General features: G+C 43.0%; 11 protein-coding genes across 17 annotated transcripts; 7 read left to right on the forward strand and 4 right to left on the reverse strand.

The window, feature by feature from the left end:
• The first annotated feature begins 16847 nt into the window (after positions 1 to 16847).
• On the forward strand, positions 16848 to 48192 carry LOC108942641 (gamma-aminobutyric acid receptor subunit beta-1-like). Its single transcript, XM_018766103.1, has 5 exons — positions 16848 to 17622; positions 17739 to 17830; positions 17948 to 18015; positions 46109 to 46329; positions 48168 to 48192. The coding sequence occupies exons 1-5, from the start codon at positions 17543 to 17545 to the stop codon at positions 48190 to 48192; spliced, it is 486 nt and encodes a 161-aa protein (XP_018621619.1). The 5' UTR covers positions 16848 to 17542.
• Positions 48193 to 77241: 29049 nt separating this feature from the next.
• Positions 77242 to 91185, forward strand: LOC108942680 (gamma-aminobutyric acid receptor subunit beta-1-like). Its single transcript, XM_018766138.2, has 5 exons — positions 77242 to 77484; positions 80421 to 80555; positions 81513 to 81665; positions 85450 to 85700; positions 90437 to 91185. Exons 1-5 carry the CDS (start codon positions 77424 to 77426, stop codon positions 90782 to 90784), a joined length of 948 nt encoding a protein of 315 aa, XP_018621654.1. The 5' UTR covers positions 77242 to 77423; the 3' UTR covers positions 90785 to 91185.
• A 6554-nt stretch (positions 91186 to 97739) lies between these two features.
• On the reverse strand, positions 97740 to 117540 carry commd8 (COMM domain containing 8). Its single transcript, XM_018766048.1, has 5 exons — positions 117468 to 117540; positions 112222 to 112377; positions 110733 to 110885; positions 105957 to 106112; positions 97740 to 98852 (listed from the first exon to the last, which is right to left on the reverse strand). The coding sequence occupies exons 1-5, from the start codon at positions 117513 to 117515 to the stop codon at positions 98832 to 98834; spliced, it is 534 nt and encodes a 177-aa protein (XP_018621564.1). The 5' UTR covers positions 117516 to 117540; the 3' UTR covers positions 97740 to 98831.
• Positions 117541 to 118585: 1045 nt separating this feature from the next.
• On the forward strand, positions 118586 to 153403 carry atp10d (ATPase phospholipid transporting 10D). The gene is made up of 23 exons (XM_018725132.2): positions 118586 to 118678; positions 122422 to 122684; positions 124004 to 124198; positions 128429 to 128633; positions 129359 to 129444; positions 129646 to 129752; positions 130868 to 130999; positions 131158 to 131270; positions 131682 to 131934; positions 133545 to 133774; positions 134574 to 134759; positions 136863 to 137445; positions 138373 to 138479; positions 138676 to 138802; positions 140827 to 141011; positions 143754 to 144015; positions 144530 to 144606; positions 145526 to 145651; positions 146108 to 146308; positions 148484 to 148564; positions 150017 to 150121; positions 151234 to 151421; positions 152045 to 153403. The coding sequence occupies exons 2-23, from the start codon at positions 122449 to 122451 to the stop codon at positions 152250 to 152252; spliced, it is 3993 nt and encodes a 1330-aa protein (XP_018580648.2). The 5' UTR covers positions 118586 to 118678; positions 122422 to 122448; the 3' UTR covers positions 152253 to 153403.
• Positions 153404 to 155400: 1997 nt separating this feature from the next.
• On the forward strand, positions 155401 to 168440 carry dapp1 (dual adaptor of phosphotyrosine and 3-phosphoinositides). Of its 3 annotated transcripts, XM_018766067.2 has the most exons (9): positions 155401 to 155522; positions 161121 to 161243; positions 163122 to 163255; positions 163593 to 163723; positions 164493 to 164540; positions 165611 to 165673; positions 166005 to 166090; positions 167450 to 167537; positions 167805 to 168440. In XM_018766067.2, exons 1-9 carry the CDS (start codon positions 155452 to 155454, stop codon positions 167826 to 167828), a joined length of 768 nt encoding a protein of 255 aa, XP_018621583.1. In that variant the 5' UTR covers positions 155401 to 155451; the 3' UTR covers positions 167829 to 168440. The 3 variants fall into 3 exon arrangements, with proteins under 3 accessions (XP_018621583.1, XP_018621582.1, XP_018621584.1); XM_018766066.1 differs by lacking the exons at positions 167450 to 167537; positions 167805 to 168440 and adding an exon at positions 166353 to 166621; XM_018766068.1 differs by lacking the exons at positions 161121 to 161243; positions 167450 to 167537; positions 167805 to 168440 and adding an exon at positions 166353 to 166621.
• An 824-nt stretch (positions 168441 to 169264) lies between these two features.
• Positions 169265 to 182655, reverse strand: lamtor3 (late endosomal/lysosomal adaptor, MAPK and MTOR activator 3). 3 transcript variants are annotated; one of them, XM_018766030.2, is made up of 7 exons: positions 182589 to 182655; positions 182304 to 182370; positions 181087 to 181121; positions 176716 to 176774; positions 174027 to 174160; positions 170009 to 170072; positions 169265 to 169853 (listed from the first exon to the last, which is right to left on the reverse strand). In XM_018766030.2, the coding sequence occupies exons 1-7, from the start codon at positions 182627 to 182629 to the stop codon at positions 169780 to 169782; spliced, it is 474 nt and encodes a 157-aa protein (XP_018621546.1). In that variant the 5' UTR covers positions 182630 to 182655; the 3' UTR covers positions 169265 to 169779. The 3 variants fall into 3 exon arrangements, with proteins under 3 accessions (XP_018621546.1, XP_018621545.1, XP_018621544.2); XM_018766029.2 differs by having other exon boundaries at positions 182565 to 182649; XM_018766028.2 differs by lacking the exon at positions 182589 to 182655 and having other exon boundaries at positions 182304 to 182558.
• Positions 182656 to 183366: 711 nt separating this feature from the next.
• On the forward strand, positions 183367 to 187302 carry gar1 (GAR1 homolog, ribonucleoprotein). The gene is made up of 6 exons (XM_018766181.1): positions 183367 to 183498; positions 184259 to 184413; positions 184730 to 184789; positions 184935 to 185049; positions 186359 to 186481; positions 186934 to 187302. Exons 1-6 carry the CDS (start codon positions 183372 to 183374, stop codon positions 186942 to 186944), a joined length of 591 nt encoding a protein of 196 aa, XP_018621697.1. The 5' UTR covers positions 183367 to 183371; the 3' UTR covers positions 186945 to 187302.
• A 7171-nt stretch (positions 187303 to 194473) lies between these two features.
• rrh (retinal pigment epithelium-derived rhodopsin homolog) lies at positions 194474 to 202322 on the forward strand. The gene is made up of 7 exons (XM_018766229.1): positions 194474 to 194543; positions 196848 to 197038; positions 199274 to 199373; positions 199602 to 199755; positions 200084 to 200252; positions 201788 to 201966; positions 202220 to 202322. The coding sequence occupies exons 1-7, from the start codon at positions 194474 to 194476 to the stop codon at positions 202320 to 202322; spliced, it is 966 nt and encodes a 321-aa protein (XP_018621745.1).
• A 2076-nt stretch (positions 202323 to 204398) lies between these two features.
• On the reverse strand, positions 204399 to 220855 carry enpep (glutamyl aminopeptidase). Of its 2 annotated transcripts, none has more exons than XM_018766085.2 (20): positions 220008 to 220855; positions 217851 to 217992; positions 217445 to 217576; positions 216618 to 216738; positions 216010 to 216164; positions 214324 to 214437; positions 214092 to 214226; positions 213856 to 213921; positions 213539 to 213604; positions 213263 to 213423; positions 212092 to 212174; positions 211781 to 211917; positions 211531 to 211586; positions 211082 to 211232; positions 210008 to 210081; positions 209271 to 209372; positions 208125 to 208295; positions 207818 to 207958; positions 205227 to 205308; positions 204399 to 204855 (listed from the first exon to the last, which is right to left on the reverse strand). In XM_018766085.2, exons 1-20 carry the CDS (start codon positions 220619 to 220621, stop codon positions 204706 to 204708), a joined length of 2853 nt encoding a protein of 950 aa, XP_018621601.2. In that variant the 5' UTR covers positions 220622 to 220855; the 3' UTR covers positions 204399 to 204705. The 2 variants fall into 2 exon arrangements, with proteins under 2 accessions (XP_018621601.2, XP_018621602.2); XM_018766086.2 differs by lacking the exon at positions 204399 to 204855 and adding an exon at positions 207562 to 207628 and having other exon boundaries at positions 205242 to 205308.
• Positions 220856 to 250270: 29415 nt separating this feature from the next.
• On the reverse strand, positions 250271 to 264296 carry lrit3b (leucine-rich repeat, immunoglobulin-like and transmembrane domains 3b). Its single transcript, XM_029254106.1, has 4 exons — positions 264181 to 264296; positions 261771 to 262237; positions 252843 to 253148; positions 250271 to 251307 (listed from the first exon to the last, which is right to left on the reverse strand). Exons 1-4 carry the CDS (start codon positions 264294 to 264296, stop codon positions 250271 to 250273), a joined length of 1926 nt encoding a protein of 641 aa, XP_029109939.1.
• Positions 264297 to 271849: 7553 nt separating this feature from the next.
• On the forward strand, positions 271850 to 274394 carry fam241a (family with sequence similarity 241 member A). 2 transcript variants are annotated; one of them, XM_018724964.2, is made up of 2 exons: positions 271850 to 272062; positions 273293 to 274394. In XM_018724964.2, exons 1-2 carry the CDS (start codon positions 271997 to 271999, stop codon positions 273563 to 273565), a joined length of 339 nt encoding a protein of 112 aa, XP_018580480.1. In that variant the 5' UTR covers positions 271850 to 271996; the 3' UTR covers positions 273566 to 274394. The 2 variants fall into 2 exon arrangements, with proteins under 2 accessions (XP_018580480.1, XP_018580481.1); XM_018724965.2 differs by having other exon boundaries at positions 273297 to 274394.
• The last annotated feature ends 8593 nt before the right edge of the window (positions 274395 to 282987 follow it).

The raw sequence follows: 282987 nt of genomic DNA on the forward strand, positions 1-282987 counted from the left end.
TGCATCCCCCCAACTCACCACCAGATGGTTATCGATTGACAGCTCAGCACCTCTCTTCACCTGAGTGTCCAGAACATGTGGCCTCAAGTCAGATGAAACGACCACAAAGTCGATCATAGACCTATAGCCCAAGGAGTCCTGGTACCAAGTACACTTATGAGCATCCTTGTGTTCAAGCATGGTATTTGTTATGGACCATCCATGACTCGCACAGAAGTCCAATAACATTTCACCATTCAGGTTTAGATTGGGCAAGCCGTTCTTCCCAATCACCCCCCCCCCTCCAGATTTCTCAGTCATTGTCAACATGAGTGTTGAAGTCCCTGAGCAGGACTATGGAGTCTGTAGGTGGTGCCCTGTCCAGAACCCACCCACCCTCTTCAAGAAGGTCGAATACTCTGAACTGCTGTTTGGTGCATAAGCACACACAACAGTCAAAGTTTTTCCCTCTGCGACCTTAAGTCGCATTGAGGCGACCCTCTCGTCCACTGGGATAAACTCCAACTGTATGGCAGCCAGCTGGGGGTTTGTGAGTATCCCCACACCCGCCTGGTGCTTCTCACCCTGTGCAACTCCTGAGTAGGAGAGAGACCACCCCCTATCGAGGAGTCTGGTTCCAGAGCCAACACTGTGAGTGGAGGTGAGCCCAACTATATCTAGTTGGTATGTCTCAGCCTCCCACACTTTCGGCTCCTTACTCCCCAGTAAGGTTACATTCCACGTGCCAAGAGCCAGTTTCTGTCACGAGGGGCTGTGACGCCACGCGCCACCCCACCCACTGCTGCTGCCTGAAAAGCATCGCACCCAACCCCCATGTTGGACCTCGCAGGTGGTGAGCCCACATTCCCTTTTCGGACTGAGCCCGGCCAGGTTACGTGGGCTGCCCGGCAACCAGGCGCTTGCTTAGGAACACTACCCCGAGACCTGGCTCCAGGGGTAGGTCCCAGTGACCCTATTCTGGGCAGGGTAAACGTTCTCCTGTTTAGTTTTTACATGGAAGTTTTTGGATCGTGTTAGTCTGGATCTTTACTCCAGATCTGTTCGGCTTGGGAGACCATACCATGAGCATACTGCTCCCGACAATATACTGTAGTTCTGGAGATATTTAGGTCATGCAAGCTCTTCTGCCACGCCAAGGCCCCGATCCAGGAAAGGTCACAAAATAAATGCTACAAAAAATTGTCAGGTGCATAACTTTACTATGCTGCATGTATTTACATAGAACTACATGTGGGTGGTGCGAGAAATGAAAGGAGGTTGTGTATGCAATCATCATTTACTGGGTGACAAATCACAGTGCCTGGCGGCAAGTGGAGCACAGCCTGAATGCAGGCAGTCGATTGTGCTCATCGGGGAACTCTTCATGAAGCACGGCCACCTGCCATACGGTGATGAGACGAAGGTCGAGCTAGAACCACAGTCTGTCGTACACATCGCAGAGCCGCCTGAGGCGATTTTGCAGCCTCCCGCGCCGCCTTCTCCCACACATGCTGCTCACGCTTTCGCTGAGCCGGTGTCTTTGCTGGAGTCTTTCGAGTCCCGGAGGCCTCGGCTTGCTCCCTAAGAGCAGCTGGTCGGGCGCGATAGTACTTCGCCTTTTCTTTGTTGGACATCTTTGAAATGTTTAATTCGCTGATCCGCCTTCGTGCCCCTTACCTCGATGTAAATTAAGGTTTCCTGCTGGCGTGATGCATGTCTAATAACGTGGCTTTCTAGTGACAAAGGGAGGTGCTGATGTCAATGGTTTGTGATGTGGCTCGAATGTGATGACGTAGTGGAACGCGCGGCAACTCCATAACGAGGCAAATGTGGAACATTTTCGCAACGTTGCCAGCTTGCTCAGGCTGAACCAGCAGCGCCCGTTCATATCTCGTTTGATGCGGTGTTCCTTCCTCTTTCCAACGGTATATGCACTATCTCTCTGTGTCTTTTCATTTGCGAGCAGTAGTGGCGAGAGGGGTTGCATTTTTTCGTGACAGGCAATTCCCACGTTACCCCCTCTATGTACTGAGGAGAAAGACCTAGAACACTACGTAGTTTTACGTAAAAATATTGTAATGGCAACAATGGGAGCAGTAACTCTCTCATAATGCAGCACTGCCACTGTGGATGTAAATAGTTATTGAGCAATCATTGTGGGGAGTTGAAGGGGATTAATGATTCCCTTGTTGTTCTACTGTTTGAGAGCTTATAGCAATCGTAATTAGAAGGAAGAAATGAAGCTGCTACATAGAGAAACATGCTGGAAAGTATCTGAGGTCAGTTGGGTTTAATTTCTCAGAACCTAACAGAAATGCAAGACTGACAACACAGCTCAGTCTCTTGGCTTTTTGTCTTGCATTTTTGGCCTTTTCCCATCTTTCTCAACTGATGATTTGGGTTTTAAACATTGCGGTATATGTTCACATAAGGAAAGCAGTGAGATCAATGAGGTAATGATGCAGACTTATCCTGCTGGCCACCCTAGTGTGCTGGACTGAGGACTATGGACAATCAGACTTCATGAATTTTGTGCTAATTAAATTTTTTTTTTTTTTCAGAACCGCTTGTCCCATACGGGGTCACGGGGAACCGGAGCCTAACCCAGCAACTCAGGGCGCAAGGCTAGAGGGGGAGGGGACACACCCAGGACAGGATGCCAGTCCATCACAAGGCACCCCAAACGGGACTCGAACCCCAGACCCACCGGAAAGCAGGACTGTGGTCCAACCCACTGCGCCACCGCACCCCCGTTAATTAAATTTGTCATATGCAAATTATTTGCATGTATCAGAGCTGAGTATTTGAGCTTAATTGGGATTCAGTGGCTGATAATAGCCTTTTTGTTGAAAAATACTCCTTCTGAAGGGGATAAATTGAATCCTGGGTACTAATAATAGACTGTGCCTTTAAAAATACTTTTTCTGAAAGTCTGTGTGTGTGTTAGAGGGGCAGTGTTGAGCTCAGGACCGAGGTTAACAAATGACAGGAGCTGACGAAGGCCCATCATCTGTAACAAAGCATTGTAATAAACCAAGCTGAGGGTTGAGTTTTGATGGAAATTGTCAATCTTGTATGAAAGTACACTCAACCAGGAGACATGCTTGATTATACTACAATTTGTTTTGTCTCTAGTTCACGCAGTTTTTTCCATTTTATTCTACAGCAGCTTAACTGAACTGAAATCTGGTTGCAGGTCAGGCTGAATTTACTGTAATTTTAATACAACAGACAGTACTTCTATGATTTTACAGCATCCATTTCTTATGTCCCATACTCCACAGCAACTTTACTTCTGTGTTTTTGCTGACAGAGGTGGAAAACTGTGGTAATGCCATGCTGGAAATCCCACGTTGCTGTTTTGGACATACTAATGCCAGTTTGTTATCATCCTTGACAACTCTGAGGCCTTAAAATTGCTTAAATTTTCTCTCCTGCTTGTGGACCTTCTGAACTGTATACTGCATATTGAGCGCATTGCAAAAGAATTCAAGTCCAATGAAAGGTAGCACCACTTTCTGGATTCCAAAAGATATATACACATATTCTTCCAATAAGTATTTTTTTATTGTAAACTTACATGTTCTAATAGTTTATTTTCAAAGACTAAGTATATAATTTGTCAAAAGATTTCAAAGAAAATCAATAAAAACTTTAAGAATTCTGCTTGCATAAGTATTCAAACCCCATATATTAATATTTAATAGAGCCACCTTTTGCTGCAATAACAGCTTTAAAAGTATTTTAGAGTAAGTCTGGACCAGCTTTGCACACCGCTCAAGAGTGATTTTGTCCCATTCTTCCTGTAGATTTTCTGCAGATCATTAAGGTTGGCTGAATGGAGCTTCTGGACTGCAATTTTCAAAAAGTGCCACAGATTCTCAATGGGGTTGAGATCAAGACTTTGACAAGGCTGTTACAGGACATTCACTTTTTTGTTTTTGAGCCACTCCAGTGTTGCCGACTAGAACAGGTTCTCTTCCACGATTTCACTGTATTTATTTCCATCCAGGGGATGCGGTGGTGCAGTGGGTTGGACCGGTTCCTGCTCTCCAGTGGGTCTGGGGTTTGAGACCCGCTTGGGGTGCCTTGCGACGGGCTGGCGTCCTGTCCTGGGTGTGTCCCCTCCCCCTCCGGCCTTACACCCTGTGTTGCCGGGTAGGCTCCGGTCCCCGCGACCCCGTATGGGACAAGCGGTTCAGAAAATGTGTGTGTGTGTGTGTATTTCCATCCATTCTTTCATCAGTCTTAACAAGATTCCCAGTCTCTGCATATGAAAAGCATCCCCACAGCATTATACTGCTATCACCATACTTCACTGTAGTGGTGGTGTTTTTCTGAGAGATAGGTAGTGTTAGGTTTGCGCCATACATAGTCCTTTGAATTCTGGCCAAAAATCTCAATCTTGGTTTCATCTGACTATATTATATTTTCCCACATCTAGCTGGGTCCCTCTCATGCATCGTGACAAACTGAAGATGTATTTTTTCATGGATATTTTTGAGTAATGGCTTCTTTCCTGCCACCCTTCCAAATAGGCCAGTGTGATGGACAACTCTTGATACTGTGGACTCATGCACATGTACCCCAGTTTCAGGAACTAACTTTTTGTAGTAGATACTGGTGTCTTCGTCACTTCCCTTACATTTTATGTCTTGCTTGGGTGCTAAGTTTTCACAGATGGCTTTCTTTGCACAGTGACTGGGTGGAGTGATACACCTTCCATTTCCTGATGATGGATCCATACTGCTTACTGGGACAGCCAAGCAATTTGATATTTTTGTACCCTTTTCCTGACTCAGGCATTTGGATCATCTTATCTCTTACTTCCCTAGTGTTCTCTTCAATCTTGATTTTTGCAGTGGATTAACAGCCTGGCTAATGATGCCTACACAGAGGGATTTTTATATCCAGAAAATATGACCTTTACTTTAATTGCTCCCTGGTAGAAACTAATTATGTAATCATGCCCAAATGAGGGGCAAATGTGTTTTGTTCAGAAACAGTCTGCCACTTTAAGCTTTTGCAAAACACAAGTTTGAATACTTATGCAAGCAGCACATTTTAATTTTAAATTTTATTTTTAATGTCTGAGGGCAGGGGGGCGCGGTGGTGCAGTGGCGCAGTGGGTTGAACCGGGTACTGCTCTCCGGTGGGTCTGGGGTTCAAGTCCTGCTTGGGGTGCCTTGTGATGGACTGGCATCCCGTCCTGGGTGTGCCCCCTCCCCCTTCAGCCTTCCGCACTGAGTTGCTGGGTTAGGCTCTGGTTCCCCGCGACCCTGTATGGGACAAGCGGTTCAGAAAGTGTGTGTGTGTCTGAGGGCAAATAACTAATTTTGGCTTTTGAAATAGACTGTTAGCATGAGCTAGATCACAGTAAAAATAGTGATTGGGAGAACATTTGTATGTATATTTTGAAATCCAGAAATGGTGCTCAGTTTTAAGGGGCTTGAATACTTTTGCAAGGCACTGTAATAATGAGGCATCTACCTACCTGCTATACTTCCCTCATAAGAACTCACATTCTTCTCATTCAATTCCATCAGAAACTAAAATCTTCAACCTCCTACTGTCACACAAAGCCACTATCCTTTTGCCACTTCTACAGGACATTTCCCCACAAATTACCTCTGTTATCTCCAAAAATATCTAATCCTTGCTCTCCTCCAGTGGCTTCCCACCCACCTTCAAAACTGCCCTCATTTCAGTGCTGTTAAAGAAACCCTTTCTAAACCCTCTGGCCTGCAGTTCTGGACTGATCCAAACTCAGTCCAGAACTACAGGCCAGTCTCCTCTATCTTTTCTGTTAAAAATTCTGGAAATTGTGATCTATGATCAACTATCTGCATTCTATACCCAGAATGATCTCCTTGACGGATATTAGTCTGAATTCAAAGCTGGACATTCCATCCATCAAGACAGCTCTCCTGGCAGTGTCAGATGCTCTCCAGTCAGCTAGAGTGTTCTCCTTCTCCTGGTCATCATCCTCTGTCTACAGCATTTGACACTGCCAACCACCAGATTCTACTCTCCTCTCTTGGACAGCTTAACATCAAAGGAACTGCACTGAAATGGTTTGAGTCCTATCTATGAGGTAGTTCCTACCAAATGGTCTGGCAGGGGTTCTGATCCTCTCCTAAGCCTCTATGAACTGGCACCTCACAATGCTCAGTACTGGGACCCCTACTCTTCTCAATCTACATTTCTTTCCTCGGCCCTGTCATTACCTCCCATGGATTCTCCTATGCTGATGATACCCTGCTCTTCCTCTCCTTTCTATCTATCTATCTTTCTATCTACAATTCAATCTGTACAAAACAGAGATCCTTCACCTCCCAGCTGGCCAATTTTCCTGTCAAGAACTCGCTATCAAACTGGAAAACTCACTGATTTTACCTATTTCCTCAGCTAAGAATGATAATTGACTCAAGTCTGTTTTTCTCTCAACATATGGCTTCTGCCAAACCTCAACCAGCTGATACAGAATACTGCTGCACAAGTTGTATTTGACCTGCTTCTGCATTCCCATGTATCACCCCTCCTTTTCTTTCTGCATTGGCTTTCTATAGCTGCCCGGATCAAATTCAAGATTCTTGTTACAGCCTACAAAACCATCAATGGATTTGCTCCCAGATATCTACAAGACCTGATGATTCACAACACCTCAACCAGACTGTTATGCTCCTCCACTTGGATCTGCTTGGTGGCCCCACACACAAGGTCCGAAGTCAAAAGTATTAGTTCTGGCTCCAAATGTGGCGGGATTACCTCCCCCCTTCACTCAGAATTGCTGAATCTCTCTCTACCTTTAAGAGGAAGGGGCTCAAAACTCACTTCTTTCAAACACACTTCTCCCCTGACCTTGTAAGTGCATGATAAAAGCGTTTATATTGTGGCGCGCAGAGCCGTGGGTTTAGAAGGGGCGAAGAAGGACGCAAAGGCAGCGTTCACTTTGAACGTTTTATTCGAATACCAGCACACAGGGAAATAACGCTCTCGGTCTGAGGACCCCGTTTCCTCCAGGACTTGTGCGTCTAGCCAGCCTTCCCAGCCTGCTTAGCACCCCCAGGCTCTCTTTTCTTTCTCGGCCTTGGCAGATGCAATCGCCCCCTTATTCCCCGTACTTCATCAAACGTAACCAATTACAATAAACGCATTCCCCGCTCAAACACAGTAATGCGGGTAGTTACAATATTTAATATTTTCTGAACCGCTTGTCCCATACGGGGTCGCGGGGAACGGGAGCCTACCCAGCAACACAGGGCATAAGGCCGATGTCACGTCCCACGGGGTCCTGGTCAGAGGCGGCGCCACTCAGTGCCGCTAGTTAACGCTTACGTATCACCTCACAGTTTCGTAGGACACGGAGGTATAAAAGGAGCCAGCGGAGCAGAACTACTCGCGGATTCTTAATCAGCGGCTCTATCGTGCTCTCTTGGCGGTTCATAGTCTCTTGTTCCCTCAGTCTGTTTCCTAGGTGTTCATGTTCCAGTCCCGAGTGCCCGTCCCGTCAGTTCCTGCCTCTTGTTCTCCAGTCCTGGTCCATCGTTCCTGTCCAGTATTTCGTCACGTCTCGGGGTTGTGGTCATACTCACAGAGTAGCGTTTCACTGTTCACCGTAGTTCAAACATCGTGTGTGTTTCCTGTTTCACTTCCACCAAGTGTCTTACAATACACACAGTGCACTTTTAACATCACACTGCACGTGAGGTCATTTTGTATGTCGTCCGTGTTTGGACGTAATAGCAACGCGCGTCCGTGTCGGACTCCCGTCCGGACTCTACAGCCGGAGGGGGAGGGGACACACCCAGGACAGGATGCCAGTCCGTCGCAAGGCACCCTAAGCGGGACTTGAACCCCAGACCCACTGGAAAGCAGGACTTGGTCCAACCCACTGCACCACCGTGCCCCCCCACACTATTTAATAATTTTTTGATAAATTATTGAAAAATGGGTAAAGCTTTGCAGCTTCTTGTGTAATGTGTACTGGTTCATGTGAAATGTGACAAATTGACCGTGCTCTAGAATCAGGTGTCTGCATCCAAATCTCTCATACTGTTGATAATGTACTCATTGCATTTTTCTGAGATGTATGTCATTTTGGAGAAAAGCATCTTCTAAAAGAATAAATTCCGGGGGAGAGAGGAGCGGGAAAGAGGAAAAAAAGAAAACAAAGAGGCATGAAGCTCTGGTTGAAAGTTGATATAATTTGTTGAAATGTTCATTGTTCAGTAGGGGGGCGCAGTGGGTTGGACCGCAGTGCTGCTTTCCGGTGAGTCTGGGGTTCGAGTCCCGCTTGGGGTGCCTTGCGATGGACTGGCGTCCCGTCCTGGGTGTGTCCCCTCCCTCTCCGGCCTTACGCCCTGTGTTGCCGGGTAGGCTCCGGTTCCCCGTGACCCCGTATGGGACAAGCGGTTCTGAAAGTGTGTGTGTGTGTGTGTTGTTCATCAAAAAAGGGACGGGGGTGTTAATATTGTGTAAATCTGGGGAAAAAACAGAGTGAGCCGTGGCGTTGTCCTCACTCAGAAGTTTTATTAAACGACGGGAGCCCATATCATCCATATCATAGACGACATGTGCGGTGGCAAGTGAGCTACTACCCTGCACTGCACTGCATGCCAGAGAAACCACGCGGACAGAGCGCCGGAATGGGGTTCTCCATCGCACCGCCCTCGGTGGAGAGAGGATTTGAGAACTGGCCACTGACTGTTTCTGAGAGTTTCAACGAAACGAGTAAGTAAAGACAGTAATTTCGTGGACACATGAGCTCCAAAAGCGCGAACGTTATGCTACACTGAGAGAAAAACCCGGTTATTACGTTGTTTATTTTCTTGAGGTTACCGTATGTGCTAGTATGCTGCATGCAGCATGGGAGGTCTAATCTCACACTAACAATATAACTATACAACATGCTAACTGGGCCTCAGCACCCTAGTCAGAGTCATACTCATACACCTCAAATTTGGAAGCTACGGTAGACGAATCCCAAATTTATATTTTTGTCAACACCACCAATTCACCTCCCAGGCGAAGGGGTTCTTGGAGGTACGGCAAGACAATCCTAAGAAAAAATAAAAAAATCAGAATTGAGTGGGTGGGCTACACACAAATTCAGTTGTATTTTTTGCAAGATGTATGTCGATTTGTAGAAAAGTGTCTGCTAAATGAATAATGTGCCTGTGGTGTCCATGTGCCTGGTAACTTAAGAATGCTCTGTTGAAAGTGCTGTTGTGCCGATACAACAGATGGAGGGATCAGGCACCCAAAGCACACCAGGTTCTAATCTCCCTTCTCAGTGACAATATATTCACATTGTTCCAGTAGGGGAGGTTTTTTGAGACCAGGAACCTGAGTCCATGATCACGTCCCAAGAACCGTGTGTTAAATTTCTCAACTGCTTATGCCCTGTGTGTCCACACTGTACCATAGCTTCCCTGGGAACCCTGAACACTATATCAAAAATGGAAAAAAAAATACATAACAAAAACACTATTTGCACCTTACTCTGAGACCCCATCTCAGCCTGTTCAGTATAAGCATAAATATGCTACAGCCCCTTTGAAAGAAAGACCACTGAGGACCCATCACTGAAGCTGGGTAGAAACAAGCTACATTTACTTTCTTTCTTGTAGTTAAGCAAATTACTGGAGAAACTGTAGTTTTTGAGGATGCTTTTACCCTAGTATGTACACACACACACACTTTCTGAATCACTTGTCCCATACAGGGTTAGGGGAACCAGAGCCTATCTGGTAACACAGGGCATAAGGCCAGAGGGGAGGGGACACACCCAGGACAGGACACCAGTCTATCACAAGGCACCCCAAGCAGGACTTGAACCCCAGACCCACCAGAGATCAGGACCCAGTCCAACCCACTGCGCCACCGCACCCCTTTCCTTAGTATGTATGTAAAGAAAAAAGTACTTTCCTTTACATTTGCGTTACCCTCTTGTTACTTTTGAATTCTTCACATTTGATGTTTTGCGTTTTCTTCCTTAAAACTAAACAAGTCACTTTTACCGCAAACCGTAATGCCTTTTTATGGATTTGTGGCCGTAATTGGTTCTCAATCCCAGTTTTCTCCTGCAGTGTTTCAATTCAGAGTTTAGTGTTCAGTGTTTGTCCTACACTGACTGACAACCTAATTGATTCACAACGGGAGAAGTGAATTTAATGAAAAATAATCTGAGCTTCAACATGTTTAAAGCATTAAGAATAAATTTTCCCCTCATACTATGAGATATGAACATTAATCTATCCATCCATCCAGTTTTAATAACTGCTTGCAAACCAAAGCTTATCGCAGGCACATTGGGTGTAAGACCGAAGGGCGTGCACCCTGGATGAGACTCCAGTCTGTTGGATGGTAGCCACACATGCACACATGCTCTCACTCAGTCATATACAGGTGGTCCCTGATGTACGACCATTTGACTTGCGTTTCTTTTCGACTTTACGATGTGAGCTGGTAATAGACATTCAGTAGAAACCGTACTTTGAATTTGTATTTTTTTCCTGCGCAAGTGAGAGATGGAGCGACACTCTCTCGCAGTGCTGGGCAGCGACAGCGATCCTCATCTCTAATTCTGTCACACAGAGTTGTGTATTAGGTGTATTAAATACATTTTCGATTTACGATATTTTCGACTTATGATGGGTTTCGGGAAACGTAACCCCATCATAAATTGGGAACCACCTCTATTACCAAACACTACAGGCAATTTAGAGTCACCAATCCACCTAAACCGCATATCTCTGGACTGTGGGAGGATACCAGCGCACCTGGAAGAAACCCATGCAGATATGGTTACAACATGCAAACTCTACACAGATTGTGTGGGATCAAACCTATGTTCTTTCACACCACTCATAATAACCATATATACACATGGACACACACACCCCTCACCGACCACTTTACATTTATTCATTTAGCAGACAATTTTCTAAAAAGCGACATGCATCTCATAGAAAATACAATGTGCGTATTACATTAGCAGATGCTTGATAGTTAAGTACAGTTTGTTTCTTTCCACCATATGAACCAATGTACATCACACAAGTACCTGCATAAAACTTTATCTGAACATCAACGATTCCTTCCTAGTATTTTTTTTTAAATATATAAACGTTTACGTTACATTACAGGAGTAGTTGCATGAAGGTTTATCCATTGTTTAACAGACATGATTTCAAAGTTATAGTACATGAACATTTACACATTACATGAACTTAATAGATCATGGTCAAAGAGAGTCCAGAAGAGGTGTTTTTTAAGACCCTATTTAAATGTGGACAGAGATTCAGCAGTTCTAAGTGAGAGGGGGAGGTTATCCCACCACAACGGAGCCAGAACTGAGAACCTTCATGCTTTACGTTTTGTGCATGGGGCCGTCAAGCAGGCAGATGTGGAGGAGCGTAGCAGCCTGGTTAGGATGTAGCGGATGATCAACTTCATTAGGAACATCATTCTAATACTGGGTAGGACTCCCCCTTACTCTCAGAATAGCCTGAATTCTTTGTGGCATGGATACAAATAGGTTTTGGAAACATTCCTCAGCATTCTAGTCCATGTTGACAGGATTACATCATGTACAGTGATTGCTGCACATTTTCAACTGCATTCATATGGCAAAAGTTCCATTCTACCACATCCCAAAGGTGCTGTATTGGATTCAGATCTTGTGACTCGGGAGGCATTGAAGTACACTGAACTCCTTGCTATATTCATGGAATCAATTTGAGATGATTTGTGCTTTGTGACATGGTGCATTACCTGTTGGAAGTAGCCATTAGAAGGGTACATGGTAGTCATACAGGGATGCACATGGTCAGCAACAATACTCAGATAAGTTATGGCATTTAAGTGATGATTGACTGGTATTAATGGGCCCAAGATGTGCCAAGAATACATTCCCCATACCATTATACCATCACCACCAGGCTGAACTGTTGACACAAAGCAAGTTGGGTCCATGGATTCATGTTGTGTACACCAAATTCTGACCCAACCATGTGCATGTTGTAGCAGAAATTGGTTTTGGTGAGCTTGTGCCCACTGTAGCCTCAGATTCCTGTTCTTAGCTGACAAGAGTGGAACCCAAGGTGGTCTTCTGTAGCCCATCTACATTAGGGTTTGTGTTGTGCATTCAGAGCTGCTTTTCTGCTCACCATTTTTGTAAAGAGTGGTTACTTCAGTTACTATAGCCTTTCTGTGAAAATCAACTTTGTAACTTTTGTTCTAAACCTGCATGCTTACCTACAGTCAAAACTGAATGAGAAAAGTTAAATATTTAACCTTAGTTGAAGATGGTTATGCTCTGTTTAGTTGAAAGAACACCTTGGTTGACAAACAGGAAACTGTGGAATGTACAGAACTGCTGATCCTGTTCTTTAAAGTCATTGTTGGAGTAGTCTGTGAAACAAGTTGTGATATTAACATTTTTTCATATTGTGTGTGTGTGTGTGTTACTAACAAAGTATATAAGTATGGAGGAAACTTGCGTATGTCTGTTCTCTCTGTAGGCTCTTGTGAGCCTAGCTTTCCATAAAGTAAAACTTGTGAGCAGTACTCACAAGAAGATGGCTGATAGACCCAAAGGTTGCCAGTTCAAATCTCGCCTACTGCTATAGTAACACTGAGCAAGGTACTTATCCTAAATGAATCCAGTGAAAGTTACCCAATTGTATAAATGGATAAATAGCTGCAAGTACCTCAGCATTGTAAGTTGCTTTGGCAAAAAGTGTCAGCTAAATAAATCTACTCTTCTGCCGCTGTGACTTGTCTCTCAGCTTGAACAAGCCTGATTGTTCTCCTCTGATCTCTCTCATCAACAAGGTGTTTCTGCCCACAGGACTGTTACTCACTGTTTTTTGCATCATTCTGTGTAAATTCTAAAGACTTTGTGCATGAAAATCCCAGGAGATCAGCAGTTACAGAAATACTGAATCCACTCCACCTGGTATCAACAACCATGCTATGTCAAAGTCACTTAGATCACAAATTTCCCACATTCTGATGTTTGATCTGAACATTAACTGAAGCTGTTAGCCTGTGCCTGCATAATTTCATGCGTTAAGCTCCTGCCACATGATTAGCTGATTAGATAATTGCATGAACAAGTGCACAGGTGTTACTAATAAAATGTCAGTCATTATTTTTGAACTGAGTTCAAAATACTCATATTTTGTTAATTTCAACATGCAATAATAAATTGCATTTTGCAGGAAGTAATGGCAAGTTAAATGTTTGAAAATAGACAAAGGTTATTTTAAATGCTTTCAAAGTATTACTGGTCTGAATTTAACCGCCATTGAAAAACAGTTCTTTTTGTTCTTTGGAATGTAATTTTATTTTGCTGATTTTCTTTTTTGTTATTTAAAAAGCTGCATGAAAGGTTTTATTACTGACCATTTTTTTGTCAATGATGTAAAATGTGTGAATTAACTGATTTGGTATTTATTCTAATTATGTTGAATCTAATTCAACTGCATACACACACACACACACACACACACACACACACACACATTTTCAGAACCGCTCATCCCTTACGGGGTCACGGGGAACCGGAGCCTACCCGGCAACACAGGGCGTAAGGCCAGAGGGGGAAGGGGACACACCCAGGACGGGACGCCAGTCCGCCGCAAGGCACCCCAAGCGGGACTTGAACCCCAGACCCACCGAAGAGCAGGACTGCGGTCCAACCCACTGCGCCACTGCACTCCCCCTTCAACTGCATACAGTGAACACATTTTCGTAGTCTTATAGTAAAGCTGGATGTTTTTTTTTCCCTACTTTAGTCCTGTTCATCCCAATATCATAATACATCTAACTGGAACCATACTGGCTATCTATCAGCTTAACCCTAAAGCATATACTGGCATCACATCTAACCAGACTCCAAAAGGTATACTGGCTTCACATCTTTGTCTGCCAAAACGGTTATTAAATTCAGTATATTTCTTAAAACTTTAAGGCAAATCCCATAGCAGCCAGCTTATTCTACAATGTCTGTTCTTCAAACTGTTTTCACAGGACTCTGATGTACTTATCGTCTTGTGCACTTGTGCATCTGGGCCTTCCACTTATTTTTCTATTATTTACATTTTTTCATTTAACAGACCCTTTTCTCCAAAGCTACGTACATCTCATAGAAAATACAATTTGTGCATCACCTTAGGAGAAAGAGGTATAGCTACAGATGTGACTTAAGTACAGTTAGTTTCCTTCACTGTATGCACCGATGTTTATCGCACAAGTAGCTGCATAAAAGATTACCAGAATGTCGCCGATTCCTAAAAATCTTCCTAGTTTTTTTTTTTTTTTTAAAGATACATATAAACATTTACGGGGTACCATGACGCAGCGGGTAGGTCTGGGGTTGAAGTCCCATTTAGGGTGCCTTGTGACGGACTGGCATTCTATCCTGGGTGTGTACCCTCCCCTACCAGCCTTATGCTCTCCATTGCCAGGTTAGGCTCCGGCTTCCTGCGACCCTGCTCGAGATAAGTGGCTTCGGCCCGTGTGCGTGTGTGTGTGTGTGTGTGTGTGTGTAAACATTTACATTACATTGCAGGAGTGGCTCTGTAAAGGACTGAGCCAATCATGAACAATTATACCTTACATGAACTTAAGAGATCATGGGCGAAGTGAGTCCGAAAGCAATGAGCTTTAAGACCCCTTTTAAACGTGGATAAAAATTTAGCAGTTCTGAGTGAGAGGGGTAGGTCGTTCCACCACAACGGAGCCAGAACTGAGAACCTCCGTGCTTTACCTTTTGTGCGTGGGACCACCAAGTGGGCAGATGTGGAAGAGCGTAGCAGTCTGGGTGGCGTGTAACGAATGATCAAGTCTTGTAGATAGCTGAGAGCAGTTCTATTGATGCATTTGTAGGCCATAACCAGGGTCTTAAATTTGATCCAGGCAGCTATGGAAAGCCAGTGCAGAGAAACATGCGAATGCTTTGCTTTGGCAAGTCAAACACGACTAGTGCAGCAGCGTTCTGTATCATCTGTAGACGTTTGATGGTAGTAGCAGGAAGACCACACGAGAGAGCTGCAGTAGTCCAGGTGGGATGTCACCATGGCCTGGACAAGTACTTGGGCAGAGTCTGTTGTGAGGTAAGGACTGATCCTGCGATGTTATGCAGGATGTATCTGCAGGTCCGGGTTCAATGTGCTGAGAGAAAGATAGACTTGAGTCAGTCATCCCTCCCAGATGCTTAGCTGAGGAGGTAGGCAAAATGAGTGAGTTGTCCAGTTTAATCGAGAAATCGTGACAGGAAGACAGGCCAGCTTGGAGGTGTAGGATCTCTGTTTTGGAGAGGTTGAGTTGTAGGTGGAGATCAGACATCCATGCACAGATGTCTGACAGGCAGGCAGCAATGCGCGGAAGTGTCTGATGCTCCAGGTGGAAAGGAAGGGAAGAGCTGGGTATCATCAGTGTAGCAGTGGAATCCATGGGAGGTAATGACAGGGCCGAGGAATGAGGTGTAGCTCGAGAAGAGCTGAGGACCCAATACCGAGCCCTATGGAAAACTGGTTGAGAGAGGCAGAGGAGAAGAACGGAAGCCCCGTCAGACCACTTGGTAGGATCTGTCAGATAGATATGACTCAAACCATCTTAGTGCTGTTCCTCTGATCCCAAGCTGACTGAGAGGAGACTAGAGTATCCTGGCTAGATCCAGTTTGTCCTCTTCGTGCAAAACAGTAGTGGACATCTTTGTATGAAATCTCAAATTTTTGGGCAGTCTGATGCATGGAATAACCTTTGTTTTACAAAACAGACTAACGTGTTTCTTGAAAAAGCTGGTTAGTTGGCCATTTTTGAACCCAGAAATGAAATTTAGGAATACCAGTACCTTACAACCTAAGGAAAGGCAATTTACTTGCTTTCTTGAACAGAATAGTTGGTTTCAGCTGTGCCAACACAATTACAAAGGTTTCTCTACCGTAAGCATAATTACCATTAGAGTTTACCAATAGTACGCTGGAGTAATGGTTGCTGTAAATGAGGCTTTGTCATCATATGCTGATAAATTACAAATCAGGCATTTCAGTGAGTAATAACTAGTTCCAATTAACCTTCATATCTTTGAACTGGAAGGAAACCATAGCGCTCAAGAAACTCAGGCAGATCACACAAAATGAGCTGGATTTAAACCTACGCTCACACAGGACAAGGCACTGTGATGTAGCAGTGCTGCTCGCTGCAACTACTTATTGTTAAATACTTTAAATCTGAATTTTCATACAAAAAGCTGGCCTTCCTGGTGAGATGAGGTCCTTTCCACCAGGAACAGAACCATCTAAGGAGCTACAACCTTAGACTTCTATACTGTTTGTGGCCCTCTGAGAATAACATTAACACCACATCTCTAGTATGGTTGTATTACAAAGATTTTTTAAAAATCATAAATATATGCACTTTTCAATTAAATCATGCTGCTGGAAACAAATATTGACTTTTTCTCAAGTTCTGGCAATTAGTGATCATTATGAATTCCTTGTCTTTTGACATTACATAAATCATTTCAGATTATTGTGCCTGTTAGTCTGTACTTTATTTAGATTTGCAAGCTCTGTCACAATAATGGAGACGGGATCATGCTAACCTGCAGACACAAACAAGCGCGCAGAGACGCACGTGTCCTCACTCAGACCGACTGAAGTCTTTTTTTTCACACAAAACGCACACGAACGCGGGAGGCCCTTATTAAACAGAGGCGCTCCATCTCGTCACTATCCCTGAACAATAAACATCACAGTATTTGTCATAGGCTGGATTTGCGCGGTTCCCCCCAAAACCCAGCTCACCAGTTACACGCACAGACAGGGATGCGCAGCAGGCGCGGGGGTTGCGCTTTGGATATGAAGACAAGCCGGAGGAGCAAAGCGGAACGTGCTGGGCTGGCAGCAGCGCCGAGCAACCGGCGTCAGTGGACGCAGACTGCGCAAGTCCTTCAGTAGCCTCCTCTCTAAGTCATCCCTCTGTCTTATAGAACCGCGATGTTTAATGCCTAGCCACGATTCTGAACCAAACAAATAATTAACTTGGCTGCCAATCCGTGACGCACCGTTAATTGAAGATAAGCGTCGATCACACAAGCGACACAAGGCGCGGCTCCCCGAACGCGCGGGTGCTCCAGGATGTCAATGCGGCTGGGTAACGGTAGAAAGAGGGACACGAGGAAAGCCGAGGTTCCTGTACCTGTCTGATGCAAATACGGATATGAGATTCTGCTGTGTCTGCTGAAACTCCCAAATTAGCCGGAGGCTGTGCGGTCTGACCGGCATACTGATTTGTTTCTGTAACCGCATCCTCGCGACCTCCGCACTAACAGCATTAACATTAACACCGAGGGGGGAAAACGCCTAGACATTTTTCTTCTTTTCTCGGCAGTTTTGGAGAGAAAAGGGGAAGACCATTTTCAAGCGGTGTTTCGATGTTTGCTAAGACACGCGCATGCGTCGCTATTGTCGGATTTACTGCACTGACCAGGACTAAGTTGCGTTCCTCTCATCTTCCACCAAAGTATTTTCTTTAATTGAACTTAGGAATGTGGACGGCGCGACACCGCGCCCGAGCTGGCGTTTTATCTCTGCCCTTGATGGTGGCCGTGGTGTACTGTGCGCAAAGGTGAGATCTTTTGCCCCTCTCTATAAGCGTTATTTTCGGCATGTTCTGCGCGGTCGCGTGGTATGCACGTTGGGGTGAGTGTCTCTGAATCATCTGATCTTTTTGTGCTTCTTTAGTGCGAATGAGCCCAGCAACATGTCATACGTGAAAGCGACCGTGGACAAACTGCTCAAAGGATACGACATTCGCTTAAGGCCCGATTTCGGAGGTAGAGCAATGAGCGCCGCCGCATCGTCACCTGCACTGTTCGCTTCATGGTCTCAGTGGAGATTTCACGAGGACTGGAGTCCATTGTCACGAATTCATGCAGTGTTTTCCTTTGAAGGTGCACCTGTCGATGTAGGAATGAGTATAGACATCGCCAGCATCGACATGGTCTCCGAAGTCAACATGGTGAGTAACTTTAATCTGCATGACATCAGTGCAGCCAATACGACAAAACTGGTATTATGGGGATGCGCACCACACGTGTAATAGGATCCTGCTAAGGGCTTATTTGAACCCTGGACATTGCTGTGGCGCTGCATCATATTTTAGAAGTTAAATAACGGTATGCCTTCTCGCTTCGTTATTAGGACACCGTGTTTTGACAATATGTCACGTTGCAATGCACTATATTTCAATAAGATGTTAGATTTGTTAAATACGCGCAATGCCGCCATCTGTCGATGACTGTGAGTCACTGCGTTTCAGCACCACGGACAGATCCGCAATCTGTATTTCATATGCATAAAGTTCCCTTAGGTGTCAGAGCCAGTGAAGGCTGAGAATGAACGGTTCTCCGGGATGATAAGGGGAGGGTGGCGAAGTACTGCGTCCCGCGGCACGTTGCTACAGCACATGGACTGCGCACGCTTTCAGCAGTCCGCACACGCATATACCTACACTGGAATCTCAGGCATCTGCAGTCTGAAAACGTGAAGGATAAAACAACAAAATATATGGATTTAAAAGGACAAAAAAAAAAAAAAAAAAACGCCCCAACATTGACTCATTGCTCTATTTTTCTCAAAACTTAATGTTTAAATTAATCGATAGACATGCTAAATTTTCTTTTTAAAGATTTGTCAGACAGGTTTTATTCATTTATTTGTTGGATTTAAGAACGGTAACATTTTATTCAAAAGAGCAAACAATTTGTCAAACAATCATTAAGCTCTCATAACATGAAACCTCAGCACTTGGAATATTTGGGTATTTGTGTGTGCATTTCCATGTGTTTGTGTGGATGATTGATGGGTGTGCCTCCTTCAAAACCCAAAGCATATTATTCAAAAAAATGTCTGCTGTGCAAGGATGGTCATGGCATCTTGATTATTTTACTTATTTCAGAAGTAGGGATTTTTTAAAAAAAATGGTTGGTTTGGAAAAACAGCTGACATTGCTTTTGGTCACATAGCAATTTATGCAGCATCAGATTATACATGTGCTTATTTTTGTAGCTGGGTATCAGTATCATTCTCCAGCATTGACAAACTAAAGACAGAAATCTGTGATCTTAATCAGTATCCCACCTTGTACTGCATGGAGGAGGCTAGAGAAAGGTCAATGAGCTGCTGGCATCCTAAATACCTTTATATACACATACATTCTAAATGTTTTGTTTTATAAACAGAGCTCAATCTTATCACGTAATAGCAGACCAGAAAAAGATGCAATTGATTAAAATTAATGAACCATTAGTTTCAGACAAAGGGATGAGGCATACATGTTTTCCAACTCCTTCCGGCATTTTGTTTTATTTTTTTCATATGGTAGATTTTCTTTGAAAGGCAGAAGTATTCTTACCAGACTAGAAATGTGGAACAACTATTTGGCCTTTGGTTGAAGGTTCTTTCTACTTTGCAACTGACCAACTAGACATTATTGAATCACCTGGCCCCCTCTTGGCAACACAACATATAGTTCATAAGGGATAAATGCAAGATGAATCAAGTGAATCATAGGATTTGCAACAAAAGCATGCGAATTAAATGGTAAAATGGATTATCTTTCCTTGTATTAACTGATAGCATTAAGTTATTTATTTTCCCAAACAAACTTTTGAGAGTGAATGCTCTCTGTTAACAAGGTAAGTAATTGGTCCGTAGAAACAACTAAGCCAAAAAGCAAACTTGCCATTGTTTCTTCAGATCTTCTTTAAAAATCTCACACCCTGATGTAGCATTTTTCATTTTTGTTCAACTGTATAATTTGGCAGACAAAAGTTGACAGTGCTTGCAAACATTGTTTATTACCAAGGTACCCAAAGAGAACGTATGAAAAAAAGCATATACACAAAGTCAGCACCATGTTTCATTCTGCACAATTGTAGTGAATTTATAAGGAAGAAAGCAAAAGTCCATTAGCAGGTCTTCTGATTCAGTCCTCCCCCCACAATGGAATCATTTGTGCTCTTTGTGTGGTTATGCCCTTTCAAACAGTGTGGAAATATAATTTACATTGTTTTACTTGTTACAGTGCTGGTGTCAGGAAGATACCTTATTGTAATGGACATTGGTGTGTCACTCAACATTGTAGAGAATTGTTGGTATGCTGAAACCATAGTCTCTATGCTAATATCATAATGTTTTTATTGTGTCACAAAAGAACTGTCTCACCATTTTTTTCTAAATAAGTCTATATACCCTGCAGTGTATTTCCTAGAAGAAATTGAGAGTTGGTGTTAAAGGAATACATTAAATAGGGCATACTGAGATGATGTTAATGACAGGCCAGGGTGGGTAATTTCTAAAATTGCTTTTTCTCTGAGATGTACATCGCTTTGGAGAAAAGCATCTAAATGAATAAATGTAAATGTAAAAGTGATCAGGAAACAGTGAATCAGCTTTTTTATTCAAGATCCAATAAAATATAGATTTGTCATGTAACAAAGCATCCTACCTTTATCAGACACTTAAGCAAACCAAAGCAATTTACCATTATTGCCCATTTATACAGATTAATAATTTTACTAGTTAGTAATGGAAAGTACCTTGCTGGAGGTGGGACTCAGACTTGCAGCCTTTGGGTCTAAAGACAACAGCTCTAACCACTACACTACCAACTGCCACAATACTTGTGAGATAGAAGCAAATGTAATTTCTACTCAGTTAGCTCGAATGACAAAACACCTTGTTGGACTTCTGAACATGTTAAGAGTCAGACCCATATGCCTGGAGATGAAAATCTCAGATCTCATGGCTCTTTATCATCCTCTAAGAAGGAAAAGAAAGCCTTACATTAAAATGCTCAGAATTCTCTTAAAAGGCAATATCCATACCCGCGACTTTATATGAGTTAAGTGTTCAGTTATTGCACCTGATACTCTGCAGAGAGGAATTATGAGTGATCATAGTAATTATGAGAATTGCCTGATAGGTTGTACTATAATCATTGTGTGCATGTTATAGTAGCTTCTCAAAGCACTTTACAATAAAGTGAAACCATAGACTAATTATAGTGCAATTAACATATTAAATATAATTGAGCCCATCCATTATCAATAATCTTAAATATCCCACACCTGTGCTGAACATCCACACCTAGGCACATTTTCTTTAAAAATCTCACATGCTGGTATAGCTGCTGCTGTGTTTTGTGTGGTGGGTTGTAGTGCTGAACAATGAAAGATGGAGGTATTCAATTAATATAAATAGCCCGAACAAACTATATACTTAGGCTGTGACAAAGGCCTATTTGTGGTTTTGCCTGAAGGTGGATGCAAACTATACTCCCTAGGAATAAAACTCAAGGGAGCATAAAAGATTCTCCCGAACTTGCATTTTAAACTACATCTCTGGAACATCTCAATCTTAACTGCTGTGTACTCAACACATCTTCCCCCTACAGGTAATATAAGTTTCCATGAGGGTTTTGCTTAAAATTTTATCTTAAATTTTCTTGGTAGAAAGCATTTATAGAGACAATGTATATTTTGTTATGGAAAATGCATTCACTTTAATAACACTTTATAACTATAACAAAGTTCAAAGTGAGAGAGGAATCCCCAGAGGAAAGTCACAGTAAACTGAATTGTGTACTTCTGTCCCTCATGATAAACTGTAGCAAGACTTCCACCGATTTTACAGCTCCGATTATTTGTCCAGTTTCAGTGTTCAAAGAAAGTAGAAACCATGCAAATCTGACTTTTGATAAATAGCTTTCTTAATAAGGGGACCTGATAAATAAGGCTCAATTTAATGTGTTTATGCTTCTTAGAAATAGGTAATTATCACTAATTTATTGTCTTTCAAATTGAACTGTTTTTCTCCTCTTCTCAGATGACCAGATATGAAACCATCAATTGATTTATTTGGGTTAAATTCTTTTGAACATTAAAATATATTGCCACATTGGTTCTGTTATGAGTTGTGTCATAGAGACTTGAGTGCAATGTGAGGAATGGGGTTGAGGTTGGCTAGAGGTTGCTTAGGGAACCCACCAGCTGGAGGAAACCCATAACCAATGTTCTTGTAGTGAGAACTACTTCACAAAACATAGCCTCACTGATATATTTTCCCTCTGCGCTAATAAAAGCCTGTTCAAAACCCAGGTGGTCTGAATGTGAACCCTTGCAACCACTCTGTGCTCATCAGTCCTGCCCAGGAGATGTATTGATCTAAGCACATGATTTATCTGCACACCATGCTCCTGAAATGTGGATTTATGAGATATCCAGGGATTGGCACCTTGCCACTTGAGTGGTGGAAACAAAAGTATCATCGTGGTATGGCAAGGCACAAGAGAGGGGGTTCTTAGAGAGAGACCTATGGCTCTAGCAATGTGTGTGTGATGACTATAGGTCTTAGTGCATGATGAACCTTGTCTATGTTCCTTACATTAGCTTTCCTGTAGCTTTTCCTCACTGATTGGTCTCCAGCATGAATGTCTTTGATGGGGTTTGTCATCCATTAATCATTCATGTATGATCATCTCCAATTAGCAATGTGTTGAATCATAATGCCTGGGAAAGTAGGAATCATTTGTAACCAAGACGTCGTATACAGTTAACTGCCATAACTTTAGTATGGGGAATGAGGGGGACTAAAGGATAACAGACTCATAGCAGCAGTTATCAGACATTTGCTTTGTGAACCGCAAATAATATTTAATACACATAAACTATTTCATATATGTTCCTTGCTTTTATTCTCAGTAACTTGGATTTTTTTAGTCAATTCAGGATGGCTATTTTATTCAATGGTGCTACCAGTGATTCCCTAAAGGGACTTGAAGCAACAGCCATCAGGTTACAGTACAAGCCTGTGTTTTGTTACCGGTGCTGACTTGTGGTCCCGTCTCTCACTCTTAACTGGTTATGTTTTTCTTCATTAAAGCTGTGTAATGTGATGAGCACATATCTTGACCAGTGGACCCTTGCAATGACGCACTCATGACCCCATATCTCATTGTATTCATTCACTCCACTCTCCTCTGGCAGTATTAGTTTTATTTTGATTCTAGATCTGTCTAATGCATCATTCTCACTATACCTTTTTCTGGTGTACCCCATGACAGAACCGGGGCAAGTGGGCTAGGGGTCCACCTTCTTTCTGGGAAACACCCTGATATAGCAAACACAAGTGTTAATGACACTTAACACCAGGTAAGGGGAGAGTTTCTGCCCCCAGGTGGAGGAGTTCAAGTATCTTGGGGTCTTCTTCACGAGTGAGGGAAGAAGGGAGCGCGAGATCGGCCACAGACTGGGAGCAGCGGCAGCAGTAATACAGTTGCTGTACCGGTCTGTAGTGGTGAAGGGGGAGCTGAGCCATAAGGCGAAGCTCTCCATTTACCGGTCGATCTACGTCCCTACCCTCACCTATGGTCATCAACTCTGGGTGATGACCGAAAGAATAAGATCGTGGATACAAGCGGCTGAAATGAGTTTTCTCCGCAGGGTGCTGGGACTCACTCTCCATGACAGGGTGAGGAGTTCGGACATCCGGGAGGAGCTCAGAGTAGAGCCGCTGCTCCTTCACATTGAGAGGAGCCAGTTGAGGTGGTTCGGGCATCTGATAAGGATGCCCCCAGTTGGCCTGGGAACGGCTGGTGATCCCCCAGGTTGAGCTGGAGGAAGTTGCGGGGGAAAGGGGCGGCTGGGCCTCTCTGCTCTCCCTGCTGCCACCGCGACCCTTTTAGGACAAGTGGGATAGAAGATGGATGGATGGAAGTGTTAATGACATTTAAACAAAAGAATAAAAAGTTGCACAGAGAGGACTCTACTGGTCTGTCCTTATGCTTTTTCTGCAACTTGTGCTCCAAAACAGAGGTAGCTGAGGCTGTGGAGGTAATTGAAAAAGCACTGAAAGGATTGTGATATGAATTTAAACTGCACCCTCTTTCTTTAGATGTTTTCACTTTTTTCAGTTCCTGTCTGAAACTGCTGGAGCCTATTGAAATGCAAGTTAATATTTCAGAATCTATTTTCCACATGACTAGAGCATGTCAAATAAATCTTCAGTTAATTATTTTTTTTTAAATTATTTATACATTTCAGTTGTTTGCAGAAGCTAGCATCTGTGAGAGACGTGCAAGTAAACCTAAACTGTTCCCAATAAATATATAAATATACAGTATATACATATAAGTGAGCTTGGTGAGTTGCAAAATTAAATTTTTCTGAAGACCTCTGTCCTATGCAGGCTTGCAGTGCACACTGCAAATCCTGCCATGTGGTGTTATGTCTTTTATACAAGTCTGAAGATAAGTGATGACTAAGTTCTGGAGTTTTGCCTCTAACACAGACATTCTTCAGTATCAGCTCCACACACCACACAACCAGCTAGGTATGGCTTTCAAGTGCTCTTTGGCAGGCAATTGCCTGATCATTGTCCATTTACATAGTTTATCTTACCCAACCAGATTGCTACACTCCTCCACCTCTTCCTGCTTGGTGATCCCTTGCACAAGAGGTTCAAAAGCATGAAGGTTCTTGGTTTGGGCTCCAATATTGTGGAATGGTGTTCCCCTCTCACTCAGAACCGAATCTCTCAACATTTAAGAAAGGTCTAAAAGCTCATTGTTTTTGGTCTGACTTTGATAACTATATACCTGTCGATAAACATGTGTTGTTATCTTTAATAATAAAAAACCTACATGCCTCTACTTGTGTAATCTATTTTGGTTTATACAGTGGTATTTGACAGATTTACAGTACTCAGTCACATGTCTGTAAATTCAGATTTTTATGAATAGTAACATTAAAACATGCTTGCCAAGCAAATGAGTGTTCAAATGCTTGGTAAAAAACTATGGTTCCTCTTACCAGTCTAATGGAGTAGACATTTTTTACCTTCTGCTCCCACATTTGGGTTTTTTCTTATCACTAACCACATAATTGGGCAGCACACACACACACACACACACATTTTCTGAACCGCTTGTCCCATATGGGGTCGCGGGGAACCAGAGCCTACCTGGCAACACAGGGCGTAAGGCCGGAGGAGGAGGGGACACACCCAGGACGGGACGCCAGTCTGTCGCAAGGCACCCCAAGCGGGACTTGAACCCCAGACCCACTGGAGAGCAGGACCCGGTCCAACCCGCTGCGCCACCGCACCCCCCGTAATTGGGCAGTATTTCATCTTATTTTAGAAGTCCTGTAATACTTCTGTTAGCATAATGTCTGAGTTCTAAAGTAAGAGAAGGTCAGCTGTGCAAATGGATGTGAACCTTCATTTTGACTCTAATGGAGGCCAAACCAGACTCTTCACTTGTACCCTGCAAGACGTTGTGTAGCTGAAAAAGCTCTGGTGGAGCTAACTGCCGACTTCCAACACTCACAGTGGGGGCTCTGATCCTTAAACTGAAGTCCACACAAGTATAGAGGCTGTGTTACACAGGCTATGAATTCAACAGGGCCAGCACACTGTGCACAATATTGCAGCCAACGTGGCTGAGCTGAAGGAGGCCTACAGCAGCTTCCTCTTGGTAAATAGGGCTCTGAAGGCCAAGATGTGCAACTTTGCTGTCAGAAACTCTGTAGTATAATTTTGTAGATATTTAGTATGATTGTCTGCCACAGTTTACATTTTTCACTCTGTTCTCTAGGGTATACAGTATTTTACACCTACACACACATTGTCTGAAACCACTTGTCCTGAGCAGGGTCGCGGCAAACCAGAGCCTAACCCGGCAGCACAGGGCCCAAGGCTGGAGGAGGAGGGGACACACCCAGGACAGGATGCCAGTCTGTCACGAGGCACCCCAACTGGGACTTGAACCCCAGACCCACCAGAGAGCAGGCCCAGGCCAAACCCACTGCACCACTGTGCCCCCCACTACAGTATTTTATTACGTTCTTATTCTATTGCCCCTGAAAATAATTGCATCTAATGTTTATTTGTTTTCAATTTTATGTATGCCGTTATTTAATTCTTGTTGGTATTATATTCCTGACAGAACTTTTGGTTTCTCCATAGACTCCCCTGTATGTTTAGTGAACACACCATTATTCATTGGTTTCAAATTCACTTTGTTTAATGTGGAATGTTCATGGCTGCCTCAAGGTAGATGCACACTTTGGACAGACAGTTCACTACTAATTTGAAGAGGAGCTGTTTTAGGGTGGAAGAAATTTGGGGTATGGCAAGTCCTTTCCTTGTACCTCATATTCTTTACTTTGTTTACTGTTTGTTTACTATTCCTTTCCCTATTTTATGGTACTGCCATGGATATTCCAAGGTCATCTGTTCTACTTTATTTCACAGTTGAGACCAGATTTCCTTAACAATTTTTGCTGCTTTTGACAAAGTCGTCAACTCTAAGTAAATTATGGTTTATTTTATCAGCTGTAATATAAAATCTTCATTCATCCAAGAAAACATGGCTAACTGCCATCACATCTGTGACAAATGAAGGCTAGACATTTCTCCAGAAGACATATTTCTGCATGTGTGACCAGCTATGTATGCACTGTGACTGTGAAAGCCAGGTGTTCCATTCACGGTTGCACTCCAAGGTGAGGTTGGGGGGGTGTCACTATTATCACATGTAAGAATGTAATGGTTAAAGAAAAAAATTCAAGACTATGGATTTGTACAATGAGAGTGGCTTTCCAAATGGAGAACACACTTACAAAATCTGAGAATGTATGAAAGAAGTTATTGATACATTTTCACTTTATTTCCAAGAATACAGCATGTTCATCTTATACTCATATGTTCTCGCGTATATCTCCTGATATACAGTGCCTTACAAAAGTGTTCAAGCCCCTTGAAAACTACCACCATTTTCTGGATTTCAAAAGCTACATACACATATTCTTCCAGTAAGTATTTCTGTTACAAACCTAAATGTTCTAACAGTTTATTTTCAAAGCCAAAGTAAATAAAATAAAACAAAACAAAAAAAAACTGGAAAAATGCTACAGGTAAACTGGAAAAACAAGTATTTGACTGCCACACATTAATATTAAGTAAAGTAAAGTAATACTAGTATTGTGGAAAAAGGAGGCTATAAGTCTTCTGGGGTAAGTCTGAACCAGCTTTGCACACTGCTCAGGAATGATTTTGTACCATTCTTTCTCCAGATTTTTTGCAGATCATTCAGGCGTGTTGAATGGCAATTTTGAGCTGCAATCTTCAAAAGTTACCACAGATTCTCAATGGGGTTGAGATCAAGACAAGGCCATTGCAAGACATTCACTTTTTTGTTTTTGAAGCACTCCAGTGCTGTCTTGACCTTGTGCTTGGGATTGGTCCCTTGCTGTAAGGCTAACCTTCTCCCAAGCCTCAGTTTCTGTGCCAACTGGAACAGGTTCTCTTCTACCAGTTCCCTGTATTTACCTCCATCCATTCTTCCATCAATCTTAACAAGATTCCCAGTCTCTGAATATGAAAAGCATCCCCACAGCATTATGCTGCCACTGCCATACTTCGCTGTTGGAATAGTGTTTTTGAGGCATGGGCAGTGTTAGGTTTGTGCATACATAGTGCGTTGAATTTTGGGTGAAAAGCCCTATCTTGCTTTCATCTGACCACCATATCTTCTCTGACATCTAGCTGGACTCCTCTCATGCATTGTAGCAAACGGAAGATGTACCTTTTAATTGATATTTTTGAGTAATGGCTTCTTTCTTGCCACCCTTTCAGATACACCAGTGTTATGGAAAGCTCTTGATATTGTGGATTCATGTGCATGTAGCCCAGTTCCAGCAACTAACTTTTGGAGTTCTTTAAAAGTGATGGCTGGTGTCTTTGTCACTTCCCTTACAGTTTATGTCTTACTTGGGTGTTAAGTTGTGATGGACTGCTTTCTTTGTACAGTGACTGGGTGATGTGATACAACTGCCATTTCCAGATGATGGATCCAGTAGTGCTCCCTGGGACATCCAGGCACTTTTTTTGTACCCTTTTTCTGACTCAAGCATTTGGATCACCTTATCTCTTACTTCTGGTATGCTCTTTAATCTTAATTTTTGTAGTGGATTTATAGCCTGGCTAATGACCCTTACACAGTGATTTTTTATATCGAGAAAATATGACCTTTAATTACTCACTGGTAGAAACTAATTAATTAATTATGTCCAAATAAGACGCAAATGTCTCTTGTATGGGAGAATGATGAAGGAAATATTCCTCTGAAACTGTTTCTACAGTATGAATTGCCATACTGATAGGGTCTACTTCTTGCTTCTCCTCTAGTTGAGTTACTGTAGATTTTGCCTACAGACCGGAATGCTCCAACACGGATTATGCTGATTTATGTGTTTCTGTGTTTCTCTGACAAAGACAAAGAAACACTGTGGCAAAGAACTATACCATTACTTTTAAAGATTCCCATCTGTCATTGTACTCCAGTTTTCCTGCTGATGTTCTATGAGGGCCATGTGAATTCAGTGAGGTATCTAAACCTTTTGCCCAGTACAATATTTACCATAATTTTGCTTGAGCTGCCAAACTGACATGTTTACACAGAGGAAAGATTAGCATATTTGACTGTCCAGTGCTGATGACTGCTTTTCTTGCAGCTCTGAAGGAGTGGCAGTGGCTGATTCAAAAAATTATATTTGAAATAACTACATTTCAGTTTATTTTCTTGTTTTCAATTTTTAATAATTCTTACTGTGCTTCTAACTTACTGGGGGTTTTAAATTCACAATTGGGACAATGGTGCAGCTGGGGATTATGGGTAGTAGGAGATGGTGTTTCCATTCTAGTTTATAGTTTTTCTTTGTTTGGGTTTTGATATTCTCTCTTTTACAGGGGGTGCGGTGGTGCAGTGGGTTGGACCACAGTCCTGCTCTCCGGTGGGTCTGGGGTTCGAGTCCCGCTTGGGGTGCCTTGCGACGGACTGGCGTCCCGTCCTGGGTGTGTCCCCTTCCCCTCCGGCCTTACGCCCTGTGTTGCCGGGTAGGCTCCGGTTCCCCGTGACCCCGTATGGGACAAGCGGTTCTGAAAATGTGTGTGTGTGTATTCTCTCTTTTTTCCCTCCTATGTCAATGGGTCACTTCTTCTTATTTCTGTTGTTTTTGATGATAAGAAAAACATTACATGCAGTACACTAATTATTTTACACTTGCATTGTGACTTTTTCACATTTGGTGGCAGTGTTTTTCTCAAGGCATCATCAACAACTTCAAAAAGAACTTTCTTGATTAACTCACTTGGGTTAATGCTATACTTTTGAAAACCACTATAAACATGGCAAAAAGAAAGCCTGATCACATTGTTTTAACCATATTCATTGTTAATTCACAATAAAATGTAGAAGCTGTGCAAAATGTTTTGAACAGTTGGAAAGAAAAGATACAGGGCAACACAGTGATGCAGCAGGTAATGCTAGTGCCTCACAGTGCCTGGGCTGTTCAGGCATAGGTTTGAATCAAGCTCACTCTGTGCAGAGTTTCCTTGTACTTGTGTTCTATGCCTGAGTGCATTTCTTTTGGGTTCTCTGGTTTGCTCCTCAGGTTAAAAAAGGGGCTTTAGGTTAACTGGTGATTCTTAGTTGCCTGCGGTGTAAGCGAGTGTGTACATGTGTGGCTGCCCTGTGGTGGACTGACATTCTTGCCCAGGGTATACCCTATGTGGCCTTGTGCCCCTTTGTGTACAGTCCTGATTTGGACAAGTGGCTAAGGATAGTGAGTGAGTGAATAAGAAAGATTATGACCATCAAAAATCTATATATAATCAAAACACAATGATTAAAAAAAGCTTTGCTCAATGTACAGTCATGCGCCACTTAATGCCTGACCGCATATACGAAGGTGGTCCCATAAGATTATAATGGAGCTGAAAAATTCTTAGCGACTAGCAATGTCGTAGTATTTACTATTCTGTACTTTTTAATTTTTTTAGTGTACTCTTTCTACTTATAAAAGCATTTACTGTTAAACATTTACATTTATTCATTTAACTGATGCTTTTCTCCAAAGCAACTTACAATGTTAAGAAAAACACTTTGCTGTGTTACGCCGGCAGCAGCGTCATTAATCTCGTGTTTACCTCGTCTCTTGACTGCATCAAAGCTATAACATCTAGGTTTTTACAAGTGCACTTTATGGTGTTTGCAGAACAACGAAATCCCCTAATGACGCATTTCTCATAACGTATCCCTGTCGTTAAGGGATGCATGAACATATTGTGACACACAGCGTTGTGGGTTTGGGTGGGGCGAAGAAGGATGCAGAGGCAGTGCTCATTTTGAACGTTTTATTATAACACCGACACACAGGGAAATAACGCTCTCAGTCTGAGGACCCCGTTTCCTCCAGGACCCGCGCGTTTAGCCAGCCTTCCCAGCCTGCTTAGCGCCCCTAGACTTTCTCGCTTTCTCTCCAGCAGACGCAATCGCCCCCTTATATTCCCCGTATGTCATCAAAAGACAACCAATTATTCAATTCAATCCAATTTATTTTTATAGAGTGCTCTTCTCATGCAGTGACACAGAGCACTTTAACACAGGCATAAAGCAAGAAAAACAGATACAAACAAAGAAGACAGTCGACTAATGGCTACCATAATGAAGAACTTATTATAGAGCTAGAAGTATACCTACTGGCCACCAGAGAAAGGAACAAAAACTCCCAACTGAAGGCTGAGGGAGAAAAAAACCTTTGGGGGTCCACGGGCCAGTGGTTGCCCACCCCTCCTGGGAATTCTAGAAAGTAACAATTTGTAAGCCAGTGTGTAACAAGCAATAATGATAATGTTGATAAATGGCATCTTGGATCCCCAGCTCAGCATGGAACGTCTTGATCATCATGGCAGATGGACATCATCCTCTGTCAGCATGGGATTCGTCTGTCACCACTGGCCAGCCTCCTCAGGTCTTATGTAGTGAGGTAGTGCTCAACGAGAAGATAGAACGGAGTTAGTAATTTGTTACTTAAGTAAATTTAATATGCATTTTTATAAAGGTGATAAAAAAAAACCAAGGCAGGTGGAATTACATTATGAGGTGGAATGCCTGAGTGAACATGTAAGTCTTTAGTTGGGATTTGAAAACAGAAACAGACGGGGCATTTCTGACAGTAACTGGTAGACTATTCCACAGTTTAGGTGCTCTATAACAAAAGGCATGACCTCCTACTGAGGTCTTATTGATCACAGGTACTTCAAGGTAACCTGCATCTAATGAACAGAGATATCGTCCTGGGATATAAAAATTAATGATCTCACAAAGGTAAGCCGAAGCAATGCCATGTACTGCCTTATAGGTCAAAAGTAGGATTTTATAATCAACTCTATAAGCGACCGGGAGCCAATGCAATGATTTAAGTACCAGTGTTATATGGTCAGGGGGGCGCAGTGGCGCAGTGGGTTGGACCAGGTCCTGCTCTCCAGTGGGTCTGGGGTCCGAGTCCCGCTTGGGGTGCCTTGTGCTGGACTGGCGTCCTGTCCTCGGTGTGTCCCCTCCACCTCCGGCCTTACGTCCTGTGTTGCCGAGTAGGCTCCACGACCCCGTATGGGACAAGCGGTTCAGAAAATGTGTGTGTGTTATATGGTCAAACTTCCTAGTTCTAGTGACAGTTCTCACAGCAGCATTTTGTACCAACTGTAGCCTGGATACAGTCTGGTATGGACTACCCGACAATAAAGCATTACAGTCATCCAGCCTGCTGGAAACAAAAGCATAAACCAGTTTCTCAGAATCCCATCTACAAAGGAATTGCCGCATTTTAGCTATGCTTCTTAACTGAAGGAAGCACAACTTAGTAAAAGCATTTACATGCGATACAAATGACAGCTTTGCATCCAGAAGGACACCCAAATCCTTGACACAATCCGTACACTTGAAGGTAATACCATTTGTTGTAAAGATTGGCGTGATTATGTCAAGAGTTTTAGCATCACCACCCACCACAAGTACCTCTGTTTTACTGGCATTTAGAGATAAAAATTATTGCTCATCCATAATTTTATACTGGTAAAGCAATTAGCTAACGACACCACATGTGATGGATCATCAGGCTTAAATGATACATAAAGCTGTGTGTCATCGGCATATGAATGAAAATTCACATTGTGTTTGTGAATAATGTCACCCAATGGTAACATATAAAGTGAGAACAGTAATGGACCCAGCACAGAGCCCTGTGGCACACCATACTGAACCGTAGTAGAGATGAAGGGGGTGCAGTCGTCAGATTTCAATACAAATTGTTCACGGTTAGCTAAATATGATTCAAACCACTTCAGAACGGTACCTCTTAGTCCAACCAGGTTTCCAAGTCTACTCAGTAGGATACTATGGTCTACATTATCAAACGCAGCACTCAAGTGTAAAAATAGAGATCTGACCAGCATCAGAAGAAATGAGAATATCATTAACAGCATGTGTAAATGCCGTTTCAATGCTGTGACCAGTGCGAAAACCAGACTGAAATTTTTCAATATTATGATGATTAAAATATTTTACAATTTGGGAAGCTACGATTTTTTCTAGAATTTTGGATAAAACGGTAGATTGGAGATTGGTCTATAATTACATGGGTTATTACAGTCCAGATCCGATTTCTTTAGTAGGGGTCTAATAACGGCGATTTTAAAAGCTTTTGGAACACAGCCATTTAGTAACAACATATTAACATTATTAACAATAGGTTCTGCAAGCACGGAAACTGCGACTTTCAGTAATTTAGTGGGGATTGATTGGGTCTAAAGGACAGGTAGTACTTTTCATAGAGCAAATTAGGACGGTAATTTCCTCTACAGTTATTACGTCGAAGCTACTGAGATGGTGCGGACAACTAATATTATCATTGAAGCGCTTACGCTTGCTAAAACCAAACTAGAGGGCGCTATGGATTTGCGGATATTCACTAATTTATTATTGAAAAACGGCATAAATTCATCTTTAGTAATGGTAGCAAAAATACATCTTACATGGTTTATCTTTGTGGTTACCAGTTAAGTAAGCGATGGTATTAAACAGGAAGCAAGGGTTCTTGTGATTTTCATCAATTAACTTTGCAGTTTGCGTAGTATTCGGATCTGGCATGACAAAGTGCTTTTTTGTATATTTTTTTATACAATCGGACCAGGCTACATAATAAACGTTTAGTTTAGTTGAGTGCCATTTACACTCTAATTTACGACATTCTAACTTTATTGCACGAGTTGATTTGTTAAACCATGGCGAGTTTCTTACAGTTCGAATAAGTTTAGTCTTTGGTGGAGCTGCAGAGTCTAGGGCGAATTTTACCACCGAATTATAATCTAAAGCCATTTGATCAATATCTACGCTCGTTCCAAAATCCGAGCTTCTAATATGATCAATGCCATGCCCACACCTCCGGGCCAACACGGAACACCTGGGACGCAACGCAGACTACAGCATAAAAGGCTGCATCAGACAACCAGCTGATACGGAACCTTAATCTGCCTCCTCGTTAGCGACCTTCTCCAGCCATTTCCTGTTCCCGAACGCCTTCTCCGAACCCGTCCCTTGTTTCCCCAATCTACTGCCTCTTTCTGATCATCCACCTCTTGCCTGTACACTGACCTCGCCTTTTGGATCCTCCCTGTTACGACGTTCACACCTCGAAGACCCTTTGCCCGTCCTCTGACCTCCTCTCTTGGATTTCCCCGAAGACACCACCACGATTACCTCTCTGCACTTGGGTCCGCCGCTTCCCTCAGATGCGACCATGACAGAAGGTTCCGCCACGTATACGGATCCAACGGAGCTGAACCATCTCCAGGTGGAGTTGGACTCGCGTGAAGCGCGCTTGGCTGGTATGGAACAGACGCTCCACAACCTCATCGCCTCTTACAACCAGGTGGTAAGCGTGCTGAATACGTCGCGTGCGCCCACACAGCCCTTGTGCATTTTTTTCCAGGAAACTGTCTGAGGCCGAACGAAACTACAACATAGGGAATAGAGAGCTCCTAGCAATTAACTTAGCCCTGGAAGAGTGGAGACATTGGCTGGAAGGGGCACAACACCCTTTTTTGGTGCTCACTGATCATAAGAATTTACAATATCTGCAGACAGCCCAGCGCCTCAACACGCGTCAGGCCAGGTGGGCGCTGTTCTTTTCTCGGTTCAACTTTACTGCCACTTACAGACCAGGTCCAAAGAACATCAAAGCGGACGCCCTTTCCCGGCTGCATGACGAAACGCAGGAGGTACCGGAACCAGACTACATCCTGCCCAGATCCTGCTTTGTGGCACCCGTTCAGTGGGACTTCACCCAGGACCTGGCCCAAGCCCAACAAGCGGACCCCGAACCACCAGGTAAACCTTCTGGAAAACAATACGTTCCACCAGGTCTGAGGACCACTCTCCTACAATGGGCCCATGACCATCCAGCGGCGGGGCACCCGGGGTTTGGGAAGACTCAGGCTAGGATCCAGCAGCTCTACTGGTGGCCGTCCCTCCGGGAGGACGTACAGGACTACATCTGGGAGTGTCCAGTCTGTGCTCAGTCCAAGGCTTCAAATCAGAGTCCAGCAGGGCTCCTGGAACCCCTGCCGGTACCCAACCGTCCCTGGACGCACCTAGCGTTAGATTTCTTAGTGGACCTCCCACTGTCAGATGGTAAGACCACCATTTTGACCGTGATCGATCGCTTTTCCAAGGGCTGTCGCTTGATTCCCTTGCCCAAGCTCCCCTCTGCCTTGGAGACAGCAGAGTTGCTGTTTCAGCATGTATTCCGGCTCTACGGTATACCCGAAGACATAGTGTCCGACAGGGGTCCTCAGTTCACATCGCGTGTGTGGAGGGCTTTTTGGAAAAAACTCGGGGTCACGGTGAGTATGACATCGGGGTACCACCCTCAAGCCAATGGGCAGGTAGAACGGCTCCAGCAAGAGATCGGTCGGTACCTCAGAAGCTACTGTCTTGAACACCCAACTCAATGGGTTCGATACCTTCCGTGGGCAGAGTATGCCCACAATACGCTCACCCATACCTCTACAGGTGTCTCTCCATTCCAGTGCATCTTGGGGTACCAGCCACCATTGTTCCCATGGCAACCGGGATCCAGCGATGTGCCTGCTGTGGACTCTTGGTACCGAACCAGCAGCGAGGTATGGGCAGCTGTCAGACGACATCTCCAAGAATTGCAAACCGTATCAAACACCAAGCCGATCGACATCGGCGGCACCTCTCCCTTACACCCGGACAGAGGGTATGGCTATCAACCCGGGGTCTTCAAGGACCATATATGTCAAAGAAACTCAGCCCAAGGTACATAGGACCCTTTAAGATTATCCGCAGAGTTACCCCGGTCTCGTATCACCTGCACCTGCCCCAACATCTACGCACACACCCGACGTTCCACGTATCCTTCCTCAAACCCTTGGCCACCTCCCTACACCAGCCCGCAAGCACGCCTCCAGACCCGATTCTCCTGCCTGACGGTGGTGCACCAGCGTATGCGGTACGGGCGCTCCTGGATTCCCGCCGTCGTGGAGGGGTACTCCAGTATCTGGTGGATTGGGAAGGATAGGGACCTGAGGAACGGTGCTGGGTAGCGGCACAAGACATCCTTGATCCAAGCCTCATCGCCGACTTCCACAGGAGTCATCCGGATCGGCCCGCACCTCGGCCTCGAGGCCGTCCCCCTGGTCGCCCTCGAGTGTTCGGGACCGATCCTCGGGGGGGGGGGTTACTGCCACGCCCACACCTCCGGGCCAACACGGAACACCTGGGACGCAACGCAGACTACAGCATAAAAGGCTGCGTCAGACAACCAGCTGATGCGGAACCTTGATCTGCCTCCTCATTAGCGACCTTCTCCAGCCATTTCCTGTTCCCGAACGCCTTCCCCGAACCCGTCCCTTGTTTCCCCGATCTACTGCCTCTTTCTGATCATCCACCTCTTGCCTGTACACTGACCTCGCCTTTTGGATCCTCCCTGTTACGACGTTCGCACCTCGAAGACCCTTTGCCCGTCCTCTGACCTCATCTCTTGGATTTCCCCAAAGACACCACTACAATTACTTCTCTGCACTTGGGTCCGCCGCTTCCCTCAGACGCGACCATGACAATCAATAATTTTAGCAGCAGTATTCTTGTCATCAATTTGCTGCACGATTTTGGTCTTACTATTGTAAGATGGCACGGGCAGGTTTAGATCAAAAGTTACTAAATGATGATCAGAAATAGCCTTGTTTAAAGGAATAATATTAACATGATGAACATCTACGTACAAAAATTAACGGATGGAGTTTAAGAGAGACAGAAAACTATTGGCAAGAGTATCCGACGACACGTGTACATATTGAAATGACTCAGCAGGATAATTTTGTCATGATTAATGACTAAATCGGTTATGAAGTTGCTAAATTCCTTGAGAAAAGAGGAGTACGGTCCAGGTGGGACGGTAGATAAGGAATATTATTATATTGGAGTTTGAGTTGAAATCTAATTGCAGAGCTTCAAACGAGGTGATATTATCACAATTTCTTGGTGTTATTTGTAATCTATTATTGAAAAGAACACCGACTCCACCTCCACTACGTACAGAACAAGATTTATGGAAATAATCATATCCGGCTGTAGCGGCTTCTGTTAGCGGAATCGTATCGGACTCACCAAGCCAGGTTTCGGTAAGAAAGAATAGATCGGACTTGTAACTTAATATTAAGTCGTTTACTAATTACAATAAACACATTTCCCACTCAGAACAGTAATGCGGGTCGTTACAATATGTACATATAAACACTTTGACATATTGAAAGTCGTTAAAAATATTGATAATATTGTCAGAATTTTTTGAACATTGAAACTACAAAGTACAAAAATTAAATTCCATCAATGTTTTTATGTACTTTACAAATATTTTTTTGATTTAGGACACATACCTCATGTTTAGGAACATCTGATTTCCAAGTTTGTTCATTTATTTTTAATAGCACTTTCTTCACCAGTCTGTTTTTATAAAAATTTTGTTGTACAGCAAAAATGTCCTATATTTCTATGTCATGGACAAGACTTGGAGTCAGAGTTGGTGAAGGATCCAAATGCTGAGTAGGGTACTGCAACAGACAAAGCCAGAGACAGTAGGTGCAGTGCTCGCCTGTTGGCATCTTTTATTCACCCGTTGACAGTGAGGAGGCAAAGGAGAGAAACGGGGGAACCGGGAATGGGTAGACAGGGGATTCGACGTGGTCTCGTTGGCGTCATGCACAGGATCAGGATTGGGGTCACGATGTGAGTTGTGCTCGTCTCGTCACTCGTGCTCTCCTCCTCCATCTCTCTCTTTCACTGTTAAGTCCAGGGGAAGAAATAGTGTTAGTGATTAGCTCCAGCTGTGGCTCCTTTCCCCCCCATCTCCACCCCCTTCCCCTGCCACCATGGCATGTTACAGGTACTTTGAGTTTAATGTCACTAGTAGAGAGCCACACCCTCTGGTCCGGATGATATGTCACCCTATGTTGCTTCTGGTCTGCATTCAGTTGCTGAAGTTCCACTGCCCCATGGAAGTGGACATGGGGTGAAGTCCAAACCGCCGCACTCTGCTGGTGCCAATCATCCACCGCGGGGACATCACAGGGCATTGGGTTCCAGGGGAATAGCGGTGGCCGATACCCTAAAACACACTGGAAACGGTCAGTGCCGTGAATGAGCGCGGGAGGAATTCCTAGGCATATTCAAAACACGACAGGATCCTGGCCCAGTTTGCCTGGTTCTTGCTACAATAACTGCAGACAATGTGGCCTGTTTCTTGATTGAGAAATTCCACCTGCCCGTTGGCCTGAAGATGGTAACCAGATGTGAGGCTTACTGAGACCCTCAACCTGTCCCGGAACACTTTCTAGACCCTGGGTGTGAATTGTGGTCACTGGTCAGAAACAATGGGTATTCCATACAGGTTAAAAACATGGTGAAACAACAGTTTGGCTGTCTGGAGTGCAGTGGGGAGTTGAGGTAAGGGAATCAGTCTGCACTGATTTCGACCGAGCACAAATCTCACACGCAGCAATGAAGCCCAAAAAAAGTCTTCCTGCATCCGTGACTACCAGAACTGCTTGCTGATCAGACTGACAGTCTTTGCTGTGCCCGGGTGTCCAGTTCCAGGAGAATCGTGGATCCAATGGAGTAGTGTGGAGTGGAGACCTGCAGGAACATATTCTCTGTTCCGTGATCGGTCCTTTGGCCCAGGGTTTTGGGCCTGCACCTCTGCCAGATCCTTCATAAATTGCCATTTTACTGGGGCCACAAAGCAGGAAGCAGGGAGGATGGGTCCTGGATACTCTAAAACAGGATTCCATTCATGTATCCATGAAAGGGCATCTGTCTTGCCATTTTCGGAACCAGGCTGGTAAGCTATTGTGAACTGGAAACGAGTTAAGAATAAAGCCCAGCGTGACTGGTACATATTCAAGGCCACTTTAGGCCTTTTGCAAACACTCAAGGTTCCTATGATCTGTAAATACCACAAAAGGATGAGTGGACCCCTCAAACCAGTGCAACCACTCCTCCAATGCTAGTTTAATCGTGAGCAGTTCTTGATTTACTGTATCATAGTTACATTTCGACAGAGATAGTTTGCAAGAAAAATAGGCACAGGGACAGAGTTTCTGTGGCTCCCCCTGACGTTGTGACAGGATCTCCATGACTCCTACCAACAATGCAACGACTTCTACAATAAATGGGCTGGGTGGGATTCAGAGGGTGCAAGATGGGAGCGGTTGTGACCAGACTAGTTTCTTTGGAGATCCCCGTAATATTATTGTCAATGGCTCCAAAGCAAAAGCCTTGGATAAAAGAATGATAATTTGAAAACCCAAGGACTCTTTGTAGTTCTTGCACTGTCTGAGGCTGTGGCCACACCACCATACCCTGAATTCAGGCCGCATCCATTCAGATCCCTCAGCTATTTAGCATAAAACTGAGAAAGGATATCTGACGCTGGTGAAAATGACATTTCACCCCATTCATATATAGGACATTCTCTAATAGGCAGCTTAAAACCTGCCTTACAAGTGTCATATAGTCAAACATTGAATTGTGTTTATCTAACACATCAGTGCCTTCCTTTGTAGCTTTGTGTGGTTTGAGAAATGTGTTCAATATTTAAAGTGAAACATTTCTTAATATGTTCTCCCAACACGATTCTTCATTACACTGCAACTCACCCACCTTTGTTTCATTCTTCTTAACTATCTGATGTGCAGAAGCAACATGGCTCTGCCTGACACACATGAAACAGAACTCAGTACTTCAGATAGGTGTTGTGGAAGTGGAAAAAAAAACTGGCGTGTTTGTTGTATTCTGTGTCACTGTCACACTTGCGCGTAGCGCGGACGGACTCAAGTGCAGAGTTCTCGGATCGACGTGCACGGAAGCCGAATCAGAATCCATAATCAGAGTTGAGGGGCAGGCGATCAGCAAACGTAGTACAAAGGACTAGGCAAAGAACGTGGTCAGGAAGAAACAGGCAAAGGGTCGAAGTCGGAATGGGTTTCTCGGTAACACGGTTCACAGAGAAACAAGGAGGCAAAACAAGGTTCGCGTCTGGGCTTCCTCGACTTCCCTCTTTATTACCGTTCCTATCAGGGAACGGCAGGTGTTGCCGATGTGCCGGATGCGGGGAACGTGACAGTACCCCCCCCTCCACAGGCGGCCCCGGACGCCCTGGGCCGAGAAGGAGGACGCCCCCGGGGGCGCGGGGCCGGGCACTTGGGATGGTCCCTGTGGAAAGCGGCCAGCAGGTCGGGGTCCAGGATGTCCGAAGCAGCTACCCAGGAACGCTCCTCTGGACTGTACCCCTCCCAATCCACCAGATATTGCAGCCGACCTCTCCGTCGGCGGGAGTTTAGCAGGGCTCGGACCGTATAGACATCGTCCCCTGCGAGGGGTAGCGTAGACGGTGGTGTGGTTTCTACTGGTGGCTGATGCAAGGACACCCCTACCGGTTTCAGGAGGGAAACATGGAACGTTGGGTGCACTCGGAGGTCAGGAGGCAACTGAAGGCGGTAAGTAACCGGCGTGACACGACGCACTACCTTGAAGGGGCCGATGTAGCGGGACCCGAGTTTCTTGGAGGGGATCTTCAGGTGAAGGTCTTGGGTGGAGAGCCAAACTCTTTGCCCAGGCAAGAACGAAAGGGTGCGCCGGTGCCGGTCCGCCTGACGTTTGCGGCATTCCACACTGCGGAGCAGGTGGGCCCGGACCGTCCTCCAGACGCGGGTGCTCTCGTTGTGCCATGTTTCCACGGCCTGAACAGGACTCGGAGAGGTCTCGCTAGGGAACAGGACAGGTTGGTAGCCTAATACACACTGGAAGGGCGACATACCTGTGGATGTATGAGGCGCGGAGTTGTGGGCATACTCTGCCCAGGCCAGGTAGCGAGCCCAGTGGTGGGGTTTTTGGGAGTAGTAGGCTCGGAGAAACCTTGAAACATCCTGTTGTAAGCGTTCTACATGGCCGTTGGCTTGCGGATGGTATCCCGATGTAAGGCTGACCGTTACTCTGAGCCGGCCCCAAAAGGCCTTCCATACCCGAGAGGTGAACTGGGGCCCTCGATCGGAAACAATGTCTTCGGGGAGTCCGTAGAGTTTAAATACTTGCTCGAATAGGATCTCCGATACCTCGAGAGCGGTAGGCAGCTTTGGAAGGGGCACCAGTCTACAAGCCTTGGAGAAACGATCTATGACGGAGAGGATCACAGTCTTACCCTCTGAAACCGGTAGGTCCACTAGGAAATCCAGCGCCACATGGGTCCAGGGTCGGGTCAGCGTAGGCAAGGGTTGTAGGAGACCCGCTGCCTTTTCGGGCACGGTCCTGGTTTGATCACAGGTGGCACAGGCCTGGACGAAGTCCCTGATGTCATCGGACAGTGAAGGCCACCAGAACCGTCCTTGGACCAGGGAGAAGGTACGTCGGATCCCGGGATGCCCGGCCTCCGGAGGCTCATGGGCCCATTTCAGCACCGCTGCACGGAAGGAACTGGGGACATACACATGGTCAGTTGGCCTCCCGGGCGGTTCTGGCTCGCTGTCCTGGGCTTCTTGGATGTCCTGGAGGAGTTGCCAGTGGACCGGACCCACCACGCATCCCTGGGGTAGGATCTCCTCTGGGTTGGGGGACAGTGGTCCTGGGTCATGAACCCGCGATAAAGCATCAGCCTTCCCATTCTTGGAACCTGGTCGATAGGAAACAGTGAAGCGGAAACGGGTGAAGAACAGGGCCCATCGGGCCTGGCGGGAGTTTCACTGTTTTGCGATCTCTAGGTACTCTAGATTTTGGTGGTCCGTGAGTACCACAAACGGATGGGCTGCACCCTCCAGCCAGTGATGCCACTCCTCAAGCGCGAGCTTGATAGCAAGGAGTTCCTGGTTCCCAATGTCGTAATTCCGTTCGGCAGGGGTCATCTTCCTGGAGAAGAAGGCACAGGGGTACAACTTGGGAGGGTCCCCTTGCCGCTGTGACAGGACTGCACCCACCCCTACCGAGGAGGCCTCGACCTCCACCACAAACGGCAAAGAAGGGTCCAGCTGTTTCAGCACTGGGGCGGAGGTGAACCGTGTTTTTAACTCCCGGAAAGCCTTCTCCGCCTCCACCCCCCCAAGGGAGTCTTCGGTCCTTGCTTGCCGTTAACGCGGTAAGGGGTGCGGCTACTGTGCTAAAATTACGTTTGAATCGACGATAGAAATTGGCGAACCCAAGGAAGCGCTGGAGTGCCCTTACCGTGGTGGGTCGAGGCCAGGAGGTCACTGCACCCACCTTCCTGGGGTCCATGGAGACTCCCTCCTGGCTCAGGATGTAGCCCAGGAAGGAGATTTGGTGTTGGTGGAATTCACACTTCTCTGCCTTGACATACAATCGATGTTGTAGGAGCCGTCTGAGGACCGCCCGGACCTGTTGGATATGCTGCTCTCGGGTCCTCGAGTAGATCAGTATATCGTCCAGGTAGACGATGACGCAGTGATGAAGGAAATCGCCCAACACATGGTTCAGAAAGGACTGGAAAACTGAGGGGGCATTAGCTAGGCCAAAAGGCATGACCCTGTACTCATAGTGACCTAGGGAAATGGAGAAGGCTGTCTTCCATTCATCCCCCTCACGGATCCGGATGAGGTTATACGCACTGCGGAGGTCTAATTTGGAAAACCAGGTCGATCCATGGATCCCCTCCAGGGCCGAGGTAATCAACGGTAAGGGGTGCGGGTACTTGACAGTTATGGCGTTCAGCCCTCGGTAATCTATGCACGGCCTCAGTCCCCCGTCCTTCTTACCGATAAAGAAGAACCCCGCCGCCGCTAGTGACGTCGACGGCCGGATCAGACCAGCTTCGAGGGCCTCCCTGATGTACTCCTGCATGGCCCGTTGTTCCGGCAACGACAGGGGATACACCCGACCCCGAGGTGGTGTGGTGCCTGGCAAGAGGTCAATAGCACAGTCCCAGGACCGGTGAGGAGGCAGTTCGGCGGCGCGGACCTTGCTGAAGGCCTCTCGTAGATCCTCATAGTCCGGGGGTATGACCGGCGGGGGAAGGCCCTCTACCCCTTCCACCGACATGGCCCGGCAAGGAAGCGTGAGGCAAGATGCGTGACAGCATCTTCCCCAAGAAACCAGCTCCTTGGTACTCCACCTGAAGATGGGGTCATGACGTGACAACCAGGGGTAACCTAAAATAATAGGGGTGTCTGGAGCTCTGAGCAGAAAGAAGGTAAGTCTCTCACGGTGACATGCGCTTGTTTCGAGCAGGAGAGGTGCTGTCCGGGTATCAACCACCCCATCTCCCAAGGGTTGACCATCCAGAGCTTTCACACTCAGGGTGACTTCACATGTTTTAATAGGGACATGGTGCGCTTGGGCAAAGCCTACATCCATAAAACAGCCTGCGGCTCCGGAATCTATGAGGGCGCTCGTCTGCACCTGGCTTGTCCCCCAGGAAAGACTCACCGGCAGCCATAGCTGTCCCCGGTGCTCCCCTGGACTCGCATTCGTTTCTGTGGAGGTCCCCTGAGGTGGTCGCTCAGGGCACGCGGCGCGGAGATTTTCCGGGGACCCACAATAGAGACACAGTCTCCCCACCTGGCGCCGTCTCCTTTCTTCTTTCCTGAGCCGGTCCTCCGCTGGGCTAGTCCCCAGGGGTTATCGACTCCTGCCAAGGTTGTCAATGGCCATGGCTGTCTCCACAAACCGGTCGAAGTCCCCCTCCTCACCCCTGTACGCGAGCTCGTCCTGGAGCCGAGGATTCAGCCCTTCGAAGAAGCAGGTGAGGAGGGCAGGGGAGTTCCAGCCACTCTTGGCCGCGAGGGGTCTGAACTCAAAAGCGTACTCAGCCACGCTTCTATTTCCCTGGGTGAGACGCATGAGATAATTACCCGCAGTGCGCCCTGCGTGCGGGTGGTCAAAAACCGCTTCGAACTTTTCGCGGAAAATGTCATAGGTAGTTCTTGGGCGAGTGCACCACCCAGCGGCGGCCCACGCCCAGGCTGGACCGGTTAACAATGACAAGACAAAAGCGATCTTAGCTGCGTCCGTCTGATACATGCGCGGAGAACACTCAAAAACCAACTCGCACTGCATCAGAAAGTCCTGACATTGATCGGGCGAACCGTCATACCTTTCTGGGGTCGCGATCCTCGTGTCCGTCCCCGATGCCTCGGGGGGGTGTGGGCGGGGCAGGCTCAGTAGGAGTCGCGGGTGCACCCTGGAAGTCGGGTTTGAGAATGTCTCCTGTCTGGAGGGCCTAGATTAATCCGTCGATCCTTTCTTGCATGCGCTGCAACAACTGGTATTGCGCTCCCAAAAACTCGCCTTGCTTGGTGAGCGCTGTACGCAGTTGCGCATACTCTGCTGAGTCCTGGTAGCAGGTGGAACCTTCTGTCACGCTTGCGCGTAGCGCGGACGGACTCAAGTGCAGAGTTCTCGGATCGACGTGCATGGAAGCCGAATCAGAATCCATAATCAGAGTCGAGGGGCAGGCGAGGGTCAGGCGATCAGCAAACGTAGTACAAAGGGCTAGGCAAAGAACGTGGTCAGGAAGAAACAGGCAAAGAGTCGAAGTCGGAATGGGTTTCTCGGTAACACGGTTCGCAAGGAAACAAGGAAGCAAAACAAGGTTCCGCGTCTGGGCTTCCTCGGCTTCCCTCTTTATTACCGTTCCTATCAGGGAACGGCAGGTGTCGCCGATGTGCCGGATGCGGGGAACATGACAGTCACACCCTGTTTCTAGTATAGAGAAACACTGATACACACACACACATTTTCAGAACCGCTTGTCCCGTACGGGGTCACGGGGAACCGGAGCCTACCCGGCAACACAGGGCATAAGGCCGGAGGGGGAAGGGGGCACACCCAGGACAGGACGCCAGTCTGCCACAAGGCACCCCAAGCGGGACTTGAACCCCAGACCCACCGGAGAACAGGACTGCGGTCCAACCCACTGCGCCACCGCACCCCCGAAACACTGATACCTTACATTGTATAAGCTATTGATAAAAATGCAATAAATTCTTATACCAAAATTCCAATTCATTTTGGTTTTATTAACAAATCAGTTAAAAGCTAACCGGTCCCAGCTGCACTCATAAGTTGAGGTACAGATGTATTTTAATGACTTGGTTAACTGTAAAGTGTTTATTTTTTATCTCTACATGTAAAAAAATTCTGATTTTTAAAAATTTACAAAGACTACTGTTGGATGGCTTTCCTTCTTACATGACCATACATATGTTTGTTCATATTCTCTTTTTAATTTTACTCTTATATAACAAATAAACACATTGCCTTTTAATTATTTCCTAAAGGGTTCAAGCTTCCTAACCCATAAAACGATCCCCTTTCCAGGAAAAACTGCTCTCAGCTTCGGAAAAAAAATGACCCCTTTGGTCATATTTTTGAGAAACTGCCCCATTGTACTCCCAGGGATCTTATCAAAGATGGTTAGGTTCTTTAGATTGAGTTTTCCAGAAGTGTCAAAGACAAACCTGCATTAAAGCAGTCTTTTGTCTGTTGGGAAGACCAGAATGTCACATCAAGGACAGTCTGAATTTGAACGATGGGTGAAAGCTGTTAAACATACAGCATTCATTCCTTCTCTCTGAGTTTCACTGAAGCCTCCAAAGCTTTTCTGTCCTGCGAGAGCTGAGCAAACTACTTACACCTCCCATCATATAATTGAATTTAAACAGCCAATAAAAAAACAAATGTTGACTGACTGAAGCTAAATTATCCCTGGAAGATGCCAGCCAACCAACCAATTTCAATAATTGCTTGTCCTGAGTGGGGTCACGGTGAGCCGGAGCCTGTCCCAGAGACACTGGGTGCAAGGCTGAAGGGTGCACACCCTGGACAGGATGTCAGTCCATTGCAGCGCCACAACTAGGCACCCAGGGATACAGCCGGGCAAAGGTACGGGAGCAATTGCAGGGCAGGGCACCTTGCTCAAGAGCACCACAGCCGGAGGCAGGGATTGAACTGGCAACCCCCAGAGCCAAAGGCAGCCACTCCAACCACGCCACCAGCCACCCCCCTGGAAGATGCATTTTTTTACTAAAATGTTTCTTGGGGTTCTATTTTGGTGCCAAGTGACATGCATGGTGGGAGCTAAGAAGGTTTAAGTGCAGCAGTCAAATGTGCTGTCACTGCCTGAAATCCCTACAGTTGCTGAATCACACTCTACAGCTTCTAGTGAATAGTATTGACTTTGTCACTATGTGCTCCATGCACTTCAATAGAAAAACTGGAAACAGGATTCAGAACACGCAAAAATTTGTGGCTTCACCATTACTCTTTCCCTTATTTCTCTAAAGTACAGGAAGTGACAGCACAGATACAAATCACTACAAGAATTTGTCATACTTATATTTGTAATGTGTTATTAACCTGCTTATACATAATAAATTGTTAGCTAATGCAAATGGTTATCTTTTTTATGGCAAACTTGAAAGCATACATTGTGGAAGAAATGATTATAGAACCATAACTCATTTCTGGCCATTCCCAATTGATGACTATCTGTACGGTAATGGGAATTTACTTCTCAAGCTTACAGATGCACCCACAAAGAGGTATCCGTTCTGAGGCGGTCCAGGTTCTGGGATTCCCACAAAGTGGCAGATGATTCTTGTTGACTGTGCATCTTCTACTTCCTCAGGATTACACCATCACCATGTACTTCCAGCAATCATGGAGAGATAAGCGGCTCTCTTACACGGGTATCCCCCTGAACCTCACACTGGACAACCGTGTGGCTGACCAGCTGTGGGTGCCTGACACCTATTTCATCAATGACAAGAAGTCCTTTGTGCATGGTGTGACGGTCAAGAACCGCATGATCCGACTGCACCCAGACGGCACTGTGCTTTATGGTCTCAGGTGAGTGTTGGCCACTGGTATCCCTTTTTGTGTTGTACATTTATTACTACTGTGGCATAGAATGTCTTTGAGAGTCTAAAGGCCACAGGCTGAACCATTGTAAGATGTTTCTCTGTATGAATTTAAAGTTTTTCCTGCATGTGGCCTTGTACCTTTAAAGACATTTTTTACACACACAGTAAAACACATGGCTTAAAGTTAAGCTGAAGATTCTGAATGGTCAGAATCTTCCATGGTCAGCTGTCCAATCCTGTTGGTAACCTTTGAAATACAGACAAAGTTTGAACTAGCATTTTCATATAATGACATTTTTTGGTATTTTCTCTGATTAACTGAACACTTATTCACTTATTCATCTTAAGAAATTATTAAAATGAAGTCATGTAAATGAATAATTTGGTAAATAGTACTTATGATTTTCATGTGAGACATACAGTAAACCTACAGTATACCTTCTATGGAAGTAACACATACATACAAGTTGCACACACAAGCTCACTCAGTTGTATATTGAAAGGCTGTATTATTATCTTAAATCATTCAGAGTTAGTTTTGGTGTTCAAAATATAGAAGTCAGTATGAAGTTATTAAAGATCCTGCTTTGGAAAAAAAATTACAAAGATTTTATTTAGAAAGATTTCAACAGGATTTGTCCTAACATTAACCCAATTTTAGCAAATACAGCAATGGTTCACAAAATAAGTAATGCAAACCTTTTCTGTGTTACACAAACCTTTAGCAGTGGCATTTGACAGTCTTTGTACATTGCATTAGTTGGTGGCAGACTTAACTTTGATATAAAATTGACATTTATAAAGCAGTTACCACAAGAAATGAAGTTTGTATTCAAGGAAAAAGCCAAATACAAGGCATGTAGATTAATACATTTTAAAGGGCACTTTAATTTATAAATGTAAACAAAGTACAATAAATGTAATTGAACAATTTGGTTAGAATGTCTGATTGTAACTCAGGTAGAGAATTGTGATGGTTGCAATGACTCCAAAGGATAATTTAAGGAAACTATACTACCTCTCCCCCCCAGTAATAATACCAAGGAAGCTATTCACATGTTATGTTAGCTGTTTATAAAACTATTCATTTTGGGGTGTATTTGATCTATTTTATCTATTCCCAGACCAATACAAGATGACAAAATTATCCAGAATATACACATTCATTATTATGAAAATCTGTATAAACAAACAAACACACACACACACACACACACACACACACACACGACACACACACTTTCTGACCCACTTGTCCCATACGGGGTCGCAGGGAACGTGAGCCTAACCCAGCAACACAGGGCGTAAGGCTGGAGGGGGAGGGGACACATCCAGGACGGGACGCCAGTCCATCACAAGGCACCCGCAGCGGGACTCGAACCCCAGACCCACTGGAGAGCAGGACCCGGTCCAACCCACTGTGCCACTGTGCCCCCCTCTCTGTATAAACAGTGTGAACGAATTTTTTCCTTTTCCCGTTTCAGCCATAGGAGACCCTGAAAGAAATACATTCAGAGGTACAAAGACTTTTCACAACCACATCGGCCGATAGGAGAGCCCCAGAAATTGGGTGTCTCCCTGATCGGTCTTTATTGCTTGCTTTTATTTACCAAGCTCATACATAATTCATTATAGGGCATTACAACAGGTGTGTTCAATGTTTTCACACCTTTTTGCCTAATAACTTTCTGCTCCTTCGTTCTTAAAACTCCTCACCCTAAAGCTGAACTATCCAACCCACATCATCCAGCTTACCTTAAACTGACCTTGCTCCAGGCAAGGCAGGATCATTGGCCTTTTATGACATGCTCTTGGTGTCCACAGCCTGCCTTTATCAGATAACCTCTGACCTGGTGCCTGGTACAGCCTGCTTTTCACGCAATGGTCTTACATTCCACAGCACAGAGCACAGCCTTAAACCCAGTACAAAAAGATTACTAGTAACCATGCTTAACAATTTCTATAACTATTAAATTTCAACACCACATCCGCCCACCCCCCCGGAGCATGAAATGCTCTCACAATTTTTTTTTTTCTGTCGGTGTAGGATACATAGGAAAATAATGTATCCAACCACATATCCCAAGAGATAGTGGTGCTAGTAGCAGTCATGTTCCAGCTGAATGTGAGATACGGGCACAAATCCAACAGTTTGTACTAATGTCAGCTGCAGCAAAACCCTTGCTTAATGCCAGAAAAGTGTTAATATCATGAAGTCCTTCATCATGCTAATGGTGCTGAGCAGTATCTTCAGCTACTACTTGGCCTAAGAAGGCCCAAAGAAAAATTACAAAGTTCATGATGACAGGGCCCTTCCTGGATCGGGGCCTTGGCTGGTGGAAGGGCTTGCATGATCTAGGGATCTCCAGAGCTATGTTGTCAGGAGCATTATGCTCCTGGTAGGTTCTCCCAAGGCGAACAGGTCTGGAGTGAAGATCCAGAATAACACGATCCAAAAACCTCCATGAAAAAAGTAAACAAGAGAACGTTTACCCTGCCCGGAATAGGGTCACCGGGACCTACCCCTGGAGCCAGACCTGGGGGTAGTGCTCCTAGGTGAGCGCCTGGTGGCCTGGTAGCCCACGTAGCCTGGCCGGGCTCAGCCCGAAAAGGCATCGTGGGGGGGCCATGTGGGCCCACCACCTGCAAGGTCCAGCATGGGGGTCGGGTGCTATGTATACCTAGCAGTGGGAGGGGGCGGGGTGGTGCATAGCGTCACGGCCCCTCGCAACGAAAACTGGCTCTTGGAACGTGGAATGTAACCTCACTTGGGGAGGAAGGAGCCGGAATTGGTGCGGGAGGTTGAGAAATACCAACTAGATATAGTTGGGCTCACCTCCACTCACAGTGTTGGCTCTGGAGCCAAACTCCTCGATAGGGGGTGGTCCCTCTTCTATTCAGGAGTTGCACGAGATGAGAGGCGCCGGACGGGTGTGGGGATACTCACAAGCCCCTGGTTGGCTGCCATACAGTTGGAGTTTGCCCCGGTGGATGAAAGGGTCGCCTCAATGCGACTTAAGGTCGCAGAGAGGAAAACTTTGACTGTTTTGTGTGCTTATGCACCAAACAGCAGTTCAGAGTATTCGGCCTTCTTGGAGAAGGTGGGAGGGGTTCTGGGCAGGGCACCACCTACAGCCTCCATAGTCCTGCTCGGGGACTTCAACACTCATGTTGACAATGACTGGGAAATCTGGAGGGGGGGGGGGGGGGGGTGATTGGGAAGAACGTCCTGCCCGATCTAAACCCGAATGGTGAAATGTTATTGGACTTCTGTGCTAGTCATGGTTTGTCCATAACAAAAACCATGTTTGAACACAAGGATGCTCATAAGTGTACTTGGTACCAAATCTCCTTGGGCCAAAGGTCAATGATCGACTTTGTGGTCGTTTCATCTGACTTGAGGCCACATGTTCTGGACACTTGGGTGAAGAGAGGTACTGAGCTGTCAACTGATCACCATCTGGTGGTGAGTTGGATCAGATGGCAGGGAAAACTGATGGACAGACCCGGTAGGCCCAGACGTTTAATGAGGATGTGCTGGGAACGACTGTCAGAAGACCTTGTCCGGAATGATTTTAACTCACACTTCCAGGAGAGCTTCTCCCATGTCCTGGAGGAGGTAGGGGACATGGAGTCTGAATGGACCCTGTTCAAAACCTCCATTGTGGAAGCAGCCAGGCACAGCTGTGGCCAAAAGCTTGTTGGTGCCAGCCAGGGCGGCAACCCAAGAACCCGCTGGTGGACACCGGTGGTGAGGGAAGCTGTCAAGCTGAAGAAGGAGGCCTTTAGGGCCTGGTTGGCTCTGGGGACTCCTGACTCAGCAGACAGGTACCGGCAGGCGGAAAAGGCAGCAGCAGCTGCGGTTGCAGAAGCAAAATCCTGGGCATGGGAGGAGTTTGGAGAAGCCATGGAAAATGACTATCGGTCGGCTTCAAAGAGGTTCTGGAGAACCATCCGGCAGCTCAGAAGGGGTCGGAGGAGTTTCGCTCAAGCTCTGTTTAGCAGGAGTGGAGAAACTCTGACCTCTGATGAGGACATTGTCGGGAGATGGAAGGAGCACTTTGAAGAACTCTTAAACCCGAGTGATATGCCTCCCTTATAGGAGTCAGGGCCAGAGACTTTCGGGCTGTCAGAGTTCATTTCCCTGGTGGAAGTCGGTAAGCTCCACAGTGGCAAAGCACCGGGGGTGGATGAGATCCACCCGGAAATGCTTAAGGCCCTGGATGTTGCAGGGCTGTCGTGGTTGACACACCTCTGCAATGTTGCATGGACCTCGGGGACAGTGCCCTTGGATTGGCGAACTGGGGTGGTGGTCCGTATCTTTAAGAAAGGGGACCGGAGAGTGTGTGCCAACTATCACACTTCTCAGCCTCCCTGGGAAAGTCCATGCCGGGGTGCTGGAAAGGAGGCTCCGGCCGATAGTTGAACCTCAGATTGAAGAGGAACAATGCGGATTCCGCCCTGGCCATGGAACAGTGGACCAGCTTTTTACCCTCTTACAGATCATTGAAGGGGCATGGGAATTTGCTAATCAAGTCTACATGTGTTTTGTGGACTTGGAGAAGGCCTATGACCGTATTCCCTGGGAAATTCTGTGGGAGGTGCTTCGGGAGTATGGGGTACCGGGGCCACTACTGCGGGCCATTCGGTCCTTGTACATACGGAGCGAAAGCTGTGTCCGCATACTCGGCATTAAGTCAGGCCTGTTTAGTGTGGATGTTAGACTCCGCCAAGGTTGTGCCTTGTCTCCACTCCTGTTTGTGGTTTTCATGGACAGGATATCAAGGCGCAGTTGATGTCAGGAGGGCACTCTGTGTGGGAGTCATAAGGTGACGTCTCTGCTTTTTGCGGATGATGTTGTCCTTTTGGCACCATCACATGGTTGCCTCCAGCACGCACTGGAACAGTTTGCAGCCAAGTGTGAAGCAGTGGGGATGAGGATCAGCACCTCAAAGTCTGAGTCCATGGTTCTCTCACGAAAAAGGATGGTATGCCCCTCCAGGTAAGGGGAGAGTTTTTGCCCCAGGTGGAGGAGTTCAAGTATCTTGGGGTCTTGTTCACGAGTGAGGGAAGAAGGGAGCGTGAGATCGGCCACAGACTGGGAGCAGCGGCAGCAGTAATGCGGTTGCTGTACTGGACTGTAGCAGTGAAAGGGGAACTGAGCCATAAGGCGAAGCTCTCCATTTACTGGTCGATCTATGTCCCTACCCTCATCTATGGTCATCAACTCTTGGTGATGACCGAAAGAATAAGATTGCGGATACAAGCAGACGAAATGAGTTTTCTCCGCAGGGTGCTGGGACTCACTCTCCGTGACCTGGTGAGGAGTTTGGACATCCGGGAGGAACTCAGAGTAGAGTTGCTACTTGTTCACATTGAGAGGAGCCAGTTGAGGTGGTTCGGGCATCTGATAAGGATACCCCCTGGGCACCTCCCTTTGGAAGTATACCAGGCACGGCCAACCGGGACGAGGCCCCGAGGTTGGTTCAGGACCCACTGGAGGGATTACATCTCACAGTTAGCCTGGGAACGGCTGGGGATCCCCCAGGTTGAGCTGGAGGAAGTTGCGGGAAACAGGGACGGCTGGGCCTCTCTGCTCTCCCTGCTGCCACCACGACCCTTTTAGGACAAGCGGGACAGAAGATGGATAGATGGATAGATGATGACAGGGGAGCCGCCACTCTCCTGCAATGAGATAAATGAGTCCAAGAGTCTATTCCTTTGATATTAACTGCGCGTGGAGTCAACAGGAGCAGTCGATGGTGGGCCTCTCCACCGGGGTTGGTTCCAGTACTTTCTCTGCAGATCATGGACCAGGATCCAGTCATTAAGCATTAGCGCAGTCAGGAAGTCAGCAGCAGCCTCCGGTGTCCTTCAGCAGTCCCGAACCTGCTAATGAACTGTCTTCAGATGCTTTATTCCTGTAAGATAGGATAATAAATCACCATCCACAGTTTCTAATGTCACACGACCACGTGGCATGGGGGCCGGCATCGGTCGTCCTGTCAGAACCTCCAAAGGAGACACTCCCAACTACCTGTGAGTTCTCCCGTATTATGCTGTTAGACCTTTGGGCAATGCAACAGCCCGAATCAGCCCATTTTCTTTGCACACCTTGGCCAGCTTACTTTTAACTGTTTGATTAGCCTACTTGCAAGGGAACGCCTCAACTGACTGAGAAAAAACATCAACCACTACCCAACAATACTTGTATCCTCTTCTTGGAGTTAATTCAATAAAATCGAGCTGAATGTGTGTAAAAGGTCCATCATGCAGAGGAGTGGTCGACGTGGGTAACGAGGTCGCTTTGCCAATTTTATATTTCATGCAAATTACACATTTCTGACAGTACGCCAATGCATAAGTGGTAAAACCCGAAGCTTTTCGGTGGCAGAACACTATCGCCGCTATTGCATCCCAATAAGCTGCTTTAATCATTCCTGAATAAACACTGCGGGGAAGAAAAGATTTATTTGTGGTGTGTCAGGCAATTCCATCCTTCCTAACAGTCCCTCATCATTCCAACCCAATACCAGGGCAACCGTCAAGGCTTGCTTCAAATCAGTCAAAGCAACTAAGTCAACTGTCCGGTCAGTCTGTCTGTCAAAGAAAGGCCTTTTCTATATATCATATTAAGTAATGGTTGGGCTCTTTGTGCATAGTCCTCGATTGATGGACAGCAACATCCAATCATGACCAAGACAAACATCATTTGTGATTTGGTTTTGGGTTTTTTGGCATAATGGGGGGTGCAGTGGCGCTGTGGGTTGGACCAGGTCCTGCTCTCTGGTGGGTCTGGGGTTAAAGTTCTGCTTGGGGTGCCTTGCGACGGACTGGTATCCCATCCTGGGTGTGTCCCCTCCCCCTCCAGCCTTACGCCCTGTGTTTCTGGGTTTGGCTCCGGCTCTCCACGACCCTCTGTGGGACAAGCAGTTCAGACAATGTGTGTGTTTTTGGCATATCAAATATTGATTATATTCATTTGGTCCCCAAAGGACAACTTGATGGGTTGGGATGTGTTCCAGGTAATCCAGTTGCAACTTCTTTCCGCATCGCTTATGGCCTTTTTTAGCTAGATGGACTAGGAGCACTCGAATATTTGTTTTACAAGCTAGCTTCGTTTCTGAACACAAAAACAGGTCATCAGCATACTTCACCAGTACACCTCCATGGGGTGCGATTAAACCCTTCCAGATTTTTTTTGACCATACACACTGGGCGCTTTGGTGTACCCCTGCAGCATCACCATCCACGTCAAGTGCTTCCCCCAAAAGTAAAAGCAAACCAGTCCTGTGAGTCAGGGTGAACAGGGATCGAAAAAAGCATTTGCTAGTTCTACAACAGAAAACCAATTAGCATTATGAGGAATGGAGGACAGAATGGTAGCTGGATTCAGAACAATTGGAGCTCTTAGATGTATTGTTTCATTCACCCCCCTTAGGTCCTGTAACAAAAAACTGTAAATGTTTTACCAGTGATACTGCTGTTTATTTTCCTTACTTTCACATACATCTTACTCTTTTCCTACTCACTCTAGCTTCAGTCTGAACTTTGTACCACTGCACCTCCCCATCTTGATTTACCCATCTATCTTCCACCTGAATGCAATCTTTCCTTTCACATGACAGTTGGACCCATGACCCTGAGTCCTTCCACTCTACATTTCCTGTCTCTCCCAAGGAGACATATGGAACTGAATTTCCCTTATACCACCTACTTTGGGCCGGAGTCAGATCAACAGATGCTGCAGCATGGTTTTCTGCTGTGAACAGATCACACAGAATGATTGTCTCTTTCTCCAGTTTATTGCCATAAACTCTGACTGTTCTTGTTGATCCTCTGCAGTTTCCCTGGCACAGAAATATGCTGTGTAGTGCATCCATGTGAGCTGTGTCAAACTGGTAGGCACTTTACTTTGCAACAATGTGTCATCATCCAGCAACCAAGCAATGTATTGTGATAACATCTGCTGGGAAACAGTCCCAATATCGGAGATGTGATGTTGGTACCTTCTTCAGCCACAGAGGCAGTCACCCCAAGCTTTGCAAGCAAGTCTCGACCTAGTAGGTTCACCAGGCAGTGTTCACTGAGAAGAAAAGAGTGGTTAGTTACAGCAATGTCTTTTGTCATTCCCACTGGCAGTGGAGCAATCTGTCTGAGGCTTGACATTATTCCTGATGCTCCCATGATGCGGATCTGGTTTCCATTTGTGGGGACCCCTGGCACCTCCTGTTTTCTAATAGTGGATCTTGTCACCACTGTGTTCATCAGGAAGGAAATGGGTTTCATGCGACACCATCAGCTGTATCATCGTTCTCGTCCTATACATTGTGGTCATTGGCTGCCATCCCTGCAGGGGTGGAGCAGGCCACGGGCTTCTAACTGGGCCCTGCTGCCGCTGGTGAGGACAACCTCGCTGCCAGTGACCTGATTGGCTGCAGTTAAAACAGGTGTTTCGACCTCTGCCATGATCTGGGGGTCCTCCACCATGACCTTGGCCTCTGCCACGTCCTCTTCTTTAGAAGGCAAATTGAGCCGCCATCAGCTTGGCTGTTTTCTTCTCTGTCTGGTTTCTTTTAGTGTGAACAGCATGCCATCTCAGGTCCTCCAGCTTAGCCTCATGCCATCCCATGCAGGATGTTTTCACCTCCTGCAATTCAAATCTCAAACCATTAACAGTGAGGCCATTACTATTTCTTGTTGTTCGACCTGTTGGACAACTGAGTGGTCTGCCATCAATTCACTGAGTCGGTGTTCCCATTTACTAATACTCGTGCCATCTTTCTGTCTGGCCTAGCTCAGCTGTGTCCAGTCTGTTCCTTGTTTATATTAGCTTGGATGTGATCACGGAGGCCCTGCAACTCTTCAGTGAAATCATTTGTGCCTCAGTCCTGACCAGTCCAGCTTTCTTGCATGCTTTTCCAGTTGCTCCTGAGCTTGTGTCTTAGAACTTGGGACCACTCGCCATCACTGGGTTGATAGATGTCATCCAGATCTTTGATAGCTTCCCAGAAACTCTGCTCTCCCGCTTCTCTGGGGTCAGGGAGGCTATTACAGACGTCAGTTAGCTCCTGCATATCCTAGTTTCTCTGGATGTAAACCACCCTCAGGTTTCCGTTGTCAGGATCAGATCCCCTTTGATCATGCATCTGGATCAGCGGCATCTGGAGACATGATGGGTACAGAGAGGGAGGGGGAGGATCTACCAGTCCATCCTCTTGCCTGCTTCAGGTGGTGCTGTGCGAGAACGATGTTCTCAGTCCTAGGTCTCGATCCTCCACATCACCCGCAGCTGAAATTTGTAGGGTGGGGATTTTGGCATTGCTGGCTACAGAGGTATCTCCTCCTTCTTTTGATCTTTATTGTCTCCTGTATTAGGCACTTGAGCAAGCATGGTTAATGCATTGGCTGGGGCTTCATTATTCTGCATTCTCAGCTTTCAAATGTACTGTCAGGTCATTTGCACGCTTTCGTGCAGCCTCCAATGCTCTTCTCATGCCAAAAGTTTCCCATTCTTCTAACTTTTCTAACATCTGTCCTCCACTGCAATCACAGCAGCAAAAGAAATAACCTCGCTGCTTCTCTTGTAATTTCTTCCTCACTACGTCCATTTTCTGTGGATTGAAACTCCCTCCTTTCGGCCACACCCGTCGAGTAATTTTATCCCACTCCTTGCTTGCCTTCCCATATTTTCCTTCTGTGAAACTCTCTACTGTATGGATAAGGGTTGATTTTAGTAGTTCTCCTCCTGCTCCAGAGCCCACTTTGCATTCATGTCCATCACTATTTCTCAGTTGTTTTTCAAACTCTATCATTCCGTTCAGATCATAAGCCAGATCTGGTCAGGATGGTTTAGAATGATTCTGTCCCATTTATTTTCCTGAGTTTGGCCACGCGGTCCAAACAACAAACCCATTGAATTTTTTTCAAACTTTAGATACTTCGTCTGAGTTTGAACAATTTAGCATGTATACGTTCTTATACTTTGCTTTTCAGTAATCACCCTTGCTCTCAAGGAGCGTTCTGTTCTGCTCACTCTTTCTCGTTTACCCAAATACTTCTGAAACATTAGAAAGAACAAAGCAGTTCTTCATTGTGATAGCGGTTAGTGCAAAGCATTTTCTTTGTTGCAGAGCAGAATAGCCTTCAAACACAAAGCAGGAAAACCCAAGCACAATAGCATTCACTCTTTTCATTTCACATTCGGATAAGTGGATCACAACACCATTTCATCCAATACCACTTCCATCACCGTGCAGTACCTACAGTATTCCTTGTAAGAATATGCATGAAACTCCAATAAATCTGTAATAGAATAAACGTCCTATTTATTAATTATCGTAAACTACGTAAAAAAGTATTCACCCTAGGTAGAGGACTGCCATCCAATTGCAAGCAACAATAAAAAAAAACCAGAACTGTCTTTATACTTTTCATGTTTCTGTCCGGGAAGTGGGTCATCAGACCCAAGTGCAGTGCAGAGGTGCATAGGATGAGGGGATGATCTGAGAGTCGTGGTCAGGAAAACTAGCGAAGGTCACCGAGGAACAGATGTCGTTATGAGGAGAATCCGAAAAACTGTGAGTCGAAGATCAGACGATGGGTTGAAGGAAACGAAGAAGAAGAGGAGAGTCAGGAGGAGGAGGAGGGTCGAGGAACAGGAGCTAGGACAGGGAGGTCAGGAAAGGTAAGCAAGGCGATACAAGAAGCCTTAGTGAGCATTAAGGCTGAACGTGGTTCCGCATTTTCCTGCACTTTGAGCTCTCCTTTTATGCGCCTGGACCCTGATCAGCCGCAGGTGTTCCTCGTTGCCGAGGTGGAGGGCGTGACAATACTCAGTGATTTGTACATCAAATAATTAAGCTCCTGTTCTTATTCTTAGCCCATGGAAGTCCTTTAGCATGCACTTTCCAAACACACAGTATGTGTCATCACTTTCCAGACACACAGCGTAGTAGAACATTATACGAAACACAGAGGCGCACAACACAAAACATTAAGACAACCTGGCTCCCCTGCTTACTCCAGAGTTTACCGGTCGATTTTGGTTTGCCCCAGCCGAGCTCCCACTCGAGGGCACAACCCTCGAATAGTTGTGAGACTTGAACCTCCACTTTACACTTCTCAGTAGTGTAGGGGAGATAAAGTGGATGTGTGCCCTCCAAGGTGGGGAGAGGCGCAAGATGTAGTGCGGCGGGCAAGGGCCTCTTCTGCTCCTGGCACAAAAGGGGTACCATACCGGGTGCTTAAATGTGCTCTGGGTGTGCTCCAAACGTGCTCCAAATTTCTGTGGAGACTGATGGCTGTTGTGTAGAAGAAGGGGGTAATTGCTCTTGCCACGTGTTAGGTGGCCAGTTACGGTGTATGAGTTTTCTGTCCTGGAGGTGGAGAAGCTCGAGCGGATTATTAGTGTGGCGATAAGGAGATGGCTGGGAGTGCCACGCTGTTTGAGTAGTATAGCACTATATGGTAAGGGCATGTTGGAGCTGCCTGTATCAAGTTTGGTGGAGGAGCATAAGTGTGCAAAGGTGGGTTTGGAGCTGACTCTAGTGGAGTCAAAAGATGAGATTGTGAGAAAGGTGGTGCCGTCAGTGAGGACAGGTAGGGGGTGGAACCCCAGAGATGCTGTTCAGAGTGCAAAAGGGGCGCTGATGTTGTTGGACGTGATTGGGCACATGCAGAGAGGGAAGGCAGAGTTTGGCTCTGGCCATTTGCGGTGGTTGTGGAGTGCTGCCCCAGAGGCAGACAGACACCGGTTGGTTGTTGAGCAGGTTCGAGGGCAAGAAGAGGAGGTGAGGCATGCAAAGGCCGTCGCATTGGTGAAGCAGGGTCAGTGGGTGAACTGGGAAGGTGTGGACAGGAGGAAGTTGCGCTGGCAAGATGTGTGGGCGATGGAGTTAAGTTTATTGTTGGAGCAACTTATGACGTGTTACCAACGCCGCAGAATGTTAAGCAATGGGCAGGTGGCGATGGTTCTTGTAAGTTGTGTTGGGGTGTGGCGACGCTGAGGTACATTTTGTCAGGGTGTAAGGTTAGTTTGGAGCAGGGGTGCTATACTTGGTGCCATAATCAAGTTCTTAGATGTTTAGCAGGTGTGCTTGAGAGTAAGCGGCAAGTTGTTAATTCTCTGCCTGTTGGCAGGTTAGCTAGAGCAATTGGTTTTGTGTGGGCAGGAGAGAGTAGCACTATGCAAGGGCAGATGTGCCCTGGTAGGTGGGGTAACACACGGGACTGGAAGCTGTTGGCTGACGTGGGCAAGCAGCTCCAGGTTCCGCAGGTCATTGCTTCTACTCCACTGCAGCCGGACGTGGTGTTATATTCGGAGGGTGAACGTACTGTGTACTTTGTAGAGTTAACAGTGTCATTCGAGGATGCTATTGGGGGGGCATATGAGCGGAAACTGTTAAAGTATACTGATCTGGTGGCAGAGGGTTGTTGGTGTTGGGTGTTGTTCTCTGTGGTTTTAGGGTGGATGGGGTCCTTGTGTGCAGCTGTTGAAAAATACACACAGTGTATAACATCTTTTCCTGTGTATCTTGAATGTCGACTTATGCCTTGGATCTTCTACTTTTTTGTTTTTTTATTCATCCTGATAAACAAAAGCTATCAATGTGTTATACAACATGGCCCTGACCTGTTCTAATTTTTCCTCTTGACGTTAGGCCTGTGGTACTCAACAGCTGAACTCCACGTCAAGAAAGATCCTGCCTTTCAAAAAAGCTTATGCTGGTCATAGTTTATCGTTGTTCAGGGTGCAATCATTCTGTTCCTGATACATTAATCTAGTTGTGTTTAAACCAGGGGGGTGCGGTGGCGCAGTGGGTTGGACCCGGTCCTATTCTCCAGTGGGTCTGGGGTTCGAGTCCTGCTTGGGGTGCCTTGCGATGGACTGGCGTCCCGTCCTGGGTGTGTCCCCTCCGGCCTTACGCCCTGTGTTGCCGGGTAGGCTCCGCGACCCCGTATGGGACAAGCGGTTAAGAAAATGTGTGTTTAAATCAATTTTTTAAAAATCTATGGTATTTAATTATTTCCTGAACATTTTCTGTGTCACAGCCATGGCTTCAGGAGAACTCTTGTTTTTGCATCTTTAAGGAGGTTATTAAAGTTGAAAGTAATCTCAGTGGGAATGAAAGCAAAAACCAAATTCCAAGAGTTATACTTAGTACACAGGATCTTTTACAGTATGATAAATATTCTGTCCATGATGCCTCAGGCTGTCAGATTAGCCTTAGGTCATGTTAGCCTTTAGTAAGACTTGACTCAGTATGAACAATGCAGGTGCAGGTGCTTCATTTCATCCTTGGATGGAGTTTCTCCTTAACTGTGAACTAACAGATATTATTCTCTCATTGTCACACCTTGAGGGGGTGCGGTGGTGCAGTGGGTTGGACCACAGTCCTGCTCTCTAGTGGGTCTGGGGTTCGAGTCCCGCTTGGGGTGCCTTGCGACGGACTGGCGTCCCGTCCTGGGTGTGTCCCCTCCCCCTCCGGCCTTACGCCCTGTGTTACCGGGTAGGCTCCGGTTCCCCGTGACCCCGTATGGGACAAGCGGTTCTGAAAATGTGTGTGTGTGTGTGTCACACCTTGAAAGATAATTGATAACTGGTCTGTGGATAATGGAATATACAATCAATGAGAATAATCCCTCATTTTCTAACAGCAATTCTGAAAACAAAGCAAAATTCACTGGGACTTCTAACCAATTGTTGTATGCCCAACAACATTTTTCTATGGTAACACAGAGACAGATAGTCTCAAATAAGACATACAAATAAACCCCAGTCTTTATGTGTCTTGAAACCCACTGCTCCTTATCAACAAGGATGTCATCAAAGCTGTTATTAAAGAATAGTGAAATTAAATGTGTAAAATCATCTGAAAAAAATGCAGCCTTTTGACTGTCAAGTACAATTCAACATTTTTGTGAAAAAAGGGATTGTATTCACCTTCCCTTCAGTGTTATAGTATGCTATCTTCAAAGTAATCTCTAATTATAACAATTTGCAGGTATTGGCTGTTTTACTTATTGACCCATATTTTTCTGTGTATATTACATATATTATTTTTCTATGAGTATTTCCCTTCAATGTTCCCTTTACAAAAATTGTTTAATATTTCTTTCATAAGGATAACAATCTCTGAATTTAAACACATACATTTTAGTAGCAGTAACTACACACACACACACACATTTCCTCAACCGCTTGTCCCAGACAGGGTCGCGGGGAGCCGGAGCCTACCCGACAACACAAGGGTGTAAGGCCGGAGGGGGAGGGGACACACCCAGGACAGGATGCCAGTCCATCGCAAGGCACCCCAAGCGGGACTCAAACCCCAGACCCACTGGAGAGTAGGACCCGGTCCAACCCACTGCGCCACCTTAGCACACACACACACACACACACACATTATCAGAACCGCTTGTCCCTTACAGGGTCACGGGGAACCGGAGCCTACCCGGCAACACAGGGCGTAAGGCCGGAGGGGGAAGGGGACACACCCAGGACGGGACGCCAGTCCGTCGCAAGGTACCCCAAGCAGGACTTGAACCCCAGACCCACTGGACAGCAGGACTGCGGTCCAACCCACTGCGCCACCGCACCCCCGCCACCTTAGCAGTAACCAATATTTATAATTATAAGAACAAAGAATTTAAGCCTTTTCTAGTGTTTTTGTTACAGTCCTTTCCCCATGAAGAGTGGCACCTCCTATCCTGGGCCAATCCAACTCTTTCAGAAATCCACTGGCAACCTAGCCCTCCCACCTTTGGTTTCTGTAAATTGAACAGAGAGCTTCAAAAGAGTAGAACATTTAAGATTCTGCATTTCCCTCAAAGGGGACAGAAATAACTTTGACATTGCTGTGACATTTTGTGAGTTTAATCTCCTTTTCGCACACAATTCTGGCAATGTTCACGGTGAGTGCTGAAATTATCCCCGCTTGGCAGGTTGGGGAGTTATTTACTGCTAGGTAAAACTATTAAGTGTGAAACACATAACTAGAATGGGATATATTTAGGTGACCCTTAAAGAACCCTTCACCAATTACTATACACATTTCAGATGTTCATCTGCCACAAAGCTTTTACTTGCGTAGGAAAAATGTAACTTTGGCACCAGCATTTAACATTTTTAGCAATATCACATTATTTCTTCCTGTACTGATGTCTTCCTTGTGACAGCAGAACTAAGACAAACATGTTATTAGAACTATCTTTGAAAAAGTTCTGCAATAACAAACCAGAACTTGTTAGATCATGCACAGACAGAAACCAATGACAGTTAAGCTTGCCATGGCCAAAATGACTGCATACATGAAACATATTGCAAAATGAACATGTGACACCAAGAAGGACGGCATCTATAGAATACCTCGGGAAGTGTATAATCACTCCTGCACAGAACTTGTAATGCACATTAATTAGAACACTGACACCTTGATTTACTCTGGTGACTCCAAAATTGGTTAAATTGCAACAGTTTCTCACAGTTTACTGATTACAGTACAAAGGCATCACATCTTCAGCCTGTGGACTTTCCTGCTCATTGGAGCACTAAGAAACTCTAGCACATTTGTAATCTATCATCATCACCCTGTGTACAAAACAACCAACTTTGGTTTTGTCTTTGTGGAGTCTTGAAAACTAGTCTGCACTGCTATAGTTCTTCTCAAGCTTGTGCTTCAAGTAATCCTACCAGTTATGTGCTTGGAAAACTTTAAACCCATCAATATATTTGTCCTTGGGATTGTCTTCTTCCCTCACATTATCACTGTAAAAATAAAACTGCACTTGGATCCACTAATCCTGTGTCACTGTTGTTACAGAACACTTCACCAATTTCCATTGACCCAACAGAGCTGGAAGGCATAAAAATGCCACTAGTAGCCCAAGCAACCCTGATGAGTAGTCAGAGTCAGAGTCATTTATTTGTCATTTGCACAGTTACACTGGATACATTGGGCATTGAAATGCTTGTGACGAGGCTCATATAGACGTGAACAGACATGAACAAACGTATTTTGATAAGGATGTGCTGATAAGTAAGGCAGTACAAATAAGTATAAAAGGGAAGGTACAAATAAATACAAGTACAATAAATAGTAAATTGTGAATACTGAGTTGTAATGTTCAGGGGTCTGGAAGAGAAGTAATAAAGTGTCAGTAATAAAGTGTCGCAGTGCAGGGCTACTCGCTGTTAAGCAGTCTGATGGCCTGTAGGTAAAAGCTGTTCTTCAGTCTTGTTGTTCTTGAACGAATACAACAGAGGCATCTGCCAGACAGCAGTGTTGCAGACAGGTGGTGAGCTGGGTGAGTGCAGTCCTTAATGATATTCCGGGCCTTTCTCGAACAGCGTATTTGGGAAATGTTCTGTAGGGCCGGAACAATGTTTCCAGTGATGAACTCAGCTGTTCTCACCACTCTCTGAAGAGATTTGCGGTCTGATGAAGAGCAGCTGCCGTACCATACAGTGATGCAGCTGGTCAAAATGCTCTCTATGGTGTAGTGGTAGAAGTTTGACATGATGCCAGAGGAGATGCCAAACCTCTTAAGCCTCTGCAGGAAGTAGAGATGCTGATGGGCTCCTCTCACTACTGTGTCTGTGTGGAGGCTCCAGGAGAGATCCTTGGAGATGTGTACACCCAGGAACTTGTAACTCTTTACGCTGTCCACCTCCATCCCATTGATGTGGATAGGAGCGTGACCCCCTTTTTGTGAATTCCTGGAATCGACAATCATCTTCTTGGTCTTGTTGATATTCAAGGAGAGATTGTTGTTGTCGTCACACCATGTTGAGAGTGCTCTGATCTCATCTCTGTAGAATGTCTCATCACTGTTGGTAATGAGTCCTAGGATGGTTGTATTGTCAGCAAACTTGAAGGTGATGTTGGAGCTGTGCTAAGCAGAGCAATCATCGGTGAACAGGGAGTACAAGAGGCGGTTGAGCACACATCGTTGTGGGGCACCAGTGCTGAGTGTGAGTGTGGAGGATGTGTGGTTGCCAATCCTGACCACCTGGGGTATTCTCGTCAGGAAGTCCAAGATCCAGTTACATAGGTGACTGTTAAGACCCTGATCCTTCAACTTGGCTATGAGTTTGGTAGGGATGATGGTATTGAATGCAGAGCTATAATCAATAAACAGCATCTGCACGTAGGTGTCTCTTTCCTCCGGGTGTTCCAGGGCAGAGTGTATGGCCATTGCAATGGCGTTGTCAGTGCATCTGTTAGAGGGGTAAGCAAACTGTTACGGGTCCAAGGTGTCTGGTAGAGAGGAGCAGATGTGGGATTTGACAAAATGCTCAAAGCATTTCATGATGACTGATGTCAGTGCTACAGGGTGGTAGTCATTCAGGCAGGAGACAGCAGTTTTTTTGGGAACAGGGATGATGGTGGTCTGCTTGAAACATATGAGGATCACTGTTAGACTTAAAGACAGATTAAAGATGTTAGTAAAGACATCTGCTAACTGGTCAGCGCAGGCCTTCAGGACATGTCCATGGATGCCATCAGGTTCTGGAGCCTTTCTAGTGTTGATGCTCTTAAAGGCCTTGCTCACTTCGGGAGTAGTTAGATCCAGAGGGCGGATGTCATGGTCAGGAGGTACATTTACATTTACATTTATTCATTTAGCAGATGCTTTTGTCCAAAGCGACGTACATCGCAGCACAAGTACAATTTATGCATTACATTGAGAGAAGGAGACATAGCTGCAAACATGAAAATCTCAAGCAAACCTAATTTGTTCCCTACCACTTGCTGCACCAAGGTTCATCATTCAAGTAGGTGCATAAGATACAAGACAGACAAATCCCGATACCCACACCAATTTTTAAAAAAAAAATTTTTAATTTTTTTTTATTAAATATTATAAGATACACAAATGAGCAGTACAATACCAGAGTAATGGCTGAATAAAGGTTGTATCTGGGGATGCTTCTGGAGTTATGATGCATGAACAGTTACACCATAGATGAGCTGGATAGATTTTGGGTGAAGTGGATCTGGAAAAGGTGGGTTTTCAGACCCTTTTTGAAAACGGACAGAGTTTCTGCAGTTCTGAGTGACAGGGGAAGATCATTCCACCACAATGGACCCAGAAACGAGAACCTTCGAGCTCTGCTTTTCGTGCGCGGGAGCACCAGGTGAGCAGAAGTAGATGAGCGAAGGGGCCTGGCTAGGGTGTACCGGTTGATCAAGTCCTGTAAATAGCCGGGAGCAGTTCTATTGATGCAACTGTACACAGTAACCAGGGTTTTGAATTTGATTCAGGCAGCTATAGGAAGCCAGTACAGAGAGATGAGTAGAGGAGATACATGGGAGCACTTTGGCAAAGCAAACACAACTTGTGCAGCAGCATTCTGTAGAAGCTGCAGAGGTTTGATGACATTAGCAGGAAGGCCACACAGAAGAGAGTTGCAGTAGTCCAGGCGGGAAGTCACCATGGCCTGGACAAGTAGTTGGGCGGAGTCAGTAGTGAGGTAGAGACCGATCCTACAAATATTATGCAGGATGTATCTGCAGGACCGGGTTGTGGCTTCGATATGTTGAGAGAATGACAGACTCGCATCAATCGTTACTCCCAGACTCTTAGCAAAGGAGCTAGGCGAAATGGGTGAGTTGTCCAGTTTGATCGAGAGGTCGTGACAGGAGGACAGGCCAGCTGGGAGGTAAAGAATCTCTGTTTTGGAGAGGTTGAGTTGGAGGTGGTGATCATACATCCATGAAGAGATGTCCAACAGACAGTCAGGAATGCGTGCGGAGATGTCTGACACACCATATATTTTCACAGCATTTCACAGTATTTTCACTGGAAGTCACACTTACCTTTGCCACCTTTTGGATACAGCTAACCATCCACATTAGCAAGAACTTCCCTGGGTGCCCAACTGCCATTTGACAGACCAATGGAATTCTTGCAGCACTGATCTCCCTAATTGACTCATCGGCTATCAGCATTTGGGTTTGAATCAGTGCAGCCTGAATTTTTAATTTCCTTCTTCACTGGCAAAGCACTCAGTGGTGACATAGCAATAGGGAATCAACAATTTCTTAGATCCCGAAAAGTTTTGATCATAACTCTTAGGTATGGGTTGTTAGAGAGTGGATCTCCGACTCTTCGAGCCAGTGCTGCACCACCTCATGGATACTTTGTGCCTCTGTTGTGGGTATACTAGTCACTTTTGGACTTCTTGCCCTTATAAAACTAATCTTATGACATAAAGGTGTGGAAGAAATTCGACATAACTCAAAAAAAGGACCCAGGATGGGAGAAAGTATCTTACTTTATTTCACCCCAGCTGGAGTGAGAGCATCCAGTAGAGACATATTATATAGTTCCAGAAGCGCATACTACATAGATGCTAACACTTCCCATTGGCTTTCTTTTTGCATGATCAGCGTGTGCTCAGCTCATGTATGCTTCTAATTTGTTATTTACTAATCTTCTACACAGGGGCTTGATGGCACAGTGGGTTGGACCAGGTCCTGCTCTCTGGTGGGTCTGGGGTTTGAGTCCTGCTTGGGGTGCCTTGTGATGGACTGGCATCCTATCCTGGGTTTGTCCCCTCTCCCTCCAGCGTTTTGCCCTGTGTTGCCGGGTTAGGCTCCAGCTCCCCACGACCCCGTATGGTACAAGTGGTTTCAGACGATGTGTGTGTGTAATCTTCTACATTTCCTATAGGCTGAAGTAAGTGGTGCACATCATATAGCAAGCAGAGAGAGTGTGTTCCACTGATGTATGGATGAGTGACCCATTGTAAGTAGTGTATCTAGCAGTGTAAGTCACCTTGGTGAATAAGGTCTGTGGGCTGATAACACTACATAAAGTTCATTGGAAGTCGCTTTACATTACATTTACATTTTCATTTATTCATTTTAGCAGACATTTTTCTCCAAAGCGACGTACATCTTGGTGAAAATACAAATTTGTGTAATTGCTCTCCTGTCATCTCTGGATGAGGAAACTTTGATTTGAGTTTTCCACCAACTGCGTGCAGCTCCAGGTGAGCCTTTTCGAATGAATGAATGAATGAATGAATGAATGAGCTTTATTGCCAGGTATGTTTACACATACCAGGAATTCGTCTTGATGACAGATACTTCCACAGCACAGACAGAATGACAGTGACAAGACACAGATAATAAAAGTAGAGTGGGCTAATAAAAGATAAAATACATATATATATATATATATATATATATATATATATAGAGAGAGAATGAAGTACACTATATACAAAATAGACACTAGACATTATATGTTTGTACAGGTATCTTATATACAATGGAAGTGGAGTAAAAATCCTATTCTACTTCTTGGAGTCCCCACAACATCCCATAGTCCTCGGTTATCTGTGGTTATCCTTAAATAATGCCATTTTAATTAAATAGCATCAGTTTTACCTAATCTCCTAGGTAACCCGACCTCTGCCACTCCACTGCTTTTTATTTTATTTCTGCCTACTTTGCAATATCCAAAAAAGCCTAGGTCATAGTGAGGTCTTTAGTAAGACTAAAGCATCTTCTCCCCCCCCCCCCCTTATCTGGGATGCACAATCAACCTAATAATGACTAGAACCATGGACGAGTATATTGAGGAAGTATTAAACCTGGTATTTACCAGAGCCTTTGCATAACTAGCAGGCGTAGGGTTTGTCTTTGTAGCAAAGCAGGACTATGGCTTTCATTCACGGTGGCATTCACGGTGGCATTCACAGTGGCATTTACGGTGACATATCCCTATCTATTACACTTTCTTACTGTGGCAGACAAGCGCATCAGTCTTTACCAGATTAGATCATAGGTGCACCTATAATGTAGTACAGATGGTCCCTGATTTACAGTGGGGTTATGTTCCGCAAAACCCATCGGAAGTCAAAAATATCGTAAGTCAAAAATGCATTTAATACACCTAATGGACACCTCTGCATGACAGACTGGGAGATGTAGATTGCTGCCACTGCCCAGCATTGTGAAAGAGTATCACTCTGCATATCACTTGCCTGGGAAAAAAATCAAAATTCAAAATTCGAAGTACTGTTTCTACTGAATGTCTATTGCCAGATCACTATGGTAAAGTCGAAAAAATCACAAGCTGAACGATTATAAATCGGGGACCACCTGTATATGTATAATGTAGTCATGTTTGAAGGGAATGAACGGAAAAATCACGTTTACCAATTTGCAGTCACTACAAGTACCTAGTAATATTGTGCAGACTTGCAGATGCACCTCATGTTTTCCAGGCCTTTATTATCAAGATGTTATGTAACATGATTAGTCAGTGGGTCCTTTTCTATACTGATAGCATCTTGGTTTCTTACAAACATTCAAGAAACAAGTTGATCAGAAATGCTCAGGTCCTCAAGAGACTGTACGACAACTACCTGTACATCATGATCGGAAAGTGCTTGTTTCAAAAAACCACTCTTTCTTGGGATGTGTCCTGAACATGAATGGGGTTCAGATGGACTGCTTTAGGGAACATTGTTTGTGAGATCATAAAAATAAAAGGCATTCAGTACTTTGTTAGGTTTGACTTTTTCAGCACTTTAGCCATAGTTGTAATTTTCTGGTTATTTGTTGTCAGCACTCAACATCTCAAACATCAATTCACTGCTGCTCCCAATCTGCATAATTCCAACCCTTTCCAGCCATTCATAGTCAAGGCTAATAAATCAGAGGTAGAAATCAAGGAAATGTGATCACTGTGACATTGCTCACCATCCAGGGAGCATATTCTTCTATCCACCATTCTCTGCAGAATAAACAATAGGCACTAAGGAATATCTATCACCCTACCCTGTCTGTGCCCAGCCAAAGGTCCCCAGCCAAGGGTCCAGGGCCTACTAGAACCATTCACTAATCCACATCATCCACGGTGACACAAAGCCATCCATTTTCTAACTAATATACTTCTGTCTAACAGTTATACTACACTCCTAGACATCATCCACTGTTTCTCCAAAACCCTTTACCTGATTCATCTAAGTGGACCTTCCTCTGCTTTGGAGAGACTATATTTCAAAATATATTTTGGTTTCACAGGATACTGAAAGACATTATATCTCATAAGGGACCTCAGTTTACATCCAGGGTTTGGAGGGCATTTTGTGATAAGATAGGAGACCGCATCAATGTTAAATCCAAATGCAATCCTCAGTCCAGTGGCAAAACTGAGAAACTCAATCAGAACATGGCCAGGTTCTTGAGGAAATTCTGCAGCCAGAGACAATAACAGTGGAAATAATTCCTTCCATGAATCATTATGTACAAACTCTGGTATATTAATGCACTTGTTTAGGCCTCACTCAGGTGTGTTCTGTGCTACCAACTTTACACCATATTTAATTTTTGAAAAACTGATATTTCTAATTGTGTCAATATTTTTCTGAAAGGAATAAGTAAGGGCCCTTTGCAGCTCTTGTGCAGCCCCTGTGCATTGTGGTTTTTCATGTTACCTGCTGTTTGGACCTGTAAATATTGTAAATAGCACAGCAGTCTTCAAAAACAAGTTAAACCATTTCACTTGCGCTTCATTTCCCTCTCCATGAACTTGCCACCCAAGAAACCTATGGGCCTAAAGGTTTCTTGTCAAGCAACACAACCTTCACCAAGGAATGTGTTGTCACAGCCAGAAGCTGTCAAACATTTTGTGGAGATTATGTATTTTTCAGTTTTAATGTATTTCAAACTTAATGAAAATAAAATTCTTGGAGTATTTTTGTTTATTGTAGTTTTATCTGATGATTAACAGAATATAACCTGTAAAAAAAATCAAGGGATTGTTAAATGTGATTTAGTGGTAAAAGTAACTTGATTTGTAAACAAATCAAATTATAAACAGGTAGGTAGGTCCAGCTGAGTTGAGTCATGATCGATTCATGCCAACCACTCATGCGGTTGTCATAGTGCGAGAGGTTATAGATGGGGTTTTCATTGCTTTCTGCCATACATATCTTTGGCCTGTGAGAGAACACATGCCAGCATTGGGAAATTTTGCAGACTGTGCAGAGATCAAATACCCAAATGTGAAACCAAATCCCAGGTTCTGTGAAGCACCAGCATTATCCATTGTGTCACTGTGCTTCTTAGGACTAGATACGTTTAAATTTATATACAAGAAGTAGATGTTATTGAATGACATCAGGGTAAACGGTCATAAGGACTTTCAAGAAGAGATGAATAAGAGGTAGAAAGATGAGTAAGAGTTTAAGAGGTAGAAGAGAGAATGAGCAATAGAATAATAATCAAACTGTAATGTGAGTTACAAACATGCATAAAATGAGTAGGAAAGGCAATGTTTCAGCCCAGTGGTGTACAAAGCCATTTCCAGAACTTCAGATATCTACTCGTGCACCACTCATGGGTGTTTGTATCTGGGTCTATTTCTGTCCAGTACTTGTCATACCTTTCTTTATAATTCATTCAATGAATGGACTCACTAAATATGTACGGCGCTGAGCATGCAAGAGATATTAATATTCATAAGACCAGTAGTGCTTCTCCTGTGCCCTCTTTGTAAATAGAAAACTGACCCACACAGTACTTGCTCAAGGGACCCACAGTAATACAGATGAAGGAATGAAATGCTTCAGTGATGTGCCAGAGTTATTTGTTTTCTAATAATTGCAATTAGGTTCTTAGTATTGTTTCTTCTAAAAATGACTGTGTAGAACAAACCTTTTTTTCATTTCAGACATGTCTGTCCGTTACGTAGGACTGCAGTCTAAAGGTTTTGCCAGGTAAAAGGACAAGGAGATCCATGTCCTACTAAACGTAGACCCATTAGACCTACTAAAAATGAGAACATTGTCTAAATACCATCTCTGTCAACCTCTGAAAAGTTGTTGGTGGCATTATTACATCTCATGGGCATAACTTTACAGTCATAAACATCACTGCCTGTTGTGAATGCTGTTTTTTTATGGTCCTGCTTATCCAGATCCACCTGCCAATATCCATGTTGAAGATCTATGGTAGAAAGCCTAGCAGATCTAGCTAAGGCATCCAATGAATTATCAACCCTAGGAAGAGGATGAGAATCCGTAAAAGTTACAGCATTTAACCGTCTGTAGTCAATACAAAAATGCCATATCCCGTTCTTCTTACGAACTAGAACAACTGCTGTGTCCCAAGGACTGTTTTTTTCCTTGATATTGGCTTTCAACAGATTTCCACTTGGTTCTGTATCTCTTGTGTTTTTTCAGGTGTGACACGATAAGCTCACTGTTTGACTGAGGTAGCATCACCTTTTCGAGTCTGGTGTTTGATACCTATTCTGCCTCAATCGTCCGAATGGCCACTAAAGACATAGGAATACTTCCTCAGCAGGGATTTTAAAGACTAAACTTGTGCTGATGACAGATTAGTCTCATCTATATGTACAAGTAGTATGTCACTTTCAGTGCATTCAGAAAGTATCTGGATCCCCTTCATGTTTGTCACATTTTTATTTTTTTAAATTTTCAGCCTTATGCTAAAATTGTTTCAATTCATTTTTCACCATCAATCTATGCTCAGTACCCCATAATGACAAATGAAATTTAAACAATTTTAGCATTGGTTGCTACAAAAATGTGAAAAAGTGTATGGGTCTCAATTCTTTCTGAATGCACTGCATGACAGGTGATGTGGCACAGCAAGTATCGCCAACAACTCTGCTGTCAAAATATGAAGGAGAATGAAACTCGCTAAGGTGTTGGCCTGTACATAGTTCAATGTTCTCTTCAGTGGGGTTTAGGAGACCTGACCCAGTCATGCAATTTTGAACTTCACTAAGAGAATGGGAAGAAGTAGGAGAGGATTTTCCAATAGCAGAGGCTACAGAGATGGAACTCTTAGATTTCATTGTTGACTTCTTGAGAAGTGAACTGAGATGGAACTGTGGAGTCTGGAGGACCAAGTAATGGCATACTTGCTTGCCTTCCATGACCTCATTAATGAACTGCAAGCATCAACTACAGACTCTGTGGCTCGTGGAAATGAGAACACAGTCAGTGGAGGTGACAGAGCCTATGGTCTCGCCACCTGCAGCGAGCTCACAAGTACAATCAATATCAGGAGTTGCAGCATCCTCTGGAACTGCTCTGACGACACCGCCGCCTGGGGTAACTGAAAAGGTACCAGGTGTAGTCAAACTGTCCGATATCGTATCATGGTAGCCCTGCAGAGAATTAAGATACACAGTAGTCAAATTTCTGATTCTGATTTGAGTTACAACAACCTTTGCAGACAGATTGATGAGGGGTTAGAAAGGAAATTTACTGAGAGAGAGGTCATTAGAATGGTGGTTAAGATAATTAAACCTGGTATATTCAAAGAGATGCTTAGCACCAAGGATGACCTTACTGTAGCTTAGTTGAAGCATTTCCTGCAAGCACATTTCAAAGACAAAAGAAGCACTGAACTATTTCAGGAGCTGAGCAACGCAAAACAGCAAGACAAGGAATCCCCTCAGCAGTGTGTGTATAGGCTGGTGGGAGTAAAGCAGAGAGTGCTGTTCGCTTCACAACAAAATGGGTCTGAGTTTCGGTATGACAGCAAGCTAGTTCAAGGTGTTTTCCTTTGTTCCCTGTACCAGGGCCTGAATGAAAATGTGCTTATATAAGGAGAGATATTAAATCCGTTCTATCAAATCTGTATGTTACGGATGACTTCATCCTCGAGCAAATAACACAGTCAGTGAGGTGGCTGAGAGACAAAAACGGCTAGGCCAGACACATAAGCTAGAAGTAGCTAATGCTAGTTCAGCACAGCAAGATGACGGTAATTGGCAAGGTGATTTCCAGCCTCAAGCAGAAGTTAAAGCCAGTCATGCTGATATACAGGAGCTGACTTCACAAGTGTCTGCATTAGCTAAGAGTCTAGAGACTGTCATCACTCCATTTGCAGGTAGAGAATAAGAACACATCCTTGCAGCTTCATCAGGAGCAAGACAGTTGGTCAAACCTGAAACCAAGGGAAAGTGCAAGCAGTGTATATCTCATAACCAGGGCAGGTGCACTCACTGTTTTAGATGCAGCCAAGAGCGTCACAGGGCAGCTGGCTGCCTCCTGAAAAAAACTCAAGCGTTAAACTTGGGAAGGTCGCAGTGGAGGGACCACCAATGACTGCAGTACACCATGTGTCTCAAGCCATGGTAAACTGTCTCAAGAAGGAAACGCTAAAAGCAGAAAGACCATTCAGACAAGACCCTGGAACTAAAGAGAAATTTGTTGCCCAGATAATAGGCAGTAAGTGTATAACATGTCACTTAAATGGAGTCAAAGTTCAGATATTGTTAGACAGCGGAGCTCAGGTTACCATCGTAAGAAAGTCATGAGTTGAGCAAGCCTTGCCAGGGGCCAGATCCAATCCCTTGAGAGCTTGTTAGCTGGCAGCCAGCTCCATGCCACTGCAGCCAATGGGACCACTATACCATTTGTTGGCTGGATCGAAAGTCTGCTGGAAATAATTAGCAGCAAACATGGGAAAGTAGTAATATATGTACCCATGCTAGTGAGTCCAAGTTGTGTGGACTGCCCACTGCTAGGTTTCAGTGTAATCGAAGAGATCATCACAGCAGACAGTAATCAGGCAGACAGCATCAGCCTAATTGATCTACTCTCTGAAGCTATGAATGTACAAAAGGGCACTGCTAAATCTCTAGTCTTGTCTGTGAATGCAATTTCTCTCCAGCGAGTGCGAGCAAGTTGTGTTGTGAAGACTGGGAAAGGAGTTACTATCCGCCATGGTCAAATACAGGAGCTGAGGTGTTGTCTGAGGTCTTAGCTAGACAGGGGCACAATGATGTTTGAACTGCCCCTGGAAAAAGGCTGCCCAGAGGGGTTGGAACCTTTTTTCCGGCTCTTGTGGATGTGCCTCCTGGTACCTCTAAAATTGTAAGAATCCCTATTCAGAACTCAACGCATCATGACATCTACCTTCCTCTAAGATTAGTTTTAGGTAGCATTGAGCCAATCGTAGAAACCAGATCTGTAAGTACTCAATCTAGTGCTCCAGGATCAGGGGACCAGACCAGCGACATTTTGCTGTGCTCATTGCAACTCAGTTCTGCTGAAGTTGATTGTCAGAGGAAAAAAACAACACAATGAAGGTGGATCCAGAGAAAAATGGCACCCACCCGTTGATCTCAGCCACCTCAGTGAGCATGAACAGGAGGTAGTAAGACAACTGCTTCACAAGGAATTGGACGTATTCGTTCATGAGGATGGAGACATTGACTGCATACCCAGTCTGAAGCTGAAAATCAGTCTTGTAGATGACACCCTTATTCAGAAGTGTGACAACTCTATTCCAAAACCCCTGTATAAGGAAGTCAAGGATGCATGTAAAATCTTTTGGAAAGAGGTTGGATTAAGAAATCTGTATCAGTTTACTCCTCACCAGTGGTATGTGTACGGAAGAAGGACAGTAGCTTACCCCTCTGTGTATATTTTCCAGAGCTGAATTGCAAGACCATACCTGATCAGCATCCCCTGCTAAAGATACAAGACCTGCTGAATAGCTTGGGTGGCAACACATGGTTTTCCATTCTGTATCAGGGTAGTGCCTATCATCAAGGCTTTGTAAGTAAAGAATCCAGACATGTTACAGCTTTTAGGACACTCTGGGGGCTATATGAGTGGGTTCACATACCCTTTAGATTAACAAATGCCCCAGCGGCATTTTAGAGATGTATGGAAGGAGTGTTGGGGGGTCTTAGAGATGAGTGCTGCATCCCATAGTTAGATTATGTGCTTTGCTACTCAAAGGCCTTTAGTGAACATGTGGACCACCTCAAACAATTACTGCATTGTACATGTATGTGTGAACATAGCATAAAGTTTCGGCCAAAGAAGTGTGAGCTGTTTAAAAGGCAAGTGAAGTACACTGGTCGTTTGGTGTCAGAGGAAGGAATTCAGGTCAATCCAAATGACCTGGAGGCAGTGATGGCACTGAAGGATAGGAAACCTCGTACAGTCGGAGAGGTTCGCACATTGCTTGAATTCTTCAGCTATTCCAGGTCATCATCCAAGAGTTCTCCCAGCTGGCAAAGCCTCTGTTTGAAGTGCTCCACCCAACACATACAAATGGAAGCGTCACCAAACTTCAGTCTCCAACAGTATGAGAGGTAAAGATCACAAGAAAGACAAAGAGCAGTTACCGTTATTTGCATCTGGAAGCAAGTAAAGAGAAATATGAATATGTTCTAGTCCTGGCTGATCATTTCACACATTTTGCTTAAGCTTATTCAACAAAGGATAAGGCTGGAAATACAGCTGCTGAAAAGATATTCCAAGAGTTCAGTTCTCAATTTGGCTACCTTGAAAAACTTCACCAGGATCAAGGACATGAGTTTCAGAATAGCCTGTTCCAAAGACTACAGCAGCTGTAGCTCAAACATCTGGGTAACCATATGTATTGTAATGACCTGCGTTACCGTAAGTTTGAGTGGAAAATCTGTTAAATGTAGATAGTTGCATTATGGGGAATGTGAATAAAGTGTGCAACCACTGGGTGGATTTAGGGGCAAAATGAGGGGGTGTCCGTGTTTGCTAGTGGCGAAGAGAGGAAAGAGCCTGGGGGTGCTGGCTAGGAAGGCTAGTTTGGTATGTAGGTCCTTGAGGAAATGGGGTCCTCGGACCGAGAACGTTATTTCCCTGCGTGCTGGTGTTCAAATAAACGTTCGAGATGAACGCTTCCTGTGCGTCCTTCTTCACCCTATCCAAACGCACGGCACAATAACTTGAAAAAAAAACTGTAGGAAAGGTGATCAGGAATCGTCTATTCTGAATTTTATGAACCTACTTGTGTGATGAACAGTAGTGCATATAGTGGAAAGAAACAAACTTTCAAAAGTTTACTTAGGAATCACACATCTGCAATTATGTCTCTTTTTCTCTTAATGTAATGCACAAATTTTATTTCTCTGAGATTTATGTCGCTTTGGTAAAAGGCATCTGCTAAATGAATAAGTGTAAATGTAAATGTAAATGCACTTATGACCCTCTTGGTCAGCCATCTTACAGACTGTGGAGAGCGGAAGTAAAGTCACTGTGGTCTATCCTAGCTTGGTGTACACTTCATACCCTTTACTACCACCCTGTGTTCAGTCATCCATGCTGTTACCACTGTCATGACCATATCTATTGAAGAAATAGTGTAGATGACATGGGATCAGGATCAGGATCGCCAGAAATATTCACACCATATTCATACCGTTGTCCTCACTGTGTGAGGGTTGCACAGGGTCAAGTGGAGCACCAGAAGAGGGCAAAGCTTTGCTGTCTTCAACAAACATTGCATATGTGCAACGGGAGAAGATAAAAAAGTTGACAGAGAAAACAGCAGACTTCGCAATCGTTGCTTGTGAGCAGGAAAAATACAATTTAATCATAGAGGGGTAAGCGTTTACATGTGAAGCAAAAAGAAAACAGTGTGGTTTTCTTATAATAATAAGCAATAAACCACCAAAAAAAAAGACATAACACCACTGTCACCAGTGTAAATTCATCGTTTGACTGGCTGGAGGTTGGTTTATTGTAGTGCTTGCACTGGACAGAGAGAGAGATGATATTTTAAAACAGGTTTATTAAGGAAATAAAGACACATGCACCTCTAACAAGATAAGCACTCTTCCTTCTTCAAAAAGAACCTGTAGCCCTATTCTTAATCCTGCCTCCTTGTGCTTGTCATGTCCTGATGTGAGACCGGCACGGACACATATCGCTGTAACATCCAGACAAGGGCGTAAAGTATAATGACCCCATGCGCAAGTATTTGTAAGTACACAGTATAAACTGGAAAGTACAGCGTAGAGATGAAACAAACACGGAACAGAGAGAGACGCTGAGTGTATTCTCACAAAGATGAAATGTGAAGCACGGATCTGTGGGTGGAACTTGAATATGGAGGTGTGACAAAATAGTGAACTGGAACACAAAGGCTGGCATTGACAGAACAAGCACTCGGGACGTGAACATAAACAGCTATAGAACAAGACTTGGGAAGTGATTGACTAAGGTTCACAAGGAAATCACAGTAGAACACATACATACCCACACACACACACACATTTTCAGAACCGCTTGTCCCATACAGGGTCGCGGGGAACCGGAGCCTACCCGGCAACACAGGGCATAAGGCCGGAGGGGGAGGGGACATACCCAGGACAGGACGCCAGACCATCGCAAGGCACCCCAAGCGGGACTCAAACCCCAGACCCACCGGAGAACAGGACTGTGGTCCAACCCACTGCGCCACCGCACCCCACCTATATATATATATATATATATATATATATATATATATATATACACACACACACACACACAGTATATATATATATATATATATATATATATAAAAATTATGTAAATCATACGGCTTGACTGTCCTAGTCAACAGATGTTAACTTTACTCAGTATTTATCTGTGGACCTGGAGTGGAACTTGAGACAAACCCCAGATGTTACAGTTTCATATGGAAGAATGGTTTCACTTCCTTCAAATACCTCTTCAGACTCTTTCAGAATCCAAAGTGGATTGAAGTTTATTCTGAAAGCTGGTGGTGGCAAAATGTCATCACACACACACACACACACACACACACACACACACACACACACACACACACACACACACACACACACACACAGGGCATAAGGCCAGAGGGGGAGGGGACACACCCAGGATGGGACGCCAGTCCGTCGCAAGGCACCCCAAGCAGGACTCGAACCCCAGACCCACCAGACAGCAGGACCGTGGGCCAACCCACTGTACCACCACACTCCCACCATAATAATCACTTTAGAGTTTTTTTAGTTTATTTTTTTATTAGATTTATATGTCATAGCAAAGGTCTAACAGAACTACACAAGAATTACAAAATTACATAGTCAAAAGGGTGAAGATGACACAGGGATTCATTGTTCTCTTGTAATCTAAATTAAAATTAGTGGCCCTCTATAACTGTTACATCTCAAAATTTGGAACAGTACACAAATTCTTTAAACTGAAAGGTAAGTCTCTTCTTTTTTCATCTGTTTTGTATTCTTTTGTCCGGTCTCTTTGACAGGATCACCACCACAGCTGCCTGCATGATGGACCTCCGTAGATATCCGTTGGATGAGCAGAACTGCACCTTGGAGATTGAGAGTTGTGAGTCTCATTTCTCAGAGCCCAGCAAGGCCTTCATTGTGAACCTTAGTACCTCTTGTTCTTCACTTGGCTCATACATACCTCAGTAGGGATTGGCAGTGTTTTGATTCCATGTCTTTGGTCACACATTTACTTCAGTTTGACTAGTTCACCTGTATTTCTTCAGCAGCTCATGTACCTGTGACTTGCAACCATGTGCTGCTAATTAATGTGGTTAGTAGTGCCTTTGCAGCCTTTTGGATTTCTTTCTACAGTCACGATATCCAGTTAGTATGAATGATGAGGGGTTAACAGTTCCAATAATGACAATCATGTTGACACTTGCCATGATTTACCCCCTTGACTGAGGACTGTTTTTAAATTCATGATAGCAGTGCTGTCAGCATGGACAGCATATCAAATTCAGTGCTGGTCGTGACATATTAAGAGAATACACAGGCTGACTAATTTGAAGGCTGGCCTTTACATGGCCATAAAGGACAGCTGCTAGTGTAGTAGTTAGAGCTACTGCCTTTTGATCCAAAGGTTGCAGGTTTGATCCCCACCTCCAGCTGTAGTACCCTGGAGCAAGATACTTAGCCTAAAATTGCTCCAGTAAAAATTACCTACCTGTATATATTGGTTAACAAATTGAAACCTTAACATTGTAAGTTGCTTTGGAGAAAAGCATCAGCTAAATGAATGTCTGGTTGTCATAGTGAGCTGTGGGTGGCATATTGGTGGGATTGTGGTTGTGGCATGAAGGAGTGTAGGTTACGATCACCTTCTGGATTATTGGCTGCACCTGATTAGGAAACAAAGAGCAGGTGCAGCCAAAGTACTTAAGAAAACTAAAGCACAGAAGTAGGAAACTGGATTGCAGACTTCATGCTTAGCCTTGTAAAGGAAGGTTCCTTTTTTGTGTTTCTGGTGCTGCAGTTTGATTCATGCTCACAACAAAATGGCCCTAAGCCTCCAACCCCTTGCCACCCTGCACTTGGTCGCTTCAGGACGAGACACATAACCTTGAAAAATAAACTACTTCTGTCATGCCCATACCCGCAAGCTCAGCGACAGCATTTGTTGCTGATTAGCACAGCCAGATATAAAGGCAGCGCCGTCACGGCATCAGGTGTGGAATCCTACAATGTCTATCTGCTTGGCTTGTGAATTCAGCATTTTGTTCCCTACGCCTTGTGTCTCCTGGTTTCCGACCTCTGCTTGTCCAGTGTTTACTGAGTATTACCTCGCCCCTGAAAACGACGTCCGCACCTTGGGATGCCCACGCCTGTCCCCGACCAATGATTTTGTCTGCTCCTGTGTTTGGCACGGAAATAAACACATCCACACCTGGGCCCAACGCTTACCTCCAGTCTCCTGGCTTCGGAGCTGACAGCTTCCTTATCCCCCAAAACAAGGAGTTCCTGTCATGACACAGGATGAAGTACCTGAGGACTGACCAATGCTACTGTGTACATAATCCAGTTCAGGTGGACCAGGGTATACATCCTTTCTCAGTGAATCTTATAAAACACTGTATAAAAAAGGACGAAGGCTGGGACCCCTCAGTTCTATCATACATATCCAGAGTACATAGATTTTTGTTCAAAATTGATAACCTGGTCTTGACAGCCTTATTTCCCAGCAGCAGATTGTTTCAGGCCTTGTTCAGCTGTGCCATGTTGGCCATATTGTTTGCCACATGGGTTGGCATCTATTTCTATATTGTACTAACTGTAAGACCAGTTAATTCAGAAGAAGAAAAATCCCTGGTAAAGTACTGCACAATTATGGGTTTTAGTACCAAGAAACTACAGGCAGGAGCACAGGGTGACATGTCTATTGTGTTACCCCAGCAACCAAAAGTCTCCACATTCTTATGTTAGTTTGAACAGTTTTTTTTTTCTTTCTATTTTTTTGTAAGAAAATGCTTTAAGGCAAGCATTTAGAAAGGAAAAGAAAAACTCCAGTTCAGTAGAACATATTATTTATTTAGACAAAATACATTTTTAGTATTCCAAAAAGTTTCATTTAATGTACTATTTTACATGTATTTGTTTAGTCTTTTCAAATCAGCTTAAAATGATTTAATCTCCTGGGTAACTTTTATTGTGGAAATTTTAGGAAATTTGATGGAGAGCACTACACCAGGAGGTGGGATTCAAACCTGGGTTTCTTGAAGTGGAAGATGGCAGCTGTAACCACTTGTACTACCTGCTACAACAATAGTTTTTCTTTGTCTCTGGAAGTTTTCACAGTCTTTCAAAACATCTGTAAGTTTGATCAGTCAGTATAGCTATAAATATTAAGTGACTGTCTCACTAATTATTGTCCAAAAATAATATTCAGGAGTTAGAAGAATTAGACTGATTGAACATTTCAGGGGATGCTTGGCATTCTTTCTGTATGGCCTCAGATTTTGCTGGAGGGCTCGCATCTTCAGTCAAGCAAAGTTGCTGAATTGCCGTATGGGACCCATGGTCCAATACTTCTGACCCAAAATTTTGCTTTAACAAACTCCCAATTACCTTTACCATTTTCAGTCTTACTTCTTTTGAATTCAGTTGCTGTATCAGAAACTTTTAATTCAGGTTGGTTGAGAATTAAAGAATATTAATAGACAACAGCTTTGAGACCAGAACTTTATTAACATTAATAAAATTATTTCAAAGTTCATTAATAAAGAAGTGCTTAGTTCCCTCAATACACGCAGACCTGCAATCCTCATTACTGAACAAGCGGATGGAGGATTGTTGCTATAGCAATCATTTGTTAATGTTAGTTTAAGGTATCAAATAACTCAAAAGTGTAGCCTCCAAATAGGTCTCATGTTTTTATTGTACAGAAAAATTAGCATTTCACCTTGAGTTCTCATGAAAAAGGTTTGTTTATAAATAGGTACAGTTGGGGATGCCTACTCTGAAGAGACTAATGCCTCTGTCCTGTTCCTTACTTAGATGGGTACACCACAGATGACATCGAGTTCTATTGGCAGGGTGGGAGCTCTGTCACGGGAGTGGACAACATCGAGCTTCCCCAGTTCTCAATCATTGACTACAGAACCCTATCGAAAAAGGTGGTGTTTGCAACAGGTAGACACCCAAAATAGAGCATTTAAACTACTGATTGGTTGTGATTAACTGAAGACATGGGTAGGATTCTTTGTGTTAGTTCCATCATTAAATGTATGAAATACATTATTAAGATGACGTTAATTATCATTCCATCTAAATATTTACTGTTTTTGTTGTGCTTTTCAAGGGATATGATGCAAGTTGCTTCAGTGACTAAAATGTTTCTTAATTATTAAGTTGTCTTAATTAAGCTTCTTTAATCAAACAAAAATCAAGCACCACGCGTTCTTGAACATGATTTTAAAGATTGTTTTTGCCTGTTATTTTAAATTTGTTTTTTGAAAGTGGCTCTCTGCTATCTAGATATGTACCAGACCTAACCCTAAATTTCACTTCACGCAACTAAAAGCTTGTATTTATACAAATCTTATGTCATCTCTCCAGTAAATAATTAGCACCTGATCTGTCGCAGTGAATGTGTTAGCAGCGGGTTTCATAGTTATGTGTGGCAGCCTGTTTGTCTGGTTTCAGAGTAGTACAGAAATAGCCCAGTTAAAAGGAAATGATAGACACCATATATGACATGGTTATGCTCATTTGTCTTAGCTCATCCAAACTTTTGCCAAGGCTCTGTTGGGGTTGTTGGGGTTGCAGGAGCAAAGAAAAGATTGTGTCTCATTATGTTCTCATCTTCTTAATCATAATTCTCTCAAAAGGCTGCGTAAAGATTGTTCATTCATTATTGTTAAAGTGATGTCTAGGGCTCTTTAGAAATGCATGGAGACAACTAAGCCAGCTGGAAATAACTTACAATGAAAGACTTGGAGACACTGTATTAGTCTGTCTTAGGACTCCAAAGTCCAATTGTTAAATATACAATTCAGGTTTAAAGTTTTAAAATTATATACACTCATTTTGCTCTCTTTGTACTTTATATGGTCAATCTTTTCTATTTTTTCCCAATTTCTTTCTTAGGATCCTACCCCCGACTATCACTAAGTTTCAAACTGAAGAGGAACATTGGATACTTCATCCTGCAGACCTACATGCCCTCTATCCTGATCACAATCCTTTCTTGGGTCTCCTTCTGGATCAACTATGATGCCTCTGCTGCAAGAGTTGCTCTGGGTAATGGCCCCATTTACTGCCCGTGTGCCTTTGTGACCAATGTGTTGCTTTCTAAAGGGTAATGGTCTGCGTTAGTTGGATTTCATTATTATATATTGCACTAGTTTAGTGGAAGAACTTTGTCTGAAGCTAATACTTAGCAGGAACCGCTTGAAATACTTCTTTAAAATGTCCAGTTGTTTGTTGCTGCAGATACAATGATGTAAATGTAGTAAAGTAAAACGTGAAGTAGCAAGCTCTGGAAGCTGCTTTGGCTGAAAGTACCCATAAAAAATGAATAAGTGATGAGTTAATAAACAGAGATGATGAGTATGCTGGCCTTGTGTGCTCGAAAGACTCATGGATTATTGGTGAGTTCAGTGAGTCAGTGGCGGACAGGAATATTTCTGTCCAAGAAACTTCAGTCACACTGGCACTGTGATCACTTAAGGCATGTTTAACAACATGTTAAATGATGGATTTTGAAGCTCTCCTTTCAAATTCAGGTACAGTGAATTGCACAGGTACAGTGTGCTAGGTACAATGGTTGCTATGTATGACATGTAAATGTATGTCTTCTGATGTGCCTTCGAAATTCTATGCTGTAAAGAATTTGATTTAGCACAACTTTTGCGTTATCTATTATGAAATATAGTTTCATAATATGCAGGGCTTCTGACACTACATAATTTAGCATCTTTACAAGACATGATGTAAGGAAGTGCTGCTAGATAGCACCAGTTTCCCATTTCACTGTGCTTTGTGTCATTGACTGGTTTCGTTGTTAGCCTATTTGCACATCTGTTCCTCGGATACTTGTTAATAAATGTATATATGTAGTCTCATCACTCCTTTCATTGCGAGCCTTACTCCCTTGCAATTCTTTAGTAACTTATCTGCTCGACTTTGTTTGGAACTCTAATGTGGACATTAAACCCTTACTTCAGCATCAGTTTGCATCATCATTTCCATGTATTCTTGATACAAAGACTGTTACAGGTGTGTTTAGATGGGTGATATGACTAAATTGCATTGGGATTTGCCATCTTGGGTGTCAACAAGCTGCTTTTGGCACATATGTCAGTGCCTTAATTTATCATGAGTAAAAGCTCCAGCACTACTTGAGGTTAATCAGTGGATGGTCTTGAAGGTGTTCTACTGAGTGTCATAAGAATAGGGCAAAGAAAGAGTTAAAGGGATAAATTGTGGGAATGGCAGAGTGTTCCATTCCCATCTGCTGAGGGCCTTTTTTTGGCGAGGGGGGGTTGGGAGGGCTTTGAGAACCAGAAATCATAAGCCTACCAGCGGAAGGACCCAAGTTGATGGCACAGCAGCAGGACACATCTCTCTGTCATCTCTCATTTCAGAGCTGGAGATCAACATTAATTAACATTGTTATTTAGTTGCATATATGAGCAGGCAGGAGGCAGGCCTGGCAACACAGGTGCATTTGATGATTTTGATTTTGATTCATTGTAACCGCTAATCTTCAGCCCCATGCAGACTATGCCTCACATAATGGAGCCCTGCTATGTTAGATAAGGCTGATTCGACTTTCAGGCATAAATAGGGTACATTTTGATGGGGATTGGGTGTAAAAAGCCAGAACCATTATGAATCCATGTAGCATTCATAGTTTTGACTTTGCTCAGATTGAATTAATTTACATTTAGCTAGATGTATTTGTATTATCCTATATATTTCTATAAAGGCAATAACTATAAATTATAAAATATAAGGCAATTCAAAAAGAACTGAACCCTTTCAGAAATGTATTATTCAGTAACAGTATCATATTAACATGTAATCTAAACCAATTTGTAAATACCAAGCATAGTAATACTAACATACTACTTGTTTGTGATTTTTGAAATCGTATTTTTTAAAATGTTCAATTCTTTTTGAACCAGCTTGTATTTAAAATATATATTTACATTACACTTTACATTAATCCTATCAGTTTTGACATCATCCTTTCCTAAAGTTCTGTAACATCCAGCACACATTTTTTCCACCATTTCTTTGGCCTCTGGCCTACAACCTGCTGAATCACATAACAGGTCTAGGGGTTCGGTATAGCAGGACTTTTGATAGAGGGGCCAATTACTGTAAGCCAGTATATTGTACTTTGGCTGTCCTAATGCATATAAGTGAATACTTTTCAATATTATTGCCACAAATCAGATAAAATAACATAGGTGAAATGAGGAACAGTGTTCTACCAAGCTTGTGCGCATAATTATATTGCTTACTATGATTCAGAGTCATTTAAACATGGCTTTAACCACATATCCATTTAAACCACTGCAAGTTTAGATGAACTAGAAATAAATGATGCTTCGACGACTTGCTGGTACTGAATACACTGAGACTGGACATTCACAGATTTTTGTCTAATCTCAGAGAAACCATTTTCAAAATCTCAGGCCTGTGTTTATACTGCTGCTGTATTTTGCATCAGATAATTTTTTTTCAGTTAAATGCCAGTCCTGGAATGAAGAGAGTTATAAATGGTAACATTTTTAGTAAACAGTGAAAATAATTTTTAAAAATCAAATGTAAAGTTAATTATTATATTGCTGGAGTCCTTGCACAGTAATATTCATCGAAAACTGCATGTAAGTAAAGACAGATAAGATGCAAGGAATACTGTGTTTGTAGTCATTATATCTCGGTCTCCAGTAAACAAAACAAAACACAGCTGTTAGATTGTGAACTGTCCACATGTGCAAATATCAGCTTTCTTATATATGAAAAATTGAGTTTCTAGAACATTCCTGAATGATTCTGAATACAAATTGAATTTTGCCAGTAGAACACTATAAAATAAAAAATCATAAAATAAAGAGTGAAAAAACAAAAGAGACCATCTCTTTGACCTTCAAGAACGCCTTCCTAACCCTCATTTAGCAACCATGAATTTGGGAACCGTTGTTTTACTGTTGCATATACTAGGTGTTTGCTTCTATTTAAAATTCCTTTTCTGTCTACATCTAATGCAGAAAGTAACTATTGAATTTTCTGTTTAGTAAAGCACAGCTGAATTAGATTGAATTTTCTGTTAAGTTCCTGGTTATTGTTTTCCAAGCTAGATAGGCTATCTGTTCGGACATGAAACAACCTTTTTATGAATAGGTTTTTTTTTTTTTTTTGCTACGTGCAGTGTGCAGTATATCATAAAAACCTGCTCATAAAAAATTTCTATACCATACCATTGCCTGACACTGCTGGAGTATGCCTTTGTTTTAAAAGTTTTTCCACAATAAACATAACATGATCAGTTGACCACGTGTTTTATTGCTCATTCTGCACAGAACTGCTCAATTAAACAGAAAAGTGGGAATTACCTGGCACTGAGTGTGTAAATGTATTTTACATCATGCTGATAGCATTAGTTTATAGTTGTAGATGTTTTAAAGTGTTCTAGTGATTTCTGGGAAATGTATTCTGTGGTTTTTGGATGGCCTAGGAATACATTTTTAATTTTCTCCATTCAAGATAATGGGAAACAGGCTTTGGGTATCTAAAACTTCAGTATCCACATTGTTTTTTGTAAATCAAGGGATGCCTGTATTTGTCTAGATCAGATGTCTTACAAAAAGAATATTGCCAATATCTGTTTAGAAAAATCAAACCAGGTGACAGTTTGTTTACAGCTGCATTGTAGCATTTTTTTAATAGGGATGTCTTTATAGAACGACTGTAGCTCTACAGCTCCCGTGACAAGAAATGTAAAATTTCTGAAACATTTCATTCTTGTTCAGTATTATTAATATTAATTATTTATGTACTTTTCACTAACCAGGGATAACAACTGTGCTCACAATGACAACCATCAACACTCACCTGCGGGAGACTCTGCCCAAGATCCCCTATGTGAAGGCCATTGACATCTATCTGATGGGCTGCTTTGTCTTTGTCTTCCTGGCACTGCTGGAGTATGCCTTTGTCAACTACATCTTTTTCGGCCGGGGCCCACACCTTCAGAAAAAAGTTGCTGAGAAAGCGGCCAAAACCAACAATGAGAAGAGCAGACTAGACACAAACAAAGTGCAGGTGGGAAAGATTTTTTTTTCCTCAGCTGGATCTTCCTCTCATTATTTTGGCAAAAATTAATATATAAGAAACTTATTAAAATTACATATACAATAAGAAATTTAGCATCTTCATTATTATTTTCATTTTAATTACTTTTTAACATAGCATAGCTTGACATTTTCTGGTTCAAATAAGTACTCTACAAAATGTAACTTTTCCAGTCTGAATGAATTATTTTACATGCTAGAAAGGGACGGTTTTATCTTGGGGTGAGTGAAATTTCAGTAGTTGTACTAAGAAAACAAATAGTACAAGTTCCAGAGTATTGTGGACTTTCAGACAGATCATTAGCAAGAAGCTGTGCATTTTCTGCAGTTATCATTATAATAATAAAAGCCCTAGTTAATTTCACTGGGTTTATTCCAAAGTCTAATTATATACACTACAAACTCATTACCTGCACCTAGTGTTCATTCTCTCTCCAGATGTGGCTGACAATCAAAAAGCTTGTGGGTATGGCCTATCCTCCCATGCACCACACATACATTTGTGCAATTGATGTAAATCCTCATAACGTACAGGCAAACTCGAGTTATGTGTCACTCTGATGACCGCAAATACAAATAATATATAAATATGTAAGAGAGGATGAGAGAGAGGCAGACTGATAGAATGAGGTCATTCCATCACAGCCAGAGCTGAAAATCTTTATGCTTTTGATTTTCGATCTCTTGTTCATGTGAGAGCGGGGGGAGTGCGATGGCGCAGTGGGTTGGACCGCTGTCCGGTGGGTCTGGGGTTCGAGTCCCACTTGGGGTGCCTTGCGGCGGACTGGCGTCCCGTCCTGGGTGTGTCCCCTTCCCCCTCTGGCCTTACGCCCTGTGTTGCCGGGTAGGCTCCGGTTCCCTGTGACCCCGTAAGGGACAAGCGGTTCTGAAAATGTGTGTGTGTGTTCATGTGAGATTGAAAAAATGTTAAAAAGCAGGTTTGTGAAATTCTGATTTTCATAATAAATTATTTTTATATAATTTGTGCAGGATTGTGTGTAATAAGTACATAAACATTTCCCATATTGATCGCAGAGTAATCACTAAATCTCATCCACATTGAATACCCGTTTCAAACAGGTATTGCAGTCACACTGTACAGTCCTTGTTCTCTGCAGCCTAATATGATGTTCAAAATATGAGGAATCACCATTTATTTTGATTTAAAAAATGCAATGATAGCAGGAAAAGCGTCATACTCAGGTTTTTTTAAAAACGTTTTTCACCTCCAGTTTTCCCCATATAAAGTACCTGCAGAAAGTATTCAGACCCGTCACTTTTCCACACTTTGTTATGCTGTACTCTTATTTTAAAATTGATTGAATTGATTTCTTTTGCCGTTAGCTGATATGCAGACCTCCATAATGACAAAGGGAAAACATTTTTTTAGAATATTTTGCAAGTTTATTAAAAGTAAAACACTGAAATCTCTCATTTCCATAAGTATTCAGACTCTTTACTATAACACAACAGACTGAGTTCAGGTACATCCTATTTCTTTTTAATATTTTTCAATTTTCTGTAGAACTTGAGCGTAGTCTGTCTGATGCAAATTGGACATGATTTCGAAAGGCACACATCTGTCCTTATAAGGTCCCAAAGTTCACTGTGCATGGCAGAGTATAACCCAAATAAGGATGTTCAAGGAACTCTCTGTAGACATCCAAGATAGAATTTTGTCAATGTATAGATCTGGAAAAGGGTATTAAAAGAGTTGCAATGCATTGATGGTTCCCAGGTGCATAGTGGTTGTCATCATTTTCAAATGGAAGAAGTTTGTAACCACTAAGACTGGTCTGGTTTTCCAGGCAAACTGGGTATTTAGGCAGCATGGACATTGCCAGGACCACAATTTCTGTAGCATTGTGTCAATCTGGTCTTCATTGATTTTGGTAGAGTTGTTACTCAGAAGTTTGGAGTTTGCAAAATGCTACTTACAGGTCTCTGAGAACATAAGAAAAATAAATTATCTGGTCTAATGAGACAAAAATCGGCCTCAATGCCAAACGTCATATCTGTGAATAACCAGGTACCACTCATCACCTGGTTAATACCACCCATTCAGTCAAGCACGAGGAGCTGGTTTTGAATGAGGGAAAGATGAACAGAGCCAAACACAGAGAGCTCCTGCTTGGGTGAAGATTCATCTTTCAGCATGACAACAGTCCAAAGCACGAAAACATAGGAATGCTAGAGTAACGTCCAAACAAGTGTATGAATGCCCTTTAATGGTCAAGTCACAACCCAGACATGAAATCCACAGAAAATTTGCAGGCATGGTGGCACAGCGAGTAGCGCTGCTGTCTCACAGTGCCTGGGTGGTGCAAGAGGAAGTGAGAGGATCTGCAAGAAAGAATGAAACTGCCTAAATCCAGGTATGCAAAGCTAATAGAAATATACTCAATATGATTTGCAGCTTAAGTGCTGCTGAAGGTGGTTTTAGAAAGTACTGAATTAAAGGTCTGAATATTTATGTAAATAGAAATTTTTGTTCATTTCTAATAAATTTTCAAAATGCCTAAAAACAGGTTTTCGGCAAAAAAAAAACAGTTCAATTAATTTTGAGGTAAATCTACAAAAACAGCACTGTGTAGAAAAAGTAGAAGGGTTTGAATAATTTCTGAAGACACTGTGCATTGGTAGTGTCATAAATGTGTGTCTCACAAGTCTCAAATGACCCCTAAGAAATCATGGATACCATTCCTGCACTCGCTCATGAGAGTTATATTCAACAGGTGCACTGAGCTGTGCTGTATCTTTACATGTTTCTTCTTGGAGTGGTTGTGCAGTGTCTTACAAAAGTATTCAGACACTTTACATAATCATATCTACTGGATAAAGTACAAAGTGATGCTTTAATATATCTTACCATGTCGTATTTCAATTAAAAATATCACTCAGCATTAATTGTGAACATGAGTTTTGCATCACACATTAAAAAAATAAAATTAAAAACTTAAAAATGCTGTTTGCGTAAGTAATTGTAATAAGTTATCTTTGATAGTGGCCAACCTTAATTAAGTTAGATACTGAAAATTACGTTAACAAGTCACCCAGTTTTATTAAGGTTTGGAATACTTTTGCAAGCCTCCGTACTTTGGTGTCTGGCAATTGTTTGTCTACTGTTAGTTCTATGTTAGGTCCAGCTGTCCACTTAGGGTCCCAGTCCTCTGGGTCTCACAGCAAGTGGCCAGTAGGTGAATTTTCCTCACCACAAGTTCCACTAGGTAGTGCAGAAGAGTAGAGCTGGAGCAATGAAACAGCTACTGTGGGCTTGGATTCTGGCCTATAGCAGAATGATACTTATTGTGATTTGCCACCACAAACATACCAGTCAAAATCCCATGGCATTTTCTTTTTAGGTTGTGTTAAATGCAAAGCTGCCACATCCTTTCCCACCACTGTTGAACCCATTTGTTAATCTTTACCTCTCCCAAAGCAGACATATCAGAAAAATACACTGAATTTATATTTACATATTGTGCCCATGAAAATGATGAATAATTTCATAATCACCATTAAACATTGCCAGTATTTTTGTCCAAATCAACTTCTGACTTTTATCCTGTTATGCAGCTGGAGATTTTACAGAGGAATTCAGGATGAGTATCTCAAGGCACAGGCATCTCGGGGAAAAGAAACAGTAAAACTACAGTCGTCTGCAAAAGTTTGGGAACTCCTGGTCGAATTACTCTTTGTGATTTTTTAAGTGAAAACAAGTTAACATAACCTCAGCATGGTGCGACGTTAAATATGACTTATTTCTGCAAATTTTAATGCGCAATTGCTATGTATTTGCACAGAAATACTGGAAAATAGCAGAGTCTCTGTACAATTGTATTTCTATTCTACTTAATTGTATTGAATCAAGAATTGCAAAGTGTATTATTTGTTGTGTGGTCACCTTAACCTAGAGACATCTGCAAGTAACAGAAAATATACCGTATAAATTGTAAAATGTCTTCAGAAATTTGTAACTACCATTCATAACACGAGGATCCGGTGTACAGTATATTTATTGTCTAATTAATTTGTGTTGAGTGAATTGAGCAGATGTGATACATCTAAGAATGAAACTGGTATAATTTGATCATAATCATTTTAATTTGAAGTTAATACTTTGATAAAGACATAGACCTGACTAAAACTTATGCATTTATATATTTAAATATTTAAAGCCATAAAGGGCAGTAGGAAGCGCGGTGTTTAGCATTGTTGGCTTGGAATTGAGAGAAATAGGTTTCAATGCAACCTCCTTCCGTATCATCCTTGAGCAGGATACTTACCCTGAATTGCTCCAGGGTAAGAAAATATACCAGGTGTACCAGGGGAGAAAATATGCCCTGTTGTTTAAATTGGTAAATCATTGTGAATAGCTTAATGCGCAAACCTAACATTGTAAATCTCTTTTAAAAAAAGCAACGACTAAATGAATAAATATGGATTAAAGGTGTTCATTCAATCATTCATTCATTCCGCTTGAATTACAAAACATTTTAATTAAATAACTAAAATTTTTTTCAAGAAGTCAGGAATAATTTTATCCAATTACCACTGTTAGCTTTCAGCTGCTTTGAAAATCCTTATTCCCATATGTCCCCTTATAGCAAGATTTGAGGCCTTTGGATTTATTAAGTCACTTATTGGGGTCTACCAGTCCTATAAATTATTTAGTCTGGCTCCATCTTTTGTTTTTCCCTTCCTCAGGTGGACGCCCATGGCAACATCCTTCTGACAAACCTAGGAATTCACAATGAGGTGGGTGGTGCTGAGATGCTGGCTGGCTTGGGTGATCCACGGGCTACCATGTTTTCCTATGACAGTGCGAGCATCCAGTACCGCAAGCCTTTATCCAGCCGGGACCTGTACGGCCGCCCAGCCGTCGACCAGCCGCTAGGCCGCAAGAAGGGTCGCTTACGTCGGAGGGCATCCCAGCTCAAGGTCAAAATTCCTGACCTCACGGACGTGAATGCCATTGACAAGTGGTCTCGGGTTATCTTTCCTATTACCTTCACTTTCTTCAATCTAGTGTACTGGCTTTACTATGTCCACTAGGGATGGTTCCCTCTTTAACATTTATTTATTTTTCTATTTATTTTGAAGCACACACACATATACTACTAACATATATAGCTCTTAATACAAGGTAAGATATTCAGCTGTAATTTATTTCCCACAGCATTATATTTCAGTTGTAGATGGATTGCAGTTTTTTCCGTCACATAAATTTATCACCCAAAATATAAAAAGTATCACCACTCTAATCCTTAGTCTATACACACATAACTGTATCCAGGCATAAATCAGTTAATGTGAACTAGAATGGATAAAACACAAGTGAACTTGTGATTCAAAGTCAGACTGTGTATAAATTTAGATTAAAGTAACTTGCTGATTGATACATAATGCTGTGACATTTTTATTGGAAATTCAGATTTTTGCAATGCAATGTCTACAGCTGCTTGTCCCAAGTGGGATCATGGCGAACCGGAGCCTACCCAGAAACACAGGGTGCAAGGCTGAAGGGGACACACACACACCCTGGATGGAACGCCAGTCTGCCGCAAGGCACCCCAAGCGGGACTTGAGCCCCAGACTCACCACACAGCGGGTACAGGCGAAACCCGCCACGAAACCAGGCCCCTCAATTCTGATTTTTACACAACCGATTTTTGTATTCTACATGTGACCAACATGACTTTCATTCTTTTCTGTTGGTAGACAGGAAAGTCCAAAGTCAGTAAGATCAGTAATGCTGCTGAATGGTTTTTGTGTTACCGATGACCTGTGAAAAACTGTCCTGGGTGGAGGTCACACTCCATCTTGTCTTAAAGCAAGGGTTGCCTTGCAAGTTCTTATATATGATGTAATTAAATGCAACTTCATAAGAGTTCCATATTTACAAACTTCTTCTTGCACTCCTTGCAAATTTCCCAAACTTTGTGTTTTGAGATTAGTGAACTTCAGCACAGAGTTTAGTTATATGATAACAATTCAGAAATGACTGATATCAATGGGAAATACACACACACACACACACACACACATACACAGAGTCTGAAGCCAAAGCAGGGTCGTGGCAAGCTGGAGCCCAACCCAGCAGTACAGGGTGTGAGGCTGGAGGGGGAGGGTACACACCCAGAATGGGACTCCAGTCCGTCGCAAAGCACCCTAAGCAGGACTCAACCCCCAGACCCACCAGAGAGCAGGCACAGGCCAAACCCACTGCACCACCGCACCTCAAAGGGAAATACTGATCTTGAAATTCAAATGTGTAAATATTCTTACAGTATCTCTGAGTATATAAAAATATTTTTCTTTAAAAGTGATCAGGTGTACGATGACTTATGTTAGCACATTTTCCAAAGTATTAAAAACATTTACAAACCCTTTTAACACATACTTTGTTTTTTCCTGTTACAGCCAAATCCAGCCTATGTATCACTTAAAAGAAATGTAATTATATTCATCCAGTTAAAACTGCCAAGTTATTATGCATGTTATCCCATTACAATCAGCTTTATCAGGGTGATCAAGGTGTCAGAGTGACATTTTAAAATTTTAAACTATAACATTAGTGTTGTTCTGAAGACTTACATAATTTTTGTAATTGTGGAGGAGGTGTAATCAAAATAGAATAAATCATAATCAATCCTTTCAAGCTTCAGTAGAAATCTTTACTAGATGATAAGCCTTGATACTTTTAACTGGAAGATATATTGACTACTAAGTAGAATCAAGCTGCATTTGTAGTTAAGACGTCAGTTATTTCCTCTGGAAAATACCTGAGGTTGTTTGCTGCTTGATTGTATTGACAGTAAATTACAACCTGTAGAAGTGCACAGGAATAAATTATCATTTCAGTAGACATAATCAAAACGATATATTTTTGCATAATCAGTGCCATGGAATTTGGTTTGAATAGATATACAGTCTGAAACATCAAGACCTTTATTCCTTCCGAGTGCCCATACAAACAGCATACTCATACAGCAATCTGCTACATCATTAAGTTTCTCTCTCACTAGCCCATATCTATACTTATTCACTTCTGCTGACAGATTTTAACTGGAGCAGGGTATACGTTCAAGTTCAAGTCAAGGGTATAACAGCTTAATTTTTAATGTGTGCTATACTATTATAAATCAAATTTCTTGAACTGCTAAGAAATCTGATGTATGTACTACCAGAGAGGGAGCATTTGGTGCTGATTTCAAAGGGTACATATAGGAGTAAAAGCATTTTTGTATGTTTGTGTGCGAAAATCAAGACTCATAAATTCCTTTGGGCTTTTTGTGTTCAGTCGTTAGAGGTACTGTATTTAGATAGTAGTTGTGTCTATAGAAATGTGTGATCAACTTCCATTTTGCCTTTGCCTCTGCTGATGAGCCTGGTAATTGTCATTTAATTGCTAGTCATATTAATTGGAATCTTTATCCAAAGAAAATTTCAGTCATTTACCCATTTACAGAAGGTTGTAAAACTGGAGTGATTCAAAGTACCTTGCTTAAGGGCACCACAACAATGGGGGAGCTGCAGCCCAATCAGCAGCTTTCATGTTACAGATCAGCCTCCCTGTTTACACTTCCTACAGTCATTGGAGTATCCTTAGAAGAAGACAGGAGATAATGAGTTGTGGTCAAGGTATAGCACATTACTACTGTTGGCAATTTTGCAGAGAGGAGACCAGGAGACTTGGAAGTATCTTCAGCAGGATTCTTTATTTTAGAACATGCTGTTTCGTGCTGTAGTCATCAAGTCTAACTAAAGGAGACATGCACTGTGGTTTTATAGGCATTCAGTGGGAAGTCCTTAAAAGTGAGACCTTACCTTAGAGGTGATACCTTCAAACAAAGCATCAAAGGCAAGGAAGCCTTCACAGGAACCAACCCTCGACTGCTAGCTACCCCAAACTTCCTTATCACTAAATGGTTTGACCACCATCTAGTAACAAGAACTGGGATATGTCAGCATTCTCACACAGTTTCATTTAGATGCAAATAATCACAAGTTACTGTGATCACATAAACAGGTGACCCATTTCAAATGTAAATTTGATCTAATCATCCAACAGATGTTGTCTTGAATGCCCACAAGCAAGATGGTCAATTGATCTTAAAGTGACCCTGAATTGTGGATTCCTACACTACCCACCTTGTGTAAAATCTAATGTGTTGCTACAGATTCTGTTCTAGGTTTAATTGATTATCAAGTGACCTAGTGTGAACTCAAAGGTACTACGGTTTATCTAGAAGTTTTAATGTGGATCTAATATAACTTTTATTGAGAAGGAATTAGAAATAACCGGATTTCGAGGGGGAGCTATACAGAGGGACACACACATACACATTTTCAGAACCGCTTGTCCCATACGGGGTCACGGGGAACCGGAGCCTACCCGGCAACACAGGGCGTAAGGCCGGAGGGGGAGGGGACACACCCAGGACAGGACGCCAGTCCGTCGCAAGGCACCCCAGGCAGGACTCGAACCCCAGACCCACCGGAGAGCAGGACAGCGGTCCAACCTACTGCGCCACCGCACCCCCTTACAGAGGGACAATTAACCAAAATTAACCAAAAATTCAGAAGAACAGAACCGAGTGTGATTTCTTCTTCAAGTAATTACACAGGGGTGGCGCGGTGGCGCAGTGGGGCAGTGGGTTGGGTCTGGGGTTCGAGTCCCGCTTGGGGTGCCTTGCGACGGACTGGTGTCCCGTCCTGGGTGTGTCCCCTCCCCCTCCGGCCTTACGCCCTGTGTTGCCGGGTAGGCTCCGGTTCCCCGTGACCCCGTATGGGACAAGCGGTTCTGAAAATGTGTGTGTGTGTGTGTGTGTGTGTGTGTGTGTGTGTGTAATTACACAGAATCCATTCAGTGGAGATGAGTATAAAACAGGGATAGAAGTAGACTAATTGTCAATGATGTCTGATGGAGGGGTTTGAGTGCCTGGAAAGTGTCTTCTACACAAAAAGTCCTTTTATTCCCCTTCAAAAAAAAAAAAGAAAAGAGACGATGGTCAGTGTTCCTTCATTACACCTCAATGCTACTTTATAACAGCGCTCCATCAGAAAGAAAACATTCATATTCCTCCTAATAGGTGGTTGTCATAAATGTAAATCAAGCCATGCTGAGTCACAATGTTAGTAGTCAGAACTATGGAAAATGATACTTTTAACCTCTATAACTTGAAAACTCCCAGGGAAAGGAGAAACACACTCTTGGATTGGCATTCTGTCATCCATAAACATTTCTGTGGGTGCTATAATTTTGCACTGATTCCGGGCTGGATTTCAATAGGGAGAAATATGGGTATGTGTTACCAGGGTTTCTAGACTGAAAAGGAAAAAACCAGAGATGTTTTCATAATTAACAGTGCATTCTTTTCCTCATGGCTGAATATTGTGCCTTTAATGAATCTAAATATTTTCACAGGGTTAAATTATAACTAGTGTTATAAAATTATAAAATTTTACTTTTTTAAAGAAGAAGGTATTCAAAGATATTGCGGATGTTTCTGATGTGTGTTTATATATACACGTGTCATCAGAAAGTTCTTAGACATTTCACAAAATAGTGTACATACGTACATAAATCTCCCTCCTTTCAACTTTATTTCTTAGATTGGAAAACATAACATGGGGCAAGGTCATGTTGATTTCTGCACCAAAATACATTACAGTTAAATACTTCTTTCAGTACTTGCAGAGGTGGTAGAAATTTTGGGACAAATGCATACAAAGGGGGGAGGGGGTATTACTTTGAAGAGGACAGCACATATTGATATATGTTTACTACTCTTTGAAATAAATGTCTGAAATTTCTGATCACACCTTATTGACACACATCCTGTATGTACATACCAGTAGTTAAGGGACATTCCAGCATTACGATGACAATCTGTAAATACAACAATGAAATCTACTTTGCTGGTGTGTTTTCTTTCTGTTGCTACTGATGTTCTTGGTGATGTTGCCATTGTTGTTGCTGTCACCGTTGCTGTTGCTTTTCAGTAGATGCTTGAAGCAATTCAAGAACAAGTTGCACATCTAGCAGCTGCAGAATTGTAAACCTAAAGGATTTTTACTGGGTTAAAATTGCACTTTCCCACCGGATAAGTGATATTCTCTAATGGTTCTAAAACACTGGCTCACAAGTGTTTTCAATTGCTGTAAATTTTCATGCTTATATCTTTCCAGTGTGTTTTCTTGGTATGTGTGGTGCTAGGTGTTGGCTGACTTTGTACGATGGAAGGGAATCAAAACTGGTGTCCAACCATCCATATTCACCATCCAGCCAATTGAATACAACAACAAAATTCTTTTCTTTGATGGTCCCGCATTCTTGGAATGGTACAATCTAAGTTTGGGTAAGATAAATAAAAACAGACGATTCAGCTTATAAACACAATGGCACTAGAAGTCTGTTTGTAAATTCATTTTGTTAAGAACTACAAATTCACTTTTACAACCTAAATCACAATGAGTAAAAGTTTAAAAGTAAAGGTGTGTCTATTATTTACAGATTAAGTTCCAAAAAATATTGGATATAGTTAACATAAAACAAAAACTTTGTAAGACATTTTATTAACTTTGAGCTATTTTCAAATTAAACCTAATTTAAAACGAGTTAAAGTAAAAATATGTTGACTCATTCCAAAAAGATGTGCAGTGTTCCTCATCTTCTTGTTGATCACTGATACTGACCAATGCCAGGCATGAGCTGTAAATACAGCGGAAGTCAGCAGAATTGAGCCATACCTCAATTCTATTCTGTTTGAGTGTATGATACTGCCATCTATTGGTTGGGTATTTAAAACAGGTCAAGTTCGCTCAGTTAATGACAAAATTGATACAGTTATTAAAAAAATAAGCTGGAAAGTGTATTTCCACATTTGTTTTAAAAAATTTTATCTCCACATTTGTAACACAAGGAGCCAGTGTATAACATTTCTGTTGCTGAAGACATTTTAATAACCTTTACCTTATTCTTTTAAATGAAATTTGTTACATAGGATACCATAACAGATTCTAACTCTACAACACACAAAATACCAGTAAACCATCCAAAGAAAAAATCCTTAAGGAAAATTTGATATCATTTCAGAATCTTTATATCTCACCTGCTCTTTTTATGAGTCTAATAACAGGGTCATAACAGTAAGTCTGAAACTTGCTCTCATGTCTTCATTAAGTTCAAGTAAACATCTACATGTGAATGCCTCCTTATATGTTCACATTCAAACTAGTTTTTTGTTGACCAGCTACAGGAAATTATGATTATATTCATGCTTTGTGTTTTTCATTCACAAATGAAGGCATTTATATGGTCCATTGTGAAACAATGTGTGTGCCAATGCAAAGCACTTCAAATACTGTAAATTATTATGCTTTTGATATTATACAAACTTACAAAAGAAAAAATGGAAATGTAGCCTTCTACTGTGAATTTGCATTAATATCAATAAACACATTAAAAATAGATTCCCTTTATGAATGACACCTTATTTCCAAGTTGTGTTTTAAGTCCCTACAGTAATATTGTGCATTATTCATTTAGGTCTGTTTTCCTTTAAAATAAGCACAATGAAAAGGGATGAATCATGAAAATGCAAACAACTGTATTTATGAAGTGCAAAATGAATAATATAACTTATTGACTAAACTGATGGGAGTGTTCAGCACCCTTGCTGATGTGATGCCTCATGGGTGCTCCATGCATTGCATGTCGATGTATGAATTTCAAAGGCCAAAGATACAAAAAAAATTTAAATAATCTTGAATGCCTGTGCAGTAAACAAAACCATGCAAAAGCCTGGTGTCCAGAAAAATAGGGGCAGGAATGGGCAGCACAGCGGTACAGCAAGTAGCGCTGTTGTCTCACAGTGCCTGGGTGGTGTGAGAGGACATGGATTCGATCCCTGCTCAGTCCGTCCGGAGTTTGCACGTTCTACCCGTGTCTGCATGGGTTTCCTCCCCCAGTCCAAAGACATGCTGTTCAGATTCATCGATAGGGAGTGACAGTGTGTTACACTGATGTATGGATGAGTGACCCATTGCAAGTAGTGTACAGAACAGTACAGTGTAAGGGAGCTTGGTGATTAAGGTGTGTGGGCTGACAACACTACATAGAGTTTATTGCAAGTTGCTTTGGAGAAAAGTGTCTGCCAAATGAATAAATGCAAATATGCAAGCAGTTACTATGTTCTATGCTATGAACATCCAGGGAGAAAGGGTTACCTATCATTAACGGTAATACAACATTATTGGTTCAAGCAGGTGCACAGGCAGGGTTTGCACCCCTTGTTGTTCTCCACTGCTTTCTTACATCTGTGATTTTTATCAAATTATGTCAAAAACACAAAAGACTAGTTGGATGTATTAGATGTCTGAATCAGTTATAACTGATCTTACAGGACAACACTGCTGTGGAGATTATGAGCTGCATAATAGTTTATATAACTAATTCATCTCTCTCTCGTTGAAATCAAGCTGCACCTGCACATACTGTCATTCCCCTGAACCAGGGATGAACATATCAAATTAACTTTCAACATATTTTACCCTTAACATTGCTTAAACTCGCAACGCAAATAATCAGAGATATTCAGCTATGTGACACATGGGAAATTACAAGTTTTTTCTTTCAGTGAATTGACCTTTACTGGAGCATTGGAATGAGCTTTTATATTTTCTGCGCTAGTCTTCTACCACACATTTAGCCTGTGTTTTAGGGCAGTTTTTTTCCCACCATGTGTAAACTTGGATCATGTACACTGTAGGCATTTTGTAGTGTAGTTTATTTCTCATAACACATAAAATTATTAGATACAGTTGTTTACCACAATATTTAATGTAAAGCAAACATTAATGTACAATTTATTATGAATAAGAAATTCAAAAAGAGAATAATCTTGCACCTCTTTGCACATTCAACAGCAGAATGTGTGTGGCAGATGTTGCTCCTGACATTGTCTAGGGTGCTCTCTGAAGACAACACATATCCCCTTGCCTATTCGAGTGCACCCTCTGATGATGATGGTTGTGGAATCAGTTTTCAGCACATTTGTGGACCATTCTTCTAGAAGCAGATACAGGTTTTTCATTTTCATTTAAGCTGGAGAACAACCTGCCAGGGAACAAACGGAGAAACAGATGGAATGAGAGGAACTGCGACTTAGAGCAGGAACAAGCTGTGGTAATTCACATTCTGAAAGCTGTGGAAGTCATTTTTGATAACTACTAAGCTTGGCAGATGACACTATAATAAGTAGCTCAAAGATCCTTCCTTCCACTGGTTAAAGTTGTACAGATAGAGATGTGATTAAAATTTAAAGTGTCTTTTTGTTTTCTAAACTTGCTTTTCACCCCTAAATTTGACTGCCTAACAATGGCTGGCTTGTTCTTTCAATGAAACCAGTGTGTGACTTAATGCTGCAATCAAGACTACTGGGAGAGAAGGCAGCCAACAATTGGCTGGATGAAACTGGAAAATATCTAAAATGTAGCAGTGCAAACAAATCACTTGAACTCCTGTCAGTCTGTGTGTTAGCATGGCAGGGTAAGAAAACTGATCCCAAGGATACATAAAAACAAAGTATTACTGCATTGTTTATAAGTGGAGAGATATGTATGCATGTGTATGCACTTGCATTTGTTTGGAGTTTAGAATTACCCAGAAATTTTTAAGTTTTTCAGAGAACTTATACTTTATCAAGATAAATTCATTTCAAAATATACTCAAGACATCATTACTAATGTTGCAAATGGCTGTTGTGGCTTGAAATTACTGATTTATCTTTTATTATTTACTTATGACTGTAAAGCCCCATATTCAGCAGCCATTACTGTACTATCCTAATGGTAAACTCTAATAGTAATGGTGCAAGAGAAATGGTAATGGTAGAGAAACCTTTATAATTGTGTTAGCACAGCTGAAACCTGTTATTCTGCTCAAGAAAGAAAGTAAATTGGCTTTCCTTGGGTTGCAAGGTACTGGCATTCTTAAAGTTCATTTCCAGGTTCAAAAATAGTCAAAACAAAACATGCCAGTCTATTGCTATTTTGCAAAATGAAGGTTATTCCATCCATCACACTGTCAGGAAACTGAAGATTTCATACAAAGGTGTCTACTACTGTCTTGGGAGAAGAGGGCAAACTGGATCCAACCAAGACAGAAAAAGAAGCAGAAGGCAAGGATGTATAAATGCACAAGAGGATAACTACGCTGGAGTCTGTAGTGTGAGACACAGAGACCTTACATGTCCTCAGTTGGCTACTTCCTTAAATAGTACAGAGGACATACCAGTGAAATGCAGTCCAAATATGCAGTCAAATGACTCCAGGATGCTGGCATTAGAGCTACAGTTTCAAAGAGAAAAAGATTAAAATGGGCAAAAAAACTGACGCTGGATGGTGGATGACTGGAAAAAAAGAGTACTATAAATGAATAAGTCCAAGTCTTCAGTATTGCATTGTCTTCCCATAAAGATACTGGGGCAACCAAAAATGAAGCTTTGCAGTTATATTATTATTATTTATTATTATTTTTTTTTTTTTTTTATTTTTTATAGAGCGGTCTTCTCACCCAGTGACACATATGGAAATAATAAGTTGTAACATTAGTAATGATGTCCTGGGTATATTTTTAAATCAATTTAACAGTACTATGACAAAAAAGTTATCAATTCTTCCAAAAACATGAATATTCTGGGTGATTCTAAACTTTTAAAGGCTCATATATGTACACTCTTACCAGAAGATGCAAAAGAGAGGTAGGAAAGAACTGAATGCCAGTCAGGATGTATAAAAAAACTACCAGCTAATTTATAACTAAGAAAACTGATAGAAAGCTGACATGCGCCTGTATCTCCATAGTATGCTTTAGATGCTTTGAACCAATGCTCACTAGCTGCTCACTGTAAATACAAGATTCATTTAAAAAAAAAAATTAAAAATAATAACGTAGCATTGTTTTTCTATGTAAGTCTTCTGCTTAGCATTCAGTACATCTGATCTGTAACTTGACAACAGGGCAACAAATTAAATCTGTTGCTAAAATAAGCCATTTTATTTACATGTCCCAGGAGACAGTTAAAATGCAAAATAAGTGTCAGAAATGATGAAACCATCTAACTGAAATCTCAAGGTTACACCAGCACAAATGGCATATGCTCCTGGTGTAAGTGAGAGGAGAAGTGCTTGAGAAGTGCTATTTTTATTTCTCTCCAGAAAATGAAAGCTTTTATCTGAGAAGCAGTCTTAAAAGGCTGCATGTCCCTCAGCATCCAGGAACAAAACTTCACACTCGTTCAGAGTCCACCTCAGACCAGTTTGTCTTCACAGGATATTCCCTGGGACATCTTATCTATGTTTTAAATGTAAGGCCATTCCAGGCACTTGGACTCATTTATTCTGAGGATATCACATGATTCAAGGTCGCTGGAATGGGATTCACTCTACCATTCAAAAAACCTTTAACGGAAAGTTTGACTTGTCCCAATCAATTTTTTGTTAAACCACAACCCAAATTCTTTTTTTAAATTATGAAACATAGGCTGATTACACAAACTTGGCAAGGAAATTTTAATGTATGGTCTGCATCATACAGAAATTTCCTCTGTAAATACACTGCATTCAGAAAGTACTCAGACCCCTTCATTTTTTCCATTTGTTTTATGTTGCAGCCTTATACAAAAATCACTTAAATTCTTTCCCCACATCACTCTAAACTCAATAACCCATAATGACAAAGCAAAAACAGGATTTTAGAATTTTTTACAAATTGATTAAAAATAAAAAAAAAAAAACTGAAATATCAGTTTTTATTTTTAAATCTGCAACATAAAAAAATGTGAAATAGTAAAGGAGTCTAAACATTTTCTGAATGCACTGTATGTGGAAGACCAAAGCGTTACCTTTTCTTCCATTTGAAAAAATTAACATTTGATTGCATCATCTGCATTACAATCCAAAGGAATTCCGGAAAATCTTGACAGCTTTCTGGTTAAATTGGGCTGTGTTCATTTCTATGAATTCTAACCTTTTGCCCCCAATTTATATATTTGGGTGCATTCTTGGTATACTATTTCTTCCCTTATGTTGGCATGACCTGGTACTGTTCATAACACTAATGAAAAAACTTTTGTTTAAACATCTGTATAAAAGCCACATTCTTTGGGGGAACTTCGGGAGTTTCGATTAGAAATCTCCGCCCCCGACCCCTTAAATTGCATGGAAGCCATCTACCCTGTTCATTGTGCATTATATTTTCCGTTGGAGGTCTGTTGCTGCTGTTCGTGGTGTTTCAGATAAGTGTAGCTGTTTTACTACCGTTTTTTCCCGACGCACATTCCTGTTGTGTAGCTGTGTGGATTAATAGACACAATCGGTTGTATGTCTGTGTAGTGGTGTGTGGTACTTTAATTAATTTGTTTGTTAAATAGTATTTAGAAGTTTGTTAGGGTGCACGTTCTCCAGAACATTTCTGTGTCCCTTAGCAGGGAGTGGGCGTGACTCTGTGGATCGATTAATCGCGTCTGTTTGGTTGTTTGTTTTGGTCGCCCTTGTTGGAGTAGTTTTGATTTCGATTAGGAATCTTAGCTGGTAGGCATTTAGCCAGGTTTAAATAGTGGCTGGCGATCTGTAGCAGCAGCGGTTGCGGCAGCCTCTTGGTGCAAAGACTCGGAGTGCAAAGACACGGGAGTCTACCTGTGGGAGGCCACCGGTACAGGTGTCTGCAAGGGATCATGCATCCAACATATTGACCATCAAAGTCTTCTATGGTAGGCGAGCCGTGCGACTTTATCACCACTAGAGACCTGGGCGCTCTTGCTGCTACAGTAACCTGGTCTATCCTCACCTGTCAAACCCTCCATCTTGTTTTAATTTCTCCATTGGGACTCGAACTGCCAGTCTACTGTGAGAAAGGCTGACTTCATACCAGCTTACTGCTCCCATCTCTCACTGGACCTCCTGGCTCTAACTGAAACCTGGATCACACCAGACAACTCAGCCACACCTGCAGCACTCTCCACTAACTACTCCCTTCTCTCACACCTCTTGTTCCTCCGGCAGAGGTGGAGGCACAGGCCTGCTCATCTCTCCCCGGTGGGAATACTCTTTTCTTCATCTTCACCTGCATGATCTGTCCTCATCTGAATGGAATGCTGTCTCTATCACTGCCCCAATCACTCTTGTTGTGGTTGTTCTTTATTGCTCTCCTGGCCCTCTCGGCTGCTTCTTGGATGACCTTAACGTCTTGTTGAGCGCTCTGCCTGTGATCAACCGTCTGATTTCCTCACCCGGAACCATCTCCTCGATGCATATTAGTCTGGTTTCAAAGTTGGTCACTCCACTGAGACGACCCTTCTGGTGGTGTCTGATATTCTCCCAGCAGCTAGAGCCGCCTCCCTCTCCTCGGTCCTCATCTTCCTCAATCTGTCTGCAGAATTCGACGCAGTCAACCACTGGATTCTACTCTCCTCTCTTAATCAGCTTGGGATTAAAGGTGCGGCACTAAGATGGTTTGAGTCCTACCTATCTGATAGATCCTATCAAGTGGTCTGGCAGAGCTCTCGTTCTCCTCCTCTGCCTCTCTCAACCAGTGTCCTGCAGGGCTTGGTATTGGGTCCTCTTCTTTTCTCGATCTACACCTCCTCCCACAGTCCGGTCACAGCCTCCCATGGATTCAAATACCACTGCTATGCTGATAATACTCAGCTCTTCCTCTCCTTTCCACCTGGTGCGTCAGACATCTCCGCATGCATTGCTGCCTGCCTGTCGGACATCTCCTCATGGATGTGATCACCACCTCCAACTCAACCTCTCCAAAACAGAGATTTTTCACCACCCAGCTGGTCTGTCCTCCTGTCACGATCTGTCGATCAAACTGGACAACCTACTCATTTTGCCTACCTCCTTTGCTAAGAGTCTGGGAGTAACGATTGACACGAGTTTGTCTTTCTCTCAGCACATCGAAGCCACAGCCTGGTCCTGCAGATACATCGTGCATAATGTTCGTAGGATCTGTCCCTACCTCACAACTGACTCTACCCAACTACTTGTCCAGACATGGTGACTTCCTGTCTGGACTACTGCAACTCTCTTGTGTGTGGCCTTCCTGCTACTGCCATTAAACCTCCACAGCTATTACAGAATGCTGCTGCACGAGTTGTGTTTGATTTGCCAAAGCGTTCCCACTTATCTCCTCTCTACTCATTTCTCTGCGCTGGCTTCCTATAGCTGTCCAAACCAAATTCAAGACCCTGGTTATTGTCTACAAATGCATCAGTAGAACTGCTCCCAGCTATTTACAGGACTTGATCAACCGCTACACCCCAGCCACACCCCTTCGCTCGTCTAATTCTGCTCGCTTGCTGGTCCTGCGCACAAAAGGTAAAGCACAGAGGTTCTCATTTCTGGCTCCATTGTGGTGAAATGATATTCCCCTCTCACTCAGAACTGTGAAACTCTGTCTGCATTCAAGAAGGGTCTGAAAACTCACCTTTTCCAGACCCATTTCGCCCAAGAGCTCTCCAGCTCATATACGGTGTAAATGTTCATGCACCATAACTTCATGGGCATCCCCAGATAAGCCTTTATTCAGCCGCTGCTCCGGCATTATATGTGGTTGTTTGTGTATCTTATAATATTTAAAAAAAAAAAAAAAAAATGGTAGAAGGGTATCATCATTTGTCTATCCTGTGTTTTATGCACCTACTTGAAAGATGAACATCGGTGCAGCAAGCGGAAGGTAACGGACTAGGTTTACTTGAGAGTCACATGTCTGCAGCCATGTCTCTTTCTCTTAATGTAATGCATAAATTGTACTTTTGCTGAGATGTACGTCGCTTTGGACAAAAGCATCTGCTAAATGAATAAATGTAAATGTAACTTGATTCTTGAGAGGTGAGTGTATTATACAGACAAGAAGAGAAAACAGTCAGCTGCAGGGGCTCTTGCATAACAAAACATGGAATGTTGCACTTGTAAGCACTTGAGACACGGTGGAGCAGCTCCGGGCAAGCTTTAACATGGCATCCCTCGACAGAAGTGGGTCAATACCCAGCACTAGAAGCATAGATTCGAACAAGATCCCAAACCTGACCGCCATAAAACCCTCTACAGGCACTCCATTGGCCCTGCGTTGTTGGGCACGACACAATGATTCAAACCTCTGCTTCCCTTTTCCTTCCTTGTTTCAATGTGTGCTGTAGGTGTAGGCAATAATAGGAAGCAGTCCTCAAAGGAGGCATGTTGTACAGGATTCCCAGAGTTACAGCACAAAGTTTGTGAACCCTTTGACATTTCCCAGATTTCTGCATTAATTACTCATAAAATCTGGTCTGAGGTTCAAATAAGCCACAATAACAGACAATCTGCTTAAACTGATTAGTTTACATGTGATTACATGCAAATGATCATACTTCTCATCTATATTGAATACATGATTTTAACATTCACAGTCCAGTCAGGAAAGAGTGTGTAAACCCTTGTATTTAGTGACCTACTTCAGCAGCAAAAACCTCCATGAAATGTTCCTGTAGCTGCTGATCCGACTTGGTAACAGCAAAAGGGTAACGGCAATGGACCTGCAGAAAACGACTGAACTTGTCATAGTCTCTGCTGATATGCCCACTATATGGAAAACACTAAACAAGAAAAGTATTCATGGAAGGACACCACAGAGGAAACCACTGCCATCAAGAACAAAAAAAAAAAAAAAAAAAAAAAAAAAACTGCTCTATGTCTCAAGTTTGCAAAAGACTACTTGGATGTTCCACACTTCTGTGGACAGATGAGATGGATGTTTGGAAGAAAAAATGTTGCACACCAGCATCAAAAACTCATTGCAAGTGTGAACCATGGTGGAAGGCGCATCAACAGTGTGGGGCTTCAAGAGAATGTCATCTCTTGAAGTTTGATAGAAGCTGGGTGATGCACAAATAAATCCAGAACAGAACAACTTAAATAAAAGAAAATTGCAAAGTCAAGAGTTCAGACCTCAATCCAACTGAAATGATGTGGCACAACCCAAAGACAGTTTTGATGTAAGGAAAAGTTACAGTCTGCCAAAGATGTGTTTGCTGTACTCTCATTATACAGCTACTACCTTCTCAGATGCCTTCATACTCAGTTTCATCTTCCACTGAGAGGAAAAACCTTCTATTATTGTCTCTAGAAAGACAGAGAAGTACATTTCTGCCTGTAGAAACTGAAAAGCTCTTTGTACCTTGTTGGCAGCCTCCAGTGTGCTTATCAGGGTGTGCAGCTCCTCTCGGTTCATCTCCAAGGACACTGGCCTCACTACACCGCCTTCCTTCACATCAAGGCTCAAGTTCAAAAGTGGCATCTGGAGTGAAGAGATTTTGTCGCTGGACAGAGCCAACTGTGCAAAAGTGAGAAATGGCAGAAAGGGATGAGGTTAAGTTATGTTTGTTATGTGAACACATCATTTGTCCACTGGACATTCTTTGTAGTCAAAATAAGAGGGGTGATATTTCTTTCAAATTCATGCTAGTTCGAGGTCATCAATGCTTTAGAGGTAGCACAAAATTTCAGAAAAAGACTGACCACTTCTAAAGTATCCTTATGAATGAAGTCCTATGTTGTGAACAATACTCAAGATTCAGTTCCCCTCTTAGAGAACTGTGTTTTACTAGCTCATTTAAAGGAGTCACATGACCTTCAGTCAACACTACTCACAGTGAGTCATTGAGCTTACAGTATCATTGTCTCGAAATGTAAGCTTGTTCAGTGACAGAAATGATTAATTCTGGTGACGCTCCTCTTTGTCTGTTATACCGCTCCTTGGTGCAGCTCATATCAGATCAGTCTCATTTCTGCACCCTGGTGTCCTGTCCATCTAGGCATTTTGTCCTTGTGTATCTACCCAGCGGTTATCCTGCTGCTCTACACAATAACATTTACAAACCGCTGTCAGAGGTGACAGTGAGGTCTTGGTGATACGGCACTGCAAGACACCCTTTGTAAACACACTGCACCTGAATCATTACAGCCAAAGAAATGACTGCAATTTCAAATGTAAATCACCAGTGTTAGGGGCTAGCAGCAGCACAGCAAAACCCCTGAATGACAAATGAAAACACAAGCATGTCATTAAAGACAGGGGACAGAACAGTTGATTCATGTTTAAGTTCCCACCTCCAGCTATCAGTGAGCTGATCTGAATGATCATCAGGCTGGCTCATCCTATCAATTAAAAACACTGCTGGTGCTAAAACATATTTCACACACAACCCCCTTCTCCAGAAAATTCTCTAGAAGGCAGAGAAAGGAAAATGACAACCCGGTATTAGCACCGATGTGGAAAAACAATTATTTCTTCCTGGATTTGGTCTAGGATTATGGCAGCCTGTTTAGTGAGGAGGAAAGTTCATTTTAGCTTCTTCCTGCGTGTCCCTGAAAGACCGGAACATATCCTCTGTCAGAATAAACGTTTTCCAAGATCAGTCCTGAAGTCTGAAGTCCAGCAGTCATAAAACGTGGGTAAGTGAGCCGCACTAAGGGCCTTATGTGGTTTGTGAAACCAGAGATCAAATTAAAGTATGTGTTGTATCTGGGAAAATTTCTAGGGTGCTTGCATGTAAGAGAAAATATTTCAAATAGTTTAATGAAGGCTTAATTACACTGTGATTTGCATGTCTGGACTTTCGATAAGCAGGTGAATGCATGGTAAGAAATGGTATGGAGTAGGTAGGTAATATCCTAAACAGCATAGTATTTAAAAAATAGACTGCCTAATTACAGTTTGCCTTTGCAGGTCTTTACCAGTCTAACATGCCAATAATCTGATTTTGTTCAAACAGTTAATTAGGCTGTGTAAATTCTAAATTCATTTCTTAGATGTGAATGAATTAAACATGCGTGTTTGAAAGTGTCTAATTAAACTTAGCATGAGAGCTGAAAATATTAGTCTCTGAATATTCACCAAAAAAACTGGTAAGAATCTTACATTAACCTTGAACCCCCTCAGGGCTCAGTCTAATTAGAATGTATTGAGTATTCCTGCAGCACTAAGTAGCCTCCGCTGCTGTAGGTTAATAATCTTTTTCACTTGATTATACTCCCTTGTACTATCAGAAATCACCATTTTCAAACATTTCACCTAAACTAGCTAGTTGAGCAGTCATTTGCCCCATAAAGATGTCTAATTCTGCAACAGAAGAAACTGGCGATCCTCATATTTAAGAACCATATCACCCTTCTAAGTAATTGTGAAATGTGCCTCTGTGTTATTATGATTATTGCTTGGCAGCATTGGTGAGTGACCAGATCAAGCCTGAGGAATTGCTCTTTAAAACTACATAAATGATATAAAATTAAACATTTTAGATAAAAATTTGTTGCATTTTGCTATTTGTTAATAACAGCTACTCTGCTGCTCACATTACTCCTTGTTCAAATTCTGTTGAATTTCTGTTTCTGAATCATAAAGAGGCTAAGAATTCCTGTCTGACTGCTGTGGAAATTGCGTTATTTATAGATGAGTTAAAACTTGTGGTCCCCTTATTGATACGACTCATTTTAATTTTTTGGATAAATGTATTGTCTTTAGGGGCACGGTGGCGCAGCGGGTTTGGCCAGGCCCTGTTCACTGGTGGGTCTGGGGTTCAAGTCTTGCTTGGGGTGCCTTGTGACGGACTGGCGTCCCATCCTGGGTGTGTGCCCTCTCCCTCAGGCCTTGTGCCCTGTGTTGCCGGGTTAGGCTCTGGCTTGCCGCGACCCTGCTTGGAACAAGCGGTTTCAGATGATGTTTGTGTATCGTCTTTAATTGTGTTCTGATGTAGAAGGAGGATAGAAATAAAGCCAGAAAGTATTTGCAGCGTAAGAGTGTCTGTGTGTTGTCTTTCCCATGCATATAGTCACAGATTAGCCTTTCTTGTTCAAATAAAACTGCATTCATCTGTGTCAAGGTGTCAAGGAAGGTGCAATGAGCACCAATTGATTAAACCATAGTACTGGCATTGTTATTTTGTGGCCCTTTCGTTATTCAGATTATGAAAAGTACTTTCTATTTTCCCATTATTTCAACAGGATTTAATAAGAGAGCAAGTGGCGAATTCTTTGCCTGTTTGCAGTATAGTTTCTCTCTCTCTCTTTCACACACACACACACACACACACACACACACACACACACACACACACACACACACACACAGTCTGAAACCGCTTGTCCCAAGTGGGGTCGCGGCAAGCCAGAGCCTAACCCGGCAACACAGGGCGCAAGGCCTGAGGGAGAGGGGACACACCCAGGACAGGATGCCAGTCCGTCACAAGGCACCCCAAGCGAGACTTGAACCCCAGATTCACCAGCGAACAGGACCTGGCCAAACCCGCTGCGCCACCGCACCCCCCATGCAGTATAGATAAAACAATTGAATTTGTGGGGGTAGGAGAGGTTAACACTACGCAAGAGTGGACGTGCATTGGTAGGTGGGGTAACACATGGGATTGGAAGCTACTGGCTGATGTGGGTAAACAGCTCCAGGTACCACAGGTAAGTATGGAGGCAATCCATGATGGTTTGAGTTTGTGAAGGTGGTGCATTTGCAGGTATGCATCTTGCGAAAATCCAAGACTCGGTTGGATTTGAATTTCTACAAAAAATACCTCCTCCCTCAGCCCTATCATCGCCTCCCATGGATTCAGATACCACTACTATGCTTATGATTTCCACCTGGAGCAGACACTGCCATGACCATCACTGCATGGACGTCTGATCACCACCTACAACTTAACCTCTCCAAAACAGAGATCCTACACCTCTCAGCTGGCCTGTCTTCCTGTCATGATCAAACTGGACAACATTTTGCCTACCTCCTCAGCTAAGAGTCTGGGAGTGATAACCAACTGAAGTCTCTCTTTCCCTCAGCACATCACAGTCACAACCTGGACCTGCAGATACATCCGCAGGATCCGTCCTTACCTCACAACAGACTCTATGCAACTATTTGTTCAGGCCATGGTGATATCCTGTCTGGACTACTGCAACTCTCTCCTGTGTGGCCTTCCTGCTACTGCCATCAAACCTCTCTAGCTGATACAGAATGATGCTGCCCCAGTTGTCTGACTTGCCGAAGTATTCCCATGTATCTCCTCTACTCGGTTCTCTGCACTGGCTTCCAACAGCTGCCCAGATCAAATTTAAGACCGTGGTTATGGCCTACAAATGCATCAGTGGAACTGCTCCCAGCTATCTACAAGACTTGATCATCAGCTACACCCCAACCAGACTGCTATGCTCTTCTAGATCTACCCTCTTGGTGGTCCCATGCACGGAGGTTCTCTGTTCTGGTGGAACAACTTCCTCATGTTATTCAGAACTGCTGAATCTTTGTCCAAATTTAAAAAGGGTCTTAGAATTCTTAAATTTACTTGTTTAAGTTACAAATTACTGTTCCTTCTTGTTGAGAGTTGTCTCCCTACATAAGACCTGAGGAGGCCGGCCAGCAGTCACAGACGCACACCATGCCAACTGAAGATGACCAACTACCATGATGGGCTAGACGTACCATAATGAGCTGGGAATTCAAGCAACCATACAGCAGCACTATCAATATTACCTGTAAACTATCTTACAATTCTTATTTAATCTAGAATGCCCAGGAGGGGTGGGCAGCCACTGGCCCTTGAATCCCCAGTGGTTTTTTTTTTTCTCCCTCATTTTTGACTGGGAGTTTTTGTTCCTATCCTCTATGGCCAGTAGGCATACTTATAGCTCTATAAAAGCACTATATTTTGATAGCTGGTAGTCAACTGTCTTCTTTGTTTCTTTATCTGATGTATTTATTTTTCTTGCCTTATGCCTATGTTAGCACTATGTCTCACTGTGTGAGAAGAGCACCCTGGAAAAATAAATTGAACTGAATTGAACTTCTGGCCAGCTGAGAGTCCAAATTCATGAAGACTAAGTGACACACTCACTAGAAGGTACAGACTGCTCCAATCTACTTGGTGGAGACGTGGAGAGAGGGAAACCATACCTTAAGCTGCCAGTCGAAGTCCTGCAGCTGAGCAGAACACACACAATTTGTTCTGTTCACCAGAGCCAGTCGTATATCCTCATGTCGGGCTTTCAGGCATGACAGGATGGCGCTGGAATAGCTGCTGTCAAGGTCTGCCAATGACTCCTTCACCTAAGTGTTAAATATGATGTTCACAAACCTTGTCCAGTGTCCAATGAGGGCTCTAGTGTCTGTGGGTTACTCTTTGCTCCTTCACTGCAGAACACGCCTGATTAAAGTCATACATGCAAAAAAGTGATTTTGCAGATTAAACTAAAAACATATGCCAGCTAATAAGTTTTATTGTTTTGTGTGATGTCTCAGGTAAATTGATTGCTGAGCTGGTGAAACAAGATAAATTTCTGTGCAAACAGACAATAAAGTGTTATCTTATCTTATAATGTCCCAATTGGAAAATGTTTTCACTTTCCATCCAGTATTCAACAAAGAACAGCACAATCTGTAGCCTTCCAAGGACACTGCTGATCTTATGTGACAGAAGTTACAGCACATAAATCTCTAACAGTCAGCTAATTAACTTCTACAAAGCAGCACCTGAGAATCAAACAAAAACTTGGCTAACTTTAGCAGTTAGCAAAAAGCAAAACATTATGATTTCAGCTCCATCATCTGTGTCACCAGGCCTCAACAAGCTATCACCCATTGGAAAGAGGTCTCCTCTAGAAATGTTCTACCTGCATATTGATCACACAGCTTGTGTACCTTCTTCCGAAATGTAAAGAGAAATGCCAATTTACAGTAATTGCTTTGATGCTTAATGTATTATTACTTTAGCACATTTGAGATTTATAATGAGTGGCAAAGTTTTACCAGTTTTACCATTTAAAAATAGTACAGTAGTAATATCATAAGTAAAGCTCTCATCATCCTAATTTCATTTGAGTGCTAAGACCACCCTTTCACAAAATAGCATAACAGAAGAAATTTGAATTTATTCTTTGGATGACTGCAAGATATTGGCAACTTCTTTTTGATAGTCTGATTCTGTGGTCCACAAAACCATAAAAGTTTTGACTGTTAGCCATCTTCATTTCATTTCAAGTTCCCCTCTTAGGATGTAAACCAGGAACTTCTGGTCACATTACCTTCCTGCCTCCTCTGAAACAAGAGTTTGTTGCAGGGGTGTACGTGTCCAGAAGTTTCTCAGTTGTATGTAGACTCCAATATTTCCAGCTGCATTAAGTACACTTCACAAGGCATGTAATCCATCCATCAGTTACTAAATCAAATGTATATGAATGTTTATAATCTACACAGTTCTGGCCCTCAAACGCTACAGTTGTGCAGCTCTAGTCTAGAGTTTACAGTTGACTTTGTCTATGATTGGAATTAGTTCAGAGGAAAACTTTTGAAATGTAAAGACATTTTTACGACATCTATCATACAGTGTGCCTATAGACATGAAGGGCTGTGGGTCTACTATGTGGCAACATGGGATCCTGCTCACCTCTTCTTCTGAACACCTCCTCCCAACAGCAGAGCAGAACAGGACAGAGAGGGTGTCCAGCAGCTCCATCCACTCAGTCACAGTCCACCTGCTGCCATAGTCTTCCATCTGTGGCTGGTTTCTTCCACACAACCCATCCACTACCCTGTGCAGGAACTTTGGGAGGTGGTGATTAGAAAACTTGATTTCTTCCATAACTAAATAGGTATAAACTTGAATTACACTACAGTGATTATTATATATATTATTAACACCTTCAAACAGGAATGCAGCATGTCCCCAACAATAGCAGGCAGGACAGGTAGCATAGTGCTGCCATATATTCAAAAGACCCAGGTTAAAATCTTAGCTCCAGCTGTAGTATGTTTGATCAAGGTAGTCAACTCTGAATTGCTATGTCCATAAAACATTACCCAGCTGTATAAATGGTTACATAATTGTAAGCAGCACTGTAAGTCACTTTGGAGGAAAGTGTCAGCTAAATCAAATTTACTGTACAATGTGCTATGCGGTAAAGCAAAAAAGTAAACTTTGTGTGCCTATTCAAGCAAAATCACACATTTTAATGGATAACAAAATGATGCTTTAATATTTCTTTCCATTTGATATTTCAAAAACTAAAAAATGATACTCAATATGAATTTTAAGTCAGCCTGAGTTTTGTATCACAAAATGTTTAAAAATTAAAAAAACTGAAAAATTCTATTTGCATATTTATTTTATAAATATGCTGTTATTTTTTACTATGCTGTTTGCATATTTAAGTTGTGCAACCAGTTGGTTACACACAGATTTGATCAATGATTCAAGTTTGTGATAGACAGGTTAATCACTTCCCAATTTATTTACAGTTGTATCAACATGGCGGGGGTGTGGTGGCGCAGTGGGTTGGGCCACAGTCCTGCTGTCTGGTGGGTCTGGGGTTCGAGTCCCGCTTGGGGTGCCTTGTGACGGACTGGCGTCCCGTCCTGGGTGTGTCCCCTCCCCCTCCGGCCTTACGCCCTGTGTTGCCGGGTAGGCTCCGGTTCCCCGTGACCCCGTATGGGACAAGCGGTTCTGAAAATGTGTGTGTGTGTGTGTGTGTGTGTGTGTATCAACATGTTCACATAAAGTCTTGATAGATTTAAATAACATCTGCTACATAAATAAATAAATGTAGATTTACAATAAAGTGTGAACAATTATCGAATTAGGAAAACCAGTAAACCAGGTTGTCCTACACAAATAACAGTAAAGCATAAAAATCACCCCACTACTTGTAACATACAGTGCATCCTAATCATTATTTTATTAAGAGAAAAGTTATAAGGTATAGAACTACTACATTAAATTGTTATAAAGGTACAATATTTTCTATGTACTTCTATAAAATATATTTATTTTTTTCAGCTAAAACAGTTCTGAAAGTTTAAGTACTGCATAGAGAAAATGTAACATCTCATACAGACAAACATACAAACTTGTTATGTATTAGATATATGTTTCAATGTAAAATATTCATAACAAGTAACTCCAGAATATTGTTTAAAATTGTAAATACTTTTTGTGGACTGGCTGAAATTGATATTTTTACTAACAGGATGTCTCACAATATTCTTAAAACTTGCAAAATGGTAGGCTTGTCAACAGGAAAATGGAAAACTGATTGCCAAAAGGCCATTCTATACCTGCTTAGATATACAGTAAACAGTAATAACAACAAATATAACCATACTTTATTAATCCCTGTGGGGAAATTCACTCAGGCTACTGCATGCATGTCTTTGGACTGCATGTGGAGGAAAACCACATGAACAAAAAAAGAACATGAAAACTTCACAGGGACTGATCAGTGATGGAACTTGCATTCTCTTGCAGTACTCAGGCACTGCGAGACAACAGTACTATCTTCTGTGCCACCATGTCAACACCAATAATAATACCTAAAACAGTAATATTTCCTGTGATATGATTTGTGCTGAACTATGCTATGCAACTCCTATACAACACAGCTTGAACATGTCTTTGGTGTGACAGTTTCCGAATGCTGCCGACTCTCACCTTACAATGCACTTGTTCCACTTCACAATTTCCATCTTTATTAATGGATGGAGAAAATGGCTCCAGTCTGCATTAATTTGGAATATACATCACACTTGACACTCTCCAGAAAAAATGGAAGGAAATACTGTCTGGTCGCACTTTTATGGTCCACATTAGTCTCTTAAATCAGGGACCCCGATATCTTCCACACATAAAAATGGGCTTTGACTAACACAGGTTTAAAAACCAGCCAGTGAAACAGAGGACAGCTTTGGTCAAGAATATTTTATCACAAAGAAAGGTATGAATGGTATTTTAGTCTCTTGTACTCCATGATGTGAAATTAATTTATTCAGCCTTTGTGTAACAGAAGCAATTTTGTTGTGCAAATCTGAAAGCAAATAGTTTGTCTCGCCACATTAATTCACTGTCTGCTCTTCTAAATTCTCACAAAGAATAAGTTGTCAGATCATATCTACCAAAACACATTATAAACTTGCTTGCAATTACGACTCAACTACATGTTTTTCATGTTTATACCACTTTATAACCGCAACAGCAGCAAAAACAAAAGCACAATTATCCAAAATAATTGATACATACAAATAATTCATACAATCCTGCAGAAAATGCCCTTGTGTGAGTCTTTACATGACAGGAACAAGGATTACCAACATGGAATTTTGCATACATTGAATTTTACTTATTTCAACCAATTTGTGTATTCTAAAAAGTGATAACCTGTGGTTGAGTACGAACAGCCGGTACGAGGGAGTTGCTCCCTCAAGTGGAGGAGTTTAAGTATCTCGGGGTCTTATTCACGAGTGAGGGGAAAAATGGAGCGGCAGGTTGACGGACGGATCGGTGCGGCGTCCGCAGTAATGCGGACATTGTACCGGTCTGTTGTGGTGATGAAGGAGCTGAGTTGTAAGGCGAAGCTCTCAGTTTACCAGTTGATCTACGTTCCTACCCTCACCTATGGTCATGAACTCTGGATCATGACCGAAAGAATGAGATCGCGGATACAAGCGGCAGAAATGAGTTTCCTCCACAGAGTGGCTGGGAGCACCCTTAGGGATAGGGTGAGGTGCTCAGTCACCCGGGAGGAGCTCGGAGTAGAGCCGCTGCTCCTCCGCATCAAGAGGAGCCAGTTGAGGTGGCTCGGGCATCTGTTCCGGATGCCTCCTGGACGCCTCCCTGGGGAGGTGTTCCAGGCTTGTCCCACTGGGAGGAGGCCTCGGGGCAGACCCAGGACACGTTGGAGAGACTATGTCTCCCAGCTGGCCTGGGAACGCTTTGGGGTTTCCCCAGAGGAACTGGAGGAGGTGTGCGGGGAGAGGGAAGTCTGGGGGACTCTGCTTGGACTGTTGCCCCCGCGACCCGGCCCCGGATAAGCGGAGGAAGATGGATGGATGTTTTACTGAAGCAATTCATGTTTAAGTGCCTTTGGCAAGTAGTAGAAGTCCCTCATGGACATAAGCACTGATCCTTAACAGCTGCTTTATCAGATGAGATGGGTTACTACCATATTTCTCAAAAATACATATAAAGAACACGAAACAGTAACGCCACTTGGATAGTTCTCTTTAATATATAAGTAGCTAAAATTGTACTAGACTGTAAATGGGGTGACGAACACATATTGGCATTGGAAAAGTAAAAACTGAAATTTGATTACATTTAGTAGAATAACAGCAGTAGTATTAGTATCAGCTGGCCTTTTACAGGTGATGCACAAAGAATACAATAAATTTAACATCACCTTTAAAAAAAGAACAAGCTTTATAAAGAATATATAAAGAATTTATATAATTTATAATGAATTTGCATTGCACTTCCATAAATATCCATGAAAGCAAGAGGTCTTTTCACAGGACAAAATTACCACTAAGAACAACATGAAAGAAAAAAAAAAAGCACTCAGTAACCTTCGCCATGCCAAAGAATATACACAGTAAAACAAAGACCAGTGTTAGATATCCTTTCTCGGAAGATACACACAGTATTGCAATTAAAACATTGCACATTCTTCCCTTCTAAGGCCTGCCTGATGTTACTACAACCTTTATTTGCCCATTTTCTTCCACCTGGGATTGTGCCACTACCCATTTTGACTATAAAATACTAAAGGCCCCTAGTGTCCCCTAGTGTTGAAGGGGCTGAATGTGCCCCACCACTATGAGTGCTGGTGCCTCACAGTGCCCGGGCTGTGCATTTTAACGTGGTTTTTAATCCAGCTCAGTCTATGCAGAATTTGCTTGCACTTATTGTGCTCAAGTGATTTTCTTCCTGGTGCTCTGGGTTCCTCCCACAGGCCAGAGACATATACTTCATGTGAATGGGTGACTCCAAATTGCAATTAATGTGTATATGGGTGACTGAAAGAGTGTGTACAACTGCCCTGTAATGGACTGGTGCACCATCCAGAGTGCACCATAACTGGACCACTGTAAATCCTGCATTAGGACAAGTGGTTATTAATGAATGAACGAACAAATGAGCACACACAATATAAAAAGTATGTCCCTACACTAATTTAATCCTAAACTCCATCTGTGTTAAAAATGTTCTATGCAAAGATCCTTAAATACAAGATCATAAAATATGTTGAAATTCAATAACAGCCACTGAGCTATTTAGGTGAGGCACAGGAGACTGACAGAGAAGAGGTGTCATGAGAACCCCCTGTATGTAGTCACTTTTAGTTTGAATGTGTAGAATCAAAAACAACAGGATAGCCAAGGACTTTTAAAAAACAACTTTAACATTAAAAAAAAAAAAAAAATTGTTGAGTGTATGTATACAGTAAGACAGACATTCTGCTTGAATAATTCTGGTTCAGTGATGTCAGTGCTTCTTCTTAAAATTCATTATTCACCACTTTACATTGCACCATTTTATACTCGTCTTGTGTCGTATGACGTCCCTTGTAATAATAAGCGGGATGAATAAGAATAAAGTAATCCAATCGCATCTACCGCTGCCCGCCTGCCCGCCTGCCTGCCTATTCAGTGTAAAAACCTTCCCTAGCGTGCAACCAGGACTCCTCTCTGGGCACTTTTAATATATCACTCTGTACTACGTAGTAGACTAAGTAGTGCACTGCGGTGTGCAGTCTGTTAGTGTAGACCACCTAAAATCTAAATTTAGTTTACAGAAAATAACAAAATATCACTAGCCCACAGAAAAAGAACACTGAAATTTGCAATGTGTTATTTACTTACTTTGGAGCAATCTGCAACGGGCAATTTTTCAAGCAATTTTACTGTCATTTTGTTCCCGTTTCCTTGCAGGAAGTGGAACCGGAAGTTGCTATAGTCAGCAGATCTCAATACGAAACACGTGTCAGGGCACATGATTGGCTGATGCTCAACGTGTCGCTGGTTTGGAGTGTACCGTTTACAGTGTAACGTTAAATGCCCGCGCTCTGCGGTACTGTCTGTAATACTCTGTAGATGATTTCGAATTTTATGTATAACTACAAATGTTTGCTCAGAAATATTGATGACGGAAGTATCATCCAAATACGGTTTCCAACCCAAAAGTGAACACATTACGCGTCAACGTTAACTGTTGGATCTAAGTCTGCACTAATAGTCGCAGATATTTTTCATTCCCTGGTCGAAATCAGGTTTTTAAGCCATGCCTATTAAAGCACTGTTCTGACTTTTGATTGTAACGCAATAGAACAATGAACATCCAACCGTCGTAGTGAATAATACGACACCAGACGAACTGAACGTAGAACAGGATTTTGACACGGCCGATCAGTCTCTGTGGGTGAATTCTAGCCAAGCTTTCATTATGCTTTGATTATGTTTTCAGGTATTTTTTGGATAACTGTTTTGTCACACAAACCAATAGTTTAGTAGTATGAAACCATTTAAATTTTTTCTTTGATATCGTCGTCTTGTTTCACACTCATGTTGTGTTACGGCAGTCTTACAGTTTCTACTCAGTCCTCTTAGGTTTCAGTAATAATATACAAAGGTTGTGGACTGGGTTAATGATCATCAATATTTTTCATTGTTTAACACTCTTGGGTCACGGACGCAGCCTGCCCACAACGGAGGCTGAACAGAACTACGCTAATACCGCAGTGATTCCTTCCTCATCTTTGTATGTCGGTACAAAACACCAGGCAAACAGAAGACATAGTGCACCCAACACTCGACAAGCGGGTTAAAATTGACTTGGCGTCCAGAACGCTGCCCTCATCTCGCACTCAGGGCTTCGAACACGCACATAACACTTTCTACTACCTCAACACGTGATTAGGGCGACCCTGACTGAAACCAGAGTCAGTGAGTTTTTTTTTTTTTTTTTTAAAAAATAGGAAACGGGGAAACCCGATAGCTTCTTTGTGAGTTCCTCACATGGGCTGAACTCTAGAACGAGTTCGTTCCTTCCACATTTTGCTCTTTATGGACGTAAGGTAAGCCGCGTCTCAAGTAGCTAAAACGGCGTAACAATGTTGCATTCATTTTGTGCAAAATTGGATAACTGTTCTGGATCTTGCTTCCGGGTCCCTGTGGGTTTACGGACGAGTTACTCGTGTAGCAAAGAAGCCGAGAGTGGAGTAGCAGCCGGAGACAGACTTGAGCTCCTTTCAGAAACCGGAACGCGATCGGTTCCGTGTTCTCGTTGGGTTCAGTTCGGTTTTTTGGAAGGACGTTAATATCAACCCCCTGTGCTGCTGTCCGTCGCTAGTGTATTTCGCACTCGTAACCCGACCCACGGAAAACCATCCAAGAGTCTTCGCCCAGCATCGGCGACTTTGTTGAGCTGTGTGTGTTTTATAAAAAATGTATCTGGATGCTTTGCTGCTTGGCCTGGTCATTTTGCAGCTTGGTTTCGAAGCCTTCGTGTATACAGAAATACTCTGTCTGTACTGGCTGGTATGTAATTTTGTTAGGAGTAAACTAAACGCCGGTCATATTATTTTCTGATTGAACGGGAGGGAAGTAGTGTTGTCATCTGGTACACGGTCGATTTAAACAACTTAGTAATACACGGAAAACACTAGCGTTTCATTACTAGGACTAGAATAATTAAGATCTCTCTGTAGATCCTAAGGACATCGAATAAGCCTAAGAAGCACGAGATTACTTTTTTCATTTTAGGCTTCATTCAGAGGTGCTGGTTTGTCTTTGCTACTATTTCCCCAGTGATTACCTGATTTTATTCTAGACTAGGGGTCGCGGTGGTGTAGTGGGTTGGACCAGGTCCTCCTCCTCTCTGGTGGGTCTGGGGTTCGATTCCCGCTAGGGGTGCCTTGCGACGGACTAGCATCCTGTCCTGGGTGTGCCCTCTCCCTCTCCAGCCTTGTGTCTTGTGTTGCTGGGTTAGGATCCGGCTCCCCGCGACCCCGTATGGGACAAGCGGTTGAGACAATTTGTTTGTGTGTGTTTGTGTGTGTGTGTGTGTGTGTGATTTTATTCTGAAACTGTTAATGAATGGAAAAGTACTATAAGGGGACAGGGTTTTCATAAACAAATTTTAGCATGCCATGGAAATGTCTTATGTTTTCTTTGTGTGTCCACCTGTCTTCATTATGCACTGAAGTGATTTATATCAGCATACAGTAATTAGATGAGTTCTCACACACATTGTCTGAAACTGCTTGTCCCAAGCGGGGTTGTGGCAAACCGGAGCCTAACCTGGCAGCACAGGGCACAAGGCTGGAGGGGGAGGGGAGACACCCTGGATGGAATGCCAGTCCATCACAAGTCACCCCAAGCAGGACTCAAACTCCAGACCCACTAGAGAGCAGGCCCCAGCCAAACTCACTGTGCCACCGCACCCCCTGGGTTTGATATCATAAGTTTAAAAATCATCACTTTATGATCTTAATTCTAAAACATACATACATTTATGTATGTTTATTATTCATTCGCTAATGTTTCTCTCCAAAGCGACTAGCAATGTTAAGCTACCTACAACTCATTTAGAAAGATCAGTAATTTTACTGGAGTGATTTTTGGGCATGTAACTTGCTCAAGGGTACAATAGCAAGAGGTGGGATTTGAACCTGTGAATTTTGCATCCACAGGCAGCATTTCTAACCACTATACGAGGGGATTTGGTTCCGCTTAGGTTTTATCATTGTTCTGGGTAGGTGTCAGGTCTGCATCCTGAATCTGTGTTTGAATTCCTAAACACCATTCTGTATTCTATAAAAATGCTGCTGGTCAGTTAAAAATTTGAATTTCTATGGGGCATGTTTATTTTCTCTCATAAATCATAGTCATAAAATGGGGGGCAAATGTGGAAGAGTATACAAAAATTCTCTGTCTGTGTTTTCCACTAAGGTGAACTTTGACACTTGAAGTCATCAGACAAGAAGTGTCCTTTAGCTATTCTGTTGCTTTCAGAGTAGCTTCATTCCTTCCCCAATAGCTGCCACACACCTGATCTCTGTGAACAGGAGTAATGTGCAATTGTTCTATAGCAAAAATCTGTTGTTCAGTAATGAAGATGGAAATCTGTTGCACTCTGTCCTCTATGTATTCCTCTAGATTTACCAGATCTGTGATTCTTGTAGCGTACAGTTGCTGTGACAATGGCACAGTGGTTTCAGTTCTGTGATAGTTTTCAAAGCTTTTTTGTGGGGGAAGAAAAAAAACCCTGTTAGTGCTTCTTGCTCGGGGACTTTTCACCTGTGACCCTGGTACACTGAAAACAACTTTATGTAGTCATCCCTTGTTCTGTTTATACTGTCACAAACTTCAACAATGTTCTCTTTGTCCATTTAAAAATTTCAGCAGACTAATAGGTGTTCTTCAGTGTTCACTGTCAGGTGGTTCGAAACTGGAATATTAAAGTACCGTCAGACCTTCTTTATAGAAAACACATTGTATTTATTTGTGATTTGCTGTGATTTAACTACATGGCTGCCTTAGTGATTTTAGGTACTTTTATTTTGGTACTCACCTAGATGTTTCCAGTATTTTTTTGTTTATCTATATTCACACACACACATTTTCGGAACCGCTTGTCCCATAGGGGGTCGCGGGGAACCGGAGCCTACCCGGTAACACAGGGCGTAAGGCCAGAAAGGGAGGGGACACACCCAGGATGGGACGCCAGTCCGCCCCAAAGCACCCCAAGCGGGACTCGAACCCCAGACCCACCCGAGAGCAGGACCCGGTCTAACCCACTGCGCCCCTATCTATATTCATTTTAGAGTTTATTTTTTGTCAAAAGATGGTAATATACATTTTACATTTATTCATTTAGCAAATGCTTTTCTCCAAAGTGACGAACATCTCAGAAAAACAGTAAATAGAATTCCATGGAACTACAGACATAAAAGGACTGTTCAGTTCAGTTGTTGACATTGTCTGAAAATCTGCTGGCTATGTTGCTGGAGTAGAGCAACATGATTGTAATCACACTGACAGGTGAGCTTGTGCAGATCCAAAACTGTGAAAACTGATACTCACCATTGTGCATTTACATTTGTTCACTTGTTTTACTTCCTTTTTGATATATGGTCAGATGGACTGATACAGTGACACTCATCCTGTCGGTCATTTTGTGGTTTTGATGATTGTGATGTTTACAATGCTGAATTTGGTTGAATTAGCAAAAAAAACTTACAACTGGAGCTCTGAAGCTTTGGGGATGAAAAATTCATCTTGTTTTAAGTGGGTTTTTTTTAGTGGTGTTTGCCTGTGTGGGTTAATTCTGACTGCAGATTTGATTTGTCATTTCAATGTAGGTATATGGGCTACATATTCACTTTTGCTGATTTTCATTGTTAGCTTGATTTAACTCATCTCTCAGATAAATTAGCATACCAATTGGTGTTTTAAAATATGGGGAAATACTCAATACTTTTAAAGGGGGGGGGGGGGGGGAGAAATCCAGCAAAATATGAAAAGCAAAGGTTTGCTGGGGGGAAAAAAAAAGTGGTGTACAGTGTGTGACTTGCAGATATCTTCAACCTGAGGGATACAGAACCAACTGAGGCTGTTGACCTGATTTTCTACCAGGCCAGAACATTACCCTGAAAAATGCTAAACCCTAGACTTTTGAAGCCATTGCTGTATTTCCCTTCCTATTCAGCTGTATGATATTATTCTTTTAATGCCACCATTTACAGTGTTAAAGTTTGGCAGTGCACGAATAGGAAATGGTCATTTTCATTTTTTTTTTTTTCCTCCCCCCCCCCAGCTCCAGTGTCAACAACTGCTTTCCAAGATGGGCCGAGGCTGGTCCTCACCCACTGGGGCACCCACCAGTAAAAGCATTTCTGGAAACCAGGATTGCCCAGGCCACAAGTTCCCTGGCAAGAGGCGAACAGTAATTGCCCGCTATGGGCCATACAAGGATGAGTACTGCACAATTACTAAAGGTTACCATGGCAACGGCATTCACACCACCAAATACACCTTAGTCAGCTTCATTCCTATGAACCTGTTTGAGCAATTTCACAGGTAGGTGTGGGATGGAGATATGAATTTTAATGTCTTCTCTACATTTTTTTTAAAACTATTTTGCTATTTTAAAAAATGTTTTTACCTCTATTTTGCAGTGAAATGCTAGCGTTTTATGTTTATCTAAATTAGATTTTCTGTCTAATCTTATGGTTGAGCTATTATTATTAATAATAATAATAATAATATTATGCTGCCTACTATGGATCGGTGTCCCATCCAGGGCAAATCCCCCTCTCAGTCTTGTGCCCAGTGCTTGTGAGATTGGCTCCGGATCACTGCAACCCTGTTCAGGGCAAGTGGTTATTGAAATTGAATGGATTATTATACTTTCTTAGTCACCTTTGTGCAAGGTGACTGACAATGTTAGAGGAACAACTTTACAGTGATTTTCTTTCCCTTTTTATACAGCAGGGTATTATTACTGGAGCAATTCAAGGAAAGTACCTTGCTCAAGGGCACTACAGCAGGAATGTGGATGTAAATGGGGAATGGGGAATTCAGGCTGCCAGATGACAGCCTTAAGCACTGTGCTGTGTCCTGTATTTGTAGATTCCATTTTATTACAGTTCTTTTCAGGAACAAATTCCTGTGATAAATGTACATGGTTTTCTTTCCTGCACCCACATCATTTGTAATTTTAATTGTTTTACTTCAATTTCATTTTTTTCATTAGAATATGACTTCAGCCACACTACTGAATTATGATATACTTTAATATGTAAAGCAACACTTTGTTTTGTACCATGAGGTCTGGGATGGTGAACTCCTGACTGAAGTTATCTGTGCAGTGTACTGGACAAAATCCTGTTGCCCATGTGTAAGGCACTTAACCTGAATTGCTCCATTAAAATATCCAGTAGTATACATTGTGAAATTGCTAAGCAGGGAAACAATACGGTATTTAATAATAATGTGTCCCATTTGGTCCTGCTGTTATTTTTTTACTTTTAGTAAAAAGATTTTACTTTTATTAAAATTTTGTCCCCAACCTGCTCTTTGCAAGCGAGACAGTGTATGGTGTAGTTGCTGGTGTCATAGTCTCAATATTAAAGTTCATGGGTCAAATCCTAGTTCTAATGTAGCACCATTGAGCAGGGCACTTCCCCTGCTTTTGTCTGCTAAGAATGTACTGCTGCATAAATGAGTAAATTTTAAGTCCTTTGGTATACAAACCTAACATTGTAAATCAGCTCAGACAAAGGTATGTGCTGAATAAATATCTCATGTTTTTGTTGCATTTTTGTTACCATTGCTATATTTCGTTAAACATAATCCATGGCACCGTAACCGTATGTGCTTGTGATTCTGAACCTTAGAGCTGCCAACTTGTACTTCCTGTTCCTGGTGTTGCTGAACTGGGTCCCTGTTGTGGAGGCTTTTCAGAAGGAGATCACCATGATCCCCTTGGTGGTTGTTCTCTGTGTCATCGCCTTCAAGGATGCTCTGGAGGATTACCGTCGTTACCGCTTCGATAAGATGATCAACAGCAAGGTCACCAAGGTGTACTGTGGGTAAGGGATGAGATGGCTCTGCAGAAGCTTTCAGGTTCTTTCTATGAGCTTCAATTTCTGTAAGCTACATAGCTGTAACCGGCAAACAGTCAAAGAAACAAAGAAAACGTATATCTAAGTTGGAGAAAATCTTTGACAGTGAGTCACATAGACAGAGGAGATAAATAATAAATCTGTAAATCAGTTACAGTAACTAAAGAATGTGTAGCACTAGGAGCTTATCATTGATACATTGCATTTATTTCTTTATCAGATATTTTCCTCCTGTGTAAATGTAAAAATGTAAAATGCAAATGTGCAACATACAACTTGATTTAACTGTGTGTGGGTTGCTACTATATTTGATTTCCTGATCACTGGACATTTAAAAGTTGTCCATGAGTGTATGATCCTTGAGGAGTGTTACAGGAGCTGTAATATGTAGGATGGTTGTGGCTTCTGATCTGTGTAGGTGATGACAGTAGGTTGTGTGACTGATAAAGAGAGACAGTGTGCATCTCTACAGAGGACACCATGTGCACCAAGATCTTTGTGCACCATGACTACTGTAATTTATTGCGGTGGTTCTCAAAAGAGAAAAATACGTCAGCCTTAAAGCAGCTCTGGATGAAGCAATTAAAAGTTGTGAAGTTGGTCAAAGGGTGTCCTACGAATGCAGACATTTAGAGTTTTGTGTGATGGCACTGGAAGTAAACACACCATATTACAGCCCCATTTTCAAAATAGTTGGGACAGAATATAAAATGCAAATTAAACAAAAAGCACACACACACACATTTTCAGAACCGCTTGTCCCATACGGGGTCACGGGGAACCGGAGCCTACCCGGTAACACAGGGCGTAAGGCCGGAGGGGAAGGGGACACACCCAGGACGGGACGCCAGTCCGTCGCAAGGCACCCCAAGCGGGCCTCGAACCCCAGACCCACCGGAGAGCAGGACTGTGGTCCAACCCACTGCACCACCGCACCCCTAAACAAAAAGCAATGATTTGTAAATGCTCTTCTACCCATATTTAATTGAAACCAGTACAAACAAGTTATTTGATTTTGTATTTCATAAACTTAAATTTGTAAATAAAGCTAAATCAATTGTGATTCTTGCAACACGTTCCTCAAAATTTAGGACAGGCATCTGTTCATCTGGGGAATGTGTCAAACCTGTTTGGAACTTTCTACAGGTAAATAGATGAATAGGTAACAGGTGACACGATCATGATTGGACATAAAAGGAATTGAATGCTCATGATTTTCAAGCTCTCAGACAGCACTGCATAAGAAAAACTAACAATCTTCTGTAATGAATGTTACTACATGAGCTCGGGAGTACTTTGGAAAACCGTTGTCAGTAAACAGTTTTTCGCAGCATCTACAACTGCAAGTAAAAAATATACTATGCAAATTGTCAGCCACGTCCAGAAACGCCACCAGCTTCTTTGGGCTAAGGCTCATATGCGATGGACTGACACAAGGTGGAAGTGTATGCTGTGGTCTGACAAGTCCACCTTTCAACTTGTTTTTAGAGAACATGAAGATCGTGTTCTCTGGATCAAAGAGGAAAAGGAACATTCAGATTGTTACCAACGCCAAGTTCAAAAGACAGGTTCTGTCATATCATGATAAACTTGACATCTGTGAAGGCACCATTAATTCTGAAGGGTACATATACATTTTGGAGCAACATATGCTGCTATGTAGATGACGCCTTTTTCAGGGATATCCTTATTTTTGCAAGACAATTCCAAGCCACATTCAGCATGTATTGAAACAGTATGGCTTTGCAGTTGGAGAGTGTGGGTGCTAGACTGGCCTGCCTGCAGTCTAGACCTGTCTCTCACTGCCAACATGTGGCGCATGATGAAGCTCAAAATATGCCGACAGAGACCCAGGACTGTTAAACAGCTGAAGTATTATTTCCAGCAAGAATGGGAAATAAATGTTAAAATTTATCTTATCAATGTAATTTTAACTTTCAACATTACGGGTGTCTTCAGTTCCCACACAATTATTTACTAGTCATTACCAGCCTTCTGTTAAAAGGAATTGCCCAAAAAATGACAATCCAAAATCTAAGTGTCTCATAAACTCTAAAGAATAACTGTCTGTGTTGACAAGTGTCTAAGGTGATTGAAATTTTATGTTATACATTTAATCAAAACACTGGAAAAAAAATCCATGGAAAAATGTGATGTAGATGGGGAAAATTACCAGTTTCTGTATTGTGTGGACATTTCATAGATGGTTTTCTTTAGTGAAAATCTCTCCGTAACCTGAATGCACTAAAGGCCTATTATTTCAAATGGGGAAAATTTGTCATCTGGTGTTGGACCACACACACACACCAGCTGAACTGCTTGTCCTATAGGGGGGGTCACGGGGAGCCGGAGCCTAACCAAGCAACACAGGGCATAAGGGTGGAGGGGGAGGGGACACACCCAGGACAGGATACCAGTCCGTCACAAGGCACCCTAAGCAGGACTTGAACCCCAGACCCACCAAAGAGCAGGACCCGTTCCGACCCGGTCCAACCCATTGCACCACCACACCCCTCTGCTCTTGGACCCACTAATGTGTCAAGTTTATTAAAAAAAAAAAAATGCTCAAACAGTGCTTTAAAATTTGTGAAAAATCTTCAAGATTTTCCTTCTGTGATAATCATGAAGTCATGATCAAACTAAAATAATCAAAGCCAATGAAAATAAGGTTGTATACATAAGAACATAATGCTGTGTGTGGAGTAAACCCCCATTAATGTGGTGTGTGTGACCAGAACTGTCAGCCCATATGGAGTGTTGTGTGTGTTTGGGCCGAAAATGGGACAGCAAGTTGTTCAGGTAGCTCTATCTACACTTACAAGGTCTGAATCCCACCTCCTGCTATGGTACCTGTGATCAAGGTATACCCTTACTTACTACATTTATTCATTTAGCTGATGCTTCCCCCCCCCCAAAGTAACTTACAATATTAAGGTTACAACTATTTACCCATTTATACAGCTGAGTAATTGAGGGTAGGTACCTTGCTGAAGGGTACTACAGCCAGAAGTAAAGCTTGAACCTGCAACCTTTGGGTCTAAAGGCAGTTGCACTAACTACTACACTAGCAGCTGTCCTCATTTCTTATATAAAAAAATGATCCAGTTGTCTTAATCAGTGTAAGTTGCTTTGGGGAACATGTCAGATAAATGAATAAATGTTAGTGTAAAATAGTAACAACAAATAAGTTCTCAAACCAGGATGTGTGATAGAGAATCATGAAGTTGAAGTTACTGTTCATATAACAAGAGTTTGTGTATGGCTGCATTCTGCCACATCCAAGATATGCAATTCTAAGTATCTCTCTAGTTGTAAAGTCAAGTAAATTTGTGTAGCAATTATTGATTACAATTACAGATTCAGGTGGTGCCGCCCGCAGTGGCACAGTGGGTTGGACCGGGTCCTACTCTCCAGTGGGTCTGGGGTTCGGGTCCTGCTTTGGGTGCCTTGCGGCGGACTGGCGTCCCGTCCTGGGTGTGTTCCCTCCCCCTCCGGCCTTATGCCCTGTGTTGCCGGGTAGGCTCCGGTTCCCCGCGACCCTGTATGGGACAAGCGGTTCTGAAAGTGTGTGTGTGTGTGTGTGTGTGTGTGTGTGTGTGGTACCGCCCAGAGAAATGTACACACTTAATTGTAAGTTTCTGTACTACACCTGTTAGTGCTATATTATTAGTACCATGTTATTACTGACATTCTTTATGCTCCCAAGTGGCTTATTTTACTCCTTTAGAAAACTCTGTATTTCAAGATACTGGGAAGCTGGTAGTGTAGTTGTTAGAACTGCTGCCTTTGGACCTAAAGGTTGCAAGTTTAAGTCTTACCTCTAGCAACACCCTTGAGCAAGGCACAGTACTTCTTTTAAAAAATGCTCCAGTAAAAATTGCCTAGTTGTCTAAGTAGGTAAATAATTGTAAGTTGCTTAACGCTGTAAGTGGCTTTGGCAAAAGTGTCAGCTAAATGAAGTAATTTAAATGTAATATACCATGCTCTGTACTGTATTTCACTTTTTTCCCTGAAGTGGCTTTCAGTTTTGTCTGTATATATAGATGTGTGTGTGTGTGTGTGTGTATCTATAGTATACAAGTAACTGGAGCAGTTAATCAGAAACATGTGAGGAGGTAGGTTTGTGATTTTTATTTTTTTTTTAATGTTGAGTTCTTAGTGATGTACTGAGACTTATTTTTTTTTATCTTGCTACAGGAAGCAGCGACAGTATGTAGACCAACACTGGAAGGACATATGCGTGGGAGACTTTGTCTATCTGTCCTGCAATGAAATAATTCCAGCTGACATGGTGTTGCTACATTCCTCAAACCCAGATGGAATCTGCCGCATTGAGACAGCCAACTTGGATGGGGAGACCAACCTGAAGCAAAAGCAGGTCATCAAAGGACTGGCCTGGCAGGTATACCTGCATAATAACAGCATGTTCAGTTTCTTTTATGAAATTAGTTTCGGGCTGCATTAGTGAGGTCACCATTTCTTCCATTTTTAAAATGAATTATATGAACAGCACTTAATGATATAAATACTTAGAGACAAAAACAGCATATCAGGAAACTGAATATATATATCTGTATGTATAAATCAAGGGCAAAAACTCAAAGAAAAATTTACAGTACTTCACAGGTATGATCATGTAGCACTGCTTTATAAGTTCCAGAAAAGTGTCTGGACATTTCAGCAGTTCTTTGAATTTTCATGCAGATGAAAATTACGCTTTGGTCATCTTTTTCTGAAGCAGTTTTTTTAAACCTCCTTCACCCATATTTGTCATCTTTTAACTGGACATAAATCATTTTTTTTGGCACATGACATAATTGTGAAAACTGAGCCTGAGTGCTGTCTGTGCTTGAGTGATTTTGTACATATAAAAACACTGATTGAAGAATATTGCATTATAACAGCATTCCTTGAATAAAAATTTCAGAAAGTAGTTAAAGCTGGTGGTTTTGCTTTATGCAGTGTCCTGTAAAAGCCACTGAAAAGTAAATAAATGTTTTTAATTGTACTTTATGGTTTACCTTTTCATGTAATAACTTATACTAAATGTAAAGCAACTGAATGCTTTCCTCTTAATTGTCATGCTGATTAAATTGGTCACCTTTGTGTTGATATGGTGTCTTGAAGGATGCTGAGGTGTCCCCGGAAGCTTTCGCAAGTCGTATTGAGTGTGAAAGTCCGAACGATGACCTGAACCGCTTCAGAGGGTTCATGTGAGTGTTCACCTGTTCCTTTTTGTTTATTTCTGGCTTTTTACCATGAAGTCCTGTATAAAAAAATCTCTTTTGTGATGTGAAACTTTGTGCTGATGGCTGATGAACCAGCTAGTCCGATTTGTACAGAAGTTCAATATGAAGTTCTTCTAGTTGTGTAATTTATCCTTTAATCAAATAATGTGCTCCATATTTCAACAGGGAACATGCCAATAAAACCAGGGTGGGTTTACACAACGAGAACCTCCTGCTGCGGAGCTGCACTATTCGTAACACGGAATCTGTGGTTGGCATTGTTGTCTATGCTGGTGAGTTGGGTTCAGGTCACTGAGTTGCTGTTTGACCTATATTCATGGAATAAAGGAAGGGAAAAAAAAAACAGCTGCTGCGCTACGAAATGGCAAATTGATTCATGAAGAGTGAAGTGAAATTTTGGTTGGGACTGAAAAAGGAACTTGGTTGAGTTAAACCAGTTTCTGCTGTGGAAGAGAATTCTCTCCACCCAGAACCTGGACAACCGCAGGACAATTGAACTCACTTGCCAGACAAGTTCAGGAAGAAGACATGAGACAAAGACACTAAACAGGAAAAGATCTGAGACAGAACAAGACCCGAGACAGATCTGTCTTTTCGGAAGCAACGGTACCAATGGGAGACCCCAAACAACTGGGTGTCTCCTCTATCAGTCCCTGCTGCCTTCCTTTATTTACAAAGCTCATACATAATTCATTTCAGGATATGAAAACAGGCGTATTGGTAACTTTTTTTCCGGAATGACCAGTTTCTGCTCTTTGCAAGAGAAGCAGAAGCAGCTAACATTCAACTTCTTGTTTTCCTTATTTCACGTCATATCTTACACATATAGGCGCTCCCTCGCCCTGCACGTGTTTACACGCTTCTAGGTGTCACAACAAGCTTGTTTATCAGTACTTTTCTACTTAGTTAAATCACAACACATTCCAAGCATACATTTTATTTTCAAAGCATGCATAATTATCAAGGTATATGTTCAGGTCATGTTTTGATCAAATTTTAACACCACACTGCCTTCTGCATAAATTTCTGTTTGATCTGAATTACTCCTTTTTGCTTACATTGTGACCACTGATCTCAAATGAATTTCTGAACAATAATATAAAAATGTGTGATGGTGACAAGGTGAACTTGGTGTTAATATTTTGGACAGTAATTGCAAACAAACCCAGGCATTACAACTCTGCTTGGGATTTTATGTTTGGACTTGTCCACTAGGTCCAGTAAGACCAAATCAGGAGAATTTTTGTCGTTCCTGATGATTGGTACCAGATACCAGATTGATTTCGCCTGGTTGAGCTCTTAGTTCTGTAAGAAGAGAAGGAAAATATGCTGGACTTGGTCCTCTAGGATGATGGTTGATGCCTTGGGTCTGTGGATACCTTTTCAGGCCATGAGACAAAGGCAATGAAGAACAACAGCGGACCACGGTACAAACGCAGCAAGTTGGAGCGGAGGCTGAACACGGACATCCTGTGGAGCCTGGTGTTGCTTCTGTTCATGTGCCTCACTGCAGCTATAGGTTAGTATTCCTACAATACACTTCTGTTGCTGTGGACCAGCTTTCATTCATTACAGCAGATTGGTGGTTTTTGAAGGTGGATATTTTAAAATTAGGGTTTTAATTCTCTGGATGTGTCAGTCCTGTCATATGAGTGTTAATGTTTCTCTCCAATTTAGGCCACGGTATATGGCTGAGCGGCCTAAAAAATCCTCCATTCCTTATTCCTGATGGCACTTCTCCAGCCTTGGCTGGATTCTACCTCTTCTGGACCATGATTATTGTTCTGCAGGTAAACTCCCCCCCCCCCATATGTGGAAATTGTTGCCACGATAGCAAGAACAGAGTATTCTAGTATACATTGTTTTCTTATATTCACTCTGACACTTCTGAACAACCACCACATACCTCCTACTTTTTTCTCCTTGCTACTAATGTGAGGCTCAACAGTATAATCTGCATTACATAATTCAGCTGATGCATCTGTCCAAAGCAACTTACAGCATTAAGTTACTTACACATTCATACTACTGGGTAATTTTTACTAGAGCAATTTTAGGCTAAGTACCTTGTTCAAGGCTATTATAGCCAGAGGTGAGACTCAAACCTGCAACCTTTGGGTCCAAGTTCAGCAGCTCTAACTACTACACTACCTTCAAAGCTGACAAAGGCTTTTTTTTTTTCTTTTCTTTCTTTCTTTCAGGTGCTGATCCCCATTTCCCTGTATGTGTCCATTGAGATTGTGAAATTGGGTCAGATCTACTTGATCCAAAGTGATGTGGACTTCTATGATGAGAAGCAGGCCTTGGGCATGCAGTGTCGGGCACTTAACATCACTGAGGACCTAGGCCAGATCCAGTACATCTTCTCTGATAAGACAGGCACGCTGACTGAGAACAAGATGGTGTTCCGGCGCTGCAGCATTGCAGGGGTGGAGTACCCTCATGAGGACAATAGTGAGTGAGCACTAAGACTGGGTCAGATACTGTAAAACACAGATAAAGGGAAACCCAGGGTGCAACTGCAGGTGAACTGTAATATGATTAATGTTTATTTCCTTTGAGATGACATGGAGGTTTTCCTTTATTCCAGGCAAAGGTTATGTATGCTCAGGAAGAGCTGGGAGTGTAGTGAATAGAGGTACTATCTGTGGCTCCAAAGGTCGCAGGTTCAGTCCCCACCTCCGGCTGTATGCGTTTACTTTTATTTATTTATTTATAAGACGCTTTGCTCCGAAGCGACTTCCAATGGATACTATGTAATGTTATCAGCCCACACCCCTTATTCACCAAGGTGACTTACATTGCTAGATACACTTCTTACAATGGGTCACTCATCCGTACATCAGTAGAACACACTCTCTCTATAACTCACACACTATGAGGGAACCTGAACAGTATGTCTTTGGACTGTGGGAGCAAACCAGCGCAAACCCACACAGACACGAGGAGAACATGCAAACTCCACACAGACTAAGCAGAGATCGATCCCACCTTCTCTTGCACCACCCAGGCTCTGTGAGACAGCAGCACTACTTGCTGTGCAACCATGCCACCCATGTATACCCTTTAGCAAGGTACTTAGCCTAAATTGCTCCAGTAAAATTATCCAGCTATATGAATGCATGAATAACTGTAAGTAGCTTAATACTGTAAGTTGCTTTGGAGAGAAGCATCAGCTGAATTAAGTAATGTAGACTGTATAGTTGAGCCTCACATTAGTAACAAGGAGAAAAAAGCAGGAGGTATGTGGTGGTGGTTGTTCAGAAGAGTCAGAGTGAATATAATAAAATAATGTATAATAGAATAATCAGTTTTTGCTATTTTGGCAACAGTGAATATATGAATGAATTAAATGAATAAATGTGCTGGAGTTAAGGCAGTCTTTGATAAACCATGCCAGACAAATGTGTGATTAGAGGTGTTTCACAAGTTGGGAATGTTAAAGGAATATGATTTGTGGAAAAAAATTTCTGTATTTTAAATCAGTGGATATAGTTTGTATGTAATTGTAATTGGGTGTAGTGTTTTTTTTTTTTTTTTGAAATGGTCAGCAGTGAGTAGAGTAATCTTAACAATACTCAAGTAAAAGTACTCCTTTATTTGTTTTGTATTTGTTTTAGTCCAGTTGGCAAAGTCTGATTTTATTTTCTCAGTACTTTTAATGTTTTGAAAAACTGTTTCATAACAACATTGCTGCTTCAAATTATTAAAGATTAATTTCCAGCTTTATTTATTTTTCTTTTTTTTTTTGGAGGAGTAATTATACTTGAGTAAAAAAACATAATGTATTATTCGAAGTAACAATATTATCACTTGGGTATTGCATTTGGCTTCTCTACCCTTCTTTAAAATTCAGTAAAAACATTTAAAAACAAACTCAGATCTTTACAAAATTCATTCAATTCTTCTCTATCTGTCACAATGGCCAGAAAATCATTCAGTGACTTTGTGCCATCAAACAGTCGTAGCTTTTTTCGTACCAACATCTCAGTTGTGATAGATAAGATAATCTGCAGTGTCTGTGCTTCTTCTTGGTGAGATAGTAGATTTTTGTCCTCTTGCAGGTCGAAGGCTGGAAATGTACCAGGCCCAGGACTGCGACAGTGAACTTGATCCTTCTTCAATAACTGTGAAGTCCAAGTCAAGCCTCCTTTCGCTCAGCTGCCGCTCGCTCAACTGCAACCAGAGCTCCACATCACTGCACTTGCTTGCTGCTTCTGATGGTGAGATGGACCTGCAGGGTAAGCCCTTGGGCACCACTGGCTGTCATGATGTGGCCTTCAGTAGTCGAACGGTGAGTCCAGATGTGAAACGGCTGATATTTTGTCCTCTGTCCCCTTCACATCATGAGATAAAACCACATTTCACCTTCTCACCATACCTTAATGTGGTTGACCACTGGCCTTCTGTCATTTCTGTATGGGCTGCAAATGGGAGTTACTAAAGTTTTGGTTTAAAAATGTTACGTTTTCACTGTCAGTGCTTTAAGCCTATGTCTTTGATAAATAGTTGAACTAATGAACATTGAGGCAGCAGGATGTATAATGGTTAGAGTTGCTGCCTTTGGACTCAGAGGTTGTAGTTCAAATCCCACCTCCTGGTACAATACCCTTGTTGAAGGTACATACCCTGAATTAATACAGTGAAAATTGCCCAGTTATAAATGGGTAGAACACTGCAAACAGCTTACATTTGTTCATTTAGGTGATCCTTTTCTTCAGCAATTTATAGTTACTTACCCATTTATTCAACTGGGTGATTTTACTGGAATGATAAGATACCTTATTGTCATTGTATGCAATTCAATGAAATTTTGTGTGCGAACCCTCAAACCAACAGCAAAAGGAACACTTAAAAAAAATAAGAATTGGATTAAAACTTTGAAGTCCATTTGAAAAATTGTAGCTTAACATTGTAAGTCACTTTGCAGAAAAAAGTCAGCTAAATTAATAAATGTAAATGAGTGCGATGTACAGTTGTAGCTGTAGTATTGAAAATTGCTTTTAATATCTGAAGTAAATAGAAGAAATTTTAATAAAACCAACCAAGGATGTGGTTTTCTTTGAGCAAAGATATGATATTGTTCATATCAGGAAAAGGGGGTGATCCCAGATCCTCAACTTCTCCTGAAGCTCAACCAGCTGTCTTCAGCTGAACTGCTGCTCCAGGATCGCCCAGAAGATGATCCCCAGGAGACTGCTTACATTGTGGACTTCTTCCTGGCGATAACACTGTGCAACACCGTGGTAGTGTCATCGCCTAGGCTGCCAGAGCCCCAGGTGAGCTGTTGTTCCCTTGGCTTCCTTCAGGTATGCTGAAGGGGTGTCTTAAATCTTCTTGAAATAATACTTTAAATTGGCCTGGAAGAACCATGTGGAAAAGAACGAGCACCTTACTTCAATTCTGTAATTTAACAATATTAGGAGAGAATGAATCCTCACTTGCTGCTTACCAAGTACACACACACACACACACACACACACATTTTCAGAACCGCTTGTCCCATACGGGGTCGCAGGGAACCGGAGCCTACCCGGCAACACAGGGCGTAAGGCCGGAGGGGGAGGGGACACACCCAGGACGGGACGCCAGTCCGTCGCAAGGCACCCCAAGCAGGACCCGAACCCCAGACCCACTGGAGAGCAGGACTGTGGTCCAACCCACCGCGCCACCGCACCCCCTCTGCTTACCAAGTATTAAAAGTAAATGCAGCTAAACTCTTGATAAGTAACAGATTTCAGCTTGTCATTAAGTGGGGGGCACAGGGGCACACCGGGTTTGGCTGGGGCCTGCTCTGTGGTGGGCCTGGGGTTTGATTCCTGCTTGGGGTGCCTTGCAGCAGACTGGCGTCCCCATCCAGGATGTATCCCCCTCCTCCTCCGGCCTTGTGCCCTGTGTTGCTGGATTTGGCTCCGGTTTGCCATGACCTTACTTGGGACAAGCAGTTGTAGACATTGTGTGTGAGTTTGTTGTTATTTATCCCGTTATGAATAAGTTCAGACTTGGTGAGAACTAGGTTAGGGTTAGTTATATCCCAATATGTAGAATTGTACAATTCAAAGACGGTGTATACTTTGTTCCTGTTATTTCATCTCCTGATATCCAGTTTTTCACATATCCATTTTTAGATTATTAATACCACTTATTGTTAATTGTTCAAGGTGTTCATTTATAGGGTCTGCCATCTGCTCTAACTACAACATTCATTCTGGCACAATAAACTGAGACACATTTGAGAATTGCACCAAAGAACTGTGTGAGAGAGACTGTGAAACATTCTGTGTTTTAGTTTTCTTATCATTCATTTACTTAAATGCAACATATAGCCTTTGTCTTGCTCAACCAGTCCACTCACATTATCATCCTAAAATTGCTTCATGAAATCATCATTTAAAAAAAAAAAACACAGGTTTGCATACATTAGAAACTTTATGAATGCAGTTTCCATGAATCGCTCACAGTTACCCTGTAGACCCAGAATGTGTGCTCTACAGAGGTTTCTGGCACCATTAGTAGCAGTGATGGGGGCCTAAGAAGAAAAACACAAAGCATAAAAGAAAAAATCTTTAATTCTTCTAGTATTTAAAGAGGAAAAAAATGTTAAAATAAAATTTAAAGATAAAAAATACATTGTTCTATCCTCTGTTCCAAATGTACACTTAAAAAAAAGCCTCAGCAGTAGAAAGGCATGGTTTTTTTTTATTTCTTCTCGATACAGACCCATGTTTGCCTCTAGAACCATGTACAAGATTCCTAAAAGCTTTGCAAAGGTGATGGAATAAAAAATGAAATTTTTTAAAAATAGATATTCTGGCTAAAACGGCAAAAAGTAAAACTACTATAATGTGTTTTTGCAAGGGGGTGCGGTGGCGCAGTGGGTTGGGCCGCAGTCCTGCTGTCCGGTGGGTCTGGGGTTCGAGTCCCGCTTGGGGTACCTTGCGACGGGCTGGCGTCCCGTCCTGGGTGTGTCCCCTCCCCCTCCGGCCTTACGCCCTGTGTTGCCGGGTAGGCTCCGGTTCCCCGTGACCCCGTGTGGGACAAGCGGTTCTGAAAATGTGTGTGTGTGTGTGTGTGTGTTTTTGCAAATTTATGACATGAGGTATCATTTAAGGCAATTTTGGGATGCATTGGAACAAATTAGAAATTTTCACATAAAAAAATTGAAATAAGTAACTTCATTATCTGGTTTTTCAATATTTGGTTTGCTTTCAGAAACGAATCAGGACCAATCAATGTGGATAAGTGTATTTTGATGTGAAAAACTATCTGTAAATACGGGTAAAAATAATTTTATCTGAATAAAAGCACTGCTCAGGAAACATGGTGTTAGTAGCTGTGCCAGTAATCACAAGGTGCCTCCCTTTTGCTGTGTACATATACAGGTATCAGAATCTCCCCACATGGCCATCAAGTCCCTGGAGAGCATGAAGCTGCTCTTTCAACGCTTTAGTGTTCCCCAATTTGCTTCCTTCTCCACTTCGAGGAGCAATGCACCTGCAGACAGTCCCTCCAGCTTTGCCCAGAAGCTCTTCAGCCGAGGCTCTTTGTCGACCCCTGCTACGCCTCAGGACAAAGTGGAGGAGACCAAGGGCCTGCAGATCACAGCTCCCATGGAGTGGATTCCTGAGATGGATGACCATGCCAGGGGTGTGGCCAAGGCAGGGCCCTGCGGGTTAGAAGCAGAGTCGGAAGCCTTGGTGTACGCAGCTGAAAGTCCGGATGAGGCTGCCTTGGTGCATGCTACGCGAGCTTACCGGTGCACACTGTGGGCGCGGTCGTCCAACCAGGTGCTGGTGGAACTCCCGGGACTGGGCCGCCTTGCCGTTAACCTGCTTCACATTCTTCCCTTTGACTCATTTCGGAAGAGGATGTCTGTTGTGGTCCGCCACCCACTCACGAACCAGGTGGTGGTCTACACAAAGGGGGCTGATTCAGTGATCATCAAACTTGTGGCTCCACTTGCAGGTGTCTCAATTTTCTTGTTGAATAAAGACCTCAGAATATAATCATGTTAACTGTGTTTGTGTGTGTGTGTGTGTGTGTGTGTGTGTGTGTGTGTGTGTTTATGTGTGTGTTCGGAACTACCCCAAAATCCTTCTGGCTGTTTGAAGGTCTACGGACTGAAAGGAGCAAAATGTTGAGTGGGGTTCTTGTGGGACAACAAGATTTATAATATGTGACCAGTCGTGTTTACTGTAATCAAATCAGTTACAGTATATTTAGGGTAGGGGGGTGCGGTGACGCAGTGGGTTGAACCAGGTCCTGCTCTCCAGTGGGTCTGGGGTTCGAGTCCTGCTTGGGGTGCCTTGCGACGGACTGGCGTCCCGTCCTGGGTGTGTCCCCTCTCCCACCGGCCTTATGCCCTGAGTTGTCGGATTAGGCTCCGGTTCCCTGCGATCCCGCATGGGACAAGTGGTTCAGAAAGTGTGTGTGTATTTAGGGTGCAATTTCAAGAAATAATATTCTTTTGAAAGTTCCTCTACCAGTTACACTTTCCACATTAATGGAAAAACCATTGCACCATAAGTGCAGGTTTACTGGCTTGTTTTCATATGCAAAGCAACTACACTGCCCCTCTAACTCGTTTATGGTGTTAACTGTTACTTTATAATAAACTGGCATTGGCACATTGATAGTATTGTATCTACTGTCTCGAAGTTTGATTTTTACAGTGGTAAATTGTCAACCCAAGCAGGTGCTGAGAAAGGTATTGTGTGTATACTGGCACAGCCATTCCTTTGACTGGGTTTTGCCTCCCCCGTGTGTGTATGTGTGAGAGAGAGCTTCACGTTTGTTGTTAGCTTAGTGTTGCTATGGTTACATGGAAACCAAATGTTTAGTGCCACCGTTGGTTCACCCTTGTGTGCCCTCTTCTGTCTGACCCGTTTTCAGAAGGCAATCCGACTACGGCCAGGCTGAAGCATATTAGGGAGCAGACACAGAGGCACCTCGACAACTATGCCAGAGAAGGCCTGCGCACTCTCTGTGTAGCCACAAAGGTGTGTTTTTCTTTTTTTAATAGAACCTCCTGGGTTATACAAAAAATTGCCTTGCTTTTCAGTGCTGCTATTTGCATGTTTGTCTCATTTAACTGCAATGGAAAGATTAATTTTTAAAAATGTAAACATTTGTAAATGAAGAAAATGCATGGATAGAATATAGAATGGTTTTTACTTTATAACTGATAAAATATAGGTTCTGGAAGAGACAGAGTACTCCATGTGGCTGAAGAAGCACACATTTGCAGAGACTTGCATAGAAAACAGGGAGAAGCTGCTGCTGGAGTCTGCTGATGAATTGGAGACTAACTTGACCCTCCTTGGTAAGCCCAAAAAGCCAGATAGACACCCTCTGAGATCTCAGGGAGGTTCTGTTTGTCTCCCTTCAAAGTTGTTAAACTGAAGTATAGGTCCTTGCAAGAGATGAAGCCGAACAGGTATGGTCCTCGCCTGTTGGCGACCATCATTTAGGGAGGTGCTGGGGAGGAGACAAGGGGGGGAAAGGGGGGAACCGGGAACGAGGAGATGGGGGTCGCCTCGATCTCGGCTGCACCGTCCATGGGCTCGAGGGCTAGGTCGGGGTTGTGGTCGTTGTTGTGCTTGGTCTCTCTCTCTCCCTCTCTCTCTCTCTCTCTCTCTCTCACTGTTGGGTCTGGGGGAAGAAATAGAGGCAGTAATCAGTCCCAGCTGTGGCAGGCCCTTCTCCGCCCCCTTCCCTGGCCGCCTTGGCGTGTTACAGTCCTAACCCCAGTAATTCCATGGATGGGGTTTAATGCAAATCTAAAACTAGCTGAAACAGCTTTGGGCAATGCAACTTTGGTCCTGGCCTACCCCCAATGTAAAAAGTAGTACTTTACTATGCAGAAATTCACAGTGATACAGTGCCTTCCACTAATATTGGCACCCTAGGTAAATATGAGCAAAGAAGGCTGTGAAAAATTCTTTATTGTTTAACATTTTGATCTTTTGTTGCAAAATTCACAGAAATACTCTGCTCTTATGGATATCAAACAATTGCAAACACAACACATGTTTATCCAACAAAAAAAAATCTTTGTTAAATATATGTGTGGCACAATTATTGGCACCCTTTTAGTCAATACTTTGTGCTACCTCCCTTTGCCAACACAGCAGCTCTGAGTCTTCTCCTATAATGCCTGATGAGGTTGGAGAATACATGGCAAGGGATCTGAGACCATTCCTCCATACAGAATCTCTCCAGATCCTTCAAATTTTAAGGTTGATGCTGGTGGACTCTCCTCTCCAGTTCACCCCACAGGTTTTCTGTGGGGTTCAGGTCAGGGGACTGGGATGGCCATGGCAGGACCTAGATTTTGTGGTCAGTAAACCATTTTTGTGTTGATTTTGATGTATGTTTTGGATCATTGTCCTGCTGGAAGAATCAACCACAGCCCATTTTAAGCTTTCTGGCAGAGGCAGTCATTTCAGTTTCGGTTTCATTTCAGAGGCCATTTTCATTTAATATCTGTTAGCTCTGGCAACACAAAGGAATGCGAGTGTATCTCCCTTTATTGTTTCAGGTTTGGCTGATATCTTTCTATTACCTAGTCACCTAGTCATAGGCAGTTAATATATCTCATCGTGGCATTAACTCAGTAGGATTGTAATATTATAGGTTTCGGATTCCCTAGAGAACTTGAGCAGTTAATGCATTGGACCTGTGTATTTCCTCCTCAGCTGAGTGGGTCCTATAGTTATTAAAGGATCATCAAGCAAACTAAACATTCTGGTGATTTGTGGGCATTTTTTTAATGCATAGCCATTTCAAATTCCGGTCAATTACTGAGCTCTCTTGAGCCCAGACTCAAGCCACATTTTTTTGTGTTCTGGTGTATGGCTCAAATAGACTCTTAGCTGTAGAGACCAATAAAGCGAATCATCATTAAGAATTTACTGGGTAATTATAGGTGTAGATGTTGATTTGGTAGATGTTGAGAATGGAGAGGGACAAACTGCAACATAAACCAGTAATTTGGACAGTTATCCTTTGTCATGCTTGTTTTGTATTGATTGTTTATTTAACATGGCAGATCTAAATTACAGGGAAATTCTAAATGATAGTTGTAAATCCTTCCAAATTATAGGTACAAGTAAAACCCTAAAACATTTATTTTTAGAAACGGGAATACTTGGTTTTCAGGGTGCAAAGACAAGCAGATAGTTATTTTTACATTGCAATAGTGGCCAACTGCACAGAGATGCATTTCTAAAGTGTCGTGTAGTATGTAGGTGTTTGCACATGTATATGTGTTTTTTATTAAATGACAGACTGATCTATGATTTTGTTCTGGAAAAACAATCTCTTTGCTTTGGACCCCATCCTTAGGTGCCACTGGCATCTTGGACCGGCTGCAGGAGGATGTGCCTGAAACGATTGAGGCACTGCAGGGGGCTGGCATACATGTCTGGGTCCTGACAGGGGACAAACAGGAGACAGCTGTCAACATTGCTTGCTCCTGTGGGCTACTTCGACCATCTGACAAGCTGCTCACCATCAACTGTGACAGCAAGGTGTGTGTTTGTGCATGGCTTTGTGTCCGTGTAGGTTTCCACATTCTCTGCACCAAAGATATGGTCTTTGATGGCTTGAAACTCATCCTAGCTCACATAATAAGCCTGTCCAGCTCATACAAAATCCACCTACATCCTGCAATGGACAATGGAATCACTGTCAAGTTATCTATAAAGGCTCTGAGTGGTTGCATCCCCTAACTTAGTTTATGGACGTCCACACGCTACCTCTGCTGACTAACAGTCACCCAAAGAAAACTTATCCACACCTGTGGATCTCTTCACTAATTACTCTACACACACCCCTTGCCCTTCTGGTAGAAATTCTGGCACAGGTTTACTCATCTCCCCAGTTGTACTACTCTCCCATGAGCCTACTCTCTTGTGCATTCCACTGTCTCCAAAACTGCCCTGACTGCACTCTTTACAATTGGCCCCCTTAGCTGCTTGCTAGATTATCTTCATGTTCTGTTGAGCTCCTTCTGTTTAATCTTTCTCTGTGACTTCAACGTACACCTTCTGCACACTCTAGCAGATGACTTCTAACTCTTTTTTGTCATTTCACATATTGTCATTACACAGCCAGTCAGAAAAATGTCAACCTACTTGACACCTGCTTCTTCTTCATTTGTTGCTGAAGATGTGGGCTCATTCATTGGAGACAAGCAGTGCAGTCAGCAGGAAATTCACCATGTCCTCCTTTTCCTCATTCCACACAAAAAGGCCCAACAATGCCTTGTTTCCTGCATTCCAACACCTCTTTGAAACAAACATCTTTTACCTCTTGCTGTCACATTCAGCCACCACCCGTAATCTTGTCTTTATTTCCTCTTTTACAGACCATCTCTGCACTATCCACTCTTTATCTAGCTGCTTGCATCAACTTTTGTTTCTGTAGTGGAAACTGAGGATGAAAGTTTCTTTAGCTTGATATTGACAGCAAACAGCTTACCCTCATTCCAATTTATGCTCATTCCATCAGACATCTCCTCATAATGCTTGTTAGGCCAGGAATCCCTTTCATCCATGATGCAAGCGCCTTGTGTGTGGGAGAGTCTACAGGCAGTCCCTGGATTATGAACGAGTTCCGTTCCTAAATCTGTCTTTAAGATGGATTTTTACATAAGTCGGAACAGTTAGGTACGGTTCATATCTAATGTCAGTTAGTCAAATTTTTGTCTTAGTATATAGTATATCGTCTAACTTTCTATGCATAAAAAACATTAAAGAAACACTTCCGGATACACTAAAACATCTTTAATACAGTATAACTATATAGTAATAATAATAATACAACGTAATGATTAATGATAATAATAACAGTAATAGTAATAAATGTAACTACAGTATATATTAGAGACAGACATAGAAAGATGATAATAAATGTTACTACAGTATTTATAATAGAGAGTGTGTGTAGGCATTAAAAAAACATTGAAGAAACTTTAATGTTTGCTTTTCCGGTGTTCGCTGGGATTTCACCTTTTGCCGATCAATTTATTATTTCCACTTTAAGTTTCAATCACAGTAACACACGAGGCACTGTTAACAGCATTGTAGTCCATGTCATACAGAGCGGGCAGAGGTGTGAGTGTGGACCCAGTCATGGGATCTGTATTGTTGGTACACAAGAGATTTGTGGTCAGGGACAGGATGGGTCGGTCGATGGACAAACGTAAGTCTTCAGGAGAATCCGATGTCGTAGTCAAGAAGGCGATGCAAGTGTTGGGATCCGTGGACATCAGGAGTGGAAACGAGAGATTGTGGAGAACAAGATTCTTGGAAGGACGGGTTGTGTGTGCAGGCATGGCTTCTTTATACCCCACTGCTCTGATTTCAGGCAGGTGCGAACATTTGGGGCAAGGTTGTGGGCATGACAGTCCGACTGAAAAGAACAAAGTCTTTGTCCTACCTCGGGCTCACGCGCCCAGGAGCCAACGAACTGCTGTAGGTGCGCAATGTTTTGATGTGCGTCACAAAGTAGCACCTGTTTGTTATTAGAACCATTGTATGTAATTCAACTTTTCAATATAATAGACTTTTCATTTATTAATTAAGCAGATGTTTTTCTCCAAAGCAACATACATCTCATAGAAAATACAATGTGTGCATTACATCAGCAGTTGGAGACATAGATGCAGATGCATGATTTTTAAGTGCAGTTAGTTTTTTTTCTTTCCATCATATGAACCAATGTTCATCTCACAAGTAGCTGCATAAAACTTTATCAGTATATTCTCAATTCCTGATCACCTTCCAACTGTAATATACAGTATATATATTTTTTTATTAAACAGGGGTGGTTCGTAACTATGGGTTGTACGTAAGTTGGACGTTCGTAACCAGGGGACTGCCTGTATATGACAAAGCAGCCATTTTTACAAATGCAACCATTGCAGCCTCCCCAAACTGTGAAACCCAAGGCTGATTGTTTTCTTTTGCTCTTTCTTCAGCCAATCTACTTTTTTGAGAGCAGGTCAGATAATAGTTGGATACTTATGTAACCCTTGGTTCTCTGGGAGTGAAAACTAGCAACATTTTTCAAATCTGAAATTAAAGTTGAAATTAATATTTGGAAAGAAAAAGATCAAAATTGTTTGTTCGTAGAGGACAGCTGGAACTAAAGTGTGTGTACTCTATGTACCATCTTTCTACCATTCCTGGGTTTAAGGTCACTAAAGATGCAGTAATGATCCTAACATTCTGCTACTCATGATGATGTAATTGTCATCTTTCCACCAGGATGCCTGTGAAGCCCTTCTGCTGAAGCTGATCAGGGTGGTTGCAGAAGCAAGTGACAGCAAAGGAGACGAACCAAGTGGCCACATGCTGGTCATTGACGGTCAGTCTCTGGAGCTAGCCCTGGAGGACAGTCTACAGGAACCCTTTCTTGACCTAGCTAAGCACTGCCGTGCCGTTGTTTGCTGCCGTTCCACACCGCTGCAGAAGAGTCAGGTGGTACGGCTGGTACAGGATCGACTAGGAGTCATGACCCTGGCTATAGGTAAGCCCTACCTCTGTTCTGTGTTGCTGATATTAAGTTTGGCCAGCAGAAGATACTATGACTTATGAAGCCAGACTGATCTCACACCACAAAACTTGCAAGCCTTTTCCGTATGACTGCGTATGTCCTTTGTATCTTCTTTAATTTGCTTGATATGTAATAATATGAAATGTTTAGTCTTGCATTTGTAGCCTATATGTTCTATTTTGTTGGACTCACAAATAAAGAATTTTTTTTTTATTATTCAGCTGGGATTTTCCTTTGGCAGAAAGATTATGGAAAAATTGTTATACTAAGTTGCTGCATAGAGAAATTGAAGAAAATGTTTTTAAATTGTGTAATGGGATGTAAATTGAGATGTCAAGTTTATGTTCTCAGCTTTGCCTGACAAAGATTGTAGCTGTAGCTAGGATTAAATATGACTGGAATTTCGATGAATAATCGGCTCTACTCACCATAGTCATGCAGGACAGACTTCCTCACAGATTTTCTTTTGCTTATTGCCATGGCTTAGGTGATGGGGCCAATGATGTAAGCATGATCCAGGTGGCCAATATTGGGGTAGGAATCTCAGGGCAGGAGGGTATGCAGGTATGTTTTTGAACTTTCTGTGTACTACATGTTCAGGAGAATTGGGGTATTTCATATAAAATCCTAGCAATAAAATTGTACCTCAACATTCAGTTCAAATTATTTTTATAGAGCGCTCTTCTCACCTAGTGACACAGAGCACTGAGCAAAGGCATAAGACAAATAGTTATTTATTAACAACTTATTAATAATATCACCCAATGGTAACATGTAGAGAGAACAATAATGGACCCAAAAAAGAGCCCTGAGGCACACCATATTCAACCATAGATGACAAAGGGACGCAGTCATAAGATTTTAGTAGAAAGGCTTTATGGTTAGATAAATACAAATTGACCACTTCAGAACAGTTTTCCGTGTCGAAATCTGTATTCCAGGTGAGTAAATGTGATGCATCTGTAAGTTAAATACTAATATTTACAGTATTTGGTGGTAATTAGCATTAAATAATAGTCTAACGACCCGCGTTAATCATGAATTTAAGCGTGAAAATGTTTATTGTAAATAGTTGCATTCTAGGCAAAATGTGATTTAGGTGTTCGACCGCTAGGATGACTTGACTTACAAAATAAAAGCAAAATAAACTGTGTTTGCCAGTATGAGGGGAAAAAAGACTGGGGGTGCTAAGCTGACTGGCTTGAGGCGCAAGTCCTTGAGGAAATGGAGTCCAAGGACCAAGAGCATTCTTTTCCTTGTGTGTCGATGTTCTAATAAAATGTTCATTATGAGCACTGCCCATGTGTCATTCTTCTCCCCATCCAAACCCACGGCATTACATGCCTCAGTAGTAATGGTTTCTGTAATGGGACTGGCTAGCACACAGCACCATTGTGGCTTGTTCAGATGGGACACTTCTTTTGGGTATTTTTCTTTCAGTGAATGCTTTCAATGAGATAACACTGTGTCTCAATCTTGACAGGCAGTGATGTCCAGCGATTTTGCTATCTCTAGGTTTAAGCATCTGCGCAAATTGCTGTTGGTCCATGGCCACTGGTGCTACACACGGCTGGCCAACATGACCCTTTACTTCTTTTACAAGAATGTGGTGAGTACCTGTGCAGCGAACCACATCTTACCCTCCATGGCTGTTGCATGGCTATTAGGAAGGCCATACATATCAGGTTAATGGATGAGATTGCTTTAATTACTCCTGGAATCTGCACCCAGGGCTCCATGACTGCCAGCTGACACCAAGCTGATCACTGTCCATGAAGCTGGGCATAGACTCTAACTGCTTCAGTTTTTAGCTGTACCTGAACACATATTGGAAATAAACACACACACAGGGCCATTGTCACCACATACAATGCCCAAGAGGGGTGGGCAGCCACTGATACTTGGACCTCCAAAGGTTTATTTTTATCTCTTCTCTTTTCTATGTGTTAGTCGTTCTTCTAATGCATTTGCATCTATTCCTAGCCATCACAAAAAATGCTGAAAACAAAGTATGTGTGATTCTCTAAGGTTCTGACCCATGTGTTTCTCCTGTCTCGCCCTACAGGCCTATGTGAACCTGCTTTTCTGGTACCAGTTCTACTGTGGCTTCTCTGGTAGCACCATGACCAATTACTGGATGCTCATCTTCTTTAACCTGCTGTTTACCTCTGCACCACCACTGCTCTATGGTATCTTGGACCGTGACGCCTCTGCTGACATCCTGCAACAGCTGCCTGTGCTCTACCGAGCTGGCCATTTCTCTCAGGTCAGGGGAGTAACAGTGTACCACTCTGTAAATGCCTGGTGGAAGTTAAGTGTAATAATTACAAAGGAAGTAACTGTTAGGAACTTAGCAATATTATAATGACAAACACTGAATTATTATCAGATGTTCAGAAATCATTTTGGTATTAAGTCGTCTAAAACTTTGTCATTCAGGGATGATTTTAAAAATGGGCCAACCTTGGCAAATCATTGAAATTTGGAGTTTCCAAGTTTTGGTACTAAAACCAGAATACAAGATGTGATCAAGGACAAAAAGGAATTAAAAAATCGTACTCGATAATAAACAATTCTATCTGAAAATTTAAAAGAAATATGTGCATTTTGATTGGGGGCGCGGTGGCGCAATGGGTTGGACCACAGTCCTGCTCTCCGGTGGGTCTGAGGTTCGAGTCCCGCTTGGGGTGTCTTGCGACGGACTGCCGTCTCCTCCTGGGTGTGTCCCTTCCCCCTCCGGCCTTACGCCCTGTGTTACCGGGTAGGCTCTGGTTCCCCGTGACCCCGTATGGGACAAGCAGTTCTGAAAATGTGTGTGTGTGTGTGTGTGTGTGTGTGTGTGTATCTGCATTTTGTAATAATCAAATATGTAATCTTTGACAAACTTCAGTCTAGAAAATGTTTAGTTTTCAGTCATTAAAATATAAATTTGTGTCCTGTGCATATGTAATGTTCACACATATTAAAAATTATATAAATAATTTATAAATGTAACTTGTAACTTTATTATCTGTATAGGCGTTCCCTGGGTTACGACTGTCCGACTTACGTACAACCCATAGTTACGAACCACCCCCCGTTTTAACGGGAAAAAAATATGAATAGGAAGGTGATCAGGAATTGTGGATATTCTGATGAAGTTTTATGCAGCTACTCATGTGTTGAACATTGGTCCATATGGTGGAAAGAACCTAACTGCACTTAATCACGAGTCTGCATTTATGTCTCTCTTTCTGATAATGTAACGCACACATTGTATTTTCTGTGAGATGTACATCACTTTGGAGAAAAGCATCTGCTAAATTAATAAATGTAAATGTAAAGCCTCTTATATTAAAAATTCGAATTAAAAATAATGAGTCGTAATAACAAACGGGCACTACTTCGCGACACGCATCAAAACATTGCGCATCTACAGCGGTTTGCGGGCTTTTGGGCATGTGAGCCCATGGTAGAACAGGCTTCCTTCTTTTCAGTCGGACTGTCACGCCCACAACCTCACCCCGAACGTCCGCACCTGCCCGAAATCAGAGCAGCGGGGTGTAAAGAAGCTGCACCTGCACACCCTGGTTGCAGAATCTCATTCGAGAAAACCCGTCTCTCCAGTGCACTCGAATGAACCCACGACACCGTACCAGTCCTTCTAAGTCTCTCATTCTCTTCAGTCCCTCGTTCCTTCTCCTGATATCTACGGCTCCTGACACTTGCATCGCTGCCTTGACTACGACATTGGTTCTCCCCAAGACCTACATTTGTGCATCGACCGACCCACTTCTGTCCCCGACCACAAATTTCGCCTGCTCCCTTGTGTACCAACAATACAGATCCCATGACTGGGTCCACACACCTACTTCTGTCAAATGCCCACTCCATATGACACGAACGACGTTGCTGTTACTGTATTTGGCTTTAATTTGTTTGTTTTTTCAAAAACATTGTTTTTACAAAAAAATTAAATCCAAATAAAGTAACACACACGAAAACGATCATGATTAAAACTAAAGCTGAAATAATAAAGCGGAAAAAGGTCAAACCCCAACGAATATTGGAAAAGCAAACAAAGTTTCTTTAATGGTTTTATACCTATGCACACACATATTCTCTCTCTCTCGTCCTCTTCCTCTCTGTGTCTCTATTATAAATACTACAGTAACATTTATTATTGTTGTTGTTGTTGTTATTATTATTATTATTATTATTATTATTATTATTATGAGGGATATAAATTGCAATAGTGATTTAATTTGATTAACTCTGTACCTTTTAGTTCTGCCAGATGGTTTTGTAATTAAAATTCAGTATAAGTAGGGATTTTGTTTTCACTACTGTAGGTGCCAGAGGGTGTAGGTGCACTGAAAGCAGGACTTGTTGAATTGCAGCCATGAAGTTGCACAGCTGGGTTATGGAGAAGCTTGTTTATGATTCCTTGGACTTCTTTCAGGCTTATCTGCCCTCGACCTTTTGGTGCACCATGCTGGATGCACTCTACCAGAGTCTTGTCTGCTTCTTTGTCCCCTACTTCGTGAGTACATTCTTTAGATCCTGCCTACATAGAATCTAAGTGATTTTTGCTGTACAAACATATTAACAAGGGCATGCTATGTGTGTATGGAAAATAGTGGCTTAGTGATTAAGGAACTGGACTTCATTATTTATCTGACACTTTCCTCTACAGTGACTTGCGGTGTTGAGTGACTTTCAGTGATTTAGTCATTTATACAGATGCTTAATTTTTTACTGAAAAAATTCAGGGTAATTACCTTGATCAAGGGGATTACAGTGAGTTCTTTGAATGTAAGGCAGCAGCTCGAAGGAGAAGGCAGTCTGAATGGTGGAGAAGGGTTTTCTTCCTGGATATACAAGTGTGGATGAAACGGGTTCAGGTTGATTTTCCAGCTGGACAGGAACTTCTATGTCCAGCGGAATGATTTTCAACTGTTTGAAGAAGTAGGTCTCTGTGCATGTGCAGCACGACAGTTGCAATTTAGAAGCTTGAGAGCAAAATGCAGACTAACTATTTCTGTAACGAATCTGGATGGTGTACATTTAAAAAATGTTTTTTGTCCCATATGCATTTAAGAAATGTCTTTTTGTATCATGATGTGTAACTGCTTTATTTACAACATAATTTACATTTACATTGATTCATTTAGCTGACTTTTGTCTTAAGCAACTTATAGTGTTGAACTCTACAACTACTTACTAATTTATACAACTCTAATTATAGGCACTGCTCTGATTATGCAGCTCTACATTTACTGGAGCATATTAGTGTTATTCATGGTTGAAATGGTTGAATGTTCAGTGTAACTCATTCATTGTTTGGCAAGAAAATTGGCTGATTTGATAAACCTGTTTTACATCCTTCTGGCTCATTTTCAGAGTTTATGTATTTGAAAAGGTTTGTGAGACAGTCTAGAATTATATGTTGGAATGTTAACTGTTGGAATGGTTGTTTATAGGTTGTTGTTCTACCCATTTTTTTTGTTTACCTTGTTTATTGTAATTTTGTCACCTTCACTTCAGGGTTTGGTTCTACCTGTATTGCTGCTGTAATGTGTGACAACCTGGGTGCCATTCCCGAGGTCCAATTGTATGGTTTGCTAATCCTTGAGTTAAAATACATACATTTCGCACAAGTCAATGATACAATACAGAGATGGACATTTTTAGCTCAGTGGGAAGAATGCTGACTCATCTTAATCTTCAGCTCGTACAACAAATGTAAATTTCAGATCTGCTTAATACCAACTGCTATTTATCAATGTGAAGGTCCCATGTTCAAATCCAGCTTAGTTCTGTATTACCCTTGAGAAAGGTCTTTACCCTAAATTGCTCCAGAAAAATTACCCAGCTGCGTTAATTGGTTATTCTAGGTATCTTAACATTCTAAGTTGCTTTGGAGGAAAGCGTCAGTTATGAATAAATGTAAATATGCAGAACGTCTGTCTGCTTTGTAACTTTTCGGTTGCAGGCATACTCTGGCTCCGATATTAGCATCTTTTCCTTTGGAACACCAGTCAACACATCAGCCCTCCTCGTAATTCTCTTGCAGCAGGTTATCCAGAGCCACACCCTGGTAAGTGAGCGCTACAGAAATGTGGAGGGAAACTCAGCCGTGAAATGAAGCAGATGTTTTTGAAGACAACTTTGTACTGTGTTTGAGACAGCTTTATTTTATCTATAATTGTTTATAATCTAAACATTTGTATAATACCATTTTATAGTATTGTAATGACACTGAGGAGGAATTATGTACAGTAGTGTAAATAGTTGGTGTTGCTCCCTGTACATAATTGTGTGTGTTCCTTTGAGTGTTCTGTCTGATTGGCATTCTCACTGCTTGTGCTGGATTTTCCCCTGAAGGATTCTGGGGAGGCTAACAAGGGGCTGCCAACTATTGTGGGGAATGGGGAGGCTCAGAGTAGACTGGACCAATACACATGTGTTTGAGCAATTGTTCTCGTACTGTCTAACATCAAAGACATTTCCAGTTAAGGGCATTTGTTTAGAACCCTGTTTCCCAGCCCTGTTTCCAGTAGCACCACTGAGGGGTGCTACAGTATATACATCTGGTGCCACTGTGGCACGCTGAGTAACACTGCTGCCTTACAGCACATGGGTGGTGTGGGAGACTGTGAGTTTGATACCCACTCAGTCTGTGTGGAGTTCGCATGTTCTCCCAGTGTCGGTGTGGGTTTTCTCTGGGTCCTCTGTTTTCCTCGCACAGTCCAAAGACATGCAGTTCAGGTGAATTGGTGAGTCTAAATTAGAAATAGTTGGTAGTGTAGTGGTTAGAGCTGCTGCCTTTCCACCTAAAGGTTGAAGGTTCACGTCTCATTTGCCTGTAGTACCCTTGAGCAAGGTACTTACCCTGAATTGCTCCAGTAAAAGTTACCAAGCTGTACAAGTGAGTAATAATTGTAGGTAGATTAACATTGTAAGTTGCTTTGGAGAAAAGCGTCAGCTAAATGAATAAATGTAAACTGCTCTGTGTCTGTGTGAGCACGTGGCTACCCCGCAATGGACTGGTGTATTAGAAATTTATTATTAAACTATTTATTTAATAGTAATACATTCTGGTTCACTGTCATTTTAACCTTCTTGGCTGTGTTTGCCTCTCTTGGTCAGACTTTCCTGTCTCATTCTGTCTTTGTCTCCATCTGTCCTTATATGCACGGTCTGCTGCAGACGTGGCTTCATGGTGTGGTTCTAGTGGGCAGCGCACTCTTCTACTTTGTGTTCATGCTGGTCTTCAGTGCCACCTGTGTGACCTGTAACTCCCCCTCCAATCCCCTTGGCGTTGACATCCGGCACATGCAGGACCCCCAGTTTTACTGTGTGTGTGTCCTCACCACTGTGCTGGCACTGCTTCCCAGGTACAGTACAGCATCTTCACATGCACACATGCACCGTGTACATTCAAACAGACTTATATGCACACATCAGTAAGTGTGTACTGATGTACTTAATTACCTGTGTTTTCACAAGCTAAACTAATTATTAAGTATAGTCTTAGGATGGTAAAAAACTACCAGGGTGGCACAGTGGTGCAGCAAGTATCGCTGCTGTGAGGACGTGGGTGCAATCTCTGCTGTGTGCGGAGTTTGCATGTTCTCCCCATGCTACATAGATGTTCATTGGAAGTTGCTTTGAAAAAAGTGTCTGCTAAATTAAGCAATGTAATGTAAACCGAGCTAGAATTCTCATTAAAAATTCTCAGAATTATGTGCTATGTATTTTTTTACTAAATAGATTTTTTATTATGATACTACTTATTTGCTCACCAAATTTTCACCAAACGATCTAGATAAGTACTGGGAGAATTTGGATTTAATAAGTTAGAGGTACTGCAGTGGTTCATCTATTAACTAAATACTCTTGGTTAAAAGGCCAGTTCTTTAAGCTTTACACAATCTGTTAGACATGGGTTTGTGGGTGCTGAAATGTTTAATTAGAAATAGAAAATATTTGAATGAGAAGTGACTTTCTCTTTTGCTAGGGTCCTGTACACAAGTGTGAAGAACAGTGTGAACCCCACGGATTTAGTGAAAGCTGCTCAGCTGGACAAGTTGGGTCCAGAGGAACAGAGGAGAGGAATTCAAAACTGGAGAACGGCACTGGGATATGGAGAGCCAAGTATCACCGTCACTGCAGCAGATGGAGACCCCAGGGGGTGCCACCCCAATCCAGTTTCGATCAACTCATGAATCGATGTCAGTTTGTTTGTTGCTGTATGTTTTGCACTTCTCAAGGTGACACTCAATGGTGGAGCACCTTAAGGGACACAGAAGTGGTGATAAAAGACCAAAGGAAGAGAAGCCTTTCAAAGCCATTTGCTCCTGTGCTGTTTGGAAAGAATCCAGCTCTATACTGGTTCTGGGCTGGAAGATACTTGGACAGTCAGGTGCCACATAACTCTGACTTCTGTGATGTTGCTGCTTAACATTGTTGTTTCCTCTGAAACAATCACTGAGGATCAGCTTTTTCACTTCAGCATCTGCTCACAGGTCACAGGCGTGGTTGCTGCACACAGTAGTGATGTTTATGAATACTATAATGAGCAGGCAGGCCTGTTTCATATTTATATTTATAATTCTCCATACAATTTCTTTTGGGATTTGAATTCAGACAAATTTTATATACTTTTAGCATATGAATATTTGTCATTTACAACTTTTTAACATCAGTTCTTTGCTTTAGTTGTAGTTTCTGTGAATGGGGCCGTTGAAAGCCAGTCCCTATGTCCCAAGCATGTTTCATGGAGCTTTGTGTCCATAGAAAACATGTCTCTACTCAGTATGCCTAAATACTATTACTGTGGTCACATCCAAAGGGGCAGTTGACAGAAGGTATGGGGTTATTTATTTGTTCTCTTGTCAATAGGCTGTTAATCAGCTGTTTGTCCATTTAAACAGTTTAAGTGTAGTATTAACAAATGTATTTTTCAAGGTTGCAGTGGTCTGGGGCCTATCCCAAAAAGCAACGGGTGCTTGGCTAGTCAGGATGCAGGGTTCCCCCCAAAGCAGACTGACACATGCACTGAGGACAATTAAGTGTCACCAACACCTTTGAAACACGTCTTTGGACTGGTGGGAGGAAACCTGAGTAAATACTGGGAGAACATACACACTCTACACAGACAGAGCAGGGTTTGAACCTATGTACAATCACACAGCCAAGGCAGTATGAGGCTCCAGCACTACCAGCTTTGCTTAAAAATAGAGAACATAAATGAAATTGACTAATTGTTCTCTGTCTACTCGATATTGTGCACTTTTTTTTACACAATACGTAACTGATCAAATAAATTAAAAAATTGTTAAAAAAGTACCTTTTGATTTGTGTTACAAGTACATTCTTCAGTTTTATATTTAAACTTTATATTTTTTAATAATACAATTCTGAATTTTTTTCTCCTCTGTAAGACATGAAACAAACAAAATTGATTCTATAATTTTTTTTTTTGGACACCCCGGAATATCTTTGATTAACTGAAATATAATTATAATTTCCAGGCAATCTATGTATTGTATTCATCACCAAGATTAGTGCATGTTTAATCTGAGAGATGTCACTGTGAAGACTGAAGATCTTCTATAGTTGCATCTTGTATCAATGTGTTTTTTTCGAAGCAGGGCAGTCAAACTTCATCACAAGTCTTGTTACAATCATGTAATGGATAATCATTTCATGTTTTTAATGTAATTAATATGTTTAAAAACCACCTAGATGTTTCACAGCATACTGCAGGACCAGCCTTGGAGAACAAATGTATACACAGTATAGTATAAGAGCAGTCCTCAGTTGACCTACACTGCTTCAGAGGTAAACAGATGTCCTATGCAAGCAGTAGTTTTCTGGGTTGCAACACACAAAATAATTGCTCAATTTTGTAAAGTGATAAGTCAGTATTTAATTTTTATATACATATACCACATTTTTCTACCTATAAGTTTCCAATAGATGAAAATACATGAAGGACCAAAGTGTTTTAAAGTCCTTGCTTTGCTCTATACTGTATAGAAATACACAACTGCTAGTAAGGAATTTGGGTTACCGTGAAGTAGCTGCATTTAGAAAAAAAGATTTTGCACTAACACTTCAAAACGTTGGCATATGGATTTTAAATTAACGACTTTGTTCTTTGTATTGGAAACTATTGCATTAATTTATTTACAAAAAAATTCTTAAAAATAAATTTTTCACATTGCCTTTATGTCTATATTATTCTTTATTTAGCTGTTACTTTTGCTGAAGCCAAATACGTTTTTGTTTACAATGTGTTGCATTGAAGTGAATTTTTTTTTTTTCTTTTTGAGATATGGTAATATGGATTCAGTGTGTATATTCATTGCACAGCTCTTCCCAGATGTTACCTTTTTATTCTGAATCTGCATGTCCCTATAACACATCAGTCTTTTCAGTCCCTCTCTTTGCTGGGAACATCTCACTCACTCAGACATACATCCACCACCTGTTTCACAAACCTGCATCCTACTCCTAGGAATTTTAACCATTATTACATTTAATTACTTTGCAGACACTTTTCTCCAAAGCGACTTCCAATGAACTCTATGTAGTGTTATCAGCCCACACACCTTATTCACAAAGGTGACTTACACTGCTTACAAAGGGTCACTCATCCCTACATCAGTGGAACACACACTCTCATCACTCACATATACTATGGGTGGACCTGAATAGCATGTCTTTGGACTGTGGGAGGAAACCCACACAGACTGAGCAGGGATCAAACCCACATCCTCTCGAGTGTGCCCCGTTGCTGTGAGACAACAGCGCTACTCACTGTGCCACAGCTGCCTACAGCTTATTTATGTTATGATCCATAGGTTCTGGAATATCCTCCTGAAGCACAAATTAACGAAAATTAAGTTTAGCAGAATATACACAAAGTGTATTAAGAGGCAACATGCAGTGGTATAAAAGTTTATGACAGAAAACACAATGATCCATGGTCAAGGAATGAAAAATTTAAGGACTGAAAAAGAAATTAAGGGTGGAAAGAGAAAAGGTGTTAGTTTGTACTAGATTTATGCCACGCAAAACTATATAATGTTGGAGCAATTCGTAATAACTTTTAGTGGGTCATCTTTTCAAATAAAGTTTAGCTGGAAGTAACGGGGTGAAATTGGTCGTTAAGAATATATTCTACGACAGAGCAGGGAATAATAGTGCTGTATCTGCGGAGTAAGTCATAACAAATGGAGACCTTAGACATTTTCTTGTCAGTTTATTCGTCATATTTATTCAGAGAAAAAAAAAGTGACGGGAAAACAAAGCCAGCCAGTGTGGGCGTGGCCTCCGCCAGCTTCCCCTTTGTTCTTGTCGAGATAAGATATCAAAGATCAGCAGCAGCACGGAGAAACGAGTTGTGACATTACAACGATGAGTGACGGCAGCTCTCTCCGCAGCGACACCACTCACAGTCACTTGGAGGACGAGCTGGAAACACTGGGGTAAGAAGAGGTGCTTACTGGGGGATTGTAATATAAATAAAAGACATAGTCATGTAACGTCACGTGATTATCGTTTCTGTATATTTGTACGTACACACACATCCATATATAAAAAATGTGTTATATGTACTCATAAACATAAACTAAGTCTGTTTGTGAGGGCACTGTGTTTATAGCCGGTCTATTATGTTTAACTATCAACTCAAGTGCTATGCCTGCGTTCGCTAAAAGTTCTGTAGCTGAACACTTTCGGTCAGTAACTTGATGTCTCGCGTTATTATTTCACACCTGATAATTATATTATGTTATGGACAACAAAATTTCGTACTGTACAACTCAACTGGGAATTTTACTGTACAGAAACATGCAGGGAACGGTAATCCTGTACTTGCAGGTTTGTTGTCCTGAAATAAATATATAGTTATAGTTATATAAATATATAATAACATGATTAGATCTAGCTGGTGCCTAGGCTTTGTTCAAGGAGATTTTGCAAGACGCCGGGTGTACTACTGCTTTCTGATTTACTCATTTACACAACTGGGTAATTTTTACTAGTCTAGAGCAGTTCAGGATAAGGTATTTTTCAAAAGGAAATGATATACCATTCTAAGACGTTTGTATGTGAGGATTTATGGGGAAGTAGAATTAATTTTTCTTGAAATGCCAGCTACATAAATGTTTCCATGGATGCTGGTCGGCGTTTAACTAGAATCAAGTGTTAGATTGTCATTGTTAACAACATACTAAGTTGCAGTTGTGGGCAATGTTGAAATCAACTGAAGAAGTAAAAGAATTTAGCATATGTTGTGAAAACTGAAAATGCAGTATTACAGCACATATCTATCTAATAAACAGAAAACCTTAAGTAATGAAATCTCTTGTAAACATACAAAACCCATCTCCCAAAAGACTGCAGAAATTTAACCCAGATTCATTAATAAGTAGTTCAGTTTGTTATTTTGTAATTTTGTTTACAAATAAATGGCCAAATTCTGATAATCTACTGTATTACACAAGAATAAATATTTTCAGTTCTGGTTTTAAGTGCCTTACTGGGTTGAGAAAGTCTGTATCTGCTGAACATTGTATCCTCCTAATGGGGAATCCCTCAGTGTCCAAAAATTTGTGATATTACAAAATCTTTCTTTTCCCCCATTCTCTAATGATCTCAGGCATTTCATACATTATTTTACATTTCTTCCAGAGCAGTTCATGAAATTTATTAATCTTCGTTTTATCACATTATACATCATTTTTAGTGCATTGCCATTACATTACCCAAAAGTATAAACTTTGTTCATGTCACCTTTTCACCTTAAGTCCATACACTAACAGCATGTTTGCCATTTACAACTTATATTTTTTTGGTACTTCTCTGCTTTGTGTTCAGTAAGTGTCCAAAATACACAGCATAAATGGGGTTTATCAGTCCTGCCATATGCTGTTTTTTTCCCTTCCAATGTCAAACCCTCTGCGGTTTAGACACAACGTACTGTCTTATTTTTATCAGCAGGAAATGTATGAAAGTTGTGACCGATACAGCTGTTGGATGGCGGAGAGTTTGCTTTTTTGCTTTTGGTCATGCATGAACAATGGTGAAGTTATGCATTTGTAACTATAGCATCTTCTTTTTCAAAGACGAGGGGACATAAATAGTTGAAGAGAACTTATCAATCATTCGATTTTGTTTAGTTATTCCACCTTTCTTAAATTTGACAGACTTAAGTTGATGTGCCTGGGTATTTCAAGCATGACTTTGTGCAAAGCAGTAGCAGTGATACTCAGCCCCACCCCACTTATTTAAATTTCTTCTTTAGGCAGATGCTATTTTCCAAAGCATTGTGTAATTATATTATATTACAGGCAGTCCCTGGATTACGAATGAGTTCTGTTCCTATGTTTGTCTATAAATTGGATTTTTAGGTATATCGGGACAGTTAGGTACGTCTCGTGTCTGACGTCAGTCAAATGTTTGTCTTAGTATATTGTGTACCTTTCTATGCATAAGAAAACATTAAATAAACTCTATCTGATACACGAAACCATCTTTAATACAACAGTACAGTAGAGTAATAATAATGTGGCGTGCTGCGCCGTGGGTTTGGATGGGGCAAAGATGGACGTACAGGCAATGTTCATCTTGAAATCTTGAACATTTTATTAGAACATCGGCACACAGGGAAATAATGCTCTCAGTCTGAGGACCCCGTTTCCTCCAGGACCTGAGTTTCTAGTCAGCCTTCCCAGGTTAATTAGCGCCCCCAGGCTCTCTTCTTTCTCCCCTGTGCAGACGCAATCACCCCCTTATATTCCCCATACGTCACCCAACTCTAACTAATTAAAATAAACACATTTCCCGCTCAAACACAGTAATGCTGGTCGTTACAATAATAATACTACAATGTATTGATAATAATAACAAGAACAACATTATTATTATTATTATTATTATTATCACAATAATAATTTTTTTATTATTATACTAAATGTAATTGCAGTATTTATAATAGAGAGAGGAGGAGAGAGAGAATGTTTGTATGTGTGTTGCTATAAAAAACTAAAAAACTTGAATGTTCACTTTTACAATGTTTGTTGGTGTTTCACTTCCCGCTTTAGTATTTCCACTTTAGTTTCATTCATGATCGTTTTATTTTTATTTGATGCATCGCCATCACTTGCATCACATTTATGCTTTGTCATGGACGTCAAGAGCGGGTGCAGTGGATTGAGGAGAACGAGGTACTTGGAAGAATGAGTAGGTTGTCATGGGTTCACTTGAAGCTGCTGGAGAGACGGGTTTCTCAAATGAGATTCTGCAACCAGGATGTGCAGGTGCGGCTTCTTTATACCCTGCTGCTCTGATTTTAGGCAGGTGCGGAAGTTCAGGGCAAGGGTGTGGGTATGGCAGTCCGACTGAAAAGAAGGAAGTCTTTGTCCTACCTTGGACCACACGCCATGATGACAAACTGCTGTAGAAGCGCAATAATTGATGTGTGTCGTAAAGTAGTGCCCGTTTGAATCATTGTATGTAACTCGAATTTTTAATATAGTAGGCTTTACAGAGGTGGTTCGTGACTGCGGGTTGTATGTAAGTTGGACGTTTGTAACCCGGGAACTGCCTGTATTGGTATTCAGCTGATGCCTTTATCTAAGGTATTCTAGAGTGCTAGATACAGTTCACTAAACTCCCTCTAATCATTCAGTCACCTATACAGCAGAGCAATGTAACATGCACCCACACACACACTACAAGCAGTTTAAAATCATCTGAAATGTTTTAGAACTGTGCAGGGAGACATGGAACCCACACCTCAGGAACTGTGAGGCATGAGCTCTACATGCTGAGACAAAAATAACCCTATCTTGTTTAAAGAAATCTATGATGTATTTTGGCACAGCGTCATGGGTTTGGATGGGGAGAAGAAAGACGCAGAGGCAACATTCATCTTGAATGTTTAATTGAACACCAGCACACAGAGAAATAATGCTCTTGGTCCAAGGACGCTGTTTCCTCCAGGATCTACGCCTCAAGCCATCCTTGCCAGCCTGCTTAGCACCCCAAGGCTCTCTCCCAACACACTGGCAAAAACGGTCACCCCATCATTTCCCCCAGAAGTGCCCCCAGTGGTTGTACACCTACATTCCACATTTTTCCCCTAATGTAACTGTTTACACCAAACACATTTTCCCGCCTAAACACAGTAACGTGGGTCATTACAGTATGTATATTGAAGGGAATCAAGTCAATAATGTTAAGTTGTCATAGAGTTGTTTGCAGTGTGAAACAATGGGAACTGTTATTGTATATGCTGTTGCAGCAGGTGCCAGTTTAGAGAGTGCACCGGGAGGAAAACTAGCCCAATATGAGTGCATAAGTGCAGTGTTCTGAGTTTAAACAGCCACTTTAGAATTGGGGTTGTCTGTCTTTATTGAAGAGAATAGGCAGAATAAAACACAGTGGTTACACAGGTATCATGGTATATAACAACTGCTAAGTCTACTATTACTGCATTTGAAATTTTTTTTAGAAATTAAAATGTATGGACTAGACAGTCATTGCATGGTTAACATCAAGGTTAGGGATTAGATTGTTGTCTGTATCCACATATAGCCAATAACCATAAATGGGTGAAATGCCCCATCCTGTGAAGTCTTGTGACTAGTTCTGTTTTAGTGAAACAGTTGAAAAGTAGCAATAGATAGCATAAATTTATACCTATAATAACTCTTCTATAGAACTCTTGAAATAACACATTACACATTAAAAATAAGCACTGGTATACAGTACATTTATTATGTATTTGCAAGAGCATGTTTTAAAGGTTGGGGGTGCGGTGGTGCATGAAGCTTGGCTGGGTCCTGCTCTCTGGCAGGTCTGGGGTTCAAGTCCCACTTCGGGTGCCTTGCGGTGGACTGGCGTCCCACCCTGGGTGTGTCCCCTCCCCCTCCAGCCGTACCCCCTGTGTTGCCGGGCTAAGCTCCAGCTTGCCACAACCCCACTTGGGACAAGCAGCTTCAGCAAATGTGTGTGTGTGTTTTAAAGGTTGTTTTCACTTAATTTAATTAATATTAACATGATTATAACTTTTTCTAAAATTATACAATGTGCTCTTTAGGTTGTGATATCCATTTTGTAGATGAGATTTAATGATTGGTTAAGGGAATAGCACAAGGAGGGAAGATCATCATAATCACATCATCTGAACTACTTCTTCCATACGGGGTCACGGGGAGCCGAAGCCTAACCCAGCAACACAGGGCGCAAGGCTGGAGGGAGAGGGGACACACCCAGGATGGGATGCTAGTCCATCACAAGGCACCCCAAGTGGGACTTGAACCCCAGACCCCCCAGAGAGCAGGACCCAGTCCAACCCACTGCACTGCCACCGCACCCACCCCTAGGAGAGAAGATGAAGGATACATTTTTTTGGAGGGTAGCGGGCAGAGGAAATTTCATCCTAGAAGTGTGTGCATGTGGTTGTTTTTCTAATAAACTTTTAAAAATACCTCTCTGTCCAGTGCCAGCATTACAATAGACCAACCTCCACATTGTAAAACCCTACATTTACATGAGTGGTAGACTTGGGATTTAAATTTTGAGTTTGCCGATGATGTCATATGATGCAGAACATACAGCAAAAAACATTGTAATGTAAGTTGCAGGTCTTTATTAGCAAATAATTTATAAATAACATTTATTCATCATATGCCAGTAAACACATGCATGAGCTGCGCCTCTTGTACAAAAGCAAATATTATTGGTTGGTTGCACAGGTTTCGTTAAACATATGAGTTTTAATGAAGATGTATTTAAGTGAGCATTAGTGAACATGATCCAAAAATGTTAAAGTATGCCGCAGTTGAACACATATGATGCTAATTGTGCAATGACTATTATTTTCCATGATAAAGCTGGCTCCATATACACTTTTTAGCTGTACTGTACACTTAAGAAGTGAATGGCATGATCAGAATGACAGTTGACCTCCTGGCCCTTTTTTCTACATGGTCAGGAAAAGTGATCGGGGTCATTAGGTTTGGTGGAGGACTGTAGACTGTCTGCACTCCTGCTCTAACACTTTGTGAGCCTTCCAGGTGGTACCATTATGACTTGTCTCGCCATGCTGCTGAGGCTTTGCTTCTTTCCAATGGCCGTGATGGCAGCTATCTCCTACGGAACAGCAATGAAGGACCTGCGTTTTTTGCCTTGTCTGTCAGGTACGACCTGTTTGCCCTCATTCTTTACTTCAGATGACAAGTACAGCATATTTCAGAGTATGCAAACCAATATGACAGTACTTTTCATACCTCAGCAGTTAGTTTCATGACCTATCTGTAACACCTATGATTTTGACAGAAATCAGGCCAGTTTTTCTTTAATCGTAACCAGCTGAAGGTCATGGATTAAGGATGATAACAGAAGATTGGGTCACAGCGCTGTAATTAGCTCAGTAAAACACCATTGAAGCACTTGTGACAAGGAAGTATATAAATATACATACAGAAATATTATATATTCATAAACTGGACTAAAAAATCAACCTACTGAATGGTGCATTGAAAACTTGTAAGGAACTGGGTCAGTGTTACTTTTTGTAGCTTTAATGGTTTAATACTAGCACTGTTATCATAATATCCTTTAATTATATTAATATTTGAATTATTATTTAAATATTAATATAAATTATTATTGGGTAGCACAGCGAGTAGCACTGCTGTCTCACAGTGCCTCGGTGGTGCGAGAGGACATGGGGTTGATCCCCACTCAGTCTGTGTGGAGTTTGCATGTTCTGCATGGGTTTCCTCCCACACTCTAAAGACATGCTGTTCAGGTTCTCCCATAGTGTGTGAGAGACACAGAGAGAGTGTGTTCCACTGATGTATGGATGAGTGACCCATTGTAAGTAGTGTGTCTAGCAGTGTAAGTCACCATGGTGAATAGGGTGTGTGTGCTGGTAACACTACATAGTATCCATTGTAAGCTGCTTTGGAGAAAAGCGTCTGCTAAATAAATAAATGTCAGTGTATTATATAGAGTCTGGCTTACTCCGACACGTATTTATAGGAGATTTCCAAGAAACTCTGTTTAACGAAGAGGTCATCCCTTTTGTTTATTTACATAATACTTGGTCAATATAGGTACACCTGTCCTGCTCAGTCCACAGTATTAGGTCTTTTACGACAGTTTGATATTCCCTTCTATTCTGGTAAGGTGTCGAAACACAGGTTTACCAGAAGAGTGTTCAGTTAGTCAGGTAAAAAGAAAATTGTTTTTTTTTTTTTTTGACAAAGATTTAGAACACAGGTTGATTACTCTTACTAGACATCTTCCATTTAAATTTACATTTATTAATTTATTCATGGACAAAGAAGTGTATTTTTTTCTTCTGTTTTTTACTGGAAGCTCTCTCTGTAAGAAGTATATGGATGGTCCACTTGATTGTTTTCTGCTACAAAAAATATTCTGCATGAGAACTCTGCGTGATGACTCACAAGTACTTGGGACACCTTTTGGAACAGTGGATCTTTTGGACAATGGTATTTGTTCATGCTTTTAAAATACTGCAGTCTGTTGCCCTTGTTCTATGTATGTATGTAGATGTATTTGCAATTTCTCCTTGCTGCAGTTTCTGTTTCTGTGTTGCTGTGACCCAGTGCTCCTGCTGTTAAACAATTTTTCAAAAGTAGGCAAATAATGAGGGTGTAAAATAAAATAATGATATCCCGTATTTTTAAATACAGCAGACTCCCTGAGCACACTGCAAGTGGAAGGAGGAAGCTGACCAAACAAGTGGTGATAGTCTGCATGTCAGTCAAATGTGGACTTCCCCTGTATTGACTTGCTCACAAGTGGAGACTGCAGATTTGGCCTTTCATTTAAACGAGGCCTTTATCTGAATACACTACACATTAGAAGTACCCAGATGCTAATCTGCAAAAGTTCATACATGCAGAGCTATGGGGGTGGCACAGCAACAAGTGTAGAAGTACGGAAATGTTGAGCTAGAGAGGTACTGTATAGGGTGGGAGTGTGTCGTATGACAGGAATGGAAAGTGAGCTGTGTGAACTGGACACCTGGCTTCCCTCCCACACAGGGCCAAGGATTCAGTGAAGCACTTTCACGTAATCCGAAAGGACAACCGCTACTGCTTCGGCTTCAACACATTCCCATCCTTGAAGGACTTTGTGAAGCACTTCGCCAACCAGCCCCTTGTGGGCAGCGAGACAGGTTGGTACTTTTTTGGACAGTCTGGTCATTGGGATTTATAGAGGGGATGCAGTCTGGCTATGTGCATTTATGTGTATGTGTTATGGTTAGGTAAAAAAATGTGTTAAAAGGGATCATGTGAGTGCATGTCCAATGCATTCTCCATTTGATGGACTGCCTTATCAATACAGAACAGAACAGATCCTCTGTATGGATAGGAACAGCATGTCTATTTATCTTCTCTTTTCTTTAGCTCTTTGTGTATTTCACTGATTAAAGCTGTTATGTATTTCATGAAATACTAAAATGTTACCATCAACAAAAGACTGTAACCGGCTCTGCTCATTCTAATTGGAAGGGACCCTGATAGTGTTGAAGTGCCCGTACCCCAGAGCAGTTGAGGAGCCGTCCATCTATGAATCTGTGCGGGTACACACGGCAATGAAGACCGGGCGAACAGAGAACGACCTGGTGCCTGATGCTCCCTCGGTCAGTTACCCCTTCACACTTATGCTGAACTGCTTTCCTGACACACAGTAACACACAGTGAAATGACTTCCATCACATTGCATGCTGGCTCAATAGGGGATTCAGTTCCAAGTTGTGCGCCTTGTAAATATCCACCCATTTCAGAAGCTGGAATTCTGTGACTGGGACAGTAGCTGTGGAGGAATTCTGGGTGTGTGAACCATCAGGTTGCTTGGAGGGATGGTACGTGGTTGTTGAGGCTGTGCTAGAACCCCATCTGACAAAAATAAGGATATGGGCTAGTAATGGGTAGCTCATATGCAACATATTCAAGACCGTGTAGAGTCTACTCACTCATTCTTTTTTTTAAATTTCATTGTGATTATAATTTAAGGAGACACAGTAGTGCAGCAGGTAGCTTCACAGTGCCTGGGCTGTTCGGGTATAGGTTCAAATTTGGCTCAGTTTGTGTGGAGTTTGCATGTTCTCCACGTGTTTACATGGGTTTCCTCCAGGTGCATTAGTTTCCTCCCATAGTCCACAGCCATGTGTTTTAGGTGAATTGGACACTCTAAATTACCCATATTGTGTGAATGTGTGCATATATGTGGCTACACTGCAATGGAGTGGCGCTCCATCCAGGATCTACCCACGCTTGCCTTGCCTTGTGCCCAGTGATCTAATTTGTTCAGGTTGGGTATTGTGTTCAGTAGACAGCCCACACTTCTGCAGTCATGTTCTGCTAATTCCTGTCTAAACCTAACACTAGAACTTGTTTTTTAATGTACAGTTGGGTACGAAGGAGGGTTACCTGGTGAAGCAGGGTGCTATAGTCAAGGTGAGTTCAAGGTAGCCTTATTTGCCTTTCTTTACTAAATACAGAAGTTTTGTAGTTCACCAGGTTTACTACTCTGGTGAAATGTGGGAGAAAAGTAAATCGAGAAACTCAACAGACTCTGGCTGCATTTTCCATGACTTTGCCTACTCTGTCAGATGTCAATGTACTGCACTGTCCTTTACAGGAAATCTGAAATTTACTGTGATACTAAATAAGCTGTACTATACTTTCATTCTGAAATACTTATTGGGATTCAGAAGTATAAGAAAGCTGCAAGGACATGACAGGAGATCATCCAGTATGTATGGTGCTGCCACCACCAACAGGAGTAAATCTATATACCAAGGCAATTTGGATAATTAACAATGTTATTCTTTTTTATTGCACTACCACAAAAAAAATGTAAGTCATACACAGATACCAACAGAAATCCCATCTAAAAACATAACACTAGTTCTTTCAACTGATACATAAAAAACATATCACAGGTCAAATAGTCTAGTGTAACAGGGAAGTATTTTGGTAGAACTTGGTGTATTTCTCTCACTACTTGAACAGCTCAATTAGTTGTGATCTTATTGCAAGTGAGAATGACAAGGGGATAACAGTGATATTGGCTCTTGAAAAATTAAATGAGAGGTATAATTCATTCTGCATTAGTCATGTACTATATATGTCATGTATGTTTGCCCACTTATATGCAGTATATTCACTAGAAATTCAAATATGTACTTTGAAAAAGATTAAAGATTCATTTTCCCCTGTACTTTTGTGGGTATTTTGCACTTAAGAATAAAATGTGTGTTGTGCTTTTTAAAAATAAAGCCCAAAAATGATGATTTGGTCTGAGATTAATTAATCTGTGCTCAGTTTTTAGGGAGCACTTAAATTTAAATAGGCCTTTCCCCTGCACACATAATATGAAAGCAAACATTATGAAACTTACAGGATTTTTCATATTTAATTTATTCAAACAACTAAATTGTTGGCAATATCTTGAATTGAGGAATGTAACTTTCTGACATTAGCATTCATTTGTAACATCAGACAGTATGTCATCTTTTTTTCAGAACTGGAAGATGAGGTGGTTCACCTTGAACAGGAACGAGCTCAAATATTTCAAAGACAAAATGGTATGGCAGTTACAGGTGCAGCATATGAAACCACAACATGATTGTCTGTAATAATGCATGTGATGCAAAAGGAATGCTGTCAGACCTCTCTATTAAGAGTTCATGTCTGTTGATGTTAAGTAAATATATGTAGCTTTTTTATGCTTTTATCCAGGATGTAGAACTGAGTGCTTGCTGCTACCAGCATGTTGATTTTTCTTTCTTATTCTACCACTAACCATTTCACTGATGTCATAATTTCATGGTGCATCACCCGACACCAATTAGGAAGATTTCTATATAATGTCACTGAGTGGTCTTCTCCTGTTGTTTCCCTCAACACTTCATTCAGTTTGATGAACCTATTCGAACCTTGGATTTAACTGCATGTTCTGCCGTGCAGTTTGATTACTCCCAGGAGAGAGTTAACTGCTTCTGGTGAGTGTTTTTTATGGAAAGCTGTGCTGTGCCTTTCGGTTAGGGATGGTAAACTCAGTGGTTGTCTGGCTCTCACGTGCTCTCTCTCTTGCTCTCTCGCTCTATATATATATATGTATGTATGTATTTTGATCCTTTGATGTCAGTTCTTCCTATCATTGTAAAACAGAATTCAACAAGCGTTGGATTGTTGGATTCAAAATCAGCCTTTTTTTCAGCTAACCAGTTTCTTTTCTTTCTGCCCTCTGTTCATTGTGTCTAGTGTAACCAAAAACACACCAGGGAGGGGCAACATTTTGAACAGCCTGGAAAAGTCCAGTATGAGTCAAGTCCAAAGTGCCAAAAGGAAAAACATGACTGCAAGAAGACTCGCGCGAATCTGAGCTTCAGAGGGTTAGCACACTTGTTTCGAGCAGAACAACCACAACCATAACCATAAGACTAAGGCTGAAAACGAGTAAACACTGAAAGGATTCAGAGTTTCTGCCTTTTCTCCCTTAAACATCAGACACGATGACCATGAGATTCATAGCAGGGCTCATACCCCCTTGTTTTTGGGCATCAAGGGGTGTGATGGCAAACATTAAAGAATGCAAGAACACATCTGCCTTGGTGTTTCACTTCCTGTCTTTCATAAAAAGTCAAAAAAGAGGAAGTGGGTGTGCAGGGAGAAATGAGAGAACGAGAAGTTGGTGCTGCCTCAGAGATCACATTTGCTGCTGTCTTCTTGATGTCTGCAGTCATTTGTTTTCACTTTTAAAACTAGACCCTGTTAGAACTTTGCTCTTGAATCAGGCAACTACGTGAGTGTATTAAGCTAAATTATTCAACATACAATCCTGTCAATTATCATCATGTCTGTTATGTATCATCATTTAAATCAGAACTGTGATATTACAACTTTGTGGATGTTCAGAGCCGCTCTGTCTCCATGGAAACTAAAACTGATTTGGCATCAAGTGTTATAAATATTATAAAGGTTCTCGGTTTTGGCTGTGATGTAGTGAAATGTGCTCCCTTTGTCCATCAGCATTTTAGAAGGGTCTCCATCCCATCTTTCAGGGCCACTTCTCTTCTGATTTCCTAACTGCTCCATGAAGTTGCATTACATTATCTCTCACAAATACCTTTAAATTGCCCATAAATTCTCTACACAGTTACTTGTGTAATGACTATCTGCATATGTATCTTTGTCTGTTGATACACTTTTGTTTATCCTAAGTTACTATGGAAAAAAGTTTCTCTTTAATCAATAAATGTAAAAGTAAATATATCGAACAGTAATATAGAAGTCTCCTTTCCAGTAACATTTCCATTGGTCCTTAGTCTGTTCATGTACCAACTGTGTTCCTCTCTCAGTTTGGTGTTTCCTGAGAGAACCTTCTACCTCTGTGCCAAGACTGGTGTGGAGGCTGATGAGTGGATCAAGATCCTGCGTTGGAAGCTGGTGAGTGACACATCCATAGGATTTGCCATTTGTACAGAGCAAACCTGGAATAACTCTGCCATGTTTAGCCTGGTTCAATGAGGGCTACAAGTCAGATCTGTTCTGTGGGTTATATGCCATTGCATGGTGCTAATTTTATTTGAATGTTTTCATTTCTAAAATATTTGCTGAATAAAATGTGACACTATTGTAATTTTTTAACATTTTACATTTTTAGTAGCTTAGCTTGCTGTTAAATATTAACGCAGCTCTCCGACTTCCCTCCAGTCACAGATAAGAAAAGGTAGATGACAAAGAAGAAAAACTTGATGTCAGAAGGGAACTCCAGCAAGGAGAACACAGGTGTATAATGGTTCAAGCGAGACTAGTCATTTACACTGGCACCAAGGCCTTCACAGCAGCTTTCACATTATAAAGGCTGGTCTCTTGCGTCACAATGAAGCCTTTGGACATCTTTAACTGCTCACAGTGGAACTGAAACCAGCTACAATGGTGTCACAAGAGTTAAGGGGATTTCTGTAATGGCGACCCTGAAAGAGTTCTAAGCACTGCAGACTTTGTCTGATGAAGGTGGTGGTTTGGGAATATGAATATCATTGCTTCAGTGCTACTGCTTGAATTAGTGCTTATTCTTTAAGCTTATTTATTTTATACAGTTTTAATTAGTCCACTTTGTGTGCTTATCAACCATCTTTTGTGTTATATGTGGTTCCTGTTGACATCATGTACTCTGATATTCTGACAAAAGATATTTTCAATCTTGGTAAACTGAGGAATTAGTCATGCTTGTTCATCAAAACATGTCACAGAGACAGAGAAATGTATTTATTATGTATTTTTAGTTTTGATTGATCAGTTATAAAGATCCTTTTTGTTTTATGTTCAATATATAAAATGTGTTTGCAGCCAACTAATCCACTGAGACTTGATTTTTTCTTCACTATATTTCATTAAACATGATCAAATTAAAATCACTTTAAATCACATAAAAATGTAATCATCCTAATGGCATAATAATCAAAGCTCAACTTCACTGATATTTTTGACAATTTTTTTCAATGGTCTTTTGGATGCAAATTGAGGTCTTTTATAACAACACAGGTTCACGATCTGGACAATTCCCATTTGTCAAAGTAATTACAAGTATAGCAGAAAATGTGGTAACTAATATACACTCTTCTGTATTTTCAATTTCCATACCTGGCTCTGAATGAGAGGGACTTTCACTTTGCCTTGTCTAAAGTCAGTCATTAAGTTTTCTCAGTGCTGTGATTTTCAGCCTCGTCTTTTATTACATTCTTCCAACTTTTAACAAATGACTTGAGTACATTCTATTAGTCGTTTAATTAGGTTTACAATTGAACTCATTTTTAATGCACATTATTCCAATGATTTTTTTTTTCTTTTTTTCTATCCTTTGATCGTTTGTGGCCATGCACAGCTGTGCCACAATCATACTATAAACAAATATAACATGAACATCTTTACACTCAAGGCACTAGCAAATAGGTGCTGCCTTCCAATGGTTCTATATACTATACAGTATTTATATCTATAAAGCACACTTTTTTTTTTACTGTAAACCACTTTAAATGAAAAGCTGAAATGTCAATATCAATCATAATGGAAATTCATAATGAATTTTGCAAAAACAAACAAGTATTTGTAGTACTAGTCTTAGGAATGCAGTTGTCAGTATTTGCTTTGGAAATAAATGCAATGGTAAAAAATGTATAAAAAGTAATTGCTGCTATTGTCATCAAAAGTAAATTTAGAAAAGAAGCACAACGAACAAGTAGATTTCATGCTTTGTCTATTTCAGAAATATTTGAAAATAAACTTTACGAAACACCATCTATAATTAAAGTATGACATTACCGGAATTTTAAAAAGTAAACCATGACAATAAATAGCATATTTTTCCTGTTATGACAGCACATAGAACAGAAAAACATTGATTTATAGAGTATATGAAGAAATACAACAAGTAGAAAGATATGCATCCTATCACAGTTTCAGACATGCCAAATTTTTGCACATTTTCAAAGGTGGTAATGGAACTATGTCTTTTTGAGTGAGTAAGGAAAAGGCAAACGGATACAGAATGCAGCTGGCAAGGGGAACAGCGAAGAAGGCACACACTTGATTGCATGTACACTCAGGATCTCAGTGTAGAATCCACAACGATCCGCTCCCAGGTTTCAGATTTTTCAGTGATCCCCAGTTTGCTCATGGTCTTTACTTAGGATACCTCCACCACCTGTCTCAGCTGCTCAATAAGTGGAACAAGCTCCTTCTCCAGACTAAAGATTAAACCTGGACACAAGTCAACACATCACTTCCTTAAAAGGCCACTGACAGATGAATCTGCTACTTGTGAAATTCTAACTCTGCCAAAACCCACATTACAATAGCACAGGTTTTAGCAATTTAAATCTGGTGTGAATTCATTTTCACTGGGGAAGTCTTACCTGTGTTGGCACAACTGCTTGCAATAAAGCTGATCACCAAGGGTAACCGGTTAAACTGAACAACCTGAAAGATAGAGTTAAAAAGAGAAGTTAATATTTCTTGTATTAATAGAATTAATATAGCACTCACCAGCATCATCCTCAAAATTGGGTGTGGAATTTCTCCAAAAGTGGGTGTCTTCTTCCAAGTAAAGTAGGAACTGAATAAATAAAAAGAATGAACATATGAAATTTATCACAGTGTTATGAATTAGTGTAAGAACATCTGCATCATTGAAAGGTTTGTAAGAATGCACAACTGAAGATCCACCAGACCAAGATGAAATGCTTCTGGGTAGAGAAGGTATCAGAGTACACAGGTATCATCCCTGGAAAGAACTAGAAAGGGCCAGGCCAAGGGGCAACCCACAGTGCCTGAGACCTCCAGATGGCCCAAGCCTCACTGACAAGAAGAGCAGCAGAAAAGTGGCACAGCGGCATAACGAGTACTGCTGCTGCCCGACAGTGCCTGGGTGGTGTGAGAGGACATGGTTTGATCCCCGCTCAGTCTGTGTGGAGTTTGCATGTTCTTCTTGTGTCTGCATAGGTTTCCTCCCATAGTCCAAAGACATGCTGTTCAGGTTCCCCCATAGTGTGTGAGTGAGACAGAGTGTGTTACACTGATATATGGATGAGTGACCCATTGTAAGTAGTGTATCTAGCAGTATAAGTCACCTTGTTGAATAAGGTGTGTGGGCTAGTAACACTACACAATATCCACTGTAAGTCGCTTTGGAGAAAAGCATCTGCTAAATAAATAAATAAATAAATACATGTAAATGTAAAAGTGTTGGATCAGGGGCCTCCATTAAATCCTGGCAGTGTCTGGTGCTCTCCAGTCAGCTAGAGCGGCCTCCCTCTCCTTGGTCCTCATCCTCCTCGACCTGTCTACAGCATTTGACACTGTCAACCACCAGATTCTACTCTCCTTTCTCAGTCAACTTGGGATCAAAGGAACACCACCACTGAGTCCTACCTATCTGACAGATCCTATCAACTGGTCCGGCAGGGTTCCCATTCTTCTCCTCTTTCAACTGGTGTCCTGCAGGGCTCGGTACTGGGTCCTCTGCTCTTCTCAATCTAGATCTCCTCCCTCAGCTCTATTATTGCCTCCCATGGATTAACTACCACTGCTACACTGATGATACACAGCCTTCCCTCTCATTTACACCCGGAGCATCAGACATTTTCACGCACATTTCTGCCTGCCTGTGGGGCATCTCTGCATGGATGTCTGATCACCACCTACAACTCAACCTCTCCTGATCAGAGATCCTACAGCTCCCAGCTGGCCTGTCTTCCTCTCATGATCTCTCAATCAAACTGGACAACTCACTCATTTTGCCTACCTCCTCAGTTAAGAATCTGGGAGTTATGACTGACTCAAGTCTTTATATCGCTCAGCACATTGAAGCCACAACCTGGACCTGCAGATACTTTATGCATAACATCTGCAGGATCCATCCTTTCCTCACAACAGACTCTGTGCAACTACTTGTCCAGGCCATGGTGACATCACACCTGGACTACTACAACTCTCTCCTGTCTGACCTTCCTGCTACTGCCATCAAACCTCTACAGTGGCTACAGATCACTGCTGCCCGAGTTGTGTTTGACTTGCCCAAGCGTTCCATGTATCTCCTCTACCTGTCTGTCTGCACTGGTTTCCTATAGCTGCCCGAATCAAATTTAAGACCTAGTTATGGCCTACAAATGCATCAATAGATCTGCTCCCAGCTATCTACAAGACTTGATCATCTGCTACACCCCAACCAGACTGCTGTGTTCTTCCACATCTGCCCACTTGGTGGTCTCACGCACAAAAGGTAAAGCATGAAGCTTCTCGGTTCTGGCTCTGTTGTGGTGGAATGACCTCCCCCTCTCACTCAGAACTGCCGATTCTCTGGCTACCTTTAAAAAGTGTCTTAAAACTCACCTTTTCAAGACTCATCTGAACACATAACTCACTTCGCCCATGATCTCTTAAGTTCATGTAAGGTGTAAATGTTCTTGCACTACAATATTGTGCCTGGACAAACCTTTACGTAGCTACTCCTGTAATGTAACAAATATTTATATGCATCTCCTAAAAAAAATTACTAGGAAGGTGATCAGGAATCATGGATATCTTGATAAAGTTTTATGCAGCTACTTGTGTGATGAACATTGGTTCATATGGTGGAAAGAAACTAACTGCATTTAAGAATCACACATCTGCATCTAAGTCTCTCTTCCTGCTAATGTAATGCACACAGTATTTTTGATGAGCTGTACATCGCTTTGGAGAAAAGCATCTGCTGAATGAATAAATGTGAACATAAATCATAGAAAACACCATTGGATGAAGATGCTTCAGGCAACAAAGAAGTTTGATGTGGACAAGAGGCTTCAGATAATGACAAGCATTGTCATTAGTTTGGCACTAGAGAAAATTAGCACAGAGGTGAAGACTGTCAAGTCAGGACACACAAAAGACAACTGAGCAGAGATGACCCAAGGTGTGAAGAGGAAACTGTGGGTATTGTGATGGCAGTTTGCATGGCAAATAAGGAGAAAAGAGTTGCACTGCTAGAGTTAAGATGCATTCTTAAGAAGAGACTCACGTTTTATGCAGGGAAAGGAGACGGAGAAAGGGGAAAGAAAGTACCAGAAAAAAGGTGGATTTTCTAACAGATCCCTTTAGCTTCATTAGGCAGCTGCTGGAGTTTTTCTCCAATGGGAGTTATAATGCTTCCTATAGTAATTCAGCCTTTAATACATACACATACACAAACATTGGCTGAAACCATTTGTTCCAAGCGGGGTCGAGGCAAGCTGGAGTCTAACCCGGCAACACAGGGCGCTTTTAATATATCTGGGTCATTTTTTACTATAGAAATTCCAGGTATGTACCCTTCTCAATAATACAACAGCGGTATGTGGGATTCAAACTGAGGTATCTGACTCTTTATAGAAATAAACTATTAATTTGTATGCATTAACTCAATTACTTAAATCATTGTGACAAGCTGGGATCTTTCAGGGAGCAACATTGAGGAGAAACTCAAGGTACCTGGGAAACGTCTACTGTTATTTGTGATATTTACAGAGACAGCGACTGATGAGTGTGAGATAATTGAGACAGGAAAGGTTTCTGATTCTGGTCTGCTTTTCAGGGTCAGGCACCTTCCTACTGCAGGTGAAGGTTTAAACAAATGGTGATGAGGACATTTTCTCTTGTCCCTCCTTCCTCTGAGCTGTTGTGGTCAAGCACAGCTATACCACAAATATATACACAACTATAGTAACACAAACATCTTTACACTCATGTGAACAAAGGCTTAATATGGTGACCAAATGAAGATCATCTAGAGTAAAATATTCATTAGCAACATTACACAGGTCTCAACAAAGTGCTTGCAGGCCTTGCAGAATAAAATATGTAAACAGTGGTCTTGGGAACTTTATTTTTATATTTCATAGGACACTTTGTCTCACACTCTTCTTGTGAGACCACTGTATAGATTCAATTGATGAATTAATGAAAATATAACATCAAAAAATCAAGGTGGAAATAATTTTTACAAATATTATAAAAATCAGCTCTTACTGTCCTGAAGAAAATTCTTTTGGTATTTCAATTTTAGCTGACAAATTTTCCCTCTGAAAACCATTCTTTCTCCCCTAGGACATGTTAATTCGATCTCCTCACAAAGGGAATTTGCCTAACAATGTGATTTCACAAAATTAGTTTACTGTTCTGTGAGGAATGAGTAGTAGTAACTGAAATTGTCATGCATCACTACTTTTATAAAAACTCTTTTGACAAAATCTATTTATGCACCTATATATTCTGCTAGAACCATTTGTGTGAAGTGCCTCCTCAAGGCTTGCAAGTGATCGTCCATTCAGGATGCAATTCTGTACACCTGACTATTATGTCACCGTCTGCCCATAGATATCACAAATCAGTTTGACTGTGATGTGAGTGTTGGCTCACCTGATATGACTTGTAGTAACAGATTATGCTCTTGTTCTTGGAAAGGCCCAGTTTGCTGCCTTGGTCCGTGGCCAGGGCAAAGGTAGACAGGAACCCAGGCCTGAGAGCATAATCCGGGGCACTGTCAGTGGCAACTGCAATTGAAGGAACAAAGCATCAGGTCTCTGCTTTTCTGTACTAACCTGCACTGTAACAGCCCCAACACAGGCTGGGCTTCTGGTACTGTACACAAGACTATGTGTATGGGAATTTTATTGAAACCCATGCCACGTATGGAACCCATCAGTATTTCATTGTTTGTTCTGTTTAGATCTAACAGTGAGAGAGCTTAGAAACAGTGAAGCTATATGCTATGTGTGTCTTGCAGCGTTAGGGTGCTTTGTGGTGTTAGCAGTCACAGAAAGTGGTGGGACTAGTATAAGTGGGCGGCATGGTGGCACATCAAGTAGAGCTGCTATCTCACAGTGACTGGGTGGTGCGAGAGGGTGTGGGTTTAATCCCCGCTCAGTCTGTGTGGACTTTGCATGTTCTCCCTGTCCCTGTGTGGGTTTCCTCCCGCAGTCCAAAGGCATGCTGTTCAGGTTCACCCATAGTGTGCGAGTGACAGAGTGTGTGTGTTCCACTGATGTATGGATATTGTAAGTAGTGTATCTAGCATTGTAAGTCACCTTGGTGAATAAGGTGTGTGGGCTGATAACACTACAGAGAGTTCAATGGAAGCTGCTTTGGAGAAAAGCAACTGCTACTCAAAAATACTGTATCAAAATTCATATGCTGCAACATATCTGTAAATATAACTTTTGATTTTCAGAATGTCACACTTAATAAAAATATGAATGTTAAGTAGTGAGAGTGGCATGGTGGCACAAAACATAGAGCAGGTGCCTCACATCACCTGGGGTGTGTGATTTGGCAAAGGTTCGATCCCTACTGGAATTTGTACATTCTTTTCATATTCATTAAGTGTTTCCTCCAGGTGTTCTGGTTGTCTCCCACAGTCGAAACAGATATCATAAGGCACATTAAGACCCTACTGCCCCCCTCACTGGACCCCCTGCAGTTCACGTATCATCCCAAGAGCTCAACAGACAACGCTATTGCCACGACCCTCCATTTGGCCCACACCCGCCTGGACAAAAAGGACACGTATGTTCAAATGCTGTTCATAGACTTCAGTTCAGCATTCAATACAATCATTCCACAACACCTGATTGGAAGGCTGAGCCTGCTAGGCCTGGAAACTTCCCTCTGCAACTGGATCCTAAACTTCCTGACTGGGAGACCTCAGTCAGTCAGGATCAGGAGCAGCATCTCCAACATCACCACACTGAGCACCAGGGCCCCCCAGAGCTGTGTGCTCAGTCCACTGCTGTTCACTCTGCTGACTCACGACTGTGTAGCAATGCGCAGCCTGAACCACATCATCAAGTTCACCGACAACATGACCGTGGTGGGTCTCATCAGCAAGAACGACAAGTCAATAAACAGAGAGGAGGCACAGCAGCAAATGGACTGTTGTAGAGCCAACAACCTGTTTCTGAACATGGACAAAACAAAAGAGATGGTTGTTGACTTCAGGAGAGCACGGAGCGACCACTCTCCACTGAACATTGATGGCTCCTCTGTAAAGATCTTCAAGAGCACTAAATTCCTTGGTGTTCACCTGGCGGAGAACCTCACCTCGTCCCTCAACACCAGCTCCATAGCCAATAAAGCCCAGCAGCATCTCTGCTTTCTGCAAAGGTTGAGGAAAGCCCATCTCCCACCCCCCATCCTCATCACATTCTACAGAGGGACTATGGAGAGCATCCTGAGCAACTGCATCACTGACTGGTTTGGAAATTGCACTGTTTTGGATCGCAAAGCCCTCCAGTGGATAGTGAGGACAGCTGAGAAAATCATCAGTGTCTCTCTTCCCTCCATCACAGACATTTACACCACACACTGTATCTGCAAATCCACCAGCATTGTGGATGACCCCACGCACCCCTCACACAAGCTCTTCACCCTTCTGACATCTGGCAAAAGGTACCAAAGTATTTGGACCCTCACAGCCAGACTATGTAATAGTTTCTTCCCCAAAGCCACCGACTCCTCAATACACAGGGACTGGACTGAAACCAACCCACACATATGCAACTGAACACCATTCGACGATACTGTACTGACCAAATGTAGTTCTTTTTGCTGCTAATTAGTATATCTATAGCATTTATCGTTATATTGTAATGTCTTCTGTTTTTACTGTGTTTATTGTTTTGCTAATTACTGTACTGTCTTGTGTTGTTTGCACACATGCACTTTACGTAGTCCTATGTAGGTAGCTGTGTTGTTTTATGTAGCACCATGGTCCTGGAGGAACACTGTTTCATTTCACTGTATACTGTACCAGCTGTATATGGTTGAAATGACAATAAAGCTACTTGACTTGAGATGTGTTTCAGGTGAACTGGTATCTCCACACTGACTGAATGTGTTCATGACTTCCCTGTCATGGACTGGTGTCCCATCCCTGTGCTTCCGGTATAGATCCGGACAGGAGTGACCTCGTGTCAGAACCAGGGTTTATTGTGTGTGTCTCAGTGAGTGTAAATGATGGAAGGAAACTAAATGATGCTGGATCAAAAAATCCTAAAATGTCAGGCACAGTCAAGAACTACAAGCTCGGTGTTAATGTCAGCTGTATTACCTTTAATTACTGGAACTCCGTCCCTGTCAGTCACAACTATTGCATGGAGACCTTCAACACTAGAGACAAGAGGTGGACAAAACGTAACACACATAACAACAGATTCATTAAATGCAATCAGATAGAAGCCAATGTTACAAGAAAAAATGTCTGACTACAGCTCCTACTCTAGTACCCTGGATCAAGGTCCTTACCCTGAACTGCTCCAGTAAAAATTACCCAGCTATATAAATGGGTAAGTAATTGTATATAGCTTATTATGTAAATCTGACATTTTAAGTCTTGCAGGTCAAAGCCATTGGTTAACTAATTAAAAATAATACCTAGCAGGCCATTTGTTTTGTATTTATCCATCCATCTATCTATCTTCCTCCGCTTATCCGGGACCAGGTCGCGGGGGCAGTAGCCCAAGCAGAGTCCCCCAGACTTCCCTCTCCCCGCATACCTCCCCCAGCTCCTCTGGGGGAACCCCAAAGTGTTCCCAGGCCAGCTGGGAGACAGTCTCTCCAACGTGTCCTGGGTCTGCCCCGAGGCCTCCTCCCAGTGGGACAAGCCCGGAACACCTCCCCAGGGAGGCGTCCAGGAGGCATCCGGAACAGATGCCCGAGCCACCTCAACTGGCTCCTCTCGATGCGGAGGAGCAGCGGCTCTACTCAGCTCCTCCCGGGTGACTGAGCTCCTCACCCTATCCCTAAGGGTGCGCCCAGCCACTCTGCGGAGCAAACTCATTTCTGCCGCTTGTATCCGCGATCTCATTCTTTCGGTCATGATCCAGAGTTCATGACCATAGGTGAGGGTAGGAACGTAGATCGACCGGTAAATGGAGAGCTTTGTCTTACGACTCAGCTCCTTCTTCACCACAACAGACCGGTACAATGATCGCATTACTGCGGACGCCGCACCGATCCATCTGTCAACCTGCTGCTCCATTTTTCCCCTCACTCGTGAACAAGACCCCGAGATACTTAAACTCCTCCACTTGAGGGAGCAACTCCCCCCTAACCTAGAGGGGGCAATCCACCTTTTTCCGACTGAGAACCATGGCCTCGGATTTGGAGGTGCTGATTCTCATCCCTGCTGCTTCGCACTCGGCTGCAAACCTCTCCAGTGCACGCTGTAACTCTTGATTCGATGAAGCCAACAGGACCACATCGTCTGCAAAAAGCAGAGACGAGATCCTGCGGCCACCGAAACAGACACCCTCCATTCCCTGGCTACGCCTAGAAATTCTGTCCATGAAGACAATGAACAGAATTGGTGACAAAGGGCAGCCCTGGCGGAGTCCAACGTGCACCGGGAACAGGTCTGACTTACTGCCGGCAATGCGAACCAAGCTCCTGCTCCGGTCATACAGGGAACGAACAGCCCGTAGCAGCGAGCCCTGAACCCCATAATCCCGAAGTACCTCCCACAGGATGCCATGAGGGACACGGTCGAATGCCTTCTCCAGGTCCACAAAACACATATGGACTGGTTGGGCAAACTCCCATGAACCCTCCAGCACCCTAGTGAGGGTATAGAGCTGGTCCAGTGTTCCACGGCCAGGGCGAAAACTGCATTGTTCCTCCTGCATCCGAGGTTCGACTTTCGGTCGGATTCTCCTCTCCAGTACCCTGGCATAGACTTTCCCAGGGAGGCTAAGGAGTGTGATCCCCCTATAGTTGGAACACAATCTCCGGTCCCCCTTCTTAAAAAAGAGGGACCACCACCCCGGTCTGCCAGTCCAGAGGCACCGTCCCCAAACTCCACGCGATGCTGCAGAGGCGTGTCAGCCAAGACAGCCTCACAACATCCAGAGACTTGAGAAACTCGGGGCGGATCTCATCCACCCCCGGAGCCTTGCCACCAAGGAGTTTTTTTGACTACCTCAGCAACTTCAGCCAGGGTAATGGACGAGTCCCCAGCCTCAGCTTCCTCTACGGAAGCCGCGTTGGAGGGATTGAGGAGATCCTCAAAGTACTCCTTCCACCGCTTGAGGACATCCTCGGTTAAGGTCAGCAGCGCACCACTTCCACTGTAAACAGTGTTGGAGGAACACTGCTTCCCCCTTCTGAGTCGCCGGATGGTTTGGCAGAATCTCTTTGAGGCTGACCGAAAGTCTTCCTCCATGGCCTCACCGAACTCCTCCCAGGCCCGAGTTTTTGCCGCGGTGACTGCCAGAGCCGCGTTTCGTCTGGCCCGCCAGTACCCGTCAGCTGCTTCAGGAGTCCCATGAGCCAGCCAGGCCCGATAGAACTCCTTCTTCAGCTTGATGGCATCCCTTACTTCCGGTGTCCACCACCGTGTTCGGGGATTGCCGCTGCGACAGGCGCCGGAGACTTTATGACCGCAGCTCCGAACCGCCGCCCCAACAACGGAGGTGTGGAACATAGTCCATTCGGACTCAATGTCCCCAGTCTCCCTCGGGACCTGGTTGAAGCTCTGTCGGACGTGGGAGTTGAAGACCTCTCTGACAGGGGCCTCCGCCAAACGTTCCCAACAGACCCTCACTATGCGTTTGGGCCTGCCAGGTCTGTCCAGCTTTTTCCCCCGCCATCGAATCCAACTCACCACCAGGTGGTGATCAGTTGACAGCTCAGCCCCTCTCTTCACCCGAGTGTCCAAAACATATGGCCGAAGATCAGAAGAAATGACTACAAAGTCGATCATCGACCTCCAACCTAGGGTGTCCTGGTGCCAAGTGCACTGATGGACACCCTTATGCATGAACATGGTGTTTGTTATGGAAAAACCGGGACTAGCACAGAAATCCAATAACAACTTACCACTCGGGTTCAGATCAGGAAGGCCGTTCCTCCCAATCACGCCCCTCCAGGTGTCACTGCCGCTGCCCACGTGGGCGTTAAAGTCCCCCAATAGAACGACAGAGTCCCCAGTGGGAGTGCTTTCCAGCACGCCCCCCAGGGACTCTAAAAAGGCCGGGTATTCTACACTGCCGCTAGGCGCATAAGCACAAATGACAGTGAGAGACTGTTCCCTGACCCAAATGCGCAGGGAGACGACCCTCTCGTTCATCGGGGTAGACTCCAACACATGGCGGCTGAACTGGGGGGCTATTAATAAGCCCACACCCGCCCGTCACCTCTCACCCTGGACAACGCCAGAATAGTGGAGAGTCCACCCTTGGTCGAGAAGAGTGGTTCCAGAACCCAAGCTGTGAGTGGAAGTGAGCCCAACTATATCTAGACGGTATCTCTCAACCTCCTGCACTAGCTCAGGCTCCTTCCCCGCCAGTGAGGTGACATTCCAAGTCCCAAAAGCCAGAGTTGGCACCCGAGGTTTGGGTCGGCCGGGCACTCGGCCCCGACCACTGCCTAAATCACAACGCACCGGCCCCTTACGTCCTCTCCGGCAGGTGGTGAGCCCACCGAAGAGCGGCTCCACATCTTGGCTTTGGGCTGAGCCCGGCCAGACCCCGTGGGCATAGACCTGGCCCCCAGGCGCACGCATGCGAGCCCCCCCCCCCCCCCCCCCAGGCCTGGCCCCCAGGCGCACGCATGCGAGCCCCCCCCCCCCCCAGGCCTGGCCCCCAGGCGCACGCATGCGAGCCCCCCCCCCCCCCCCCCCCCCAGGCGCACGCATGCGAGCCCCCCCCCCCCCCCCCAGGCGCACGCATGCGAGCCCCCCCCCAGGCGCACGCATGCGAGCCCCCCCCCCCCCAGGCCTGGCCCCCAGGCGCACGCATGCGAGCCCCCCCCCCCCCCAGGCGCACGCATGCGAGCCCCCCCCCAGGCGCACGCATGCGAGCCCCCCCCCCCAGGCCTGGCTCCAGGGTGGGGCCCCGGTGACCCCATACCGGGCAGGGTAAACGAGAACCTTGATTTAATAGTCATAAGGGGATTTTGAACCGCGCTTTGTCTCGTCTGTCACCCAGGACCTGTTTGCCTTGGGAGACCTTACCAGGGGCATATAGCCAACCAGGCAACATAGCTCCTGAGATCATTCAGGCACTCAAACCCCTCCACCATGTTAAGGTGGCAGTTCACGGAGGGGTGTTTTGCATTTACTTCAGTCTAATTGACAATATGAAATTTTTACTGACGTAACAAAATTAATTCATTGAGAAGGTAAATAAGGGTATTTTTTGTCAGTTAAAACTGTATAGTGAAGCTGTCGATACTGCTACTGGTTCAGAGCTTTCTAAAGCCTAATTTGAATCTAAGTAACTTGATTCTTAAAGCAGTTTTTTTTTTTTTTTTTTTTTTTATAACCCTGACATTTTTTAACTTTTACTCAGATTTGTGAACATGTAATTTTCTTTATTTATTTATTTTTACAATACCTATCTCTGTATGTGCATACATGCATTCAACCATTTTTTTTTTTTTTTTTTTACACAGAAAGTAGCATTAACAGTTACGTTTAACCTACCTTGGCAACTGCCTATAGAGGTATCGCTTCAGATCCTGAAATGAAGGGAAAAAATATATATGTTAGTTCTTAGGTTTCAAAAAACTACTTCTGGTTCATATTTATTTTGGCAACAAAAATATTTTAGTAGCGGCACAGGCAAAGCCTTCCCATTAGCCCCATCGCTTTGTGATTTCTCACTACTTTATAGATGTGTCAGAGTTGTTTCTATGTGTTAATATGTGCCATGTTAATGAAGGTTGTGTTGGCAGTAGTTACTGGGGTGGATCCTTGCACATGTGTGACTAATTTGTTTGTGACCTGTCAATGTTTGTGTTGTTGCGGTGCATGCCCCTCCATGTTCTACCTTGTCTAGTGAGCTCTGAGATATTGCTTGCATTGCAGCCTTAAATACACCGGTGTGAGTGTACACAATTTATATACAAAAAAATTGTTCCTTTGACAACCATTCATTACTTTATCATAGCATTACATGCATAAACTGATAATCCTGTATGTAGTGCTATTACGCATATAGCGTAGGATTGGTTTTTTTAATATACACACACACACACACACACACACACTACACAGTAACAGCATAACTATGATATGGAAAAATCATGGATAAAGTTGTAATATGTACTTTGAACATTGATTTCAACAGTGCATTTTACAGATCCTTTTCACTGTGCAAACCAAAATTTTATGAGACAGAATGCTTAAAATAATGTGATTAATACATGATTAAACAGGTAAATAAACTTAAATGTTTGTACCTTCAAAAATGCATAATTCGATGTTCATAACAGGAGAAACCAGTATATGAATTGTACATTTTCTCACATGAGTCTACTAAATGCAGATCAGACATTAAACCTGTGTTGAATCCTGTTTTTGTATGGGTTTATTCTAGGTCCTCTGGTTCCTCGAAGATGTGTTTTAGTTGAACTGGGTACTCCAGTAGTGTGTGAAATGTGTGTGATTACTCAGTAAGTAAGTTAATATATGTCCGGCAGGAAGCGGGACCGGGTACACCGTGCTGGGCGCCTATGCGTCCAGGCAGGATAGACCCTGCATAGTGCAAGCAAGTGAAGTGGTTATTCATTACCTGTTATAATGAAGGAATAAATGAATTTAAGACAATGAATGATTTCGATCGGCAGTTTGTGAACATTCTACTGTTCTGTTCCAGAGTATCTCGCTACGCTTACTCAGAGATACTGAATGATACTTACATCACTCATATCTGCAAGTTCTCGTATTAAATTCGAAGTAGAGTTGAGGCGACCAAGGAAAAAAATTCTGTGGAAAACAGAAAACAAAGCTGTATACATATTGAATTGTAAATACGATACTCTGCGATACCAGAAAACTACGTAACGATAAAAAATAGCCATTCTTCCGCATTAGCTATTCCAGCTATTACAACAAACGAAAACATATCGGTGAGATGTGACATAAGCATAACAGATATAATAATAAACAAAAACACTTTCTTATCCTTTTTTGAAACGACCCACTGAAAAGTTGCACTGAAGTTGGAATGAATATCACATGACATTCACATGCAGACGGAAGTTATTCCGCTCTTCCACTCAACAACTTCCTCTTAATTGGGGGGGGGAAACCAATGCCGTCAAAGAAGGGTAAGCAACGTAAAATTAGTGCATAACACAGAGTACTATATGTAACATAAAATTCAGCGTTGTAAGACACAGATTTTGAATGAAATGTATACATGTTTAATAGCAATTTTGTTTCTCGTTGAACTGAAGGTAATTTACTTTTTTATTTTTATTCACATTAAATGGATGTTTTACGACATTTGGGGATTCCGGTTGCGAGCGCTCTACTTTACGGCAGTGAATTGCACGTGCGGAGAGAAGTGTGTGCTGTATTCCCGGAATCTTTAGGCTCTTAAATAATTTGACTTTTTGCTTAACCACTCGATTTTAACAAGGTTAGTAATGGTTACGTTTAGACTGTGCAGATCTTTTTTTATGCGAGAACCCTATTCTGTATACCTAATTTTAACTTTGTCGCAGTTATTCACTGAGTTGATGACTGATTCAGTCGCGCAGACTGACTGTCACTGTGCATTCATCATGTTGTGCTTAGTATATAATCATTTTCAGTCAGTAACCTCAGTAAATGAAGTAGACTGTATATGATGTCGTGGCGTTTTTATATGAAACTTATATATATATATATATATATATATATATATATTACTGGCTGAAAACGGAATGCACCGATGCGATGAACAACGCTGAAGTAATGCAGGAGATGTCCGTTCTGCAGGGATGTCGTTCCGAGGTAGAGGAGCCCGGGGCGGTGGTGGCCGAGGAGGGGGCTTTAGAGGAGGTGGCCGAGGTGGCCGAGGTGGCTTTTACAAGCAGCAAGACTTCGGGCCTCCTGAATATGTTGTGGGTAAGAAGGACCATCGAGGATTGGAATTAGATGGACACACACGACAAATAACCGATAAATTACTACTAGATTTAGATGAATACGCTTGAATGAAGAGATATTCTCAGATGCACCGTGTTGTTTGCCTATGTGGGGTGGAGTAGTGGTTAGAACTGTTGACTTGATCGATGTCATTCAAACCCAGGTTTGAATTCCACCGCTGAGCAAGGTTCTTCATGATTGGTCCAGTAAAAAATACACAGCTGGTTAAAATGGGTAAATAGCTTTAGATAGCTCACTGTACAGACTGGGAGGTGCTTTGGGGAAAAGCATAGCCAAACAGAACAAGAATGTGGGACCAGATTATTTCAGATCCTTTCCACAGTGTTTACAACTTGAGTCATCTGTTTGTGAGTTCAAAAACACTGCACGTGTTGCTGGAGTGAATCAGCCAACAATTGCTAGGGAATAAGTTTGCAGAAATTAGTTTATTTTTCAGCCATTTTAAGGTAGTTTTAATGAAGGCTGAAATTAATAAAAATGAAATAGTCTTGCAAACAATTATTTTTAAATTTATTTTGTTACATCTGAGCCTTTATACTGTATAATCAAACATGTAAACATATTTAAGCCACGGAGCAAGTGTATTCCCTTTCTTTTAAAGTATGACTATAAAAAATTGTTCACCTGGTAGACTAATAATTTTTCTGGTGGGATTATACCGACTCTTTTTTTTTTTTTTTTTTTAAACCACTAACTTATCTTTTTTCCTGCATGGTAGAACTGGGGATGTTCATGCACCCCTGTGAAGATGACATTGTCTGCAAGTGCATCACTGAGGAGAATAAGGTGCCTTACTTCAATGCTCCTGTCTACCTAGAGAACAAGGAGCAAATTGGCAAAGTGGACGAAATCTTCGGGCAGCTCCGTGATTTTGTATCCTTTCTTTCTGAACTGCTGCATGTTTTCATGCTGTTGAACAAATTAGAGAGTTTCCCAAGCTCCTTTTTGTCTTAAAAATAATTCTGGTCTTAATGTAGATACAGGTTTCTCTTAGTGGAGCTCAGTATGCATATATCAGGATGAATGTTTGGTTCAGCGATATTGATGTCGTGTGGAACATATTTGCAGTTAGATGTCCTATTGAGTCTTTTTCACTGAGACATTTTTAAATATTTATGAGCCATTTAGCAGTACATTTACCTGGTTTTAATCTGCTTTTCCTGTTACAATTCTTAACCAAATAATTCAGTATTTTTCAGTTAAACTTTCAGAAAATATGAAGGCTTCTTCTTTCAAGAAGTTACAGAAGGTGGGCAGAATGTAGGAAGTGGAGGACATTAATAGAATAGATTTGATGAACTTTTCTTTGAGTTGCTGAATAGTGCTCATGTAAAATCAACCTGTGATTGCTGGAAATGTTCCTAAAATGAACAAATTTTCCATTTTCCAATCAGTTCTACATTGACCCAATGAAGCTGCTGCCCCTCCAGCGCTTTCTGCCACGGCCCCCAGGGGAGAAAGGCGCCCCCAGGGGAGGTCGGGGAGGTGGAAGAGGAGGTGGACGTGGAGGTGAGATACACTACATATCTATAACTTGTCAGGGAACCTCCTAGTGGTGAACTCAGGTCCTGAGTTGTCAGAAAGGTTATGCACCCTCCTCTCCTGTTGTAATGCAAAGGCATTGTGTCATCAATCTTGGTTGTTCCTCTAAAATGAAATGGTTTTTCTTCACCTTATGAAAGTATTGTGTTCCTGTGAAAAACCGTTTGTGAGGTGAATTTTAATAACTCTAGAACATAGCAAAAATTAGCTTCAGTTGTAAAACTTGTGTTCCTGGACCAGAAAATTAACACTCATTTATCCTAAAAATATCAATCCTGTTAAAATCAGCCAATTACTTCAATAATTATTGAATTACTTATAAGACAATATAACAAGGCAGGTTCACTTCATTAATTGAATACTGTATGACTATCTACCTGCATTTGTTCAGCTCTTTTGGAGCCATTACATACCATATGCTTAACACTCACAAACACAGATACCTGATACTCAATGTTTCTGTATTAATTTAATATTTAAAGGGAAAAAAATGAAGCACAACAGTAAAGACCAAAGAGATGAATTCAAACCCATTGAACAAGCGGACATGGTTTGGACAGTCCAAACTGGGTTGTGATTACTGAGATCATAACAGGTGAAACTAGTAAAGAAGGGCTAATGGTTGAGAACTTAATTCAACTGATCCAAGCTATAACTGAGAAGACCCTGTGGTAACTGTGGTGTCAGTCACTTTTTTTTTTTTTATAATGCAACAACATGGCAGCAATGCAGAAACAGCACAACTTTTACAGTTATGTTTATAGCATGAGTGTTTATAAATTTACAGACATATCTTTGACGCATCAAAAGATATAACCCTTCTCATGATTGCAAAAAATAGACAAAACATCAGAGGAAGTTGTCATTTAGTGAATATCGATATTTGATATTCAATAAAATTAATTAAAATGTGTCTTTGATTACATAATAAATCTGGTTCTAAACTTACCCTAAAGTAAACCTACATATCAATGCCATTACACCAATGTTTAGATTTGTACATTATCGCAAGACTGGTGACCACAAGTACACATTATATCTGAGATTACGGTAATTTTTTTTAATCTAGGTCTTTTCATTGAAGGAATAAAATGAAAAGGAACTGGTCAGTATTTTACCTGAGTAAATGCCCTGTGCTGTAAAACGGTGAATAGGAGGTGGTACAGTAAGTTCTGCTGCAGTAAAGCTTGTAGAGGAGCTCTGAGATGTGATCTGCATGTCCATACCTGCAAGCCTCCTCCTGCAGGCTCCTTCACAGATTGCTGTTTTTGTGCAGGTGGCTTCAGGGGCGGACGGGGTGGAGGTCGGGGCAGGGGAGGTGGTTTTGGAGGTGGACGAGGTGGTGGCAATGGTGGATTTAGAGGAGGCAGAGGTGGTGGAAACAGCCGTGGGTTCAGGGGTAAGTCTGAAATTCTCTTTTTGCATTTACAATTAATAATTTGCTCTGTGCAGGATGTGACTGGTTTTACCTTGTGACTGATGTTTCCAAGTGATTGATAAGCAATGACATATTAATTGTGCTCATCAATTCCTTTTACTCAGTTCTCCAGGAAAGCAACTTATTTTTGAAATTACTGTATATTGTAATGGCTTTGCTTAGCATGGGACAGCTTTACCTAGTAACTCCTTGATTTAGCTGCTTAATACTATAGCGTACGTAACCAGGTTTTCATAGTGAAGCATTAAAAGGTTTTAAAAAAAACCATGGGGACTGTCCCAAACAATGGCTTTTATGTTAAAAAGTAAAAGTAACTTAAGTTTAAACATAGCTCTTAAGCAATAAAACACAACCCTTATGCTATTTTGTTCAACGACCCCCGTCTTTTTTTTTTTTTTTTCTCTTGGTGTCAGGTGGGCGATGACAGACTGGACCTTGTAACGCAGATCGAGACTTTTCTGGGTCTGCCTGATGTGGACTGTACATCCAAGCCATGGTGTGACAACATTGATGTGAAATTCAGCTGGAGCTGAACAGTTTTAATGTCATTTGAATTTTTCCTTTTAAGTGTTTGTTCCTGTTATGTAATATTACACCTTGAGGTTTTGATTTTCCCCCCACCATTTAGTTTTATATGAAGATTTGTAATCTAAAGAAAGACATTCGGGTAGCATTTTTCACAGGAGCCCAAGGATATGTTTTGTAGTGGATTTGCCAATGGACCATCTACCACATCTTCCGATATAAGATTGTTTTTAAACAAATAAACCTTTGAACATGAAGGAAAAAGTTTGCATTTTCATTGTGTGAGGATCTGAGTTTATTGTTCTGGCAGTAGAAAATACAGGGCTTTTCCTCCAAGGATGAATCTGTTTCCTTACACAGTAATTAATGTTGTGATGTGTTGACATTTTATGCAATTATCTGAATTCCTGAACATGTCATTTTGCTCTTTTAAGCAGGCTTTAAATTGGAAATTATTTTGATTGGCTGTGGGTGTAGAATGAAGTCTATAACAATACAAATTTGATCAGCTTATGGTTTCTCAGAGGGGATCACAGATCCGGTGCTGAGTTCCCGCTTGATCCCTGGCAGTAATGACACTAGCTGGAAAACGTTAATTACATAAACAAGAAGGCATTTACGAGCACTGACCCACACCCTTTATTTTAATCTTTATCTATACTTCAGTTCTGTAGTTATGTTTTTTTGTTTAATTGAATATGTAACATTTGGTCTTGGGGAATGCATGTAAGTTACAGTACAGTGGGGAAGTTATGATAGATTTTACTTCATAAAGATTTCTGCAAGACTTGTATTAAGTTTTACAGTAAGCTACCCTTTTAGGAGTTTTGAATGCAATTTAATGTTGTGCATAGACTTTAATTTGTTTGCTAAAATAAAAAGACTAGAAATGTGCCAACCTGGCTACTCCCTTCTTGGGCCTCTAGGGGAGGCTTTTCCTAGTACATGACAATCCATTGCTGTTCCTATAAAGGTGGGGATGTGACAGATAGTCCCTGGCAAGTCTCATATACCTGCTATGGAGACCACACGGTTTTTATGCAGTTTGTATTCTTTGCCAGATCACTGTGATTGAGTTCCACTGTATATAAACCTCTGCACTTGGGTCCACCAACCTGCTCTTACCCATGCTGTCAGAGAATGCTCATAAAATTCACTTTTTTTTTGTATCTTTGGTGTTTTGATTCCATAGTTATTCCTGTCTGCTGTGATATTAAAACCCATTGTGGAAGAATACCATTTTGCCACTGATTCTGTGGCTACTAACGTTAACTCTGCTGTCAAAAGTTCTTGAGCACACGATCTTACATATTTCTTATGAAACAGTGCACTATACAATGTCATCAATCCCTCCCACTCTGTAATAATGTTATTTGCATTAAGTAGGCTTACATAACACATTTTTGGTGCTAAGTAGAGGAAATGCTGCATCCACTAATAGCTCCGGTTATTGGATATGTTCATACATTCCACACTCTCCCCATGCAGGGATATTGCTGTTCCCTCTGCAATTACCTATAGAATCTTGTATTGGTAGATGTCACTGTGATTCATCCACTTTCAAGAACAATCTGACTCGCAAAGCCTTTATCTGTGGGAGAAGGGTTAAAACCCAAAGATGGGCCTCAGCAGGATGCAATCTAATTCGTAGGGGATTTATCCATTCTCTCCAGGACACCATTAAACAGCTAACCTACCTCCAGGGCATAACCACTGCAACTGGTCCACTATGTTTTCACAAAGTGTCATCACTTCAACATGTCTTTGTGTAATCAGACCCTGATGCTAGACCAGATAGGAAATGGCTATGTTAATGCCATAAATAACATTGATGGTTTTACTTTTCCTTTGTGTTATACCTGCTCTTGCGTAGAACAAACCCCTAACGGTACATATTCGGTATGTGGAAAAATGGCTTCCTCCTGACTGATCAGGTTCTTCAAGTTCAAGTTTATTGTCATAGGTACAAGTACCATGTACAAGTATCATCACATCACAAACTATGGACAAAGACACAGACAATAGAAATACTGCACAAACAAAACAGTGACAATGACAGTGAGTAGTGCAGCAGTAATAACAATAATACCAGCTGACAGCCAGAGAACTCAGAACCAGAGAATGAGAATAAGAATGCTTAAGGTGACAGTGTAATTTACCAATGTGCTTGGGTGGAGCAGTCCAACTCTAGTTACTAAAGGTGGCACATTGGTTAGTGTTGTATACTCTTACAGCAGTGGGTTAAAAGCTGTTCCTGTATCTAGCAGTGAGGGTTCGAATAGACCTGAGCCGCTTTGCAGATGGCGGAGAAGAGAAAACTGCCCGTGCGGGGTGACTATGATCTTTCATGATGCGCATCATCTTTCTGCGGCAGCGTGTGGTGTAGGTGTCCTGGACTGCTGGTAGCTGTGTGCCGATGATTCCCTGAGCTGTTTTGACCACCCTCTGTAGGGCTTTCTTGTCCTGTATGGAGCAGCTGCCACCCCAGGATGTAATACACCCTGTGAGGATGGACTCCACAGCACACCTGTAGAAAGTGGTGAGGACTGTAGTGGACATCCAGGCTTTCTTCAGACACCTGAGGAAGTGGAGACATTGATGGGCCTTTTTGATGGTTGATGCTGTGTGCTCAGTCCATGTGAGTTTGGCAGTGACGGTGACCCCTAGGAATCTGAAGCTGTTGACCCTCTCTACAACGTCCCCTCCTATGTAGATGGGTGCATGAACCGTATCCTGTTTCCTGAAGTTAATCACCAGCTCCTTCGTTTTACTGACAGTGAGAGACAGGTTGTTGTCCTGGCACCACTCTCTCAGGAGCCTCACCTCCACTCTGTAGGCCGTCTCATCGTTGTTGGTGATCAGACCCACAGTGGTGGTATTGTCAGCAAACTTTTTGATGGTGTTGGAGCTGTGACTGGCTACACAGTCATGTGTAAACAAGTAGTACAGCACTGGGCACAGGACGCTTCCCTGTGGAGTGCCAGTGTTGAGGATCAGTGGGGAGGAGGTATTACTGCCAATCCGCACACGCTGGGGTCTGGTGGTGAGGAAATCCAGGATCCAGTTGCACAATGTGGCACTCAGTCCCAGCCCTAGTATTTTGTGGATCAGCTTTGTTGGGATGACAGTGTTGAATGCTGAGCTATAGTCCAGAAATAATTGCCTTGCATAGCAGTTTTTTTTATCCAGGTGAGACAGAATGGTGTGAAGTGTGTGTGATATTGCGTCTTCAGTGGATCTGTTGTGGCGGTAGGCAAACTACAGTTGGTCCAAAGTGTCGGGGATGGTGTCCTTCATGTGTCCCAGCACCAGCCTCTCAAAGCATTTCATTGCAATGGGGGTCAGTGCCACTGGGCGGTAGTCATTAAGGCAGCTCACTTTGTTTTTCTTAAGAATGGGGATAATGGTGGTGTTTTTGAAACAGGTGGGTACAGCTGAGCTTTTTAAGGAGGTGTTAAATATGTCCGTGAAGACAGCAGCCAGACAGTTCACTGCATGTTTTTAAAACTCAACCTGAAATTCCATCCGGACCAGCAACTTTGCAGATGTTGACAGGGCTAAAGGTTTTTCTCACCTGTGCTACAGAGACAGTGAGACTGGCGTTATTATGCAGTGCTGTGGGGAGTCGCACTGGGGGGTCTTTGTGTTCTCGAACTCGAAGCGACCATGAAATGCGTTCAGTTCGTCACGGAGAGATGGAGCGGCACCTGTTAATGTCCACATCTGTGGTTTATAATCTGTTAATGTTTGGATTCCCTGCCACAGCCTACATGCATCTTGAGTGCAGTTAAACTCTGATTCCACCTTCCTGCTGTATTCCCATTTTGTGCTGGCAATGGCTTTGCGAAGCTCGTACTTGCTCTTCTTGTACACGTCCGTGTCTCCAGACGGAAATGCACAAGTTCACGCACGGATCTTATTTCGGCATTTATTCACTGTTTTTGGTTGGGGAATGAGTGGACTGTTTTATGTGGTATGCAGACATTTACACAGTACCCGATAAAGTTTGTGACCACTGTGGCATACTCGTCCAGATTGGAGGATGAGTTTCTGAACATGTCCCAGTCCACGGAGTCAAAGCAGTCCTGGACTGGCGTTATCATGCAGTGCTCTGGGGAGTCGCACCAGGGGGTCTTTGTTCTCGAACACGAAGCGGCCATAAAATGCGTTCAGTTTGTCAGGGAGAGATGGAGCGACACCTGTCAAGGGCTTCTCAATTTACCGCGCATGCCACAGTGGTCACAGACTTCATCGGGTACTGTGTAAATGTCTGCATACCACATAAAACAGCCCGCATGAAACAGTACGTGTCACAGGCTCCTCTCGCTTCAGTTTCTGCTTGTAGACCGGGAGCAGCAGAATCGAGGCGTGATCTGACTGCCCGAGGTGTGGATGCAGCAGGGAGCGGTACGCACCTTTGTGTGAAGTGTAGCAGTGGTCAAGGGTATTTGAGCCTCTGGTGGGGCAGGAGATGTGTTGATGGTACTTTGGGTACACATTCCTGAAATCGGCTTGGTTAAAGTCCCCAGAGATAATGAACAGTCCATCTGGGTGCTTGTTCTCGTACTTAGTGACGACGTGGTACAGTTCATTCAGAGTGCTGTGTGTGTTTCCTTGGGGTGGGATGTAAACTGTGGCCATGAGCATAGCCGAGAACTCCCTGGGCAGGTAGAACGGTCAGCCTTTGATCAGAAGGTATTCAAGGTCCGGAGTGCAGGTCTGTGCAATCACTTCCACATTCATACACCATGCATTGTTAATAAGAAAGCATATGCCTCCTCCTCTCTTTCTCCCGGATGAACCAGTCTGATCTGTGTGGTAAACTGAGAAGCCCTTGGGCTGGACCGCGTGGTCCGGTGTGCTGGCGGTGAGCCACGTCTCCGTAAAGCAGAAAACACAGCAGTTACGTAAGTCTCTTCGGAATTTAAGTCGCCCTCTGAGATCGTCCAGTTTGTTGTCCAGAGACTGAATGTTGGACAGGAAAATGCTGGGCATCGGAGGTCATAGCCTGCGGCGTTTCGCTCTCACCTGTACACCGGCCCTGCGGCCCCGTTTCCAAGCTTTCGTCTTCTGAGTGGACCCAGGTGGGTCACGGTCATGATGCTGTTCACGGCAGAGCGAAGGTAGTGAGTTCAGCTCTCTAACGTTAAGAATTACATCTAATCGCACTGTTTCACGTATTTGCAGAAGTGTTTGGCAGTCATAAGTAATAAGAGAGTAAACTGGCTGGAGGGATAGTGACACAAACAAAATAATATACACTAAACTAACAAGTCTGCGAGGAGATACAACCAACATGTCACCTCGCGCTGGCGCCATGTTCAGTTCTTGTTAGATGTCTTATGTTTTTTCCCATATTAGGCAATTATACTCCCATCCATGGTACTCGATCTCCTGGCTGACTAGACTACGTGGGACAGCAGACCCTAAGCTCAGGCCTAACATTGGCATTAACGACGTTCTGCTGTTCGTCATAATCAGCTTTCCAATGTACGGTGCAGGGAAAGCTAGTTAGCAGATCTGGTACCTTGCCAGCGCACAGGAACAGCTCATCAATGACACCTTGGACAGCCTGAAAGATTTCAATGGGGAGATGGTCACACTGCGGACTGTAGCCATGCAGAATCACCTCGCCCTGGACTACTTGTTAGCTACCCAGAGTTGGATGTGCACTGTTTTCGGCTCCAGATGTTGCTCCTATATCTTGGAAAACTCCGAACACATTGCCTTCTTGGCTGATCACATCAGAGAGACTAGTGCACTGTTCCACGACTTCAAACAGCACAAGTCTGGACTGCTGTGCAGGTTGAGCTCTTTGTTGGTTTCCTAGATCTTATTCTATATTATATATATTGTGTTGATTTTCTTTTGGAGGGGTGTGGTGGCGCAGCGGGTTTGGCTGGGGTCTGCTCTGTGATGGGTCTGGAGCTCAAGTCATGCTTGGGGCGCCTTGCGGCAGACTGGTGTCTTGTCCGGGGTGTGTCACCTCTCCCTCAGCCCTGCACCCTGTGCTGCCAGGTTAGGCTCTGGCTCGCTGCGACCCCGCTCGGGACAAGCGGTTCTAGACATTGTGTGTATGTAATTTTCTTTTGTTTAAAGTTGTGCATATCTAAATTTTGCAGTTTTTTTCCCTGGTAGTTATCCTGTACACTTTGCTATCACCCCTGCACCATCTCCCACATCACTTGATGCTGAGCAAAATGAATATGATAACACTTCCAGGGAGCTGGCATCACTTGCTGACCTTGATTACAACACACCAGCGTAACTACAGAATATAGCTAAGGAAGACCTGGTTGCGAGGATGAGGTCCTAATTGCAATAAAAATATATTATATAGTTTACAAAAATCAATACAAAATAACTATTGTTGTCTGAAACAACATCAGATGATTTTTATTTATGAAAACAGTGAGAAACTGTACTTGGCCAGTTGCATGTCTTTCCTGGAGAACTGCAATGTCTGCCTTCAGTTGCTTGAGATACCACCACACATACATTTTACTGAGTTATTCAGGGTTTTTACACTACAGCTGATGAAACGTATCATATTTAACTTAGAGCTGGACATGTTTTGCCAAATAAGGGGGCAGCTGGTAGTGTGGTGGTTAGAGGTGTTGCCTTTGGACCCAAAGGTTCCAAGTTTAAATCCCACCTCCTGCTGTAGTACCCTTGAGCAATACCCTAAACTGCTCCAGTAAAAATGACCCACCTCTTTAAATAAGTAAATCTTGTAAGCTGCTTAGGAGAAAAGCATCAGCTAAAGAAATAAATATAAATGAAGTAGAACAAACAATCTCTGATTGGTGAAGAGAAGGCAGTACTTTCTTGGCAACAGTATTACTCAGTCTGCCTAGTGATTTTTCTCATTTGTTGTTTCAGGTTCACCAGGTGTTTCCAGGGCTCCTCCAAAAAACATGCTCCCTCCACAAAGAAGTTGAGACAGAATGAGGAGTTTCCATGGAAAAAGATTGAGCAGTAATGTGAAAGAGTGGAAAGCAGAGCTACACAATAGTGTTGTTCTTTCTGTCTATGTCACCCCACCAACCACCTTGCCATAAGAGTGAGCACGTGGAAAGTGCATCATGAGCTGAAAAGAGTCCATGTGACAATAGGGACTAATCTGGATCAACTTCACCAAAACCTCAGAAAAAGAAAAAAAAGAACAGGGCCAATATTGGGGCCTTGAAGGGGCAGAGAGCTTTGAAAACTAATCTTCCACTCATTTGCTCTTTTTTCCCTCAGATTTCTACTGCAGCTCAGTGGATCAGCCATAGAGGAAGAGACAATCTCTTTGTTAGAGGTACAGAGTATGTACAAGTGCATGTGCCCATAGCAAGTGTAGAGCAAGACCAGGCGCATTGATGGCTGTTGATGCAGCTGCCTCGGCGAACCATGGAGGAGTCCAATGAGACGGGGAAGGAAGGCATGTACGGCGGGCACTCTGCCTTTTCACAGACTGAACACAACATAGTGGCTTTCTACCTGATCACAGCAGGTAAGGCAGCTACACTTGGGAAAATTAACAGAGAAATTTTCATGTTTATTATGAATATTTGAAAACCACTTTTTTTTAGTTTGGAAAGATGTAGTTTAAAATGTAGTTTTAGTAAAATGTAGTATGTGGTTTTAAACATGTAGTTTAAAAATGCAGCAGGATGCCAAAGAGTTATACGTGTTCAGTACAGCTGATAATGTACTTGTTAAGGGTTGCAGGTTAAAATTTCATCTCCAACTGAAACACTCTTGAGTAGTCTACTTACTTTAAATTGCTCCATTAAAATTACCCAGTTGTGTAAATGGGTAAATAATTGTAGGTAGCTTAACATTGTAAGCTGCTTTGGAGTAAACCATCAGTTATATCTAATACCAATTACCACAGCCGGCCACATCAGATTCATACTTAATTTTCCACTGGCATCTTATGATCATGTCAAAATGCATAAACAAGCATCTGGGCATTACAGTTTGAGGCTATTTAAAGGTCTTTTTGCACTCTATGAGGAGAGGTATAGAATATATGGTGTGGGCTGCTGCTACTGTGGGGGTGCAGTGGCGCAGCAGGCCTGGCTGGGTCCCGCTCTCTGGCTGGTCTGGAATTTCAGTCCTGCTTGGGGTGCCTTGCAACAGACTGACATTCCATCCTGGGTATGTCCCCTCCCCCTCCAGCTTTGTGCCCTGTGTTGCTGGGTTAGGTTCCAGTTCACCACAACCCCACTTGTGACAAGTGGTTTCAGACTGTGTGTTTGTGTGCGTGTGCATGAGCATGCTGCTACTAGCGACATATGAGATGTAGTGTGGACTTTTGTAAGTATTGTACATTTACATTTATTCACTTAGCAGACACTTTGCTCCACAGCAACTTACAATGGATTCTATGTGGTGTTACTAGCCCACACACCTTATTCACCAAGATGATTTACACTACTAGATACACTACTTACAATGGGTCACTCATCCATACTTCAGTAAAACACTCTCTCTGTGTCACCCACACACTATGGGGGAACCTGAACAGCATGTCTTTGGATGCTGGGAGGAAACTCACACAGACATGGGGAAAACATGCAAACTCCACATAGACTGAGCAGGGATTTAACCCACATTCTCTCACAACACCCAGGTGCTGTGAGGCAGCAGCACTACTCACTGTGCCACCATGACACCTGGTATTGTACAGTATATAGTTCTTGTTTCTCGCTTATTGGAGCACTTTAATGAACACCACTGGTACTAAAAAGTTTTTTTTGCAACCTACCACTGTTCAGTGATAAGAACCAGAGGAAGCACATTCACACCATACCAAGACATGAGGTGACAGACACTTAAGTTTGATCTGGTTTAAGTTAGTCTTGCAGTTTGGTAGGCTTTCATCAGCCTTTGTATTTCAACATCCTCAGAAAGAGGGGGTGCGGTGGCACAGCGGGTTTGGCCAGGACCTGCTCTGTGGTGGGTCTGGCATTCAAGTCCTGCTTGGCATGTCTTGCGGTGGATGGGTGTTGTATCCGGGGTGTGTCCCCTCCCTCTCCAGCCTTGTGCCCTGTGTTGCCAAGTTATGTTCCAGTTCGCTGCGACCCCACTTGGGACAAGCGGTTGTAAACAGTGTGTGTGTACAAAATAAAATGTGCTTGGCATAGCTGATTGCAGTGAACATGGAGGATGTTGTGCACACCCTCAGGAGATGTCAGTACATGATGAAATTCAAACCCAAGTCTCATTTCTTATGAATAACAGTCTGAATCCCTAGGCCTTTGAGTGAGGTATCATTAAAACTTTAATTAATGCTACAAAACTTAATATCCATCCATTATTAATAACAGTTGATCCAGTGCAGGATTGTGGTGGTCTGGAGCCAATACTGGAAGCACAGGATGTGAAACAGGTTACACCCTATGTGAGATGTCAGTTCAATGCAGGGACCAGGTGGTCTTGAGCCTCTAGAACCACTACACAGAATACCATTTTGGTTCATAACAAGTTGAAAAAAATACATTTTCTCTTATTTAAAACTGAACAGTCATCTAAAGGAAGTGTGAAGAATTTGTGAGTGTGCCAGATGTGATGAAATTGTTACACTATGTTCCTCGGGGCAGCTGTCAATACTGCCTTTGGCTCTGAAGGTCACAGGTCTGAATCTTGCCTACTGCTGCCTTGAGCAAGGTACTTACCATAAATTGCTCTGGTAAAATTACCCAGATGTTTAAATGGGTAAATAATTGTAGGTAATTCGACATTCTAAGTCACTCTGGAGAAAAGTCTCAGCTAAATTAATTTAATAATAATAAATGTACTCTTTTCACAGGGGTCATAAGTTTAGCAAGCAACATTGTGGTGCTGCTTATATTTGTTAAGCACCAAGAGCTCCGTAATGCCACCAACGCCATTATCATCAACCTGGCATTCACCGACATTGGTGTCGCCGGCATTGGCTACCCCATGTCTGCTGCCTCTGACCTCCATGGCAGCTGGAAGTTCGGTTTTACTGGCTGTCAGGTGCGTGAGACCGTCATCCTTACAGTAGCCACTAGAAATGGTCTAATTTCTTAAAAGATGTCTTCTGTTAAGGGGGGTGTGGTGGCACAGTGGGTTGGACCAGGTCCTGCTGTCCAGTGGGTCTGGGGTTTGAGTCCTGCTTGGGGTGCCTTGTGATGGACTGGTGTCCCGTCCTGGATGTGTCCCTTCCCCCTCCAGCCTTATGCCCTGAGTTGCTGGGTTAGGCTCCGGTTCTCTGTGACCCCGTATGGGACAAGCGGTTCAGAAAGTGTGTGTGTGTGTGTGTGTGTCTTCCGTTACTTGTGAGGTTTACTGCAGTATCTCACTGTGTTCTTCATCTTTGCTTGGAACAGTTGCAGTTTTCCTTTTTTAAATTACCATGTCTAGTCTATTTCAGAGCTGACTTCTCCAGTACTTCCCGTACTGTCATCATCTGATATCTAGTGATATTTCCAACCACTTTTGCTTTTTAAGAATTTGACTGCGTTGGGACAAACATTAATGAAATAGATATTAATATGAATAGGAATATTAATAATAATACGAGTAACAGCAACTGTTAGAGATTTTGTTGACATTTCCTTAGCAAGAGGTTTTTACCCGATGAGTTGCTAGCCTGATACACAACCCTCCTCCTTTCACATCCTGGTCCTGGGACCAGGCAACAGTGGAATTACTTGATTACTCACGGGCATCAACAATGTCATTGTGTAAGTAAAGCAGAGATGTTGGAAATGGCTGGGCCACGTGCTGTGCATGAGCAAAGTCAGACGCCCACATAAGGCACTTAGATGGACACCACCTGGCAAGCGAAAGTGAGGGAGACCCCTGGGCACCTGGTGAAAGACTGTGGGGGATGATATGAAGAGGATGGGCAAGACTTGGTATGAAAGTTACCTGGCTTGCCCAGGACCTCGAAGGCTGGAGGAGACTCGTTGGCGCTTATGCTCCACCCGGAGCGAAGAGAATTAAACTAAGCTAACAGCAACTGTTACTGATCACAGACAGGGCGATCATCACTGTTCACAGTGTGTAGCAGTCACTGTCAGTCAGTGCTTGTGTGATTAAAGTTGTCACGGCATACGGTCCGAGCCATGGAGTCTTGCAGTTTTGGTCACTGAGGTCACGGCCCTGCTGTCCGTATGTATGACTGAAGTATGTTTGAATGTGTTTTCATTAAATTTTAAACAGTAACAGAGATCGTTTTTTAAGTAAGGGTCCCAGGCGGACGGACTGGTGTCCCGTCCTGGGTGTGTCCCCTTCCCCTCCAGCCTTGCGCCCTGTGTTGCTGGGTTAGGCTCCGGCTTGCCACAGCACCACTTGGGACAAGCGATTTCAGTCAGTATGTATGTGTGTGTGTGTGTGTGTGTGTGTGTGTGTGTGTGTGTGTGTCCCATGAGACTGATTGAGTAATCCAGTACTGGATTGCACTGTGGTAGCAACATGTGATGCTAATCTGTGGCTGCTGAAATAAGGATTTGGGAAAAAAGAAACTAGTCTGTTTTCCGTTTAATATCCTACTGTGGTCATGTAACATTTCAGCTGCCACTCTGTACACTGAGAATATTAATTAATTAATATCATACAAGCCCACTATTTATGATTTCTTTATATGTTTCTTGCTTCAATGCTAACATGCCCTTGGGTGACAGAGTGGTATAACCGGTGGTGTGGGTGTCTCACAGCACCTGGGCTGTTACAGTGTAGATTTGAATCCAGATCGATCTATCTGAAGTTTATATTCTTCCACTATTTACCAGGGTTTTCTTCAGATATTTTGGTTTCCTTTCCAAGATGTATTTCAAGTGAATTGCTGACTCTAAATTGCCTGATTTATTGGTGCCTTACCCCTGCCTAGGTTTGTGCCCTGTGCTTCCACGATGACTCGAAACTACTGGACAAGTACTGGACCAGTGATTATGAATAAAGATCAAATAATCACACAGTAATTAAGAAAGAGGACAACCTACTGTCCATGGAAGCATATTTCTGTGACTTCTTTGATAATTGAAGCTGGTCTATAAAATTATATCTTATATCTTCCAGTGAAAAGTTACTTACTCATACCATGTGCCTTCTATTTATATAATTGCTCTTTGAAACTCTCACCTTGTGCACACTGTCCTGGATAAACAAAGGAGAACCTTCAGCAACAGACAGGTCTAGATGTGCTGTTCCAAGAAGCCACCTGGAGTTCTTTTTGTGTAATATTCATTCTTTCATTCATTATTGCAGATATATGCAGCATTAAACATCTTCTTTGGGATGGCCAGCATTGGGCTTCTGACTGTAGTTGCCATTGACCGATACCTCACCATCTGCAGAACTGACATAGGTACTGCCTTTCTCTCCTATTTCTCTCCTATTTTCACATTATGCAATGTTGCTTAAGCAACTCAAATGTAGACTTTTACCACTTTAGAAAATATGGTGACTGCTTGATTAAATTTTGTGGATCATTTCATATGCCAAACACCCAGAACAGACTGTATTTTCATCATACATGATGAGTAACAATGAAAACTGCTCAGATGGGACAGAAACAGCTGGTGTTGTTCCATAGGGCAGAAGATGACCAGATTTTCCTACATTTTAATGATTCTGGCTGCCTGGATCAACGCCCTGTTCTGGTCTTCCATGCCAGTGGTGGGCTGGGCAGGCTATGCACCTGATCCTACTGGTGCCACTTGCACCATTAACTGGAGGAACAACAATGCGTAAGACTTCATTGCTTGTAACCCTCCAGCCTATACTTGTAATTTTGTTTCTAACCAGCTACAAACAAAACAGTCATACAGTATACACCATTACTATGTAAAATAGAATTTTTATTGTAGACAATTCAGAGAACTAGAATGAATTTAATCGGTACTGGAAAATGTGTAAGAGGGGTCCCATTTAAGTAATTTCTTAAAGAAAATACCTAATCAGTTTAAACAGTGTGGAATAAGTCTTAAGAAAACTCTGTACCATTATGAAGGGTTACATTTTTATGTCACAAAATTCTGCAGTACAAATCATTTGTTCTCTGTTGCCTAATTGTAGGTCATTCATCTCGTATACCATGGCTGTGATATTTGTAAATTTTTTGATTCCCCTGTCCGTGATGTTCTACTGCTACTACAATGTGTCTATGACCATGAAGAGATATTCAGCCACAAACACCCTAGACAACATAAACATGGACTGGACAGACCAGATGGATGTCACCAAGGTAAACATAATGTCATGACACTAAGCTCACATAATATACTCAAATAACTCTGTAGAAAGAATTTCCCTCCAGAAATACAGCAAAGTTCACAATGTACAACCAACATTATATGTTTGACCGGAACAGGACTTTTTTTGCTGTTAACATTACATTACTTTGTTACAGGAAAACAAAACCTTTGGTAAACAAAGTATATTGATTCCTTGTGCTACAAATACTGGAGTTAAGAATTACTGGAAGAAAAATACTTGAGAAGTAAAGTTCACAAGGAAACCCCAAATGGAATGCTGAATCTAGCCTCAGTTGTTTCATTACATTTATTTATTTAGCAGACACTTTTCTCCAAAGCAAGGTCCAATGAACTCTATGCGGTGTTATCAGCCCACACACCTTATTCACCAAGGTGACTTACACTGCTAGATACACTAATTACAATGGGTCACTCATCCATTCATCAGTGGAACACACTCACTCTCTCACACACTATGGAGGAACCTGAACAACATGCACTTGGACTGTCGGAGGAATCCAGAGAACCCATAGGAAACCCACATGGACACAGGGAGAACATACAAACTCCACACAGCGTGAACAGGGATTGAACCTACATCCTCTCACATCACCCAGGCACTGTGAGACAGCAGCACTACTTGTGGTGCCGTCATGTCACCTGTTTTATGTTTCACTAATCACCAGATTATGAACAGGTGCATGGGTCTAGGCTAGTGGGACCTGTAGTGGGCTAGGCCTCTTCCGGCCCCTAGGGGTATGTCCGTGTGGGTCATGACACATGTAACAGGAGTATGTATAAGCATACATTGAATACATTGAATAAGCATGCACTTAAATAAAGATTAATCCCTCTTCCAACAGTGTTTACAGCTCATGTCTTGAGTTCCTGAGCATCAGTGATCAATAAAAAGATGAACATTTTTATGAGATGAATTAGTAAATAGTTGCCATTGAACAGGGATTTGAGGGGAGAGTGTATTTTTACACGGGGGTGCGGTGGCGCAGTGGGTTGAACCGGGTCCTGCTCTCCAGTGGGTCTGGGGTTCGAGTCCTGCTTGGGGTGCCTTGCGATGGACTGGCGTCCCGTCCTGGGTGTGTCCCCTCCCCCTCTGGCCTTACGCCCTGTGTTGCCGGGTAGGCTCCGGTTCCCCGCGACCCCGTATGGGACAAGCGGTTCTGAAAGTGTGTGTGTGTGTGTGTGTGTGTGTGTGTGTGTGTGTGTGTGTATTTTTATTTGAACTCATTTTGTGGTTCAGTCTTCACAAGAACACAGAGGGAAATAACTCCTCCAAACTTTTTTTTAAAGATTTTTTTTCTTTTTTCTCATTTGAATGTTTGACTTAACTTGATTCCATTGAGCTTGTATTCTGTGACATTCCCAAAATAAATAAATGAATCCTCTGTAATTGGCACATACATATTTATTTAAAATAGCTAATAGTAGACCCAGAGGCACAAATGAAAAATGTTAAAGAGTTTTTATACTGATGCTTGTTGCCCTCTTTGTCTTTCTTGATCTCTAGATGTCTGTAGTGATGATTGTGATGTTCCTTGTGGCCTGGTCACCTTACTCCATTGTTTGTCTCTGGGCATCCCTTGGTGATCCCAAAACTATTCCTGCTCCCATGGCCATCATTGCACCCTTATTTGCCAAGTCCTCAACTTTCTACAACCCCTGCATTTACGTTATTGCTAACAAAAAGTGAGTGTCACCATTGTTCTAGGAAGGGAGTTGTTTTGATATATTGATTTTCACAGTATTTATTTGTTGTTCATATTTAGCAATTGTGACAATAAAATTAGCAAGAAACAGGGCTACTGACTTGACCAAATACATTGCAGAAAGCTGCTGGATTTCCATGTCCTACTGTCCTTTGCAGTGAAGCACTGAGGTAGAACAGGGTTATATACCTTCCTCACCCCTGATGCTATTGACAGTCTTTCCTTTTCATTAGATTCAGGAGGGCCATTGTGGGGATGCTACGATGTCAGACTCGCCAGCATATCACTATCAATCAGCAGGTCCCTATGACAGTCTCCCAGCAGCCCCTGGCATAGTGACTGAGGCCATGATGCACAGAAAGATCATCTTGGTGATTGTCAAGGGGGACAGAGAGCTCACTGTGTATCCTACTAGAAGTCAGACAGTTACCTTACTTTGTCATGAGGGCCATGTTTCTCATTGTAGCATTGACTTAACTTTGATGTAGATCTTAACTAAAACATCCAAAAATGTGATTAAACAAATAAAAAAGTAAATAAATAAAACTAAGCAAAGTGTTTATTCCCAATTCTTTTTTCAGATAACTTAGATATTCTCACTGGTGTTCATCATCAGTAAACTATCCATCGAAATGAAAATGTTCAGAAATGTAGCTGCTATGTTTAAAGCTTTACCTTAAACTTCATAATAAGGTAAGATAAGGTTAGACTTTAGTCTCTGAGTGTACCATGTATATTTTGGCTTTTTTTTTGTGTGTCTTATGTGTTAAACTTCAAGTTTGTCATCAGCATAATAGAATAGTAAAATTCTCTTGGAATTAAGAAAAGAATATAATACAACTTAGTTTTTGATTGATTGGCTTATTTATATTTCACTTCCATTTTGCTAATTTACCAAATACAGTCCATGCTTAGATCAATGGAGTATGTATATGGAGCGAGACAATGTCTGCCTTCTCCGAAAGTCCTCTGTTCCTTACGTTTCATATTTTCGTAGACTACAGTATACTATACACTTATACTGTACACTGCTACATATACAGTATTTATACAAAATATTTTTATTTTTTATTGTTTTATTATATGAGAACACATGAACTGTAATAGACCTACACACATGGTTCTTCTGAAGGCACGTTTTGCAACTTTATGTAAGTTATGTACGATATTATGCATATGTTTTCATAGTATATATTTGTATATATTTGTTAGCATGTACCGTTTGTTAATTTTCTTTTTAAAATTATTTTTTCCATTCATTTTTTCTCCAAAAAAGTAAAAAAAAAATATATATTTTTCAGCCACTGCCTGTTCCTCGTGAAATGTGTTGTTCTGGTGTCTGTTGTTCCACAGATGAACTGTAGGTAAAAATTGTCTAATGGAATTATTTCATTCAGTAGTAGAATTCAGTTCTTGATTTCTTCCAATTCAAAAGGCAGTAGGTTCTCCGCTTTGGCTCTATTGTGGTGGAATGAGCTCTCTCTGTCCCTCAGAACTCTCTTCCACCATTTAAGAAGGGTCTCAAAACTCTTCTCTTTTTGACCCACTTCTCTATTTACTTCCTAACTGCTCCATACATTTGTTTAAATTTGCATTCTGCCATTTGTGATGACCATCTTTACCCTTCCTATCTGACTCTTTGGGTAACATGCACAGGCAAACACAGTGTTATCAGACAAACAATAATGCTTTGATAATCTTTTGTCCGTTTCAAAAAGTCTTTGCCTGCTCTGAATTTTTGCCTTAATTCATTAAACAGGTGTATTTTATTTTTTTCAAAAGCAACATAAGATTAAGGTAAACATAAGTGAATTTTCACAGGCTCTGCAGTTTTGTTTACTCTCTATATTCAGAAATTTCGAGAAAAATGTGAATTGTATATGTTATAACTTATAAAACTGTGTACAATTATTGGTATGTGCTTACAGTGCTGAATTTTAACTACAGCAGAACAGATAATGCTTCTTGAAAGTAAACACACTAGCTTTGTGTGTTATGATTAAAAACAAACTTAAATGCTCTAATTGCAAATTCTTCACCCTTTTCTTTTCTATAATTTTGTGATAGTATGAACCCGGCAAGTGATGGTTGGCTTAAGAAGTCAATTTGCATTTCCAGCCACCATCACAGAGATATGTCTGAGGCTAAACACCATGTCACTGTCAGAAACCTTTAAGCAAGTCATCTTGCCAGAGCTGAGTGATGGTATAAAATGCTCTGTGCTCAGAACTGTATTGCTTTTTCTGTGTGATCAAGATAGTAGAAAAAGTCATGCAATCTTGCCAACTCAAAGAAAATCGTCTCTATTTTGCCATTGCCACAGGTTACAAGATGTGCATTTTACTTGCATATTATTTGAACAGCTGTAATAAACTAACTAGATTTATTGAGAACTTTTATTTATGGCCCAGCGCATTACAGGTGAAGGGTTTATTATACTGTCATGCAGCAGTTGCCTGGCAATCAAAAACAGATGTAAGAGAAGGAAACACAAATACAATTTATTGAAAGTGCAAACACATACTACTGTGGCTACAAAACATCACTTTGAGAACAGGTTCAAACACGTACTGAAGTCATTATTAGCCTTTGATTGCATGACCCACCCACCCCCCAAAATCAAATATGTATTGAAAACACACTGTGATTAAAGTTGATATTTAATACATTGTATATGAAATCTGATATTAACCTATGGTAGAAACTATCCCAGCTGTGGTTAATATGGAACATTTTTCTCCAGCCATTGGCCAATCTCAGCTTTGTTCCTCTTCACCCAGTCTATGTTATTCAGCACAGTCTCCAAGGCCTGCTTTCTGGGGGTCTCACCAGCCCCTGCCTCAGGGTATCGCGCAAAGAACTGCTGCATCTGAACAAAGTGATTGACCAGGTCAAATATACAAACTGTACACCAGATTACTGTAATGTATGCCACACATTAAATTGTACAGTCAGCCCCAAACTACACTGCAGGCCTTTGTTTTAAGTACAGGTTCTACAGTCCAAGATACAGGTCTTTTGAAGTGCAAACATTTAATGGGATCACATGTGGATAGGGTGTGGTATAGAATATGGTATTTGTACATGTAGTAAGTCATTGGTACGTCAATGAATATGTCAGTTTTTAGTATGACAGTTGTCCCTAACCTGCTGGTGACTATCATGTGATTCTGAACCTTGATCTACACTGTATCTGTGTTATCTAGTCTGCCACATATTTGTGATGCCTTATGTTCTCACCTGCCACAACTGTAGGTCTGTGTTGTATGTAGAGGTGATCTGGGTCATCAGACGCCCGAGGTTCCTGTCATTAATGGTGAACCTAATACAGAAAGAGAGGTTAGGACATGGTTGACTAAACAGCCAGCAGGGCAAGGAGCAGTATCTCTCTCACTCTCTCACACACACACACACACAACACACACCTACAACTGCTTGTCCCAAGCAGGGTCGCGGAAAGCAATAGTCTAATCCAGCAATGCAGGGCACAAGGCTGAAGGGGGACACACCCTGGATGGGATGCCAGTCCACTGCAAGGCACCCCAAGCAGGACTTGAACCCCACACCCACCACAGAGGTGGCCCCAGCCAAATCCGCTGTGCCACCGCACCCCCCTAACATATTTCAGCAGATGGCAATTTGACAGAATAATATTTTACATTAAACCTACCTCCTTAAGGCACTGTTTACATCACATTTTATGAGGACACATCCATTGTGAACAATTCCTTCCCCTTTCTGAATCATAAAATGCGGGAGCATACCAGAAATGCTGTCATACCCATCTGACAACTTACCAAACTATACAAATGTGTAAATCATTGTAAATAGCTTAATACTGTAAGTTGCTTTAGAGAAAAGTGTCAGCTAAATTTAAATATAAATGTTTGCTATATTGCAATGTACAATATACATTCACGGCCACTTTATTAGGTACACCTGTTCAACTGCTCGTGAATGCAAATATCTAATCATCCAATCACATGGCAGCATCTCAATGCATTCAGGCATGTAGACATGGTCAAGACTATCTGCTAAAGTTCAAACTGAGAATCGGAATGGGGAAGAAAGGTGATTTAAGTGACTTTGAACGTGGCATGGTTGTTGGTGCCAGACGAGCTGGTCTGAGTATTTAAGAAAGTGCCGATCTACTGGGATTTTCACACACAACCATCTCTAGAGTTTACAGAGAATGGTCAGAAAAAGAGAAAATATCCAGTGAGTGGCAGTTCTGTGGGCGAAATTGCCTTGTTGATGCCAGAAGTCAGAGGAGAATGGCCAGGCTGGTTCGAGCTGATAGAAAGGCAACAGCAACTCAAATAACCACCCGTTACAACCAAGGTATGCAGAAAAGCATCTCTGAAGGCACAACACGTCGAATCTTGAAGCAGATGGACTACAGCAGCAGAAGACCACACCGGGTGCCACTCCTGTCTGCTAAGAACAGGAAACTGAGGCTACAATTCGCACGGGCTCACCAGAATTGGACAATAGAAGATTGAAAAAACGTTGCCTGGTCTGATGAGTCTCAATTTCTGCTGCGACGTTCAGATGGTAGGGTCAGAATTTGGTGTTAACAATATGAAACCGTGGATCCATCCTGCCTTGTATCAATTGTTCAGGCTGGTGGTGTAATGGTGTGGGGGATATTTTCTTGGCACACTTTGGGCACCCTTATAACCAGTTGAGCATCTTTTAAACACCACAGCCTACCTGAGTATTGTTGCTGACCATGTCAATCCCTTTATGACCACAGTGTACCCATCTTCTGATGGCTACTTCCAGCAGGATAACACGCCATGTCACAAAGCTCAAATCATCTGAAACTGGTTTCTTGAACATGACAATGAGTTCACTATACTCAAATGGCCTCCACAGTCATCAGATCTCAATCCAACAGAGCAACTTTGGGATGTGGAGGAACGGAAGATTCGCATCATGGATGTGCAGCCGACAAATCTGCAGCAACTGCATGATGCTATCATGTCAATATGGACCAAAATCTCTGAGGAATGTTTCCAGCACCTTGCTGAATCTATGCCACGAAGAATTAAGGCAGTTCTGAAGGCAAAAGGGGGTCCAACCCGGTACTAGCAAGGTGTATCTAAAAAAGTAGCCGGTGAGTGTACATGCAGCATGTAATGCAAACAGAGTGTAAGCATTTAATCTGAGGTTAAAACCAATCACCAGAAACATATACTACAAACATAAAAAGAAGTAAGCAACTCATATTTTTATAATTCAAAATGCTGCATAAATATTCTGCCACGCCCATGCCATCGCGATAATCGGATACACCTTGACCTGGCAAGATAAAAGGCAACAACAAACTGAGAAGGACGCTGAACCTTGATTCGCCGACCCAGCCAGCACCCTTGCTTGAGTCAACCTGCTCCTCGCTTTCATCCTCGTCCCCAGTCCACAGCCCGAATCCCTCTCCCGTGACCCCTACCTTCCTGTGTTTCGTGTTTTGACCCATCGCCTGTATTCAACGACAACGATTCTGGATTGCCCAATAAACGACGTTTGCAGTACGAAGACCCATGCCTGTCCCCGACCACGGTTTCTGTCTTACCCCGCTAACTCCTGTGTGCTCCGCAATTGAGTCCGCCTCCTACTTCCGGACGAGAACATGGCATATTCTAAATGCACAAACAGTAACAAGTCAAGTAAACTCTGGAAGTTTCATAGGGTGAATTTTTTATGATTTACTGAGAAATACTGCAGGGAAATTCAAGCTACAGGTTCAGTGACGACTCTAACAGGAAGCTGAACATACTGATTTCTTTGGCATTAAAGTTATTCAAATGTTATGCACTGTATGTCTTTACCTGCTGACAAGGTATTCCCAGTTGAGTGTGACCCAGATCCAAGCCATGTTCTTTCCAAATTTGTTAGCGGAAACGTATCTGATGAGTGTGAAAACATCCTGGCTTCTGACGACCTGCTCATCCTTCGCTGCTTCCAGTAACCTGTTGATAAGTCAAACAGACAATCTGATATTTAGTTTTCTAGCCTTTTACTACACTTTGTTTATTACATATTATTTGTTACACCAAGGATTTTGGTTACTGGTTTAACATTGTGACACTGAGGGGGTGTCAGGGGAAAAAGGAGGTCCTTAGAACTTGCTCTCACCGGTTGAGCAGTGAAACATTTTCTACTGATGCTAGTCCATAAAGAAGCTTGTCTTTCTCCTGAGCCAGAGTGGCCTTCTGGTAGTGGTCAAACATTGTATTCCATGAGTCCTCGTTTTTCACGTTCTTCATGCCATAGCGGTAAACCAGCAGACGGAGGTTGACAGCCACACTGTGGGGTCAGTAGTTAGCCACCATATTGTTACTACACAGCTTGGTGCAAAGGATATAAAGACAGTAGAACACTCCCACCCATATCAAGCCAGAAAATCTTGCATTTGCAGCCCATTCACATAGACACACACACACAGGTCCATAACTAAAGGGAATCTACAGTCCCCAAACTGACTCCATGTCATGTCTTTTGAGGTGTACAGGATACTGGAAAACCTTTTGGAGACAAGCCTGAACCTTCAGAGAAAGCGCAAACTCCACATTTCAGATGTGATGTCAGATACAGTGTGATCTGGTGTGGGTTTGAACTCTGTTTAACCTGTCTGGTGTTTGTGTGGGTTTCACACACACGCACACACACACAAACCACTTGTCCCAAGCAGGGTCGTGGCAAGCCGGAGCCTAACCCAGCAACACAGGGCACAAGGCTGGAGGGGGAGGGGACACACCCAGGACAGGACACCAGTCCACCACAAGGCACCCCAAGCAGGACTCAATCCCCAGACCCACCAGAGAGAAGGACCCAGGCAAACCCACTGAGCCACCACAATTCCGCTAGGAAAATTATGTTCGTATTTATTAATTTAGCTGCTTCGATGAGATACAGATTGCTTTGGAGAAAAGCATCTGCAAAATGAATACATGTAAATGTAGATGCTTTTCTCCAAAGCGACTTAAAATGTTATGCTATACCTACAATTATTCAACCATTTATACAGCTTGGTAATTTTACTGGAGCAATTTATGGTAAACACCTTGCTTAAGGGTAGAATACCAGGAGGTGAACAATTTTTGGAAACTTTAGATCCAAAGGGAGCAGCTAAAGCAATTTTCAAAAGTCAGTGAATTGAACTTATTCCTTATACACATTAAGATAGTAAAGTAATAATAACTTTCCTCTATTTTCAGTTTAAACATGATTTAATTCAAATTGGAATGCTAATTAGGATTACTCACTGTATAGATAATTTACCTGGTGCCATTGACCCACTGGCTGAACACATCAGAAGCCTTCTGAAGTGCTTCTTGATCCTCCGTTGAGCAGGCAATTCCCTGCACCGTCTCTCGCAGTAGCCTAAGGGTCACAGGTTAAAGGTATTATATTTACATTCATTGAGCTGAGATGTTCAAAGGCAGCTTAAAATGTTGATAGCTACTTATACTTATTTACCCTTTTATACAGCTGGGCACCTACACACCCTGGTTGTGGAATCTCATCTGAGAAACCCGTCTCCCCTGCACTTTTGAGTGAACCTGCGACTACCTACCCATCCTTCCAAGTCCCTCATCCTCCTTAATCCCCCGTTCCCTGTTCCTGATGTCCTCGGCTACCAACAGTAACATCGCCTCCTCGACCGCGACTCCAAATTCGCCCCAAGACCTACGTTTGTGCATCGACCAACCCACTCCTTTCCCTGACCACAAATCTTGCCTGTTCCCTTGTGTACGGACAATAAAGATCCCGCAGTTGGGTCCACACACACCCCAGTCTTCTGCCTGCTCAGTTTGACAACTACAGCAGGAGTGATATTTAGACTCAGGTCCTTCTGATCCCAAGGTGACTGCTCTAACTACTATGACACCTGCTATCCCATTAAGGGATTCTTCAAAGATAAAACTGTCTTTCTGAACATGCTTCTGTATGCACAGAATGTACATATCCCTTTGTATATGCTCAGATTATATATAAAACTAAATTCCAACCCTCACCTTGTGGTTTGGTCTCCTGTGTCAGTCCAGCCAAGCTCCTTGGAGATGTTCTGGACTTTGTCACGGAAATATTTCTTAAAGAAAAAATGTGTATGGTGAAGTAGCAACTAATTGAAGGTGTTTACATTCAGTTGCATTCACTAGAAAAGGTTGGCTGTAATAAATGGCAGAAATATTGTCACTATAGATGAAAGCAACTACTGGGCAATGGATTTATAACAATGTTGTCTGCCTTCTTTGAATTCAGGAGACAGTTTTGGTGAAACACCTCTGCGTAATGCTACAAGGGGTGTAGTGTTTTAGGAAGTGAAAACTGTCTGAGATCAGGCAGCTAAAGCTAGCACAGACAGCTAAAATACTGTATGTGGTGAAGTAAACTATTCATTAGCAATGATTGACGCCATCTGTAAATTCTGATGATTTGTTTATTCTGTTAAAGAACTTCAATTATCAACAGTCTAGTCTTGTCAAAATCACTTAACATTTCTTTAACCAGCCTCAGCAGTACCACAAGTAGTAATACTATTTCTTAGAGGATGCTGACACATTTGGTGCATTTAATGTATGATCTATGTAGATTTTTGACTTTTACTGGATTCAGCTTGTTCACTTCAGGGCACATTGCCCCATGTCACTTTTGTTAATATATTCAATTCAATTCAATTTATTTTTATAGAGCGCTCTTCTCACGTGGTAACATAGAGCACTTTAACACTGGCATAATGCAATAAAAACAAATACATCAAATAAGAAACAAAAGAGACAGTTGACTGATGACTACCATAATATAGTACTTTTATATAGCTATAAGGATGCCTACTGGCCACGGAGGAAAGGAAGAAAAACTCCCAACTTAAAGTTGGAGAAAAAAGCCTGTATTAAATCACAGTGCCACAGGCACTCCTTGCTTATTTTAAAAGACATTTATAAAACACAGAGAAATAACAGGATCCCAAAATTAAAGAATTAGTAATTAACTGTAATAATCATTAATTATAAATCATGTTGGGATATTTACAGATATGTAAATATCATATTTATCCTTCAAATTGCTTTGTTGGCTATGGACCCCACCTGGAATTTGGGATAAATTGTACTGTCATCCATGAGCATATCTTGCAGGTATGAGATCGAGGCTGCCACCCGTGCCCAGACAATGTACTGTTTCTCTCTGTTAAGGTATTTGGTCACTTCGAAAGCACTTCCATAATCTACCATATCAGCCCTGATCGGACAACAATGAAAAGAGTGACAATGAATCATATTGCATTTCTAATAGTTGAAATTTATTTGCATCTCAATGACATGCAATCCAATTCAGTTAGTATAATTAATTACTAAAATTACTGCATATGAAACTTGTGTGAATGTGTGATTTTGTGGGGACATTGTTAATGACATTATATCTGCAAAAAGAAAAACCAGACCTTGCTAGAATACCTCCAGGCTGTATGTTAGGTTGCCTTTCTAAGAAAGTGGAAAATGGTCTTGAATTATAAATATGAAGAAAGGATAGTTCTTACTGTCCCAGAGCAAAAACATCATCTATGTATCCACAGCGATCGGCAGCAGTGAAAGCCTTAAATATGAAACGAAGAATAATCAACAAATACTGTACAATAACTTACCATACAATAACTGTAACTTGAATACAATAACTTTAACAAATACAAACACAATAACTAACTTGAACAGTAATACCTTGGCTATGAAAACGTATACAGCTTTTTAAAATACAGAATAAAAACATAAAAGTAATCAAAATGATCTTACCAAATGATTGTCAAGGAGATGCTGGCTAATTTTGACCCATATGCTAGAATCATGATTGACCCTGTAGAATCCTAGGTGATTTTTGTTCACTTGCAATAGTCCATCCATACTATTGGTATCATAATGTAAAGTCACCTCTGGAAAGAAAAATTAGGAAAGAAAAAATAATAATGAAAGTAGCACTTTATTGTTCCATGACCAAGGGTACCTTATGTTTGTAAAAAATATTCAGATTAAAAGAAAAAGATATTCACATAAAAAGGAAATAGATTTTGACTGCATTTGACAAATTATGGAGTACTGAGTTTTACCTGTCTGTTCCTTTTCAAAGATAATGGTGTTGCTATTATTAGTGCCCACAGAGTACCACTGAACAGGAATAGTCCACTTGTAGCTTAAACAAAGAAACCAAAGAAACAAACAGATTTATTTGTTGAAAAATCTTTACAGGCTTTTGCTTGTTATGCCCTATGCAACCAGATACACCTGCAGCTGATCAAGGAATGGGAATATAAAGGGCTGCTCCAAATGCAACAGATCGCGGGACCTACTGTTCAGCATACTATGACCACTGTGTACAAACCCGGTCTCCTTGGCTCCCTCCATGATCCTCGTGCCTTTGTTTGTCTGCCTCCGTGTCATTGTCTCCCCAGTTTTCTGACTCTCGGCTCATTTCCTGACTATGTCTTTTGAGTCTTCCCTGAAACTACATTTGCTCCTCAGTGACACTTTACCTGTTCTTTGGACCACAAGATTTCGCCTGCCCCGTTGAATAAACACTTGAGCACCTGCAATTGGGTCCGTCACCTGTCTCCGTGGGGAAACTATTGTAATTTAATCTTTGTGAATTAGCAGAGTTTTTAAGATGAATTGTAAAAACTGCAGGTGTGTAAATTGTAAAAGACGAATGACCAAAACTGTAGTTTCTTGACTGATGGGAGCTGTAGCTGCTGGCCCATGCTGCTATTATGTAAATCATGGAAATTACTTTTATTTTAATAAACTGGCTCATCATCTTAAGCATACAGCTGGAATAAGAAGTCTGCACACAAATCCATTTTGTTTGTAACTACAAAGTCACTGTTACTACCACATTTATTGACCAAAGTCAATAAATGCTTCATACAGATTTATTCTGTATTCTTCATTATTTATTTTTTAGGTTTAAGAAAAATCTTGCATATAACTATAAAAATTGAAAATATTTTGCAAGCATTTGTTATTTTAACTGTAAAATTACAACAAATATAAGAATGAAAGTCCATAACATGGCTTAAAAAATACATTGTCTCAAAAAACTCCTATTCAGTCACGACTGATGACTATTTCATTCCATAAAAATATGCAAGGTTTATTACCTTGTTCTTGGTCACCAGCACTATTGTGTTTGGCTGACATGCACCAGCTGACTGCCTATGCTCCACTGCTAAGCAGAATGTAAGGAAAGAGATAAGGAGTGGATCAGCGCTTAGCTGTGCTCACTTCAGTGGGACACTTGGCTTGGAGGGGTCAGCATTGGGGTCCAGCAAGAAGCGCTTTTGCGCAAGTTTTGCCAGCGGTGCAGTCATGGACAAATCCAACACCGGGTATCCCATCTGTTTGGTCCAGGTGTCCATTATGTCTGCTACAGGCAGTCCACTCACCTTGACACAGAATAATCCTTGATCACATATTACATTTACATATTACCAACTCTACCAGTTATTGCCTTCAAAATGGCAAAAACTATTAATACTCTGAAAAAATATTAAAACTTACTTCCTGTAATGAATCCCAGAAATCAGATGTTTTTGCATTCTGAAAGTGGAAATGTTTCAGATATTTCTGAGGAAGACAAAAGTAGAAGAACTGTATCATTTCATTTGTCTGATCATACACAGTAAAAAAGTCGCATTAGCAAGATAGGTGGGAAGATTTGTTCTAATAAACAATTACTCTTTTGTGTAAAAACCTGTGAGTGAATATTCATGTGAAGAATATGGATTGGTTAGCGCATATCAGGTTCAATTAACAGCCATAATTTACAAACCAGAGACCACATACAGCTGCAGGAGCTCTATGAATGAACCACTTACACGACACCCATCTCTAAAGGTTTCCTGCCCCATTAAATCTTCTAGCATCCTCAAGATAGACGCCCCCTGCAGGCAAAAGTATAGAGTTAAGAGTAAAAAAGCTAAAGAACCAATGAAATGAAAGCAGAAATATTGTGATGCAGCAATATTGTAGTTATGCTATTTATAGTATTTATAGTATTTGTAAAATGCTGCCTTGAGGGGCACAGAAAGAGCTGGAGTATGGTTTGCTTTACCTTGCTGTAAGATATGCTGTCAAACACAGATGTGATTTCAGCTGGGGATGACACATTAACAATAATGGGATGAGAAGAGAGCATGGCATCATTTACCATGACTGGTAACACATCATTGATGAGTATGATGTCACGCTGTGGAAGTGAGACAGATGTTAGTCATGGTAGCAAGACTCGAATGCAGTAGAACGCTGGGGAACATAGGTTCTCCTGCCATAGTATACAGACTTACCATGTTCCATGTTGGCTCAGCCTCATTCACACCCACATACTCAAAGAAGCTGGCAAACCCCTCATTGAGCCACAGGTCATCCCACCAGTCCATTGTCACAATGTTGCCAAACCACTGTAGAGGAGTATATTAAATTTAGATAAAATTACACCTGTGTATTTGCTGTCATGAAGACTTGGGGCAATCAGATAAAAGAATATATTTTTGATGTTTTTGATGATCTGAATGCATGACTTCACTGAAACACAACCCATGGGTCAATCCTCAAGCGAAAAGTCCAGAAGAATGTGTACATTAATTTAATTCTGTGATAGTATTAAGTCTTACTTGCTTTTGTTGCTTTCCACTAAAATACTCAGAAACAGTTCACAGTATCAGGAGTGACTACCTTCTCAAGAGGGCTTAAATTGTATTTTTAATGTGTTTGGGGTTACCCTTCCAGTTGTGTGCATCAGTAGATTCTTGGATGTAGCTGAGTATAGTGTAAATAACATTGCATGTTGTCTTCCTTAATAGAGGTTGATGGATGGATGGATGGATGGATGGATGGATGGATGGACAAAAATCTTGGTTTAAAAATTATGGCTATTAATTGACTTCTAGGTAATTTAAAAAAAATGGTAGTTGATGGGGCACAGCTTTAAATAATCAGACACCCATACTGGGACAGGAATGGGCCATGAAGTTTAATTTTAAATGCTAGCAGTATCTTTCAGTGGGGTTTATGACACCAGTAAAAACAAGACAGCTGTAAATGGTGTGTTATACAAGATGCCGGTACATGAAAGAGAAAGTGAATATGGTTGAAACATATATTAAGTTCAGTCTGGCACATGAGCTTCAGCCAGGTATTAAAGTTAAAAAAAACAAGTCCTGTGCCCATCCTGTATCTTAGGATATCTTGGTGCATCAGAAGTTCTTGGATGCTATCACAATGTTGAGAAGGGAACGTAGTTTGTTGCCAATTGGAAGCTTAAAAACCAGAGAACTGGAACTGGATCTCAGGAAGCAATACCACTTAGATGCCACTTATAAAATTATAATGAGCAAACATATTATTACATGTAATGCTTGCAGACTAAATCTTGTTTTGCTATAATGTAAATGGAAAACTTTATTGTCCCTACAGTTTAGGACATGTCAGTAGGAAGTTGGAGCACTTTATTATCATTAGTATTGTTATAACATCTAAGCACTTATAGAAAATAATTCAGGAACATTTATTCTTAAGGTGATTGAGGTGATTGTTACTGTAATGTGGCAAAATACATCTTGCTGAGTATTGATCTGAATGTATTCAGATTATGTGGTTACTCGTCCCAAAGAATTCAGCCTTGACCAAATCTGTTATAAAATTGTTGCTGATGCTTTTCTCTAAAGCAACTTATAGTGTTAAGCTACCTACGATTACCCATTTGTGCTGAGTAACTTTACTGGAGCAATTTTAGGGTAAGTACCTAGCTCAAGGGTACTACAGCAAGAGGTAGGATTCAAACCCGTGACCTTTAGGTCAAAAGGCAGCAACTCAACTACTATGGTACCAGATGTCTCAGTCTGATTTACAAAACAGCACAATGAACTTTAAAGTGTGAAAAAGTAACAGAGAATTATTGCTAGATATTGCCGGCAATGCTCAAACACAGTTTTTGCAATATGGTAGCCACATTGCAGTGGGGCTGGCCTCACCTGATGGACCAGCTCATGGGAGATGACACTGGCCACACGCTGCTTGTTGTAGGAGGATGACTCATTCTCATCATATAACAGGTTGTTCTCCCTGTAGGTGATCAGCCCCCAGTTCTCCATGGCTCCTGTGCCAAAGTCAGGGATGGCAATCTTGTCTATATCAATAATAAATAAAGAAACAGGTCCAATGTCAGAACCACCTGAAACATAACCTTCTAGTCCAGACCTTCAGACTACAGCTTCATGAAATTTGCCCACCTGGGTTCTTCCTATTTGGAGTCACAAGTTATGAAGGAACCTATTATGAAAACATACAGATGTTTCCCCAATAAGGCTAGCAGTGAAAGTCAGATTCAAGTGAGACTGAAACAGTTGCAGCTAGTAGTGTAGTGATTTGAGCTGCAACCTTTGGACCTAAAGTCCACCACTAGCCACACCCTAAAATTGCTCCAGTAAAGTTACCCAGCTGAATACATGGATAAATAATTGTAGGTAGCTTAACACTGATAGTCATTTTGGAGAAAAGCCCCAGCTAAACGAATAAGTATTTCTTGTGAAAAATGTTACGTTGCAGTATAATACAGACAGGTGTTGGATTACAACCTTACCTAGTTTGCTTATGGAGTAATTCATGTTGAAGTAGGTCTCAAAGTAGTCAAATATCTTCTTTGTGGTGTTGGCGGCATATTCTGCTGTATGGATTTGCAAGGGCTGCACGTAGATCCGTAGCTGAAGAAAAATATGTATTTTGAAACAGCACGAACAGTACATGGATGGTAGAGAGAGGCACTGATTTCATGAAAATTTTCTCATGTCTGGCACCACACGGATAGCCTTGAAAATACAAATTGAAGCTAGCTTTGATGTCCTGAAATGCGCAGGATTCACACTACATTGATAAAGGAACGATGACATAACGACATAACCTAAACAGTCTCACCAGGGTGAAACATTGTAATTCACCACGTCCTATTTACATCATTGGTACACATTTATTGATGATCTGCAGTCTGACTGAAGGCCAAACACTGCTCAGGACAACTATCCATGTGGTCACCATGAGTTGACGGCACTTAACAACAATAATTTTCTTTATAATTTGGATACTATCAGACAGTCAGATGTTTACTTTAAAGCCACTCAACAACAGTAATATTGCAACTATGAGTATGTGTATAGCATTTTGGTAACTGAACTAAAGTAGTTTTTAAGCAAAATTAAAATAATACATATTTCAGTGAATAATAATGTGCACACTAGATTTTAATGCATACATTTGTGATTACACACATACTGAGATGGACAGTGTTGCCAAAAACACACACTGGATTGATACACAGTATTTAAGAAGAATGCTGTCTGAGAATTTAAGTGTATTTTAATGTTTTCTAACTTGAATTGTTGGATCTCAGGTCAAAAGAAGCAAATTCCTTACTGGTACTCCACGTGAAGATATTCTTTCCACGTATTCAAACTGGTGCACAGCAAAACAGACCAGATATGTGCTCATTGGTACTGACAGTTGAAAAGACGTTTTGCTCTTGTTTCTAGAGAGTTCTTTCCTTCCCTAGGAGGAGAGAATGAGAGTGGAGATACTGAATTAATGGAGACATCATTCAGGCATTGTTGTTACTCTGCTCTCAATCTCCAGGAATCCAAGTGGCTTTTGTTATTTTACAAAGTGAAGCTCACTTCTTTAATATTGTCTCTCACAGAATATCAGTCTAATAAGCTGGGGTCCCCTGGGAATTTCATAGGAACAAAAACATTGTAGTACAAAACCAGAAATACTATGGAATTCAGTAGCTGCAAATTTATGCAAACATTAAATCGCAGGCTACCTCTACGGGCATATTTGAGAGCGCTTTGTAGGCACTGTCATGGGTGATGGATATTTTGAAAGTGGCCTTCTTATTTGGCTCATCAAAGCAGGGAAAAGACTTGCGTGCATCTGTTGGCTCATGGTCTGTGGCAGCGATTTTTCTGGAAAAAAAGACAAAATTTGGATACACTAATGAATAGATATTCAAATGCTTGAGGATTCGAGTAAAAATCTATGGCAACTGTCATGCCCTCATCCGACGGCTAATCGGCGACACCTGGAGTCCAGGCTGGAGCCAATCACGGGGGCACGGCAGAAGGCATCCCGGAAACCACAAAGTGTGGAACCTTCTTGGTGCAGCCGCAGGACCTGTCCCGTTTGATCTTCAGATGTGCTTAGCGGTCCTGGTTTTGACCCTTGCTTATCGTTTTGCCCGACTACATCTGAGTAATTCCGTAGATAAAGTTTGCTGTTTGCTCGACCTGTGCCTTTGAGTTTTGTTGTATTCCGGGTAAAAGACGAGCACGCACTTGAGTCCGTCGTTCTGTTCTGTCCGACAGCTGTGGTTTTTGTGTAAATTTCATTGTTATGAAGATGATTTTTTTGTGGAATGCCTCTTGAAGCCCTGGTGCTAAACATGGTTAAATCCCCAACCTCTTATACTGCTCTTCGGACCACGTGATTTGGCTCAAGCTTCTTACTGTGTGGGTAAAGACCCACCAGACTTATCTCGTTACCTGGATCCCGACCTAAATTCTGGCTCAAGCCCATCGCATTTCGGACAATGACCCGGATTTCAGCCTTCCTGAACCATGACCACGATCATGCCCCTTCGGATCACGATCGCTGCACTTTGAGTGGATTTTTGGAACTCGACCCTTGCAATTCAGATCACGATTCAGACCCATGCCACCACCCCCACTGGGCAGTTTTCTCCTCCGTGGCAGACGCTCTCAAGTCACGCTGTGCCCCTTTGCTTGTCGTGGTCTGCACCTCACGCTAATAATACCAACTCGCTCTGCATTTCCTTTGTCAACGTCCCACAGGAAATAATGACAGTGTGGTGTGATCATTCTCCCCGTGTCTGCACACCGGCGTAAATATGCATGGAAAAGGGCTCTGGCACTTGATGACACTTCCATCATGAGAACATTGAGAGAGATTTAGCGGTTTTGAGTGAGAGAGAGAGCTCATTCCTGTATGGGGGTCAGAAATTAGAACTTTTGTGTTTTGATTTTGGATCTCTTGTGTGAGGTAGAGGAGTATTATAGCAGTCTGGTTGGGGGGTAGTAAGTGATCAGGTCCTGTAGGTATGAGTGAGAAAATTCATTGAGTGTTTTGTGAGCTGTAACCAGAGTCTTACACAGGATTTTATATCTACTAAAACAATGATAAGACTAATTGCACTCATCAGCAGTTTGTTTTACTGAACTTCCTTATTACCTCCCATATTGTCATTTTCATAGTGAAAATTATGGATTGTAAGTGGATGTATAAGCTGTAGCAGTGGATTAAATAACAAATTTAATAAATTAGTCCCAGGCCACTCACTCAAATTAACAATTTAATGTGATCAAGCCATGAGACAGTTTTAAACTGTAAGGCTAAATCTACATAAACACAAGGAGGATATGTAAACTCCACACAGGGAGAGCCACAGTTTTAGTGCAACCTAATCCTTTGACTGTGAAATATCAGCATTACCTATTACAATAATTAACAAGCCCAACCTGATGTCCTCTTGCAACCCAGAGGTTTATTTTTCTTTTATTCTATATAGAGATTTTCTTTTCTTCTCAGCTAACAACTGGCTCATTTGCCTCCTGGTTTTACTATTATCACAGCTCTTATTTCTGTTTGTGTTCTAGCCATCTGTTCTTAACCACTGAACAATCTGTGTCACACTGTTGAACTGAATGCTGTAAAAAATGTTGATTTTAAAACCCATATCTCCTTGCCTTTCAGCTAGTTTTAGTAATATGCCCATTATTAAATGTTTTTTTCCAAATTCATTCTGATAAAAATTTGTTGCTTTAAGCATATCTTTTGTTATAATAAGCAAGAGAGGGTTAAGAACCTCTAAAGGATCTACTCCTGTCCTACAATTTGAACATGGTCCCCATTTTTTTTGCTGCTGCATAAATTTATGTGGCATTTACCAATAAAGGGTACTTACTTAGTCTGCCCATTCTCTTGGTAGGTAGTTGCATAGAATCCCACCAGGGATCCATTGAGCCAGCCTTGGAAGTCCAGTGTTAGCACATAAAACTCAGCAGGACCGGTAGTTGGTAGCAGCTCTCTTGCCTCTACCACCACATACTCCTGAGGCTTATACTGAAAACAACCATTTAGAGCAACATCATGCAGGCTGCCCCCATTATTCTTCTGGAGTTTAGGTGAGCTGCTGACAAATGTCTCCCGTATATGGAGCCATAAGTACTGAGTGGGTTTGGAAACCTTCAGGTGGATTGAGACAGTTCCAGTGTAGATGTATGTGTCCAAGTCAGGCTCCAAGTTGAGGTCATAGTGGATTGGTGTAATGTAATCGGGAAGTCTGAAATTTGTCCACTCTCCATTGGTATCACTGGAGGCCTGGCAGGGTCCATAGTCCACAGGGGGTATTGAGGGGGTTGGGGTATCCTCATTAGGTTGTGTTCCCGAACCAGACTTGTTGAGGCCCACACCCAAGCCCACTGCAAGAGAGCAGACCACCACCACTGTGCAGATGATGGCCACATGCTTTCCGTGGATGCAGTAGCGCTTCTCTAGCTTCTCCATCTCCATCTCCATGATGGTGAAGAAGTTGCCTGGGGAGGTGTTTCAGTCGCCAACCTCAGTCCTCCTCTTGTCCGACAGTAAAGAATAAGAGAACAGTACTTAAAAGCCAGTTCTCTGTATCTATACTTGAATTGAGAACTTTTTGTCCTGCAAGAAGCCTCCACTCCTGCTGTGGGATAGCTGTCTGAAGGGAGCTAGAGAACGGGGACAGCAACCTAAATAAAGATGAAAGACTAAGGAGCTGAATGGACTGAGGACCAAAAAAGGAAATTGAAAGACACTTATCTTGTATTAAATCCTTTGGGGGTTAAACATTAATTCGGCCTGTTAATCATCAATTCCAGTCACATGCCAGCCGCTATCAAAGGTAGAAAAGTGCTTCTCCGGAGTGGAGTAAAGAAAAGCTGACATTTGCAAAAATCTCCCTGCTCAGCTTCTAACTGAGTACAGCTCATATTTAAGGAAATAGAGAGAGAGAGAAATGAGGTAGAAATGTACTATTTGTAGGAGATGATACAGGCATATAGCTTTTTCCTTCATCACAACTGTATAATTTAACCTGCTTGATACGGCAGCACAACATATTCACTTCTTGTTAAACATTTATATTATACATCTGATTTTAAGGTGCAGGGGGTGCGGTGGCGCAGTGGGTTGGACTGCAGTCCTGCTGTCCGGTGGGTCTGGGGTTCAAGTCCTGCTTGGGGTGCCTTGCGACGGACTGGCGTCCCGTCCTGGGTGTGTTCCCTCCCCCTCTGGCCTTGCGCCCCTGTGTTCCCGGGTAGGCTCCGGTTCCCCGTGACCCCGTATGGGACAAGCGGTTCTGAAAATGTATGTGTGTGTGTGTGTGTGTGTGTGTGTGTGTGTGATTTTAAGGTATGATATATTGCTTTGCTATATACACATCGCTTGCTGTACAGTAAGTATGATTTACATCATACATCTGATTTTCATCAAAGCTGTTTTTGGACAAAATGTTTAATTTTTTGCCATGTGGGAAGTTCAGCCTCAAAACTTGAGGTTTTAAAGTTGCATAATTGTTGTTTTCTTTTATCATAAGTTGTGTGGAGTATACATAACCAAGATGGCAGCTTGGCAATAGCACACAGTGGCCGCTCCAAACCAAAAAGGTGCTTTTTTTTGTTGTTGTTTTTTTACATGGCAATTTCACTTCAGTATGGACTTTTAAGGGGGTGCGGTGGTGCAGTGGTGCAGTGGGTTGGACCGCAGTCCTGCTCTCCGGTGGGTCTGGGGTTCAAGTCCTGCTTGGGGTGCCTAGTGGTGGACTGGTGTCCCGTCCTGGGTGTGTCCCCTTCCCCCTCCGGCCTTATGCCCTGTGTTGCCGGGTAGGCTCCGGTTCCCTGTGACCCTGTAAGGGACAAGCGGTTGTGTGTGTGTGTGTGTGTGTGTGTGTGTGTGTGTGTGTGTGTGTGTGTGTGTGTGTGTGTGTGTGTGTGTGTGTGTGTGTGTGTGGACTTTTAAATTAGAGGTGGAATCCATCCACATCCTTAAAAGTGATACATGCTTTAGGTCTTGTAACAAAAAAGGCTACAGAAGCTGGATAAAAATTGTCCACATTCTTCTATAGGAACTGGATTGCCAGCCCACCTTTGGAGATCAGTGTAAAAAAAAAAGAAAATTTTAAACTTTCACATTTCTGGATTCACACTTTGTTAGGATGAGATCTGCCTTGCCATGAAATTAATAGAGACTGGCCATAGGATGCACATACCACTGTGAAAACATCTGATGTTCTCGGAACTAGGCATTCTGGGAGTATTGAATTTCTTATGCGTGTTCCATGGGCAAATGTTTTTCACTAACATGTTACCATTATTTTCTAGAAGTCCTTTGCCTAATGTGGCATAGTTGTTCAGACGGAGAAAAGGGAGGGGAGGGGGAAGGATTCACCACACCTGGAACTAATAACAACCACTATTTCAAACTCGAGACCCCGGGCTCTCGTGCGCGGCACAGCCTATTTTTCTCCCCGCCGCTCCCGTGACCCGTCTATCTGGGCTGGCTTGGCAGACGGCTCAGGTTCCTGAATTGGTCAGGGTTTTTCTTCCTCTTTTTTAGTGCATAAATTGTTTTTAGGTGCGTTTTTGAATTTCATATAACCTTGACGGACGGCAAATACCATTATTTAATAAAAGATGGAAGACCCAAAAGAACGGACGCGACAACAAGAATTTCAAGAATCGGTCAGGTAAAGGTATAGTTCGCCTCAACAGTATAGAATAAACATTTTAACATTTGTTATACTTTTAACTTAGGTCTAGAACATTAGAATAATAATGTACATTTTGGAACATTATTTTTACCAGAAGCATGCATACATTCGTGGCAAATTCAAGATTTTTTTTTCTAAAAACATGACATCGACTAGTCTGAGCTCAAGAACTGTCGAGCTAACAGAAAACAAATGTTTTGACAGAAATTCCTTAAACTGTATTTCTGTTGGGGGGGCGTGGTGGCGCAGTGAGTTGGACCACGGTCCTGCTCTCCCGTGGGTCTGGGGTTCGAGTCCCGCTTGGGGTGCCTTGCGACGGACTGGCGTCCCGTCCTGGGTGTGTCCCCTCCCCCCTCTGGCCCTACGCCCTGTGTTGCCGATTAGGCTCCGGTTCCCCGTGACCCCATATGGGACAAGCGGTTCTGAAAATGTGTGTGTGTGTGTGTGTGTGTGTGTATTTCAAACTCTGTGCCCAACAGTGAGCAAGGGAGATAGAGAAAGAGACAGAAACCAGACGCATGCACTCAGAGCACGAGACACAGATGACCTCGCCCAACCCCAACCGCACCTCAAGACCCCCTCTTGTTGTACCACTTCGGTTCCCCCCTTTCCTCCCCTCCCTTCCCCATGACCCAATCCCCTGTCTGTCTCAAGGGAAAAATAAAGGATACAAGAGCACGCACCTGCGGTCTATGGCATCTTGTGTCACACCTACATTTATGATCTTTGGTTATATATGATCCATAACATGCTTAGTAGAGAGCAATCTGATTATGATAGTTAGCCCTCCCCTGTCAAATTGTCTTTGTGAGAAGCTGGCAAATACTACAGCTTTTGACACTGAACTATTTGTGAGACTTACAACTTAGCATCAAAGTACACACACACAAACATTTTCTGAACCGCTCGTCCCATATGGGGTTGCGGGGAGCCGGAGCCTAACCCAGCAACTCACGGCGTAAGGCCAGAGGGGGAGAGGACACACCCAGGACGGGACGCCAGTCTGCCACAAGGCACCCCAAGCGGGACTTGAACCCCAGACCCACCAGAGAGGAGGACCCGGTCCAACCCACTGCACCCCTGCAGCATCAAAGTTCTGTAAAATTACATACAGTAAATAAGCCTAACTGAAGGTCTAAGGTCATTGCACATAAAATGCCCCATAGAGTAAAAAAGAACAAAGATTGCCAATGATTCATTCATCATTTATAGAAAAGCCTGCAATTTCTGTGTAAAACTGCAAATGATAGTGATTTATATAGTTTCTGTTAAATTGAAACATGCTAGTGTACAGCCCATGTGCAAAAGCTTCAAAGTTGATGTTATTGAAAATGTAGATGATTAAAGTTGGGAAAACCTTACTGTCAATAGCATGTGAATCGGGTGACTCCTTCAGTGAACACCTTCATGAAAGATGCTGCCCACATAAAGGACATATTAAAGCATCTTTCCTAATGAAGTCAAAAGTAAGAACGAAGCACCACATATGACATCAAAAAGCTATTAACGATATTAAGCAAAACTTTCTATGTGCATTTCATAAGAAAGAAACTGAGAGAAATAACATTTTAAACATGGGCACTGACACTGTAACACACAACTTGCACAGATTTCAATTTGCATAAGGGTTTCAGAAACTTAATTTTCATGTAAATTGGAAACTATGTGTGGGTATATGTTATATAGCACATGGAGCAGTACTAAGCACAAAAATGGTACACCGTGAGTAAAAAGTGAGGGAACATATAGAATAACAGTAAGATTTACATCATGTTTCCTAATTTTTTGAGGCATAATGCAAATAAGAACTTTGTAACCATCAGATCTTTTCTATTTTATTCTATTTATTTTATTTTATTTCCCAAATAAAAAAAAAACATGCAATACATAGTGGGGTTAAATAAAACCACAAAGAAGTGGCTGGGACATTCACATTCTGCAATACTGTTTTATAAAAAAAAACTGGAATAGTGATGAAAAAGACTGAAGATAAAAATTTCCACAAGAGAGCTGGTGTAGCCTTGCAGAGGGCACTTTATCTGAAATGAATTATCCACCATTACATATTGAATTGTTGAGGCTGTAAAGATCTGAGGAAATATTATCAGCAATATAAAATGATGTGCAACATGCTGGAGCTTATCAGTTCCATGAGTGTGTTGGCACGGAATCGTGCTGGGTGAATTTATAACTTCTTCCCATAATTTTTGAACGAACACACACACACACACACACACCTTCAGAACTGCTTGTCCCAGACGGGGTCATGGGGAACCGGAGCCTACCCGATAACACAGGGCGTAAGGCCGGAGGGGGAGGGGCACACCCAGGATGGGACGCCAGTCCATCGCAAGGCACCCCAAGCAGGCCTCGAACCCCAGATCCACTGGAGAGCAGGACTGTGGTCCAACCCACTGCACCACCACACCCCCCAACACAAACAATGATATTCAAATGGCTCTTCCTGAAACAAACAACTGAGATTCAATACAATTTATTTTTAAAGAGTACTGTTCTGAGGGGGCATGGTGGTGCAGTTGGTTGAACCAGGTCCTGCTCTCTAGGGGGTCTGGGGTTCGAGTCCTGCTTGGGGTGCCCTCTGACGAACTAGCGTCCTGTCCTGGGTGTGTCCCCTCCGGCCCTACGCCCTGAATTGCTGGGTTAGGCTCCCGTTCCCCATGACTCCGTATGGGACAAGCGGTTCAGAAAGTGTGTGTGTGTGAGTGCTGTTCTCATGCAGTGAGATAGAGCTCATTAACACAGGCATAAGGCAAAAAAAAAAAAAACAAATACATCAGAACAAAGAAGACAGTTGACTACACACTATCATAATACAGTGGTTTTATAGAGCTATAAGTATACCTACTGGCAACAGAGGAAAGGAACAAAAATTCCCAACTGAAATTTGAGGGAGGAAAAAAAAAAAAAAAAAAATCAAAGTGCCAATGGCTGCACACCCCTCCTGGTCATTCCAGATTAAATAAGACTTCTAAGCCAGTTTACAAGTAATAATGGCATTGTTGCTGTATGGTGGCTTGATTTCCCAGTTCAGCAAGGTACGTCTCGTCCATCATGGTAGTTGGTCATCATCTTCAGTTGGGATGGTGTGCATCTGTGACCGCTGGCTGACCTCATCAGGTTTTACTGTAGGGAGACAATACTCTACAAGAATAAACTGTTAGTAACTTATGACTTAAACAAATAAATTTTGGTGTGGTATACCATGCTTTGGTATAAAGGTGGGAAAAACAAACAGCAAAGTGGCATTACATTTCGAGGTGAAATTCCTGAGTAAACATGTAAGTCTTTAGTCTGGATTTGAAGACCGATACAGGCAGAGCATTTCTGACAGTAACTGGTAGACTATTAGGTGTTCTATATCTAAAGGTGTGACTTCCTACTGAGGTCTTATTGATCACAGCTACTTTAAGGTAACCTGCATCCAGTAAACAAAGATATCGTCCTGAGATATAAGAATGAATAATCTCACAATGGTAAGCCGGAGAAATGCCATGTACTGCCTTATAGGTCAAAAGTAGGATTTTATAATCAATTCTAATTGACAAATAAAGAAGAAGCGCTTTCACAAGGAGGGTGATGAACTGTCCGAAATCGCTGGCATCGAACTTCAAATAAGAAAACATCATGAAGGGAAAGTTCGAAACATCAATGTTCTGATACATAAGCAATGGCCGCAATAGACAGTAGATTCCATCAAGAAAGTACTGCAGAAACAAACAAATACTCGAGGCTCAACAAGAAGGCGGTTCGGTGCTTGAGGATGAGCACCAAACCTCCCACTCACTCTAGGGCAGAAAGTCTCCATCTCTAGAGAAGCCAGGCACCATACTGCTCGAAGAAGAGAACAAGTTGAAGATCGTAGCCCAATGGGTGCAGGATTTTATACCATACAATAATCTAAATCCTGCCTTTCAATCTCTAGATAGCCATATATCCACTTTGGATATAGAAAAGACAGCTGGAGATGTTGACCGATGTATTGAACAATTGCTCGATACCATAATGCCCCCAAGGAAGCGTAAAGCTAATGAGGGAAGGAAGACATATCCATTGACAGGGAAATAAAGCAGGGGAAAAGGTTCAGACACAACGACCACCAGAAGAGTCCTTTGGCATACCCACTACCCGCACACACTTTCTGAACCGCTTGTCCCATACGGGGTTGCGGGGAACCGGAGCCTAACCCAGCAACTCAGGGCGCAAGGCTAGAGGGGGAGGGGACACACCCAGAGCAGGACGCCAGTCTGTTGCAAGGCACCCCAAGTGGGACTCGAACCCCAGACCCACTGGAGTTCAGGACCCGGTCCAACCCACTGTGCCACCGCACCCCCCTCTAGCCACTACGCAAAAATCCAAAATCTATATAAAAAGAACAGGAAGCAGGCTGCAGATGTTATCCTCGCGGGCGAGTGGGATAAGGAGATGGCTGCTACAGTATCAGACGAAGACAAACTTGTATATTGGAGAGGGGTACGAGAGGAAAATAAAATCAATGACCCAAGGCCCCCGGTAAAATCAGGAACAACATATTACGATATGCTTAACCCTATTACTGTAAAAGAAGTAAGAGCGATGGTTAAGAGCTTGTGTTACAACATGGTTCCAGGCCCGGATGGACTACTTAATGGATCTATCAAAGCCATCAACACTTACAACCTGTGTCTCCTGTTTAATGGAATCCTAGTGTTGGGGGCAGTTCCTGAAAATTTTAGATCTAGCAGGACAAAGCTGATCCCAAAAACATCTATACCTAGGGATGCGACAGAATTTAGACCAGTTTCTGTGGGGAATGGGCTGGGTAGGTTATACCATAAAATTCTAGCAAGGCGTATGTCAACATATATACAACCAAATATGGTACAAAAGGGTTTTCGCAATATGGACGAATGCAATGCTAACATCACGATCCTTGATTTCATCATAGATGACACCAAGAAGAATCACCAGGACTCAGCAATCTGTTTCATCAACCTGTGTAAAGCATTTGACTCTGTAGCCCATGACTCCATAATCAGAGGTGCCATAGCTGTAGGGGTGCCAGAATATATCTGCAGGTACCAGAACCAATACTACTTGTCTGGAACAACCAAGCTACTTGGACAGAGGAGCCGGATAGCAAACGGAGTCAAACAAGGAGATCCGTTAAGCCCTCTATTGTTTAACTGCGTGCTGGATGAAGCCATCGAGAAAGTCCACCGCCTTAATAGCGGTTATAAGCTAAAAAACTTCAAATATAAAGCCTTAGTCTTCGTAGACGATATGGTGCTCATAGCGGGTACAGAGATTGTACTTCAAAACCAACTTAATACCTTGCTAGAATGCTTGGCTTTTTCTGGCTTGACATCCAATGCCAACATGTGCCATGTTACGGATCATTAGTGATACTGATACTGTTGGTACTGCAGTCCAGAGGCTGTAGCATACATAGGGCAGGAACAGGTGCCATTTATAGACATTGTGAGCACCTATAAATACATACAATTCATCACAAGGTTACAAAAGGACTTAAAGTTGATGTAGCAAGGTGGGATGACAATAACAAGGTATCCTATAGGAGTCACTGGGCAAAATGGCTTCACACGAGTCGGGATGGCATGGGTCTCAAGAACATAAACCAATGCCCACAGGCCAGTTTCTGGGTTGGAAATGGGATGACATTATTATCAGGCAAAAATTATATCAAAGCCATAAAGATAAGAGGAGAGGTAACCTATCCAACAGCAAAGAAAGAAGTATATGGGGCCGAGGAACAGTACCAAAATGCAGTGAGGGATGCAATGCCACAGACAGTCTTAGTCATATCATGCAGTCATGCATGAGTGCATGATAAATGTTTCCTTAGACACAACAATATCAACAAGATGCTAATGAAGCTCATTACTACACAGGTATACCAGGTCAACCTGGAACCCCATTTAAAAACTAGTGATGGTATCAGAATCCCTGATCTAATATGTCATAACAACAAGCAATTGCTCATTATAGAAACTACAGCAGATGCCAATTTAGGTGACGCATTTTGTATCAGCTGTCGCCTGGATACAGTCTCGTATAGAGAACCCCATAAAAAAAGCATTACAGTAGTCCAGCCTACTTGAAACAAATGAACGAATTTCTTAGCATCCTGCTTACAAAGGAATCGCCGTAATGTGCTATGTTTCTTAGCTGAAGGAAACAACTTGGACAAAAGGATTTACATGAGACACCAATTACAGCTTTCCATCCAATACAATAGAATAGGACACCCAGATCCTTGACACCATCTGTACACTTGAAACTAATACCATTTTTGTTGTAAAGACTGGTGTGATTATACCAACCACAAGTACTTCTCTTTTAGGGGCATTTAGAGATAAAAATTTAACTCATCCATAGTTTTTATATTGCTAAAAACATTTAGCTAAAGACAACACATGATGATGGGATGTGTCATCATGCTTAAACGAAATATGGTTGCGCGTAGCAAGGACGGACTCAAGCGCAGAGTTGTCGTACACCGATGTTTAATAAAGCCAAATCAGAATCCAAAAGCAAAGTCGAGGGACAGGCGATCAGTAAACGTAGTAGAAAATGCTAGGCAAAGAACGTGGTGCAGAATACACAGGTAAAGGTCAATGTCGGAGTAGGTTCGCGGTAGCACAGCTCGAAGGGGAAACAAGATGGGCAAAACAAGATTCCGCATCTTGGCTTCCTCGGCTTCCGTCTTTATTGCCGTTCCCATTAGGAAACGGCAGGTGTCGCCGATGTGCCGGCTGCGGGGGGGGGGGGACGTGACAATAGAGCTGTGTGTCATTGGTATATGAATGGAAACTCACATTATGTTTGAGAATGATGTTATCCAGTGGTAACATATACAGTGAGAACAGTAATGGACCCAACACAGAGCCCACCATATCGAACCATAGTTCAGATGCAGGGGGGTGCAATCATCTGATTTCAAAACAAATTGTCCACAGTTAGCTAAATATGAATCAACAACTTCAGGACAGTATCCCTTAGTCCAACCAGGTTTTCAAGTCTACTCAGTAGGATACTAATGGTATGGCTTTCAAGTCCAGTAACATCACAATAGAGATCTGTCCAGCATCAGAAGAGATGAGAATATCATTAACAACACGTGTGAGTGCTGTTTCAGTGCTGTGACCAGTGCGGAAACAAGACTGAATTTCAACTATATTATAATGATTAAGATATTTTAAAATTTAGGAAAAAAATAGTAGCTTGAAGATGGGTTGATAATTACTTAGGTTATTACAATCCAGATTCAATTTCTTTAGTAGGAGTCTAATAAAGGCGACTTTAAAAGTTTTCAGAATACAGCCACAAAGTAATGACGTATTAACAATTAACAACAGGTTCTGCAAGCACGGAAACTATGGCTTTCAGAAATTTAGTGGGTAGTGCCAGGCAGAGTGACACAGAAGATGTGGAAAAGAAACACAGAGGAAACAGACATCCTTTATTTCCAAACCCTTTGCCTTCACCAAGAAACTGCTAGGGGACAAGTGCAGTGGTTACGTACTTGTAACAGACGAGACAGGACAACAGGTGCGGTGCTCGTCTGTGGGGTGATTTATTTACTCCCTCATCGGGGAGAAGGAAGGGGAGGGAAAAGGGGGAACCAGGAACGGGTAGGATGGGCCTGGTGGCATCGTCCGCTGACTCGGGTTCTGTATCAGGATCGTCCGCCTGTGTTGGCTCTCCTCCTCTGTCTCACACACTCACTGCTGGGTGCAGGGGAAGAAATAGGGAATGCAATTAGCCCCAGCTGTGACTGCTCTGTCCCCATCTCCACCCCCTTCCCCGGCCGCTGCTGGCAGGTCCCCAGGGGGCGGGGCCATAGGTGCCTCCCCGCCGCGCCCCACCCGACCCCCAGCCCCTCTCCACTGTGAGAGGAAGTCGGGGACCACCTGATCTTGACCCAGCTAGTGCACCAGCGGGTGAGGCAGAAGTTTGAATCCTTCATCGTGTGCAGCTACTACAAGGGGGCGTGGTCTGTGCACAGGTCGAACTCCCGTCCCAAGAGGTAAAAACAAAGGGAGAGGACCACCCACTTGATCGCAAGACACTCCTTCTCAATGGTGCTGTAGTTACACTCTCGGCCTGTCAGCTTGTGGCTGAGGTACAGCAGGGGCTGCAACTCCCTCCTGGGAGAGGACCACCCCCAAACCCAGATGGGAGGCGTCGGTCTATAAAAGAAAGGGGAGAGAAAAGTCAGGGCAGGCAAGGACAGGACCCCCCCCCCCACAGCGTTTCCTTGATCTTCCGGAAAGCAAGCTGGCACTGCTCCGTCTACTGGACCGGCTCTGGAGCACCTTGGCGGGTGAGGTCTGTCAGGGGCACGGCTAATGTGGAGAACCCCGAGATGAACCAACAATAATAATTCGCGGCCCCCAGGAAAGACCTCACCTGTTTTTTGTCTTGGGGACCAGACAAGCGACAGTAGTGGCTGTTTTGTTGATTTGGGGCCGAATTTGTCCGTTCCCCAAGAGGAACCCCAGATACTGTACCTTTCTCCTTCCAATTGCACACTTCGCCAAGTTTGCTGTGAGGCCTGCGTCCCTCAGGGCCTGCAGGACTGCCCTCAAGTGGGCCATGTGCCACGACCTGTCAGGGCTGTACACAATAACATTGTCTAAATAGGCCGCGGCATAACTGGCGTGAGGTGCGAGGACCTTGTCCATGAGGTGTTGGAAGGTGGCTGGGGCCCCATGTAAATCAAATGGGAGTGTGATGAACTGGTGCAAACCAAAAGGAGTTCAGAAAGCTGAGATCTCCTTGGACTCTGGAGACAAGGGAATCTGCCAGTAGCCCTTGGTGAGACCCGGTGTTGAACAGAAACAAGTAAATCCCAGCTGGTCCAACAACTCATCCACCCGGGGCATGGGCAGGTATCAAAATTCGTGACCGCATTGATGCATTGGTAATCTACACAAAAGCAGGTGGAGCCATCCGGCTTTGGGACCAATACCACCGGGCTGCTCCAATCGCTGTGGGGCTCCTCAATGATTCCCAGTTGCAGCATTTTGCCAAGTTCATCCTGTATCACTTTTTGTTTGTGGACAGGAACACAATACGGCCGACTATGCACCGGCACCCCCCGAGGGGCTGAATTCGATGCTGTATGAGCATTGTCTGACCCAGCAGAGGGGAGACCACATCAGCAAACTCCTGCTGCACCTGGACCACCTTCTTTTGCTGGGATTCGGTGAGACCTGGGCCTACTGTGATAGGAAGGAGGCCTCTGCCCAGGTCGGGCAGCTCCGGACTCCCTCCTGCCAGTGCTTAAGGGGGTTGAGGTGGTATATCTGCCGTGACCCGCCTTGGTAGGATTGGAGGATCTCGTAGTCGACCTCCCCAATGCGTTGTGTGACCACGAAGGGCCCCGGCCACTTAACAAGCAATTTAGACTGCGAGGTGGGAAGCAACATGAGTACCTTCTCGCCCGGGGTGAAGTGACGTAACTGCGTCCCCCCGTTGTATGCGCGCGCTTGCCTCTTCAGGGCCTGCTGCAGACGCGCCTGTGACAGGTGTCCAAGAGCATTAAACCGCTCTCTTAGGTCAAGGACATGCTGCAGTTCATTTTTACTGGGGCCTTCTTCCCATGCCTCCCTAACAATGTCCAGGACCCCCTGGGGACGTCGGCTGTATAATAGTTTGAAAGCGGAAAACCTTGTGGAGGCCTGGGGTGCTTCCCGCACTGCAAACAAGAGGGGGTCCAGCAGTTGGTCCCAGTGTCTGAGGTCTTCAACCATGAACTTTGTGATCATGTTTTTCAAAGTTCTGTTAAATCGCTCCACCATCCCATTTGTTTGGGGGTGAAAAATGCTGGTGCGAACGGGCTGAACATCCAACAGTTTATACAAGTTCATGAGGGTGCGAGACATAAATGTGGTCCTCTGGTTGGTGAGGATCACCTTTGGTACATCCACCCTTGTGAACAGTTTAAATAGTGCATCCGTCACCATGCGCGCCAACAACAGGGAACCGCCTCTGGGTACCGCATGGCATAATCAACCACTACCTATACGAACCAAAAACCCCGCGCGCTCCACTCTAAGGGCCTGACAAGGTCCATTCCCACCCGGTCGAATGGGGTGTACACTAGGGGAGCAGACATAGTGGTGCGTGTGGTATGGTGGGTGGGTTTACTCGCTGACACTAGGGCAAGCGGCACACCAGTAACAGACATCCTCGCGAATACCCGGCCAATAAAACCTACCCAGGATCCGTCATAAAGTTTTATCCTGTCCGAGGTGTCCTGTCATGGGGTTGGAGTGGGCCGCGTGGAATAACCATTTCCCAGTGACCGCGGGGTACTAAAAGTTGGAGGCTGTCCTCCATGGTGTCCGGATCCCAGTGCGGCTGTCCAGGGCGAACCAGCACTCCGCTGATTTTAGTAATTTGCTTGCGTGCATGGCGAAGCGTATCGTCCCGTGACTGCTTGAGGGGGAAGTCACTCACCTCTGCAAGCTGCACGATGGTCGCGGGGGAATTCGGCGCTCTGGTGTTCAGCGTGTCGCCTCTCGGCGTGGTCAGGAGGCAGCAGGCCTCCCCCTCTTCACGGGTCCTGCTCGCTTTCGCCTGCACAAGAGCCCTGGCAAACCCTTCCCATTTGGTCCCCAGTATTAGCGGAAACGGTGGTCACAGGGCAACTGCAGCCCATACCTTGTGCCTTCAGCCCCCACCTGGACTGTAATGCTTGTGGTAGGATAATGGTGCACATCCCCGTGAACACACTGGACCTTCCATGCCCCGCTCACGCCATGCCCCCGGCGGCACCAGGCTTTCATGAACCATGGCTTGTTGACACCCCGAGTCCAACAAATCCCAGCAGATACCCCCTCAGAACCTTACCCGAACTCAGTATCGAGGATCGGGATCGGGATCGGGATCGCTCTTGTCTGCCTGCGTTGGCTCTCCTCCTCCATCTCACACACTCACTGCCGGGCGCAGGAGAAGAAATAAGGAATGTAATTAGCTCCAGCTGTGGCTGCTTTGTTCCCATCTCCGCTCCCTTCCCTGGCCACCTCCTGATCACCCACTTTCCAGACTGAAACATGACAATACCTCTCAGTCTTGGAAATACAGCCTTTGCTAATTTTAAAGACAGACAATCAGTTAGACCTTTTATTCAATTCATTTTATGAACTCTGATCTTAAAATTGTAACCAAAACTTTAGCACATCAGCTTGAAACACACACACACTTTCAGAACCGCTTGTCCCATACGGGGTCACGGGGAACCGGAGCCTTACCCGGCAACACAGGGCATAAGGCCGGAGGGGGAAGGGGACACACCCAGGACGGGACGCCAGTCCACCGCAAGGCACCCCAAGCGGGACTCAAACCGCAGACCCACCGGAGAGCAGGACTGTGGTCCAACCCACTGCGCCACCGCACCCCCCGCAGCTTGAAACAGTCCTCCCAAAAATCTTTAATGCTCAGCTATGTTTGGCACCAATATCATGCCTTAGATATTATAAATTTCATATAAAGTGGAAAGCAAGTACCTTGCTCAGCATTCAGAGACAAAGCTTCAAGTTCATTCAAAGAATCTACCACACTCTTGTCTTCATAGGATGATGCTGGGGACATCTCAGCTGTGCTTTAAATTCCTCTGCACTAGCTTTCCATAGCTGTCCGGATAAAATTCAAGACCCTGGTTATGACCAACAAATGCATCAATGGAACTGCTCCCAGCTATCTATAGGACTTGATCATTCACTACACCACAGCTAGACCCCTTCGCTCGTCTACTTCTGCTTGCTTGGTGGTCCCATGCACAAACGATAAAGCATAGAGGTTCTCAGTTCTGGCTTCGTTGTGGTGGAACAACATCCCCCTTTCTCTCAGAACTGTTGAATCTTTGTCCACATTTGAAAAGGGTCTTAAAACTCATCTCTTCCAGACTCACTTCACCTATGATCTTTTAAGTTTATGTAAGGTATAAATGTTCATGATCATGCTCGGATAAGTCCTTTACAGGGCCACTCCTGCAATGTAATGTAATTATTTATATGTATTTAACAACCCGCGTTACTGTGTGTTTGGGCGGGAAGAACTATTGTAAATAGTTGAATTATGGGTAAATTGTAAATAACGTGTTCAACCACTGGGGGCACTTCTGAGGAAAATGATGGGGTGACCGTGCTTGTCAGTGGAAAAAAAAAAAGCCTAGGGATGCTAAGCAGTATGGAAAGGCTGGTTTGAGGCACAGGTCCTTGAGAAAACAGGGTCCTTAGATGGAGCTCATTATATCTTTGGATTCTGATATTCAAATAAACATTTAAAATGAATGCTACCTGTGGGTCTTTCTTCACTCTTTTCAAACTTCAAGTGCTGTGTGCCACAGTATCTCAAAAAAAACCCAAAAAGCTCCTAGGAAGGTGATTAGGAATTGGTGATATTCTGGTGAAGTTTTAGGCAGCTACTTGTGTGATGAATGTCAGTGCATATGGTGAAAGAAACTAACTGTACTTAAGAATCACACATCTGCAACTATGTCTCTTTCTCCTAAGGTAATGCATAAAGTATTTTCTATGAGATGTTTGTTGCGTTGGAGAAAAGCATCTGTTGAATGAATAAATGTAAACGTAAATAGAAAGCTTCTCCAGGCACTTTGACATATTTATTCTAGACTGGGGTACACATAAGCACCCAGATAACTTTTAACACAAAACTGCTTTTAAATGCCAATTCTCTTGTTAAATCACAACCCAAACCCCTTCCTTTGATGTAATGGTACATGTATTTTAATGTACACCAGAAGTTCCTCTGTAAATACGTGGATGACAGACGTTTAAATTTCTCTCACTTGAAAAGTTGACATTTGCTTTGCATGACAATTCTAATGAATTCTGGAATATTTGAACATCTTTCTGGGTGTTATTACAAAGTGCTGAGAAAAGTATTCAAGCCCCTTGAAAGTCAACACCATTTTCTGGATTTCAAAAGATATATACATATATATACTTCCAATAAGAACTTTTATTATAAACTTAGGTGATCTTATAATTTATTTTAAAAGTCAAAGGATTTGTCAAAATATTTACATAAAATAAAACCTGGAAAAACACTGTTTGCATAAATATTCAAACCCCAACATTAATATTTAGTAACTCCTTGGATGGAATAACAGCCTTTTTCGGGGTAAGCATGAGGCAGCTTTGCACACAGCTCATGGACAATCTTCTTGGCAGATTTTCTGCAGATCATTAAGGTTGGTTGGATGGTGCTTCTGCACTACAATTTTCAAAAAGTGCCACAAATTTCCAATGGGGTAGAGATTAGGACTTAGAATTGTTGTAGGACGTTAATGGTTTTGTTTATGAGACACTCCAGAGTTGCTTTGGCCATGTGCTTGGGATTGTTGCCTTGCTGGAAGGTGAACCCTCTCCCAAGCCTCAGTGTCTGAGCCAACTGGAACAGGCTCTATTCCAGGAATTCCCTGCATTTAGTTCCATCCATTCTTCCATCGATCTCAACAAGATTCCCAGTCTCTGCAGATGAAAAGCATACTATAACAAACACATGCCAGAGACTGCAGATGCAGTACTGATGTCTGTTTTATTTCTGGTTCCCCTGTCACGGGAAAGCAAGAGGAGGAATGGGGGAATAGGGAACAAGTATGACGGTTCTTCTCCAGGGTCGTTCGGGACAGGGGCCGTGGTTCAGTCGCTGTGACACTGTCCACGTATTTGTGCTCGGGCTCTTGCTCGTGTGTGTGCTCTTTTCCTCTGTCTCTCTCCTTCACTGTTAGGCACAGGGGAAAAAATAGGGTGTGTGATTAGCCAAAACTATGGTGACTCTGTCCCTCTCTCTGCCCCCTTTCCCGGCCTCTTCGGTGTGCCACAGTCCTCCACCGCTGTTTTCAGGCCCCCAACGGGGGACCGTGGGGTTGCACCACCTTGCCCCGCCCTTCCCCCTCCCCACGGGGAGAGGAAGTCGGAAACCACCAGGTCCCGACCTGGTTGATGGACAATCCGAAAACAATAGGGCTGCAAGGCCAAATACAACCGGGTGAGGTGAGAGTTTGAGTCCTTCATAGAGTGCAGCCACTGCAAAGGGGTGTGGTTTGTGCACAGTTGCAGCTCCCGTCTCAGGAGGTAAAAGTGGACCGCCCACTTAACCGCAAGGCTCTCCTTCTCAATTGTGCTATATTTGTGCTCCGGGAGAGTCAACTTATGGCTGATGTACAGTATAGGCCACCACTCCCCCTTTACCTCCTGGGAGAGGACCACCCCCAAGCCACGATCGGACGCGTCCGTCTGCAGGAGGAAGGGGAGAGAAAAGTTAGGACAGGCGAGGACAGGGCCCCCATACAGCATTTCTTTAATTTTCCGGAAAGCACTCTGGCACTGCTCTGTCCACTGGACTAGATCTGGGGCCCCTTGGTGGGTGAGAGCCGTCAGGGGGGTGGCTAGGGTGGCGAACCCCGGGATAAACCAGCGATAGTAATTCGCCACCCCTAGAAAAGACCTCACATGTTTTTTGTCTCGGGGACCAGACAAGCTGCAATAGTAGCCGTTTTGTTCATTTGCATTTACATTTATTCATTTAGCAGACTCTTTTGTCCAAAGCGACGTACATCTCAGCAAAAGTACAATTTATGCATTCCATTGAGAGAAGGAGACATAGCTGCAGACATGAAAGTCTCAAGCAAACCTAATTTGTTACCTACTACTTGCTACACCGAGGTTCATCGCTCAAGTAGGTGCATAAGACACAGACAAATCCCGATACCGACACCAATTTTTTTTTTTTTTTTTTTTTTTTTAATTAAATATTATAAGATACACAAATGAGCAGTACAATACCAGAGTAATGGCTGAATAAAGGTTGTATCTGGGGATGCTTCTGGAGTTACGATGCATGAACAGTTACACCACGGATGAGCTGGAGAGATCTTGGGCAAAGGGGATGTGGAAAAGGTGGGTTTTCAGACCCTTCTTGAAAACAGGCAGAGTTTCCGCAGTTCTGAGTGACAGAGGAAGGTCATTCCACCACAACGGACCCAGAACCGAGAACCTCCGAGCTTTGCCTTTTGTGCGCGGGACCACCAAGCGAGCAGAAGTAGATGAGCGAAGGGGCCTAGCTGGGGTGAACCGGCTGATCAAGTCCTGTAAATAGCCGGGAGCAGTTCTATTGATGGATTTGTACACAGTAACCAGGGTTTTGAATTTTATACGGGCAGCTATAGAAGCCAGTGCAGAGCGATGAGTAGATGAGATACATGGGAGTGCTTTGGCAAATCAAACACAACTTGTGCAGCAGCATTCTGTAGAAGCTGCACAGGTTTGATGGCATTAGCAGGAAGGCCACACAGGAGAGAGTTGCAGTAGTCCAAACAGCAAGTCACCATGGCCTGGACAAGTAGTCGGGCAGAGTCAGTAGTGAGGTGGGGAAAGATCCTACGAATATTATGCAGGATGTATCTGCAGAACCGGGTTGTGGCTTCAATATGTTGCGAAAATGACAGACTCGGATCAATCATTACTTGCAGACTCTGAGCCAAGGAGGTAGGCGAAATGAGTGAGTTCTCCAGTTTGATCGAAAGGTCGTGACAGGAGGACAGACCAGTTAGAAGGTAAAGAATCTCTGCTTTGGAGAGGTTGAGTTTGAGGTGGTGATCAGACATCATCCATGAAGAGATGTCCGACAGGCAGGCAGCAATGCGTGCGGAGATGTCTGATGCACCAGGTGGAAAGGAGAGGAAAAGCTGGGTATCATCAGCATAGCAGTGGTATTTGAATCCATGGGAGGCTATAACCAGACCAAGGGAGGAGGTGTAGATGGAGAAAAGAAGAGGACCCAATACCAAGCCCTGCGGAACACTGGTTGAGAGAGGCAGAGGAGAAGAACGAGAGCGCCGTCAGACCACTTGATAGGATCTTTCAGAGAGGTAGGACTCAAACCATCTGAGTGCTGCACCTTTGATCCTAAGCTGGTTAAGCGAGGAGAGTAGAATTTGGTGATTTACAGTGTCGAATGCTGCAGACAGATCGAGGAGGATGAGGACCAAGGAGAGGGAGGCAGCTCTAGCAGCTTGGAGAGCATCAGACACCACCAGAAGGGCGGTCCCAGTGGAGTGACCAACTTTGAAACCAGACTGATAACCATCAAGGAGATGGTTCTGGGTGAGGAAATCAGACAGTTGATCACAGGCTGCTTTTAACAGAGGTGAAATTAGAGCAGTTTTGAAGGCAGCTGGGAAACAACCAGTGGAGAGTGAGGAGTTGATGATAGAAGAGATGAAGGAGGAGAGTTGCGGGGAAATGTTCTGAAGGAGTGATGATGGGACCGGATCAAGCGAGCAGGTGGTGGCTCTGCGCGATATCAGGAGGTCAGCGACTTCAGATTCGGAGAGCGGCTTGAAGTTGGAGCGGATAGCTTTGCAGGGAGGTCCAGGACGAACTGGGGTGGTTGATGGTGAGAATTTATCAGTGATTGCTTTGACTTTGTCTCTGAAAACAAAGCAAAGTCTTCAGCGATGAGAGCAGAGGGAAGAGGAGGTGGTGGGGGACACAGAAGGGATGAGAAGGTGGCAAAGAGACTGTGTGGTTTTCTGGATGCAGACTGTATTTTGTTGTGGAAGAAGGAGGTTTTAGCTGAAGAGACAGCAGACTGAAAAGCAGCTAAGAGCAACTGGTAAGCATCCAGGTCTGATGGAGTTTTGGATTTATGCCATCTTCGCTCTGTCGCCTGCAGTTTGGACCTGTTAGCATGTAACGTATCATACAGCCATGGGGTAGCAATGGGGCGTGCTGGTCTAGAAGACAGAGGGCAGAGAGGAAAGTGTTAGTGGCATCATCTGTAGATAGATCTGAGAATTGTGGAGCAGAAGGGTGAGTGGCCAGAGTAGCAGAGGCAAAGCAGGAAGGTGAGAGAGATTTTAAGTTGTGGCGAAAGGTGACAACGGGTGCAGGAAAAGACGAAGAGTTAGTGGTGAGGGATGGTTGAAATGAAATGAAGAAGTGGTCAGAGACATGCAGCGGCGTGACAGAGAGAACAGGACAGCCACAGTTGCGGGAAAATACAAGATCAAGACAGTTGCCCGCTTTGTGAGTAGCAGGGGATTGGGACAGGAAGAGACCAAAGGACTGTAGGAGCAACAGAAGGCCGCTTGCATGAATGTCATCGAGATGCAGGTTGAAGTCACCCAGGAGAATCACCGGAGTGTTGTGCCCTGGCAGAGAGCTCAACAAGATGTCAAGGTCATCCAGGAAGGGGCCAAGAGGGCCAGGAGAGTGATAAAGGACAACCACAATAAGAGTGATTGGGGCAGTGATAAAGACAGCATGCCATTCAAAGGAAGACAGATCATGCAAGTGAAGAGAGAGAACAGAATATTCCCACCGGGGAGAGATGAGCAGGCCTGTGCCTCCACCTCTGCCAGAGGAATGAGAGGTGTAAGAGAAGAAGTAGTTAGTAGAGAGTGCTGCAGGTGTGGCTGAGTTGTCTGGGGTGAGCCAGGTTTCAGTTAGGGCCAGGAGGTCCAGTGAGAGATGGGAGGCATAGGCTGGTATGAAGTCAGCTTTTCTCACAGCGGACTGGCAGTTCCAGAGTCCCATAGAGAAAGTAAAGCGAGATAGAAGGTTTGACAGGTGAGGATAAATCAGATTGCTGTAGCAGCGAGAGCACCCAGGTCTCCGGCGGGGGCAAAATGGCACAGCTCCCTTACCGTAGAAGACTTTGATGGCCGACATGTTGGACACATGCTCCCTTGAGGACAACTGTGACTGTGACTGTGACTGTGACTGTGACTGTGACTGTGACTGTGACTGTGACTGTGACCTCCCGCAGGTAGACTCCCTTGTCTTTGCACCCCAAGAGGCTGCTGCAACCGCTGCCACTATGGGTCACCAGCTGCTATTTAAACTGGCCTACTGCCTATCAGCTGACTTCCTAATTGAAACCAAAACTACATCAACAATGGCGACCAAAACAAACAACCAAACAGACACAGTTAATCGATCCATGGAGTTACGCCCACTCCCTGCTAAGGGATACAGAAATGTTCTGGAGAACGTGTGCCCTAACAAACCACTAAATACTATTTAACAAACAAAATAATTACAGTGCCACACAACACTACACAAACACACAACTGATTGTATCTATCAGCCTGCACAGCTACATGACAGGAATGCGCAACGGGAAAAAGTGCTAGCAAAACAACTACACCTACCAGAAACACCACGAACAGCAGCGACACACCTCCAACGCAAAATATAATGCACAATGAACAGGGTCAACAGCTTCCACGCAATTTAAGGAGTCTGGGGCGGAGATTCCTAATCGAAACTACACCAACAATGGCGACCAAAACAAACAACCAACCAGACACGATTAATTGAACTCACGGAGTCACACCCACTCCCGCTACGGGACACAGAAATGAGCCGGAGAACGGTCATCTTAACAAATGACTAAATACTACTTAACAAACAAAATAATTACAGTGCCACGCAACACTACACAAATACACAACCGATTGTATCTATCAACCTGCACAGCTACACGACACGAACACGTTACGGGAAAAAGTGGTAGCAAAACAACTACACTTACCAGAAACACCACGAACAGCAGCGACGCATCTCCAACGCAAAATATAAAATTGTAATAAATGTGTTTACTTTAAGGGGGCGCGGTGGCGCAGTGGGTTGGACCGGGTCCTCCTCTCTGGTGGGTCTGGGGTTTGAGTCCCCCTTGGGGTGCCTTGCGGCGGACTGGTGTCCCGTCCTGGGTGCGTCCCCTCCCCCTCCGGCCTTAGGCCCTGAGTTGCCGGGTAGGCTCCGGTTCCCCGCGACCCCGTATGGGGCGAGTGATTCAGAAAATGTGTGTGTGTGTGTGTGTGTGTGTGTGTGTGTGTGTGTGTGTGTGTGTGTGTGTGTTTACTTTAAACAACCAACTGCATGTACTTGTCATACTTCTTTAAAAAAGAAATGTTAATAGTTAATGACAAACATGGATACCGGTAGGCCTTTCCCGGCACCCAACCTGGTTCAAACAGAAAATGTTATGTGAAATAATGGACCAAAACAAACAGTGTAACAGTACAAAGAGAAATGCATGTGAACAGACAGCAGCAACAAGATTCAGTATTTTGATGGTATTTTTGCTGGCATCTTGCTGAATCTTTCCTACCAGCATGCCCATCACAGCTCAATATGTGACAGTATCTGGCAGTGTAAGTCACATTTGGTGAATCAGGTATGTGGGCTGAGAACACTACATAGAGTTCACTGGAAGTCACTTTGGAGAAAAGCATCTGCTAAATAAATAAATGCTAAATGCTTTTCCTGACTTAAAGCATTTGGATTACTTTAAATTTTACTTCTGTTGTCACAGGGACAAGGGTGGGAGACTGAGGACTTGGTGTGGACCCAATCACAGGTTTGTTTATTGCGGCACAGACAAGGAGTAATCCAGGAACAGTAGTCAGGGAAGCGCATGGGTCCTTTGAGACGCAGACGTTGTTCTTGGGACAAGACAGGAATCTAAGCTGATCAGGTGAGGCAGGAGATCTGAAACCAGGAAGGCAGCAAACAAGGAACGAAAAATGAAGAGGGACTGGTAGGACAAGGAGGTAAGTGGGGTTCTTTTGCTATCACAGGACTTGACTCAATGAGGTTCTGCAACCAGGTGAACTGCGATGGTGTCTTTTATACCCTGTGGCTCTGATTCAGGGCAGGGCAGGTTTGGCTCCAGGGCATGGGTGTAACAAATGTGGTATGCTCTTTAGTCTTCATTTCTGCAGTGGGGTTTACAGCCTGGCTACTGACCACTGCACAGAGTGATTTTTAAATCCAGAAAATGTTCTCTTTAATTTTTCACCAGTGGAAACCAATTATTTCATTATGGCTAAATAGCTAAACAAATTAGGTTTACTTAAGAATCACATGTCTGCAACTGTCAAGGACACCTGTTTTATGCTGGTTCCTCCTAATCAGCAGCACCCCTTCCCCATGGTCTCCCCCTGGTCTCTGATCTGGGTGGTCTCTGCGGAAGGTTGCAATAAGATCAGGGTCTAATATATTACGGGCACTCACCCAGGACCTTTCCTCCAGACTGTATCCCTCCCAATCAACGAGGTATTGCAGTACCCCCCACCGACAGCAGGAGTCTGGCAACTCCTTTACGGTGTATGCCAGTTCCACACCGACCTGCACTGGAGGAGGAGGCAAGCTGGATGTAGCTGGCTGGAAGAGCAAGGGCTTCAGGAAGGACACATGGAAAATGGGGGTATTCTCATGCCCGGTGGCAGTTGCAGTTTGTAGGTGACTGGGGATACTCAGCGGATTACCTTGAATGTTCTTATCTATGAGGGGCTAAACTTCCTTTGGGGGGCAGCCACAACCGGAAGTCCCTTGTGGACAGCCAGACTTGCTGCCTGGGTATGAAGGACAAAGTTCGCTGGTGTAGGTCATCCTGTCGCTTGTACCGAGCCGTGTTGGCCTCTAGATGGTTTCTGACCAACCGCCATGTATGGGCACTCTCCCGGTGCCAGTCCTGCACTGCGGGCACCTGGCTGGGTGTGATTTCCCACGGGAACAATGTAGGCTGGTACCCTAGTACGCGTTGGAATGGCAACAATCTGGTGGAGGTGTGGGTTAGAGCATTGTGGGCGTATTGTGCCCAAGGCAAGAACCAGGCCCATTGATGCTGCCTTTGTGCGCAATAGGACCTTAAATAGAGGGAGATGTCCTGTTGGAGGCGTTCAGCCTGACCATTAGCCTGCGGATGGTACCCCAAGGTGAGACTCACCTGGACCATGAGTCGGTCCCAGAAAGCCCACAAGAGCCTCGAAGTGAACTGGGACCCTCGGTCCAAAATAATGTCCTCCGTCAAGCCAAACTGTTGGACCCCCTCGCGGAACAGGAGGTCGGCGGTTTCCAATGTGGTTGGGAGCTTGGGAAGAGGGATAGGATGACACGTCTTCGAGAGCCTGTCAACTAATGTAAGGATCGTGGTCTTACTGTCTGAGACAGGGAAGTCCACCAGGAAGTCTATGGCTAAGTGTGACCATGGCCAAGAGAGGATCGGCAGGGATTCCAGAAGGCCTGCGAGTTTCAATGTGGGGGTTCAGGCCTGGGCACACCTGGCCTCCACATACTCTTGAACATTGTCAGGCATGGATGGCCACCAAAAGCATCCCTGTGAGAGAGAGAGTCCTCTCAACTCTGGGATGGGCCGAGGATGGAGAGTCATGTGCCCATTGCAGCAAGGTGGATCGCAATTGGGTAGGCACATACTCCTTCTCAACTGGTATCTCTGGCAGAGCAACCTCGAACACCTGGGCCACCTGCAGGTCCTGGAAGAACTGCCATCGAACAGGAGCAACCACGCACCCCTTGGGGAGAATCGGATCCAGAATCTCTGGAGTAGGTTTGGGATTGTGTAAATGGGACAGTATTCTTGGATCCTAGTTGATCGAACACCATGAACCAGAACCTAAAAAAGAATAAGGCCCAGTGGGCCTGTTGGGAATTGAGCCTGTGAGCGGTTTCCAGGTATTCCAGATTCCAGAGGTTGGTCAGGACTGAAAAAGGGTGGACGGCACCCTCGAATCAGTGCCTCCACTCATTGAGTGCCAATTTTATGGCCAGAAGTACCTGGTTCCTGATGTCGTAGTTGTGCTCGGCAGGGGTCAATTTCCGTGAGAAATAGGCACAGGGGTATAGCTTTGGTGGGTTCCCTTAGCGCTGTGACAGGACAACAGCCACTCCGACCAGCGAAGCATCCACCTTGACCACAAATGGTAGGGAAGGGTCGAGGTGCCGAAAAACTGGAGTGGGTATGAACCATGCCTTCAGGTCCTGGAACGTTGTCTCGACTGCATCTGTCTATGGCAATCATGGGCCCTTAGTGGTCGTGAGCGCCATGAGGAGGGCTGCAAGAGTACTAAAATTGTGGATGAATCTGCGATTAAAAGTTCGCAAACCCCAGCAACCATTGGAGCACCTTAACAGTGGTGGGTCGGGGCCATTCGGTCACTGCCCTCACCTTCTGGGGGTCCATTGTGACCCCCTCTTGGCTGTGAATGTTCCACAGGAACGTCACCCAGTGCTGGTGGAACAGGCATTTCTCCCCCCCTTCGCGTACAGGTTATTGGGTAGAAGTCAGCTCAATACTGCCCGTACCTGGCTGACGTGATCCATTTTGGGTCGTTCAGAAGACCAGGATGTCATCCAGGTAGACTAGCACAAACCAGTCGATGAGGTCCCTGAGGACGTGGTTCACAAAAGCCTGAAACACTGAAGGAGCGTTGGACAGAAGAAACGGCATCACCCGGTATACGTAATGCCCCATGGAGGTGCTAAACGCGGTCTACCATTCATCTCCTGCTTGGACCGAATGAGGGTGTACGCACTGTGCAGATCTTGCTTGGTGAACCATGCTGCACCATGGATTCGCTCAGGGGTGGCAGTGATCAGTGGCAAGGGATGTGGGTATTGGACCATGATGGCATTGAGCCCCCAATAATCGATGCAGGGGCGTAGGCTCCTGTCCATCTTACCTACGAAGAAGAATCCAGCTGATGTGGGTGATGTGGAGGACTGGATGATCTCATCAATGTAGTCCTGCATCGCCTTCTGTTCTGGCAAGGACAGGGGGTACACCCTACCTTTGGGGGGGGCGTAGTCCCTGGTAGGAGGTCAATCGCACAATCCCACGGCCGATGAGGAAGGAGTTTGGCGGCCTTGGCCTTACTAAAGACTTCCTGGAGGTCTTCATTTTCTTTGGGGATCTCGACTGGGGGGTCCCCTGCCACTCCTTCCACCATTGTGGGCCTGCAAGGGAGCTGTAAGCAGGAACTCACACACCCATTGCCCCACGACACCAGCTACCCTGTGCTCCAACGAAACACAGGATCGTGACGAACCAGCCAGGGGAACTCCAGGATGACCAGGGAGTCAGGAGCCCGAATAAGGAAAAACGCCAGGTCCTCCTGGTAACATGCCCCATGTGGACTCAGAGAACCGACATATAGGAGTCCATGACCCCGGAGCCCAGGGGCCGCACCTCCAGGGCACTCACCTCACCCGCAACGTGATGTCACACCGTTGTCTTGGGAGGCCATGCAGCCATGCATACTCGAGGCCCATAAAACAACCAGCCACCCCGAGTCGACCAACGCCCAGGTATGCACGTGACACCCTGCCCAGGTTATGTAGATGGGCACAGTGAGCTGTCCGGGGCGAGACAAGGAACCCACCTTGACTCCTTGGGGGGATCGAACCAGGCAGCCCATGTGGAAGTGGCCAGGAGCACCACAGGAGAGCCATAACCAATCCCGATAGCGCCGCTGCCTCTCCTCTGGATTGAGCCCTCCTTGCCCCAGCCGCAAAGGTTTCAAGTTTCAAGTTTATTGTCATAAATATAAGTACCATGTATATGTATGATGAAAATCTTCCTGAATGCTTCTCCACAGACTATGGACAAAGACAATAGAAATACTGCACAAACAAAACAATGACAATAACAGTGAGTAGTGCAACAGCAATAGCAATAAATAATGGTAACATTAGTAACAATAATGCCAGTTGACAGTCAGAGAACTCAGAATGAGAGAATGAGAATGAGAATGCTTAAAGTGGCAGTGTAATTTACCAATGTGCTTGGGTGGAGCAGTCCAACTCTAGTTATTAAAGGTGGCACATTGGTGATTGTTGTACACTCTTACAGTACTGGGGTAAAAGCTGTTCCTGTACCTAGCTCTGCGGGTTCAAATAGACCTAAGCCGTTTTGCAGATGGCAGGGAAGAGAAAAGTGCCCGTGCGGGGTGACTATGATCTCTTATGATGCGCATCGTCTTTCTGAGGCAGCATGTGGTGTAGGTGTCCTGTACTGCTGGTAGCTGTGTGCCAATGATTTCCTGAGCCATTTTGACCACCCTCTGTAGGGCTTTCTTGTCCTGTACGGAGCAGCTGCCACCCCAGGATATAATACACCCTGTGAGGACGGACTCTGCAGCACACCTGTAGAAAGTGGTGAGGACTGTAGTGGACATCCTGGCTTTCTACAGACGCCTGAGGAAGTGCAGACGTTGATGGGCCTTTTTGATGGTTGATGCTGTGTGCTCAGTCCATGTGAGTTTGACAGTGAGGGTGACCCCTAGGAATTTGAAGCTGTTGACCCTCTCTACAATGTCCCCTCCTATGTAGATGGGTGCCTGAACCGTATCTGTTTCCTGAAGTCATTCACCAACTCCTTAGTTTTACTGAGATTGAGAGATAGGCTGTTGTCCTGGCACCACTCTGCCAGGAGCCTCATCTCCTCTCTGTATGCCATCTCATCGTTGTTGGTGATCAGACCCACAATGGTGGTATCGTCAGCAAACTTTAGGATAGTGTTGGAGCTGTGACTGGCCACATAGTCATGTGTGAACAGGGAGTACAGCACTGGGCTCAGGACGCTTCCCTGTGGAGGGCCAATGTTGAGGATCAGTGGAGAGGAGGTATTACTGCCAATCCGCACACGCTGGGGTCTGTTGGTGAGGAAATCCAGGATCCAATTGCATAATGCGGCACTCAGTCCCAGCCCTAGTAGTTTCTGGATCAGCTTGTTTGGGATGACAGTATTAAATGCTGAGCTATAGTCTGCAAACAATAGTTCCAGGTTTTCCTCTATGGGGATGAGGTAGCCATTCCTCCTCATGGAGCTCGCACAGAACCGAGATTATATATGGCAACTGTTGTCTCCACAAAGCTGTCCAGTGTCCACTCCTCCCCCATGTACACAAGCTCCTTCTGAAGCCAGGGTTGGAGCCCGTTCCTGAAGCAGGCCAGGAGGGAGGTGTCGCTCCACCCACTTTGTAGCACTAGCATCTGGAACTCTAAGGCATACTCGGGCATGGTCCAGTTACCTTGTCGTAGGTGGAGGAGGCAATCACTGGTGATGTGAGAGGTGAGCGGATGAGAGAATACTGCCTCAAACTTCTTACGAAAGTCAGTGTAGATGGTCTTCTGATGCCTGCCCCAACACACCGTCTCCCACTCACGTGCTGGACCTGTGAGCAGTGCTACCAGGTACGTGATCTTGGATTCCTCTGTAGAGTACAGGTGTGGGGAGCAGGAGAAGAAAAACTCACACTGCATTAAGAATCGCTCCAGCGACCCATTGTACCTTTCATGACAGGCGATGATGGGCCCCAATCTGGGGGGATTTTCGGTCACTGGAACTGTTTCGGTGGAAGGCGCTGCCTCTGTTCCCCTCAGGATGGGGAGATGGTCGCAGGTCCTGAGGGTGGAGGCCAGTGCAACAAGTGAGGAACGGGGAAGTACATCGGATCGGAGAGCTGCAGTGTCTTGCAAGGCGGTTCCACAGTGAAGAGCTTCTGGGACACCTCTTTGATGCTGGTTCCTCCTAATCAGCAGCAGGTGTCACTGAAGGGCTATTAGACATGGGTGTGACAGCAACTATGTCTCTCTTTCTCCTAATGTAATGCACAAATTGTATTTTCTCTGAGATGTACGTCGCTTTGAAGAAAAGCGTTTGCTAATTGAATAAATGTAAATAAGAGGAAAATATGTAATTTGGGAACAATCTGCCACTTTAAGCTTTTGGAGAACAGAGTTTGAATACTTATGAAAGCAATCCATTACAACATAGAACAAATAACTCTTTTGAAACAGACTGTTAGCATTAAATAGATGTCACTCTCAAAAGTGATTGGGACAAAAACTGTATGTATCAAATATTCAAATATTTTTATGTATTTAAATAAAGCTCTTGTCATTTTTCTTTATTTGTATTTAATATTAATTATAACTTTTTTAAAAACCATCAACTAATATTAAACTTCATGATACATATGAAAAAGAAACTGCTGTCTTCGGCATCCTGTCCTCTTTAGCAGTTGTTTTCCTGGCACAGATCAGAATATTTTACAAAAAATGAAAATTCATTCCAACACATGCAAGTTTATTTATTTTTCAGAATAAACTAACTCATCGCACTCACTGCAAAATATAGAAACCATCTCAGTACTGAGGTTTTCATAAGAATTCAGTGTGGGAAAACTTGTTTGCCAGCATGAGGTTTATTTGGTGAATAAATTTTGTCCAACACTACAGAGCAGCTGACTCAGCTGAGATTTGGATGCGTGTTCAATGAAAGAAAATTTATGAATTGCTTACATTTTTTATATGGCAGCACTTGCACAGAATTACCCAATACATAATTTATTACTCACTTCACACATGATAGTTTTCCAAAGAACACTTATTGGTACAAATACTGCACTGCTGGAAAGATTTCATGGTTTTCAGATAAAAATTAAGTTTCTCGGTGTCCACATCACCGAGGATCTCACATGGACCAGTCACACTGATGCAGTGGTGAGGAAAGCCCATCAGCGCCTCTTCTTCCTCAGACGGCTGAGGAAGTTGAGGATGAACCAGAACATCCTCAAAGTCTTCTACACCTGCGCAGCAGAGAGCATTATTACTGGCTGTATCACCTCCTGGTATGGTAACAGCACTGGCCTCAACAGTAGGTCTCTCCAGAGAGTGGTGAGGACAGCCAGACACATTGTGGGGGGTTGAGCTTCCATCCCTCCAAGATACAACAGGCGGTGTGTGAGGAAGGCACATAAGATCATTAACGACCCCAGCCACCCTAGTCACGGACTGTTCTACCTACTCCCCTCAGGTAGACGGTACCGGAGCATCCAGTCCCGCACAAGTCGGCTGAGGGACAGCTTCTTTCCTCGGGCCATTAGACTGTTAAACACGCAGGACTGATACCGAAAAACAAATTCACTGTTTTATTTCCCTGTATTCTTTGTACATACATATAGATAGTTTGTGTTTATTATTTATGTTTCTGTTGTATATTTTGCAAATACAATTTTTATATATACTGTGTTTAATGTAACATGACATACTCTCAATACCGCATTTTCTGGAGCTGCACTAAAGATTTTCACTCTTCTCTACATGTTAACGATGATGTGACAATACAGTTTGATTTGATTTGAAAATATTCAAATTAAAAAAAAAACAGGTTACACAGAAGATGATGTTGCTTAAAATGATCAATCTTCAGTCTTTGAGGTGTGTTTAAAAAACATGTATAAAGATGTTACATTAAGGGTGGTGTGGTAGCATGGTGGGTTCAGTCACTGCCCGCTGTGTGGTGGGTCTAAGGTTCGAACCCTGCGTAGAGTGCCTTGTGACGGACTGGCATCCTGTTCTGGTTGTGTCAAGAGCAAGAGTCAGCAGCTCTAATCACTATGCCTAATCCAAAACCTGTAGGCAGAAATACTCACATTTAGTGATGGTACAGCTAGTCTAATCTGAGACCATTACATGTGCTCCAACCTGCTGATACCTTGAATTCATATAAGCCCATTTATTTTAAGATGCTGAAGCCACATCCAGTCCCCCTGCCTGTCCTTAACACGCATACTCAGACCCGATGCTGTTACTCTTAAAAGTCATTTGGGAGTCGCTGCTGGAGCGGGAGCACAGGAGCATTCTCTCGGACTCCAAGGTCTGCCGCCGGGTCCACAGCTCCCCCACCTGGCTCCCCAGAGTCCTCTGCTTCAGTGACAGTGTCTCAAAACTCATGTAGGTATCACCAGAGAGATCATCCTCCTTTGGGCCCCCACCCCTGCTACACAGCACAGGCATTGATTTACAGAGCAGGGTGACCAAGGGCAGCAAGAGAGAGCCAGCAATGCTTGCAGCCACAGCAAATACCCACCACGGTCGCTCCACTATACTGGCCTTGAGTGTAGAGAACATGATGCACTGGTTTTTTCGTGATTGACTATCGGTAACCAAGCATGCAATGTACTTTGTTTCAGGCTTCAGGCCCTCCAGTGTCAGCTTTTCCACGCCCACTTCGGTGGTGATTGTCTGTTTCTCCTTCTCTGCATAGGGAAAATACACCACGGCAAGGGGCACAGCACGCTTGAGTCCATCTGTGCTCCAAAGCAGCAGCGCACTGTTGGACGTTTCTTCAACCACTTGGATGTTTTTTATGGTGGCTTTCTGGGAATTACCTGCTTTTTTGTTTCTCTCAATAGGAGATTTCTGGTCAGTTCCTCCTTGGTGCACCTTATGTAGTAGCTCCACGTCAGAGGGACCCCTTTGCTGGCCCCTGAGGAGCACTGGCTCCTTCCTAGTGGTCCACAGCACATCGACTGACATGATTGTGGTGGTGGAAGTTATGGTTGTAGGGCTGGTCACCAGGGTGTACTCTGCCCAGGCCTGACTGCCAACTCCTGCCTCCAGCCCTGCCACTTTGGCAAGCTGCTGCTGGGCCACTGTTGTAGTGATCACCCCAACCACAATGAGGGTTATAGAGGCCTCTGACATCCCTGCCACATTCTTCGCCCTGCAGAAATACTCGCCAGCATCTCTGTACAACACTCCATTCAAGCTCATTATGGACCACCGGATTCCATCTCCTGGCGTCTCTTGAATAACTATTTTTTGGGACAGAGAAGGGAAATAATATTATTTTTTAAACAGCAAATAAATAAATTCTTTTAAAAACATTTTTATTAAATTTTAATAAAGAAAAAAAGAGTTCAAACATAAACACAACATACATTTTTACTTTGTCTGTGACTGAGTTATTTTGGGAATTTCAGACTTTTTTATACATTCACAATGTTACCATGAGACTTAGACTGCACAATTAGCACAGAAAGCAGAACACTTTTTAACCACCAAATACTGGCAGCAATACACACACACACACACACACACACACACACACACACACACACACACACACACACACACACACACACACACCATCTGAAACCACTTGTCCCGTAGAGGGTCGCAAGGAGCCGGAGCCTAACCCAGCAACACAGGGCATAAGGCTTGGGTGGCGGGGGACACACACAGGACTGGATGCCAGTCCGTCAGAGGGCACCCCAAGCAGGACTCGAACCCCAGACCCACCAGCGAGGAGGACCCAGCCAAGCCCTCTGTGGCACCACACCCCTGTACAGCAATACACACCAGATTCATTTTCATTTAGCTTATGCTATTCTCCAAAATGATGTACACCGATTTACTAATTGATACAGCTGTATAACGTTACATCCCTGTACAGGCTTTTGGGTTGGTTTGTTTTTCTTTTCTTTTTGTGTGTTTTTTTTGCTTACAGTACAGGTCCATTGTCTACCACTGGTTCCCATCCCTGTCCATCATCATCAATTTAGATGTCACTTCCTCCACCTGAAGCAATCACTTCCAGGCTCCACCACTTTAAAAACCCCACCAGATGTTTGTTTCATGGTACTTGTGTTTGGCTCAATCAGTGATGCTACTTCTGCGTGTATGGTCCCTGACATTTGTTTTTGCCTTTGTACTTGGTTAACTGTGATAACTTTGTGATGTTGTCTTGGGAGTAAAAAGAGAACAGGTAAGCTATAGGTAAGTTATGTGGCCTATATAGGCTATTCAAAATGAAGGTTTGTCAGCCTGTCTAGAGACACTAGGAAAGAGACACTTTAAGATAGGTACTTCCTGAAAATTGCACAAACACTTTTCTCCAAAGCAAGTTCCAATGAATGCTATGTAGTGTTATCAGCGCACACACCTTATTCACCAAGGTGACTTACAATGTACTGTATGTGAACTACTTACAATAGGCCACTCATCCATACATCAGTGGAACACACACTCTCTCTCTGTCACTCATACATTATGGGTGAACCTGAACAGCATGTCTTTGGACTGTGGGAGGAAACCAGAGCACCCAGAGGAAACACACACAGACACAGGGAGAACATGCAAACTCCACACAGACTGAGTGGGGATCAAATCCATGCCCGTCAGACAACAGTGCTACTCGCTGTGCCACCATGCCACATATCTAAATATGGGTACCTATGTGTTTATATATGGTGAACAGGAAGAAAGGAATAGAAAAAAATTACAGCATCTTAGTCTTATCAGTTCAAATAAATTACAGGCAACTGTGAGATCTCCTGTGTCCCAGTACCTGTGGTGTTGATGGGCGAACCCTCGGACCGGGTCCACGTCAGTGTTGGTGTGGGGTACCCAGTGGCATCGCAGCGCAGAAGAACATTGCTGCCCAGTGGGGAAATGATCTGGGCCGTGGAGGTCACCACTGAGGGCTTGAGGCACTGGGCCAGCTCAGCCAGCTGGAATGGCAACCCGGCCAGGTTCTCTGGCCCACTGCAGATCAAGTAGTGGTCCAAAAGCACAAGTGAGGTGGCTGTTATCCTGGACAGGTCAATCAGCTTGGAGATACGACAGTCACAGAACCAGGGGTTGTCCTGTAGCCCTACAAATAGGGAAAGGAGATCAGGGCAACAGATTTACATTTATTCACTGAGCAGACACTTTTCTCCAAGCAATTTCCAACAAACTGTGTAATGTTATCAGCTCATATCTTATTCACCAAGGTGACTTACAATGCTAGTACTGTACATGACTTACAATGGGTCAGTCGTTCATACATCAGTGGAACACACTCTATCGCTGACATACTATAGGTGAACTGGAACAGCAAGTCTTTGGACTGTGGGAGGAAACCAGAGCACCTGAAGGAAACCCACACAGACACAGGGAGAACATGCAAGCTCTACACAGACTGAGCAGGGTTCAAACCCATATTCTCTTGCACCACTGGGCAGCAGACAGTAATGCTACTCACAGTGCCATCATGCCACCAGTGATACAGAGTGCTTGAACACAGGCAAATACATCAGAACCAATACATCATAAAATTTGCCATCCATAGTGGAATAAATCAAATCCTGAGAATTATACTTTTTCTTAAAGCTTTTTAACACTCATATTTAGGTTGACTAAAGTTAATTTCTGGCACATAGAGGAACTATATGTATGATTATATGAGCATTGGCAAACTTTGACTTAGCAAGGACAGCAAAAATGAAATTATTCTGGCTAATCAGCTACCACTGTCCATGTCTTCAAGTCTGGATGTTAATTATTTGAAAAGAGCACAACAAACCTAACTATGATTCTGGGCTTCACACATCATCACCCAAGGCAATGCAGGCAATTTCCAAAGGAAAAGCCCTCCTTGCATGTATAGGTTAGTGGGACATCAGCAGGTCCATCTTTAGGTTTCCTCCAGGCACAGTTGACCCCAACAGAGCAGCAGCCAGCTGGGTTTTAGTGCCACCCAAGGCCATGGCTACTTGTTGGGGAGGAATTAATGCTGATAAGAGATCGGCTCACCTGGGCACCTCAGGTTCTCTGTCACCAGAACTGACAGGATAAGCCCTGTCCTGGGAATATGACCTATGCCACATGTAAAAAGACACCTGCCAGTGTCAGCATGACAACACTTGTAGAAGAACACAGGGAGTAAAAATGTTTAGATTTATCCTTCTCCAAACAATTTGATACCTCTGGACTAGCTTATGATGACTATCATGATTGCATGAATATATGTAAAATATAATGTATAACGGGACAAGCGGTTCTGAAAATGTGTGTGTGTGTGTATAATGTATAACAAAACATGTAAAAAAAAGTCAGTAAAAATATATGGACATCATGTAAAAAACAGGTTGATTGCTCCTTCACACTTGCTCAAATGGCAGGTGAAGCTCACAAACACCCCACTGTATACTGTGTGTATGATGGTCTCTCCAATTATAATCAAGGCAGAATAATGCTCTTTTAAGTCAAGTGTGTCACAGTAACAGTGCAAGTATGACCCAAGATATGCATTTTCTTCTGCTTGAGAAAATTAACATTTAATCTACAGAATAACTCATGCAAATTCAATGTCTTTGTGGATAGTGTACTACTTGAACAAGGGAACCTAATCACACTTTTTATGTATTGCAGTTTTTTTGGTCCTGTTTTATATATGTGGATGTCCTCTGTGTTTAGTTTCTGTTACTGTGCTGTTGCTAATCAATGTAATATAATAGCCATCCATTTTCAATAATCACTTGTCCTGATTAGGGTTGCAGTGATCCAGAGCCTATCCTGGATGCATTGGGTGCAAGGCTGGGGTACAACCTGGATGGGACGGAAGTCCATTGCAGGGTAGCCACACGCACACAGTCACTCACACTAAGGGCAATTTAAAGTCACCACTTTACCTGAACTGAGTGTATTTGGACTTTGGAAGAAAAGTGGAACACCTGGAGGAAACCCACACAGACACAGGGAAAACATGCAAACTCCACACTGAGCAGGCATCAAACCCACCTTCTCTTGCACCAGCCATGTGTTCTGAAACAGCAATTTCCCTCATAATAAACATTAAGGTTACATTAGCAAAATTGTATACAGCCCTCGATATAATACGAATCTAAGAAGTTATGTCCTAAGAAAATTAATACCCTCCCTCAATATATACATGTCTGGATTTATGAGTTACAAACCTGATATTGGTATATATTTCCCTGCCAGAATCAAAATTCATTCTAAAAAATTCACAAATTTCTTGTACTGTATTGCTGCTACTATAGTAATATACAAATATATATACCACGTTAGTTATCTTCAATGGTTATAGAAATAAACGTATTGTGGTGCGCAGCGCCGTGGGTTTGGATGGGGCGAAGAAGGATGAGGAGGCAGCGTTCATAACGAACGGTTTATTCGAACACCAGCAGAAGGGAAATAATGCTCTCGGTCCGAGGACCCCTTTTCCTCCAGAACCTGCGCTTACAGCCAGCCTTAACGCCTCTAGACTCTTTCCGACACACTGGGAGACATGCTCACCCTACTATTTTCCCCTTAAGTGCCCCGAGTGGTTACACACATTTAACATTTTCGGAAAATTTTTCCATAATGCAACTATCTACATTTAAACAGTAACGCGGGTTGTTACATAGCCCCCCGTCAAAAAGAAAAGCAGCGTCCCCGCTGCTGCCTGCCCCACAAATTGTCCCAACATCCAGCGCTGTTCTCACGCGCATCCGGTCGGGAGTACAGGTCCCAGACGCTCACCGCTGGTGGTTGGGGCGGGGAAACCTGCAAGAGACCCCATGGCGGCGCACTCGGGGGTCGGGGTGGCCATCCTCGTCCCCTGTCCGCCCGGCCTCGGTCCCTGCAGGACTCCCTCCCTCACTCGCACGTGGCGCGTCCCAAACATGGCGGCGCCCACGTGACTTTCGCTGACCGGCTTCCGTGGGACCTTCGCGACGGCTCCCCGCAGCCGCTCCGCGTTGTCCCCGCTCCGTTGTCGGGGGCGAACATCTTTCTCGCGCCTCGCCGCTCGGCCGTCTTCCGGCAAAGGACCCGGCGAAGCCCCCCTGCTTGCCGCTCTCGCCTCTGCCGATTCGCCGCACGCCGCGACGCTCGTAAAATCGGCCGCTTCTTGCTGCGCAGCCCTCCTCTTTTTGCGGCGTTTGTTCCTCCGCGCCGCTCTTTAACAACGCTTGCCGGGGCTTCAGGCAGGCTGGGCGCTTTCTCCCCGAAAGTGACGGACTCCCGTTCCGCCGGAGAATTCGCGTCGGCGTTTTGCTCCTCTCCGACACAGAGCTCTGCCTGTCCACACACGAGGCACACTGCTTCGCGTCGTCCAGCACGGCGTCCGTCCTGCTCGGGAAAGCGGCGCTCTCCGCGGTCGACAGCGGTTCGCTGCCTCTTCCTGCCGCTCCCTCTGGGCGCAGGGAGACCCCACTCGACCTGCTCGCCCATCTCCAGCGGCACCTCGCAGCTCTTCTCCGCCGTTCTCGCCCTTGCGCACGCTTCCCCAGCGTCCCCCTGGACACCCGTGCTCCGCCACGGCTCGACCGCCTCGACCTCCACCCTCGTAAGCGCTTCTCCCGCCGGACACTGTTCTTCCGTCTCGGTTTCCTCTCCTTCCCGATGCTTGGTGGTCAGCTGTTCCCTGATCCAGCCTCTCATCCTGCCCCACCCGGCTTCTGACACCAATGTGGCGCGCAGCGCCGTGGGTTTGGATGGGGCGAAGAAGGACGAGAAGGCAGCGTTCATAACGAACAGTTTATTCGAACACCAGCACAAGGGAAATAATGCTCTCAGTCCAAGGACCCCTTTTCCTCCAGAACTTGCACTTACAGCCAGTCTTCTCAGCCTGCCTTAGCGCCTCTAGACTCTCCGACACAGTGGGAGACATGGTCACCCTACTATTTTCCCCTTAAGTGCCCCCAGTGGTTACACACATTTAACATTTCCCATAATAACTATCTACATTTAAACAGTAACTCGGGTCGTTACAGTATTGTGGCAGGCAACACCGTGGGCTTGAATGGGGCAGGGAGGGACGCGGAGACAGTGCTCATGACGAACGATTTATTACAACACCAGCACCAGAGAAATAATGCTCTAGGTCCGATGACCCAGCTTCCTTCAGGACCTGCGCTACAGCCAGCCTTCCCAGGCTGCTTAGCGCCTCCAGGCTCTCCCCCCAACACGCTCGGAAACACGGTCACCCCATCATTTTCCCCTAAGTGCCTTCAGTGGTTGCGCGCACGTGCACACACGCACGCACAAACACACACACTATTTCCCATAATGCAACTATTTATATTAGACGGGTTTTCCTCCTAAATACAAGTAACATGTATCGTTAACATAGATCCCCGTCAGAAAGAATAGCAGCAGCGTCCCTGCTGCTACCTGCCCCACATCAGTGTTCCAATGTGCGGCGCTGTTCTCACGCGCCTCCAGTCGGCGCGCAGGTCCTGGATGCTCAGCGCTGGTGGTCGGGGCGAGGACACTCGCAGCAGCAGCCCGCCACCATGCCATGGCGGCGCGCTCGGGGGTCGAGGCAGCTATCCTCCTCCTCCCCTCTTCGCTCAACCTCGGTCACAGTACGGCCCCTTCGCTCGCAGGTGGCGCGTCCCAAACATGGCGGGGCGCACGTGGCTTTCGCCGACCTCCTTGCGCTCCCCAGGTGAACGGCTTCTGTGGGACCTTCGCGCTGGCGCTCCTCAGCCACTCCGCGTTGTCCCAGCTCCGTTGTCGGAGGCGAACACCCCTCTTGCGCCCCCCGTCGCCTCGCTGCTTGGCCATCTTCTGGCGGAGGACCCGGCAAACTGGCAAAGGCCCCCTACTTGCCGCTCACGCATTCGCCGCACGCGACGCTCGTAAACTCGGCTGCTCTTCGCTGCGTAGCCGTCCTCTTTTTGCAGCGTTCGGCCCGCCGTACCGCTTCAGCTTTAAATGCTCGTTGGGGTTGCAGGTAGGCTGGGCGCTTCCTCCTCGGGCGAAATCGCGTCGGCGGGTTTGCTCACCTCCGTTACGGAGCCGTGCCTGTCCACAGACGAGGCGCCCTGCCCCGCGTCGTCGAGCACATCGTCCGACCTGCCTGGGAAAGTGGCCCTCGCCGGAGGGTGACTTTCCTCAGCCCCAGCGTTTGACGGCGTTTCGCTGCCTCTTCCTGCCGCTCCTACCATGGGCGCAGGGAGACCCCACTCGACCTGCTCGCCCGTCTTCAGCGGCACCTCGCAGCTCTTCTCCGCTGTCTTCACCACAGTGCGCGCTTCCCCGGAGTCCCTCTGGACACCCCATGCTCCGCCAGGATCTCCACCGTCGCAGACGCTTCTTCCACCGGACGCAGTTCTTCCATCCCACTGGCTTTCAATGTCGCGCTGTTTTTCCTGTCTTTATGCTCGCCGTTCAGCTGCTCTCTGATCCAGTCTCATCGTCCTCTTCCCATCCTACTTCTAACACCAATGGGGTGCGCAGCACTGTGTATTGGGACAGGGTGAAGGTGGACACAGGGTTCATAACGAACAGATTATTATAGCACCAGGGAAATAATGCTGTCGGTCTGAGGACCCCCATTCTTTAAGGGGTCTACACTTAGAACTAGTCTTCCTAGCCTGTTTAGTATCTCAAGGCTCTCTCCCACCACAGTCGTGAACACGGTCACACCATCATTTTCCCCTTAAGTGCCCCCAGTGGTTGCACACGCACACATTTAACATTATTTCCCATAATGCAACTATTTACATTAGACAGGTTTTCCTCCTAAATACAACAGCCGTTACAGTATTTACATTGTGTTAAGCCTCCTGTTATCAATGAAGCTACTCAGTAACACACACTCACAAATTGACAAACTGCTTTGCCCCAAGTGGGGTCACGGCGAGCCAGAGCCTAACCCAGCGACACAGGGCGTAAGGCTGGAGGGGGAGAGGACACACCCAGAACGGGACGCCAGTCCATCAGAGAGCACCCCAAGCGGGACTCTACCTCCAGACTCACCAGTGAGCAAGACCCGGCCAACCTATACACGGTAACATGTAATATTATTAGTGCTAGTATGTATTGCTTCATTTTCAACGTATTTAAACAATGTATGTGTTATCACCACTGAGTGATGTTAAAGGCAGTGTAACAGTACGTCCAATAAAAAGTATTTTTATTTTCTTCCCTTCCGCTTTGCAATAACACCTTTGTGAATATATGTCACCACACAATGACATCACACCAACAGCATGCCCCAAACACGTCACAGGTAGCGCAACGGAGGGAGGGGAAGGTGCGCGTAGATTTTTTTTTTAAATGATATCGGCTGAGAAACTAATTTAGTGATGTTAGATTTATTTTTGGGAACGATGTGAATTATATTTTTATATAGATGCACTGCTTGAAACATAAAAAAGTTTACATGATTTTCGTGACACCAGTCACCGATTGTCTATTTTCATTCATTTCACTAGTCTAAGACTCGAATCGACGAATGTGTCTTTTTTCTTTGTTTTCTTTCAGAATCGGGAATGTGCTGAGGCCATCAAAGACAAAAAAATTACTTTCCAGGTGAAACTCTTCAAAAACCGTTACATAATCGTCTGTGTTACGTTGCGTTCCTTCGTTTTTTATTCGAAATTGAAAAACAAAAGCGAAATTACAATGTCTTCAATCGTTTATTCAATTATTGTTTAAAAAAAAACAACAACTATGAATTACTATGTTTAGAAACCATTTTTTACTCAAAATGTAAAATATGCAAAATAATATGCCTCATTTATTACTTTCTTAATTTCCTGCCGTCTTTATTTGACTTTGAGTTATTTCATTTTGTGGTATTCTTGACCCGCACCTAACTAACTGAAACCGCGCATAGTGGTTTCTTCGAACATGCTCGCTTCGCAACGAGTTATTCATAAGTTAATATGGATCACTGCGTTGTACGTGCTTTTCAAAAGCAGCAAGAGTGACAAGGGATGATGACATGACCACCGAGAAAATCGGCAGGATTTTTCAGATACTACTTCTTAAGAATCTTCTCACTAATTAAGCACAGGTATTAAAAGCACTGTGAAATTCTAGTTTACATTTATTAATTTAGCAGACACTTTTATTCAAAGCAACTTCCAATGAACTTTATGTGTTTTTTCAGCCCACACACCTTATTCACCAAGGTGACTTACAATGCATCACTCATCCGTACATCAGTACAGCACACTCTCTCTGTCATTCACACACTATGGGTGAACATGAACAGCATGGCTTTGGGAGGAAACCCACACAGACACAGGGAAAACATGCAAACTCCACACAGACTGAGCAGGGAATCAAACCCACATCCTCGCACACCACCCAGGCACTTTGAGATAGTAATGCTACCTGCTGTGCCACCATGCTGCCCATTCTAGGGTAGGTTTCTTGTTAGATTGGAAATATTGTTCACTTTAGGGCATTCATCATATTTAGTATTGTGAGATTTTGATTTCTGTACTTTGTATAATTATACGAAAAAAGAAAATTAATAAGTCCTTTTCTTTTTTGTGTGTGTGCACAGCTTCCCCACGGCTTCGACCTCCACCTTGCTTCATGATCAACCATGACATTGGATCATCCCTTGGAACCACATTTGCGCCTTGTTTCAACCCACATCTCTACCCAACAACGAGTATTGCTTTGCCCATGTCAGTTTGAAATAAAAAGATCCTGCATTTGGGTCCTACCTCCAGTCTCCGGCTCCTGTATGTAACAAAAACACCCATTTAGGTGAAACTCAAGCTAAATTTAACATCATGAAATACAAGTGTTTTTAGGTATTCAATGTTTTTCAGTTTCCTTGGGTTGGAATGTAGCTACAGGTTAAATGTTTTGTGCATACCTTGTGTGCAGTAGCAGCTTGAGCATTAGCTCAGCAGCCCTAAGTCATTCCTAAACAGCAGCAGGCTTAGTGTCTACGGATTCTGTCAGTTAAGTGTATTGCTATAATCTGGTCAATGCTGCAGCACACAGGGCTTGTTCATGATGATTGCTTTAAACACAATATTTAACTTCCTCTGGATTCAAAAGTGCTAAAAACTAATGTTTGTAGTTCTCCTGGTATGAAATTAGAAAGTGATTCCCAGGATATTTTACAATGTAAGTATTGTAATACCTTACAATATTATTTGTTATTTATTTGTAAATAAGTTGTTGTCATGTTTGTGTTTTATTCTGTTTATCTTAGGACATGGTTGATAGAATGTGTGAGAGGTGTGGGAGTGTGCATGTGGGGGAGTGAGTGAGAGTTTGGAGAGAGGAACTCTGTGAGTTGGGAGTGTGCACGTGGTTTGTTACACTGGTTCTTAAAAGTATTCAAGTCACTGGTTATGGATGAGGCAGCACCCCGTCTTATTGATTAGCACTTTAATAAACTCCAGACCTTTGGGAATCATCCATAGTGCAGTTCTGTGCTCATTCGGGTCTTTACAGTATGATAAATGACCTAGTGTTGTTGATTTGAGTTTATTAGTCAAATGTCACTCTTAAGAAGCGAGTGTTCTTACTGTTTCACTGTATACAAATACTTCCAGAAATAGTTTTCTCAATATGACAGTTATCCTTGAATCCAAGTTTGAGTATAATGACACATATCATATATCAGATGGATGGATGGAATTGATTCCAATGTGTATGGCAGTTATTTGAGGATCAACGGTGTATACAGTGTTCTGGATCATTCTGTGCCTCCACATACAGTATATTCTGCCTTACCTACCTAATACCACCTTCTGAGTGGAACGAAGAGCTCTAGTGGCTCCAGAGAAAGGCAGCCAGATGTCAACCAGTTCAGAGGGCAGTGTGGTCAGCTTGTTACTGGATATGTCCAGGTATGTGAGGTTGTGCAGGCAGCGGGCAGCCTCAGCAGGCACGTTGACCAACCGGTTGTTGCGCAAGCTCAGCGTGTGCAGGCGAGGAGCAGCTTGCAGTGCCTCCCAGGGGAAGGAGGTCAGCAGGTTGCCATCAAGCCGCAGGTCACGCAGAGCCTCCAGCCCAGCGAGAGCAGCCAGGTCTATGGCTCCAACAGCACTGTAGCTCACCCGCAGGTAGAACAAGTCTGGCAGGTAGGAGAAGGCCCGGGCTGGAATCCGGCGCACTGCTGTCTTCTCCACCCGCAACCTGACTGTATCCGTCGGGATGCCATTTGGGATGTCGAACATGTCCGGGTTGTTACACAGCACCGTTCTGTGGGAAAACGTGGTTATGCTACAGCAGTAACAGAGCCAACACATTTTTCACCTTACAGTCATTTCAGATGTACTGTTATTCTTCTAAACAGCAGAAGAAAATACACAATAGCAAAACCACTGAGTGGCAATAGCCTTGTAAACTGTGTACATTTCTGATGACTGTAAAATAATGCCCAGGGGCAGGATAGCACAGCTCAGTATTGCTATGCTTTCTGTTTATCACCATGACCATTTCTAGATTAATACATATTATTTATGGTCAGTAGTACCCTTGACTTCCAAAACATATTAATTACAGTTGTAAAGTATCTTTGTAAATTGATCCAACTAGATCTGCTCAGTAATGACTGCTCATCTTACTGGTACTAGAAGTCATTTCATAATTCAGATTTTTTTTTTTGTTTGTAAAACAAAAAATGTATTTATTGCTGAGTCACAATCAATAAAAGAATAATATAGATGTCCCTCAATTTTTTTCAGTGGTTATACAGTCCTGTGCAAAAGTCTTAGGCACTTAGATGTTTCACAGAAATATTTGTTTTAGACAGTTAATTAATGTCTTCTGCATTAGTGTCAGTGGGAAAGAGCATATTTTAGATTTCCAAGCATTCCTTTTGCAAAAAGTTACAGTATTACAGCAAGGGTTTTGTTTGTCGTTAAAGAAAGAAAGTACACACACACCGTCTGAAACCACTTATCCCAAGCAGGGTCACGGCAAACCGGAGCCTAACCCAGCAACACAGGGCACAAGGCTGGAGGGGGAGGGGACACACAGAACAGGACACCAGTCCATCGCAAGGCACCCCAGGCAGGACTCAAACCCCAGACCTGCCAGAAAGCGGGACCTGACCAAGCCTGCCACGCCAAGCGGTTGTTGACAATGGATGATTACTAAGCTTTGTAGGAAGTTTTTCAATTAAGAACATTATTTTTGGAAGCATTCTCACTTTAGAGCGTTTTCCCCAATTGCCTAAAACTTTTGCGCAGTACTGTAAATAAATCTGAAAATCTAAACTAAAATAGGTCTGAAATCTTTTTTTTAAAGTTAAAAATAAAAATGTGCTGTCTTTAAAACCTCATTCAGTTTGCTGACCATTTCATCCCATAAACATTCTGAACACTCATCTTGTTACTGATGACCAGTGCTCAGGAACAGCATACATTAGTTTAAACACTTGGAAGTGAGTTACATTAAGAGGGTGCCACACTTCTGTTGTTTCTTTAGTGTGTGCTTTGCTGGACACTATCATCAGCACGGTGCCTAAATATAGGACACGGTCTCTCCACAAAAGCAGAAATTTTGGGAAACTGGTGAAGAAAATACATATGAAAATAAATGAACAGGACAATCTACTGTCAAAAATTTGTAACTGAAATGCTTGTAACACTAACTGCAATACTGCACAGATCACGTGATTTTGTATTAAGCTGGATACTGACAGTGACGTGTATGTACTTTATATTTGAATATTTTTTAAAGGTTATTTTACAGCTTTATTTTTTACATTTTTAATCAGTATTGGTCCTTTAGTTACATTATTAATGACAGCATGTGATTTTAAGATCTTTATAATGTTTTCACATGGTTTCCAGGAAATAATTTAAATTTTAATAACTTAGACATTCATGAAAATTACATCTAGCAAAAGACTGCAAGGCTGCTAGAATGAAATTTGTCAAGAGAATTTCAATTTTAGAATTCTTTAGTGTTAAGCATGAAAGTCAAATGTTAAAATTTATTTTATTTTAGATATTTGTGAATGTAAAGCAGTATAAGACAGCAACAATGTGTGGCAGAGATGGAGAAGCACAACATGAGCACCAAATGTTCTGTTCAGCCAGTGTGTATAGCTTTAACAAATAACAGCTAAAATATTAAAATTTTGATGCAGATGACATAACATGACATAAGGAAAGCAGAATGAATCATTTAAATACCTGATTCCATTACCATCACTGCCCCCATGGAATATGCAGGTGCAAAGGGTGGGACAGAATGACTCGATGAGGCTGGAGAAACTGAGGAGAAGAGGCAGGGTGATGAGGTATAGCATGGCTGACTAAACCCACAGCTGATGTGTTCAGCTTCTCAAAATAAAAATGGACAGTGCAAAAAAGATCACAGATTCCACAAAGCATGAGCTTCTCAGTGCTCTGCTGTCAGGGCGTTGCAATATGGGGTGGATTAGTGTGGATTATGGGCTTTGGGTGCCTCCCATCTAGAGATTGGATTTGACCTTATGGTAAACAGCAAGTGGCCAGGACACTTCTATGAACACTAGGTGAAATAACTTTTTGGGAACTGGTTGGAAACACCATAGAGGTGACTGTCTGTTTGAACACCAGTTGCTTGGAGCATTATGTATCCATTTCAGATGGGATTTGAAGTAGATACTTAGACCTACAATTTGAGAACTGAGTGGTAAAATTTGTGTCCTAACTTTCATCTGTATAATGGGGGTTGAGAGGACTAGGACAGAGTTTCAAAGATGTAATCTCAAGATTTGTCTGACTTTTTGAAATATTAGCAGTAGGGAGCATGGAAGAGGTAGTTTCAAGTTCAGAACACAGCCCCAGCGTATCAAGTTCTTGACCCAGGCAATCTATAACATGTTATCTAATCTTCCTCACCTCTACATCTTGGAAAAGTTAATTCTCCATCATGTGTTATGTTCAAAGAGAGGGACATTGGATCACAGCATCAGATGCATCAGCAGCTGTTCAAGAGGTGAGGTGAGGGCTGCTATCACCATACCTAGTTGCTCAAGGTGGTGGTAGAGTCATGAGTGTAGGGTCAGGATGTCACAGCATTTTTCAGGGAGGGTGAAAGTGTAGAATCGGAGCCCAATGTCAGGTCAGTGCTCCTGGTTGTGGCATGGGAGTGGCAGTTGATGGGTAATCTCGGAAGGCAACTTAGATTTTCAGTCACCATCCAGATATTTCAGATCTTGCTGCTTGGAGCATCTACAGAAGTCATTTTGGAGCATATAGTCCCACTATAAGAACACTTGCAGGAGGCCAATGAGAGAAGGAATATGAAGTATGAGGAGCAGGTGTACCAATAGCTCTAAGAAGGCTGGAGGAAAAAGTGCAAGTCCATCAAAGAAAACTTCAAGGGCTTTGCAGGAAAGTCAGTGTATGCCATACTGTGTGCTGGTATCACAGGCACCCAGAGGAGAAAAGCTATCACAGCTACTCCTGAGATTGCAAATAATGGGTTCAAAGTAATACCACCTGGACACAGGTTGGGGTCTGACCAAACCTGGTTGTGCTGCCTGGGTGAAAGTGTTTGATGCTGAAGGACCCAAAACACTCAGTGGCTCCAGGTTACACAACTGAAGATGTGTCTAATCGCATCCAAAGATGTGTGTAAGAAGCGAATGTGAGTGAATAACTGTGTGATTGTACTTTGTTTGAAGAAACCTGTGAGGAGCAATTGCTCTAGAACAAAAATTATGCCTAATCTACTACAGTGCCTTGCAAAAGTATTCAAGTCCCTGAAAGTTAACACTGTTTTCTGGATTTCAAAAGACACAAACAAATGTTTTTCCAATCACTATTTTACTGAAATGTCTTTCACGCTAACAGTCAGTTTCAAAAGCCAAAATGAGTTGTTTGTCCTCAGATATTAAAAAGATTTAAAACTGAAATGTGCTCACTGCAAAAGTATTCAAACCCCTGTGCTCCAAAACCTTAAAGTGGCAAATCCTTCCCAAACAAGACACATTTGCCTAGTATTTGGACATAACTGAATAATTAGTTTCTAACAGTGAACAATTATAAAAAAGGTCACATTTTCTGGATATAAAAATCACTCTGTGTAAGGGTCATTAGCTAGACTGCAAAGCTCGCTGCAGGAATGAAAATTAAACAGCATACCACAGAGGTACGAGATAAAGTGATCCAAATGCAAAAGTCAGGAAAAGGACACAAAAAATTGGATCCATCTATTGGATCCATCATCAGGAAGATGAAGTTGCATCACACCACATACTTGCTGTGTAAAAAAGGCCATTTGTCAAAACTTAGTGCCCAAGCAAGACATAAACTGGCAAATGAAGCAACAAAGATGCCACCCATCACTTTGACAGAACTACATTTACATTTATTTACTTAGCAAACACTTTTCTCCAAAGCAACTTCCAATGAACTCTATGTAGTGTTATCAGCCCACACACCTTATTCACCAAGGTGACTTACACTGCTAGATACATTACTTACAATGGGTCACTCATCCATACATCAGTGGAACACACTCTCTCTGTGTCACTTACACACTACGGGGGAACCTGAATAACATGTCTTTAGACTGTGGGAGGAAACCAGAGCACCCAAAGGAAACCCACGCAGACACGGGGAGAACAAGCAAACTCCATACAGACTGAGCGGGGATCAAACCCATGTCCTCTCGCACCACCGAAGCGCTGTGAAACAGCGGTACTACTCATTCTAACTACAGAAGTTTACTTGCTGAAACTGGGGTACATGTGCCTGAGTCCATAATAAGACCTCTGAGTGTTATTTTGCATGAATCCACAAATGAGACCTCTCAATAACACTTTCCTGTTTAGGAGGGTGGCAAGAAGGAAACCATTACTCCAGAACATCCATAAAAAGGTACGCATAGAGTTTGTCACAATGCATGAGAGGGGACCCAGCTAGGATGTAGGAAAAGATGTTGTGGTCTGATGAAACCAAAATAGAGCTTTTCAGTCAAAATGCAAAGTGCTATATATGGCACAAATCTAAAACTGACCATACCTCAAAAAAGAAAAAAAAACATCTCTACAGGGAAGTATAGCGGTGACAGCATAATACTGTGGGGATGCTTTTCATCTGCAGGGACTGGGAATCTTGTTAAAGCCAAGGCAATGCTGGAGTGGCTCATAAACAAAAACATAAATGTCCTACAAAGGCCTAGTGAAAGTCCTGATCTCACACCCATTGAGAATCTGTGGCACTTTTGAAAAATTGCAGTCCAGAAGTGCCATCTAACCAACCTGCAGAAAATCTGCCAAGAATGGGACAAAATTACCCATGAGCAGTGTGCAAAGCTGGCTCAGACTTACCCCAAAAAGACTGTTATTTCATCAAAAGGAGGATTTACTAAATATTAATGTGTGTGGTTTGAATACTTATGCAAGCAGTGTTTTTCCATTGTTTACATTGTTTACAGGCATTGCCCAGAAATTCTTCGCCAATTGTTTAAAATCTTGAGGGTGATATGGCACAGGGGAAAGATCACTTCCCAGTAGAGATATGCAGAGGGCATTTGGATCCCCAAGGAAGAGAACTTGAACTTTGGCCAGTTTAAAGCCATTTCACTTCTCAGCATGGAGTACAAGATATTCTTCAGGATCTTGTTGCATTAACTGACAGAGTTTCTCTTGAAGAATGTCTACATAGACACCTTGGTGCAGAAGGGCGGCATCCCTGGAATGCCTGGATGTTTGGAGCACACCGGTGTAGTTACACAACTCATCAGAAAAGCTTGTGAAGGCAAAAGGGACATTGTCATGTTATGGCTGGATGCTTATGGGTCCATACTACACAAGATGGTTGAGTTTGCTCTCAAAAGTTTACTATCCGAGTTATACCTTTCACCCTTGCAAAGAAGATGGTAGTAAAATCAGCGGAGGTGGAATGCCCAGGCCCCTTAACAAAGACTGAAGTACTCCAGCTCCCAATGAGAGCATTCATGGATGATCTTACAGTCACTACTATATCTCTGCCTAGCAGCAGATGGATCCTTCAAGGCCTAGAGAAGTTCATCACGTGGGCAAGGATGAGCTTTAAATCAGAAAAATCAAGGTCTCTTGTGCTGAAGAAGGGAAAAGTGTTGGATAAGTTCCGTTTTTCTCCGTTTTTCTAAATTTACTGATTTAGCAGACACTTTTCTCCAAAGCGACATACATCTCATAGAAAATATGTGTGCATTACATTAGCAGGAAGAGAAACTTAGATGCAAACGCATGATACTTAAGTGCAGTTAGTTTATTTCTTTCCACCATATGAACCAATGTTCATCACATGAGTAGCTGCATAAAACTTTATAGGAACATCCACAATTCCTGATGACCTTCCAAGTAGTTTTTTTTGAGATACATGCAGTATAAACATTTGTATTACATTACAGGAGTAGCTGCGTAAAGTTTTATCTGGGAATGATCTTAAAGTTATAGTGCATGAGCATTTACACCTTACATGAACTTAAGGTGAATGGTGGGTGAAGTGAGTCTGGAAAAGGTGAGTTTTAAGACCCTTTTTAAATGTGGACAGACAATCAGTAGTTCTGAATGAAAGGGGGCGGTCATTCCAACACAACGGAGACAGAATTGAGAACCATTGCGCTTTACCTTTTGTGCGTGGGACCACCAGGCGGGCAGATGTGGAAGAACATAGCAGTCTGGTTAGGGTGTAACGGATTATCAAGCCCTGTATATAACTGGAAGGAGTTTTATTGATGCATTTGTAAGCCATAACCAGGGTCTGAAATTAATAAAACCAGGTCAGCTCTTAAAACTTACAGTTATTGCTTCCATGGGCGTGGGAAAAACACACAGAACTCAGATACTTCCACCATGCCTATCCTGACAGTAGTGCATCATGGAATTACCACATGTAAACAAACTGCGCATCGACGTATTGAAATAAAGGTTCCGCAGTCACGCGTCAAGGCATCAAAAACAAAGGTTCAGCTCAACAAAGCAATTAGTCACATCAAACATTTCTTTTCCTTTTTAAATGAACTAAACAAGTCTGCGGGCAGAACAGTAGGACTCAAACCATCTTAGTGCTGTTCCTTTGATCTCAAGCTGACTAAGAGAGGAGAGTAGAATTTGGTGGTTGACAGTGTCGAATTCTGCAGAGAGGTCGAGGAGGATGAGGACCAAGGAGAAGGAGGCCGGGGTTTCTTAGTCTTTAGGAGGTCCAGTAAGAGATGGGAGGCATAGGCTGGTATGAAGTCAGCTTTTCTCACAGCAGACTGGCAGTTCCAGAGTCCCATGGAGAGGTTGAAACAGGATGCAGGGTTTGACAGATAAGGATAAACCAGGTTCCTGCAGCAGCGGAAGCGTGTGAGTCCCAGATGGTGGTGTCGCATAGTTTGGTTGCCGTAGACAACTTTGATATTGAACATATTTGATGAAGGGGGTGTGGTGGCATGGGAGGTTCAGCCAGTGCCCGCTGTGTGGTGGGTCTAGAGTTCAAGCTCTGTTAAGGGTGCCTTGTAACAGATTGGAGTCCTGTCCTGGGTGTGTCCCTTCCCCCTTCAGCCTTGCACCCTGTGTTGCTGGGTAGGCTCTGGCTTGCCACAACCCCACTCAGGACAAGTGGTTGTTGGCAATGGATGGATGGATGGACGGATGTTTGATGTATGATCCCTCAGAATGGTGATAGCAGTATTCACATAGTGGTGGAGGCCTCTGTCGGTGGATTCCCGTGTCTTTGCAGGCTGCTGCTATTTGAACCAAGCTAAATCATGTCAGTTGAGTCCACATCAAAACTACTCCAGCAATGGTAACTAAAACAAACACCAAGACACTGATGCTATCCAGAGAACCACTGAAAACCTTTAGGCTTGGCTTACAAAGGTAGACAAGTCAGGTTTGCCTGATAGGTTCAAGGCCTGGATTTATCAACATGCTATCTTGCCTAGACTCCTGTGGCCCCTGTTACTACACACAGTCTCCATAACAACAGTTGAATCTCTGGAAAGGAAGATCCACAGATGGCTTGGCTTACCACAGAGTCTCAGCAGCGGGGCCCTGTTTGGCAGAAGTAACATCTTGCAACTCCCATTTCAAGGCTTTCAAGAAGAGTTAATGGTGGCACGCACAAGAGAAGCACTCCAGTACAGAGACTTCACGGACCCCAAGGTGGCTGCAGCGAGCATTGAAGTACGAACAGGCCGGAGATGGAGGGCAGAGAATGAGCTGGAGGGAGCACATACACACCTGAGATGGAAGGCATCTGGCAGGCTGACTCCCACTGAGTCAGTTTCCTGGCCCAAGCTGTATATGACACCTTACTAAGTCCAGCTAACCTTCATGTCTGGGGGAGGAGTGAATTGCCTTCTGCCCTCTTTATACCGGGAGAGGATGCCTGGAACACCTTCTGAGCAGTTGCCTGAAAGCTCTTGGAGAAGGGTTCCTACCGTTGACATCATGACCAGGTGCTAAATCCAGTTGCAGAACATGTTGCTACAGCCATTAATGCCACCAAGTATCACCACTCTGCATGAAATACTATCTCCATTGTCAAGGCTGGCTATAAGGCTCACCCACAGCCTTGAGGGAAGATAGGCCTCCTAATCACAGCTACTGACTGGCAGCTGAGAGTGGACTTGGGCAAGCAGCTGAGGTTCCCAGAAAACAACGTATTCACATCTCTCCACCCAGACATGATCATCTTTTCTGAGACTATCAAGCAAATGGTCATGTTGGAGCTCACAGTGCCCTGGATAAAGCTCTTGGAGGAAGCCAAAGAGTGGAAACATGCAAAGTATCAGGAGCTTGTGGAACAATGTCGGAGGCAAAGCTGGCAGACACACTGTGTGCCCAGTGAGGTGGGCTGCCAGGGATTTCCAGGGCGCTCATTGTGCAAAGCCCTAAAGCTGCTGGGCATCACAGGGAACTCGAAGAGAAAAGCCATCAGATCAGCTACTGAAGCCACAGAGAGGTGGTTCTGGATTAAGAGAGTGGATCCATGGTCAGTTTCTGCTGGGACGCAAGTCGGGGCTTGATGAACCTTGGCTGGGTCATCTGGCGAGGGTGTCTGATGTTGAAATACCCAAAACACCCGATTACCCCAGGTCAACTCACTGATGATTTGTCCCAGCGTATCCGCAGGATGTATCTTATAAATTATAGGTTTAATTTTTTTCTCAATATTTCGAGAAATTATTCACTATGGCATGGCTTTAAAAAATAAACTGTTAGAACACTTTGGTTTACAAAAAAATACTTTTTGGAAGAATATGTATGTGTCTTTAGAAATCCTGAAAACAGTGCTAACTTTCAAGTGGCTTAAATACTTTTGCACTGTACATTGTTATATTAAAACTTGCTTTAACCAGCTGCAAGTAGAACTTCACAATAACAAATTAAGCAAACAGGTGGTTAAATATACTGTGAAACGCATTACAATTTTTACATTATCATCTACCGACTGTCCTTTATATACAGAATTGAGGTAAATAATGAGATGTATTTACATTTTATCAGTTCTTCTGAGTCTTTAAGATGTTTACTCCTACACGGAAAAAGTGCCAGGAGAAGACTGCATAGGTGATAGTACAGAATTTTTTTTTGTCTAACTTTCCTCCATCGTAAAATGAAACCCTGTATATTATTAGCTATCTGCAGTATAACATTGCCAGAATACAAGTGAAATGTGTTATTTTTCACTTTCAGGTCTTTATCTTTTTCCATCATCGCTCAAGGTTGAAGGTAGTTTTTACAGATTTCCGTTCATACGAGCAGCAAGCGTACCACACCACGGCGCTTTTATCACCCTTTACAGTGCATATGTGATCCGCTGACGCTCGCTCCTCCTCCGATGACGTGTCATTACACATTTTTAATATTAGAAAATGACGCGCGCCGAGGCTAGGCGGGCAGGAAGTAACGCCTCCTCTCAGTGTTTTTGAGGCAGATCGCTGGGGAACGAAGTCGTGGAGGAGAAATATTCGGAATATCGGTTGTGTCGGTCGCGACAATCGTAGGAATCAGGCTGACTCTGCACGTCGGTGAACATGAGCGCGGCCGCGCAGGTTTGTGCATGCACCATGCGGCAAGCCGTTGTCGAGCTCACGGAACAGGTACGGCGTCACGAGCGTACGATCGTGGCCGCGCTTTGGACATCGTAGTAGATACAACACACTGGTTTTATGACATGATGTGGCAAAAACTGAACATTTTTGTTCAGGGAACGTTTGCCTTAAATGTACACACGGTGGCGTTTACGTGTGCACTCGTGTCGTCCACATAACTCTTAGAGACAAACACATTTCCTCAGAAATGTGAAGGAACACTTTTATACTACTTAGCTGCTTGTAGCAAATTTTAGATACGATGTGATCAAAATACAAGTCGTCATTTCATTAAATAATGATCATGATTTTATTTAACAATGCTGAGGCCAGATTTACTGGTCTACAGGGGTCAGACAATGTCAGTGGAAACATATGTGTTCTTTGGTGTGGGACACATTTATGCAAAGGTTTATAATAATAATAATAATAATAAGAAGAAGAAGAAAATAATTCTTCTTATTCTTATTATTATTATGGTTGTTGTTATTGTTATATTTTCCATTTTTGAAAATATGATTTTAAAATGTTATTTATAGTTCGGGGGGTGTGGTGGCACAGCGGGTTTGGCCAGGTCCTGCTCTCTGGTGGGTCTAGGGTTCGAGTCCTGCTTGGGGTGCCTTGTGACAGACTGGTATCCCATCCTGGCTGTGTCCCCTCCCTCTCCAGGCTTACACCCTGTGTTGCCAGGTTAGGCTCTGACTCACTGCGACCCTGAATGGGACAAGCGGTTCAGACAGTGTGTGTGTGCGAAATCAAAGTACAAGTTGTCATTTCATTAAATAATGATAATGATTTTATTTAACAATGATAATGAGGCCAGATTTACTACATGGGTCCAGCCTTGCGCCCTGTGTTGCTGGGTTAGGCTCCAGCTCACTGCAATCTAGCTTCGGACAAGCAGTTTCAGCAAGTCTGTGTGTGTTTGTGTGTGTGTGTGTGTGTGTGTGTGTGTGTGTGTGTGTATTTTTACACTTTGGAAAATTGGTAGTGAGTGCACATACTGTACTGTACATACAGTTGCCAAAGTGCTTATATATTTGCTTGCAGTGTCATTTACACTGTAGACTACTAGTTCTTTTGTACAGTGTACAGAATGTAACCAGTTTTGAGGAGGATTCAGCCAGCATCTACAGTGTGAATCTTACATCGAAGACAGTAATATGTGGCTTTGTTGAAGTATTCGAGGGATTCTCTGTCAAGAATGCAGTGTTTAGACAAATTCATTGTTTGTGCCAGGCAGAGATCCTCGGGAACCCGGATCCACTCCCTCCACCACTGACCCTGACCCTGCAGCCTGTTCTGGTGGATGACTGTGAGCGGTTGGGGACACTTTTTGGGGAGCTCAACAAGTGTCTGAAGGCTGTGGGCTTTCCTCAGCTCTACTTTGGTGAGAAGATTGTGGAGCCTGTGGTGGTGGTCTTCTTCTGGCTGATGCTGTGGTTCCTGGGCATCCAGGCACTGTGCCTAGTGGGGACACTCTGCATCATCATCATCTACATCCAGAAGTAGCTCCTGTAGAAGACTAACAACTGTTCCTCCTGCTCGTGTGCTTCTTTGGGCTCTTCACACTAAACACACCTGTGTATCCAGTGCACATAGCACTAGCCAGGAGGAAGGACTACCCAAGGCTCAAAGGAGCTCTGAATTCAGTAGCAACCCATCTGACTGGTCACTGGAAGCATTTTCTCATTTTTATAATTTTCAAAAAAATGAATTTTTTAGTTTACGTTCAATATACTGCATATTTATATCTGACAACTTGTCTTTTGGATGAACTTCAGACTAAAAGGTTTATAAGAAGTGCTTTTTTTGTAATAATGAAATGTAAAAAAGTCACTGCATTTGCTCAGCTGGCCTCTTCTTGAGGGGATAAGTGATGCATGGCTAATTTATCAGATATCACTGCATTGTTTTGAAGGATGGAACAGTTGCACTCATCACAGAAACAGTGCATTTTGAAAAGGCTCATGAGCCTGTCAATACAGGTCTTCAGTCAACGTTCAGACCCTTAGGGTTAGGGTTAACTCAAACCCTAACCAGCACACTTTACAGCAGAACTACGGATTGCACATGTGTTTATGCATCATCATTTTAACAACATAGTTTTGTGTACAGTACTTATTTTATTTTTTTATAGCTTACAGTTATTGCCATTTGGAAGGCTTACTGAAGGTTTACTTAACCTGAGAAAGATCACATGGAGTGTATGAAAGTGAAACTGAGATTTCCATCATGGTTTCATAATGACCAAAGAGATTAAGTAAAAAAAGATGGTTTTCACTGCTGATTCAACTTAAAACACACTGCGAAGCAGACTTTGTAAATTAATTTCTGAATGTCAAGGGATCTAAGATGAATACAATTAATACCATTTCATTTTACTTGTGGATAAAAATTCTTTGTCCACAACATCAGTTTGTCTTGACTTTTATTTTATATTTAAGGATATCAGGTTGTAGTTTTTTTTAAATATATATATATATATATATATATATATATATATATATATATATGCAAAGATTCATATATATATATATATATATATATATATACATATATTTTCAGAACCGCTCGTCCCATACGGGGTCACGGGGAACCGGAGCCTACCCGGCAACACAGGGCGTAAGGCCAGAGGGGGAGGGAACACACCCAGGACAGGACGCCAGTCCGCCACAAGGCACCCCAAGCGGGACTCGAACCCCAGACCCACCAGAGAGCAGGACTGCGGTCCAACCCACTGCACCACCGCACCCCCTGCAAAGATTCATATCAAGGCTTAAAAGCTTCCATGTAACTCAGGTTATAGTTTTCTTCCCTGCCTGTCTCAATGGCTGAACAGTACCAGGGCTTGGAAGGGTCGGTATGGACCAGGCTGCCGGAGGATGCTTCACTTAAACTGAATGATTTTGGCAGACAATGGCTAAATATACCACAACTTAAAACCACAGTCAAGGTGGTTTTTAATAAGATTTTGAATCCTGACAGTTTGTATCTGCTTTTATATTTAGTATTGACACTTCACAGTTTTGCTGTGCTTCCCCAAACATTCATGTTAAAATACTGTACCTAAAGAACTTGATTTAATTCATAATCTTTTTTGCATATTGGGTAAAATAAGCTAATTGAATAATAAAAGAAGTTTGAGAGAGAGGGGAAAAAAACATGACACTAAAGAAAGTGTGATTTTTTTTTTTTTTTTAAAATGGTTAAGTGAAGCAAACATTTTGAATCAAAGATCCTCAACAATGGATGAAGATTGTTCTGGTTGTTGTGAATGAAATAACTAAGCAATTCACAACATTTGATTATAGCATCTCTAGACAAAGAAAACCTTGGATTCGATCATTAAAGTATCAGTTTTCCCTGGGCAAGTGTGAAATATTAATTACCCTGATAGCATGTGAACTGGTTCTCCCATGTTTAAGAAGCACGCATGTAAATATCAAATTTACACTCACCAGCCACTTTATTAGGTACACCGTGCCAGTACCGGGTCGGACCCCCTTTTGCCTTCAGAACTGCCTTAATTCTTCATGGCATAGATCCAACAAGGTGCTGGAAACATTCCTCAGATTTTGGTCCATGTTGACATGACAGCATCATGCAGTTGCTGCAGATTTGTCGGCCGCACATCTATGATGTGGATCCCCGTTCCCCACATCCCAAAGTTGCTCTTTTGGATTTAGATCTGGTGACTGTGGAGGCCATTTGAGTATAGTGAACTCATTGTCATGTTCAAGAAACCAGTTTGAGATGATTTGAGCTTCGTGACATGGCGCGTTATCCTGCTGGAAGTAGCCATCAGAAGATGGGTACACTGTGGTCATAAAAGGATGGACATGGTCAGCAACACTACTCAGGTAGGCTGTGGTGTTTAAACGATGCTCAGTTGGTACTAAGGGGCCCAAAGTGTGCCAAGAAAATATCCCCTCACCATTACACCACCACCACCAGCCTGAACCGTTAATACAAGGCAGGATGGATCCATGCTTTCATGTTGTTTACACCAAATTCTGATCCTCCATCTGAATGTCGCAGCAGAAATCAAGACTCATCAGCCCAGGTAACGTTTTTCCAATCTTCTATTGTCCAATTTTGGTGAGCCTGTGCAAATTGTAGCCTCAGTTTCCTGTTCTTAGCAGACAGGAGTGGCACCCGGTGTGGTCTTCTGCTGCTGTAGCCCATCTGCTTCAAGGTTCGACGTGTTGTACCTTCAGAGATGCTCTTCTACATACCTTGGTTGTAACAAGTGGTTATTCGAGTTACTGTTGCCTTTCTATCAGCTCAAACCAGTCTGGCCACTCTCTTCTGACCTCTGGCATCAACAAGGCATTTTTGCCCACAGAACTGCCACTCACTGGATATTTTCTCTTTTTCTGACCATTCTCTGTAAACCCCAGAGATGGTTGTGCATGAAGATCCCAGTAGATCACACACACACACACACATTTTCAGAACCGCTTGTCCCATACGGGGTCACGGGGAACCGGAGCCTACCCGGTAACACAGGGCGTAAGGCCGAAAGGGGAGGGGGACACACCCAGGACGGGACGCCAGTCCGCCACAAGGCACCCCAAGCAGGACTCGAACCCCAGACCCACCGGAGAGCAGAACTGTGGTCCAACCCACTGCGCCACCGCGCCCCCTCCCCAGTAGATCAGCAGTTTCTGAAATACTCAGACCAGCCCGTCTGGCACCAACAGCCATGCCACATTCAAAGTCACTTAAATCACCTTTCTTCCCCATTCTGATGTTCAGTTTGAACTTCAGCAGATTGTCTTGATCATGTCTACATGCCTAAATGCATTGAGATGCTGCCATGTGATTGGTTGATTAGATATTTGCATTCACAAGCAGTTGAACAGGTGTATCTCATAAAGTGATCGGTGAGTGTATGTTTAAACTTAAGTTATGCAGTAAGAATTTTTCTATCTGTAAATTTAAAACAAATATTTCTACCACAAGTTTTTTTTTTTGTGGAAATATTACCATTTATAACTTTTGGGTTAAGCAACAAAAAAGTTTAAATTATTTAGCTTGCAAGCCAAAGACTAAGAAAGAGGATTGCCATCATGTAATTAAAAAAAAGAAAATAAGCAATTATAGCATTGATTCTATTCGTATGTCAGATCAATATACTAGAAGCAGATCAATTCAAAGAGAAACAAGTCCAGTGGGATTTTTAATTCACATATTTTATGAGCATGGGTCAGAAATGGTAATGGGTCTGCATATAGACAGGAGGTGGAACAGCTAGTCCACTGGTGCAGTCAGAACAATCTGGAGCAAAATACACTGAAAACGGTGGCGATGACAGTGGATTTCAGGAGGACCCCCACCAATACTACCACCCCCTTCATTTTTAACAGTGCTGTATCATTGGTGGACCCCGTAAAGTTCCTAGGATTTACAATTTCTCAGCACCTAAAGTGGGAAACCAACAGAGTGTACATCACAAAAAAGGCCCAGCAGAGGATGTACTGCCTGTACCAGCTAAGGAAACTCAACCTGCCACAGGAGCTGCTGATTCAATTCTACACAGTAGTTACTGAGTCTGTACCCCACTCCTCCATCAGTCTGGTTTGGACCAGCAACCAAACAAGAAAAAACCAGGCTGCACTGTATAGTCAGTTATGCAGAAAAGGTCATTGGTTCCAGACTGCCCTGCCTCCAGGACCAGTACTCCTCCAGAAACCTACACCCACACAAAGCCTACCCTGTAAATCAATGGACATGTGTTAAGTAGTTGGATTTACAAACAAACAAAGCAAGCTATGAACAGACTTTAAATACAGTTGTAAGATGAGGACACCATGTAAATATTTGGTTCAGGTGAAAGATGGCAAGCCCATATCACAGGAGCTACCATCAGGACATTAAGCATGACAGCAAAATACACATGAAAGTTGGTGGGAATTTTAATCTTTGTGCAGCATTGACTGAGAAAATTAAAGAACGTTGGAAGAGTTACACTGAAAATCTTTACTCTAGTGAAGAGGATGAGGAGCATAATGATCAAGACCTAATAGAAGAAGAGCCCGAGATTTTGAAAGAAGAGGTGATTGCAGCCATTCATGCTTTATAAAACAAATCTCCTGGAGTGGAACAAATAGTGATAGAACTCATTAGAGAATCTGATGGAGCCGTTGCTGCATTGACCAACCTGTGTCAGCAAGTTTAGAAAGAAAGAAAGTGGCCAATGGACTGGAAAAGATCTGTTTTTATATCGATTTACAAGAAAGGAGACGCCAAGGAATGCAGCAACTACCGGACAATCACTCTTATTTCTTATGCTAGTAAGATCTTGCTAAAGATAATCCAGCGGTGCTTGCAGCCATACAGACAGAAAGTTGCCAGAAACTCAAGCAGGATTCAGGAAGAGAAGAGGAACAAGAGATATTTTATTGCTGACATTCGATGTATACTAGAAAAGAGCAAGGAATATCAGAAACCTGTCTACCTTTGCTTCATCGACTACAGCAAGGCTTTGACTATGTTGATCATAAAAAACTTTGGTCAGCTCTGTCGCAAATGAGAATACCGAAACACATTGTTCGGCTAATAAGAAATCTATGATGGTCAACAAGCTACGATTCGAACAGAATATGGGAACACAAGCTAGTTTTCAGTCCAGAAAGGTGTACGACAGGGCTGTATTTCACTCACACACACACACACACACACACACACACACACACACATTTTCAGAACCGTTTGTCCCATACGGGGTCACGGGGAACCGGAGCCTACCCGGTAACACAGGGCGTAAGGCCGGAGGGGGAGGGAACACACCCAGGACGGGACGCCAGTCCGTCGCAAGGCACCCCAAGCGGGACTCGAACCCCAGACCCACCGGAAAGCAGGACCGTGGTCCAACCCCCTGCGCCACCGCACCCCCTCAGGGCTGTATTTTATCACCATATTTATTCAATCTGTATGCTGAAACCATATTTCGAAAAGCTACCTTAAAAGAAGATAACATTGAAATACGTATAGGTGGAAGACTGATAAACAGTCTGAAGTATGCCGATGACACAACATTGCTGACTGAATCAAAGGAAGACATGAAGCGTTTGTTGAAGAAACTCAGGGAAGAAAGTCGAAGGATGGGATTAGAACTGAACATGAAGAAAACCAAGATCACGTTAACTGATAACACTGATAAATTCGAGCTTGATAGAGAAGAAATTGAGATTGTTTCTAGTGTGAATCTTTTGGAAGCACTTGTGAACACTGATTCGACCAGTACTCAGGAAATATTACGTCGTTTGGCATTGGGCAAGTTGACCATGAAGTCGCTAGACGGAATCTTCAAAAGCAAGGACATCAGACTGCAGACAAAGATAAGGCTAGCTCAGACTCTCGTATTCTCAGTTGTCAAGTATGATTGTGAAAGTTGGACTATCCATAAACATGACCGAAGAAAAATTGATTAATTTGAAATGTAGTGTTGGAGAAGAATTCTGCGTGTGCCATGGACAGCGAGACGAACCAACAAGTCAATCGTGGAGGAAATCAAATCTGAAATGCCACTTGAAGCACAATTGATGAAGATGTGTTTGTCATATTTCGGTCATACGGTTCGAAGGGAAAGATCACTGGAGAATGATGTCATGACTGGAAAGATCGAGGGTACAAGGCACAGAGGAAGACCACCAATGAGATGGATCGATGCGATTAAAATGATGACAGGGCGGACGCTCGAGGATCTCGTCAAACTAGCACAAAACCGAGCCCTTTTTAATTCATTGGTCTATCAAGTCATCAAGACTCGAACCTGAGTTGATGGCACATGACATGGCAGCATTGACAACTTGCTAAAGAAAAGCATTTTTATTTTTTGCTGAAACAGAAGCATCAGTGCACGTTAAACATAATTCGGCAAATTTTAAAATCACAAAAATGTTCAGTCTTCAGGTAAATGTAAGCCTAAAAGATAAACACAGCTGCAGAGCAAGACACGGTACAAATACCGATATTACATTGTGGCTCAAAAACACTGGATACTAGCAGTTAGGTGCACTGAATCGCTGTGGGTGGATGGAACCCCTTTTGGATATTTCAGTGAGGAATAAAGGTATTGTTATTTCTACAAATAGAGAATAGGTCTTCCGTTGCTGGGTGTTGAATCTACACCCTATTAATCTCAAATCTGCTCCTATCATCACAAAGCAGGCACTGATCAAATTACCAATCTTTCATCCCCATGAATGGTGGTGTTCCCCCTAAATGAGCCTAGCTTCACAGAAACATACACATTAGTCCCATGAAGCTGTTATTTCATGCCTGAACCTGATTTTAAACCACTGGCACTACTGCTTCAGCTGTGCAGTAAGTGAACATTGGCCCTTTGGAATGTGACCTGGTACATCTGCTGGACCACACCATGTGATTGAAACATCCAGTACTTACCAAATCCTCAAATGGACACAAAAACCCTTAACTAAAATATAAGATGCTCGTTTTTTGGTTAACTGAAAAATTAGTGCATAGATCATATTACAAAGTGATATACTTATCAATCAGTGCACCACAGCCAGAACTTTTTAAAAATACACAGCAATGCCATGTTCACATTATCTGGCAAATAAATTTCAAGCAATTAAAATAAGTGTATTGGCCCACTTATGACATTATGCACAGTTGCACTATGTAGGTATTAAACTCCCACCATTTTCCTACAGATAGTCAGTGGTACTGTGCGCCACTGAGCCCTTAAAGCACTGGTAAGCATCACTACCACTACCACCACAGTGCTGCATTGAAGATCTGTATTGGACTCAGGTCCATTCACTGCAGCTCCTACAATCAATGGTTATAGTGTAGTTTTTATACATATATTATGGAGGTACAGGATTTCAGCACTGATGCCATGTTTATGTGGAACAGACCCAATGATTGTAACACCACAACAACATGTAAACTGCATTGTAGTTGTGTACAGTCTGACATGTCAACAAAAAAGCGCAAACAGGAAGAAGGCAAGTATCAGGTGTACCTGGGGAATCACACAAACACATAATGGCAAACACTGGAGTGCACTTTGGAATAGGGCAACAGTAAGTGTACAAATGTAAACAAGCATTTTAAAAAAAAAAAAAATTCAGAAAATGAAAAGTAGTGTCTAAAGTAATAAAAACTATGAGGCACTACAACATTTATGAAAAGCATTACAGTCCGACAATTGTATAAAAGTGGAAAACCTCAATTATTGAGTGATGTCAACAGCAGTGTTTACAAATCTCTGCCATCTTGTGAGGTTTTCTGTTCTGAAAATAGCATAAGATGTCAGTGGCAGGCCCATTCTGTATGGTCATAGCAACACCCCCAAGTGTCTGTTATTATTATTATTATATAATCCACCCATCCAATTTGAATAACCGCTTGTCATAAGCAAGGTTGTGTAATCTCGCAAGAGAGAAGCGGGGGTACACCCTTGACAGGACCTCAGTCAATCACAGGATAGCCACATACACGCACAATCACACAACCATTCACACACTGAGGGCAATTTAGAAACACCAAGTTACCTGAACTGCATGTGTGTGAGACGAGACTGGATATATATATATATAACAATAACTAATTGTTGTTGCTGTTATTATTCCAGACAACATTGCCCTTGCTCTCAGGTGTGAATTGCCATTTATACCTGCAAAATGCAGATCAGATGTTTAATTTTTTGCAATTACACCTTTGCAGTCTCCTCCTAATCAACTGCACACTTCTGGGGTACCACAGACCTCCTGTTCTGGCCCACAATGACAGGATACATAAAGGCTCAGAAATTTCTTCCTTACTGCCTGGGACAAAAGAAATGGGAATTTTTACAGCATTTACCTGTGCCATGGTTTATAAACAATGGGTTGTAGCTGAGGCAGCTTTCTACTTGTAGTGTTTCCTTCTGAAATTGGGCAGCTCATTATAGTTGTTTACAAAACTATTAAAACAGTAGATGATAACTTTGTTGTTACACCTTTTAACCAACTTCATTCAGAGTCATTATTAGGAATTAAGCAACAAAGCAGCCTTGAGTAATCTGAGGTTCCTCTATCGCCTGCAGGAAATCCAACTATGGAATAGCACTAAAAGCAGGCTCTGTTCAAACCCCCGACACAAAACATTACATGATCGATGAGAACAGGCTGGAGAAGGACACAGCAACAGACTACAGGGTTTACAGAGCATAACATATCACTGAAAGAAAAATAATAAAACTATCAGTGTATAAGTTATGACTTGGTCAATGAGTTATATGTTTCATTCAGAGCTGTGTGTGAAGTAGGGATACTTATAGCTCTATGAAAGTACTTTATTATGGTAGCCATTAGTCGACTGTCTTCTTTGTATCAATTATTCTTGCTTTATGCCGCTGTGTGAGAAGAGCGCTCTATAAAAATAAATAAATAAAATAAAACTCAGTGTGGAAAGCTGGAGGTGGGCTGCAGCAGACCTCAACAGGGAGACACTTGATTTGTCCATTTCCTGTGTAGACCCTGGAATTAGGTACTGAAACATACAGTATTCACAGTCAAGCCTCCCTCGAATGTGCTTATGCAGAGAAAGTAATACATAAGTTTACCTGACGAACTCAAACTGTAAATTGCACTTGATTCTGCAACACTTCTGTAGCACAAAATCGCTGTGTTAAAATAGTTTATATACACACACAGTGGAAAGATAAAGTATGTGAACCCTTTGAACATTACCGCATTCATGAATAAAAAGTTGTCTTAAAATCTAGTTTGATGTTCATCTAAGTTACAGTAATCAACAAACAATCTATTTTAACTAATAACACACAAATTATTGTATTGTTCTCATAAATATTGAAGATATCATTCAAATATTCTCAGTATAGGTTGGAAAAAGTATGTGAAACCCTTAGGCTAATGACTTCAGCAAAAGCTAAATAAAGCTGGAAATTGGCA

This window comes from Scleropages formosus, chromosome 8 (genome assembly GCF_900964775.1).
Source record: "Scleropages formosus chromosome 8, fSclFor1.1, whole genome shotgun sequence".
Taxonomy (NCBI): domain Eukaryota; kingdom Metazoa; phylum Chordata; class Actinopteri; order Osteoglossiformes; family Osteoglossidae; genus Scleropages; species Scleropages formosus.

What these genes read in the sequence shown, in the direction of transcription:
- LOC108942641 (XM_018766103.1), top strand. Translation starts at nt 17,543, where the DNA reads ATGTGGACGGCGCGACACCGCGCCCGAGCTGGCGTTTTATCTCTGCCC. An exon ending in GTGGTGTACTGTGCGCAAAG is followed by an intron (nt 17,623 to 17,738) that starts GTGAGATCTTTT and finishes GTGCTTCTTTAG; the next exon opens with TGCGAATGAGCCCAGCAACA. An exon ending in TGGTCTCCGAAGTCAACATG is followed by an intron (nt 18,016 to 46,108) that starts GTGAGTAACTTT and finishes CTACTTCCTCAG; the next exon opens with GATTACACCATCACCATGTA.
- LOC108942680 (XM_018766138.2), top strand. Translation starts at nt 77,424, where the DNA reads ATGATGGACCTCCGTAGATATCCGTTGGATGAGCAGAACTGCACCTTG. An exon ending in TGCTGCAAGAGTTGCTCTGG is followed by an intron (nt 81,666 to 85,449) that starts GTAATGGCCCCA and finishes TTCACTAACCAG; the next exon opens with GGATAACAACTGTGCTCACA. An exon ending in TAGACACAAACAAAGTGCAG is followed by an intron (nt 85,701 to 90,436) that starts GTGGGAAAGATT and finishes TCCCTTCCTCAG; the next exon opens with GTGGACGCCCATGGCAACAT.
- commd8 (XM_018766048.1), bottom strand. Translation starts at nt 117,515, where the DNA reads ATGACAGTAAAATTGCTTGAAAAATTGCCCGTTGCAGATTGCTCCAAA. An exon ending in GGAGGTGTTCAGAAGAAGAG is followed by an intron (nt 110,886 to 112,221) that starts GTGAGCAGGATC and finishes TTTAACACTTAG; the next exon opens with GTGAAGGAGTCATTGGCAGA. An exon ending in CACTGGAGGCTGCCAACAAG is followed by an intron (nt 98,853 to 105,956) that starts GTACAAAGAGCT and finishes GTTCCCTGGCAG; the next exon opens with GTTGTTCTCCAGCTTAAATG.
- atp10d (XM_018725132.2), top strand. Translation starts at nt 122,449, where the DNA reads ATGGGCCGAGGCTGGTCCTCACCCACTGGGGCACCCACCAGTAAAAGC. An exon ending in GTACCCTCATGAGGACAATA is followed by an intron (nt 131,935 to 133,544) that starts GTGAGTGAGCAC and finishes GTCCTCTTGCAG; the next exon opens with GTCGAAGGCTGGAAATGTAC. An exon ending in ACTTGTGGCTCCACTTGCAG is followed by an intron (nt 137,446 to 138,372) that starts GTGTCTCAATTT and finishes ACCCGTTTTCAG; the next exon opens with AAGGCAATCCGACTACGGCC.
- dapp1 (XM_018766066.1), top strand. Translation starts at nt 155,452, where the DNA reads ATGAGTGACGGCAGCTCTCTCCGCAGCGACACCACTCACAGTCACTTG. An exon ending in AGCAGGGTGCTATAGTCAAG is followed by an intron (nt 164,541 to 165,610) that starts GTGAGTTCAAGG and finishes TCTTTTTTTCAG; the next exon opens with AACTGGAAGATGAGGTGGTT. An exon ending in GAGAGAGTTAACTGCTTCTG is followed by an intron (nt 166,091 to 166,352) that starts GTGAGTGTTTTT and finishes CATTGTGTCTAG; the next exon opens with TGTAACCAAAAACACACCAG.
- lamtor3 (XM_018766028.2), bottom strand. Translation starts at nt 182,465, where the DNA reads ATGGCTATTTTTTATCGTTACGTAGTTTTCTGGTATCGCAGAGTATCG. An exon ending in CTCTATAGGCAGTTGCCAAG is followed by an intron (nt 176,775 to 181,086) that starts GTAGGTTAAACG and finishes TCTTGTCTCTAG; the next exon opens with TGTTGAAGGTCTCCATGCAA. An exon ending in GTTACTACAAGTCATATCAG is followed by an intron (nt 170,073 to 174,026) that starts GTGAGCCAACAC and finishes TCTATCTTTCAG; the next exon opens with GTTGTTCAGTTTAACCGGTT.
- gar1 (XM_018766181.1), top strand. Translation starts at nt 183,372, where the DNA reads ATGTCGTTCCGAGGTAGAGGAGCCCGGGGCGGTGGTGGCCGAGGAGGG. An exon ending in TCGGGCAGCTCCGTGATTTT is followed by an intron (nt 184,414 to 184,729) that starts GTATCCTTTCTT and finishes CAAATAATTCAG; the next exon opens with TATTTTTCAGTTAAACTTTC. An exon ending in AAGAGGAGGTGGACGTGGAG is followed by an intron (nt 185,050 to 186,358) that starts GTGAGATACACT and finishes GTTTTTGTGCAG; the next exon opens with GTGGCTTCAGGGGCGGACGG.
- rrh (XM_018766229.1), top strand. Translation starts at nt 194,474, where the DNA reads ATGTACGGCGGGCACTCTGCCTTTTCACAGACTGAACACAACATAGTG. An exon ending in CATCTGCAGAACTGACATAG is followed by an intron (nt 199,374 to 199,601) that starts GTACTGCCTTTC and finishes GTTGTTCCATAG; the next exon opens with GGCAGAAGATGACCAGATTT. An exon ending in ACCAGATGGATGTCACCAAG is followed by an intron (nt 200,253 to 201,787) that starts GTAAACATAATG and finishes CTTGATCTCTAG; the next exon opens with ATGTCTGTAGTGATGATTGT.
- enpep (XM_018766085.2), bottom strand. Translation starts at nt 220,621, where the DNA reads ATGGAGATGGAGATGGAGAAGCTAGAGAAGCGCTACTGCATCCACGGA. An exon ending in CAAGAGAATGGGCAGACTAA is followed by an intron (nt 217,993 to 220,007) that starts GTAAGTACCCTT and finishes CTTTTTTTCCAG; the next exon opens with AAAAATCGCTGCCACAGACC. An exon ending in TGGGAATACCTTGTCAGCAG is followed by an intron (nt 205,309 to 207,817) that starts GTAAAGACATAC and finishes TTTCTGTATTAG; the next exon opens with GTTCACCATTAATGACAGGA.
- lrit3b (XM_029254106.1), bottom strand. Translation starts at nt 264,296, where the DNA reads ATGCTATACCTCATCACCCTGCCTCTTCTCCTCAGTTTCTCCAGCCTC. An exon ending in AGTGATGGTAATGGAATCAG is followed by an intron (nt 262,238 to 264,180) that starts GTATTTAAATGA and finishes GTTTTCCCACAG; the next exon opens with AACGGTGCTGTGTAACAACC. An exon ending in TTCGCCCATCAACACCACAG is followed by an intron (nt 251,308 to 252,842) that starts GTACTGGGACAC and finishes CCCAAAAAATAG; the next exon opens with TTATTCAAGAGACGCCAGGA.
- fam241a (XM_018724964.2), top strand. Translation starts at nt 271,997, where the DNA reads ATGAGCGCGGCCGCGCAGGTTTGTGCATGCACCATGCGGCAAGCCGTT. An exon ending in TTGTCGAGCTCACGGAACAG is followed by an intron (nt 272,063 to 273,292) that starts GTACGGCGTCAC and finishes TGTTTGTGCCAG; the next exon opens with GCAGAGATCCTCGGGAACCC.